Below are 288,358 nucleotides of genomic sequence, written 5' to 3'. Positions count from 1 at the left end.
TATGTTTAGTAGAGACTTGCTAGAGGTTAGGAACTGTGTTCAAATAGAAGCAATGGATTTCAGGAATTCAGAGAATTAGTAGGTGGGTTCTCCTGGATGGCTAGTCTAAGCAAAAAGGGTGTTGAAAAAAAGTTGCCAGTTCCTTAAATAAATTATATTACAGACAATAGTGGAAAAATGTGTTGTAGAGGAAAGGCAGCAAATGAGTTCAGGCTAAATCATGATTTCACATGGGATATCAGATGCAAAAATGGAAGGTGCAAGCAGAGGAGGCAGGGCCAGGCTGATAAGGGAAAATTCCAAAGTTAGATTGTAGTCATCCAGGAAAACCTGAGGTATGGAACATAATTCTTCAAACAAAATAGCATGTTGGTTAATTTTTTGTTATTATTCTTTTGCCTTTGTTGGCAATAAGGTAAAGAGGAAAGGCATTATCGCTGGTCAGTACAGTAGGGAAGCTGTCAACAAGTGATGCTCAGTAGGTCTGTGTTTTTAATTCTGTGTGGCTCATAGCAGTAGTAACGTAAGGCAGAGACCATAGTATGTAATTGGGAAAGAAGAGGCGATGAAAAAGCATGAGGAATTTCATCATGGTGTAATTGAAGCTCACTAATGAGATAAGAGTTGTTGGCAGTTATTGTCAAGATTTCGTGACAGATGTATAATATCACAGAATCGTCTAGGTTGGAAGAGACCTCCAAGATCACCCAGTCCAACCTCTGTCCTAACACTAACAAGACCTCCACTAAATCATATCACTAAGCTCTACATCTAAACAGCTCTTAAAGACCTCCAGGGATGGTGACTCAACCACCTCCCTGGGCAGTCCATTCCAATGCCTAACAACCCTTTCAGTAAAGAAGTTCTTCCTAATATCCAACCTAAACCTCCCCTGGCGCAACTTTAGCCCATTCCCCCTCATCCTGTCACCAGGCACGTGGGAGAATAGACCAACCCCTACCTTGCTACAGCCTCCTTTAAGGTACCTGTAGAGAGTGATGAGGTCTCCCCTCAGCCTCCTCTTCTCCAGGCTGAACAACCCCAGCTCCCTCAGCCGCTCCTCCTAAGACTTGTTCTCCAGACCCCTCACCAGCTTCATTGCCCTTCTCTGGACTCGCTCGAGCACCTCCATGTCCTTCTTGTAGCGAGGGGCCCAAAACTGAACACAGTACTCAAGGTGCGGCCTCACCAGAGCCGAGTACAGGGGGACAATCACCTCCCTAGACCTGCTGGCCACACTGCTTCTTATACAAGCCAGGATGTTGTTGGCCTTCTTGGCCACCTGAGCACACTGGTGGCTCATATTCAGCCAGCTATCAACCAGTACTCCCAGGTCCTTCTCTGCCAGGCAGCTTTCCAACCACTCATCTCCCAGCCTGTAGCTCTGCTTGGGGTTGTTGCGCCCCAGGTGCAGGACCCGGCACTTGGCCTTGTTGAACTTCATACAGTTGACCTCAGCCCATCGGTCCAGCCTATCCAGATCCTCCTGCAGAGCCTTCCTTCCCTCAAGCAGATCGACACACGCACCTAACTTGGTGTCGTCTGCAAACTTACTGAGGGTGCACTCGATCCCCTCATCCAGGTCATCGATAAAGATATTGAAGAGGACTGGCCCCAGCACTGAGCCCTGGGGGACTCCACTAGTGACCAGCCTCCAACTGGATTTGGCTCCATTCACTACAACTCTTTGGGCCCGGCCATCCAGCCAGTTTTTAACCCAACGAAGCGTACGCCAGTCCAAGCCCCGAGCAGCCAGTTTCTTGAGGAGAATGCTGTGGGAAACGGTGTCAAAAGCCTTACTGAAGTCAAGGTAGATCACATCCACATCCAATATATTGGAAGAATTTGAAAAACTTGAGAATGGGAAGAAAGGAGGGGCCAGGAATTTCTAGACACATCCTGTTCAAGTTGTGGGAAAAATGCTAATTTAATTGTTCTGGAAGTTAAGCATTTGTATGTGTCTGTAAGCAAAGGGATGGAAAACAGTTAACTCAGACTTGATAAGAACAGACTGTCCAACCAAACTAATTTTCTCTTAAAGTATGGAAACAGGTTTTGTTTAGTCCTGCACTTTGAATCCAGTTATACTTTTGACAGTGTTTCATTCACATTTTCCTGAGAAAAATATAAGTGGTTTAGATTAAAATAATGTAGGATGCAAATCTGTTTGGAAAACTGCTTTAAGAGGAGCTATTTTGGTATGTGGCTATTTGAATACTTTGAATGAAATCAAGTTATTTCCTGGACCCTATGGTTGCTTGCATTTTCATTAATTGTCTAGCTAATGGAATTGTTAAATTGCATATTTTATGAATCTGACCATCTCCTAGCATTTTGGAGATTAAGCTTCAACTTCAAAATAGTATAGAAATTAGAGGAGTGGCCTGTCAAAAATAGGATGACATTTAAGAGAATCAAGTGCAGAGTATCATACGTGTGCAGGTGTGGAAGGAATACACACTGAAGAAGGGAAATGGTTGATAAGGTAACTATTCTAATTCAGAAAGGACCAGTGAGTTAGTGTAGGTCACAATTTAAGTAGGAGTCAACAACGTGCTTCTGTGGGCCACAAGTTTCAGCAAGGATGAGATCTTAACGGAAGTATCTAGGTTTCATACTGGGCTTCAGTTCATGTGTGTTGAGGGCTGGGGGGCCTCTAGAGGAGGAGGATAGAAAATTAACAGCATGCTAGAAAACATGACCTACAAGGAAAGCTGCAAAAGGGCCTGGGAACTGCAGAGGGCTTTGAGGGTGTCTTGGAGGAATGTGTTTTTCTCTGATTTGCTGCACTTTAAAACAATTGCTATGCATAAGTATGGGGAAAGAATTTAGAATGCTTTGGCTAAAGGACAATCTTATCTGTTATAGAAATTTAAAATAGTTTTTTGGATCGTTATTTAAGATGCTTGTGTTAGATGTGTTTGTGTTCTCTGCATGCTTTGTGTCCAGTTTTTCATGTGTGGGGTTTCATGGGCAGAAGTGTACAAACTTGATTGAGCAATTCAGAATAGCTACTGCATCTTCCTTCATGTTTTCCTACCAGCACTTCTGTAAAGTTCTATCGATTTCAGTAGAACTTGTTATTAGAACAAAAAGCTTCTTAATACAACAATGAATGCTTGTATATTCCGTGTTACTTCATTCTCTCATTCACAGAATAAGAGAACATCTTTAGAAAACAAAATCTAATTAATCTAAACATATTGCATGCCTGTTAAAATTCACCTGTCCTGGAATGTCCATTTATCATAATTATGACTGAACAACCAAACAGAGAAAGGTGCTGCTTCTTCTTTTGAAGCAAAATGATTTATTACCCTGTTTTTTTTAGTAATGGTTAAATCTAATGGACATTTCTGCATGACAGTTCATCCTCGGAGTAAAATTAGACATGTTATTCTTTCATGTAGAACACTTCACAGCAATTCATGGAATACAGAAATCTTGTGTCATTAAGTAATTGCCACAGCACTGACTGCATATATCAATTTAAAGAGTACATGTACATATTAATGTTTTAATATGATATAGGCTCATGTTTGTAAAATAATTTAAATATTTTAATTAGACCTGATCAGTTTGCAAGCTACATTTTCCTTCATTCTCATAAATTGTCACAGATCTGAAAAATACTTACGATGATGAAAAATTCTACTCTTCCTCATTTATTGTGTGTACGTAATAGGAATAACATAAATGTTAACAAGGTACAAGTACACCATAGGAAAAAGAGCAGTAGGATATGTACATGTTCCATCTTTATATACATGTTCCATCTTTAATTAGATCATTCTATAACTAGTAATAGTACTTCCCAACTGAGGAAACTTACGGAGTGAAGTTCAGTCTATTAACTGAGCCTTGTATGTATGTTTTGTCTTCTGGAGTGCTGTGGAATGAAGATTTTGCAAGACATATTATGCTTTGACATCTGTAATAGAACACTTCTTAAAAATAAGTTTTTTTAAAAGAAGAGAGATTCCACCTAATCATCACCCGTATGATGGACCAAGGGAAACCAGCTGATGTGATTTTTTTGGACTTCAGCAAGGCTTTTGACACGGTTTCCCATAGGATCCTACTGGACAAAATGTCCACCATACAGCTAAATAAAAACATCATACGATGGGTGAGCAATTGGCTAACGGGCAGGGCCCAAAGGGTTATGGTAAATGGGGCTGCGTCAGGCTGGCGGGCGGTCACCAGTGGGGTCCCTCAAGGCTCCATTTTAGGGCCGGTACTTTTCAATATTTTTATAAACGATCTGGATGTAGGAATAGAAGGTATTTTGAGCAAGTTTGCTGATGACACCAAACTTGGAGGAGTTGTGGACTCGAATGAGGGTGGAAAGGCCTTGCAGAGGGATCTGGATAGGTTGGAGAGCTGGGCGATCACCAACCGCATGAAGTTCAATAAGAGCAAGTGCCGGGTCCTGCACCTGGGACGGGGAAACCCTGGCTGCACGTACAGACTGGGCGATGAGACGCTAGAGAGCAGCCTAGAAGAGAGGGATCTGGGGGTCGTGGTAGACAGCAAGTTGAATATGAGCCAGCAGTGTGCCCTGGCGGCCAGGAGGGCCAACCGTGTCCTGGGGTGCATCAAGCACAGCATAGGTCAAGGGAGCACTAGTAGGTCAAGGGAGGTGATTGTCCCGCTCTACTCCGCGCTGGTGCGGCCTCACCTCGAGTACTGTGTGCAGTTCTGGGCACCACAGTATAAAAAGGACATGAAACTTCTGGAGAGTGTACAGAGGAGGGCTATGAAGATGGTGAAAGGCCTGGAGGGGAAGAAGTACGAGGAACGGCTGAGGTCACTGGGCCTGTTCAGCCTGGAGAAGAGGAGGCTGAGGGGAGACCTCATCACAGTCTACAACTTCCTCGTTAAGGGGGTGTCGAGAGGCAGGAGACCTTTTCTCCATTAACACCAGTGACAGGACTCGCGGGAACGGGGTTAAGCTGAGGCAGGGGAAATTTAGGCTCGACATCAGGAGGGGGTTCTTCACAGAGAGGGTGGTTGCACACTGGAACAGGCTCCCCAGGGAAGTGGTCACTGCACCGAGCCTGTCTGAATTTAAGAAGAGATTGGACTGTGCACTTAGTCACATGGTCTGAACTTTTGGGTAGACCTGTGCGGTATCAAGAGTTGGACTTGATGATCCTTAAGGGTCCCTTCCAACTCAGGATATTCTATGATTCTATGATTTGCTTCCAGGCAGCTCTTTACAGAGATCCTTCTGAGTAATCTCTCAGTACGGTCAGCTGCCAGGTTAGGGTATTGATGCTACTCCTCTAACACAGCAACAGAAGCTCTGTGGGTTTCATAAACGAGATCAGTCTTAAAACGTGTGACTCTAATAGAAAAAGATTATGTAAATTATTTCATAGATCTGAGTAAGTCTGGCTGCTTTATTATTCTAACACTGTAGTAGCATATGTTTTAATCTACTTCTAGGCTCTTCTAGTCATCAGAAAAACTTCAGACAGACGGTGTTCTAATTAAACCATTTGCTGTAAACTGAGACAACTAATCCTTTGGTCATAGGATTAGGCATTTGTGTTAGAACTGGGGTTTACTTAAGACCTTTTGCTTCAGATGTTCATGCTCTGGCCTGTCCCTTCCTTGCACATAAAATGATTTAATGTTTGTAGCAGTGCTATAGAGTTGCCTATGGTAACTTATGGTAGCATCAGAAGGTTAGCCTTGGAGCCTCTGTATTGAGTGCAGTGCTACTGAAGGGTTCCTACAGTGAGGTGCAGGGCAAAGGAGAGTAATCCACTGAGAAGCTGCACTGACATCTAGGGTCTCTTTTCATGGAGTTGGACAGTGCAGAGTAAGTATAGGAATCAGAGCAAGTTCTGATTGAGGTAAGACACAGAGGTCTGGTGATGATCTGTCTGCTCATGCTGGCAAGAGCAAGTGTCCTGGCAAAGATAATACTGGTACAATCATTAGCTTGTAAATTGTTTTCCCCTGCACACGAAGGGGTTTAATAGCAGTGACACCAGTGAGTTGTATGCTGTGATAGCTTCCAAAGAGCCAGGGCACCGTATCTTCTGTGTGCAAGGAAAGGTAAAATAAATAACTACTGTCTAATAGTTGTTACAGACCCTTCCCAGTTTGGACATACTCCTGATTTTAGTGTTCACCGGTAAGACAGTTGATTTTATTGCAGAGGCGCCTCTTCCTGGTAGCACACGCTGGCTTGGGGTCAGTCCCTTTTTGAGTTCCTCAATGACTTTTAAATCTTCTTTCTTCCCAAACATTTTTTTCTTTATTATCTAGGCTGTAATCTGATTCTTCATCTTAATTAAGGTTTTTTTTCCACTTCTTTGGGGATGTGTCATTGTTAGACCAGATGTCATCTCCTGTACTAACCTAATTAACTACTCTGTGCAGTAGTGGGGAAAAAAAAAAATCTGTTTCTTCCCCATTGGTAACATATTATGCATGTTTTGGCACGAATTGTTTCTTCTATTGAACTTTCATGTTTTATACCACCAAACAGAATACCTAAGCTTTCCCATCTGGAGTGGGGCAGGGAAATATGCAGCTTCCCCTAAGTTCATTCCTTCTTGGATAGTAAAAATATCTCAGAATGGGTTAAATGTTGGTATGCTCAGACAAGGCTAAAATCTTTTTATGTGTTCTTAGTCTTCAGTGCAGGGAATAGGAAGGGAAAGCAGCCAGCACTTCTGGAGGCTGTGCCTTGCCTTCTGCAGAAGCAAACAACAACAAAAAATTTCCATTTGGTTACTCTCCAGGCTTTTCAGGAAGGTGGAATCAGGTGGAAATCAAAATGTCATTTAAACTTTTCATTTGAAAAACTAATGGGCAATTGGAGGGGGGTTGCTAGACTCAGTAGATGAATATTTAGCCCCGTGAATTTCAGAGGGATATTTCATCCCAACATTTGCAAATGGTGCAGTGAAGGAAATCTGTCTGACTGGGGTTGCTGTTATGAGAGTTTTTCAGCACCTCTGGACAATGTGATCTAACTTTCTAGTAAATATGTTATTACCTGCTACTGATAATACAATTGCCATGTTCTAGGATGAGCTATTAACTTCTGAAACAATTAAAAACAAAATCCAGGTTAAAAAATAAAAATGCTGTTGTTTAGTTGTTCTCAATGTTTGTTCTCTAATCAAACAGCTCTTGAGAAATATCTTGTTGCCCTCAGAAGAGATTTTTACCTGTGACATCTTACTGAGCTGACAGGCAAGATGTGGAAAGCACTGTACTAATAAAGGAAATAATCTGTGTCTTGGGACAGATCACTGAGCAAACATGGTGCTAGAAGAGATTTGAAAGCCTCTATGCAATCTCTATGGCAACAATCAAGTTTATGTACTTATTTTATTTTTTGGTGCTTGGATGAGTGGTTAAAGGATTCATTTTGCTTTTCATCTGACTCCCAACGCACACTTCTGTTATCATATATATATATATATTTTCTAAAACGGTTCCTATTCTTTGCCGTAGTGATGGGATTGTACACACCAGTGTAGACAGGTCTGTAATTATGTTAGAGAAGGTATTTTTTTATCTGAAGATGAGTTCTATTTATGTCCAGATTATTTACACAGCCATACATAACTATATTCAGGATGGTGTTTCAGCACTTGCTGCATTTCCGCCCTGAGTCAGTTCTACCTATTTTTCAGAATAAATGATAAGTAGTAAATGATGTCCAATGATGTAAAACTGAGAAACTTTGCAATTCCTGATGTTCTGATCTGTAACAAAGTATGCAAGGTGGGACTGTGCCACTTTTCTGACTATTGAAGTCTGCATGCCTTTTAGAAGAAACCTCTTGGCTTTGTGTCAGAGAACTATGTGGAGTCCTCTTTGAAGACAGTATGTGTTTTCTGAGCAAAGATGGGCAAAATACATTTTACAGAAGGTGTGTTTGAGTTCCAAACTGTAGAGATGAATACCCCTTGGATTCTCTTGTGGGATGAGCATTTCATAGTGTCTTATAAAAGTTATAAAATTATCAGATTGAATTATGAAGTCAGAAGAAGGAAGCTCTATGTTTATTACAAAAACTGGAACGGACACTAAAACATGTTTTTGTTTTGAAGGTCAGTTACATCAATGGGATTAAAATTGCATATATATATATAAGGATTTCACTAATAAATTACCACTTCTTAACAATTTCCATGTTTTTAACTGAACTATTTATCAGAGCACTTAAAACTTTTCAGGGCAATAGATTTGTTGCTTGTCTGTAAAATGTTAAGTTGTGTAAATATTATTGAGAACTGATAGCCTGTCTGTTTGTGTTCTGTCCACTTCTGCTGGAATTACAGAGGGTATAAAGTTTCCGATGGATTCTGGAGCTCTTCTTGCTGCTGCTCTAAAAGATCTTTTGTTTTAACCTTTTCCTTTCCTGTTTGAAATGAGATGGTATGTTTGCCATGCTTATATGGATTTTCAGATTATGGTTTGAACATGCTTTTTAAGAGAGAGGTATTATTTAGAATAGGAAGAAAAATATCACTGCTAGTAGATGAGGGGACATTTCAAGACTATTTCCTAGTCTTTTAAGTGTACCAGAAGCAACAGAAAAACTAGTCAGAAATGTCTCCAAAATTAAGTAATCCCTAAGAATCCTCCTTGCTCTTTGAGAGCACACCATACTACTTTAACAAAATGCTTCCTCCTTTATGGAAGGGCTATTTTTTCTGTTTTCAGGAATTCATGCACCCACACCCAGTGTACATTTAAATAACATTTGCAAAATTTGAAGGGAAGTGTCAAAGTGTCACTTCTCAGGATTTTGACAGGAAGCTTCACTGGTCAGTCAGTAGAGTAATGCCAAAGTTTTGGCATGCATTCCCAGGGAACACATTAAAGAAAATATACTAAATATACAGTGTATGGTTTTGTGTATGTGCTCATGTAAATGAAGAAACTCCTCAGAAACTACTGGTGTCTTACAATGCAACAAAATTGGGAATATGGGAGAAAAATTAGGCTAAGCTGTGTTTTAAAGCTGATGTACATATCTTGAAACATGTCAGAAACTAGTCTTACCTTTTATGTGACAGTTTATGAGAACTCCGAATTTGGTGTTCACATTATGCCACAGAGCTCCCTAGCTTGTAGAGGAATTTGTCTAAGAGGATTTGTGAGTTACAATTCATGCCTAAAGCTATGCTTGTCCATCAATACACTGTGGGTAGCTCTGTGGTTATAGTTCTGCAGCTAATTAGCTGGTTTATTTGTAGGTTCAGGAGCTCTTGTGTCTTCATTGCTCTTACCACTTAAAAGTAATAAAATATTGTAACAAAACTTTGGAACTTGTAATGTTTTGGTAGACAGATGACATTAGTATTTGAAACAGCAATAGTAATTTGTATCTTCCCTATTTGCTGAACATTCAGATTAAATCTTTGTCTCAAAGTCATTTAATGTTTCATAGCTCGATTCTCTCCTGCCCCTGAGGTTTCCAAAGTTATTTTTTTCCAAATTGAGTTCTATATGTTTCTTGTGTAATGACACTGTTTCTTGATCTCTGGTTTTGTCCACTGATATTCTGTGAAACAGTATTTGACCCTTTTTTTGAGGGGCCGGGGGGGGAGGGGGGAAGGTGATCAATGCTTGGTCCTGTTTTCATTTAAGCTGCCAAAAAGGAAGTAAAAGAAAGAATTACTGATAGAGGCTGACTGAAAGTAAGGTAAAAAGACAGGTGCGATGCCCTTCTTTCTTCTTAAGTTTCTTCTCAGAAATATTGCTATATTCAGTAACAATCAAGTGGTGTTCAGACAGGTGATGAAGATTACAAACACTCTTCTCAGGATCTGATCTTTCCCTTGAAGTAATGTAATATAACCAAATAGTTTTTCTCTTGCTTTTTTTTTTTTTTTTTTTAAAAAGGCACCCAAACCAATCCGCCATGGTACATATACCATCTCCTGGACATTCTCATTTCTTCTTTTCACCAGCTGGGGAGGCTGAATTGCAAATTGATACTTGTACTTATTTTTAGCTAGACAACACATTGGTCTTATGATGCTGATTAAACGTGTTATCCCACATGTTCTTTCAGAATTTGGCAGCTGAGCCTTTGGAACTCCTAATCTGACTCTTCAGTCAGGAACCTTGGCATTGTTTTAAATTTGGGACTGAACAAGGGCAGTATTTACATCACACATCATTTGGGAAAAACAGCTCTTTTCTCTCTATGCTATTTTTTAATGTTTGATTTGGCAAACATGAAAGGAAAGCTTCAAAGTTGATTTCTTTTCTGTTTGCTCAGCTAACTCCTGTGTGTGACGTGTGTGGGAAAATTATACGTAGTGATTTGGAAGCTTTATGTCACTGTTTAAAAAATACTAATTTATGATGAGTATAATTATTCAGTACAAGACTAAGAGCATTTAAAGAAAATTCTGCTATTTTTCCTGATAAGCAATAGGAGATTATTTTTCTTAATTTATTCTTTCCAGCCCCAGGTAATTTTTGTCTTAATCAAAGGAAAATTAAAACAGTGCAACAGGTGGTCATCAAAAAGAATTTCTAAACAGTTGAGAGGTCTGCTGTTGACAAAAAGTTCTAAATTAGAAGAGATGTATATGCAAAATTCTGAAAGTGCTGCATTATATTTTCGTATTTCTGAATTAATTAACCAGGCATTGGTTGAATATATGACAGCAGTGACTTAGGGTATGGGCAACTGAACTGCGCAGCTGAGTGGTGTGATGCAGGAATTTCGTCTATGTTGGTGGAGTTCTGCTTTCTCAAAGTGCGCTTCAGAAGCAAGAACTTCACATGAGGAATATTCTCTGCTTCAGCAAAGAGTTTAGGACAAACAGTCTGCTATCCAGGCTGAAATTGCAGTATTTTCAGCCCTTTGGGTTTAAAAATACCCATGCTGTGCAGATTACCAACACAATGAGAGGAATTGTAGGGCAATAGTGTTACTTGCTGTAGGTTTGTGAACTTTCATACCTAAACTACTATTTGAAGAGAGAGAGAATATTGAGGGTGGCTTTATAGAGATAGTCTTTCTTCCTCTTTTTTTTGTACTGATTATCAACACTTCCCCACATTCATAAATACAGACCCATTCAGCCAAACTTGATACATAGCTATCAAAAAATAAGGCAGAAATCTCAAAACTGTATTTAGTAAGCAAGCAAAACATGTTTATAAACATATACATTGATTCACCAGTTAGACTTAGATACTGATGTGGCAGAGCTTTCATTTACTTAGCTTTGTTGTTTTGTTGCTGCTGCTCTATTTAGCTGAATTGGGTGAAATAATGGAAAATAATGGTTTAGTCTCATTACTTATCTTTGTACAAATGGGGGAGTGGAACAAGTCCTAAGTGCAAATAGCTAGAGACCTTGCCTTGAAGAAGGCTAGTTTCTGATAAATACATAAAATTCAAAACAATAAATTATAAGCCTTATTGCAATTCTAAGCATTGCTCCCATTTTCATTTTGCATAAATCTGAAAAATGGACTCTTTCTTAATATAGCTCAAAGTAGTTGGTGGTGGTGGTATATGCTTTGCATGGGTAAACTGTTGCTGTTTCAAGTGGTTTGGCTGTTTATTTCGTTTTACCTCTCTGTTGGGTAGCATTGCTTAGGATCCCTTTCTGTTCATATTATCTCCCCTACTTTTCTTTTACCTGGATCAATGCATGGATACTTCTAATGTTATGACAGATAACATGTTGGAGTTTCCAAATGAGATTTCATATTAAAACTAAAAATAAGGGGAAGCTGTTTTGTGATGCCTTTCACGTTCTTTCTCCAGACTGCTATAGGTCAGAAGTCAGATTCATGGCTGCAGGATGAGTGTTATGTGATGGGATTATATATTAGAGTTGTGCATAGAAACTGGAAACATGATGCTGCCAAAGAAATGAATGAGAAAACAGGAGCTGTTAAAGTAGGAATGCAATGGGGAACTGCTAATGGGTGAAAATCCTGTTACATCAACTTTGCCTGTGAGTCTCTGGCATACGAAAAGATCATCTGTTACCTGTTACACGAGCAAATATCCACAGTTCTCTGGACTCTGTCTTCTTTCTAGAACTGACATTTGCAATGAAGGGTGGTTGAAATTTCCAAACACATAAAAGCTATTGCTGAAATCTCACCCAGAAGCTGGAAGCAAGCCTGTGAGGACTAGTAGGCAAACCTGCTGAGTTCAGTAAGTTTTATAAATATGCCAGTAAGCATTCAGTATATGACTGTTGAGTAATAATGAGACTTGGGCACACTTTTCTTTAAAACATAGTGTATTTGCTCTCCCTCTGAAGAGTTTGTTCTTTGGCAACTACTCATAAATTTTCATAAAGCTTCAGCTGTAAAGAAAGTTAGGGCATGGTGAGGTACAGTGAGGAAGAAAAGCCACTAGCACCCATCCTCTTTGTGTGTGATAGCCCAAACGTCAAAATCTCCATCACAGCATAAAACCCCTCATGTAACCTTGCCCTTTGGTGGAGAGGAAATCTCAAGCACAGCCTGCACCTCTGCAGTAGGGCTCTCTCCAACACACTTGATCATAATGCTCTGTTCTAAAGAGATCAACAGAAAGGGTGTCTGGCATCTCTGAGTCTACTAAATGCCTAAGAGGAGGGACTGATTTGAAACATCTTTATTCACACTATCTTATGCATAATGATTTGGAATAAAAAACTGTGTTTTAACATACGGAGTAGCTGCCACTGTTGATGAATTGTGTTTACAAGCTACCATGCAACTTGATGTGCATAAGCACGTGCATAAGCACCTTCCTTGACTGGCAGTAATCACATTGCTCAGTAGGACTAATCTGGCGTTGAAGTTTCTTGCTGAATTGAGGCTGCAGTTGTTTAGCTATTTCACCTGGAAAACTTCCGTAAAATCGAAGCTTTCCTCTCTAGTTGCCTTTTCTGGAAAAACATCAGCTTGCAATATATGTTTCATCCTTTGGCTATTTGGCTTAGTAGAAATTAATAATAAGTTTACATCCTCAACTGGAACTAATAAATCAATAGCTAATACAAAGCATAAAACAGTGTTGGCCTAATTAAAACGTCCTGTGCACCTCAAAATTACTTACTGTCTAAAAGTAGTGAATAGCAGTTCCTCATCTGCTGGGGGCAGGGGAAATAAAAAGCAGACTCCTTTTATATGAAATAGTAAATCTTAAAGTAGTATCCTTGCTCATTAGGAGACCTGAGAACATGTAGCTACTGGGAGCTTCAGATGTTGCCTTTCCTTAACAGTTCAGCCCAAGTCCTGCTGACCTTGGAGGAGATTTGAGACTGTTTCCACGTGCGTGAAGTGTTCTTGAACAATTTTCCTGATGTGTCAGGCCTGAGTAAGTTTTCCATTAATTTCAGGCAGTCTTCATTTCCAACCTGCTGTTTCTCTTCCTTCAGTGCACACCTACTTAAATGTAGCTTTTACAACAAAAACTTGTTGTTTAGATCTTGGCTTCCCTATATATGTTTTATAATTGATTTGAGCAGTGATACAGTATAAGGAGCTGCCACTTCCTCACACCTCTTTGTTCTAGTTGTAAGTAACGTGTCAAGTTTCTATTTCTGTTCTAACCTTTTAATAAAGTTTACTTTGTTCTTAGTGGTATCTCTGGATGTTTTGGAAGATAAGAAAAACAGGGTAGGAAGTATGAAGCAAGGAAGCAGTTGCTAAGTAATTATATTTAGTGAAAAAATAAATAAAAATGAGTGTAGCCGTGCTATATATATTCTTTCTGTGTTCACTGTTGGATGTGTATCTCAATTTTTGGTTTTGAATCCTGTGTTTGCTAAGGTAAATGGTATCACCAATACTCACTGTGCTTCAGCTTGGCCATTTTACCTTTTTTTTCTTTTTTTTTTTTTCCTGAAATAACTATGCTTATAGCTCCAGGTACAGATCCTATTGTAGGATTATCTCAGTGCATAAGTGACTTATATCAGTACGGTTATTCTTATTTCAATACAGCATGTTTTATAATCTTTTGTCTGCAGAACAAAATGATACAATTCTCTAGAAGGGACAAGAGCTCCATTTGGCAAATTCTAATGTGTGAGCATGTGTTCTAAAATGTAAGGATGGAAGGGCAGCTATTACCAAATTGATGTTTGGTGAGACGGACATAATTTTAAAACTGGTGGTTCTTGCATTAAGTTTGTTGTAGCTTCTACTGTAAGAAAGACTCACTTAGAGAGAAGAAAATAAGTAGATGCTACCTGAATGAAATTTCTGCCTGGACAGATTTCCCTATCCTGTGGTAACTTGAAGTATGGAAATCTTAAGATCTAAAATGCATTGGTGCTGGTTCTTTAAAGGCTTCCCATGGTAAAGGGAGGTTTAGTGGAAGAGTTGTCCTCCCAGACCAAGTGTTAGGCTCATGATTAGAAGCAGGCAGATGGAAGTGAAAAGCACAATTTTAAATCCTTACACTGTATCAGGGATCTCTGATAGCCAAAGACTATACAGTTGGTTGTCCTGGAAAGAATATACCTCATTCCTTCCTACTATTTGATCTAATCTATGTTAGTTATTAAAAATAATAATAATAATAATAAAGTATTACGCAGATGTCGAACCTGTTTTCTGTTTAGCTTTGGTAGTCAATATTCCAGCCCCCAACTACGCTGAGGGTGGTTTTCTCTTTTGTTGTTAAGTTGTACCTGATGTGAAATCACTGAAAATACATGGGATATAGATAAATAAACATAGTGAATCACAAAATAAATCTAATACAAACTTATTTCACAGGAAAACTCTTAGTGAACTCCAAGTAGAGTAAATAAATAAATGTGGGGAAAAAAAAATCCCTCTGCAGTAACATTTTTATCATTGGTAACTCCTTTTACATGAAACAGGGACTTGAGGTTCATACCTCTATTATTATTATTACCAACAAATATTGATTGAAATAGGTATTTGATACTGCAATATTGGTGTTAAATCATCCCAATGTATCTTCCTCTAACATCTCTGTAAATTGACTTCTGATTAAATGGAAGACTGAACTGAATTTAGGAATTGGGACCCAGTGAGTCTGCATATGATCTGAAGTCCACATGGCTGTGGATTATTAGATTATTGTTGTTACAGCTGTTAATCATTGCAAACAAAACAACCACAGCCAGCCACTGAAACTACTTGGATTGACCATTACTCTTCTATTCTTCAAATACATTTTGGTAAATGATCTATGCCAGCAAGTGAGATGCTTTAAGGCAGTGCAGAAAACAAAAAGCAAAGTAGAAAGCTTGCAAGTAAAAACAAATGTTTTGCCTTTGCTGATGCAGACTAAGAACTCCACCTGGTCCATATGTTGCAATATTTTAGACTGTCTAGAGTGGTGGGGGGAGTTTGTTTTTTGTTTTGTTTTATTCTGTGTCAGTGCTTTCACAAAATGGGACAAATGCATTTTCTGTATTTACTCACCAGTCTCTACAGCATGAGGCTTGTGTCTAAATGTTATAAGACTAGTGTTCTGCTACATGCACTGCTCCTCTGGCTACCAGCCATTTGATCCCTAAGCATCACAGTACAGTGATGTGAATAGGCTCCCTTTTACAAGTTCTTTTTGCATTGTTTTGGAGATGCGAGACTCACCTAGACTCACAGGTAGTATCACTTCATTTCTATTCTTATTAATTCTTTTTCTAAAAGCCCTTCTTCATCGTGTATTAAACATGAATATTTTATTTTGTGAGAAGCCTTTTTTTGTACTTGATAAATGCATATAAAATGTAGTGGACTGTTCTGGATAAAATTGCATTTAGTAATTAGCTTTTTCTAGTGGCACCTGTCAATGAGAAAATATACACCCTCATTTCTGAGCCCCACTGGCTATGCCTATGTTAGAGAACATTACAGATCTGCTCCTGGTGCATCACAGAGCTGGATGAATGTTGGTCATTGAAGCACTTCAGTTGTGCTTACACAGTGTAAGACTGTTCCTCGATGTGAACCACCTGGAGAACATTGTGAGACTCACGATGCAGCTGTCTTTCTGCTCTGAACACAGTGATAGTGTGAGTCTGCAAGCTGAGGCAGCTGTACAGGGAGGGAGCATGTGGGGTCCTCTGCTCACACAGCCATACGGTATCTGCTTGGGCCATCTTCCAGCCCAGCAAATGCAGCTCTGTGCAAACTTTGCACCCATCTGGGCAATGGCTAAGCATACTTAGCTGGAAAATGGCAACACCAATCTTTGTAAAAGGTTTTGACCTTCATAGCTTGGTAATTCTCATTTTGTTTTTTGAACTTGATAGTTGAACAGATTTCTTAAAATCACTGAGGTGTGTTGTATGTTGATTTTTTTTTTTCTTTTTTTTCCTTTTCTTTGTGTGTCTTTAGTGTTCATTAAAATGTGTTAATTGCTGCTTCTTATGGAACCTTATTGTCCTGGTTAATGTTTACCCATATTTCCCATTGACTTCCTCCAGGGGTGACAACTATATCAATATAATTATGTACTGCTGAATGGCACAGAAGAAAGTTTCAGTGGAGTAAGACTTCCCCACCAAGAGTAAGGCAATGTTGCTTACTTACAGATATTAGTCTATTGACACTGTTAATGGTGTTTAAAGTAGAGATGCCACTGTTCATGTAGAAATGTTTTATAATTAATTGGAAGTACACTTGAGGAAAGCCTTGCTGATAGGATCATAACTATAAGGTTGGTTTGTTTTACTGATTAGCACATTGTGCGTCTAATTGTTTGTTGAACTGGCATGGCTCACAGATGCATTTAATGATTCACTCTTGAGTTGCCTTGGTTTGCATTGATCTTCCCAGAGACATAGGAGAACAAGATGCAAAGGAAGTGGCTTAATTAGCCAACAGCTTTATTAACGTAGCTCATCTGGGAGCTGTCCAGCAATAACTCATAAAGTACAGGTCATGATGTCTTGAGTTACTGCCAGCTGTTAAAAGTTAGTAGTAGTTTTCTCCCTAGGCTTTTGCTGGGCATCCACTGCATCCTTGTCGTGTGAGGATTAAAGCATTTGGGGTTTCTTAGCATGATAGTATTGGACTATGACTTTTTCTCAGTTCCCAATTGTTAGAATTAGCTTAGAACCAAGCCACCAGTGGCAAGAATGATCTGCACTGTGTAACTGCTACGAGGACACCTTTATTGGTTAGCTTATTTGTCTTGCCCACAGTTCTGGATTGCTAATAGTTAATAGCTTTTACAAAATGTGTTTCCTGAGTGGAGAGAATAACCCTGTTGCTCCAAAATTACTGAAATCAAATATGACTATGGTAAGTGGTGACTGATTTTTCTTGTTGCTTCTTTTGTCTAATTATTTATCTTTTGGCTTTGTAACCCTGTAAAGGGCTGACATAACTGTTCCACTGCAGGATTTCAGACCACTTTATAGTCAGTACTGCAGAAAGGGCCTCTGTCTGTCACACGTACTTGTGACATTCTCGCAAGATCTCATAATTTTCACCTGGCTATCTAATCCTCATGTCTGTCTGCTTCTCACTGCTAGAAATTTTATAAAAAGGCAAAACTGGCCATAGCACAAACATCTTGTGTCATTCTTCAGCAGTGAAGTGGTATTGGATCTGTGAGCCTTCAGCACAAGCCATGACCACTCAGCACTTATGCCACCTTGCAGGGAGTCCCTGCAGTTCAGAAGGAAAAGATAAGCAGAAGCAGGCATGTTCAGGCAGCTGAGTACTTAGTTTCTCTAACAGCTTAAAACAAGCACTCCTTCCAGCCAAAAATTACACCAGGCTTTCAGGGTTTAGATGGAGGCTTAGGCTGATAAATAAGACCCAAAATGCTTATTGCATTTATGCTACTGATTTGTCTCCCTAGGTTTCACTGATGATGAACGTAAGCCTTTGGGTTCCTAAAAGTAACTGTTATGTTCCTAACCATACGATCTGTAGCTTCTGCTTTACCAGCAGAGCTTTTAACATTGCAGAGTAGTTGCACATCTCTTTTTGTAGTCATTTTTTCCCTTTGAAGAAAGAATAAACCAAATGGTAAAGTAAAAATTTCTGTTTCCCCTGTTTCTATAGGACTCATCTGTTGCTCCACAGTGCTGATATGCAGGGTGTCAGATCTTTGCTGCTCCCTCCCTGTTGTGAGCAGTTGCGTTGCAGAGCTTTGTATAAATCTTTCCATGCAGGTTTTTATTAAGCTTCATGAATATGACCCCTCCTGTAGCACCAGTTATTTCCTGGTGCTGAATTAGTTTGTACTTTTGATCTGGGCATGAGGGAATGGCTCAAGCTGAAGGTTATAAGGTCTGGATACCACTGTGGGTTGCAGAAGAGCTAGTGATTACTCAGCCCTGCTGCCTGCTACTCCGTCCTTGTCCCCTGCAGCTGTTCTTGTCATCCAGACAAAGGGAATAATTAAATCTCACTCAGTTTTTACTGTTAAGCCACATATAGCCCATAGCCCCCTCTTTGAGGTAGTACAGGGAGTGTGTTCTAGGATGTATCTTCAATATATGCTGCAGTATTTTGTTTTCCTGGATGCAGAGCAGCATATACAGCTTTGATTTCAGGAAGACATGGTGTTTCTTACATGATATTCTAAATTATTACGTATTTCCACTAAGTGTAGCAATTCCTAATTGTTCCATTCTTTCTAGAGGGACTGCTGTTTGTGGCTGTTGAAATAATTTGTACTGAACTGGGTCAAATGTAACTTTGTGTAGCTGGAAAATATACCTTGCATATTTATCTTAGAGGCTGGTCTTATGTGAGCGTGGGAAGGAATTTTCATGAGAAGTACACCTGATGTCTGAATATATCTGTAAAGCGCTTAGGGACTGAGTTAAATGAGAGATTATGGGAATAGATTATGGGAATTTAATTCCTCATAAGGACAAAATTTTTAGTTGTACAGTCACAAAACCAACAGAGTAGACTGGTTATAGCCTTTCTGTGCAGCTATTACACAAATGTTTAAGAAAACAAATTGGATTACCAATTATGGAGGAGGTTTAAAGGCATAGTCTTGGTTCTTTTGCTATGCTTCCAAATTCTGTTGTCTCTGTAGCACTGGCTTGATAGAAGAACAGTTTGCACGTTAACTTGTTGAGCACAGTTATGGTGCTTGTTGTAGTATGTACGGATAATCAGGAATCCAGAATCATATGCAGCTAATGCTTCTTCTCAGCCAGCCTGTGCTTGCATAAACAATTAGAAAAAGCTATACAAGCACAGTTCCTTTTGAATTAGGTTATAATTAAATCACAACTTAGTCTTTTAGCTTCTTTGGGATAAAGATCTTCAGCTCTGAGTTTGCTGGCTGACAAGTATTCTGTTGGAAAGGGAGAGGTGAGTTTCCTTTCTGTAATTTATATTAGAGAAAAATTAAAGCCATGACAACATCATAAAGAAGTTCTGCACTATTTTTACCTTGTTTTTGTTCTTTGGATACTTGTATTCTTGAAAGGTTTTGTTTTGTAATTCCTTAAGTGATAGTGAAGTTGCAAGTGCTGATGTATGTTTGTACTGTCTGAATATTTCTGGAGTGCTGATATGCTGCTCCCTGAAAAACTTATTATTGCCAATTGCAACAACAGTGAGGTAGGATCTCTCACAAAGAACTAACTTTTCTGCTCTGTTGTAATTTTCACATTTAATGATGTAATACTTCAGTAGACTGCTTAATGCATTAAATAACGGTATATTTTACCCTTGGGCCTTTTTGCTGCTCTTTGGCCTTTGTCAGTGTTGGTAGTTTCTGAGAGCATCTGCTATAAATATAGACCCAATTGTTGAGCTATACCTCAACACCTGTGTCTTCCTCCCCTCTTTAATTACTTGTTTGTCAGTATCATTGACCCAAGTAACTGTTGTAGTCTGTAAAGGATTTTTTTAAATAGGCTTTTAATCCATTGGCTATAAAAGAAAAATAACTTTTTAATTATAAATGCATCACTTGAAGGGAAACAATTCTGCCATTCTCAGGAAGGGGAATGGAGGGCTAGAGACAATGTGGAACCAGACTCCGCTAAGAAATGCATAATAAAAGGACAAGAGACAAAAAAGTTACAGCAAAGGCAATTTCCCATTAGGAAATCTGACACCAGGAAAAAGTACTTTGCACTGAGGATAGTTGAACACAGGGATGGGGCATGCGAGAGGTGTGTAGCATCCTGTGTCTTCAGGGGACTAGACAAGACTGGGTCTGATCTGGTTCCACAGCTGGCTCTGGTTTAAGTGGCCCCTAGGATGAAGGCCCTTTAGGATGAAGTTATTTTAAGATTTTTAGTTAAAACAGAAGAGGCAAACTCACCTCTGTCATATTATGAGGATAAATCCGCTTCTAATGTGTGAAGTTGCAATTAACCCGATTTGTGGTGCTGTGCCTTCTCCTCCATTTCCTTAGTGCTGCTGTGCAAGACCTCAGGGGAGAAGGATTTGATGATCACCAGTTTGTTTTAAAACATTGATTGTGCCTCTCTCTCAGCCAATGTATGGTTTTGCAAGTGCATAATAGTAATGTCCAAATTCAAGTGGTCTCCCCTTTTGCTTTGACCTGATTCCTCAAAACTATTAATAGACTTTCCAGCTAATCTTTTATTCAGTAAATTAGTCTAGAAGAGAATTGTAAGATGCAAATAAAACATCTCATGATTAACGTGCATTGTACCACATAGCAGGCATCTGGCTGTAGCAAAAATCAGCTCATTTCAGTTTTTGTAAAGAAAATATGAGGCTTACAAATGAATTTTCAACTATAAGCACTGATGTCCTGCCCAGAGCTTTGCAGTGCCACGGAGGGGGAAAAAATGTAGATTTTTTCATAGTGTTTTTTTAATTGAAATGGAAATTTTGTTGTCAGAGAGCCTGAAGCATATGAATTCTCAAGTCTTATTTCTAATGTGAATATTTACATAATGAAGAATATTTTTTGAATAGTGAGATTTTTTCAAAAGTACCTGAAGAAGCATTTTAGATTATTTACCTTTTAGGTTTCTAGAATATGCCACTTAAAGGGCGCTAAAAATACCTTTTGTGCATCTGCATTAAATTCCTAGCATGTCTGTGCTTTTTTTGATGATCTTCTAATGTAAAAATAGTCTTTAGATATAAATGAATGAAAATATACTGTACCCAGTAATCTATAAGCACTTTAAAGTATTTAACATATGTATGGAAATGTTTTTTATTAAAATGAGAAGCTCCGAGAAGCTCCTTTAGGTTATCTTGATGTTGAAAGAGGCATTTGTGCATCTTAAACATTGAAAATACTCATATGCTGAAAACATGGCTTCTGATTTTTTTTTTTTTGCAAGTAGATATGTATGTATAGCAACTTCCTCTTTTAAGGACCTTCTCAGGAGCAGTGGGGCTCAGCACAGTCACATTAGCATGCATGAGTCAGATGAAAGAATCCAGACCCAGATTTTCAGCTGCCTGGAGACCGTAGACAAAAGTCTCATCATTACCTTAAATCTAAAGTGCTAACAAAAATAGAACAAATTGGTTCAGGAGACAGAGAGATGCATGTCTGGTGAAGGGATGGAGTGGAGGGAATTAGAGAAGGACCCACGAGAACATACTTAAAACAAGCTTGGGAAACTGGAACACACATTATTGGCTCTCCAGCTGTACACACTACATGACTGAGCAATTAACTATCATTCACTGACTTCTACAGATTTTGAAGTAAAGCAGAATATTTTATTTTTTAATCTAAAAAGCACTAAGTTGGCTGCAGCAGTCTGAGCAGATGCATTTGAGTGTATTTTAGGGAGACCCATTTACCAGAAGATGGAAGTGATTGTCATAGCTTAGCTTTTAGAACACCTAGGTGTTTTTCTGCTTTACATACCTTGGAAGAAATCTAACCTAAAGTTTAGGTTTGCTTAAAAAGCGTAAAACCAGTTTAACAACGATATCTTGGTCCTGCTATAGCAAAATACCCTCAAATAAGGAAGTCATCTTGACCATGCTGAAAAACTAGGCTTGAGCTTTACCTATAAAAGTCATTCATTAGTTTAGAATTTCAGCTTCTTTAAAGTCTCAGATGTTGTTAATGAGGTTTAACCCCAAACTCAGCCCTGTAATGAAGGTCAGGCTCTGGGAGTGGTAAAATCTGGGGATTTAGTTCAAGCCTAACTCTGCTCAAAACTGTGAAGCCTCTCTAGAACTGTGTGACTGTAAGAGGGCAACTGTGCGGCAAGATAAGCAATGAAGGAATGTCACAAATACAAATAACAAATAAAACAAAGATTTTTCCAGAGTTGTTATAATGTTTTGCAATTATGAATTGCTCTTCCATGTTATAGAGATCAGAAAGCCGTACAGTTATATTAAATAGGAGTTTTCTCCTTTGGCAGGATTTGTAGGAGGAAATTCTTCAATTATTAAAATCAGCTCAGAGGATTTAGTCCAAGACTTATTTAGTAATTAAATATGGCAACTTGGATTCAAATTTCAAATCTCACCTTTAGTGGTTTTTGATAACACAATAAAAAGTTCTTGAAAACTTGTAGCCGAAGATGTTACATTTGCCATTTGTACAATTGTTCACAACAGTACTTCTTTAGGGATCTGTTTATTTGTAGTATGGTATCTAAATGGTATTAATCCTGGTGCGATTCTTTTGTACACTTAGTCCAAGGAGATATAATACACCAATAGTCTCTTCTTTGCATTTGCCCTTCCCCTGCAGAGATATTACTTTCTTCACGTATGTCACTGTTTATGCATCCTAATTATTTATTCTGCAAGTAACCTTGCTATCAGTTTCTACTAGGTTCAGATACCTCTTGTTCAGCTCCAGTGAAAAGCCCTAATCAGTACCTTAAAATACATCCTCAGCTTGTATCTTGAAGAAACTTTGAAAGCTGGTGTGGAAAGGGCAAACACCAGGTCTCTTCTGTAGCTAATCCACAGGGCGGGTGTAGTAGAGGAAAGTTGGTCAACAGAGCTAGATGGGAATGGGTGGTAGGAAATTCCATGGTTCTGGAGAGAGTGGGAAGATCAATTTTCCAGCAGTGCTGAATTCTATGGGAGAACTTGGATCAGACCAGCCAGGTGACTCCTAATATTATAGCACCCTGTTCTGATGTTCCAGCTTTCTATAAAGAAAGCTCTGGTTCTGCTTTGCTGCATCTGGAGGTGACAAGGAGGCACCAGTGGGCCTCGTGGGCTCTGAGCAGCTTAACCAAAAAGTTAAGCTACGTTTGGGGAAATGGTGGATAAGGTTAGGAAGGGGACTTTTCATTTGTGCAGGTGCTTAGGGCCATGATGGCTGTATGTTTTTCTTGGGATGTGAGAATCCTTTGTAAGGAGGTGAATTAAGTATGGCTGATCTACAGTAAATTAAACAGTATGGATTATCCAGTGAGGAGGTTCTTCACAACAGGCTCTCAGGGAAATGTTCCTATCCGTATGTTTATAAGGCCTCTGATATTACTTGGCAGTCTCCCAAGGGACTGATTTTATTTGTTTATTTATTATTTATTTGTAACTTAGCCCAGGAAAGGGAGAGGAGTGGGGCAGCTGTTTGTCTGTTTCAGCCAGTTCTTGAGGCTGCATCTCCTCTTAAAACCTATGACAATGTTGCACTAGATTTTTTTGGGGGGGAAAAAAGTCATCTGAAAGCTCTATGCTTCTGCCTAGAGGTTTCATTTCTTTATGCTGTAGATAAATTTTTTTCCTTGTGTGATAGAACTGCTGAAACCATGTCAAATTATTGAATTAGCACCTGGGCTAAGAACGGGGGGGTAACTGGTGCAGGTACTTCCCTTGTAGGCTGACGTGGTGGGCTGGCTTGCCAGCAGTGATTCTAGCTAGGAGCTGATGCCTCCATTTCTGTGCCTGCATCCTGCTTCTGAGAGAGATGAACTGTGTGTGAGAAGAGGTGAAAGGTTAAATTCCTATCAGGATCTTTGCAGAGAATTTCTATAGACCTCTGGAGAGAGATTTATCAAAAATAACTGAATACAAAACAGTTCTAAGAAAATAAGTGGTGTTATTGTTGTTAAATTAGGTTTATTCATTAAATATTCAATGTTTACAGCAGTAATTTAAAATAGCTGTAATGATTTGGGGTCCTGAGATTTGGGTCTCTTTAAATGTTCATCTGTCAAACTGTTGTACTGTCCTGAGACTTTTTTCCAAAGCAGTATGCTGGAATACTTTATGTGCAGTGACTAGACGTGTGTGTGCTCTCTGTATTCACTGTAATAGCACACTTATGGGGTAAGCCTAAACTTAGATGCTGCACTGCACTTGTCTACTTTGCAAATGTGAGTTTAAGTGAATGTTTTCTGTTTTTATCTGTTCTTTATTGGAATGCAATGAAATATTGAGTTGTTTAGGGGTTAATGAGTGCTAGTAGCATGCACAGGTAATTTCGAGAAATTAATCATCTTGCATTTGAGCCATCACCTCAAAGTTTGTGTGTAAATGATATGGAGGGGAGAAATGATGCCATTTAATGTTGGTCATTTTTGTGGTTACCTAAGCCATAAATGGGCAAGAAAACTTGTTTCAGGGAAAAGAAAACGATGGATCAGTAACTATGGGGCTGCGATGAACTTCAAAGCAGTGGCTGGTCGGCTGTGTGCTGCTGTGCTGGCTGGGGAAAAGTGCTGCTGTGCACGGGGGTTGTTGCAGCAGCTGGCAGCAGTGGCACCGGTGTCTGCTCCGTCCTGGCTGTTCAGTTCGCTTCACTGCTTTTGTTTATTGTAGCTCAAAATATTCTTACACAGTTTCTGCCATTGCACACTGTGACATAAATTTTGTTTCTGAAATTATTGTGACATGCTAATGAAGCAGAGGACTGTGCAAGTAGATTGAAATATACATGGTGCTTTAATGCAGAGAAGAGGAAACAGATTCAAAGCCATTTTAGAGTTTCTGCATAGACTGATACGTTTCTAAATGATTCTGTCATGCAGACAGGATGATACAGGTTGAAGCTGTTTTTAAATAATAAGTACATGTTCTTTTCTAATGCTGCAGTGAACACAGTAGGAAGCAATACTCTGCCATTAGCCTAAGACCTTCCCGAGAAGCTGTTTCATAGCAGCCTCACTGGCACCTTGGACAGCTATTTTTAAAATAAATGTGAAAACCTTTCAATTGCACTCCGTAAATTCTAGGCCTTAATACTGAGTTAGTGAAACCATTTCTTGCAAATACCTAGCTGTAGAGGAAATGATAAGGTTAAGTGTCTGTTCATGCTAGTTTTACACGGCTTTAATTTTGTTGACTTGTTTAATATTCAGTGGGGATGGATAGTGTCTCTGGGCCATGAAACTGCCATTTAATACGAGCTGGAGTTAAACTTCTGCATTATAGTTCAGGTTTAACCCTGTGTGCTTTGTGTGTGCTATTCCTTCTGTTTTCTATGTGTTTTTGTGTTTTAGACTGGGAGTTCAGGTTGTCTGACAGTTTCTCTCAAGATGAAAAAGATAAGTAAAGGTCTGAATACCTGTATTTTTAATAGCAAGTCCATATTGGTCTAGTCTGTTCCTTGAGAAATTTGAGCTCTTATTTCCATGAGATTGATTAGAAGAATTGAAGTGCTGGAATCATAAACATGAACAGAAACATGAGAATACAAAGCATGCCGTTTAGAGACTCAGAGCAAGCATGATGCACTGCCACAAGAAATTTAGAGTCCAAATGGACAGAAACCAGGGGAGAGTGACAGAAGTGATCAGAAGCCTGGAAAAAAATCATTGGCAAACATTGGGTTACAGTTCTGTCCCTGTACTTTGCTCTTTTTCTAGTTTCATGAAGCTTTATAAATATGCAAAAGTGATTGCACAGCAAAAGGTTAAATTTCTGTCTCCCTTCTTTAGAGACACAGGAGATAATGTAGGCTTAACAGCAGTGTGCTAGAAAAGATGCCCTGCAGTGGAGAGGAGTAGCTTTGCCCCTCTGTAGGGGCAGGCTGGGCACCACAGCAGGATGGCCCCGTATTGTCAGGGGCCTGCATCCTGCTCGCGGGAAGGAAGCACGGGTGGGGAGAATCCACTTCGAGTGCCTGTCGGGGTGGCTGGAGCTTTGGGTGGCAGGGGAAAATCAGAAGGGTATCTGCAGATTTTTCACAACATCTGAGGTTTCAATTTAAGACCACAGCTCAGCCTCGCTCTTTAAATACTATGGCAGTAGTACTGTAAATACATGCAGGAATTCCTCACATTTCAACCTGATCTTTTGTTTGCTTGAATAACCTTGTTTCTCTTAAGTAGTGTGAAATGGGGAACTCCCAAATATGAATACACATATGGCTTGTTTGTAATAGTAATATGTGAAAGTTTGTCTGGTGTGCCTTTAACTAGAGTCACCTTTTAAAGCCTCAGCTTACTCTTTCTGACTTTGCACAATGCAGCTTACTTGCTGTGAATGCATAGGTGGATAGCAGATAGTTTTATGCTGTGATGTTTTTGTTTTGTGGTTGGTTTGTTTTTTCTCCTTTATGAATATTTTGGTTCTTGCATACTTCTCACGGGCAGTACATTAATGGTAGTGCATCATACCCTGAAATGCAGGAAAAGAGGTTAGGGGCTAGAGAGACTAATGAATTAAAATATGTGAGCATACTGTACCTGTGAAAGCCAGTGACAGCAATAAAATATATTTACATAATCAGTAGTAGTACTGATGTATTTTATTGCATGCTAGTATCTATGCTTGTTCATCTGTGATGTAAAATCACGTAAAAATTTACCAACTTGCTTTCTGTCAGCTTGATTTGTTACTTTTTGACTTGAGCTGTGTTGTTGGGGTTGTGGAGCTTGAATTACCGCCTCAAGGACTGCAGACTCAGTATAAGTCATCTTCTAAAATGTGTTAGAAAAGCACTGCATATTGTTCATACAGCTTAACTGTTTTAAACCTCTGTCATTCAAAGCTATTGTTTATTTTCTTTGGTGAAAGCCCAAAATATGTTTGGTTTTGTAACGCTCTTTTTTTTTGTTGTTGATTACCTTTAAACATGCAAACAAACCTGATGCTATCACATTCATTTTGAAGAGGTGTTGTATGTGATGATAATGCTTTGTATAGTAGATTTTGAATGTATATGTGTTATAAATCAAGGATTTGAGACAGCATTTGCCCAATTCTGCATATTCTATCAACAGAAAAATGACTAAAAAATAAATTTAAGTGACCAAGGAGAAGAAGAAAAACTGAAAAGTGTCACAAAAGTACTTAGTTATCACAGCCCATTATCATATCAGATCTTTAAATTGAGACCATCAAATGTCACCTTAGTAATGCTAGTGTGTTTAGCAGGGAGATGGGGGAGGAGGTATAGAGCAATTGTTTTGTCCCAGACGTAATTTGTGACAAAAAGTAGGGAAGGGAAACACAAAGAAACTGGGTGGGGATAAGAGCAGGGAAACAAGTAAAGCAGTCATTCTTGTTCCAAAGTTATTTCAGGCTGCTAGGAAGCAGTAATTGATCACCTGTGAACTTATAGAGGTATGAAAAAAGCAGGCTTTCTATAATAGGTAGCTTATGTGTATTGATTATTATGAAGATATTAATATGTATTGAGTAGTTACTTTGTTTACTATCTTTCTCAAGTGAATGCAATTTGCCTGTTCAATAATTGACTAAACCAATGACGCAAGTTGATGGGAAATGTATGAGGTTCCATTAGACCATTTATCATCAGGAGAGAAAAGAATAAGCGTTCAGTGAATAAATAGCAACAAATTAATGACAGCAACCAGACAGCTGCTGTTGTGCTTCTGGTCTTCTCCAGATGTGAGGAAATACCGTAAGTAAGCATTCTTGTTCGTAATTATTCGTGTAAGTATACATTAGTTACAATAACTATCTGCTCTAAAACCTACTATAGTTATTGCCAAAAGTGGAACAAATGTTTCAGAAAGCGAACTTCTGAACTGGAACCAAGGCTAAACTGAATATTTTTGGTCAGACTTTGATCTTGCTTACATCAGTAAAAGCAGCTCCAGTGAAGCTGATGAAGTTAATTTGAGGCTAACTAACACTGGGAATTAGTCATGCAGATGCAGCTGATAATGTTTTATTTTATTCTTGACTTAAGCTAGTCATTATGAAACAAAAGTAGAGAATGAGAAAAGTATTTCTGCATCATATCTGCTTGTATACAAAATGTATTCCTGTGTATAAATACGTTTTTTGTTTCTTTGGATTGTCCATTTCCATGTTCTATATTGTTTCTTGAATTGCCTTCCTGTTAAAAGAGAGAGAGAGCGATAACAGAGCAAGGCATCTAGCATGGGACTCTGGCTATTCCATTTTCTTTAGGAAAAGAGATCTCTCCATTCTCAGTTCTGCTTTTCACTTCCTAACAACATGCTGTCATAACACTTGGACAAGTGATATCTGCATCAGTGTCAGTAGTATTGGTTTTAGTCAGCCCTGGGATCCGGAGGTCACATCCTTGCTTTCTGAGAAGCTGTTACTCTGCTGATGTCGAAATACCAGTCACGGCTGTGTGAGGCACAGAGCATCTAGCCCTGCCTGGTGGTGTCCAGACAACTGTGGTTTGTGCAGTTTGGGCTTTGGATTGAAGGCTAGAGCTGCCTCTTGTTGACCTCTGACAGGGCTTTTGGTTTTTTACTTCCTGGCTGTAATATTAAAGGTTTCCACAATCTGTGGATTTAATGCAGGGGATAGAAAATCAACACATGGTTTTTACACTACTGTCCGGTGCCATTGCAGTCTATGAATGGAAATAAAAGAATTTAAGTATTTCTTAATCTTTCTACTCTCTACGTTAACAGCAGAGAAAATAAGGACAATCTGTAATTTTAATTTTGGATTAATTTGTTCTTTCAGACCTTATATCAATGTGTTCACTGTTTTTTTTTTTTTTTTTCCAAGCTCTGTGCTTATATTGCTAAACTACTCTCAATTCTTGCGGCTAATATGCATGACCCCCTCCCAGTGTGGAAAAACAGCTTGCATTGGATGTGAACTTTTTCCACCTGTGTTAGCATTCCACTGTTTGGCACTCTATGAGAAAAAGAGAATTTAGCCCTGTTGTGCAGCTGGGGCAGCAATTGCTTCTAAAGGTGCTGTGAAAAATGGTGGTTGTCATAAGGGATTTAACCTAGCCCAGAGGGTTTCTTCTTTTCACATTCTTGGTGGAATTAATTTTCTGCAGGGTATGTAAGCAATGTACTATTTGATATGAAAATGGTTGAGATCCGCCTCAGATCTATTAAGCACGAGTCTTAATTTTTATTTTTTGTTGTTTTTAAACTTAGAACTTTCAAGGTTTTGGAGGTGTTGTCTGAATATTTCAGTTAACTGGTGTGACTGTTGGCAACTGCCTGTGTTGGTTTTTATTTCTAAGTCTTTTGAACTTTGCTTTTCATCGCGTTGTGTTGGCCTGCCCTTCTGAGAGACTTCAGTGCTGGTTGCCACAATGTTTCTTGGCATGTGGCAGAAATCAGAGCATACTTGTTTCAAGTACAAAGTACTTGTTTCATGGAGAAGTGAGGAGATTGCAAATCAAACTCCTTGTATGTGAATGGTTTAATAAAATAAAATTGTTATACATTCTCCTGGAGTAACTTTCCCTTGCCGATGCTGTCCACGAACTTCTTTGCCCACATCACAGGTAGTCTGTGGCTCTGGAAAACTTAATGTGCTAGAATAACACAAACTGTGTTCAGTTACTTGTAAGTGTCATGATTTTTCTAGGCTCTTGCCTAACCAAGGTGCAATTATCTGAGATAAATTCAGATACATGATTTTTATTTCTTGAATATATTTTGTGCGTGTATGTGCATTCACATCTATACAGTTACATGCAAAATACCTGTCCTTTTCCAGAGACTGCAAAAATCATTGAGAATATTCTCATATTGCACATATTCAGTGCTAACAATGAGAGTGAGTCAGTAAGCTTGATGTTTTTGTGTTCAAGATAAGAAAGGATGATTATCCGAGATGGTGGTGGTTAGGCTGAGTAGTGATAGGTTTGATTCTTGAAGTTTGAATGTCAAAATGACTCAGTGAAGGCCAAAACTGAACATAGCTGGGAAAGCAAGGGTGCAAAGTATTGGTATGGAAATAGAAAAGATAATCTTATAAAGACTTGGCTAAAACCTATTTCTGCATGAGAGAGAGAGACCAGGCGATAATGCAGTATGCAGCACTTTTCCTGTCTGCCAGCTCATTTTAATTTGTCTCTAAGACTTAATTTTATTTGAATTACTACTATAGATGTAAGCTTACAATTTTGTGGTTTTTTTTGTTTTTTGTTTCATTCATATGGGTTCTTCAATAGCAGAGAACCATTCTAAAAACAAATGCCTTAGATTGATGCTTAAGATATGTGAGAGTGTTTTTGCATGCTTTCCTTTTTTTTTTTCTGTCCTCTCTTTGTTCTTTAGCTTAGGTATCCTTAGAAAAGCTACTGCAGTTTCTACAATCAAATCATTGTATTGAAGATGATGTTGGTAGTGTTTGATTGTTGCAGAATCTTGAGCATGTTCTTTTTGATGAAACTCTCATTGCACTTTGCGTCTGGGTTTCCTGCATCAGATGTCATCTTCATCAGGTATGAGTTCTCATTCCAGCATCTCTGACAACAAGCAAATGAACAGAGAACTGAAGATTAACACAGAAGTCTGAAGTGAATTGCATCATTGCAGCCACACCACCTGTAAGCTTGGGTATTCGGCTGACAGTTGAATTGTTTCCTGAAATGTTTCCCAGTAATCATGTAATATGAAGCCTGAAGTGCTTGTCATGCCTGAAATCAGGGGCAATAACCTGGTGTCATTTTTTAACAAGCTGTTACCTAATGCGGTCTTGAAAATGTCTAGCTATGGAAACCTCCCAGCCCATCTATTCTGATGCTTCGCTATCCTTGAAGTTTCTTTATGCAGAACTAAACTCATACAAAGATGACTTAAGTTTTCATCTGCCAGTAGTAGTAGTCTTAAAAAACAATTCCTTCCCTTCTTTCCTACAGCAATCTTTTATGTATTTGAAGCATAATACTCTGTTCCACTCTGAGCGTCCAGCTCTTTAGCTTTTTCCTTGTTTTGTTTAATCAGTCTGCTCATTTCATTGTTGTCTTCTGGACATTTTTGAGTTGGTCCCTGTCATTTTAACCTTTTTTTCCAGAAACTGGGCTTTGAGTTGACTGTTCCTTTATAGAGGTCACTTCTATGGGTAGTTGGAAGAACAGTAACTGCAGGACAGGTATGTTCCTGAGACTTTGAGTTACTCCTGTTGTGAACATTATTACTGTGGTACAAAGGTACCTTTGTATTACTTTGCTACTAATTTGATTTCTTCAAGTTTTCACTGGTTTTGTTTCTGTTTTGTTTTGTTGTTTTTTTTTTTAATCATAAAGATATCTCTATGCATGCATCAAACCCAATATAGTGTAGTAAGACCAAAGATGTATAATTTGATGTGCTTGTTGCTAGTAAGGTGGCCCTTTTGCAAAGAATTTCTTTTTAAGCCACAGTGGGATATTTTATAATAAAACTTCCAACAAGAAGCTCCATTGCATGCGAAGTCCAGTTTTTTTAAAGTGGTAACTAAAGATTGGTTCTTTAAATGCTCAGAATAGCACTCTTGTTACAGTGCCAAAAAACTAATAGAGAGACAAAACGAAACATTGGAGAAACTTCTAAAATATTCATTTTTAGGTCTAATGAGTTCAATACATAGGCAGAGCCAACTTCTGTTTTCAGTGCAGGCTGCAGCTGAAATTTATGAGTGTATTATGCAGAACTTAGTGGTAGAAATGTAGGAAATTACCTTTTTCTGCTAACAACAATGCATTTACTCAGTGCTGCTAAATTGGTACCTTTCCTTTTGAATAATGCTCAAAAGAATTGTGGTTGTCTCTTGGAGAGTTTGTGTGTAAAGAAACCAACTGCAGGTGAGCTGGGTTACAAAGTGAAATATGTTGGCTGATGTCATTCATGTGGACCAGTACTTTCTGGAAACCAAGGAGTGCACAAATGTTCCTTGAAATGGTACACAGCAGAGAGACAGACTTTTGGCAGCGAAACAAAGAGATATTAAAAGGAATTATTGTACCTGAGGTGTGGGAATTTATGGCATCCCTTTGTACAGGCAATCTAAATGTTAATTGGTACCTATACCAGTTTCCATTTTGAGGATCTTTGAGCTTACTGCTAACTTTTCTTTACTTGCTTTGCAGTTTTAGTGACTTTCGGTTTATGATGAAATATCTTGAATGTGAAGTTCCAAACTATCTTATTATGGAAGAGTCTCTTAAAGAACAAAAGCAGTGAACTTATCAAACTAACCACTAAACCTAGTGTAAACATACAGTCTAATGTTATCTATCACTTAGATATTACAAAAAATAGTCATTTGTCCAAAGCTCTCAGGTGCACTGGCTAATTTTAACACACAAATGGAATTCCACAAGTTTGGAGCCTTTGGGATTATTCCTCCCCCCGTTCATTTCTTAATTGCTGTTAGTTTCTTTCAGAGTGCCTATGCAGAGGGTAGCTGCTGCCCTGTGAGTGTGATGCAGCCTCATAGGCCCTGTCTCTGGGAGGCAGTGGCTGGCCCCAGACCAGCAGGTAGAGCCAGTGCACGTGGCAGAGACTGCCCAGCAGGCCCTGGGGTGATGTAGCACAGTATTGCAGGGGAAGGCAGCAGAATAAACAAATAGTGATGAAGTACAGGGCAAGGATGTTAAGGGTAGTCAGTTGTTGATAAAGAAATGTTCTAAGAACTTCTCTCTTTCAAATCCCACATTAAAATTGGGGATGATTGCATTACCCATGCATTAGGGTGCTGCAGTATTTGAAATAAGAGACAATCATAGGTGTTTGGCTTGCAAACAAAGAGAGAAACCCTCTTGGAGGTGTTGTTGGAAGGGAAGTTAAACAGGTTGGAGATGTGAGGGGCCTAGACAGCTGCTTGTGTCTGAGACTCAATTTACGGACAGCAGGTGATGAATTTGGTGAATAAGGAAGCTATGAGAGATACAGTAACCATGCTGAGGCTTAGTGTAAGGGTTTATACTGGATGAAGAGGCAGACATAGTACCTAGATTTGGGGTGAGAAGGGTGTGAGATTTGGGAGGGACTGCAGAAGGAGAAGTGGAAGCCAGTTCCTCGAAACAGGATCCTCTTTTTTTTTTTTAACTTTTTTTTGTAACTGTTTATATCAAAATGGCAGGAAGGAAAAAGGAGAATGAGAGCTTTGCATGCATGCTTTCTCAAAATGGAAGTCTTTCCACCAGGGTTTCTTCTGTTCTTTAAGCTGTGAACCTGAGTGAATATAACTTATTCTCGTCATATACAGAGGCATAAGTTTTGGTTTCCTTTCTACCTGCTTAAATCAAATTTTCTTCTTTTCTCTTGCTATGCAAATAGGAAAGGGAGTAGCGTTTAACATGCAATACAGTGTGTGCAAGTGTCTTGACTTCAGTCCCAAAGCACTCTTTATAGATATAATTTATGAAATTAGGAATAGTATTACATATTACATTGTATCAGAGTGCGCCAAGTAATAATACTATAAATTGAATTAAGTTATTGATGTTCTGGTATTCAGTAATTTCTGTATGACTAGTAACTTTCTTCAGTGGCCTGTCTCTGCTTTTTGCATGATAATTTGCAAATGAAAGTATAGGGATCTAGTTAAATAAGTTATGCTCCAAATAACTGTCTCCATGCAATTTTTGCTCCCTACTATATTCAGTAGTTACTTATTCAAAAGTATCACAAAACCGTGATCTAATGGAGGGGTCCCTGCCAATGGCAGAGGGTTGGAACGAGATAAGTATTAAGGTCCCTCCCAACCCAAACTATTCCGTGATTCTGTAAATTCTTAAGAAGGGGAGATTCTTCCAAACATGGGATACCCCTGTAAACTCTTAAACTTTGTAAGTTTTGAGATCAGTAACAATTCTGTCTGGAAAACTGCGATAAGTTTTTGACAAAAAAAAATTAAAAAAAAAATTACTATGAAGTAAAAATGTCTACAAACATTATTTGAATGCACCTTCTTCCAAAATAATTTTGAAAGGGGTATTATAATAGGTTGATTTGCTTAAAAGTACACTTTAAAATATTATGTTGAAAAATGTAATGATATCGCAATGAATAGCCAACCTTATATTAAAACCTGATGGACACTGTGAAAGTACTAACCAATATTAATTCTTATTTTGATCAGATTCATTTAAAAAAAAAAAGTTGAACTTTAGAAGGGAAAAAAAATTCTAAGATTCAACAGCTTTTCTAAACTTTTCATATTTAGTTACTACTTCATGTGGGTTAAAGCTGCTTCCTTTAAAAAGAAAATAGTGATAGCTAAGTGTCCCACATAAAGCAATGGCATAAAGATGGTTTACAGGGCTTTTCAGCTGTATGTCTGGCAAGTAGAAGAGAATTGGTCTTGAGAGTTTTGATATTTGAGAGAGAAATGTTTTGTTTTGTTTTAAAAAAAGGATTTCTTGCAAGACTAGAAAAGGATCAGAACAGCAACCACTTTCACTTTTCAGACATGCTGGATTAACTCTGTTTTTAAAGGTAAATTTATTTAGTTATCAGATGCACAGAAAGTGATGCCTGCAGCAGCTTGTGTGTGTTCTCTGCACTCCTCTGGGAGTGCACATCCATCCTTACAGACGTGAGACAAAAGTGCAGGTTTATAAAATTGAAGCTTTTAAGGGCTTAAATGACAGCAGAAAGTGCCAACTGAAAAAGACCCTTAAAAACAGTAACAGCCATTTTGATTAGATACTTGTTTCAGACATTTGATTTGGTTATTACACATGGCTTTTGCAGCAGTCTGCCAAACAACACTTCACTTTCTCATAACTCTGTAGTTCTCACATCTGCCATATTTGTCCCAATTGCATTATGGTTTCTCCTTGGCCTCACATAATGTGTTTTGCTATTATTTTTGTCTCATTTTAAAATTCATTAAGAGTCTTCTAAAGGTTTTATTTCCCACCACCCCCCACTTATCGCAAGGTATAGTTTTTACTGTAGAACTTTTATTCTGGAATTTTCCACCTCTTGAATTTAGATTTTAATGCAAAGCTAAATTTTGCACAGCCATTTCCTTTATACTCATAGAAATACAGTGAGTCTCAATTAGACATGGTCTACATGTAACTACTTCAGGAATGGCAATTAAATATTAAATTCTTCCATTTATCTGATCTGCTTATGCAAATATGGATGCCTTCTACTTGCTTCCAGTTTTCCAGCAAAACAGGCTGCTATCTTTAACATTCTGCACCTGTTTCTTCCAGTGTTAAAAGTTTTTAATCTGTTACTCAAATATGAACAAGTTTTTATATCCATCTGATTGTGGGCTCCCAAAAGTTTAATGCAGAGCTGTTTAAAATGTTTCCCTGGATAAATTTTGCATTGTTAAGGGAAGTTTATGCGGAATAATCACGAGTTGTATACAGTCTCTAAACATCCAGCTGTCTGTGGCTGCGCTTCTGCACCTACATGATCTTATGAAGAATTTTCCTGTGGTTGTCTCAGTCCTTCTTTTGGGTAGATTTGAGGAGCTAGAAAAAATGCATGGCATTCTTCTGACAGTGTTCTCAGGTGCTATGGTGACATCTTTTCATGTTGGAAATATCAGCTACCCTGGTCCACTGGACCCCTTGGACCTGAGGACTAGAATAAGGGTTTTGTGGTTTGTCTCCATTCCTGATGAGGCCCTTTTTTTTTCCCCTGGCATGTTAAGAAACCACAGGAAGTGCAGCCACCCTAAGGGAAGGATTTTTGTTGTTACTTAGATTTGCTGCGTATGACATAGACCTTTTAACAGTTACAGGAACTCACTCAGTCGAGGGCTCATAGCTCCTACTCATTTGTGAAAACCTGCCCAGAGCACTGTACAGGGACATGTCTATAGCTCCTTAAAACAAAAGAGGAAAAAAAAAATAACCAAAGAAGTTCTCTAGAAAAGAGGATGGAGCAGTACTTCAAGATGAACCAATAATTCTAAGCTCAATTTTTATATTTATTTTTTGTGGGAAATGTAAGAGGAGACAATTTTTCTATATGCTGCCAAACTGTCCAAAAATAGACTTTCAGGGAAGTATATTTAACCTGAATCAGAAGTTGCAGTGTTTGTGTAGGCCTGTAAATTGCAGAAGTAATCTTTGAACTGCCTTCAGATGTTCTGAGTGGTGTGGGGTCAGAAAGGCAGACATGACATCTACAGGGATATTTTTGTCTAGTGTAGAGGGGGCAAAACAGCATCTGAAAGTACCTAGAAAACACTTCAAACATAGATGTATTGTCAAGCTGCAACAGAACCTGTCATTTTGGTTGGGAGCTTTCTCCATTTTAAAGCATGGGGGGAAATGACTATTTCTATTTTGAGCTTTAGCCTTGCACAATTTCAAGTGGCAAAGTTATCAGCCCTTTGAAAACTGTTGTTTCTAATAGTAATACCAACAGGCCTTAAATTATAGGGACACTGCTAGCCTATGCAGTAATACCATTACAACACGTAGGGCTGTCAGACTTAATGCCACTCTACTGTATCTAGAAGGTAAAAGGCAATGACGAATGAATGTCGTGGTTGGCAATAACAAGTACCCTCAGTCTAAAAGACTGCAAGCCCCCAAAATAACTGCAGGCAGACTAATGGGGACGTTTGCTGAGCTGCAGCACCAGGACCTTGCTGTTCAGGCGTCTAACAGCTTGTCAAAGCTAAAAACAATCACAGAAATAGAATTGAAATATAAAATAGCTAGGATACCTTGCACCCTATTGCAGCAAGGAAAAAGCTGCAGCATTTAGGCATGCAGTGGGATTTGTCAGCCTTGGGTTTCCTGACCCCACAGAAAGCACTTTGAGGAGGCTGCTGGACATCTTTTGCTCTGCTGACCAAAATGTCAAGGCAGCTGCATCTTGCTTTCCGAAGTGACCAAATGACTGCAGTTTGCTGCATGGGACAGAAATGTCTTAAATGTCTTAATGTGGGAAAACAAAGCCCAGAGTCTTATGTCCATTTCACTTGTCACTTAACATGAGAATGTAACTTTTGTGCAAAGTCAGTGGGGACCTCTGTGTATTGGGTGCAGGGAAGCTGCCACGCGTTCAGCTGATGGAGGCTGTGTAGTGGTTTAGGAACATGTAATGAATTGCTTGGCCATGTAAGCAGCAACCTCAGCTAAAGGTAATTGTTCCAGGGAAGAGTGGTGCATTTCAAAAATCATGTCATAGAAAACATTAAATATTTCCTACTAACCCTACTCTTGTACATTTTAAGCAGCAGGACTTGCAAAACACCTTTAACAGAAACAGTGTTGGAGAATATTAGCCCTTCGTGCATCTCTTTTTCTCATTTTTTTCTGCATCTTACTTGGAGAAGTTTGTTAACACTTTCTTTCTTGTATTAGAGACAGGATTAGCTACTGTTGATGCAGTCCAGAAAAATGTGTGTCCAGGGAAAATATTTTATATACAAATGCAGTATTGCTTTTCTCTCTATCCTTAATATACCTCTATGCATACTAATTCACACGAAAAATCATGAAAATAAAAAGGTAAACCAGGTTTTATGATAATACTGGTGCCTTTTCAAGATGATCTTGCATGTCTGTTCTTGCATAAACCACGTACCTGACCTCTCTTGTGCTTCTAGATGCAATAAGAAGTACAAGTAGAAAGAGCAAGGCATTTTTTGATTTTTTTCACAAATGAACACTGTCCAAGATGATCATCTCCATAATACAGGAGAAGTCATCTTTACAAAGATGTTTTTATTTAATCTTTGCATTATTTCCCAATGGAAAAAAAAAAAAAGTACCTGCTATACAGTGACTCATTAATCTATGTTTTAAATGTATATTCAGATTCCAAATTCTATAACAGTACCCTTTGGGAACCCTAACAAACCACTGGAAGAAAGAGCCCAGCTTTAAGCCCGTTTGGTTTTCAAAATCTTATCTGTTCCCTGAGATGATCTGAATCGCTGTTGAGATTTGTTTAATTCTGATCTGTATACAAGCCATGATCTAATAGTAAGCTGGCTCACCCTGCTCCTTTTAGAACTTACTCTTGCCCTGGAAGAACTAATGAACCAAGGTGGATGCAGTAACTGCCCCTACTGATGCTGTTTGGCTACAAAGACACTGGTGCTTTGTATTTTGCAGGCTTAGATGTTGCATTTAGTGTTAGCCTTCGCATTTAGTTTGTTACTCTCCATCAGTGGTTTCTTGATGGTATGATGAACTATATGTTCTTTAGCAGTTTGGCACTATACAGCTTATGGTAATGATCTTATTAAACCTATCTCAGCTTTATCTGCATCTGGCAGTTCCTATTTCTGTTACATAGTAGGAAAAGTTGCTTAATCCATTGTTCAGTGTTGATAATATTTTCTATGTTCTTTCTCCTATGTGCTGGATGTTTTTTTGTACTGTTTCTGAAATCCAGCTGGTTTGTCATCTAAAGAATTATTTACAGGGATCCTTCTGTGAGTACCCTGTTGCTTGCACATGGGTTCATGATCTTGTACTGCTCCTAAGCCCTTCTCACCTGCAATCCATACTGTACCTTTGGGCTCGTGTGGAGTGGTGTTACTGTGCAATGCTGGTGTGCTACTCAGAGTCTGAGGAGTAAGGGGGGAAAAGCGACTAACAATTTAAAGCTCAGATGTGTGGAGTTAAAGAGAAATATGTAAAACACCGAACAGGTCATGGTGAAGTTGGATTCAGAAAGGAGTTTGTGTGCAAGGGGAAGCAAGGTTTATGCTAGCACTGGAATATGTTTGTTGAAAAATTGCTCGCCTGTTTGAAGAGCTCTTGGATGATTTCCTCTTTGTAGCTTTTTGTAGTGAATAAGCCTGTCACAAATATGTGCATGGCTTCCATAGGTTGAACAAAGCCTGTGTTCTGTCTGCTTGGAGCATGCTTCTTCTATTGTTTTGTTTTTTAAAATTATATTTTCAAAGGGTGTAATGTTTAAGGTTGGTGAACGTGCATTTGCTTTGCATTAGAACACTGACAGTATTCTGATAGGCACAAAGGTGGTAGCACCTTTTTTGCATTTGGTAGTGTTTTTTTTTCCTGTTTAATTCTGACACAGTGGAGTGAATAAACATCTATGTTAAAGGCTACCTCTCTTCCAGCTGTCGTCCCGTCTCCCCCCCCCCCCCCCCCAAAAAAAAAAGCATTAGTTTCCAGTGTAAAAATTGTCCTCTTAATTATGCATTCTTAATGGAATTATGGGAGTACAATGATATAGGCTGTGTAGTAGGTAGAAATAGATCAGGGAAAATACTTTTTCTGATGTATTCAAACTGAAGAGTCTCCTCTAACAAGATTTCCCTCTGAATGCTGGAACCTGAGCTTTGCCAGAAGCCTCAAGACTGACTGGGTGTTGTGTGTAGGACACAGCTTCCGCAAATCCAGTTTCTTCCTTGTAATAAACAAATCTGCATTAGTAAGGACCTCCAAATGAGTGCTCAGAGATCCATGACTCTGCTAATGCTTTGTGAAAATGAAGTAGACTGCTCTAAATAGGATACAGGTGTTCATCCAGAATGGTGTCAAACTTGGTTATTGAGGGATAATGGACTTCCCAATGTAAATGACAGTGGCACAGGGAACTTACTTTCCATTTTAAATACAGACGGCATGTAATGTCCCATGCCTGCAAATCAATTAAGTTGGCTATTGTGGTCGAGATTTTCTAGGGCCAAAGTCCACCAATGCAATAACCGTCATGTCTTTGTTAATAAATATTGAATGCTTTTAGTATATAACCCTGGAAAATGGTTCAATTCACAAATGGAAATTTGCATTTGCATTGGATGTAACCAGGGTGAACCAAGATTAATCCACTGTACAGGGAAACATGATTTTGCCACCTGGGTTCCTCATATTAGTGAGGATCTCTTACCTGAGGGGGAAATGCAGGATCAGGCTTGAAGTAAGGTAGACAACAGATAATGTACAGTGCATAAACATCTCATAACAAACCACACAGATGATAGCAATAAAACAGGATCAATTATTTGTGCTCCAGGCACCGAAAACAGCAAAGTGTATTTCCAACACATGCAGAAAAAAGGGTGCCTAGTAACAAGCCAAAAATACCTATAAATGTTTGCCAGCAATCCTTAATCAACACCGTGGATTGGATCGACCATTCAGTAGGAAGTTAATTTCTCAACATATGTCTGTCTCTCTTTGCTTTCTGGGTAAACATCTTAGGAGCAACATGGTAAAGATGATTTTATTTTGTAAGGCCACAGGTACCTAAGAGTGAGGGATTACAGTAGGATATCATTCCACCTCACACTTTCTCCCCTGTAAAACGAAGGATGTGAAATTTTTTGAGACCTGTGTGCTTTTGGAGTGCTTCTCTTCAAAACGTACCAGTGCTTCCATCTCTGCAGATGTCAAGCTCTCTCTTCCTTTTGAGTTGGCTCTACAATAATTTCAGAAATGACATACTTTTAAGCCTACGCCTTCTAGATCTTCAGCTCCTACATTCAGAACTTGAAATGACATAAAGATGTGTAAGAGGTGTTGAAAAGTATTTTTTTTTTCCCCCTTTTTCCCTTTAGCTCTCTTTTTTTTTCTTTTTGTTTGTGGTTTCCAAGGTATGTTATGCCATATTAATACCACATGTAACTTCTGCTGGGAGCTGTAAAAGAAATCACATGAGTTAAAAACAGCAAACATTGACCATTAAGAAACTATAATGTTTGGTAGACCTATGGTTCAGTACATTTAAGCAAAATTGCTGTTGCTATCCTATGCATTCAAAATACTTTAATGATCTTCTGTGAAGCAATTCAGGGTGTTTTTTCCTCTTTCTGCCTTTGGAGTTGAGCAAGACAGCAAATACAGAAGGCAAATGTTCGGCATGACAGCTTCAAAGAGGATTATATTTACTGTCATTATTAACTATGTGCCTAAAGAAAATACATCATGCTGATAAAGTAAACCCAAAATTCCTTTCTTCTTATGTTCCCCTGAGTTGTACTTTTTTCCTGTCTTATTTAAGGTTAGCCCAAAGTTGGATTTGATTAAGAATGCTTTACAGTAAATAGTGTAGAATGCGTATGATTTATAAATATCTACTTCTCACTTCAAACAACAAAACTGCTAGATTTATGTGTCTGCTGTTTCATTTTTGAGGTGCTATTCTCTCCATTGAGCATCTCCCCATTACTGTTTTTTCGTGTCCCCAGCAGATTATTAAAATGTTGCTAAAATCAGCTTGTCTATGATCAGTGGAAGGGGAGATAGCAGAGAAGTGATTCAAATATAAATTCTACAAGATAGAATTTGTTTTCAGAAGCTGAATTGCATTCTTTATATAAGTTGTTTTGTTCACACAATACAGAATAGGTGTTGATAAAATAAAGTTAAGTTGTTTTTTCAGGCAGTTAAAAGTATCTGAAGGTATAAAAAATGACAAAGATAGTGCAAGTGCAGATATTGAATTATAATTAAAAAGCAAAAGCTATACCAAAATGTAGTTAAAAATATTTATTTCTATAAACTCCACTATTATTATTATTATTATGAAACCTTGGGGGATTTTTTTTTCCCTGGGATAAAAATGATGAGTTGGTATGGTCTATGGAAGAAATTTCACTTAACACACATTTCTTTTCTAGAGAATTGTCTCTGTGGGGTCTGGCCAGCTTGGTGATGTTCTGTATGTTATGGTGGGAGGTGTGAAAGTCTTAATTTATAGTCTACTTTTTTAACTTAAAGGGCTTTCCGTGGGCTGCGTGTCTTTTTATGGCACAGAATACCTTGGAGCAGTACCTGTGGCTCCTCAGTTCACTTCTGGTTATTTAATAACAGCAAACAATAACATTTGTTTAGTGATAGTGAAACAAAGGAACAGGCATTCCTGAGAGGGCCAAGTTCCAATACACTCAGCTGAAGTTGCAGGAAATAAGTAGCAATAAAATAAGAGTGAAAATGTTCTGGCTAAACAAATACATGCACCGTTTCGCTCTCTTTGGGCTGTTAGAGAGCTTCAAATCCTTAAAGAGCTTAAATGAAAATGGATTAGCGAGGGGCAAGTGTTATGAATAGCTGTTATGGAGAAAAACAAAACAAAAAATCCAGCACCATCTTCCAGTCCTTTATCTCAAACAAAATTCCTACTTGGTTCTTGTGCTATTGGAATATTGTCATGGATGTGTGTGTGGTGGGGGAGCCAGGGCACGCGCCTAGGGGCCTGGAGGGGCAGCGGGTCAGGGCAGGGACTCCTGATGCTGCTTCCTGTAACATGTCGGTGGGGAATGGTTTTACTCAAATTGTCATTAGAGGCAGCTGCAAAATATAGGGAAAATGGAAAATATAAAGGAATTGAGTTTGACAGACCTGTTTTTGCTGATGTCGCGCAGTTGAACTTAAGCACTGTTGGGTTTCCATTGTTTCCGTTTCATACAATGAATATGGACTGTCAGCTGAAACAAGAGGAACTCAAAATCACACTGAAAGTTAATCTTTTACAGCCTAAAGAAGTTTCCTGAGCTGACCCTCATCTGTGCTTTTGGAAATGAAGGAATCATTTGGCCAACGCCTGTTCCATTTGCAATTAAACGTGCTGGCACCTCTCCAACGAGCCCTCTATCAGCAGGAATATTTAGCAGCGTAGAGGATATCATTTCAATATGCTCATCTAGGCTGCTGCCAGATGGAGTAGGGGGCTGCTTAGTGAAAGCAAATCTGCAAATGTTTTTGTGAGCAAAGGAAGCCACTTCAGATATTTGGTGGGTGTGCAGTACAGGGACAATGAAGGGAAGACTGGTTTCTTCATTCTTTTCAGGGGGTTTCTTCATTTCTTTTCTTTTCTGTGCCCTTTTGTTTTCCTCTGTCTTGTTCGTTTTCATCTTAGCTTGAGAAACTACAGAGCTTCGAGACTTTATTGTCTTTTATTTTGCACCAAACTGAAGTGGCATACAGCAGAACTGCTTGCTCATACCAACAGCTGGGAGGGCTGCTCTGAGCCCAGGAACTTGGGGGGAGAATTGGGGAAAACTACAGTTCTGCACAGCTGTTGTTGGCCCCGTCAGCCTGGTACTGGTTCCAGTAATGCTGCTAGGGAAGGGGAGCCACTGGACTGGTGCAAGCGGTCTGCTACTGCCCTTGTTTCTTGATCTCCATCTCATGGCAGGGCTCAGCATGGTCCTCGCTGCGATGGGCTGGTTCATGAATCAACCTTTCATTTCCTTTCTCCGTGCAGGACTTGCTGTGTTGACAGCTGACAATTAGCTTTGATTATTTATGTTTCGTAATATTTTGGAGGCTGGATTTGATGCCCTAGGTTTAAAAGTAATGAAGAATTATTCAGGGAACATTATATATTTTACCTTCTTACCACAAGTTTCATCCATGGATTTTTATTTGTGTAAGATTGCCAGACCTTGATCCAGTTTCAGTTAAGCACCCGCTCTTCTTGCAGTAATGAATGTTGTACTGTAAGAGGATTTCAGCTGGACAGATGTAACTTAATGTCTTGCAGCAGGATTTACTGTTTTATAACACTGATTCTAGATTACTGTGTTCTTGGTTGGACTGTGGCAAATGGTACCCACCCTGGGACAGAGGTTAAAGGAATGGTGCTCATGGGGAAAGAGCTTGGACCTATACAGATATAGAGACCTTTGCACTAGAAACAAAGCTAATTAAGTTCAACTGTCTAATTAGCTATTATACTCAAAATAGCCTATACTGCACTTCTGAAATAACAAATTTCCTGCAGTGATCCAAAGCAGGCTGAATCCTATTATGCAGGAGCATAACTTCAGGATCACTGTTAATTAGCCATTGTATTTGCAGCTCTTAATAGTTGTTTATAGTCAAATTTCTGAAATTACCACTATGCAAGTGCCTTTCCAGTACACCTTGCAGAGAAAGATCATTTGGGCAAGGTGAAAACTCCAATCTGTGATTCTCATACGTGATTTTATGAACAAAGCCACCTGTTTGCTGGAGATATTTTTTTTTTGGAAGGCGTTATGGTGATTATTACGGTTGCCCAAGATACTTTAATGGAGGAATTCTGGAAGGCTTTGCGTGCCCATCAGGGTGCTGCCCCATCCTGCAGAACATGGTACTCAGTGTGACCACCAGTCCTACACAGTCACACGCTGTGGGACCTCAGCGCTCCCCTGTGAGAAGGCACACTCACAGCATGGTGTGAAGGGGATAGTCTTGCATCATTTAATAAGAAATTAATTCCTGGCTATAAATTATTTTAATCACCGTAGAGAATTATAACCCTATTAATGCTAAAGAAAGCCAATGTTCAGCAAACCTGTAAAAACAGGCTCATTCACGAAATCCTTTGAGTATTTCTTGTGTTGGCTAATGTAATGTATTTCATTACCATAGAATCCTGTTGCCTGACTTTTTTTTTTTTTTTTTTTTTTTTTAGTTAGGGCTGTTTCATTACTTTTAGCTTGATAGAATCATCTTAGTAGGAGTTGAGCCCTACAGGGTGTGTAGCTGGCAGGTAGCAGCTTCCTCATCTTTTAATTCTCAACTTTTATTGTTGCATATCAGCCTTGATTTGGCAGTTCTTTTGTTGTTGGGTTTCCTGGAACAGCTGCTGTTTGATTTAACTCTGCATTTCAGCAATATGATGTCTTGCTGGAAAATTAAGCACAGGGTATATGGAAAAAAATTCCCAAGAAATACATAGTTTTCTGTTTCAGCAATAGATTTTTGACTACTATTGTGAATGCCTACCTTTATTATACTCTATCATTTTTTTTTGTGTGGTAGTGGTTTTCCTTTTCATGTTTTGGCTTGTTTTTCCTCTCCCTACTTGCCGCTCTCAGATTGGAAAAAGTTGGCAGTGGAGTTGAATTGTGTTATTCTTTTGTTCTTAGTTCTTAAAGACTTTTAACTTCTTTAAAATTCTTATGCATTTGTGACTGTGCATGTCTGAAGAGTACTGCTGCAAATTAATTTCCTTATCTAGTTCTTTTTTATTTCCTCCTGAATGCTTGTGGGGAATAAAATCAAATGCATACAACATGCACCGAATGGGATCGCCTCTTCCTTTAAGGTCTGGTTATCGTAGACGTTTGCTCTTGCTGAGCAGAAAAATGTTAACAGCTGCTTAATCTAGTTAGAAATGCATCTTGCTGTGTATTAAAAATGACTTCTACTTATCTTTTCTAGTGGCATAATTTGTAAAATCACATTTATAAAGCCAAAACAGCCTAAATGTTCATTCTTTTTGTGTAGTTAACATAAAGAGGTTGAACATTTCAAAGGTCTTTCAGCACATGGCAATTAAAATAGACACCTAGGAAACTATCAGTGCCCTTTTAGGCACTGAAGTACTTCTAGAAATCTTGTCTAAAGGGTTTATAGTGGTGCTAGATTATTTCAATTAAAAAAAAAAAATCATTCTGCTTCTTTTTAAATGGCATTTGCTATTTCTAGAAACCATTAAATGTTCAGATTGAGGACCCACCCTTTATAAATTAATACAGCAAAGTAATTAAATTTGGTAATCTTGTTAAAGCTTTTAATGGGATTGATCATTTCAGATTTTTTTTCTGGTTATTGGGATTTCTTAACAAAGAAGTCACAATTGGATTATTACTGCTGATTTCCAGTTGCGGTTTGTTTTCAGCTACCATGCAAGATGGTCTTTGCAGGACATTGATTTATTTCTGTTGAGGACGGGACCAATATGCAATTCCCTAAGGAGATGAGAAGCCCAGTTTTAGTGTTATCCTCCAGACTGTTAGCCACTATTTCTACTGTTTTTTTGCTAAGGCTGGTTACAAACTGAGATCAAATACTTACTTTAAAATTGCTTATTTATTAAAGTGAAAAGTTAAAAAGCAGTCAATTTCAACTCGACATTTTGGAAAGAAAAATTAGCAGCATGGCATACTTTCAAAGAGAACGAAGTTGTTCAGATGTACCTGGTTTGAGTCTTCAGTAAAAAACACTTCTAGGGTTTCAGCAATATGTGGTTTCTGGGAAATAAATAAAATCCTTATTTTCATTTTGTTTCAATTTATAAACTGTTAGGGTTGTACTATTGTAATATAAAACTGTAGTGTTCCTATAAAATTGCTTTGCAGGGCTGAACTTATTTTTACAGAACTTTGCTCATTGTTTACAATTAAAAACAAGATATAAAGAGGCAATAACAATACTGAACAATTCTATTTATTATAGCAATAAGTTGGATATATGTATTTTGTGTGTATACATATATTTTTTGGACTGCTGCCTTATTTCTGTGTTGCCTTTGTAAAGGGTTGGATAGTTACTGGTTGAACCTTTTGCTACTGGAGTAGCTTCCTTTATTAAAATGGACAGGGATGGTAAATGTGAAGGTAAGGAAGGGATAATGCATTATAAATCATTGCTTTCTGAGTTAGAAATAAGATGTATACCGGTTTTCCTGTCACACCTTACACTTTTGGTTAATATACCAGTCAGAACCAGGACTTACACAGTAGGGTTGTGTCCTGCTTAGGAGGTAGAGGCGGACTCGTCTGCCTCCTGCGTAGCTCCTGCCACGTGCTCTCTGCTTGTGTATGCTCTGAGAGGGCCAAAGGGCCACAAGGCTCGTCTGACCCCCCACCGACTATTAACACTGTTAATAGGCTCGAAGTGGTGGCCAAGGCAAATTCTCCTGGTTTTATAAACATGGTGATTTTAATGTAAATTAGGGAACACTTTGTTTTCTTGTACTAGACTGGTCAAAAGATGAATTACTTTTTGCATCAGAATGTTTTCTGCAGATATCATGCCTCCTGCTGTTAGTTTCTGCTCTAACATACACCAAAATCACATACCTATTTTTATTGCAAGTACATTTTGTCCACCGAAATTGGAATTCATTGAAATAGTATTTTTAAGTATTTATTTTCCATCATAAAAAATCAAAACCATCTTTCTTGCAGTGTGGCCTTTGTTTCAAATAACTTTCTCTAAATGCTATGTCCATGTTGAGTAAGTACACACAAAAGGCGTGGGAGCTGCATTTCCACTGGGTTATCTCCTGCTGTGAACAAGCTCTCACTGCTTTCCTTTGCCCACCCGGGGCAGCTGTTGGGTTTGCAGGTGTCATGGTGAAAGTAAAGATTTGCCCCTTAAATTTTACTAGTATTTTTCTTTCTAGATGTGTTTTAAAAAATAGTTCTAATAGTCTTTTCTGTTGTCTCTAACTGTATGCCAGCTATTGGATTTAGAGGTGCTTTCCAAGGGTACATTAAGGTTATGTTTAAATGTGAAATGAAGTTTTTATTAAACATAAGGTGTAAACGCCATGGTGCTGGTCTTCAGGTGATCAAAACCATTGGGTTTAACTGACATACACAATTACGGTGGTTGTAATGATAAACTTCTTCTCATTTATCTAGGTTGTCATTATCTCTGTTACTACAGATAAAGCTAGGTAGAGAAAACATTGCTCGAGAACTTTTGAAAGATGCATTAACTGGAGAGCCAGTCTAATTCACCGTTAGTTCATCCAGTTCTGTCTGTATTTCTGCATTCCACTGAATTTAGGTAGGGATTTGTCAAGCTCTTCAAGTTTATACTTAATCATTTTCTCTTTCTGAGCTGTTTGACAACTTAGTGTGTGCAGGAGATACAGTTGTAATCAAAAATGTAAGTTTCCTTTTGAACATGAAAAGCTACATCTTTGCCTAGTTTCCTGTCTTGTGAAGTTGTTTTCCATTGTGTGCATATTTTCTGCTTTCATTATTTGTTTCTAGGCATTAAATAATTCTATTTATTTTTATCTAACTTTAGATAGTCAAGTCTGTGATACAAAAAAATTAAATCAACCAACAAGAGTTGCTGCAGGTTGTTTAAAAAATATATATTTTATATTGTTTATTTAAAATGTAATTCATATGTGAAGCATTGATTTTGTATTCAGAAAAACTTTTGGCAGCAACTGAAATGTCCAAGTTACCTGAAAGTTATCTAATACATCATTTGACTGCTTGATGTAAAATTTGGTCCAGACCATTCCGCACGTGAAAAAGACAAAACTGGAAAACATGTTTTAAAAAGAGCCTTCCTTCTCTCTGCATCTGCAGGATTGTTGTATGCCTAAAGGAAGACTACCTACCAGCATAAGGTCAGGTTAACACGATACAAACCATGGCTCTCCCTGCTTTGCTATGCCTAGAACAGGCCCCTCAGAAGGTACTTTCAAGCCACAGACAGTGCTTGGTCTTGTGCCAGCCTCCCTGTACCTGCCTCCAGCCCCAGCTCAGCCGAAGCCATGGGGTAGGTGGGTGCCTCCTGGCAGCTAGGGACAAATCTGCATTTGCTGTCGTGTCTGTCTGTCTGTCCTGGCCTCTCCTGGGAGTCCACGGGGAAGACGTGCTCAGTGCAACTGTGGTGCTTTTCAACAATGTTTGCTTTCCGATACAGATATGTACTGTGAGCACTCGTATTGACATAAAGTAGTAATTAATGTCAGGCTGAAATTTTTCACTTGTTCTTTACATTTAAAATGTGTCTCCAGAAATAAATGCCATGGGACTATTCGAGACCTTTGTGAATGTTCCCTGTTATAGACACCATTTATTTTGCTCTCACTGCTGGAAGATTTATAGTAAGAAATCATTGTGTAAAGATTGATAGACCCCATCAGAAACAATTGCAGAGGATTCAAGGCAGCTGATTTGCAAGGAAGCCTGGAAGTTGGTACCCACGAAATACCTTTGTGGAGAATACCAAACCAGTGAGGACAGAAAGTTCTGGCGGTGACTGCCTGTCTTCTGGAGCATCATCTTCTGGAGCATCACGCAGGAGGCAATCAGATGCCAGTGAGAATCCTGGCTGTCTTCCTTCTGTGTTCAGTGACTCAGGGCAGAGGAGAAAGCTCCACCCCTGCCCTTTCAACATTTAGTCTGCAAAGCAAAGGAACTGCCATGGGCACTTATCTGCCCCCTGTTAATACACACAGTCCTGGAAATGTATCGGCGATGCATCTTGCTGGCACCCGCTGTGTTTTTACAGAAAAGGCTGATGTGTATTTCCCTTGCTTATCTAAGGTTCACCATGGTCAGTGATAGAAAGGGGAAAAAGGTGCCAGCGACTCCCCAGCACATAGATATTGGAGAGCTCTCACTGAAATTGTGGAAGTAAATTCACAGTGTTTCTGATGTCTGAGCATTTCCTTGTACGGAAAAGGTCAGTTTTAATTTCAGGGACATCTGCTTAATCACTCTTCTATTATCTCAAAATTCTCAGTGAACTATTTTCAATACCATCACCATGATTTAAAGCTCTGGTAAAAGACTAGGAGTTACTAGACTGACATTTAAATTGATCTTAGCTTTACTAATTACCAATCTTATTCCTGTGGATGAAAAATATATTAGACTGTGTGTTTATTTCCTTTTTTTAAGAAGCAATGCTAAATACTACCTGGGGGGGAAAAAAATCATGATTTGACAACAAATGGAGTAAAAAGGACACAAATTCCTGCAAGGTTCCTCCATGCCAGCTGATTTTCATGCAACTCTGTAGACTTCAGAAGGCTGAAAGGTGGCAGGAAGGACAGTCTTGTGGTAAGAATTAGGATGCAGCCTCTTATTCTTCAACACCCACTGTGCTCAAGGAATAGGATCTTAGTGCCTGCAAAACTAAAAGGGCAGCCAAAATGAAACAATATTGCTGGTAATTTCTTTTAAGTGAAACAATTTCTTAAAATGTTTGGCTTCTGAGTGCATTAAAGCAGCTGCACTTGCCTGAGGAATGCATTTTGGAATAACTATAGTTTATCTACTTATAACAGAATTTCCTAACTTCTGAAGTGTTCAAAAATGACTGTGCTACTCTAAGTCTAATAAAGACTTAGGTGTCTGATATGGAAAGTTCTCAATGTCAAACTGTGAGCTAATACTGGTCACTTTAGAAATCAGATAATGGGCTTCCTTCAGTTTTCTGAAGAGGCCAAAAAATATTTCGGGCTTGAGGTACCATCCCTTCCTTGTACAAGAGATAGAGGTACAGTTTCTTTAGTGGTAGTATAACAGGATGCCTGTGCCTATGAGAAGTAACAAGATTAAGCATTAGTATGTTACGTATTTGTTCATGTTGCTTTGAACTGCATCTCATTTCCCTCCTGAATCTGCCTTTAGGATGCCTTTAGGATGCTTTGGGGGCTTCTGCATGGGAAGAGGGGTGCTGCAGGGATCCTGGAGGCGTCCTTCATACAGGAAGGCGTTTGTCCTCAATTGCCATTGATTAATCATCGAGTATGTTTGTGTGCCGAGAACAGCCTCTAGGTTAGCTGTGAACAGCTCAGAGCATTACTTGCTTTTGTTTTCATCACATACGTAATACATAGCTGGCTTCAAGTCCAGTTTTGAAATGCAAAATGAATATAAACCATTCCTCAAGAACATTAATGAATCAGTGTAGCACTGCTTAGCATTCACTCTGTCAGTATGCATCAAATGCTTCATACAGACACAAAGATACTGACCGGTAGGCTCTGGCACATGGGATTTTGTATTGGTGCAATTTATTCTGTACCCAGGGCCTCCGCTAATTATACTGGCTTTAGTATAAGCTATTTTCAGATGGTTTTGTACATGATTTGTAATGTATTGCATACATGAGTGTATGATTTGACTGAAATCTTTTCCAGATGTGTTTAATTTGTCTACTCAAAACTGAGTTTAGCTCAAGTCCCCTTGGCTCTGTGTTTGAGCAAGGAGTCTGGGTACTTGTCCTCTTTTCAAGGTATTTGGTAAAAGGATTCTTGAGGTTGTGCATTTCCAGTGCTGTGTTTCTAAAGGCAGCGTTGGTTAGATGTGGTGGTTTTCTGTTTGCTTTTAACCTGTGTGAGCAATTAAATTTCTGTGAGAAAATTTGTATGCTATGCTTCTCTTTGCCTTACAGTATAAGCAGTGCTGTTGATGGTATCTTTTGGCAGCATTATATCAAAAGGAGGGTTATAGATATTTTCATTAGGAATTGTCCTAGATATTTGCTGTAGGCTGTTGGTTTAGTATTTCCAGACATCCGTTTCAAAACCAAAAACAATTAAAAGTTGATCTTCTATGACTCAGCCCACGATGTTGAAATATCTTGGTAGTTTGAGAAAAAGGGAACTTAAAAAGGTTTCGGGTTGTCTTGAGCAAATCAGAGACATTCTGAAGAGCATTTATCTCCCACCAACTTTAATAAATATTTTGATCTAAACTACAGTTGATATAAATGGCAGCTCTTAAAAAAAAGGGGGAGGCGGGAAGAGAGGTTGTATATACATATCTTCTTAAATCAGTCATGCAACCTTTTCCTTCTTCATTTAAAACAGTGTTTAACAAAAATCAAAATATCACCAGCAGAGAAGTTTCAGAGGCTGACTGTAGGGCTATAGAGAATTTGCAAGCCTGGAATTACTCATTGGCTTGCAAGTCTGCCCAAGAACTCCTGAAGCTCAGATTCACATGTGGTTTTGTGCAGTGTAGTCCTCAAGGCTTCCATTTACTTCTGTGTATAGTACTACGTTGAGCTCCTTTATATGTTTGTTAACAGCAAATCCTATATGAGGCTGAAGCAGGACAGCCTTTGTACTAGCCTGCTGACCTGGACTAAATTTCAACAGAAAGGAAGCATTCTTCTTGTTACAGTGTGTTGTCTGTCTTTTTCTCTGCAAAATGTTCTCTGTTGACCTATTCTTTTGTAATTTAACACTAGAAATCCTTAAAGGTGATGGAGAGCAGGCAGTGGGTTTGTTACATCTCTCCATACCGTGGGGGTGCTCCCAGCGTCTGAGGGCTCGTGGCCTCCTGCTAGGGGTGCACGCATCTGCTCTGTGCACTGTTAGCCCTGCTCTGCACAGGGACCTGCTGACCCTGGCTGAGGCCATGCTGTGGGGACTTGGAATTACAAGCCACACACTTTTTCAGAGCAAATTAATAGCTTTTTTATGTATTGATTAAATAGCAGATAGAAATTCTGTCACAAAAACAACATATATAGCTTAAAGATGAGGTGGAAACTTGACAATGTTGCTTTAATGGTGCTAAAATGAATGTCTGGTAAATTAGAAGAAATAAATATACTTGTGGTTTTCTGTCTGTGGGGAAAATTAGTTTTCACTTGAAAACGTTGAAGTGCTAGCAAATGGGGAATATTAATTTATCCTCAATCATGCTTGCAGGCTTTTTATTCTCAGGTGTTTAGCACATGTGCTTGTTTAAGCTCCTTTGTGATTAAAATGCCAGTCCTGCTTGACCTGGTAATAATTATTAGTGAGAGTTGAGAGTATATCCAGCCAAACACCTCGTGGGTGTTCAAAATCAGTTAGAAGCAGATAGAACATTGGCTTGTAGAAGGTGTCTCTGGGTCCCTCCTTGGAACATATGTGGCTTCTCAGATGTGTACCCAGGGTGTGTGGGTCAGGGACGTTCCTTTTGGGATGGCCTAGACGTGGGCTGTAGATCCCACACATTGAGGATGGCAAGGAGGTACCGGGAAGTTTCTCTGCCTTAATAATACCAGCAGAGATAAAGGTCAGCATCAGTTCACACCAGTTAAATAACAGAACTAAGCTGTGCCGGGCTTACTGTTCCCCCACAAGGGCGTTCTAAATGTGTATTATTATAGTGGTTCTCTTTTTGTCTTTGAGATCCAGTTGGCCTGCTGCCTTCCCTGCCCTATATACCTTTTCTAGCTGTAACTGAAGGAGAGTTAGTTAGAGATTGGTGATCCAGCTCAATGTAACTGACCTTTGAAAACACAGAGAAAGAAATCACCACGCATCTCCTGAACTTAAATTATCCTTTTCACCCTTTGAGTGATGTTCCTTGTTCATTACTACATAGCTGTACTACCAAGTATTTCTTTGGAGTGCACAGTACTACGGCAATGTTTCATTTAATCCCAAAGTCAGCTTGCATGTTATCTTGGTCTTAAAATGGAATAGAAATTAATCAGTAGATTTCTTACAGGAGACTTCTCAGCTCCACTTAGTCTGGACCCATTGCTTAAAAGAAGAAAAAAGAAAGGATTTTTCAACAAAATCAGATAACTTATCCCAGTATTGCATTGATGAGGATGATAAATTGAGACCTGCAGAGGGGCACAAAGCAAAGTCTATGGAATAGCCATGTACAGTGACAGACTGAAGAAGCAGAACAGGGATCACAGCCTGGGGACTGAGAGTTGCTACCCCCTTGGCCAAGTTGCCAGCCAGTGTCCTTCCTTGAAAGGCTCTCATGGACATGGGGGCACCAAATCTGAGCCTGTCAGTGACCAGCAGGTCAGTGTTTCCTTTAACTCTCCCCAGCAGAACAAATGCTGTTCTTTTGGATATGGTTCCCTTAGGAGAAACCATATGGGACATGTAAGACATCAAAGGGCTTCACATCATCACTGAGGGATAGTTATTTGCCATGTCATATGGGCAGTGTGCTGTATGACATGCTGAACTGTAGCGTGGCAAGTTGCTATGACTTTGCAATAATTAAAATATAAACAAAAACACCAGTTCATTTATGTGGCATCATCTATCATACTAGAAAGCAAACATAGCCTAAAATATAGCCGATGTATTAAAAGAACGGTTTTAAACAGCAGCTGGTGGACTTCACATACATCTAAAAATTTTTCCTCTGGACTTGAATTTTTATGTATAGTAGAACAAAAGAGTCAGCACTTGGAAAACTGATGATAAAAGATTATTTTCCATTTAGAAGTGAATGCTATGTTTTAAAGGCAAGTGTGTGTGTGGAAAGTTGAAGTGGAGTCTGTGACAGACTGTATCTGAATTTGCATAAATTCACTTGCTTGAAGAACAGCTGGAGATGAGAGAATAATATTTACAGTGGTTGCAGTAGTTGAAAATAGACAACTTTCCTATCAAGTTACTTTACCATTGTCCCACAAGCAGTATTTATTTTTCAGAATTAGTCTTGATCGTGTTTTGGTTTTTTTTTTTTTGTTAAATCTCCTCTTCTGGTTTGAATGGCTGAGAATGCATTGCTTCGCTCTGTCATTTTGTATTCGTTGGAAGTCGTTTGTCCAATTGTAATATTTGATGCAGTTTGGATGATGTAACTGTTATTTGTTCCATGTTCATTGTATTTATAGTTGGAATTCTAGTCATTGAAGGACTCTCCAAAAAAAATACATTTTCTTGTGCTCTGTGCTCAGTCAGCATGCAGGATAGTTTGTTTTCAGATTGCCTATCCCTTTCAGTGTATGCTGACAGGAATATCCAAAGGCTAACTCTGTATTTTAAAGTTAATTGAATGTAATGACATTTGCTCCTGCTAGAATTCTAAGGAGGAAAAAATATATATATATTGTAAGTGAGGTCAGGGAATTTTTGGATAGCTTACACCAGCTATCCATGGTTTCATTTGTGTACAATAAACTGCCCACAGAAATATATGTAGTTACAAGACTTTCTTTTTAAATCTCTTCTGTCTCGCTCATAACTAGCTAAACTAGGATTATTTTCTAATGATCTAAAAGAACTGTGTTCTTTGCAGTAAAATTAAAAGAAGAGCTGGAGCTCTAGGTGTACCTTCTCATTTCCCAAAAGCCCCAGGATAACAGCAGCTTTCAGGTGCTCCTGCCAGTAAGAGCCAGTGCTGATGTGACGACTTAAGGTGAGCAGCAATGTTATTTCACTTTCTGAATGACTGCTCCTAAGTCAGCAGTACTGCCTGAAGTGCTTCAGCAGAAATGAAGGCAAGAGTAGCAAATCTCTAATCCAGAAAGTACTTTAAACACTCACAGCTAGAAATCATGAAGCTCAGGTCACGCCATTACCAATTTTGTCCAAAGCTAAGGGAAAGAAATAAATCTTGAAAGAAGCTGTTAAGGTTTAATTTTGAAAAAGGTCAGCTCTTCAACATTTTCTGGATTCCAGAAATACTTGTTCATTCAGTTGCAATGCTGTTGGCAGTTTAAAAGATGGGCTTGGACTTGTTGGGGAGGGGGGTAATCTATTAATCAGCACTTCATCATCTACAACTGCTTATCTTCTCTTTTCTGTAATTCCTCTTTTTAGTTGGACATTGGCATTGTCTGCGTACTTCATATCATCCATCAGCAGAAATGAGTGAAATACACAGCAATATATCAGTTTGACTAGGCTCAATAAAGTGAAGGAGAAGCAAAAAATTATAGCAATAATCTTAAATTCTTAATGACAGTAGAGTTAAATATATATCATTTTCTTTACTTATTACTGTAATGATAAAGCTCTGTGCTAGTACATAGTTCTAATGTGACATAGAAAGTATCTCATTCTGTAAGTAAAAATCCTATTTGTGTGTTTTTAGAAACTTGTGGGAGAAATGGTATCTGAGCTATTTAATACTGAATACCAGAGTACATACATATCATGGAGAGTACTTCTTCCAAACTTTATATAATAAAAATTAACCAAACATTTGAAGGAATTAACTTCTCTCCAATTGTGTCTCTTTCCCTTGTGTTTGACAACAACAACGAAAAAGTTTTTTTTTACATTTTGAATGAAAGAGATTCAGCTGTTCCAGAGAATGAAAGGCACTCACTTTTGTCCTGATTAGAAGTCATTGCAGATGTTTCATTAAACTGTAGTATCCTCCTAGAGAAGGGATTAAAGTTTTATAGGAACGCAGGAAATGATCTTTCTGTTATTTTTGTGAAAGTTTGCCCAGCTTTGGCAGGCCTACCTGATGCATAAGAGTTAATAGAACTGGCGGTCAAATTCTCTGAGGATTCTGCACATGTCTAGCATGCACAAGCCCAGATCTGCAAGGACTGAGCTGAGCAATCCCAGCACGTTTTCCCTGGGGCTCAGGGTTTGGATTAGACTGGACCTTAAGGAGAAAACAGATGTCCTTCATGTCCTTGCTGAAATATGAGTAAGTGAAGGCAGGGAAGATGGGAGTCAGGCAAGAGAAGGACAAAAGTAAGATGAAAAATGCAATCTGGTGTGGCTGAAGAAGACCAGGGTTGCCTGGACAGAAGACTCCAGTTTCCATCACAGCAGAAGGAAGAGCAGCCTCAGATCAACAGGGGTCACTGATGGAAGCAGGTAGCCATATGGGGCTCTGGAGAAAAGCAGTTGCAACAGTGTGGATCTGAGGAAGAGGAGAGACAATGCTGGAAGACCCTGGGTAGGACAGAGGCTGAAGAGAGGAGCACAAGCCTCACCAAAAATGGGACAAAACAATTCCTGTGTTGGAGATTTCTCTGCTGTTAGAGATAATGGCTTCCCAGTAGGTTTACAGGTATTTTCTAAGTTTAAATCCTTTGCTTACTTTACACAGTTCTGTGCTGCGTATCCGACTCTGCTTACTGAGCTTTCAGAGGAATTTTAATGCAAGTCTCAATTACAGAATTTTAGAGGGAGTTGAAGGAACAGGTTCAGATTTATTTATTTTTCTTCCATTTCTTTTAACCTAAGACATTCATACACAAGTTATATCAAGGTTAAGGTTTTGAGACTTGATTTTGCAAGTTCAAAAGTGGTAGAATTACCTGTGCAATGATGGAAGGAGTTTTGCAGCATCAGCAGGGAGAAGACAGCAATGTTTTGGCAGCCCGTTTGCCAATTCTTGCAAGAAGACACTCAGAACACACACAACCTCAATCAGTGAGAAACTTTCCATGTTGAGATTAATTGATACAAAGAAAACTAAGCCCTTTCTTGGTGTAAGGGATGTAATATGAGGTTACTACTTTTAATGAAACTGTTCTGAGTGAGACTATACTGTGCAACTTCAGTGCATGTGTGGCTGTATTGTTTTCATTGCTTCTTCATCTCCTAATAGTCCCAAGAATTCTGGTCGTGTTTTAGATGAACAGTGGTTAACAAAACAATTTATGGATTTAATGGAGGCTCTTCTTTCACAAGAATATTGTATGGTTTTGGTAGCTCCAAAACTGCACATTCTGCAGTGGATTAACCTTACAATCAAAACTCTGATTTAAATTCTCCTTAACTTATGAGAACTTTTCCTTTTTGTGCCCTCTAAACTACTTTGTCTATTTAGATGAATTGCTCTCATCAAGAATAAAAAGGGCATCTTTTTGAAGCATCAAATTCTTCTTGCTAAAATCCAGATTTATTACCTTTGTGTTATGAAGTTAATAAATGTTTTCTCTCTCTCCCTTCTGAGGCATTTGAGGATGTGATAGACTGAATGCTCAAATGTTTAGGACATTTACATATAATGAGGGGTCCTTAACAATTTCATCCTTAATTTAAGGGCTGACATATGACGTTTGGAAAAGACACCTTCTGAAGGTGGGGTTTTTGTTGTTGCTATTTGAAGAAATTCATTTGGGACTTTCAAATCTGTTCTCTCAGGCATTCAGTGTACAGTAAGATGTTCAGCTCCTTGCTTCAGGCTCCAAGTGGAGATAAAATGTAATGAATAATTTTTAAAGAACCAGTCTAAATATAATTATAGCAGGACGTGTTACTGAGATTGCAGCCTGGACTTGTAGTGTAGCTGCAGAGACGGTGTTCACCAGGGAAACCTTCCAGCAAATCTAAAAGAACAAATAGTAATCTAGCAGCCCAGACCACGTGTGGTGTGGGTGTGTACAAGATGGGTTGTAGAATCACTAAAAGCACAGATACGTGTTTCACAACCAATATTATTTCTCTGCGCTCCTGAAGATGCCTTAGGGAAAATTGGAAAATGCTCTTTTAATCTTTTAAGGTGTCTTCTGATGACAACTATCATTCCAGAAAAATATGATTTTTAATTATGATCTACAGTTATTCAACCTATAGAACACTATTCTTTATATATGCAAGCTACCCTCAAGCAGAGCTGATTATTGAGGTCCAATTATTTGCAGTGTATCCTACATGTTCTAAGAATGAGAATTATTCAGTTACAAATGTATGAACATCTATATCAAATATAGCACAATCTATTTTTGAAGGATGTTGTAGAAATATAACATCTGAATTGATCAAAGAGGTATAATTTCAACCAAAGCAAATTTTGAAAATTCCTTTGATTTTCATAAGAACATATTTTTCCTCTCTGACTATTCTTTTGAAAGAACCCTTCCAAAGTACTTGTGATTTTGCCTGAAAGCTATAGTTCGCACTAATTTAGCTAAAAGGTATATAACAAAGATTCTTTTATCCAGCTGTGTGTGGTGATGGTGGATTGCAGGGAATATGATAGCCATTTGTCATGTAGTTCATAACTGCAGTAATAGTTCATAACTGCAGTAATCCTGGATCATTTCAGTCTTCTCTGTGGATTAGGTGATATCCCATCTTGTCAACTGAGATTGAGACAGAGCAGGAAATGTGTATTTTCATTTTTTTTTACTGGTATACTATTTCAGTTATTGTGGCTTAACTTCCCACCTCTCTCTGTCCATGCAGGTAAACTCATTAGAAAACTTTGAAAGTACTTTAATTAAATTCAGGTCTCTTCTAGGACAATATGGTCACAGTATGATCAAGTGGAGTGTAGTGTGTAGTTTTGAACTTGTGCTCTCTCCCTGATTAGGATTTTACCTAAAGGTAAGGAAGAACAAGTGAACTGAAAGCTCTTGGAAACATTTTCCATAATTTCAGCCCAAGGCAAGACAAGCACTGCTGCAATTGAATAAGTGGCTGCTCTGTTTTTGTATTTGTCCAACTGCACCTGTGGCAAATCCAATCACTCTGTGTACTGAAGTACCCCAGAAATACAAAACCTTATGTGTTGGGCTTTGCTGTGGGGGTGTCTGTGTGAAGATTTACCTGATCCGGGCTCCTGTTTCTGGTTACCTAAGCTGTAAGACATGGACTTAAATGAATCAGCCAAGGTTACTTAACAATCCTATTGTGAAGCAAGTAATTTAAATTGATATCTCCAAAGTTAGTATCCTACAATTTGCCATTTATATCCTGATCAGAAGCTGTCTGTGCCCCCCTGAACTCAGTGGGAGCTGCTCTGAGTGTGACACCTTCCCGCATGGTGCCTCTCCCTGGGCAGCCTGTGGCCGCGTTGTCCTGCAGAGGAGCAGCGTGAGCTGACCACTGTGTGGCTTCCAGTGGGTCCTGCCCCAGGCACTGCCAGGCATTTACCTCATAGCGTCTGAGGTTGTGTGGGCTGAAGTCAGTAACTGGGGAGATACTTTTTTTTTTTTCTTCCCCCTCTTGTTGGTTCCGCCTATCCTTTTCTACAAATGGAAAAGTACTGATCTATGTGGGAAAAATACACCGTGCATTGACAGAAGGTAGCTCTCCAATCTGCGGTTCTTTTTTTCTCTTTAATTTTGAATCCAGGTTCTGGTAACATAGTCTTATCTCTTATATAAAGAAAACTCATAATCTTACTACAGTGTCTGTGCCCAGTTCAGACCAATCTGTTTTTTTAAAGTGCTTTTCTTTCATTTCTGATGTTATTGTTAATGTACTTTTATCAAGCAAACTATAGGGCTAGTATCAGGATATTTCACAATAAGTATTCCTAATCTTCTCAGTAAAATTCACTCGGTGCATGCCTCTCCTCTGGCAAGTCAAACTTGCTTTCCTCTCCCAACTCTTGTCTTTTTAAATCACTGTTATCTTGATTCAGACCTGCATGGTCTTCAGTTGACACAAACAGGTTTATTAAGGTTTTTTATTCTCTATGTCTACCATCTCATATTTGGTATTGTATGATATTTCTACTTTATTTACATTTGACCTTATTGATCAAAAAATCCTTTTGCATCCTTCATCTTCTAGTTTTTGGAGCTTGTTGCTCAACTGATTTAAGCAGTCTAGGAGGTTTCTGGAGGTGGAGGACAGTGGTGTGGAGGGTTTCTGGTGTGGAGGGCAGTTTCCTGATGCAGCTGGTTAGGGAGCCTACCGGGGAGGTGCCCCACTGGACCTTCTGTTCACAAATAGAGAAGGTCTGGTGGGAGATGTGGTGGTCGGCAGCTGTCTTGGGCAGAGCGACCATGAAATGGTAGAGTTCTCTATTTTTGGCGAAGTCAGGAGGGGGACCAGTAAAACTGCTGTCTTAGACTTCTGGAGGGCAGACTTTGAGCTGTTCAGGACACTGGTTGGCAGAGTCCCTTGGGAGGCAGTTCTGAAGGGCAGAGGAGTCCACGAAGGCTGGGCACTCCTCAAGAAGGAAATCTTAATGGCTCAGGAGCGGTCTGTCCCCATGCGCCCAAAGATGAGCTGGCGTGGAAGACGACCGGCCTGGCTGAACAGAGTTGTGGCTAGAGCTTAGGAAAAAAAAAAGAGGGTTTATGATCTTTGGAAAAGAGGGCGGGCCACTCAGAAGGATTATAAGGGTGTTGTAAGGATGTGTAGGGACAAAATTAGAAAGGCCAAACCTCATCTGGAGCTCAATCTGGCTACTGCTGTTAAAGACAACAGAAAATATTTTTATATTAACATGAAAAGGAGGACTAAGGAGAATCTCCATCCTTTACTGGATGCGGGGGGAAACTTAGTGATGAGAGATGAGGAAAAGGCTGAAGTGCTTAATGCCTTCTTTGCCTCAGTCTTTACTGGCAAGACCAGTTGTTCTCTGGATACCCAGTACCCTGAGCTGGTGGAAGGGGATGGGGAGCAGGATGTGGCCCTCACAATCCATGAGGAAATGGTTGGCAACCTGCTACAGCACTTAGATGTACACAAGTTGATGGGGTCAGATGGGATCCACCCGAGGGTACTGCGAGAACTGGCGGAAGAGCTGGCCAAGCCGCTTTCCATCATTTATCAGCAGTCCTGGCTACCAGGGGAGGTCCCAGTCAACTGGCGGCTAGCAAACATGATGCCCATCTACAAGAAGGGCCGGAAGGTTGACCTGGGGAACTATAGGCCTGTTAGTTTGACCTCAGTGCCAGGGAAGCTCATGGAGCAGGTTGAATGTCATCATGCGGCACTTGCAGGGCAAGCAGTCGATGAGGCTCAGTCAGCATGGGTTTATGAAAGGCAGGTCCTGCTTGACGAACCTGATCTCCTTCTATGACAAAGTGATGCGCTTGGTGGATGAGGGGAAGGCTGTGGATGTGGTCTACCTTGACTTCAGTAAGGCTTTTGACACCGTTTCCCACAGCATTCTCCTCGAGAAACTGGCTGCTCTTCGCTTGGACTGGCGTACAGTTCGTTGGGCTAGAAACTGGCTGGGTAGCCGGGCCCAAAGAGATGTGATGAATAGAGTTAAATCCAGTTGGAGGCCGGTCACTAGTGGAGTCCCCCAGGGCTCAGTACTGGGGCCAGTTCTCTTTAATGTCTTTATTGATGATCTGGCTGAGGGGATCGAGTGCACCCTCAGTAAGTTTGCAGACGACACCAAGTTAGGTGCGTGTGTCGACCTGCTTGAGGGTAGGAAGGCTCTGCAGGAGGATCTGGATAGGCTGGACCGATGGGCTGAGGTCAACTGTATGAAGTTCAACAAGGCCAAGTGCCGGGTCCTGCACCTGGGGCACAACAACCCCAAGCAGCGCTACAGGCTGGGAGATGAGTGGTTGGAAAGCTGCCTGGCAGAGAAGGACCTGGGAATACTGGTTGATAGCTGGCTGAATATGAGCCACCAGTGTGCTCAGGTGGCCAAGAAGGCCAACAGCATCCTGGCTTGCATAAGAAACAGTGTGGTCAGCAGGGCTAGGGGAGTGATTGTCCCCCTGTACTCGGCTCTGGTGAGGCCACACCTCGAGTACTGTGTTCAGTTTTAGGTCCCTCGCTACAAGAAGGACATGGAGGTGCTCGAGAGAGTCCAGAGAAGGGCGACGAAGCTGGTGAGGGGTTTGGAGAACAAGTCTTAAGAGGAGCAGCTGAGGGAGCTGGGGTTGTTTAGCCTGGAGAAGAGGAGGCTGAGGGGAGACCTTACCGCTCTCTACAGGTACCTTAAAGGAGGCTGTAGAGAGGTGGGGGTTGGTCTATTCTCCCACGTGCCTGGTGACAGGACGAAGGGGAATGGGCTAAAGTTGTGCCAGGGGAGGTTTAGGTTGGATATTAGGAAGAACTTCTTTACTGAAAGGGTTGTTAGGCATTGGAATGGGCTGCCCAGGGAAGTGGTTGAGTCACCATCCCTGGAGGTCTTTAAGATTTGTTTAGATGTAGAGCTTAGTGATATGGTTTAGTGGAGGACTTGTTAGTGTTAGGTCAGAGGTTGGACTAGATGATCTTGGAGGTCTCTTCCAACCTAGGTGATTCTGTGATTTTACATGAGCATTAAAGTGTTAGCAACCAGAATCTCTTATGTTCCAATACAGCTGTAGGGTATACCTCAAAATTCCCTTCTAAGGCAATTAATATTTCCTAAGTAATAAACATGTCTGCCAGTGTTATTCTAAATGAGTCTTCCTTCTTCTGAAGGTATCCAGGACTCCAATATGCAGTTTTATACTTGTGTCTTAGAAGGCAATAGATAATAAAGAGTTTCAGTTGTATGACTTCCCCGTCCACATCAAGTATCTTTTAAGAAGCAACTGCTGTATAATATCTGAAATATTTACATAATCTGCAACATCTATACTTGGGTAAAATTGGCAGGAAGTGCTGATGTGCATACATGTGTTTACATAGATAGGTGTATGTCATCTTCTATGCTACAGTACAGAAGAGTAAGACAGTCTCTCTTGAAAGACAGTGAAGACTTGTTTTTCAGTGTTGTAGTGTTGTTGTTTTCTTACGTGAATTATGCCATTGTGCCATCAAATCACAAAATATTATTTCCTTGCTATTATCCCCATGAGAGTTTCAACAAAATAATGTATGGGTCTGATACTTGTGTAACTCTGGGGCTATGTTGTACCTTCATGAGTTTAAAACTGTTTTTCTTAGCTCCAGCCCCACAGCTGTGTATGGGTGCACCCAGGAAATGTACTCAAGCATTCAGAGTCCTTGTAAAATACTCATCTTTTCCAAGAGCACAGGCTGGATGCCCCAGTGTAGTGCAGTTCCTACTTCCTTCTCTTGGAGTTCTGGTCTGAGGAGTGACACCACTTCCATGCCACACTGCTTTGTGGTCAGCATCAAGTGCAGCAAGGTGCAAGAGAGCAAGCACACGACGACGAGGCACGCTTCTGCTTCATGTCCTCTGCCTACCCCTGTCCTCTACTTCCACCCCTGGAGAGGCAAGCATGGCTTTTGGGGTCTCAGTAGTAAATGTTCCTTTTCCCTATGCATGCCCTGACTGGACATTTGCCTACATATGAATGTGTTAGGCTAATAAAAACCTCTCTCATACCCACTGGTGTGACAAGGGACCTGGAGAAATACATCTTCTGCTTAACATCTTGTGGTAATAACCTGTTTCCACCCTTTACAATTGCCATTTTAGGCATCAACAAACTCCACAGCACCTATTTGCATGTCATTAGAGATTCAGCAGTAGTTTGTGTTTCTTTTTATGCTTTGTCAGTGGTTATAAATTGGTACGGCTAACAAAACTCCCATAGATCAAGATGTCTTACCCTAAAAGAACCTAAAATTGCATATTCTTATGTGGCACAGAATTTCCAAGGGCTTTAAAAAGACTCTGCAAATTAATGAGCCTCGTTTAGTATGTAAGCAGTTATGTGAAAATATACTGCACTTTATAAGCTCCTACAATGGTGGAATGGGAGGTGTTATGATTGCTGTCTATAAAAGGACCTAATAAAAGGTAGAAATCTCATTTGAGCTAGAAGGCAACATTGACACCAGAACTAGGATAAACTGTCCATGAATAAAATTAATTTGGTAATGAGAAGGTTGCTACTCAGTAGAACAGTGAAGTTCTAGAACAACTTTCTAACTTGAGTACGAGGGACAAGAAACCAAATTACTTCTAAGATGGATCTTGCTAATTCATGAAGAGTTTACATTATGTGGTTGCCTGTTATAGCAGGGAATTGCATTTGATGACCCAGAATGTCCCTTCTAGTCTTATTTCCTATGAATGTATAATCATTAGGAAAATAAATAAAGCTTCTGGTGTGCTTCACTGGGTGCAAAATCATTTCCATAATAACCCTAGGAAACTAACTGGAAATAATTAATAGATCTGCTAGTTATAATCTGAAGAGACAGCTGAAGTGAACAAAGGAACAATGTGGACAGTCTTTTGCTCTGCGGATTTAGGTGACAAAAAATGTATATGATTTACTTTCTTGAAAGGCTAATTGTTGTTAAAGCAAAAAACTTGCATCACAATTATAATAGAACTTCTTGTATGGCACCGTGTATTTCCTCTTCTTCTGTACTGTATCTCTGTGCATTTTTAGCTACCCATTCCATGTTTCTGCTCTGTGTTTAAGTGACTAAAACGAATGACAATAGCAATTGCTGGTATTTAGTGAATATCCAGAATTGACTTATCCAAGATTTCTTTTTCTTCTAAGAAAGCATGCAATACTTTGCTGTTGTAGTCGTCAGTGGTTCCCAAGTGACCTTCTGGTCTTCAGCTCACATCTTTCAGATGGTTGCCTGACTTGTGCTTCTGCTGATGGAATATATTGTCCTGAGGTTACTGAGGTTGCTGACTGTATTTTTGAGCAAATCAGAAAAAACAAAGCAACATTTGGAAATCCAAATATGCTGTGTAAACCATTATCAAAATATTAACAATAAATCCCAGGACTCTATGCTGCGCTACAAATCCTGCAATTCAACATGTCAAAAAGGGACTATTATGCTTCCAACTTGGGATAAAATAATCACAAGAAAATAGGTGGATCTGTCAAGTTGTTAAAAGATAATACTGAAATACGCAGCAATCTGCACAGCACTAAGGCTCTCAAAGATGGTAAATATTAGTCTAGAAAATGGGAAAGTAGACAATTTTTTACATTAGTGTTTGTGAAAATAACTTGTATTTGACTTTGTATTTTAATATTTGTGTCTTTAACCCACACTGGAAGGTTAGTGCCAAAATTATGCAGAAGAAGCTATTATGTTTTTTTTCTTTAAAAACAAACAACAAAAACTGTTGCATGACCTTCTAGAACAGAAGTACAAAGAAAATGGTTTGTATTTAAAAAGAAAAGAAATTACTCGGGCAAATCCAGTTTTAGTTCAAAAAAATCTTTAAGGTCCGTTTACAATACAAAATCCTAATGACTCTTGAGACCCGAAGAGAAGGAACAAAGTTTCATCCTCTTCCAACAAAGTCACCTTCTCCATTATTAATCGCTATAAATCTTTCCAGCATGCTTAGTGACCTAATAGATGAATAAAGTACACTGACTTGCAATGGCAAAAGGATTACTGGTCACACCAGATTTGGATGATTCCGCACTCAAACTGTGTACAGGTTGCAAGCACAAAGCCTTCATTTTTGATTTTCTAGTATTATGACGGAATCCACTTGAAAAACAATGTCACTGCTTTTGGGACTGCCAATAATTGATCAGTCTCACAAATGCAAAGGAACAGTGATGAGGCAGTATCATTATTACTTGGTGCCTATTAGAAGAGCATTCTGTTTATACTAGAGTGGAAGAAGAACTTGTCAATCTACTACAGGTGTTCACAGTTGTCACCATTAGACATGACTGAGGAAGAAATTCATTGTCCTCTTTAACTTCTCAAATATCATTAAGAAGTGATACACTTAGCAATCAGCAATACTGCACTTTACAGTCATTGTTAAGTGCAGAAGAATGCAACTCTGTAAGATATAGTGTAGGCATTGCTTGTTGTGCTTCCTAGAGTTAAGGTTACCTTCTATGTCCATTTTGTAAGATTTGTTTCTGCTGAGTTGAGCTTTGTCAAGCTGAAATGTGCTTGGCTACTGCTACGGGATGTATTTGAGACTTTGTCAGCAGAAATAATGAAGCGTTTTTCTTGGAAGGAGACTAGATTTTTAATTGTTGGCTGAAAAACTCTTGCACTTTCATATTTCAGACCAGGCAATTTGTCTAGAGGGTTGCTCTGTTGCCGGGGATAGTAATCTTGTTCTTGTAAGAATCCAGCTGAATTTAGTCATATTACTGACTTAGACTTTATTTACACATGCTTCACTGGAGGCTGCGTGGGCTTCAAAGTGAGATGTCACTCTTCCTGGACATGCCCTAGCTCTGGGACATGTGCAGAGCAGCAGCTGCTTTGTGGTGACAGTACCAGGCATCCTGCCTTAGAGAGAGCAAGTGAACCCTCCTCTGCTTTAGTGTTTCTGCTGGGGCACTGATAGACCCCAAAGAAGCACAGCAGAACCTGGAGCTTAAGGCAGGTGCTTTGGCTTGGCAAAGGACATTAGAAGCTAAAAGAAAGTCAGGTGAGGAGAGGAGTGACATGCAATTGCTGGAAGAAGACTGTAAGGAAGGGAGCATGTATGGGACTCAGCAAGCAAGTTTCATATGGACTGGTGTGGGCACTGGATCCTTGGGACAGCAGTAACAGAGATCAGAGGAGTATTTAGGGTTGCTGCCTGTGAGCATTGGCCATGAGGTGACATTCCTGGAGTAGATAATGTGCTAACATAATTAGTGTGTCAAGATGCATCTCTTCAAAGGAGAAGAATTAAGCTTGACTTGGCTTTGCAGCCTTGATGATCTTTTACTACAGTGGGTTTTGTGCAAGAGAGATGGGCAGGCTTAGTCTCAGCTGGATTTCTGGGTGGCTGAGAGCAGACAGCCTAAATAAAGCTCTTCCATCTCCCGTACTCCAGGGTGCACTGTTCTCCAGCAGCACCTGTAGTGATCCCCCAGTCAGCACAGTTTGTCCTCATGCACACTCCCAGCAGCAGTGCGATCCAAGCCATGTCCCTCTTTTTTTTTAAACTATGTTCTACATGGGAAATGTGGCTGTAATACCAACACCTGATTTTTTTGTGTATTTGTAGAAAACAGCTCTGCTAGTGGATGGCATTCCTAATCTCTAGCAGACGTCCACCTGTGTACCCTCTACATATGCTGCTGACAGCTTAACAACTGATACAGTCCAGAGATAATTAAACATTGTCTTGAATAGGCTCTGGTATGTTATCAGTAATTGAACTATCATAATATATTTGCTTATATTTACTGCTGTGTGCTAAGCCAGGTGCATTTCACCATTTTGGTCCTTCTCATGAAGCTTTTTTCATATATTGCACCTTCATCTGTAAGCAGCGGTATTAAGTAACAGCCCTACATGCTTCCCATTCTTCTTTGCCGTAAGAACGAGCTATATGCAAAAAATGCACGTCTGCTCTTAAAACAAGTGGGAGCAATTTTAGAGATATTCTGCAGTCATCTATTAGAAAGAATCTGTCCAGGATATTTTTCATAATTCCTTTTAGTTTTCTTCACTAATATTTATTTTTTGCTTCCCTTGAATACCCAGTATGTTTTCTTTCCCTAGCTCTTTTCACTACCATCCTATATGTAGTTCGATACTGTTACAGGGTTGTATGATCCTGCAGGGTTTCCTGAAACAGTTCTACAAAAAAATGTTATGGATTTAGTTTTGTCAGAACTATGCAGATGTTATGCATTGATACGTTTTAGAAGCCTGGGTAAGATTCTTCAAAGACAGCTTTTCCGGGGGAAAAAAGGGAAAAGGTGAAGGCACCATTGCTTTTTTGAAACCTGTAGCTCTGTCTCGGTCTGATGAAGGTAAAGGACTGTACCTCTGGATATGCCTGGATGGCAGTTAGTGTGGAGCTAAGGGCAGCGAGAGTACCAGCAGCCAGCCTCTGTTACCTGGCCTTGGGAACGTGGACCTCACTAGTGCCTTGGGCCTTCCAGGGGTCATTTGGCAGACTCCCTAGCACTAAAACACAGGACCAGAAGTTCTGTGTTTTAAGTTCAAACAGCACACCAATAACTAGGTGGGGAGAATAATTTTAATTTGCTTGTTCTAGCACTGTGGTCCTGCATATAATGGCTGTGGTTGTCTTATACTAACTGCTCCTCTCCAAGTGAGACTTGTGCCTTTCTGGGCTCTGGGCTATCAAGACGTGGTCTGGTCTCGTGATATGGGAGCACGTGCAATAAATCAGTGCCTTTGAGGAGGGAAATAAATGACAACCAAAGGGGTAAATACAGCCTGCGTGACAGAGATCTAGATATATTACAGATACATAGTACCACCTAAAGCCCTTCCTCCCCTTCCCCCTTTCTGCCTGAAGTGGCACAACCCAGATCTGCTGGTTCTTTGCCCAGTCCACAAGACAGCAGTGTCCAACATTCATCATTCACTATAAATTGAAAAGATATTCTAATTAGACAGCACTGTAATCCCCTGCTGCTTTGGATCAGATCTCTTCCAGTGTAAACAAAGCCCCATCAGACTTGAAGTGGGTCAGATGAAGGGGTGATGTGGCACATGATAGCCTAATCCAGTGGAATTGGATCTAAAATAGCCCCTCTCAGTGGGAGAAGGGGACTCTGGGCTGCATCCTACTCTTAGAAAACATCATTTTATTGGAAAAGTAGAAAAATTCAGTGTTTGCCAATGCCACATTTGGGGGGGGGAGGGGGGGGGTGCATTTTGGAGGTGCTGCACTTAGACAAGGGACCTCATGCCTTTTGTGTGCTTTGCCTATTAGTGCTGCACAAAAATTTGAGTGAAATACACTTTCAAAAGACCATTTACAGAGCAATGAAATGAAACCATTCTAATCTAATTGTATGTAAAAGCGTATAAATTTGGCAGTGACACATGGGTGTATAATGGTACAGCTTATGTATTGCATTAACGATGTATAAAACTTGTCTCAAGAATACGGCTATACAGTGACTTTAATTCCAGAAATTCATCAGAACAGCATATCAATGAAGGTGTTTTCTTTCCACGGTGTTTGGAAGACATCTGTTAAATGTTAGCAGCAGCTGGCATACAGTTGGGAGAATCTCTGTAAGGCCTGAGAGGGGTGAGTTTGCCCCTCTTGGACTTGGTGTCATTGAACTATTAACTGTTATGATTTAATTTCTCTGTCAAATGTCACACTCCAGGCTGAAGGGATCCTATCAGCTGTGGGACTGTTCTGTGTCACTTTTTCTATCCCTTTGCATCTGGTTTGGAAAGGATTTGCAGGGGCCATTGGAACAGGGTAGATAGTGCATGGATGCAGGCAAATGTGGATGCAAACAGGAGCCCAGAGTACTGAAGGAACAGACAAAAGTTCCTCTTCTGGGGAAGAGAGGCAGGGAGATCTTGAAGATCTCTTTATATATCTCGAGACTTTTTTTTTTTAAGCTCACCTCTGTATCCACAGATCTGTTTCCACAGTCCCATATGTATGTGAAACAGTGAACAAGGTAATACGTAGCTCGGTGGGGAGCTGCGCTTGTAAATAACTGGAGTCTGAGGCTGATGGAAAGTAAAAATGCATGCTTTGAAGAGCTATGCCTACAGAGTTAAACTGAGCATATGAGGCTCTTACTTAGGATTAGTAGTGGCCAGATAAGCAGACCAGTAAGAAAAACTTATCAGAGTTACAAGAAGCTTGAAAATAAATAAATATTGCATCTTGTATGAACAGTTTTGAGTTTGTCCCTGAAAAAAAAATAAAAAAATAAAAAAAATAAAAAAATCCATGGTGAATTCCTTAATAGCTTCAGCCAAATTTTTATTGTCCTAATGGTAAGATTTGTTTGGACATCTTCAAGTAAATAACTTCTCTCTTCTGAAACAGTGTTTAAATGAAATACTGGAGTATATTTAATTTAAAAATAAAACCACCATAAAAATGGTATTTGAACTAAAATTAAGTTGAAATAAATAGCAGCATGGTTCTTGGACAGCCCTATGTATAATCATAAAGCAGTGGGGTGGGGTCCTTGGAAAGGTCAGGCTGAGACTGCTCAAGGGAGAAGAGCATTGAGGGGGCTCTGTGAGACAGACCTCATTTTGGGCAGTGTGGTGCAGTGAGAGAAGGGCTATAAAGCAGAGTGGTTAAGCGGTCCCTTTGCCTGTGTTACGAGCAGTTCAGAAAAGCTCTGTCTGATCCTACGGATCACATTGATTAGTGGCTGCAGTACATTAGTGGCAGTCTTCCACTTGCTTTTCATCCAAAAGGAATCTGTTTTGTCCTCTGAGGCTGCACCTTGATGCAAGGTTTCACAGGGATATTTACCTCAAAAGTGCCTAAACAGAGGAAGACCTAGAGAGAAATGGATAAAGGGTGATGTGGAGTGAAAAGTAAAGGTAATTTAAATGGGGTCCAATTTTCCTATCAAGACATGCTGCTGTGATGATAAAGAATCAGAAAAAGAATACTACTATTATTTTAGATGTTCTCGGAATCTGTGCTGGAGAAGAGGTCTGGCATGGGGGGAGTCTGAGCTTGCATCTCCAGGCTCAGGGGGTTTACACACATCTCTTTTCTGAACTAGTCTGCAAGTGTCTGGGCAACCAAGCATTGGAAACAAAAACCAGTCTAGTCCCAAATAACATGTGCTTACCCGAAGTTACATTGTAGTGAAAGATCCCAGTCCTTGGAACTGCTTCACCTTCACAAAAGCTTTCATTAACGTAGTCAACATTGTGGATATGTTTTCCTTTATCAGAGCTAGGTAAGGAATGCAGGGAACAAAGCTTTTTTTCAAGAACCATATAAGGTTCTTAAAGTGTATTTGTTGTATATCTTTGACAAAACTTAGAATGAATTCAACTGCCTGCACGAGAGAGGCTATTTTTCACTGACAATGCAGAAAACCAAGCAGTTTGGAAAGCAGGTCATTCTGAACGTTGGTTATAAGAAGAATCACTTAGCTTAATGATTGTTTTCATCTGTTTGCTTAGAATTAAATTTCTTACAGTTGTAAAAAGTACAAGTGTGAAATGTGATGAGCCAATGTTTAAGATGTGAGTTTATAATCCAACAAATCTCTAAAACTCTCTTGTCCCTGTAGCCTGACTGAGAATGAGATAGGTTCAGCATGACCATGGAAATCAGATGCTTAGGCTGCAATCAGCCAAGGCAATTCTCAATCCCCTCTTACCTAAGAAAAAAGAAGTATTTTGAGCAACTAAACAGCTAATATATATTGTTTAAAATAAGCATGTGACCAAGTGAAGTGCTCTAGCAGTTGAGTTTCCTGACACACGCACCTTAGCAGCATGCTGTGCTCTACCAGACTGGGGATGCTAAAGGTGTGAAGGAGGCTTACAGGCTAAACTCCTGAAGTTGTAGTGTTCTCTGTAGTGTTCCCTTCTTTGCAGGGTCATTGTATATATGTTTGCAAGCGTTAAACTGAGGAGACTGAAATTTGGGAAGGAAAGTAAAGTGATCAAGTTGAGTTCAGCTTGTGAATTGGTGACAAAATTACCCATATCTGACTCCAAAAATAAAAAAAACACACTACCTTGCTGTGGAGACTGATGATTAGTTTGGGGTAATGGGAAGCAATGTAGCAAATTTCCCAATGCTTTCACCACTGACTCTGTGGCAAAAGGATGCTCAAGATCTTGATTTTGGCATAATGCTATATACTAAGGATGCTAAAGAGCACCCATCGTCCTTAGTAGCCTGGTTATTAAAAGAGAGAGAGAATATTGATCCTATGAAGGACTGTGTAGGATGTTTGATGGAAGTGCCAAAACTTTAGGTCATAATTCTTATTTTGATGTCAGTTATGAAATGTGCATTTCTTAGGGGTTTACCTAAATGCAAAGGAATGCCTTTCCAAAGCTGATCACAGTTTGATTTCTGCACTTTATCAGCGTGGAGTAGGTAATCTGAGCTTTTTCATCTCTGGGTACTCATCTGTGCTGAAGAGAGATCTGTTAATTAGAGTGTTCTCAATACGGATTTTCTTTCTCTCTGTGTGTATGTGAGTGAAATCAGTCTTTTAGCAAAGCAACCAAGTAAGTCTGTTTCAGTGCCCTGTGGCAGCATTGGGTTTGGAGACAGTGCAAACCTGTTGCCTTGTGTGTTTGGGGAAGAAGGTTCCATCTCTTCTGCTGATAAGAGAATTCACTAGAAGAATAAAGAAGAGTTTCATAACTGATTCTTTGCCAGTGTCTTAAGCCTGTATAAAATCAATAAAGTTGGCACCTATCTTTTTCCAAGGTTCTTGTTGTGAGTATGGTTTTATCAGCCCAGGGTGTCAGTATGATTAAACCTGGGGTATGTAAGTTTCTGTATTATCTTTGTGGCCTCTAAGAAATGTGTGAGTTATTACAGAATTAAGGAATGCCATAAATAACCATATTTTCAAATGGTCCCGAGTTAACATGTTAGTTCAAATACATGGGAGCATTAATACTCTGTTGTCAGAGTTAACTTGTCTATCTTTCAAGCATGTAATGGCTGTCAGAGTCGAGAGATGTGCATATTTACAAAAAAATATATATATATTAATATCCTTGTCATTAAAACTCTCAAAAATTCACCAGTGATTAATGAATTGATTGAGCATTGGTTAGCGAAAACTAGAGAGCCCAAAAGAAGTCGACCTTTTCACAAAAAAGGCAAAACTATACAAAATTTTGTAACTTATCTGTAAACAAGTAACTGAAGGCTTGGAAAGGAGACTGAATTGATAGACAAGAAAGTAAAAAGTAATGCGTAGCTTATCCTACAGTTGTCTACAAGATTTAACAGCTTGTCACTAGTAATAACTTTTCCATAGTGGATTGACAAAAAACAAGTTGAGAACTTTGCTGAGGCAAATTGAGAGAGTTATCAAAACATAGTAAAAATGTATTAAAAGCAGCATGGAGGTTAGATTAATGACTCAACTGTCACTTGCATGTTCTCAGCTAATGTACCTAGAAAGGACTCTAGGGGAAAAAGTTTTTCTGATTAAGTAATGTGTGATACTTTGATACTGTGACACGCCAGCGGGACACTAAAGCCCCTTTTGCTTTGAGATCCTTAAGGCATTCGCGTGGTGGGGTGGTGGAAACCCAGGGCTGCGCAGTGCCATGCAGCCACCCCACCGTGATCCCATGTGTGCAGCTCTGCTGTGGTACCTGTGTGGCCCCTTGCGGGGCACAGCTGGTGGCCCTGGGGGACAGAGGTACAGGGCCACTCTGTGCCCTACCCTCGTGTGTGGCGGCGGGCTGTGGCTACCTGAACTGCGGCTGCTTGTTCTCCCAGCCCCTTTTGTAGCCCCCCTTTCTGATGGAGCTCCTCTTTCTGTAGCAGACCCTCTGCGAGCTAACGGTTTTCCTTCAGCTTGTGCAAAAAATTGTTTGGGTAGAGACACCCCTAGAGTACCAGAGCAGGAAGATCATCCCAAGGGGTCTTGGACCTGTGTTAACTTTTCTACTTAAAAAATCTGTGCTGGTGGTTTGATATTGTACATATATATTGATGTGGGGGGGTTCCTTAGGCACTAAGATTCTTTTATATGTTCCTGGTTTTATTTTGTTATTATTTTAGCCTTTTGCAATCATGCCTGAAATTTCTTATGGTGTCTGTCTATCTTTTATTAGCTTTTAAATTTCAGTACAATGATTCCATTGTTTATGCCAAAAGGACTAAATGAAACCACATTCTTCTGCTCAAATTACTGGCAGATTACCAGGAAAAGTTATCATATATATGCATAAAAACAATCTTTTTTCTTTTAACTGTAAAGGTAATTGAACACTGTAACAGGTTGCCTGGATAGAACTTAGAGATATTCAGGTTTTAGCTGGACGCAGCCCTGAGCAACCTGTTGTAGCTGACCCTGCTCTGAGCAAGGAGGTTGAACTAGGTGATCTCCAGAGGTCCCTTCCAACTTCAGCCTTCCTGTAGCTGTATTTGCAAATTTCTTCTTGTAGTATTTGTAGACTGAGGTTGTCCATGCAAATTTTTGTCATGAAGCACGTTTTTATGAAAAAGTTTGAAGTTCTTGTAAGAATTTTATAATGTGCTTACAATCTTTCCTAAAACAATACAAATGTGTCAGTATTACATGTACAGAAAACATGGAATAAGATCTAGAGTTAGACTGACCTATAACCCATGCAAGATAAAGCACTGGGAACACTTACAATTAGCAATTATCAGTAGCAGTCTCCTGATTTTCTGTATCATGGAGCCCTTTAATATCTGCTTTCAATTTCCTGTTATATTAGTGGAATATCTATTTCATAATGTATTTCATCTGATTTTCTTGTTGCTTTCAAAAATTACTATCAAAAGAACGAGCTGAACCTACTTAATTTGTTTGAGAGCTGTTGCTATCTTTTATTCTCTTATTTTGAGATATATAATGTTTCTTATCTATTTTGTTTTGTGGTTCTAGGATTGTACATCGTTGTTTGTAGAATAACACGTTTTCCTGTTGCAGAGTTTGCCCTATAGATACAGTATTTGTTATTTCAAACTGTGAGGCAGTTTAATTTTTTAACTTAGGCACACAGCTTTTTTTTTCCTTACTGTCATACTGGGTGGGATTTGGAAACAGGAAACTATTTTAGAGACATATTCAAACCTGGCCGACATTCCCCCTTCCCCTCCCACTTGGGATCTGTTGCTGCGTTTGAAGTTTGAAGGTAAGAAAAAGAAAGGATGTTGCTCTTCTATATTTCATCCTGGAGGTGGTTTCATTTCTGCACTGAGAACAGTGATTTGATGTTACGTGAATGTTACTGAATGGACCTAATTTTCTGAGTTGTAGCACACTCGTTTCTCACTAATTTTAGTAGCAGTTAGAACTGCTCAGAACTTTGAAGCCAAATTATGTAAAGCCTGTTGGGAAACCTTCTGGAGGAGGAAAGGTATTGTAATAAATCTAAACTGTTTACTCTTTTTAACTCAATGAGAGGAAAGTAAGTGGTCTGAACAGGGAGTTGAAAGGGAAGCGAAAGGAAGAGGAAAGACTCCTTGATTTAGGATTTAAAAAAAAAAAAAAAACAAAACACCACCCTCTCCTTGTAATGGCCTGAGAACTTAGTCTTCAAAGACGGGACAAACATCTGCCAGTAAGAACAAGGTTAACTTGCTTGTTGTGATTTTTTTTCTTAAGCATAAGAACGTATTGTCATAGAAGAGCCTGAAAAGTCAAGGGGAGTTGTTAGGAGAATGCATGATAAGGGAAGAGATTTTATTTCTGATTTGTGCTTAAGAAAGGAGAGGTCTCTACTTTGTGCCTTGGCTTTGGGCCGTAGCTGTGAAGCCTGACTGCTGCTGTACTTGGGGCATGTTATGTGGGCTGCTGAGTCCCCCCTGTGTAGGTGGTAAGAGGTTAGAACAGATCTATTCCAGTTCAAGCTGATCTTTTACCAGGAATCTGGTAAAATCAGTGCCTGTCAACCCGAAAATAATTTTCAGGGTATAGGACTTGTGAGAAGTGTAGTTCTGGATGTTGTATTTCATTAATGGTCCACCTCCCCTTTTCATGGGAGGAAGCTATTACCCCCAATGTCCTGTGGAACAGGCTTTTTTCCAACTATTCATACTTAGAGCTAGTGCTGTTTGACTTTGGCTGTTCAGGCTGTCTTAAGCAGCACTCTGGCAAGGAAGCAGATATGTCTGTGTGTGCTTGTGTATCCTTTTGTACTGTGAAGGAGGCTTTTTAAATGGTGGGCAGAATGTCTCTTAAATATTTAATTAAAGTACCTCTATATTTGCAAACTGTGTTCAAATACTTCCTATTTGTGTTGGGCTCCCCTTGGTCACTATCAGTGCTGAACAATTTACCATAAAATTGATCTGTTTAGGTTGATTTTTAAAAATCAGCCTTTTTTTCAGCTGTTTCTTTCAGTCATCTCTGACAAGAAAGCTCACTATATTATTTTTTATTGAGCTTAAAAAATGGAAAAGTGATTTTATATCAGTCTTCTGTTTTAATTGTGTGTGATCTGTCAAGTGTGCTGTATTAAAAATAAACAAAATGGCTTCAGGAGAAAAATTATGGTAAGATTCTGGTGGCAACTGCTAAATTAATCTTAAGATGCATCTGCTTTGTGGTGAAGTTTTTAGGCAACAGTGATAGCGCTGCCAGTACATCATGTTTTGTTGGCTGAGACTGTACGTGGGGAAATTCTGATAAAAGCCATGAGGATTTTTCCTTGTCTTATATTGGTGGGGGAGAATTTCATAGATTTTCTTTGCACATCTCTGCTCCTAAATTTTAGTGCCAGATATTATGGTGATATGTTCATTCAGAAGTATTTATCAGTTTATTAAGCTGAACTGCACTTACTAGATGAAATTTTAAAGAATAATCTATAACAACCCAGAAGCTTCCCCAAGTGAGCACACCACTGCAGCAGGGCAGAACTGCAGAATGGCAGCTGTTCGGACAGCACTTCTCCCCTCCACTATTTCAGCTGTTCTGTAGCACTTCTCAGCAGTGACTAAGCACTTGCCTCTTTCTAGATCGAGTACTTATATGGATATCTGATAAATTTCTTGCTATATAAACGCATGAAAATTTGCAGTATCCTTTCTAATGACAAGACTATCAGAAGAGACAGAAAATTTATTGGGTGTAGTTGTTAACTGGACATGAAGTCAGTGCGAGCCAGTAACCAGAGCGGTTTCTTGTCTTTGATGGTGAAATACTGACTTTAAACCTTGTCAAGCTTCAGGGTTTCTTCCCACAATGCTCCATAAAACTGAATTGTTAAATATTCTGTGGAACCTCCGGCAGCCATGCCAGTTGGCTGTTAAGCTGAGTTTTCTTTTTCTTCATTAATAGCTTAACTCTGTATGGGTGTAGAGGTGAGCTGATGAATTCACTGCTAGCTGGATTGCTCGTGCATAAAACCATGCACATGCATGAGCGTCCTCAGCAGCGATGAGCCCAGCAACTTCTGCAGGGCCTGTGGCCAGGCTAAAAGCACTCTCACTGGGGCTCCCACAGTGGCCCCCACATGTTCACAAATGGCTCTTGTCTTGGTTGTGGCCTCCATCTCACTTCTGTCCCCTTTGGGTGTGTGCGTATGGATGCTGAATGGGAAGATTTTGCAGACTGGGAGGGTTTTGTGTTGGGAATCCCATTTGCAAAGGGTCCTTTTAAGCCGTGTCATAAACTGTTGTAATTTTGTGGAAGCATTGTGAGTCCTCATCACTACAGTTCTTCACATTGTTGACTGAACTTTTAATCTGCTTCCCCGCATTTAAAGGTCCTCTGCTAAGCCTTTTGGAGCACTACCATGCCTGCTTGCTTGCTATTAAGCTATTGTTGATGAAATACAAATTGAAATGTGCACATAATTGATGCAAAAGAAAACAGAAGCAAAATACATAAGCCCACTTGGGAATATATATTGGTTTGCTTTTTGTCCAAGGTTTATAGTTTCCTTTTAATTACGTATCACAATTAAAAGGTAAGTTACTGTCAAATATACTCTTTTCTTTGCAAAAAGAAGTTGAGTTCACTGTGGGGCAGTCAGACTATATGTCTGATGCCCCCATTTGATCTTTGTCCTTTAAAGTCCAGCAAAACTTCATTCACTGCACTTTTGGGGCTGTATAAGCCTGAGGAGAAACATTGTCATTCAGAAGTCAATTCTGCTAGCCCATTAGGAAAGCACATTCACATTAATGGTTCCACAGTCAATCAGTAACAAAGTCCTACAGGAAGACATACCTGTTTCATTGTTCACTGATCTGGCAATTGGATCAATATTATTTTGAACAAGTCTTTTTTTTGACTTCATCTGTAACATCTCTTTTTACAGGTAGACTGAATGCACACTGTAAAACTGTACTGCAGATACTGCTAAAAGGACCAGCCATGTCTTTTACAGGTTCTGAGTCCATAGGAGAGGCTCAGCTTTGTTCACCCAAACAGTTTTATCTGCTTTCAAATGAGCTCCTATTAATCTGTTGTACCCTGAGGGAGTAATAATCATGATCTCTTTGCTGACTCTTTGAGACATTGCTGTTCTCTCTAGCAGAATTTCTCAGTGTGTGCCACAGGCTTTCTGTATACTTCCAGAATGTTAGGGAGGCTCTTAGGCCATTCAGATTTTGCTGTCGTATTCACAGAAGTGTAAAAATACAAAAATGACCCTGGGCTTACCTCTTATCTGTTGCAGGTTGCCTCCGTGCGTGGTTTGAGGTCCGTATCCCATGGTGCTGGGGTAGGATCATAACAGCTCCCCACAGAGCCTGTGCAGTCTGCAGCGAATGGATTGATCTGTGCTCATCTTTTCCCAGCCGGTTGAAGAGGCCATTCAGCTGTAAGAGTCCATGGGATCTGCATGGATATGATTTTTTTGCTCCTAAGTAACAGTGAAGAAGATCTGCTGCCAGCACTTCATTTCCTCTCTGCCTTTCACCACTGTGGCTAAATATCGGTCAGATTTCCAAGGAGAAAGGTAGGGATCTTAAATTAAAATATCTATACTTTTGTGAGTCAAATGCAGTTCCATTCAAAGAATGAATTTTGCATAATAGAGCACAATGGAGATCAGAGGCTTGTAGCAAAGCAATTCGTTACTAATTTTCAGCCAGTCTGGTATTTCATAGAACAAGTGACTTCCTGTAAGCTATGTGTTACACAGCAACCAAAATATTTCTGCACAGAGTATAAAAAGGTGGATGATGTTCTAATGCTGAGAAGGGTTCTGTTGGAAGGAGCTTTGCAGGTGGTCAAGTAATCTAGTGGTTCAGATATTATTCTTCTGCTAAAATGAAATGGTTTGTAATGTGTTTAATATTAGAATGTGTCAAATTTAAATACATTTTAGAAGAAAACATGTCTAGAAGATACTATATAGCTATGGAAAGTGATTGACTACTGGGAACCTTAAATAACTGGAAAAAATGGCCCACAGGAGGAAGCAGGAGAAAGTAACAGGAAGACAGAATCATCTAGGTTGGAAGAGACCTCCAAGATCACTGAGTCCAACCTCTGACCTAACACTAACAAGTCCTCCACTAAACCATATCACTAAGGGCTAAATCTAAACGTATCTTAAAGACCTCCAGGGATGGTGACTCAACCACCTCCCTGGGCAGCCCATTCCAATGCCTAACAACCCTTTCAGTAAAGAAGTTCTTCCTAATATCCAACCTAAACCTCCCCTGGCACAACTTAAGCCCATTCCCCCTCGTCCTGTCACCAGGCACGTGGGAGAATAGACCAACCTCCACCTCGCTACAACCTCCACCTCGCTACAGCCTCCTTTAAGGTACCTGTAGAGAGCGATAAGGTCGCCCCTGAGCCTCCTCTTCTCCAGCTGAACAACCCCAGCTCCCTCAGCCGGTGCTCGTAAGACTTGTTCTCCAGACCCCTCACCAGCTTTGTTGCCCTTCTCTGGACTTGCTCTGGACTTGTTAGTATAGGCAACAGAATGTGTCAAGGTGTGGGTAGGGACAGTTTTGTAAGGCTTTTACAACAAAGGAGAGTTATGTGATTGGGATACTAGGGTCAAGAATATCAAGTTGCACGGTCTGAATACAGAGGGAATTGCTGTTAGTTGAAAGCAGCAGATCAAAAAGATGCAAAAACTGTAAAATGCAGTTAATGCAATTCTAACTGGAGGGAAAAAAAAATATGTGAAGTTTCCAGTGCATAAAGTACAAGATACAGCCTGTATCAGGTGAGATGGATGCTTGGCTGGAACATGAGACTCCTTTCCTTTGGTCCAGAATTTTTCATTGATCTGTGTGTTTTTTCTGTAGTTTTCTGAAGTGTTATAGTAGCTTGCCCTAGCAAATCAATTAGATATATATGCTTAATAGTAAATATATAAGTAAATTTTCAAAGATGATAGAATGGTGTGGGTTGGAAAGGACCTTTTAAAACATTTCTGTTCTTTCCTGGAGCCAATGCCTAAATGTTTAGCATCTTGGCAATTCAGCCGTAGCAGAACTAATGTCTAAATTCAGATGATGTAAACACCAGAATATAGCCCTGAAAGATGTTTAAAAAAAAAAAAAAAAAACACATTAGAATGTTTCTCCTGTGCTACCCTTGATAGACTATTCAGAAGGATCATGTTTTTCTAACACAGGTTGTGATGTATCTGCAGTTTAAAAAAGTTATCAGTCGATCTTCAACAGAAATATCCTAAAACTTTCTATTTTCTCAATCTCCTAGCAATAAAATTCTATTAAAAAATGCAGATATTTCAATCGCAGTCACTTATATGAAGAGCATTTAATAGAATAAATGGTAGAAATGTAGTTCGTGAAATGGCTACCATGTAAGAACAAGTACAGCCAAAAGTGACATTTTACTAATCTGTAAGATGTCTTTTACTTTGTAACCCATTTGAAAGATTCTTACTGGCCGTTGAAATAGACACTATGTTGGACATCAGTTAGTGTGATTAAGTATGGGTGTTTTTTATAATTATTATTAATCATTTAGAGAGGGGAGTGAAAGCAAATTTTGCAAAAACACAGACTAGATGGTCAACCATTTGGGGATTTGCAGAGCTTGCAAAAAATCTAGCTTGACTCAGTGGATATTTTTAGCCTGTTGTTTGAAGAGAGAAGGGTGAGTGCTTTTCTGACTAGCTAGTGTTATCATCCCTGTGGTCAGTAACAGGAAGCAGCACATCTAAGAGATGCTAAATTGTTTTCTGCAGGATCATCTCTGTGCTCATTCTATATCTGGTTGTGTTGTGGTTCTACAAGATCCCAGAGGTGCTGAAATTTGCTGTCTAAAAATAGATGGTATGAATTACCCCTCTAATTAGTCAACTTCTTCACTATTTCTCTGTAAAACTGTTGTGTGTGTTTTGTTCCCCCCAAGGACCAATCCCAGATCTGTCTTAAAGAGCCTAATATTGCTCCCTTTGCTATGGAGAGGAGGTCAGTCCTCACTATTGAGGCATTCAGAACCAAATATTACTAGCCTGTTACATTTGTATCTAACTTTCCTCTAGAAGATTTTATTTTTGATGTAAGCTGATATTTTGTTAATGAGTAACCTTCTGGGTCACAAGCTTTAGGAAGTTCATTATATAAATTATATATTATTATATAGTTCATTATATACCTGGTAGCCTTGGCAAATCTTGGGTACTCATAAATAATTACACAAATTTCAAAACATAGCTTGAGTACATAAAGACAGTCTAATAACTAAATACTGTAGTACTTCATTTGTAATATTTCATTCTTTTTGTTTTTTCCTTACCTGAATCCAAAATCTGGTAATTGTAGAGCAGTCTTTTCCTTCTTGGAAGAGCAGTTACCTCCTGATCTCAGAAATACTACGGAAGTTGGATCTTAAAGATTCAAAATAAGAAAGCATATTCTTAGAAAGAAATCCATTAGCAGATTATTTCAAGAAAAAAAAAAGGAAATTATAGTTTTTTTATGTTCTTGTAATAATTTTTGAATGCTAATACCAGCAAAGCAAAATTGAAACTATCATAATAATACCACATGCATCCATATGCCATGCTGAGACTTAAGAAATATCTTAGGTTTTAGAGGGGATTTTCAATCCCCTCTATTTCCCAGTGTTACACCCTAAGGTAGGAAGAAATTCTCCAAACATCAGCAAGTTCTTTTTTTAATTTCTGTTAAGAATTTTTTTCTTTAATTGTGCACTGTAATGTTCCTTTTTCACTCTAACTTCTATGAATTCTTCTTTAATTTCTCTTTCATGGTCTTCCATTTATCAAAATGGACCTCGGTATTGCTTTGGGCAACTTTCAAAGCCACTTGTAAGTTGTAGGCATGACATTAAGCCAATTACATATATAAATTTTCCTTTGTAAGTTTAAAATAATGCTCTCACATATACCTATTTCCTTTTAATGTCATATTCCTACCAGCATTCTTTTTCTTCTGACCTCCATTCTTAATACGGAGATAGGCACATTCTTTCAGTTACAAGGTTGTTTTATATTGGTATCCTCTTTCTTAGTGTGAATTGCTTGGTTTGTCTATACAGTTTCTCTGCCTGTCAGTGAGTGTGTTACTGCTAACAGTCTGTGTCTTGCCAACTAAAAACGCACTGGGATCATAAACATCTGGTTTTTAATCAGATGTTATTCTTGGATAATGTTCAAATAATTTCGTGGGAGTTTTTACCAAGTGAAAGGATACAATCCTATTTGATGTTATCATTTAGAGCAATTCTATATAAAAAGGTTACAAAAATAGTAAGTCTTGCTTTCTTCTAGGACTTTTTTCCCCCCTATATGTACTGTTAATTAGTAGCTAAATACACTTAAAGGATGAGGCACACAAGATGCTCAAGTTATCCAGAATGAATATACAGTGACTGCTTTTCAGGATTTACACAAGGTACTTTAGGACATAGGCACATGCAGCAAAAGAAAAAGCAAGGAGGTGGAGATGAACAGTGAAATAGTTTCAAATCCAGTAGTTTGTATTTCCCAGGGATGCTGGCTGTGAAGTTTTGCTTCTGAAGTTGCCCCAAAGAGACCTGCAAATAATAAAATTCTCTCTGCTGTTAGAGAGTGGATGATCAACTTAACTAGCGTTTTTCTTTGTCTTGCAAGCCTGACATCAGTTAGTGTGTTTTAATGATTGCTTCCACAGAGCAGCATGGCCACACTTCTCAGTTAGTCTGGAAAGCCAATTTCAAAACCAGCTCAGTGAAATTTAGTCCTGTGCATATACTCACCGACTCGGTGTCTGGTGCATGGCAGGTGTCATAGACAGGCAAAATTAATATTAGATAATTTAGCCCTAATTGAACTGTCAGCACACGCTGTTTTGCAGTGAAGCGATGTTTCTCCTACACTTAAAAACAGAGACTTGCTGTTCTTTTCCCCTGTTTCTCCTGGTCTGCACAGCTACATGCATATGTTAATGCAGTGATATCTGATTTAAAAAAAAATGCATTTGAAAGGACAGTAATTGTCTTTGAGATGTCAATAAAATTAAATGACATCCTTCCCATTTTGGCTTTTCTTCAGCTCGGGATTTCCTGTGTTCTTTCAGCAGCAGTCTTAATGGGCTTTGAGTTCATCATGTTACTGTGATGAGATAACCTCTGTATGGTGAAGGTGCTGCCAGCTCCACCAGAACGGCATTGCTATACCTTAGTAGCTTGGAGATTTTGAACAGAGTAGTAGCCAATGAATTTTAGGAATTGCAAACTTAATTAAGTTCCTGTTTCCCAAACAATGAACCTTTTCACATTTAACAATATTGTTTGCAGATTATCATAATTTTTGAAGCTGTTCACTTTCTCTCTCTCAAAATGAATCCTCCTGGGAAGAGTGTATCAAATGAGGGTGAAAATAGATACCTTCAGTATGAATGCACTGGAATTAAATTCACAACATGTTACCACAATGGTAAAAAGATCAACAAAGAAGTTTTTATCATTTTATATTTGAGAAATGTTTAAAAAAGTATAATTGAACCAACAACCATGACATGATTTTAGGAATGTGTGATAACCAAAGGTCTGATTGCAGTCATCCGAAAGGATTCTACCCAAATCCCTGAAGGCCTAATGAATTAATGTCTGCCCAAATCATGTTATAATGATTCATAATTTCATTTTTATGTTTATTTTCTGGAAAATGAAAGCTTTTTGAACTTCAGCTTTTTGTAACAATATTTAGATTTATTTTTTATTACTGCTTGGAAAGTAGACAACTATTGTAATTGCTAATATGTTACTCTTGGCTCAATTACATTTATAGGTGAAATTGTCGCTAATTTTTTGTTTGTGTGCTATGAAGCAACTGAGTAGGGAATATTTCTTGTCCCTTTCTCAGGGTTAAAAAAAAAAAAAAAGCTCTTTATTTTAAACAGTAAAAGTGAACAGTATTATTTCCCTACATGCACACAAATCTTTTCAGCATGTAGATTTCCCCCCTATAAGGGTGCTACCTGAATGAAAGCATTTCTTTGTCAGGCCATAAAAATCATGGCTAAAAAGAGTACTTGAAAACACCTGTCATGCACTTGTAAATCTCCCTTAGACCACTCTTTCTGACAGAGCTGTAATTTTACAACGTTTGATATTAAAATGAAGTTTGGAAACCTTTTAAATTGGCATTGCTATGTGGAACCTCCGGATGGTAAAATAAAGAATGCTGTGAGAGCTGCGAATTAGCTCAGCTTTCTCAGTTTGGATCCAACTAAATCTATCCAGGTAAATGACAGGTGATTTATACTAACAAGGAATTGTCTGAGAGGAAAACAGAACTGAAAGGGAATTGAATTGGGATAGATGTGAGTGAGGAGAATGAGACACTTGAATTTCTCAGACGTGTCTAAGCATGTCATTATATAGACAGCAGCTGAGGGAGCAGAAAGAAAGAAATCACTGATCAAGCATAGAGGCAACTCACAAACAGGAACCAGAGAAAACTATGAAGAAACTCATTTAAGTATTCTGGACAAAACTAGTAAATGAGGAATCTACCTTACCACCAGCTGACTTCACTGACTGTCTAAAAATGTCACTAAAAGCATCTATCATCATAACTTTAAACCATAGCCAATAAATGCAATAAGGCATATCGGCAGCTGGTGCAAGAGGAGCCCAGCTAGCAGTGGCAGGCAGGAGCCAGCCCCACAGCAGTGCCATGCTCTGCAGCCCCACCGAGACTGGCTCAGCAGATGACGGTGGTCACACGAGTGCGTCAGCCTTCTTGTCTGCTCCATCTTTGGTCAAGTTGCCATTTCTCTCTCTGTATTTCTTTGCCCTGTGCTGCTGCTTATTTAACTCAAGTGGTAATGCTTACCATGTGTCCAGCTCAGAGCACAGTGAACGTTTCTGAGGGAAAAGGCCACCGGTGTAATATAGCGTCATTGTGAACTTCTGCTGTTGGAAGAGGAGATCTTGTCCAAGAAAGAGCAGCCGAGATAACGGTTCCAGTCCGAATAAAGCACGTGCAGCTTTTCAGGCCTGGCACATTGTGAGGCTCAGGGTGGCACTACAGGGGGTAAAAAGCACACCAAAGGGGTACCCACAGGCAAACCTCCTGCTCGGGGAGCTGGGGCCAAGGACTCTGCCACGGGGAGGCACGGTGTCACGGTGGGAAAAGAGGGGCACACTGGGAGGAGACCACAGCGCCTGCAGGAGGGCAGCAATGGGCTGCCAGCTGAGCTAGGTTGATGTTAGTGACTTGAAGGATGTGTTTGTCAACCTGAAAAGCATTAAAAAGCATTTAGCTGTGAGATTTGCTTATTTTTTCACACTCTCTTTTCATCAAAAGCAATGAATATTCTGCTTGTTGAGAGATCGAATATAAAAGCTTGTCTTTGGTGCAGCTGCCATTTATTCTGTTGCAAAGTGCCTTTCTTTTTTTGTGGTGATTTTTGATGTGAAAAATTCATTATATTTCAGACCAACTGCTCCTTTTTTCCTCCTCTATCCTTTTAAAATAATCTTTGAAATTCTAGAATAAAAAGCTGGAAAGAAGTGTCAGAGCTGAGCAGATCCAGTTCGTATACTTTGGTTCCAGCATTGCATAATTAGATCTGCTGCAGACTTAATTGAATCTTCTTTTAGTACTGTTCAGACCTGCCTCCAGCTTTCCATTTGGTTATATAATAAACCTGTATTGTTGTTTAATTACATCAACTATGTTGGTTGGCTGAGCTGACATCAGGCTGCTTGCTTGAAGACACAGCATTTAAGAGAGAGCATTCATTCTCATTTTCTTCACTGTGTGCTTTGATGTGTGCACTGTTCACCTGTGCTCATCCGTTCAGTGTTTCTAGGTAATTATTGCAATTTAAGACCCATTTAATTATAACTCGTTACATTTATTTTAATAGTAAGTCCAAAGAGTGTATATTTCTCCAGTCTGTACAATGAATTCTTTTTATGGTAACAAGTGGGGTTCTCTTTTCAGTATTGATGGTTACATTCTGGTAATTTACTTAGCCTAACTGGAATATTTCTTGTCACAGTCCTTAAAAATAACTTTTTGGGTGCATTGGCAGTGCATTCTAATGCAACTTACTCATGTAATTTGTCTTATTGGTAACACTCTACTGTGACTCTGTAAGTATTAAAAATTCTGACTATCATGCTGTAGATCCTGTTAAATGTTAAAACCATCTGGGAATGTCTTAATCGATTATTCTTGTGCAAATATTAGATGAAGAACACTAACAGTAAATTCCATCTTCAGCTTTTGCTGTAACTACTAATGCTTTAGTCCTTTGTATGAAAAAAAAAAATTGTTTAAGTTGATTTTCAGGAAAGCTGACAGGTTTAGGGCCTGGGAGTTGGTGCAAGTTTCTCTTTAATATTTAAACTTAGGAAGTTTGTGTAAGAAAGCAGTAGCAGATGTAGAGTTTGTACCCTTCTGCATTGGTTACTGTACCAGTGCATGTTTTGCATGTTTAAAAGGAAATAGAAATCCTGCTGCCTGTGAGATGCTGTTTTATGTTTACATGTAGAAGTGAAGAAGATGCATTTTTCTTCCCTCTGTGAGGGCTGACTATGGTACAGCTCTTTGCAGTTTGCAGGTTACCTGCTGAAGCTGGGAGACGGCAAACACTGTGTGTGAAGTGTAGTGTCTGTGCTAAACTGTAATAACTACTTAGATTCTGACATTTTCTAAAGATTTTGACAGTCAGCGGTTTGACTGAAGCTGAACTAGGAGCAGTTTATTTTGCACTTAGATCATCCCCAAAAGATTGATTTTTTTTTAAGGCTAATGATTCAGCAGGGTGAGTGTCTTGAAGCTGCACGTGCTGACTTCTGACCCAAGGGACTGTGGGCACCTCTGCACGAAGGCAGCCAGGGAAGAGAAGGGCAGTGGGACAGATCTCGTCCTTCAGCTGGGATGTGCTAGTGCCAGCCCTGGAATACCCCTCAAAAATAGCAGCATCTGCTGGCATTGTCGTGTTTTCTTCTTTTAACTCAAAGCTGCTTCCCATGTCCGTAGTCCCACGTTGCCTGGCTTTGCTTCAGTCTGTGACAAAGTCAGAGAATGCAAATCAAAATTAGAGCCCCAAATAATCTGCAGAGACCAAAGGGGATGCCCCTATGTAACTGCACAGTGTTGATATGGAAACTTTGAATCATCCTGATTTAAAGAGACTTCGGATCACCTTGAAGTTCTCTTTTCTATTCTTACCTAATATTGCCTGCTGGAGAAAATGGTAGGAAGCCCTGATAACACACATGCATGTGTGTATCTTGAGCAAAAATCAAGGTAACTATCTCGTATGCAGCTGGTAATTATTCAGGCCTTAGGACACCATTTTCTTGAAAATACACACAGGGGAGAAATGAAAATAACCATAATAAATTATTCATTTTGAGGAAATTAATATGCTAGCTACAAAAATAATCGCTCTGAAATGCAAATATGGTTAGAATGGTTTAGCTGGTTAGATATGCTGTATTGATAATTAATATTTATGGAAGGGTAGGTTGTCATCAAAGTTAGCTTTGGATACACAGCTTCTTCCATTTCAAAATTAAGTCTACATGAATTTGTAAATATAAATTGTGCTATTTCCTACAAACATTTTTAGACTCTAATTTTATTTTTATTTTGACCTAAATGCTTATTCTGTTTATATTTCCAATTCTCCAAGGTATAACTAGTGTTTCGTCTGCTATACAAATAGACAATTTGGTTATGGATGAGAAGGAAGACTTGAAATATTTAACAAAATCATTTTATGGTTGCAGAAATAGAACAGGGAAAAATTTGGAAATCAAAATGCTGACTAGATTAAGTTTGTGTTTTTAAGGAATGTGTGCTGAATAAACATCTATCAGCAGTGTTCTGTGACTCACACGTATATGTTCTGACCAAAATGATCCTTTGTAGTTCATTTATGCTACAGCCTGTACATAAAGAAATTCACTTTATTAATTTATTTTTTTCCTACATCCCAAACTAGTAGATAATAATTTTATTGGTATTTTGGGGGAAAAGAGTATTCAGGGATTTTTATTTTGTTTATTTTTTTAATTCTGGCTGCTAGGGACATCAAGAAAACTGTTAAAATGTGCTTTATCCATATCAAGAACAAAAATGCAGGCATGCACTTTGCGTATGTAAGTTGAAGATTAATTTGATTAGGAATTGCTCTATCACATTATTTTTTAGAAAACTTCTTTTCCTAGTAGCAAGTGACACAATAAGGATATATAGGAAATATTTTGGTCTATTGGGTGCCTTGATTTTAGTCTCCCAAATCTTTGCATTCAGGACTGTATAAGTGAAAATTCACGAATATATCCTTCAATGGTGGCATAAGTTTCTCCCTCCAGACTGTGAAAACTAAAGACAGAAAAGGGGAAGTGTTTGTGGCAGTGCTCTCAGACCTTGACCTTTTTATCAGTTCACCACAGGATCAGTTTCGTTCCCTGGCATGGGACTTGTTAGGGGACTCTGAGTCATGTTTCACTCATGACCACATGAATCGCAGTCATCCCAAGAACACCTGAAGCTAGAGAAATATTCCTTTTCTTGCATAAGGAGTCCCGTATGTTCATAAATCTCCAGTTTCGTACGAAGAACCTTATTTAGTAATTCCTGTGTCAAACCAATATGTGCTTTGATTATGACAGTCAACCAAGTCAGCATTTCTCTGGCTGTGGGGTTGTCATACTACTTCCTGAAGACTACAAAAGCATGTCAAAGGAACTGAATAGTAGTAGAAAAAGCTTTGGAAGTGTTTGAAATACTCTTCCTAGTCTATTCTAGACTTTGCAAGTAGATAGAAACAGATGAGCCAAATGGGGTTTGTATTTTCTCAAAGTCTGAGAAATACTGATGGAAGGAATTCTTAAGCAGCTCCATTCCTCTTTATATTCAAATTGTTAAACAAGGGTATTTGAACTTTCTTCTGTACATGGAAAAGCACAGAGGGAGTCTGGTGGATATTTCTATTCTAATTCGAAAGTATAGTTTACCAGGAAATATGTGGGAAAGCAATAGTATGAAAGTGTGTAATCTATTTTTAGCTAACCTTTAATGTACTGTGGTACATGAAAAAGAGTGGAAAAATAATAGCAGTCTCTGAATCACTTTAACATCAATACTGACTTGCATGATTTGAAATTGCTCTCCCTCATCCACATTCTGTCTCTTTCCTTGTCTGTAGCTATAATGGATGTCTGGATGTACCTATTGATGCAGGTGATGGTACTGCCACTTCTGCCTTTCACTAATATTCTCTTTCAAGCTGTGTTTTGCTGCTGATCCTTTGCTTTGCCAAAATTCCTTCCTTTGGTATATGTTCTATAGAGGATGCCAAATACTTGTCATTTTCCCTGTGTTTCATTTACCTGGCCTTATTCCATTTTGTTCTTGCAGGTAAACAATGCTGCAAATTACTGGGAGTGCAGGGGATAACTTATGTTCATGAAATGCAGAATTTACCTTTTGTTGTACACTCCTTGGCTTTGTTTTGAATCACTGTTTTTCATTTTAGCTATATTAGGCAGACTTTCAGATAAAATGAATACTATTTTTTCTTGTTTTGTGATGATCTCAATAGTTCCTTTACTGGATTTGTACCGTGTCTGGGAAGTCACGGGTTAGAGTGTCTTTTCTCTGTTCGTGCAGCCTTCATCGCTGTCTTTTTTGTGTGTTTCTGGAGCTCCTGGCTCTGTAAGTAATCCATTTCTACCTAGGATGTGTTTATTTGTCTCCTCTGACTCATTCAGTGGCTTTTGCACTGGGAATAGGAGACAAAGAATAAGAACTGCTTTTGGTATGTGAGAAGACAGAAACCTGCAGTTCAGTACAGTTAGCATTAAGAAGAAGAAAAAAAAAAAAAGGAAAAAAAAATGTGAGGGAAAGGGGGGAGTGAGAGAGAGTGCTCTGGAAAGCCTCCCAGATTATACATCTGCCCTGGTAATTCAAACTGGGATTTAACACAGAAGTAGTAAAGTTGATTGAGTAACTTAACAGTGGCAGAATAATCTCCCTTTTTCAGTGGCACGTGTCTTTGAAACACTCCCTCACTAACAGACCTCCTCACCCCCAAATGTTTGAATGCAGCTTAGCATACTTGCCAAATATAAAAATTAAACACCTGTGTGGTTGTTATGCACAGCTGTACCCATCTGCTGAGCATGCCACTTGCCACTTGCTTTGATTAAGAGCAAGTTAAGAGAGGCTTTAATTAAAGAAAGTCCGTAACACTGTTAAGCATCCACCTCTTCAGCTTCTTTCCTTGATTATACATTTTTCTGCTTTTCTCCTTGCAAATGACAAATTATTGGCTCCAGAAAGTGTGCGATTTAATAATAACAATAGATAATCATTTTCCAGCTTAAATATAGATCATCTAGACAGTGCTTAGACTGACACATCAGCTGTGATTTTGTGAAGCAGTGGTTATTCCTCAAAGTGGGGCACGGGGCTAACCAACTGCTCTACAGACAGACTGTTTGCTAGTGGTCGTGTTATCAGGTTTTGGTAATATTGTGCTGTTCCTTTGTATAGTGATCATAGTTGTCTTTAAACTGTAGTTAACTGTGGTTAGCATAGAAAATGCAATAAGGAGTATTCTGTAAAAAGGTACATAAGCCAAGAAAAAAAAAATCATAGCATTTTGCCATAACAGGGACATCTCACAATGGATGTAAGACAACCCAATGACACTGCAGATTTATGCCTCTTAATACTATCATGGCACTAAGGCAAATGGCCACAGTCCAAGCCAAATGAACATTGGAGCAAACACCACCTAATCAGCATGTGCTCATGAGTTGCAAAGTTTCTTCCTTCAAATAGCCGTGACTCAGTAAATTTGCATCTTAATGAGAATTAGCTATATTGAAGCAAACAGTGATAAAATGCATTTGATAATTACTATGTACGGTTTATACAGATATTCTTTCTGTGGCACTCTTTGCCTGATTGCAGTTGCTACCTATGGTCTGTAGTTTGCAGTAAGAGGAGTAATCAGTGATACCTTTAAACAAAGACAAAGCATATCTCATGTGTGCAATAGGATTATGAAATTTAGCGTGGGATTTGGGGGGGATGTAGTCTAGCTTACTGAATAGACAATGACAAATAATGGGATACATTAATCTTTAAGAGAATCTGATTGGTTCTTGGTCATCTTGAAAGGAGCTCAGGGAAGGAGAGAAGAAAACATAGAGCCAAAATAGTTTCTGCTTGTAAGAAGAGTAAAAAATGTATGTGCATTGATAGAAATCAAGGTCATAGAATCATAGAATATCCCGAGTTGGAAGGGACCCATAAGGATAATCTAGTCCAGCTCTTGGCACCGCACAGGTCTGCCCAAAGTTTAGACCATGTTACTAAGTGCACAGTCCAATCGCTTTTTAAATTCAGACAGGTTCTATCATACCTTAGGATCTTATACTTTAAGCACAGCTATAAGCTAAATTTAAGTATTCCACTATGTAAACCTTTCTTACCTAAATCAAATTTACTAGATAAACTTCTGCATAAATAGTTCTGTAACTTGTGAGTTGGCTGTTACTCTGTTGCTTCCTGAGGAAACTGAAGACAGAGCATCTAGGTTCTCAGTTTTGCCCTGACACATGTTTTTGAGAACAGTGAAGTATTCATGTATTCCCAGTGGAATTTGTGTATTCTCCTGTAGATCATAACACGTCATTGTTGGCCCAACTCCGTGAAAACTGTTTTCATCGTACATAGATTTGAACCTTTTGTCCAGATGCTGGAAATGGTGTAAATGTGTAAAGCAACACTCCTCTCCAGCTTAAAAGTAGCACAGAATCTTGCCTGCGTTGTGTCAGTTGAACAATACAGCTTACCTGGACCTTTCTACAGTACCGCTCCATGACAAAAAGATTTGTGCCATGTGGATATACTCTAGAGTGCTGTCCTGCTTTTTGAGTAAACCTATGGAAGCCTGTAGGTAGCATATGATTGCCAAGGCAAGGAAAGCTTTGTGAGGTGTGAAATGTCAGCACGGTCATCAAGAGTCCAGAATGCTAGGAAACTGCATTGCAAAAATAAGAAGGGGGGGGAGCCTGCTCATTTAATATCAGACTTTTCAGATTTTGCCAAACCATTCCAAAATTAACAGAAGGCAGGCCTACAGCAGTGTATTTGACCTCCTCTCACTGAAGCTGGTAGGTCTTTGGCAAGATGGAAAAGCTGTCGTTCCATGAGTCTTGTGCACTAATAAATTGTTAGAAGTAGAGGAGGGAAAATTTAGCTGCGATGTTTTGTACCGCCTTTCTTCTTGAGAGCAACTGACCTATGTTTCGTTCAAGTTGACTAAAGGAATTTATGTATGATCTAAGAACAAATCTGACAAATTTATTCTTCGGGGAGGGGAGGGGAGGGTGTGACTTACAGCAAACCCAGAGGAATTCTTTGAAATGAAACTGTTATCCTCAAAAATGTATAGCAAATGTATAGCCATTTATCTAGGAACTGAGCCAGAAAGTGGCTGATAAGTAGTTGCGGATGTAATTAAGCTTCATGTGTTTTCTTTGTTTGGGAAACACTAGGGAACATGCAGTTAGAAGGTATAAAAGAAAGAAATGACATGTATGTCCAGAGTACTTTGCTGGCTATTTCAGAGCTGTTCATCCAGTTGTCCAAAGGAAATAAAGTGGTATAAAGAACTCAAGAAGGACACTTAAAATAGGTGTAAAGTTTTGCACTGAGACAGTGATCAGAATATTAGGTAAAATGTATTAAAAGAACAAATCTTGCTAGGATTGGAGCGATGAGGAAAAAAGGACTTTTTCCAGACTTCACTTCTCAGTTGAATGTCAGCCAATTCTTGAATTAGTCATGTTAAAAGATTATATAACTTTACATTTGAAATATATTGAATTTTACCTCTCTTTTGACATTTATTTTTCAACTTAGCTTGAGTGTTTTGATTTTTTTTATTTCCTTTTCCTAGCACATTTTCATATACAGACATAGAAAACAAAAGCAAGGTATGAAAGTAGGAAAAAACAGACTATAAAAGAATCTTTCTCTAAAACATAGGCAATATGTGGAGTCCCTTGGCATTTTATATTTATTAAAATTTTATCTAGCCACTTCTTGTCCAGAAGTATGAGACTTATTTGAGACGTGTGACAGCGCTTTGTTCAAATCCTACCAGAAGCATTATAAAGAATGTTAGAACTGTTGTCTGCATTTTCTATCAAGGTTGTAAATGACCCCTTTCCTCAGTAAATCTTGATATCTTCCTAGAATCTCAAATTGAGTTATTGCTGTAATAAATACTGTCCTTCTGACCTTCTCAGCATATTGAAATAGTGCTTTTTGAATACATAGTGTTTTTATTAACACTGATTGGCATTTAGGGATGTGTGTCTTTGCTAAGACTCAAAAAAAATAATCTTATTTCACATCAAAATGAAATGAAGACTTTTTCTCTTTTCACTACTCATTTATCTTTGCTCTGGGAACTTGCTAAAACAAGGATTAGACAAGTTCAGGTGTCTGCTGAGCAACACAAAAGGAGGAATGTTGATCTCAGGTATTTCTTAACTTCATAAGCATGGGGAACTCATGAGTATTCTGAGATGTCATTCTGACCAAAAGTTTCATCCTAGACATGAAAATATTTCTACTCTCTCCAGAGAGCCCTTATTGCAGTCTTTCAGTACTTAAAAGGGGGCTTATAAGAAAGATGGAGAGAGACTTTTTACAAGGGCGTGTAGTGATAGGACAAGGGGCAATGGTTTTAAACAGAAAGAGGGTAGGTGTATGTTAGATAAAAGGAAGAAATTCTTCACTATGAGGGTGATGAGGCACTGGAACAGGTTGTGGATAAGAAGCTGTGGATGCCCCATCCCTGGAGGTGTTCAAGGCCAGGTTAGATGGGACTTTGAGCAACCTGATCTGGTGGGAGGGGTCCCTGCCCACAGCAGGAGGGTTGGGACTGGATGATATTTAAGGTCCTTTCCAACCCAAACCATTCTATGTAAGATGATCAGAATTGTTTTTGTAAGGAAGGATTTGGTTTTGATGAACCTGCCTTTTTCAATTGAAAGACAGGTTTTGCCACAACCTTCCAGGCTGGTGTTGGTAAAGATTCAGCCATGCACAACAGGAAACAGATGAACCAGTGTGTTCCCCCCAGCAGCATCTCAGAGGTGTCGCAGGTGTGGCTGAGCAGCATCTTCAGTGCTATGTGGGTGGCTGTTCACAGCAGGAAGCCTGTGGTTCTCTGGCTGGAAGTATGAAATATAAGGGTCCAAACTCCTGCAGCAGCATTTCAGCATGCAGTCTTGCTAGTTTCTCAGTTGTCTTCATGAAGATAAAATCACAGAATCACAGAATCGAAGGGGTTGGAAGGGACCTCGAAAGATCATCGGGTCCAACCCCCCTGCCAAAGCAGGCTCCTTAGAGCAGGCTGCCCAGGGAGGCGTCCAGACGTGCCTTGAATATCTCCAGAGAGGGAGACTCCACAACCTCCCTGGGCAGCCTGTTCCAGTGCTCCGTCACCCTCACCGTGAAGAAGTTGTTTCGCTTGCTGGTGCGGAACTTCCTGTGCTCCATCTTGTGGCCATTGCCCCTGGTCCTGTCCCCACAAACCACTGAAAAGAGGTTGGCCAAATCCCTCTGTCTCCCACACCTCAGGTATTTATACACATTGATAAGATCCCCTCTCAGTCTTCTCTTCTCCAGGCTGAACAGACCCAGGTCTCGCAGCCTTTCCTCATAGGGAAGATGCTCCAGGCCCCGTATCATCTTTGTGGCCCTCCGCCAGACTCCTTCCAGGAGTTCCCTGTCTTTTTGTACCGGGGAGCCCAGAACTGGACACAGTACTCCAGGTGAGGCCTGACCAGGGTGGAGTAGAGGGAGAGGATCACCTCCCTTGACCTGCTGGCCGTGCTCCTTTTAATGCACACCAGGATCCCATTGGCCCTCTTGGCCACGAGGGCACACTGCTGGCTCAGAGTCAACCTGTCGTCCACCAGGACCCCCAGGTCCTTCTCCTCAGAGGTCCTCTCCAGCAGGTCATCCCCCAGCCTGTACTGATACGTGCGGTTGTTCCTTCCCAGGTGCAGGACTCTACACTTGCTCTTATTAAACCTCATTTGGTTTCTTCCTGCCCATCTCTCCAGCCGGTCCCCATCTCGCTGAACGGCAGCACAGCCTTCTGGCGTGTCAGCCACTCCTCCCAGCTTTGTGTCATCGGCGTACTTGCTGAGGGCAGACACTATTCCCTCATCAAGGCCGTTGATGAAGATGTTGAACAAGACCAGACCCAGCACCGACCCCTGGGGAACACCGCTAGTCACAGGTCTCCAGCCAGCCTCTGTGCCACCGACCACCACCCTCTGAGCTTGGCTAGTCAGCCAGTTCTCAACCCACCTAACTGTGGGTCGCCTAAACTGTGAGGTCACCTAAAAGGTGACCTCAAAGTCATAACTGTCTCTAGCCTCAAGAAAAGAGTCCGTAGGGCTAGTCAGGCTGTGCTTCCTTTCAGGGAGGAAGTTTTAGATCCCCTTCTTCAAGGCAAATGTTGATGGTCTTCACCACTCTTAAGCACTTGTTGCAGTGTTGCAGTGTTCATTGTTCTCAATAATCTGGAGAAAAACATCCACTCCAACTGCAAATGGCCACATTTATCAACAAAACCATTTATAAAAAATTGACATAATATCAATCAAGATGACAAGTTTTACAAAACTGACCTTTGTAAGCAAGAAAGAACAGGGTGAAAGCCACTTTGCATTCTGAATAACACCAGTAAACTGCAGCCCAGGTACTGCAGCCACTTTAACAGAGTGCACACAAATGGTAGGTGGTGTGATTTAGATGATAACAAGAAGTCTGTCTGTTCTTTCTATCTGGACTTAGAGCTCTATAGACTGACCTCAAAATTGAGGTTAAAGAAGAATCTCCAGTGTTAACACCTAATAATATTGTGATGGTACTCTATTCTTTGAAATCACATTGCAGGTTTATAGCACTTTATAATGATTTCATATTGATTTAGCATCAGAGTTTACCAAAATTGAATAATCAGAAAAACCCAAAGGTTGTGTCCTTTCAGCAAGCTGCAGTTTGAATTTGCTTCTTTATCATACTCCCATCCACTAGCAAAATCCTGTCCTAGATTTTTGCTGGTTTAAATATTTTAGGTGCTTTCAAAAACAAGGCTGTGAAATGATCCAGCTTAGGAAGGAAATCAGTCTAGAATTCATAATAAGGTGGCCATGGTAAGCTACCTAACTAGGCTCAGCAGTAGCAAGTTAGTCCGTGTCCAGTGCTGGTACAGCTGACAAGGTGAAACTGCAGGCTGCAGCTGACTTTATGCAGCTCGTCTTTGGTTAAGACAGCACATCTGTGCTGCAGAGAGCATTGTTCGGTGGTTCTGAGTTGTGCTGGGCTGCCTGAGTTAGGCTGGCATGAACACGTGGTTGCTGGAAGAAGCAGTTCGGGCAAGGCAAGCTCCAGCAGAATCTGTTTTAGCTTGGTCCTTGTACCACCTACACTGCTTCCTATTGATCCTTTCTAACTCAAAGCAACTCCTTGTTTTGATGGATAATCTACTGTCCAGAAATGAGTTATACACAACCCCCCTCCCTGGTTCACTGCATTTTGCTGTGATTTGCCAAAGTTGCTTTGAAATTTGAATTGTCCTGCAAAGTCTATTAATAGAGAAGTGAGCAGACTTAACATGTATGTCCTCTAGCAAAATAGAAAAATACATCTTTAACACAGGAGGAGGAAAAGGAAAAAGGAATGCGGGGACACCAGTAGGACTAAAATTTTTTTCCAAGTGCATTGTACCTTACTGCTGTGGTTCAGAAAACAATCCTAGCGACAGGTCCGGTGCAAATCTTAACCCTACATTCACAGAAGTTGCAGAGGAATGAACTTTTTACTGTGTCTGAATGTCCTCCCCAGAAAGCAATCGTGACATTCAAATCTGTTTCTTTCACTTGAGATTTCTTAGCAAGTATTTGTTTATGCTAAATTGAAGCCATATGGTACTGTGCTAAAGTGATACTCCTTTTTACACCATTCACTGGACTGAACTTCTCATTAGCCTTTGGTTATGATGAAATATATGTGATACCGTATTACACTTCATAGGTTGAGTAGACAACTGGCAGAGAAGGGGATTACACACATGCTGTGAACTTGGTTGTGTTGGTTCATCAAAATGAAAAATAGGGAATCATGCTGGTTTTCTACAGTAGTGAAAAGAGAGAAAAGGCTGTACTGAAGTCCTAGTAGCAAATATATAGCAATGCATAGGTCACAAAAAGGGAAAGGCAGTCCACAGCGAAGTTTGTTGGTTAGCTGTTTGGAGTAATTTTGGAGAAATGGGTAAATAAAAGTCTGTGTGCTGAAGGATTCAAATCCAGTTGTCCGTGACTCGCTCCCAGCCTGTTTCTAGCCTGCCATGGTCTGAGTGGAGAAGAATAGCATTGCTTTCACAGAAACACAGCTTGGTAGACAGCCAAAGTTTGCTGAGAGAGACTTTTCTTCAAACAAAAATCAATCCCAATGAAAGCAGGAAGAGGAGAGAAGGGGAAATAGAGCAGCCAGGAGCAGGGCTCGCAGGCCTGCTGTGGCGTGGCTATGTTTCACCAGCTGTGTCCTGCTGGTAAATATCAGCTGTCTGATGGCCCTTTGTCACCAGTACTGCCTATGGTTGTGCACAGGAATGAAGGTGAATTCCACTTGTCACTCTAGTGCTGCCAGCTCATTCCTGTTGGACTCGCCCCATATTGTGAGATGCTAAGCAGGGACTCACAAGAACAAGCGTGGATCCAGGTTGCTGGTGTTACTTGCCCATTTTTCTACTGCCTGCATCTTGTTCTGTCAGGGTTTGCTTTAGAAAATATTTGGAGCAGAAAATACAGGTGCAGCATTTCAAATTCAGTTTTAATACATAAAATTAAATGTGTTGCTACACTGAGCAAAATGCCATCAATATTTTTCAATAAACAAATAATGTTTGCTCCCCTGCCCAGTGCAAAGACACACAGTGTCAATAGAAACAATTACTTTGTTCTAATTTAATTTGAAAAACTACTTGCAGGCAAACAGGCAAGCCATTTAGTAAGATTGATGTAAATGGTGGTTTATTTAGGTTAGATATGGATCCAATCTGAAAACAGGAGGCTTCTACAGTGCATTTGGGACTTGCATATACATTAGAAAAGATTTGAATTAAAGAAATCAAAAAGGTTCAAAGATGTTTATTTAAAACCTGCAGTTGTTACGTTTATGATAGGCTAAAAATAGGCATAGTAATTTTTTTTCCAAAACTAAATTCAGACCTTGAGTTTTTCTAATACCAATCTGTTACTCCATCAAATTTTGCCCTTAACTTTGCTCTGGGGTATCTGATGCAGGAGCTCTATCTTAATCATGTGTAACAAGTTAATTTTAATGATATTGTTACTTCTTGAAACCACGATAACCCAGTTTTGCCCAGAGATTGTGACGGGTTGTCCTCTTATTCCATCCACAGTAATCACAATAAATTGCTTTAAATAACTTGCATTCAAGCTAACCCAGAGGTGGAAGTTCCTACAAATCCTGCAGGAGTTCTCCCACTGTTCTTTCATATAAGAAGGTTTGGCTAATCTGCAGTTACAGTATAGAAGATATGCTGTCAGTTTTATTTGAAGCACTTTAATGAATATAAAAGTTTTTTCTTAGCCTTACAGGGCAGCAAGCTTTATAGAATGTCATGCACCAAGCCTGGCAATATGTTGTTTTTCTTCCTATCGCAAAACTGACTGTAAAAACAATGTTTTAAAAATGAAGCAGTTATGCAGATGACCCAGACAAAGAGCAGAGAGTGTGCCCTACTTTCCAAAACCTAGGGGTTGGTGCTGGCACCAAGCGCTTCACCTGAATTGTGCTACTGCAATTCCTGGCAATTAAACACATGGCCATTACTATTGCTGTTGATGCTAATTTGCTACAGATTGGTTTTGGCAGACTGGGTTCAGGGGGACTGATGATTTTGAAAGCTTATCCATGGGGGTACATTGAAATCCATGGAACTGGGATGTAAGTCTTGGAAATGCTTGCAAGTCTGCTTTCTGGTGAACTCTGGCAGTTTGGATTCTTATTTTGTCTGTAAGGCACAAATTAGACTGGGTCATGACGATGCAGAAGACCAGCTCTGCTTCAAATGATTTTTTTCTTCAATCTTCCCTTTTTAAAATGGCATTTCAGTGAGGAAATCAGGGTGATGGGAGGCGCGCTGCAAACTGATGGTATTGCCATCTTTTCTGCTCTACATACTCCTTCGTGGGGTTTCTGTGGTCATGGTTAAAGACCTTCCCTTTCCCCTGCTTCTCCCAGAAGAACTAGTTATAAGTAATGGAGAGATGTCAACACAACCTGAAGGGAACCTGCTATGATAGTTCCAAACTGCCTTATTTATCCTGGCATGATGTTAATCAGCTGTCCGGTGCAATCAGTTACTTGTCACCCTTGTTAACAATTTAATTCTCCCCATGAAAAAGGGAGGGAGAGGATGACAGATATTTATAGTTCACTCTCTGTGACCTTTCATCTAGTGCCGCCAAGAAGAAACTGCTGCTGCCTTCAGCATGAGCACCGCCACGGGCACCCAGGGACGGTGCTGACCAGGGAGGGCTAACAAGGGGCCCGTGTGGATTCTGTGCACTTACTGCAGGTGGCGTGCAAAGTTTCTTCAGAGGTACTATTGTCATCCCTTTCGTTAGACATGCCTGTAGCTATGCAGATAACTGCTAGTCCCCCCTGTTCTCTGCTTCCTGCTTAAAGAGTGTCTGGTTGTGCCATGAGAAGTGCTACTTCTAAGAAAAAAATTATCTTTCTGAACTGCCAGTGTAGGTTCAGTTGAACTTTAAGAAGCGGTAATGTTGCAGGTAGGTTCTTAATTCATTTGAATGAAATTATACCTGTTATTAACACAAATAATGCAGTCTTTAGGTGGCACGGGTAAAGGCTTTGAGCTGGGCTCGGTAGAAGGAAAACAAATGAGTTCAGATAAATGGCAAAAACAGTAACAAAGAGGGCAAAATGGAAATACCCAAAGAAACTAGCAGAAAACATCAGGCATGCATAAAAAGGCAGATTTGAAGGCACACGCAGAAGAGCTTGATGGCTACAATAGCAGGGGCAGCAGTATCTGAGGCAGAAATGTGAGAAATGGTAGCAGATATGACAGGAACAGATGCCGGAATAGCAATAGCAGTAATATCTCGTTTCACTGTGCACCCAAACCACTCATTTAGGGGTAGCCAAATAGACTGTTACAAAGCAAACGGACCATTATGGTCTATTGTACAAATATGTATTTGGATAAATGTTGATGTGCAGTGGCATGGTGAAGCAGAAGTTGTTGCGCGTGTTTAGCAGCCCTGGAGCCATGCTGTTCATTAGCAACAACCCTTTCTGCAGAGGTACGTTTTATTTTTTTATTTTTGTAAGAGGCAGTAATCAAACCACTCCAACATTTCCACCTATGCTTTTAGTTTTTTAGTTATTAGTTTTTAGTTTAGTCATTCAGTATTTTTTTTATTATTTTAAGGGAAAATACTTTGGAGACACTAAATTTGTCTGTCTTAAAGGATAAATACATTCCATAATACATTTCCTGGACTCAAGGGTGGCTTTCAGAGCCTTTGTTGAAGATCAATGCCATTTCCCTTTTAAAAAATAAAAAGAATTGCAGTGGTCTCTTAGCTGTAGCAACTGCAAATTCTTCCTTTGAACTGGGTTGAGCTGTAGCCACCTGTAACAGCAAAGAAACTAGCCTCTTGACTCCTAGGCATATTTACCTCTGTTTGAAAACATACTTGAATTCCTTGTTAAAAATTGATAAGTACAGTTACACCCATTTGCTTTGTAGTGGGTTTAGATTAGGGGTGTATGTACATAGATGTGCATTCACAGACTCATTAGATTTCCAACCTACTCCTGAAAGGGAGGTGTTCACTCATTTTAGAATCTCAATTAATTGCTTTTATTTGGAAAAAAAAAAATCAAAGCCCTATACCTTTCAGCATAAAAAGGGCAAGTGGGTGCTCTTGGAATTGTCTGGGTGAAATAGAAATTGCTTTAAAGAAAATTTCTTAGAGGAGTAGGACTTTGATTCAACAAATACTGAGGCACTGCTTAGTTCTGAAATTAAGAGTCACCAGACTGCAACAGCAAAGCAGTTGTTTCAGTGCTGTGCATGACTAAAGTCTTAACAATTCGAGTGTCTTGTTAATCTAAATTGCGTATCTATGCTGTGGGCATCTTCCTGCGCTTGCTTCCATCAGCCAAGCTCTGACCTTGAAGGCACAAATGCACAGCTCCATTGACGTTGTTGAATGTGTCCCCAAGTTTTTACCCACAGGTATAACCTAAAAATGTCCAATCATTTAATAAATAATAATCATAAAGAAATTTGCCCTTATGCAAAGATGTCTGATGGCAGCTTTAATCTTGGAGCTAAATTTTACATCTAAATTCTAATTTCTAATAAACTCAGTATTAAAATGTGGACATTGACATAACAGAAGCACAGCCATAAAGAAAACAAGTCGCACACTTTATTGTAACAACTTTTGATTACCTAGCAAAGAAATGTGTAATAAATAAACATTATTTTAAAAGGCTTTATAGCACAATGAATTTTTCAGTGGGAGAAACAGAAGAAAAAGTATTTAAAAATACATGAGTTTCATATTTGATTATAAGTCAAGAAGCAGTAGAAAGACACAAAAAAAAAAAAGAGAGAAATGGCAGCAGGCACCAAGCTTTCAGTCTTGAATTAATGAGGTTATTCATAATAGAGAGGGAGTAATGTAGTGATTAGTTAATTACTGTGCAGAAACATACAATTAATGCACAACTGGAATTAGTATACAATGAATTAAACTGCAATATAATGCAAGCAACAAAAATTGAGAAAGAAACCTTGATTGCTGATTGAAGTTGTTATTACAGGAAAAAGTCTATTGAAGTCACAGTAGTTTAGCTATCCAACAACATGTTTAACGTGTGTGATCTGATTCCACCCTGTCAGTAGGACTGCTGCAGCAGAGTGGCTTGTGCATTAATTGCAAGCTTATAGATGCATATGGGGACAAGTGAAATTTAGCCCAAGAGGAAACAAAGGGCTGACAATAGCAAACTCATATGCGTTTTAACAGAAATCCGTTGTGATGTTCCACAAAACTAATAGATGTTCAAGCTGACGAATGTCATCAGCTGTGCCGGACAGGACACCTGTCCTGCCGTCGACGTAGGGATGTTGCACGGCAGGCGCAGGCTGCTCAGGACTGATCAGGCATAGAGGGCTGCGCTTACTGCCCATGGAGCATGCACCAGCCACCCTATTGTATCTGCTCTACATGGATAGATAGCTCTTTTGCTGGATATGTACTACCTTGTATGAACACAGTGGTAGTGAATGATTACCACGTGCAGTGGAGGTGTCCGTTCTGTGTGACCACAAACCATAAAGCAGGATGGCAGCTCCAAGCCAGGAGCAAAGGGAGTTTACCGAGCCAGTTCCTTTCCTTTTGGGAGAGCAGGGGGGGAGAAAAGCATCTATCATGGACAGGGAAGGAATTATCTCAAGGTACTCCAGACCATAACACGGAGCTGCCATGGGTCTACTCTAAGCTATGTCAGAGAAAAGAGCTTTTATATTTTCTGAGGCTTGCTGTAGCATGCTGCTCACCAGCACCCCGCAGACTGCATGCTGCACAGGAGCTGCAGGCACTGCATGGCCGTGCACAGCAACTCGACAGCTGAGAGCCTTGGTTTGCGGCGCTGTGCGGTTTACCCTGTTGGCAGACTGGTTTTGCTGTGGTTCAGATAAGAGTTTGCAAGTGCATGTATCTTTTACCTTAAATTGCAGAAAATCAAGCTGACAGCGTGATCTTTTAATACTGCCCTCAAATTTATTATCTGTTTCCTTTTAGATAGCAATGTAAGGTTGATATTTTACCTCTGAAATTAGATTTTGTTTCTATCCTAAGGAAGTAGGAAAGTAACTTACAGTAGTTTGCATAAAGATAACCTCAAGGGAATTAGGCAAAAGAGAAACATGAGAACAGGAACATTTTGCAGAAGGTATTTTGTGAATGGGAACTCTAAGTTATTGATTTGTGTTATAGCATATTTGTTATGGTGTAGCACTTACTGCCTTGCTACTACTTTATTTCAGCTGCATTTAAAAAAAAAAAAGGGATGGTGAAAGGGATGGTGAATTTTTGTTGGGACATAGCAAAAGTGCCCTTGTGTTTCAGAAAGGAGGTAGGAAGAATCAGTAGCAAAAACATTTAAAAAACATTAAAAAAAAAAAGCATACTCAAGCATTATCAGATCGTTTCTGTGTTGGTGCTAAAGTATCAGTAGGTGCTTACTGTTACAGAAATCTAAAAAGGTAAAAACTTCTGAACAAAACCAAGAAACCATATTATTAACTGTGATAATTTTAAGCCTATGACTGACAGGAAACTAAATTCTAAGGAATGGTCAACAGTAGAAAAACTCAAAAATCCTAATGCTCTTCTTTCGTATGGTGGGCCCCTATTCAGCAAAGCAATCAAGCATTGTTAATTTAGTTGCTCATAAAGACTCTGCTGGATGAGGCAAGTTCTTTGAAAGCCTTTCATTATGTCACCAGGAGCTGTAAGGAGGTCACTAATTTTTTCCAGGTCATTTCTGAAGGAGAACCTTTTAGATAACACTGCATGAGAAAGTCTGCCTTTAAGTGCTTATGTCTGGCCCTATTAAGTTGAGGGCAAAAGTCCCATTAACTGTAATTGTCCGGAATGGGAGCTGCTGGCAGTTTGGGCAGCAGTGAGTTAGGGCTCCCAGGCTGTGCACGACTCTTGGAGTGCCGAATCCTCCTCTCCTCTCCTCTTCCCACTTTTCTGTAGCCTGCCACAGCGACTGAACAAAACCAAACTTGTAGGAACATCCCCCAGCACAATGCAGTGAGCTGCTAGCTTTGTCACTTGCAAGTGACTTTGCAAATACTTGGACTTTTTCTTTCATTCATTGCTTGGTAAAATAATTTTCATTATGAGATGTCTTTTCTTTACCAAGATCTGGTTAAAATTCATACCATGTCAATCAGTCTGGGTTTACCAAATCAGAAGAAAATTGGGGTTTATTCAGTCTTATCTTGGATTTTCTTTTTCTTTCTCTCTCTTCTATCCTTCTCTTCCGTTGCTGTTCCACTGAGAAATTAACTCAGCCTTTCAGGTTGTGCGTGTGATCCAGGCTGGGAATAGCAGGAAAACCTCAGTTACTGGGAAGGGTATTAGTTTATAATAAAGTGCTGATCCTTCAAATACCATTTTCATGTTTAGAGACAGTAAAATAAACAGCAATAGAAAATCAAGTAGTCTGTTAATTTAAATGGTTGGCTTGTTAATATTTACAGTATTCTAAGCAACAAAAATAGCTGTCTGCATGTAGAAGTTGAGCCAGCAGTATCTGCTGTGAAACACCATGATTGTTTCATGTCATTAAATAGTTATGAGGTTTCCTGAGCTGCATGCCATAGCTGAGGAGGTGGGAAGCCTACCAGGGGTTTCTAGTCCCAGGCTTCTCTCCTCACTAGTAAAGCAGATTACTTACCAATAATTATTTTCAAAATTGCTTATATTGACACGTGCAAAGCAGAACAGCATGCTGATCATCTTCACAACAGCTCCCTTCCTGCCCCTTTCCTAGAGCTCTCCCTGTGCTTGTCGCTTTGCCCTACAGAAAGAGCTCCTTTCATCACAGCTCCTCTTTGCTGGTCTGTGTCCTCGCCCCGGGCAGTGAGTGTTCCTGGATGGATGCAATGAGCAGGCACTCACTAGGTAACATTTGGGACCATGTTTATTTATGCTGTGAAACGTGGCTAGTGTCCTGGTTTCAGTTAGGACAGAGTTAATTTTCCTCCTAGTAGCTGGTAGGGTGCTATGTTTTGGATTAGGATGAGAAGAGCGCTGATAACATGCTGATGTTTTAATTGTTGCAGAGCAGTGGTTACACCAGGCCAAGGACTTTTCGGCTTCTCGCTCTGTCCTGCCAGCGAGCAGGCTGGGGGTGCAGCAGGAGCTGGGAGGGGACAGACCCAGGACAGCTGACCCAAACTGGCCAAAGGGGTATTCCATACCATCTGACGTCATGCCAAACAATATATAGGGGTGGCTGGCCGGGGTGGGGGGGCCGGCTGCTTGGGGATAGGCTGGGCATCGGTCAGCGGGTGGTGAGCAATTGCATTGTGCATCACTTGTTTCATACACATTATTATTAGTAATACCATTACACCATCATTATTATTATTATTGTTATTATTATTTTCCTGTCTTAATAAACTGTCTTTATCTCAACTCACAGGCTTCACTTTCCTGTTTCTCTCCCCCATCCCAGAGAGGGAGGGGGGAGGGTGAGTGAACGGCTGTGTGGTGTTTAGCTGCCGGCCGGGTTAAACCACAACAGCTGGTAAAACAGCGAGTTGGTTCAAACCACATTTGGAACATTCACAGAAGCGAATGTGCAGAGTTGGGAGCATATGTGTGGTGTTGCTGGTAGCTCTTACTTGCCTTACCTCTGAGCATGGGCAGCGCTGCCTCTCTGGGATTGGTGCGGTTTCAGGTAGAAGTGGATCTGATACAGTGCTTGCATTCAGAGAAGCAGTAAAATCTCAATCTGTAAAACACACCTATGCAATGATGCTGACTTAAATATAAGGCAGGTGAACCATTCTTTAATATTTGGTCATTTTGAAGCATGCTGCTCTTGACCATTGGCTCCCCAAGCATGAACGTCATATTTAGGCCTTAACGTTTACCCATGAAGTCAAGTATTAACAAATCTCAGAAGGTGGTTGTTGTTATTATTTGCCATTTTCATGGTTGAGTTTCAGCTGAAATCAAACCCTGAAGAAAGATAATGGCTAATTTCAGAGATCTTGAGTCCAGGATTCACCAACACTCTCACAAGAAGTCAGCAGTATTTCAGGCTGTAAAGGAAACGGTGCTTTTCAAAGCATGCAACAAAACCTTTTCTTTTGGTAAAATCACCCTGTGTCACTTTGAAAAAATTCCTGTGCTCCATCATGAGAAAATAATATTTTACCCTAATTGCTAACTGAAAGAAGTTGCTACATTGCTTCAGATGTTTTGTGGTTTTTGTTGTTGGTGGTGGTTTTTTTTGTACAGCAAAGACACAATCGGTCTAAAGGGTTTGCAGCTTTGCACACCACAAAATGCATTATGCGGGTCCATCAAACATGAGTGAGGACTGTGACTTTTCCTATCTGGTATAGGCAGGAATAGGAGTAGAAGCTAGAATTTATCTCAGAATTTAATTGGAATTATCTCAAAATTTATTTGCCTGCAGGAGTACAGCTGACACCTAAAGGAACACTTCCTTCTCTCTGAAGCTTTAGTTCCTTCTGGAAATGGCAAATCTGCAGGCAAATTTGGAAAGATTCAACGTACTGAATTCTCTTAATCCAACAGGCACTGAATGTGTATCTGGCTTATTTCAATTGCAAGTATGAAATTACACTTGCAGTTTTTTGTTTGTTGTCAGTAAGTCTGCTAGTTCCAACCTAACTTCTGTGTTCTCAAATTTAAAAAAAAAAAAAAAAAAAAGGCTGCCGTATTTGTTGCAGAGAATAAAAGACAAAGATAAGCCATCTCACTGTCCCAGCAACATTTCTGAATAAAGGGTGGTGACAAAATGCTGCCAAAGCTTCCTGAAAGCTGCAGAAAACCCAATGTGTTGTTTTGGCTGTAGCTTGCCAGACTGAGAGTCTGAAAATATTGTATTCAATTCCCTGAGTTCTGGAATTACAACAACACGTCGTAAATGTATGCCTGGCAATGTCTCCCCCAGCCAGTGACAGAGCAGAACAGGACGACAAGGCTGCCCCTGGTGCATCCCCACTGGCATCTGCCCCCCGGGAGGAGTTTGACATATCTGCCTGGATAGGCTCAGATCCTGATTCGTGTGAATAATTATCTAAAAGTAAATCATGCCTGTGAATGTGCAGTTTGGAAAGTTTTAGCGATACATCAAATGATTATTCAAATAACATCCAGATGTGTAAAAGGCCTCAACAGATTGTTGAAATAAACCCCTTGTAAAAATAGCAGTTTGGGTTCGTGACAGCCAGCGATTCCTAAGTACGGGGTTTGATGCTGTACACATATGGCTTTGTCACTTGTGGGGGAGCTGAGTGCAGCAGGGAGGAGATGCTCACCTCTCCAGAGGCAGGGGACAGGGTACAGCTATGGTCAGGCTTGGCAGCACCTGTTGTACCAGTGGGTATTGCACTCGAAAAGTACGAGTTGTTTTTTAACACTGGGGAAGAGAAGTCAAAATGGTAAAATGTTGTGAAGTACTAAGCGGTATTTACACAAGAGGCTTATCCTCCAGGCTCCTGTACCATTTTTTAAAATGCACTTGTGTTGTTTTTTTTTTTCTTTTTTATCCCTTTTCCTCCATTTTTAAATGCATCTATTGTATCTGTTGGTTTTAGAGCACCTTAACGTTCAGGTGCAAGGTCTGACAACGTCCAGATGTTGTTACTGTGCCATTTCCTTTGCTACATGTTATGTTTTATTTTATGGGGTTGGAGGAATCTGGAGCAACTTTTATTAGCTTTATTTTTTCACTCTCCTTTCCATGCCATGTGATGGTAGAATACCTCTCAGGATACTTTGAAATAACTCCAACACTTTCTCTGGGTAATTCCATTTCTGAATGCCTGCTCACATTCTCCCCACATGTTTCTGTTAATATCTGATATTTTTCAAGGATTGAAGGCAGCATTACACAGTAAAAACAGCTGACACTTTTGATTTCTCTCCATCTCCCAGTGGAGGAGGCAGCATTTGTCATCCCTGGGCAGAGCAGCTGTTTACAAAGCTTTACGGTGAATTGTCTGTGTTTACAGTACTGCAGAATGGCATTTTTTGTAAATCTTTTCCTTAAATTGCTTATTGCAGAGTCCTATCTTAAACTCTGTCTCTCCATACACTCTGAACTGAATAGAGGAGCAGCCTCCAGCACTTAGTGCCTTGCAGTAAATGGTGTCTGGTCAGAGTGCTGCTGCCACTGAAGGGCTTTCTCCATTGATTTCAAGGGGCTGCTGATGTATACTAAGAACTGGAGCTCAGTTGCTCTCCCAGTGAGTAGCTTCCTATGTTTACGGCATTTAGGAGTGGGACTTACAGCCCAGGAGATCTTTGCTCAAAAAAAAGTTATGCTCGTCTTTTGTGAGAATATTTTTTCTAGTACCTATTGTTTTCGCATTGATGCCAGTTACGTAGCTGCATTTGTACCTGCCTCTGGCAAAGGTAAAGCTTCACTTCCTGCAGACTTGCTCAAACAATGTTTTTGTTTTTTGTTTGTTTGTTTTGTTTTGTTTTGGGGGGGGAGGGGGATGGCCTGTACTTTTGACTTTAATATTCTTTTAACACTCCTGGCCATCTGGACACTGAGGCATGACTAGGATCTGGATTTCAATGCAATGCTTTTTTCTTGTTTGTGATATTTTTTCCTACCTTCTTCCATTGTTCCTGTCTTTATCTGATTCCCAGACTACTGAACTGAGTGTCGATTTCTTGTGCAGTGCCAGTTTTTTTCTGTTTCTTTCTCTCACCAGATAGCACCTTACTTCACAAGCTTCTCTGTGAATTTCAGTGAAATGAAATTATAAAATAGGTTATGCTTAAACATGATGTAGATACTATCTGGTAGATGTTATTTCCTCTAATCTTCAAAATGCAACAACATGCCCTGAAATGCTTTCCAACTGTCTTGGAATTAAAAACTTGTCACTTTGCTAAACCAGATCTTACACATGAGAAGCTCTGTGGGATGGACTCTCCTTAGTGTCATCACAAAAATGGAGAATAGAGAAATTGGTAAGAATTAGAAGAAAAGTAGACATGGCAAGTTATCTGTATTTTGAAATAAAGCAGCAATTTAAAAAATGTGCTTAGTCTGCTTCAGCTTACAAGCTTCCAAAAATTTTGTTACTAAAACCTTCTGAATCATAACTACTACTACACAGTGCAGTCTTTCACAGATGCAGGGAAGTTTTTATACCCTCACTAATACAAGTTTGGATCCCTCCAGAAAGAGCACTGAAATACCAGAGCGAGTGGTGAATTACCCACTGTCTTTTAAGACTGACCTTGGATTGTCAAGTAGCATTATAGTGTAAAAAGGAAAAAAGGAAAGGAAAAAGGAGAGGATAGTTTTGTGATTCAGATGAAAGCAAGAAATGAAACTAAGATGAAATTCATAGGAGGAACTGCTGACTGCCTTCTCCAGGAGAATCGTGTTACCTTGCGTATGCTGTGCAGCCCATTCACAGTGTGCCAGCCAGAATCGCCCTACAGTTAGTACGTCCCTTATGAGAATTGGCTTGTTATTGCTTGTGCTCTTGTCTTGCCTGGCTTTCCCTGTATCTTCTCCCATCTGTGTCTCTCAGTATCACGTCACAGGAGGGTGAACAATAATTCCAGTTATTTGTTTGGGTGGATCATGACCAGCTATAACATTAGATCCTCTGTTTCTTTCTATAATGTCATTTTTCTTGCTTTGTTTTCTCTTTCATTGTCTGTACTCTAGTTGCTGAGTCGCTATCTTCCTAAGTGTGTGTGGGTAGTGCAGGCATACTGATTTTCATCTGTTCAGAGAGGACAGAAAGGTGAAGAAGGGTCTCTGAGGAGCTTTGACTTTCCCATAGCCCGCAGGATGTGTCTGGGGCACTGTGGAAGGCAAAGACGTTTTCGTCTGTGAGCAATTACCATTCATGACAGACTCCATGCACATGAGGAATAACAGTTAGGGTAAAAAGCCACGAAGATGAAAGTCCTCGTCATTGTTTTTCACAACAAAAGTAGTGCAAATAGATGCAGAAATACTATCAACTGAAGCCCTTGCTCTATATGCCGAAAGATCCAACATGTAGAGGTTTCTGCTGTTCTCAGGTACTTTGGTAGGAAGGAGGTTTCAGACACCCCGGCTGTGCTCAGGATCCCTCCTCTGTTCATCAGATGTTCAGACCTAATGACTTGACAGCCTCTCTCAGCAAGTTTCCGTGCAGGTAGGCTGTCCTCTCCTGCAGGGTTTGACACTGAAAGTTTTCCTTCAGCTTTGTGGTACATATTTCTTCCTTCAAACTGCTCAGAACCAGGGTAAAAATGAGTGCAAGGTGCAGCAGTTTTCCTGGTACAGACTTGCCTGCCTGACTGCCCTAAAACTCTCAGAGCACTATGGGCTAAAAATGCGGTGAAGAAAATGCACAGTCAAGCAAAGCAATCACTGTTACCTGAAGCCTACCGAGTCTTTTTATCCAAAACTGTCACTGTACCGTTAGCTTTAAATGACTGGTAACTGCTAAAATACCTATAATCTTTTCAAACTGGAGACACACTGTGGATTCGTGACTTCTCCACATAACCCAGCATCTCTGCAGTATATAAAAAGCCTCTGTGAACACTCACAAAGGGCCAGTGCCTCAGCCGAGGCCCATTGACTTGGCTGGAGCTTTGCCAGCCTCCACCAGCCGAGAACCTTTTTTCTTGTATTTTCTAAAGATACTATTGGGAAAACACTTTTGAAATCCAATGAACAAAGTTCAGTTGATAAAAAGTGAGGAAAAAAAGTATGTGCAGCAATGGAACAAATGAAATCAAACCCAGAGGTGACGGAGTAGTGCTGGTTGATGCTTTCTTCTGGCTGGTAATACTGATTTGCAAAATGGGAACACTTCACAAAAATGAATCAAGTTTTATCAGAATGCTGTGGGAAATCATTGGAACCTTTTGTGTCCAACCTAGCATACAGCACTTTGTTTTAACTATTCAGCAGTGAAAATTGAAAAATCCTTCTGGAAACAAGGCATTTTGATCCCCCTGAAAGCAAATATTTCTGAAATCTCAATTGGCTGTAAATTATGACATTTCAACTTGTTACTCAGATCTGGCATGAAAACAATGCCAACGTTCTTGATGGAAAGGTGATTTAATACAACTTTAATAAGAAGCTGTTTTAACAGAAATTACTACCTCAGAAAGCTATGAGTGAAATAGGCTCCCTTATTTATAGCATGGTATGCATTACAAGAGAAATCCTCACAATCACTTTATATTGTAAAATGATATAACAGCTAAATAGTAACACAGCATTTCATGACAATATGCTATTTTCCTCTGCCTATATATAACCAGTACAAGTTTTGTAAGCTCTCAAACTGCAGAATGTAGGTACCGGGTGTACTCAGGAACATCAGCGTAAGCATATCTGCCTTTTCTTAATAAATTTCTAGATGGCATGTAAGACACACAATAGGCAATGCCGGATCGGAGGCAAGAAGATGTGTAGGTCTGCCAGCCCTGCTAAGAGCTGGGACAAGGGCTTGATCCATTTAACCACCCTCCACTGAGAAAATTGGTGGGGATTGTTAGCTGGAGCAATCAGCACTTGAGTTTCTGGTATTTTCATGCCTTTTCCCCAGATTGTTTTCCTGTTTGTAAACAGTTGCAGGAGATAATACATCACCCCTGCAAAGTTACTTATGCCAAAAATTTGATCCATTCTCTGAGATGGGCTATGCTGGCAAGGCAGGTGTATTTAGAGATTTTATATTGAACAGGATGATATTTCAGGATGATATTTTTTGATCTGAATAACGTAAACCATTTTTTTTCTTCCTTTGGAAAGCACATTTTCTGTTGCTTAAAAAAGGCAATAAAAATACTTATCTGAAAAGCACACTGCACCTTGAAGGTGTGTGAAGTTCTCCTTGTAGCAGAGCTCCTTTGGAGTGGTTCTGCTGGGAGATTTCCCTAAAAACTGCAGGAAAGGGCCCTCCATTAAGAATAAAGATAAGTCCAAAGTGCACTTTCAAGACCTTGTATCTTGCGAGCCTCCCTTCACCCAATATGGGGATTTGTTCGTATCTTCTGTATTGATAAAAAGTCTCTTTAAGTTCAAATGAAGTATATTTGTATTCATGGTACTACGTCAGAGTTCTCAACTTGTGAGGATATCTGCATATTGAAGTGGAGCTGATTTTGTTCTAATTCCACTCGTTTTATTTTACACATATTTTTAGTTGTAAGGAGTAAAATACTTTAGATCAGGGGATTGTTATGGAATGAAAGAAGCTTAATATTCTCTTTCTGTTTCCTACCTGCGGCATGGAGGGAAGATGAAAGTTAATCTCAACCCATTCCACTTCCCTGCATTCAGGGAAGAATCACTAAGGCATCATTTGTGTTTGTGAGCCCCTCCTGAAAAAGTGGGTGAAGCACCCGATTCTTTCAGTGTGCCTGGCTTGGTCTGGGAGGGGCACGGAGTTAAACAACCCTACAGCTGAATCGGCTGTGCTGCAGCCAATTCCATATTCCCGCCCTGTTCTGTATGTATCGTGGGCATTGGTGCCAAGAGGGTATTTGAGAAATGTGGCGTAATGACCACACGGACACCAGGATTCTTTTAGGATCAGTAACTATTTCTTTATTGATGACATAACTTCAGTTCTCTCTTACTGAGGGCCTAACTTCATCTCTTACATTGAGGACACAACTTCATTATCCCTGTTGCATTCTCCTATATTGAGGACAGGCTCCCTTATACTATTCGCCCCACGGCAGCCCTTTTCCACTAACCATTCATTGGTCAACAACTTCGCCCGGCAACCACAAACCCCCAGCACCTTCCATGCCTTAACGGCAGGAGAACAAGCAAGACAGCAAGGCGTCTCCTGAATCACCCTTCTTTGTTCCCCCTAAACTCTTTACGTTCCTGGTGGCCTCATTGTTAAGAGTCTGATGTTATCACCAACTATGAGGCTTCTCGACCCTCATGGCCGCACTCCCACAGAGAAACTTCACCCTCCTCTGAGCAACAGATGACCATGGAAAACCTGCTGAGGCTTTCCTCCGGCCAGCTGCAGGGTGAGCACCGGTATTGTGGCGACAGGGCAGAAGGGGTACCGGAGCTCTTGGCCCGCCGCTAGCCGTCAGGACTGGCAGTGGCCCGGGTCAGGCAGGGGTTGCTGAAAGCACTTGAGGCACCCTCGGCTTTGTCCTCCTTGGTTTCAGGGCAGGGGGTGTTGCTCATTTAATTGAGCTTTCTGCGGGCACTTGCAGTAACTACAAGAAGTTACAGGGTTGAGCAATTCCTCTTCTGAATCAAAACATTAATCCTGGGCTCAGTTATAAATATACGATTCCACAACCCGAAATGTCAGAGTATTCAAAAATTATGCGGGAAATGAAGCTGAACAGTACTTTTTTTGTTCAAGCCTTTATTCTGACCCAGCATCCATCACGGCTAGAGAAGACAAAGATGACTATCTCTATATACATATATATTTTATTTATATATTTTTATTAATTTATGAAGTTTATCCTATATATCTGTAATGATTATGCAAGGAGTAGAACTCCCAAGTGCTTTTTCTTTTTTTTTTTCCTTTTTTTTCCTTTTATTTTTTTTTTAACTTAGAAGGATGACTCATAATTTCCTGAAAAGTGAATGCAGGCTGTAAAATCCATACTCATTCTAAATCAGAAAATGTTTGAGGAATATGCAAGAAATGAAGCCTAGCTTTGCTACCTCTTCCTAAACCTAGCTGGTATAATACTAAATTAAAAAACAATTAAGTGACTCCCTCTGCTCCCCCCTCCTTTGACTCGTATGCCTGTACCTGGACTCCACTAATGCCCTCCTTCATTTAATTAATGAACTCTTTAGGGATTATACAAAAATTCTTGCTGTATAAAATATTAAGGGAAAAAGTCTTGTAATGCAAGAAAGTAGATGCAGGCATAGAGTCTATTATAAGAAAAATATGTGAGAACAGAGTTGTCTGGCTCAAATAAAATCTCCCTATTTCTATAAAATTATAATGTTGACAGGGTAAATGCTAGTTTTATAACTAATTGAAATAAAAATTAGGCATTCCACGATGTTTTGTCTCCGCAGGCGATATCAGCAGGAAATTCCTGAGGCATTCAAGTTGTTCTGTCTGTCCATGGGCTTTACAGGAGAGCTCTCGTGTGAAGAGCATGCATTTGTACTCGGTCCCTTCTGACAGCAAACCTGACCCAACTGCTACTGCAAGCAGCTTTTGGAGAGCTCTGTGCTGTAGTGAGCAAGGAGGACTTGAACAGCAAGCTGCTGAATGCAGGTTTCTGTGCTGGCTTGTTCCCTAGGTCATTGTTGATGGGAAGCTGTTGGTCAGGATTTTATTACAGATTTAAAAAAAAAAAAATAAAATAACTTGTATTTTACACTTTGACTGAGAGTTTCTTGATATCAAGACAGTTACCTCAGTCTGCCTTCTGTTGGGAGCTGATTTTTTTTTTTTCTCCTCTTATACCCCAGCTTTCCTCGTCTCTTCTTTCAGCCCAGGCTCTGTCACTGCATTCTGAACAGGCAGAACCTGTGTTTTGTATCCTTGTTTGCTTTATTGTCTACTAGTGAATACCGTATTTCTGATTGCTTTTGTGACTGTGTGAAAACTACTAACAGAGCAGCGCTGACACGAGCAGAGGTTTGTGTTCATCATACGCACCTTAACCAGTGTGTGCTTCAAAAGCAAACTGAGGTGTCAGAGACTGTCAGCATAAATACATCTTGCTACTTGGCTCTACCTTGAAGAAGTCCTCAGTAAAGCTTCTTAGACATTGTGGTTTTGTGATGATCTGTTATCTGGGGAGGTGGTGAGATGGGATGAGAACATACATGTGGAAGTTGCTATAAAATGATGCTTCCAGAGGGCAGATATGGCCTCTGCCAGCTCCCTGAAGGCAGCTCCTTACATCGCCAGCTCCCGTGTCCACCAGGGCTCTCCAAGGACATTACTGAAGGGGTACAGAAGCTGGAGTTCCTGTTTCTCTCGGCATTGTAAATCAATTCCCATGACTTTTGTCAGATAAAAGCAGTTTTAAATGTGACACCTATTGTTTATTTAGCTTCCCATACAGCTGCTTGGCAGCTTCAATCTGTGTTAAAGGCTGAGGGTGCATATTGTGTGTCAAAAACAAGTCTGGTGGTCCAGGGCAGTGTAGTATGAACTGGTTTAAAAACAAGGGATTATCAGAATTTACTTTGTTGACTTAAGTGCTTGCTATAGGAATTCAGCGGACAGCTCCCACCGCAAAAAACAGTGTCTTCATAAGCAAGTAAATAAATTTAGATAGTCAAATTAAAACAGTTGCAACATTTGCTGTTTATTAAAAAAAAAATAATAATAATAATAAAGAATAAAAAAGAGGACATTTTTGTTTTACTTTTAAGCAGACTGACCTCTGGCTGACAGAAAAAGATGCAATTTCACTGCAAAAGAACTTATTTCATTCAAAAGTGATGAAATGTCATTGCTGGAAAAATGCAGGAAAGATTGTGTAGGACAGATTCTGGATGGCTTGTGTAGGGCAGTGATCCCAGATGGCCCTCTCCATTTTGCAGCATCACAGCACTGTTATGGGGGGAACAGGAATCTTGACGTCTGTGTCAGCCACAGATACAACTGCATCTGACAGACGGGTCATTCTCTGCAGTCCTGCAGCAAGCCACTGCCAGTTTAAAATTCTTGGGGTGATTTGGAATTGCTTAGCGTCCACCACTTGATAGGCTGGCCAGTTATTAAGTTTAGCTTCAGACATGCTTTGATTGAAATATGTCAGCACTGAGTTGTGAATGGCTGAAGTTCATGGTTGAGAGAGACCATCTCACATAAATCAGTTTTTTGGCCTTGGCACTGACCCCTCTGCTTTTTCGAGTTGCCTGAGGGGGGCAGGCCGTTTGCTACAGCCCTCCCATCTGCTGCAAAATCCTTTGGCCGCAGGTGCTCAGGCTCACTGCTTTCTCTTCTGAAGACAGCAGAATGAAATAACTGCTTCTCTCCTTTTGTATTTCTGCATGGCCAGTGATCATTAACTCACTGGCTTGTCTGTGTTTAATGACTCATAGCAGCTCTCATGTGTAGAAGTGCAGTTGTTTTGTGCAATTGATGCAAGAATGCTACAGCAGGCTTCTGTAGAAAGTACTCTAAGCTGCATGTCCATTATTCAGGCTCTATTTTTAGTAAGTTTTGTGTCAGAGTTGAATTTTGGCCTCTCCTGCTGATGTTGGTTGTCCATTTCCCCTGAGTGTGAATTTGGTTGCCTCAGACTCAGTTCTTGGGCCAAAGTTTAAACAGAGAGGAGGATACCACTGGCATGTGTGAGACTTGCTCCGCCAGACTTGGCAATGCATCTGGTAAAGTGCCACTGCGACCCCCAGCTCCTAGATGCATTTTTTTAACCACCATGATATCTAAAGAAGAAATACCTAAGTTCTCCAAGTAGATTAAGTACTAATTCTTTTTTTTTCAAAACATATTTATTATGATCATTAAAGCCAAATCCATTGAGAGTACTTGACCTATGAACTAACTCAATCATTGAATAAGCCAACTAGCTTATTTCTCAGAAAGCCAAACTGAAACAATCGTGGTTGATGTGAATATTCAAGCAAGCTAGAATGGACATGAGACTTCCTTTCTAGTACTTTTCAGGATCGGAATTGAGCATTTATCATTCACAGAGATCTAGGTGATTGTTCCTGGCTGTCTCTCACTAAATTTCCCGTGATTCAACGATTTTCTTCTTTTGCATGCTCATCACTTCTCCACACACCTGGTAACTGCTACATTCATCTCTGCTGTTTGAAAGAACAGAGACCATACTGTCACCCAGGGAAGTTTTAGCATTACTACAAAGGCGGAGAAAAGAATTGTATCAGGAAAGTAATATATCCAATACCCTTCTGCTCTGCAATGAGAGTTGGAAAGTTTGGAGCACTTTTTCCTGCTTGTTCTGGTTATTGGTATGGTCATTAGATTTGAAGCAAAAAGAGGTGCAGACCTATACAAATTTCTAGGAGACAATGCAACTGAATTGATAGAAGAGATAGCAATTGAGCCAGTTCTTGAATGGACATGGACATGGTTTTTTTATTTTTTTTTTGTAGGTAAGAAATGAAGTCCTTTGTTCGTTATTAAATCGAGCTGTGCTGTATAAAGGAACAGATTGCTGACATCTAACCAGTAAAATAAACATCCATTTTCATGGCAGTCATGGACTGATGCCCCATGAAATATTCTAATAGTCTGGATCTAGCAGCACACTGCCATAAATTGTTCTATTGACACTGCTAGTAGCAGTTTTACCGATGCACTTAAACTGCCTCAAATAAAATTCTAATTGCCTAGTTTTGTGGAAATCATGGGCCCAGATCCAGTCATTTACATCTCTGGTGTGGTATTTGGGGTAAAGGACCTATACTTCATTCTGTAACATTAAGAGTAGTGTGAATTTGAGTGCCATGCAGTTGCTAGGTCGACAAAGTTACAAATCATTGAAGTTCTTGGGAATTAGGGATGGGAAGCCTGCAAAAAAAATGCCTGATAGAGTGACTAGGGAATAACACGTTGTGCTTGCTTGGCTTGCTTCTAGCCCTAGCTGAATTGTTTCACATCCATGTCAGTGGCTTTGGGAGCTGGTAGTATATATTTCCTGCTTAAGTTGCACAGAGATAGAGGCAATCCCCTTCTCCCAGATGGATAATGTCGGGAGACTCGTTTCATTGGCCTGTAAGAGGATTTTACAAAGCAATTGTTCTGTTGGTTTGTGTCATAGTGATTTCCAATAGTTCATTGTACATGGAAATCAACTGCTTCATTTCAGGCAATTAATTAAGGTTGAAAAAGAACATTCACCTTTTCAGATGGCTTTGTTTTCCCTTTTTCTCCCCCTTCTCCCTGCTACCTCCTCTTGATCTGTACTACCACATTTTGATGGAGTTGCTAAGTTTAGCAGCTTTGTGCAGTCCCCTTGAGTGGGGCTCCACTGAACTCTGTATGGACACTCAAAGGTCATGTTGGGAATGCTTTCCTCAACACTTAGACTTAAATGTTTTCATTTGCTAGGTCATTCACCAGAACAGTTTTCCCTTGGAGGAGTCTCTTTGGTTATTTGTGCTTGAAGCAAAAGTTAGTGAGAAGCCTATTGACCCTTTAAGGCACCAATATTCAGCTATTTGCTTGTGGTTCTTTACTTGATGAATTACTAATTTAGAGTGAAATCATACTCTTTAGTGGCTCCCTGATCATAAATCACAATCTGACATTTTTTCTCTGGGGGAAAATTGCTGTTTGCAGTACGGTCTGCCACCAGAACAGATGACAATATTAGTTTATCAGGAGAAACCTTTATTTTAAAAACAAATCCTGATGCAATAAATTCCCAGCTGTCCATATTACTGCTTGAATGTTTTTATTGCCAGACTGTCTCTGATGTTGAGCTCAGAAGTCTTTGTATAGAAAGCGAAGAAATCCAAAATGGAATGTACGATCAAATGGGCAGAAAGGGGAAAACAGTATTTCAATCCAACAGTGGTTTGACAGCCTGTTATAGGTATTACAGCAGATTAATTATGATGAGAAATCACACACCACTTTCAATTATGAAGCATTTAATCAAGAATAAGATTTTACTAATGCTGGAATCCAGCATTTTCAAGAATCTATTAAAGCTGTTCATGTTTTAAATTGTTACCACAAAACTGAGGACTAGATTTTTAAGGGTGTTTCCCAGCCCTTGCAGAACTCGAACCTTGTATTGATCTCATCTTTCGGAAGGATGTTGTCATGATAAGAGCAATAAGAAATGTTTGCCTGTTGGAACAAAGACTCATTCTCCAGTGCCAGTTGCCGGACAAAATTAGTTTGCAGTGCAGATAATGTACACTGGGTTCAGTTTTCTCTCCGACCTTTTAAAATGTCCTTCAGCATAAGAACTTAAGTGCCTATCTTTATTGCTTGCAAATTTTATTCAGCAGCTAGAACCCTCTTCAGTGCTCCAGTAGGCAGGGGTATGACCACCAGAAGGAACTGCAGGCAAAAGAGAAGGAGGGGGACAAAGTGACAGACTCTTCCTTGGGCAGTATCTTTTTTAACTTCACTTCCAGAAAATCATGCTAGCTCCTCAGAAACAAGGTTAATGCACCCAGGCAGTTTGAAATAATTGCTCTTCTTTTCTACTCAAGATGTAACTCATAAAGATGTCTTGCACCATTTATGCAGAGTCTGTTGTATTTGACATAAAAAGGTGGAAAGTAGTTGTTTCATGGAGGCTGTAGTGTGTTCCTCCGGGAGTCGTGAAACTCAATTTTCCCTAAACGTAATTAATATCCTTCCCATTATGAACTGAGGGACGGTCCATGTAGGCCGAAATAGCAGCACACGAATTGTCAGAAGAGGCACAGGGCTGAGACAATCATATGCTGAGTATTCACTCAGAAAATGAACTTCAGGAAGAATCACAGAGAGATAATAACACCAGGCTTTATAGCTGTGCCATGGTACCTTAACAAACAAAAGAGGCAACTTTCAATGACCCACAGCAGTTGTCACACAGCACAGTGGGTTGTTTTAGCAGCACTGCTGCTGTATTCCAGTTAGGTCCAAAACCCTTCCTTGACGCAATCCCCTTCACTTCTCTGAAGAACCACCATAGCTGAATTTGGCTCACGATTTCTGTGAATTGGAGCCTCTCCCAAAGATGCAACTATTGAAAGTAGAGGTCAGCACAGCATTCCCCTCCACGCCCCCACGGCATTTTTGCTCAGTAATGACGGACCGTGGCATTTATCACCAGGAAGCTGCGCCCATCCTTTCATCAGATGAAGGACAGGCTGGCCACAGCCTCCAAAAGCGCGGCACCACTGATTGTGACTGAGGAGGAGCATGGCCTGGAGCAGCTGGGCAATCCAGAAGGAGCTTTTCACTGGTGCCTGAAAGTGGAAAAGGCAGAAATAGGTCAGACGTAGTTTGCATTCTGTTTGTGTGGCATTGTGTGGTGACAAAACAGTATGTGACCTTTGTGTGAATCATCGATTAGCAGCCTCAAGTGGCTGTGTAGTTCCGGGGAAGAGGTGCTGCTTGATCTACCAGAAACTCGAGGAGGTTAACACCTTCTGGTACTCCTACCGATTGAAACACAGCCATGGCAGCGGTGAATTTCTGTCAGGACTCAGTAAATCTCCAGAGTTTCTCTTCTTCTTTTCCATTAGGTCTCTCTTCTGGGCAACCTAGGCATCACATCTGCAGTCCCAAAAGTCAACACAGGGTCAGATATTCTTCACCAGGTTTGAGTGCAGTGGAACTGCGCTGCACCAGTCATGCTGGGGCTCATCTGCTGTCCCTTCAGTATGACCTCTTTATCAGTTCCCCCTTTTATCACTGTTTTCTGATCAGGGACATTGAATAAAACATTCTTCAATGTTCCACCAAAGTAAATCCTCTAAAGAGGTTTCAAACTTGTGTCTGATGTCTCCAGTCACCTATCGGACTTGATTGTTGCTTTTATAGAAACTCTTCTCTGTGATGTCATGAATGAACCTGTTCAGACTTCATGGATTTCATCCTACTGACATCTCTGGGCAAGCACGTGGGAGCTAGGTGATGAGGCAGACACTGAGAAACCACAGTGGAAAGCTCCCCCAGCATTAAGTTTGATAATAGAAAACATATTTACCAATGGAGTGAGAAGTCAAGGCCTTCGCTGAGTTTTGTGACTGAGCCTCTGAAATGTTTTATTTCTATGAAGGAGCCTAACCTGTGATGGTGTGCTCTGAAGCAATGGCCCCAGCCAGCCTGTGCCATGACATTAGCTCCGCTGTAGGACCTGCAGCCCACCTCTGCACAAGGAGACCTTTGGGAGGCAGTGAGCTGCGAGGGATGAGCCTGGGGTGGAAGTCAGTGGCATTCTGCTCCTCGTAGCCTCCTCTCCCTCCTGTGAGTTCATTCTCTAGTAGCTACCACAAGGAACTTCTAAAGCGTCAAAACACTGATGGATTGTAGCATCTCAGTGTGGCACAGGATGCTAATTGTTCACGTCTCCCATGGAAGCCAAGGAGAGTTCAGCATGTTTTAACTCTGACTGGCTTCATAAATGAGGACCAGGTCCTTTACTTACCAGTTATCTGCACTTGTCTGATGGTGATCAAGTCTGCTGGTGTTATCCTATTTGTATAGGTCAACAGCATTAATTGGTTTTCGTGTGTCTTGTATAATGAGCATGCAAAATGTGAACTGTCTTGCCAGGAATAGAAGCAGAGGCAAATTAAAGAATGCTTATCTTGGGGTAATCATAAGATGCTTCCAGGTAATTTTAATAAATTAGTTGTTCAAGTCACTCAGAAAGCACTAAATTAATATGTCTAGAGCAACGTGCTGTATTTTCTATCAATCATTTTTTATTTTTCTTAATTATATTTCCCCTGCGTTAGCTATTGCCTTCTAGCTGTGGAACCGTTATACTTCAGCTGCAGTAGGTACAAAGATTAGAATACAAACAGTGCATTAGCTCTCAGCAGGAGCCTGAGTTTAAAAATGGTTCAGTGAGTGCACAACAGAGTGGAGCGTACTGTGGATCAAGGAGTGGTTCTGAGAATCCTGTTCAGCTAATACACAGGGAGCGTATCCGGGGCCAGGGAGTATGCAGAGCTACTAGAAAAGACAGCCCTGGATCCCTAGTGGGCTGCTACTATGTAGATAATGGAGGCCACCTGGCTTTTGTTAAACATCAGATCAGAATATTTTTAATAAAATAACTTATTTTCAACCTAGTGGAGACTTCCCTCCTCTGCACAGTGGTATTCTCAGAAGTCCTGGCAGCGAAAGAAGCCATGGGAAATGTCACCTGTGTGTTCAAACCCTATTTATCTCTTTCCCCACCACTGACATGTCAGGAGCAATCCCCATGAAGTCCAACCAGTCCAAATCATCACTTCAGGTTGTTAACTGCAGCCCTGATGCTGCAAATACTGTCCTCACAGTGAGTCACTGATATTCTGTGCACACTTACGTGCTACCTGCGCTGTGTTCTTTACAGAATAAACTTCCCCAGTAACATTTCCGCAAAACGTATTGTCTCAGTGTGATTAAGCACTGGAATATGTCTGGAATTTCAGGCTAGTGAAACAGGAGGCTCAGCAGAGAGTGCTGAAGCACATTGAATATACCAACACAGCTTTATTAGCTCTTTTTTTTCCTACTTCTGGAGACAATGACTTGGCAGGGCATATGCACAGAGATTTGGAAAAAAAATGGGAATGAAATGCAGAAGCCCTGGCTTACAGCAATGCCTCATCCAGTCCTGCGACTGGAATACATTTTCCTTGGGTGCCCTCCAAAGGGAGGGGAAAGTCTGATGTACTTGCAGGGGGAGGGGGGAGTGTGAAAGCACAAAAACTGCAAGATTGGCACAAATGTACTAGAGATACGAGTGAGCAAATCATTCTTAACTGACACCAGTAAAATCTTTTATGATGGAATAGCTATATTTAGCTATCTTCCTACTTCTCCGCGTATTTTCTGTTTTTCCCCCCTTTCTAAATCTATGATATTATATATTTTTTTTAGTTGATATGTATGTTAACACTAGCCTGATGCATCCATTAAAACAAAACCAGTGTGTTGGGTGAGCCACAGCAAGCATCTTAATCTTTATTTTTTATATACACAATGTCAATTACAGTGTAGTGTGAATATTGAGGTGCAACCTTACAGTCTGGATTAATTGTTTGCTTTTTCTAATTCACAATATACTTATATATGTTCTGTTGGGTAGTACATACCTAGCAGAATTGGCCTGCTGCTCATATATTTAGTAATATGGCTAAAAATAGGATATATAATCAAGCTGTAGCAGTCTTGGTTCTTAATAATAATAATAATAATAATAAAAATGTTTAAAGTCCTGTTCAGCTTCACTTGCATCTGTTTACTTCAGGTGTGGCATTTCCAATCAGATTGTATAATGGATGTTTAGGGGAAGCATAAACCTGGTTTCAGCCAAAGTGCATCCTGGGTTTCAGTTTTCTTTGCTGTTTTTTCATCTTGCCACGTATCTTTTTCCAGTATATCACTCTGAAATATGTATGAATGATCACAATCATTATTTCTGGCCATCTGTGTGGTCTAGTGGGGATTTCATAGGCTCTTTCTATTAAAATTTATCATTTCTTATAGATTTTTCTGGAGGACCAAATTTGTACAGGAAATACTGGAGGAATGCCCTTGTGGTTTAAAGCCTTGAAAAGATGAGCACGTGGAGAGCAGTGTGACTAAACAAAATCTTAACTGCCAGTCAGTTGTCCATAAATAGTTGATAAAGCTGAATATACCTTTCTGTAAAGCAAGACAACGTGTGCCTAGTATTGAAAAGAAGTAGACTACTGAAAATGCAGATATATGTTACCAAGATGAATATTTTAAAAACAAGATCTGGTTTATTGGGAAAAGCTCTCAAGAGTGGAATATCCTTAACGCATTCTCTGCAAGATGAGGTTGGTCAAAAGTAATCGGTCTAGGCTCACTGCTGCACTAACTAGGTAACATGAAGACAGCCTCAGGTCTTTTGCATGTGTAATTATTATGCTTCCATGATATTCTCCAAATCCAGGTCACTTAAATCATTAGGCGCTGATCACAGATGAGCATTTCCTAGCCCATTTGCATTTTGCAGTATGTGCTTAAAGGTTTAACAGTTGTGGATGCAAATTAGGAAGACTTGTGGATGGAAGAGCTGAGCAAATTCTACATCTCATTGGAGATCTAAGGCCAGCAATTGTCCAATGTGCCTGAAGCTCTTAGAAACACAGATCCTAATTTCCCATAAATGTATTGCAGATGTTTAATTTTGATTCCAGTCTTCTATTTTTAAAGCTTCTAAATTTTTTGTTTACAAGTTGGCCTTCTAGAGTTGCTCACAGTTAGCAAGAGTAAACCATCTGTTCCCACAGGCACAGTATTTACAGCTCAGTACACTGGTCGTTTCACGAGTAGTGATGGAACTAATAGATCTGTTGCTAACCTAACCCTATCTGACAGAAAAGGAATTTTCAAAACTTATGGTCAATAGACCTGGCATTGCACTGTGATGTTCCCTAGAACCCACAGACTATTTTAGTGTTATACATGCTACATCCCATTTCAGTAAACACTTTGCTACTCAAGGATGAAGTTGGGCATCTGTGGTGTTTATGTAACATTTGTCTCCTACAAGAACACTATTAAGCATAAAATTCTCCTTTGTGTGTGTTCTTTGTCCTGTTCCAGGCTGGGGGTGTGCTCAGATAATTCGATGGTAGATAACAAAATGCTTGTTATCCTACAGCAGTTTGGTTTCCATTTCTCATTGTACTTAACACTCAAAAAACATTTTTGTACCTATTCTATATGGTAGTTGATTTCCAATTTCTTCCTCGCTGGTTTTTGTTGTGCAAACAAATGCTATCTCAAAAAAAAGCTATTTTTGTGTACTGTGGTCTAGCCAAAAGTATCGTTCATTTCAATTCAGTGCTGCTAGCACAATCCCAAAGGCTCTTGAGATTTACAGTAAGGCTTTTGTATGTGGCAGCTTATAACCATTGGGAATATCCAGGGGGCTTTAGGATATGGTTTGAAAGGACCCTGGAGCTGCAATTTTGCTGTTGATCTCAGAATGAATACAAAGAAACTCTGTTTGCTCTAATGATTCACGGTAACATGGTCATGCACCAGAGTGAGAAGCGTGCAATTCCTCACCCTCTTACTCTGCCTGCAACATGAACATGCCAGCCTGTATTTTCTGTTTCAAATAATAATCCATAAAATACTGCGGGTATCCTATCCAGCTGCTCTGCCAAACCCAGCCGTCTTGTCTGTGACCCTCACAGGGCATCAGTCACTCCAATTGTTCACCGCTTGCCAAAGCTTTTATTTCTCTGTTTTGTCACAGGACTTACGGCTCCATTTCAGACACAAGACCTTCCTGGGACTAACCAACTCATCACTGAATGCTCTGAAAATCAACAGATAGATCCCCCTGTTTGCTTAGCCAGAGCTCTAACACCTGACAATTACAAAATCACGTTATGCAGCAATTCTGCAGTTGCAGAGCTGGGTGATGTCACACACTGAGTTGCTGCCACAAACTGAAAGGATGCTTTGGAAAATTAGGCTCTGGGGAAGTGGGTAGTGATAATGCCTTGGGACTGCAAAAGCTCACACTCCTCTTTCAGATCTAGCAGTGAGAAATGGCACAGTATCTTGAAAGATGATCTGAGCTTTAAAAACTAATACAAAACTCATGCGCTGTCCATTTTTTAAAACTACTTGAAACATCATGTATCAAAGCAACTGGAAGCTAAGCTGAGGAAAAGCCTTTTGTTTTTTGCTAAGCAAATTCATTGCAGCCTAACTGGGAAAAGTTTGCAGGAACATTTTTCAGTGTGAAACTGTTGCCTAAATTTGTCACGTTTCCTGAATGTGCTGTCAGGATGAAAAATGTCACCAACAAATCAGCTACAGAAATTCAGGAACATCAGAATTGTTTATGTTGTTGTTGTTGTTGCTTTTTTATTATTATTATTATTTTAGTGGGAGAAGGAGCCAGGGTTTTACTGCTTCTGAGGTTTGTGTCAGCTTTCTCGTGGTTTGAATTAGGAGTAGCAATGCCAGTCAAGCCTGGAGTTCGGCACCATAGGTACTGCTCTGGCTCTGCTGGAATCACAGTAAGTTTAATTTCAGTAGAGCCAATATGTCTGTTTAGTTATCTACCTGCATGCCACCTAATATGTTAAGCTCATTGCATTCCCAGTAGTGTCTGGGGATGATGGACGCCTAGCTTGAAGTTGATGCCATTCTTTGGTACTAGATATTTAATGCTTGCCTTTGGCTCTTCAGTGATTTCACCTGAAAATAGCTTGGAAATGCACTCGTGAAATCAAAGGACTTTTCAAACTGTACATACAAACAGTAGATAAGAAAGTAGTGATAGCAAATTGTGAATATGCTTGTAGCTCAGAACTGCGTTATGAAGAATAGAGCCAGTATATATATATATATATATATATATACATATATATATATGTAATTCCCTTGGCCTATGTTGAGTTTGTGGAGACAGAATGCAATTTTTTTACAAAATTTTTTTCAAGGTTGTAAAGACAACCTTTCTAGGTGTGAAATCAGGGAAACTGACACAGCTCAGCTTTCCTTGATCCGAATCTGTTAAGTGCAGGCTTCTTTAATCCAGTTGCCTTATGTTAGCTGGCTCTGAGATGTAGCAGTGATTCCTTATTCATTATTATTTGTCTGTATTTGAGTTAATTACTTTACCAAATGGGATGAGGAAACAGTGAAATCCATAAGAATTTTAGCAGGCAGGGTTTTTTCTTAAAAAAAAAAAAAAAGAGAGAGAGAGAGAGAGAAACCAACCCAGACTAGCTATCATGATTAAGTTGAACTTTGTGGAATCAGATGTAATATTAATAACTGTTGGGATAAATCATCTTTGACTGAGAGTCAATGTTCTCCATGTAGACCTTTCCCATTGCCAGGAGAGGCAGATCACTTTTGGGCTGAGAGGATCAGAGTACCCCTCAGTGCAAAGCTGAACAGCAGATCATATCAGAAACAGAATCAGGGGGGCATTTTACCAGGGACTTTGAGCTGGGGGGAGGACAGCTGCATTCTGTAAATTGACTCTGAAAGGCCATCAGAAGATTATTCTCCAATTGTTCCTTGAGTAGGATTTTTTTCTGTTTCAGTAGTTAGTGTCTTTGACATAAAGCTGTGAGAGAGTCATGGTATAAAGTTCAAGTATCCTATTTTTTTTTTTTTTTTCAGATTTGTTTCCTCTACTTTCTGATTAAAATGTGTAGCTGTTGTGATAGAGTTGCACTGCCGGAGCTTCTTCTTTCATATGAATGCACTGATAATGTCAGGAAAACAAATGGAAGAGAAAAGCTGTCTGATTGAAAGTAAATACTTAGAGCATTTTCAGTAGTCCTTTGGGTGGGAGCTAATATAAAGTTGCTTAGTAAATCAGTAAACAAGTTTAAATGTGCACAAAAAAGATAAAGAGGTAGAATACCATCTGAAATGAAGGGGCTCCCAAGAAATAAATCAAACTATCAAATATGTGAAGAGCCGGACAGAATCTCAATCACGTGGCTGCAGAAGGAGGACACAGCTTTCCTCTGACACATCCTCATCTCTGAGGTTACTGGCCTTGACTGTAAATATTCTATAGTTCTGTCAAGACTTGCTTAACCTTTATGGCCAACGTGCCTTGATGACAGTCTTCTCACTGGAAGATTGAAGATGATTTCAGTCATCACCATTATCATTGTAGCAGTAACTGCTACGGAGCTTTATATATTCACAGTTTGTATATTTATAAGTCTACAAGATATGGAGATAATTATTTTAAGGTTTTCAGAGCTCAACTTCTCTAAACTTTGCAAAATGTATTAGTTTCCACTAAACAGGTAAAGCTGCAATGAAATTATGTCTGTAATAGGACTTAGACTGACAAAAGGCAAGAAATCTGTAGCTTAGTTTCCACAGAAACTGAGGATTCAGAAACCCACTGTGCACCTTTGAGAAATATGTAATAATGCTTAAGCTGCTGCTGCCCCATTTTTTGCATCCCTGGCACAGTCTCATAGTTTGGATTGGGCTTATATATATCTTCTGAGTTGTAGGGGTGCTAGGAGGCATGTAGTGAGTCTTTTTTCAAGTGTTTGAAGCTAAATGCTAGTTTCCATATTTATCTTAACAGAATATTCTTGCATTAATAGTCAAAGCATTATGATGGGAAAATGTTGCATGCTCATACGGTTATGAAGTGTTTGCAGATGGGATGATTTTAGCTTTGAAACATCCGCAGTACCACAACACAGTTTTACCTGGCTCCCATGGATCCAGCAACATAGGAAAAGCAAATTCAAGTTTAAAATAGATGATCTCGGTATCCTCTTGGAACACCTGTAACCAGTGGTGTTGACCAACAGCTGTTTAAAGCACAGGATTTTTACTTACAAGGCAGATCATAAAAAAAAAAAAAAAAAGAATTATGACACGGTGGATTCCATGTGTGCATGGCCTTGACCAGCATGGTGCTGCAGCACATGCTGAGCAGGACAGGGCTCCCTCTTAAACTAGAGGGGAGGTCCAAGCCAGTCTGCGGCCCACCAGCTACTAGTCAAACTGTGCTGGGGAATGCTCCCAGCAGAGGTGCTCTGCTCAGGAATGTCAGACAGACCTGGTGTTGCTGTTAACATCTGCCCTCCTGGTGTCTCCTTAGGCTGGCAAGTGATGCCATCCCCATGTTCCCGCGTTATCTTCATCAGGTACCAGCTCTGAGGAGACGGCAGCACATCCCCTTCCCTTCCCCACAGTGCCAGTGCTCCCTTGGCACGGAGGCTGCACCCTGTGCTGCAGCATGCAAGGGCTGGATTTTGAGTTTGATCTGTTAAAAATCCTTCTCTGTAAAATTGGTCTAGGTGTTCATTTCCTGCTTTGTGCAGTCCCAAAATCCAAGTGTTATTTTGTTTTTCTTTACTGCCACTGTACCACTTATGTCTTTCACACTGCAAGCAAATGTAAAAGTTGTTCAGCGGTACGTCAGAAATGTATGGCTGTGCTCTCTTGTATCCTGACCGAGCCGGAGGGGAAAGTGCCAGTCCCGAGTGTGCTGTGCTTGCGTCAGCCCAGGATCCAGGCTTAACAGCGATTAGTGACCCCTGTGCTCATCATATGCATCAGAAACTTTTCCTAGACCGTAGAATTAAACTTCTGTCAAGCCCTATGCGGAGCAGTCGGAGTGGCTGACCAATTCGGCCTGGTTCCACCCTAAGTATTGATGAGAATACGGAATGATTTGGGGCCTTTCAGTCAGCCGTGACCACGCTGTCAAGAAGTCAACAAGACTGGGGACTGTGGCCAAAGCCTTTAACTACTAATCCAATTTCCCCTCTTTCTCAAACGTTCAGTGATTTGAAAGCTTTTTGAACAAAGAATTAAAGTTTACAAAATACCCCCTTTCTAAGTGAAATGGTATAGTCATGCTTTCTGAGTCTGTCTGACTGCATAAAATTATAGAAGAAATGTAAATCTTTCTGGTTTGAGTTGAACTTGAAAATGTTTTATTTAGGAATGGTCTTTTAGATCCAGAGACAGGGAAGGGAATTCCTTACCACATGCTGCCTTTTTTTTTCCTTTGTATTTCAGCAGGCAGTGAGTATCTAGATGATGTGTCAAAACTGTGTGTAGAATATATAGGTGAATTGTCTGCTCAACATATCTTTCAGAGGATCAACTTCTGTAGGACTATCTGTTGTGGGTTTTTTTTGTAAGAAACAAGTGATGCACAATGCAATTGCTCACCACCCGCTGACCGATGCCCAGCCTATCCCCGAGCAGCCGGCCCCCCACCCCAGCCAGCCACCCCTATATATTATTTAGCATGACGTCAGATGGTATGGAATACCCCTTTGGCCAGTTTGGGTCAGCTGTCCTGGGTCTGTCCCCTCCCAGCTCCTGCTGCACCCCCAGCCTGCTCGCTGGGAGGACAGAGCGAGAAGCCGAAAAGTCCTTGGCCTGGTGTAAACACTGCTCTGCAACAATTAAAACATCAGCATGTTATCAGCGCTCTTCTCATCCTAATCCAAAACATAGCACCCTACCAGCTACTAGGAGGAAAAATTAACTCTGTCCTAACTGGAACCAGGACACTATCATAAGTTCATTCTTTGATTACCCCTAGATCACAAAGTGGTACACCCAGAGCCTTGCAAATTTATTCTGAGCATCTCTGTATTCCTTAATATTGAGTATATATACTGGGCTGCTGCACTTTATCTGTTAGTTTTTCATGTCCTATTTATTTTTGCTGCCTATCATTGTCATTGAGCCACATCACTTTCAGTTTCCTTTTCTTCCCTTTCTTCATTTCTCAAAATAAAATGAATTGAAAAATGAAATGAGGATCTGTGCTTACTGCAAGGCAAATCTTGCCTCTTGATATACAGTTCCCAATTAATGTTAATGAAATTTAATGGACTGGAAGTATTCAAGAAAAGAATTTGGTTCTGTGATTGAGGAGAAAATAATTTTGTCATAGAATGGCTAATTTGTAGAGAATATTGATCATTTTCATAAGTTTTAGTCTCTGTGGGATTAATGGCATTTGTGAACCAGCTCCACAATTTCCTAATCTATTCTGCCTTCAGAAATACTTGATAAATACCACAAGCAAAAACCTGGCAAGCTGTGGATTGTTTATGAATCACCAAGTTTTGAAATTCAGTTTCAGACTTTGCATGTTTATTAACAAAAAATAGCTACTTCTTTTTGGAATTCGTCAATGAGATCAATCGCATTCTACCTGTTAGGCATAACTTAATCAACAGTTACATAATGAGAAAAAACATGCTTGGTCAGAGAAATCTGCTTGTGTCTGCTGTTGCTTCTCTCTGGAGCTCCAGGCAAGGTTTATTGCACACCACCATTTCAGTATCACCTGAATATTGAATCCTCTACATTTTCATCAGATGTTACACCTGGTAAGATCCTGCAAGAATTTACCAAACAAATGAAAGGAGAAAAGAAATTTCTAGTGAAGTACTGAAATGTTTAAATAGGCAACAGTTTTTTGACTATTACATTTTTAGGAAGGAAATGAATCTTAAAATAGGATTTTGTTCCTGTAAGTACATACGCTGTCATGAATTCTGGTCCTGATTTCTTTGCAGCTCTTTTTTTTTTTTTTTCCTGGCATAAGACCTCAGAACGGAACCTCAGTTTATTAACATGTCCATCCTGCAATAGGAAAGACAATTCCATTTGGTAGTTATTTCTCTGTTTTAATCCTATCTATTTCAGAATTAATCCCAGTTCCCATAGACCTAGTGTTTTGACATATAATGTCTGGGTAATCAACATTCAGAGATAATCCTCTTTGCTTCAGGCCTTCCATTCAAAAATATGCGGAATGATACAGACAGCTTGGTGATTTTACCATTGTTAGGTTTTTTTTTTGCCTTCTTTTCTGATGACACAGTTAACCCTCCTGTTATTTTAATGAGGTTTTAATTGCATGTCCTGATTCATCTCCCCTGCCCTCTCTGTTCTGGACAAGAGCTCCTCTTGGCTCCTGGCTGTGGGGCCACAGAGGCTGGGTGGGCTCGGCCAGAAGTAGGGCAGAGATTGTCACCTTCTCCTGGGCCAGGCGCACCGAGAGCTGCTTTGCCTGTTGCACGTTAGGCTTTTTGTTTGCATGTCACTATAGCTTAGCTTCATGTTGTAGGTCTTTAGAAATGGTAGCGTGTTTAGTGCTGATCAGATTAACGTGACAAAATTAATAAAGTACTTTAATATACACGGAGAAGAGACTGAAGGGAATTGAAATTGGGGAGACAGAAGAACAAAGGCAGTTCTTAAATGAACATTTTTAGCAGTAGCTTAACATTATAAAGATTAATAGGAATTAATTTACATATATAATGCAATGTACAGAACACAATTCAAACTGACTGCTGATTTTACAAACACTATTATTGTAAAAGAAGAGCAACATAAAATAGACATATCTGTTTTCTTTCCCTGGCCCAGTGAACATGCCTGACTAGAACTACAGCAGGCACTGGTCATTCTCAGATGTTCTTGTGTCATGAGCCTTCATCTTGGACTGCACAGGCACAGCCATACCTCATGTTGATTCTAGTGTGACTGACTATTTCTATTTTATAGCTGATCAAAGCATATGTAGTCATAAATAATGATAACACCAGTAATCAACATTTATTGTAATGTTGAGTCAAAACAAAGTGATCAATAACCTACTGGTTGGTTGCTCAGGGAAGAACAAGCAAGTCTAAAGAAGAACCAAGGAGTAGTACAACATAACTAATTTTATGCAAGCTGGCTTAGCTGTAGCAGTCTCCCAGCGCATCAATGTTTAAGCTTCAGCCCAAAACATAGCAGTCACACTGAGCAGGTACAGCCTCTGTTTCTCTGAGCCTCTGTTTCTCTGAGCATTCCCTGCTCATCTTTTCTCAATGCAGTGCGTCGTAGGGATATGTGTGTTATCTGCCCAGCTGCTGCGTTTATCTGTAGTGCTATTGGAAGGCACAGGCCTAGCGAGCACCAAGTCCAGCCTGGGAGCCCTCCTAAAACCCATCAGCTAGGGCTAGCATTGCCAAAACTAACACGACATTTTCTGTATTGTCTGTTTGAACCTCATGTATTCAAAACCATAGCAATAAAATAGAATGGGATTTGTTGTATTTCTCCATTTGCTGTTTCCTTATGTACAGGAATAGCACATCTTCAAGTTCCAAACCTCCCGGAGGTGTATACGTGATAAGAAATGTTGCTTCATACCTTGTCTACTTTGGATGATCTCTGGGAAAGGGGAGAGAAAAATGCCTGAGAATCAAAGATAAGAATAAAGGTCTTTAAAAAGGAGCAATTGCAACAGATAGGTGATGACACCTTTCTTCGTCCCACACAAGCTGCATACAGTGGAACATACACTGCTGTCTGTCAGCACAGTGTAGCATGTAATTTAGCTCACTAGGTCACGCTATTTTGCAGTAGCTACAAGCCACTGTCACTCTAGGAGGTGGAAGCAGGGCCGCTGGTGCCATCCACATGCAACAGGCCGAGAGTTGCCAGGATGGGTGCCCACAGCGTGCTTGTGTAAAGCGCACTGGGGAGCAACCAGTAGGGCTGCTTTTGTTTGTAGCTGGCCAGCTGGGATTGTGCTCGCTTGCAACAATACCCCACTTAAAATTGGTCATTTCCACGTGGTTGCCTGCTGTTTCCAAATGCTGTCAGATAGTACAGTAGAGGAAGCTGGGCTTGAAAATTTGATATGTCCCTCTTGAAACCAGTGCTTTACCTGATGTCTGCAACTGAAGTCTAAGACCCGTGGAAAACCAGGAAACTTCAATTCTGAATCAAATTTGAAAAACGAGGGGATTTCAAAAAGAGGGAGTAAAATTGCATTTGAAAGTTTTCAGAGCTCCCTGTCATTTGTCCTGTCCTGTCCTGAAACTGGTGCTTTTTAGGCTGCTCTCCAGAATGCTGGCCAGCTTCACAGCCACTGACTCTGCAGGTGTGGTGGTGAGGGGCTTGTCATGGTTCTCAGGGCCCACTTTGAAGCCCTGCTTTAATTCTGCATTATGGTGATAGTGTGTGCTTGTATCAGAAGTTGCTTCTGCTTCCAGTCTATGCAAAAAACGTACTTTTTCCAAAACAAATGTAAAGGAGAGAATCACATGCGCAGTTCTAGACTGTGGGAAGATGTTTGTTATGTGTGCCGAGGGACAGGGATGTGTAGTGCATCAAACAGAATCTTTCCACAGCCCCAGGTTTGAGTTTCTCTTGATTCAATATGTAATGAGAGCTCTGAAAATGAGCCAAGGGTGGTGCTCCCCCGAGGCGGGGTCTGGAAACAAGACAGCATGGATGTTTTCAGCACACGGGCCAGTTCTGTCCTATCCACATCACTCAGACTTCTGAGTGGAGTAACCGCATCCTCTTGTACGGTGTAGTTTCCAAAATTAATTTTAGTGTCAGAAATAATGGTGATTGATTCTCATTACAAGAATTGCATCAAATTCCAGTTTTGGACAGTAAAGAGGACACTGGCTCTTTGCTATGGAAATGAATAAGATTATGTTCATGTATCCATATGTTTAGAGAGAGTTCATTTTTAAGTAAATCCAGCTCAGAAGGTGATTATCTGAAGTACCAGCAGTCTTGGAAAGAATCCCTCCCCTCAGTAAATGCACTTTAGGATTTTGACTGGCTCTATCAGTGCATGTTATCTAGGTTAGATAGTCCCTTCCCAGAAATTGGTCCTATTCAGAATCTGGATTTTATTGTGCAAGCAAAATAATGTAGAGAAAATATTATTTTTTAAATAATTATTTCCTGTTATTATTTTTTTTATTATTTAATACCTAATATTCCAGTGCACCCTTCATCAAAGACCTACATCCTCCTCCTGCAGGAAGGTAGGCTTACTGGCTTGGTGGCTCCTTCACATTTCTAGCTGCTGTAATCATCTCTCTTCACAGGATGCTCCAGTGCTTCTGCATTGGCATTATCCATCTTGTTACCTTGTGTACAGGGTAGTGGTTCTGCTGGTGCCTCGGAGGTGTTGTATAAAGAGCAATAGAAGGAAAGCTGGAAAAAATATCAGGAAACTTACAGCGGACAAGCAAGAGGGCTGATATTGTGTGAGGCACACAGATAACCCTGAAGGACAGCTTGCAGTGGTAACATGATGCTTGTTGGTGCTGTTTGTGTCAGCAAGTCACTGATAATGGCTTTGAAAGAGTGAATAGATTTTAGTCCACAGCACAGCTAACGTTCAAGTATCATGAAGCACTACTGAGTGACAATGGAGCATCTACAGAGACATTTAGCATCTTCAAAGATCTGCTTTCAGCTGCTGCACCTATTCAGAGTTCCTGTGGGTTTACTTACTTCTCAGCTGTATTTGTTGTTCTGTGATGCAGCTCTGTGCGAATGGATAAAAGCTTCTTTGAGCAAAGTTTCCTTTTGGCTCTTCAAAATTTGCATGTCCACAGGGCCAGAAATCTCTCATCTTCAACCTCTCTGTTCAACACTTGGAGTGGTGGTGCTGTCACACTTGGACGGAATGGCTGTGGCCTCGGTTTTAAATTATTTTTTTTCCAAATTTATCATCACAGACAACATCTGGAGGTTCAGTAGGTAGCATTGCTGTCCTCAGCCATTTTTCTACTCTAGAGTAAGAGTCTCTCAAATCCAGCCAGATACGGCATTCTGTCAGCAGATTGATCCAAGTTTGATCACACCATTAAGGATATCCTGTCATTTACAAAAAAGGTTTGAGATTGGTTTGTTTCCTGCAGCTGGAAACCTTCATTTCATTACGCAAATTATTTCTCTGAAAGCTGTTAAGAAGGATTGTGGTCTATAATTAGAATAATACCCCACAGGATTACATTCACAAATGTAATTATATAATCATTGAGAACTAAATTGTGCCATGAAACTAGAGGGTTTTTCAAAGTGGTACTGACATTTCTGGAGGGTTGTTTTTAAGATTTTCTCTTTATAAAGCAGTAGCCACAGGCCAATTACAAAAACTTTCAATTCAACTGAGAGCCCCACTCCACTGCTTCCCCTATCAGAAGTTTGACACTAATCAACATCAGTGTTTATGCTCAAATACCTGCTGTAATTCAGAACCAGGTAGTGGCACTGAAATCAGATGCAGGTGTTTGACTTCCAGTATTTTAGGTGAGATGGTGTAAGCTGAAGCGTGTCTGTTGAAAATCCACAGGGGAAGGCTGCTTTACACAAGCTACTTTGGTACTTCGGTGCAATTGGTACTTTCTTTGAGAAGCAGTCAGTCAGTTGGTAGACCAACTTATTCTTTGGGGAGCCTTGTGTCATGGCTTTGTGGCAGGGTGGCAGAGAGCTGCCTTTACATCTGCGATGCTCTTAGAAGACATCAGTGAAAAGGAGCAGATTCCTCGCCGCCTAGCGCCAAGCTGGTTGCGCTGTTTTTCCCAAGAGATGTTGCAGTGTGTTGCTGTCATGTGGTGCAGTGTACGCTGTGACTCCTTGCAGTGGTGCTCAGGATGGGTTCCACAGTGATGGGAATGCACCAAGCTCTTCTGATACTTGAACCTCCGTGAAGGTGTCGGTGCGGTCCATGGACAAGCCTTGATACAAAGCTTGACTCATTTCACTGCACTTCTGCATGAAACGATGAAACATCTAAATACGAAATAGAGCAGTTTTAATGGCTGATTTTCTTCTTAAGGTTTGCAAAGACTGTTTTGATATCTTTCCACTGTTGACATGGCATTGTCACATCCTTTTTTACATCAGTTTCTTCACTTACAGTGCCTTGTCTCTTGCACAGACAAAACAATACCATAAAGCTTGCTTAACATGGCACATTGTACTGAAACTCCAGAAGCAAAAAGCAGTACATTGCCCTGTTTTATTAGGAATTCCTGCACTGTCCTTTCAGGTTGCAAACCCCTGGTTAGTGAGGCAGTGGGCAATAGCAGGGTAAACTAATGAGGAACTGCAATATTTGCAACCTGAGAAAGACAAATATTTCACAGAGCTCTCCAATTATCTCTGGTAGCCTCATACACTTCTAATGAGCACAAGGTAATCAGCCTATCCCTTCCAGTGTATTAACGAGAGTTGCTTAAAATTCTCTAGGATTCCTGTGGTGAACTGAGATATGGACCTAAATGGATAAATAAAGAGGTTGTACAATTGCTACTTCAAGGACTTCAAGGACTGCCATGGTCTTTCCTGTGCTGGCTGTCTCTGTGCGTGGTGTGTTTTGTCAATGTGTTTATGGTATGCAAACGAAAGAGACAGTAATTTTGGAATTGCAAGGGTGCTTGAGCAGCAATGTAATCTGGTTGCTGAGAGACTACAAAATCATCCTTCTCCAAGACCACATCTCCTAACGAGGACTCCTCTGTGCTTGGCTGTGGGCTCACATCTCAAGCAGTGCATCTGGGTAAGAAATAGGGTGGCAGAAAATGCAAACCTGCAGACACTAACAGTTACTGTCTGGGCTTTTACCATACTATCCCACATCAAGAACAGGAAAATCTTGGGAAGCAGGGAGCACAGCATGATGGCTGTCTGCTTTGGGAGGCAGAATCCTTTCCTGTAACCTCCTACATGTAGGAATCAGCAGGAGTGAGGACACGATCTGGAGCTGTAGAAATAGGAAGCACAAGAGAATTGTGTGACACCCAGGGGACTAAAGCTGAAGAATACAAATAAAGAAGTGTTTGTTTCCGATCAGCAATGGTAGCTGTATTTATTCAAGGTTTTTTAAAGCACACACAGAATAAATTGTTACTCAAATGGATTTTGCCCGTGAGGTTGGAACGTATGCAGATCTGTTAATACCCAACAGAAACTTGGAAAGGAAATAGAATTTGAGAACATTCTCCCATCCAAAAGTCTGTGCCATAATGAAACCCATTTACCAGCAGATGTTTATAGGAAAAAAATATCAGTCATTTAAAAAATGTAAACTGACAGCCAGTATCCTTTCTAATTCCCTAATCTGCAGCTGTGTTGAATTCAAACATGCACTTTTGGATGCTCAGGAGATTGGTACTGAGAGATGTTCTTCCACTTTTAGTACCTCCTGGCCTTAAAGTTGCACCACATGGTTGTATCTGCTTACAATTCACATTACGCGGTTTTGTAGCACAGATCAGTTTAGTATTTTTGTAATCACGCTGACACCCTCAGCAGAGCTGTAAGTTCAGTTAGGGGACAAAGCACTGACAGTCTGTTTTTCCTGTGTGAGAATCAAAATTGCACAGCTGAGTTTTTAACTAGCGTCTTTGTCTTGTATGTACTTAGCATAGAGATCGCCTAAAACAACTGTCTTGAGGCAAGAGACAGAACTGAAACATCGTTCCTGTTCTGGTGGCCGATGTGGGGTTTGGGTGGTGTTTCAGCTCTCAGTGGGCAAACGCCTGCATGACAATACCAGCCCCTGCTGAGGCCAAGACAGCTGGCAGTTGGTACCTGGTGACCGACCCCTAAGTCACATCTGAGCCTGTAGGAAAGCTGTACAATGAAGGTTCCTTTGCCATCACCAGTCCTGGTTATTTTTGTCATCTCTGGTGTGAGGGGATGAGTAGCTTCTAACAGTTAGTGTATTTGCTCTCATTGCCTGCTCGTGAAGAAGGTCGTGCCATTACCCTTGTTTGCAGGTAGGACCTGAGGTGCAGAGATGTAAGGACCTCATTACATCTCAACCAGCCACAGCCTGTCATGCAGGAACCTCAAGAAGCTGACAGCAGCATCTCCTGTGGCTTTCTATCTCCTTCCCTTGGGTACAGAGGGAGCCAGAAGTGACTATGGTCCCACCTGAATCAGGCCCCCTGCTAGCTGCGTAAAGCCTCATGGGATGATTTCCAACTCCATCAATCCCCTGTGGTGGCCCAGGGCTCCTGGTTCCTGAGCAAGGACTGTCAGGAGCACAGCTGCCTCCCCCCTGCCCCTCCTGGCCGAGTGGAGCTCTGGGCGTTTGAGTTAACACTGGCCTTGGCTTCTCACAAAGCACCAAGGATGACAAAATTCTGTTTAAGATTTAAGCAAAAAGCTTCATCCGGCAAGGTGGCAGCTCCAGGATTTGCTGCTGAGAAAGGTCAGTGCTGAGAGGCAGCTGGAGAGGGCTGGAAGCGCGGTGAGCGCCAGCCCAGAGGGCTAGCATTGTAGCCAGCAAGGGCAGCAAACCAGGGACGGTAAGGGGAGAAATAAAACAAATATTAATATGAATAAAGTGCTATGCATGTGTGCAAAACCTCAGCTGTAATCTTGTGATACCTGTTCTTGTGGCTTATGATGGCATTAGGCTCTCTGTAGGTTTATTATGTGCAGCTGGATGTACATTAGTCTATTTATTAGTCATCACGAGGTTGTTGACATTATTTCCACAGTGCTTTTACATTAAGAGCTTACTGAAAGGATAGATTTATGTTAGGGTACCGAAGTAATTTCCTCATATCAAGACAGCTTAGAAATACAGGGACCTAAGCTGTTGCTGTAATGAATTTTCTGCCTCTCACAGGGATATTTATCCAATCTGTTCTGTAAACAGAGAAATTAGTTCAGACTTGTGCAAATGCATTAATTACACTTAACTGGATTAATGGCTGAACTCTGAGGAAATGGGGTTTCTTCAGACAAAACAGTTTGACCAGGTCATCAAAGTACATTTTAAATTCAGCCTGGTGACTCCAGAGAGAGCAGCCCTGCACGAGCTGGGCTGTGGGGAAGCAGTCACCTCCCTGGGCATTTGGGTGGGACGTGAGGGTCTGCGACACGAGGGGCTGCTCAGTGGGATGGGACTGTGCAAAGAGATGTTTCCATTTAGAGTTTGTGCCACCTCCTGTCTTCAAGCCCACTCCTCTTGGACGGAAGTTAATCTTTAGAAACTGGCCCAAATTGTGGCAGTTTTACCGTCTCTTTCTTCCCATGTGAGTGAGTGAGTGGCTTCAAATTTTTTTTTGGTGAATATTTGCTGATCGATCATCCAAAGGTGAATGCAGCAAATCATGGTAAAGGATTCAGGTCCATTTTCCTTGTCTGAGTTGTGTTAGTTTGAGTGGCTTGCTCAGAAATTCGATGACTTTTGGAGGTCCTTTGTTTTATTCCCCTTAGAGCAGCCCTGACTACATCTACAGAGGACACATGCTTGCGCACTGGGGTGGACTCCAGGCAGCCTGTCCAAGCCGCAGCTCCCTGCATCCCCCAGAAATGCTCTTTGGCCTTGCAAAGGATTGGTTTTCTAATACTTTGAACTAAGCTCTTCACTAAATTGCTGTAGCCAGCTCCCTGCACAGCATGCTGTTTTCAGTATCATGCTGAGGCATTTCTGTTTTGCTCTTTTCCCTACGGAAACCAAGTACAGCGGTCACACTGGACCAAACGGCAACACCTCTGAAGGTCAAATTCAGTTTAGCCCCCAGGAGCACAGCATCCTCCTGGCCTCTCTGTGCCTCTCTGAGCGAGCACCTGTGCTGGCCCTTTACAGAAAGTTGCTCAGCAGTGTTGTCAATAAGCCCTGAGTGTAAGAGAGCCTCCTTCTTCCTTCTCAGACTTCAAAATGGACATAAAAGCTAAACTTGATGAGTGTGGTCCAAGGGCTCATGGTCATAAAAAAAATGGCACCTCCCACTTGCACCTTTTTTCACCTTTTCAGAGTTCTTTGTAGAGAAGGTTTCTGTGGTTCTCACAGATACAGAAAACATTGGTACTATCACCTCTGTAATTTCCACGCATTCTAAAACCTGTTTGTTGAATGGTAATGCTCAGCTTTCCTTTCTTCTTCTCCTTCTCTAGCAACTTATGTCCCTGCAGCTCCTCCTCTTCTAGCCCTTGAGCCATTTAGAGGTAATAGCTTGGCTTCCACTTTCAATTGCCACTGTCTGAATCAGAAATACCACAGAGCTGTGGAGTTTCTCTGGTTTGCTGGAGTCCCCAAGACCAGAATTTCTTCTAAACCACAGCTTGCAACATGAAGGTCTTCATGGCATATTTCAGCAGTGTCTATGAAAATTATTCTAATTAACTCTCTCTGGTAAAAACATCTGTTATAAATATTGTATACACAAGTACATTTCAGGCGTAGGAAACTGGAAGAATTAAAAAGGAGTTGTATGACAGAAGACTGAAAAAAAAGTGAATTCACTCTGTACAGACCTCCTTGATCTTACCTTTAAAACATCTCCCGAGTCTTTTTCTATATTGTCATTTCTCCTCTTCATTGTGTGCTTCTCCAAGGTTCAGGATCAGCTGCAAAAAAATAAAAAATAAAAATAAAAAATAATAAAAAAAAAAAATCCATAGAAATAAAGGGGTTTGGGTCAATTTTGTCCTGAGGTTTCCCTGAGCACTGTTCCTAAGGCTATCCTAGACTGATGTTATGAACTTAACTTTCAGGACATGGCGCTAACATCAGGAAGACCAACTGGGATGGGAAGTGCCTGCAGGGACCGGCAGAGAAGGTGAAAGCAGAAGGCGTACCCCTGTGATGGCCGGGACTGCCACCAGGGTTGGGCTCAACCCTGTGTGAAGTCAGGGCAGCCATACAGCAGCCAGCAGTGGCTGCAGAGCCTGTGAGCTGGGTGCTGTCACCCTGCAGGCCCCACGGCGGGGTGGCCACCCCAGGCAACACTAAGGGCCTGTGAGAGGGTTGCTCGAGCCAGGTAAGGGCAGGGCTATGGCATGGCTGGAGTGCTGTCCAGGCAGCCCTGGCGCTGGGTTCAGCTCCAGTGAGGGGCAGGGCTCGTGGCAGGATGTCCTACTGAGACATCCTCACGTTGCGAGCAGTGTGTTACGTTTCTAGACTTGTTCTGTGTACAGGTCTCAACTAATAGGCTAGACCTGTGATGAGGAAATTCATCTCCAATTCTAACTCCTTGGGGGAAGAGCCTTGAAAAGGTCCCTGCATATCCTTCAGATGAAAAGCTTTTGATATGTGCTGGTGACTATGTGAGGAAGCTTAAAATTCTTTTTTTTTCAAGCTGTCCTCTTTTCTGTTCTTCTGTTCTGTGTTTGTAGCATGCGTCTCTTCATGCAGTGTACAAGAAGCCGTGTTCAGTAAAGTATATACAATTTTAGTACATCCACATAACCACTTCCATACAAAGATGAATGTTTGACTTATTTAAAAAAAAAGTTTTTTGAATTTGTATTTTCTCAGTATTGTAAAGATGCTGTTTGTACAAGGACAGCTGTGAGCTCTCTTCTGCTTAAGGTTTGAAATATCTCTGCACAAAACATGAAAATGTGAGGGTTGTCAGATCCTGCCAGAAAGGAAATCGGCTGTAATCAAACCGTGGCGTGGCGTTAAATCTTTCACCGCACCATGCAGACGATGCTGGGCTAAACAGAATCTGTAAATTCAGCACGTGTCAATTCAATGCAATTTAGAGTTCACTGCAAGTTGGCCCTGAGTCTCTTTTGATTTAAAATATTCCTGATATGTGCTGGTTCACCTCGAGAGTGGGAGTCTTCCCCAGCTTTTTAATATTAACGGTGAGTGGAAACGCCATCACCATTTATCATTCAAACTTTGCTGACTACATTGTACTGCAGATTTCATTGTTCCTTCTGCAGAAAGTGAGAGGAAGGGACTTGTGTTAAATGCCTCACGGTTGTGCCAGGAGGCTCCTGGTGCTCCCACTGCCCAGGGCTTTCTCCCCAGGAGCAGAAGTCCTCTCCACTGTCCCCTCGCGGCCAGCCAGCCCAGAGCAGTGCTGGGAAGATGCCCAGAGCTGCTGGCTCACACTGCATGTTGGGAAACAGTCTCAGTAGCTTGTGCTTCCCAGAGCTCCCCTTCCAAGTCTTGGGAATGCTATTCTGGTGAGCAGGCTTTATTGGGCAGGAGAGAACAGTAGCAAAAGTTGGTTATTCCCCTAGTCGGCACGCAGGCATAGCCCTGCTGCCATGAGGAAGAAAGCGAGCAGGTTTGTCCTCCTGCCTCCCACGGTGGAGCAAACTTGCTGTCTCTTTCTCAGCTTTTCTCTCCTCTGCAGGGAGCACAGTGGTTTCCTGTAATGTGTGTCTTCCAGGAACAGACCGGCTTCTGAAAAAAAGATTGCAAAGAAAGGCAGCCACACTGATCATAAGACATTAAGAACATGATACTCCTCCATCCGTCAATAGCGTGTTCATTCATTTCATCTCTCTTGGTGTTTACAAGGACATGTCTGGCTTTTGATTTGACTTTGTCTGGCTTCAACTCCCTGGTATTGGTTCCTTTCACTGTCTTTTCTTTCCGACAGATTAATAATCCTGTTAGCGTACAGTGCTTTCTCACCTCAAAGGTGACAGTATAATTCAGCCCTGGGAATGTGTGTGAAGATTACACACCAGCCCATGGGTTTGTTACAGGGAAGAACTGGATCTCACCTTGTTTTCAGTCCTTTTATTTTCTTTGCACTATTGCAGCCAAGCCGCAGAGGTTAAGCCTAGCAGAGAGAGGATGCAGCTTTCTTTGTGCTGGGTAAGGCCTGTGTGGATATCGCATTAGCAGGAGTTTCTTGGTGTTCCCCATTTTTGGCAAGCAAGTCACTCTGGGAACAGCAGAGACAACCAAGCATCATCCATCATGTACTGATTGAAAGGCGGGCTCATTCTTCTTTCTTTTATGTCAGCAGAAATAGGAGCAGCCTACCCCCAGTCAAAGGAACTGCGCTGCCAATGACTGGTCAGAACAGAGATCTGTCTGTCTGGGAAAACTGCTGAGGTTTTTTTTTTCTACTGTTTTTTTTTTTTTTTCCCTTCAGTTTAGTGTTTTGTTAAAAGCTACTGACACCTGAGGAAATACTGTTCGGAAAACTGAGGCGAGTAGAACATCTAGGTTTTGCATTTGAATATGTAGTGCAGATTTAGTTTTGTGGCCTTACCACTTAGTTCAACTGATAAGTTAGTTTCTGAAAAGTTTGAAACAAGCGATTTGATGTTTGAAAGTCACCTGCATTGCTTCTTGTCATGGTGTTGGTGATAGGGGGAAAGCTTGTGAGTAAAAACTTAGTTCAGATACCTAGAAGGTTTCTGAGCTCTTGTTATTTGCGTTTTGAAAGTGTAATCACTTGTATTATTACCATAAAGCAAATGTCAGTGAGGTTTTGCAATTTTTAGTGGGCTACTGAAAGTTACGTCACATAATGGCATTAGTGAAAAATATCCCCCCTCATCCCCCCAAAAACAATGTCAGTGTTGTCTATTGGTTCGGAGGCAGTGACAGAAAGAGATAATACTAGTTTTCATGGCAAAGTTGTTCTTTGTTGGTAAATCTGTTTTATGCATATAGAGAGTGCTTGGGGATTTTGCTCCCATGCATGTTTATTTATGACATGGAAAAAAGGCAGAAATTTTGAGTAGTCACAGTGGTATAATCGAGGACTGAAATGTAAAGATACAGCAAAAGAGCCAGTGATGCTAATAATAGAAACGCAAGATCTCTAAGGTGAGTGCAATCGGTAAGGAATGCCACTGCTGTTGTAATCAGGAAAGAAAGGTTTCTTCTGCTTCACTTCTTTCCAAAAGTTTAGGAAAGCTTTTTCTTTGTTTTAAACTTGTGCTTCACAAAATCTGGCAGCAGTCAGAACCTGAAGGAGCAGGGCAGGGACAAACAGTGAACGCAGCAGAGCTGAATGTTCAGGGACAGAATGAACAGCCAGGTTGGGGCTTCATGGCATCAAGGGGCAACTGGCAAATCTGCTCCTCCTAGCTTGGCACTGACTGTGTGAGCTTGCACAAGGTGGAGTGGTAGTGCTCTGCTGCCTCTCCACCAGAAAAGTATGACTTCCCCAATTGATAATATGAACAGTGACCAGTTTCACTGGCCCAAAGCACACTGCATCTCAGCAGCAAAATGGCACAAACACAGGGAAGCTCCCCAGTGAGACACATGTTCCTCCCTCCCTCAGTCCCTCCCCGTCAGGCTAAGATCCTTTGGTCATATTGATTTCAATTTCCAGTGGCTCGTGTGCACTCTTACATCATTCAGCTTTGTCACTGGAGTTGCATCTACGTTTGTTTGTCTCTCCAGCAGTGTTAAATGCCTTTTTTAAGCTTTGTTTTCTCTACTTTCCCCTCTGTTCCTGTTAGCTTCCAAGCAGCCTGCCGTGCCTCTCCTCCAAAAGTGGCATAACCGCCTTAGCACACTAAGCGTGCATGGATGGTTGCTCCTGTTTCACTGCCTGGAGGTGGAGATGATAGGGACGCTGCTTCCAATCCTATTACCTCCTCATGCTCTTGTAAAAAGTGGGCAGTGGGGGCGAGTTGGCTATGAACAGTGCTGTGCAGGACATCAGTAGAGTCATGATTTAACACAATCATTCAGCAGATATAAGCCACTAAAGCTTCCAGGAAAGCTGTAAGGCTTAACCCAAAGCACTCTGAAACAAGATAAAAGCTTAAGCATTTCCTCATCTCACATTCGCACCTGAAGATATGTGTGTACTGACCTTTCATATTGCTGGAATCAGTGTGTAGTGAAAATCCCTCTGTAATTTAGCGCTACGAGGAGTGCAGTCTGACTCATCCTCTGAAAGAACATTTTGTCTGCCACTCGGGGTCTAGAGTGACTAAATGTATTATTTGTCTATAAATAAAAACACCTAATGAAAATTGCATTCTAGTTGGGGAAAGCAGGCGTGTTTGTTCCACCTGATTTTTTTGTCCACAAAATACAGAAATTGGCCAACTGTGAAGCAGCTCTCAGTTACCCAGCTCTCTCGTCACCAGCTCCTGCTGCTGCTGCTTTGGTCACACTGAGGTGAGGAGGAGCGTCCTGTGCTGCTCCAAGGGTATTGCCCTCTAATTATTACACTTCAGGGGGCATCTCTGGAGGGCATTGAAGCTCACCTTGTTGGGCTGCTGGGAGATGTTGGGCTGTTGGTCCACCAAGGAATCCCATCTGTCAAAGGTTGCACATCTCTCTCCTTGGTCTTTTTGCCAAGGTTATAGCTGTGTCCCTGTTCTGAGAGATGGTGATCTTTTCCAAAGTAGGGTGTATCACAAAATTAGGGTTTTTCTAATAAACCTTGAGTAGTTTTGATTCTTTGGCTGGTTAGATTCTGTTCTTATTACTGCGGTATGAACACGGGCAGAGAGGCAGACCCTGGGCCCGAGTGGGCTGTCTGTTGTAACTCCCAATTCAGGTACCTGCGCTGCATCTGAAATCTGTGTGTCAGGCGGTTGGTATTCCTGGCATTAGACAGTCTGCAAGGGGCTTAACAACAGCAGGGCAGAACGTATGGGGTGATGTCCCAGTATGTAGGCAGTGGCTGGCTCAGTGGCCAGTTGTGGTGTCACTAGCTCTCTAGATCCAAAGCTGCTATTTACTCTCAGCGTTAAATAACTGTTGGTAGCAGCATCCATGATAATGTGTTGCCTGCAAGTCCATGGCTTTTCTAGCAGGGGAAATATATTGGACTAGTCAGGTTGTCTTCTGCGGTACCTGTCAGTTTAAATTGTATGACCTTTTAGCAAGCTCTGGACATCACCTGTCTAAGTCAATTTAATCATGTGTCTTTGTAAGGCTTCACATTTTCAGAGTTCTTTCAGCTGAGAAAACTAATTGAAAAAAGTTGGCAAATACTTAAGAGTAAGTAAACTTGGAGGAGAAATATATCTTCTTCTGCATGGATTTTCCTATATTGTTCAGCTTCATTTCCTTTAGATGCCTTCTGCTGAAAATGTTAACCCCTAAAGCAGCCCTTTTTCTTTTCTATCTCTGCATTTGACTGGTTCTCAGAGGCCAAGATCTGTGGAAAGTAATTAAATTAGATCTTTTTTCCTAATTGGTTTGAGTCTGTGCAGTCGTTGTCCATTTCCTTCAGGCTTCACAACACAGAGGCAACTATTTCCTCTTGGATTTCAAGTCTTCTATTTCCAGCCGCCGCACTGATACGCTATATTTCACTGTCTCATCCTGGCAGTTTGTTTGCTTTTTCCGACCCGTGGCAGTGTGTGTATTTCTCATTCTCAGGAGAGACAGTCCCTGGGTTTGTTGCCCTTTGTGTAAGAACCACAAAGAACCCTCTTCAAGCCCTGCTGCACTTACTGTGGCCATGCCTTACCCTCCTCTGGGGCTTTTGGCTTGTAGCTAGCTACAGCAGCAGCGCACAAGGGAGCATCTGCCATCCCCTGCCTTCACGCAGCACCCAGCTGCTCTCGCACTCTACTGTTGCCCAAAGGCAAATGTTTGGTTTGGTTCCCTGGTGGCACGTGCAGCACCCAGCTCAACACGGGGGTTGTGGAGGACAAGGACTTTGCAGTGTCACGGTCCAGGAGTAGCCGCTGCAGCGCAGATGGGCACCAGGGGAGATGCAAATACTTTTGCTGCCTTTTACTATGCTTTCGCTACGCTTAGATGTAGAGCTTAGTGATATGGTTTAGTGGAGGACTTAGTGTTAAGTCAGAGGTTGGGCTCGGTGATCTTGGAGGTCTCTTCCAACCTAAATGATTCTGTGATTCACTACACCAGCTTTCCCAGGCAATCCTCCTGACTCATCGCCAGTCCCGGTGCAGGTTGCTGGGAGCCAGTGCAGGTTTATCAGAGGCAAATGATGACACTTTAAGCATAACATGGTTGACCACAGGAAGGGTTTAGACTCCCATAGCTAATGGTATCACCAGGCCAACAGGAGCCTCTGGATGCTACTTTTGTTGGGAATGGAAATGTCTACCTAATAATTCCTGGTCTCGGGCCAGAAAATTTCCAACCCTAAATATTCTACTAAAAATGATACTATGTTATGTCTCAGGAGCATGTGTTGCTGCATCCCCTGCCTCTGTTGCGGGCAGGCACACTCTACTGAAAAATACAAAATATTTGGAGAACTCCTACTTCCATTGGCACAGAAAGGTCACTGTTTTGACCAACCTTTGCAACTGATCCTCATACTTTACTACCCTGTAAGAAAAATGAAGGTGCCCATTCGTGAGAGTTCAGAAATCTAGAAACCCAAATGTATGTTGTAGAGGAAAAACAAGGGAGAGGTGCAATCATCAAAGTTCTTTTTTTTTAAAAAAAAAAAAGTGAAGGGAAAAGCTGTTCTCAGCTCCTAGCCCAGGGCTGCCTCTTTATCTTTGGGGTTGGGCATTGCAAAGGGCTTCTCCATGCTGCTCAGCACTGACACTCTAACAGTGATGCCAGTATTCCTGCCCTGATGGACACGTCAGCTCTTGGTTACGTGCTGGGGTTACCGAGTGGTCCAGCGCTGTGCAAAGCAGGACGTACCTGGAGACAAGGCCAGGCTGTAAAGCTCTTGTGTATGATGAGTTTTCCTAGGTTTTGAATCTTCTTTTTCCATTGCAAAGCAGAGATGGGCTCAATATTTCAGAGAACTGTGCACAGAAATATGTCAGAGGAGGGCAGTGACACATCATCTGCTGGGGAGCATCTCCTAGCAAAGATCTAGCAGAGAAAATAGACTCAAGTTAAGTAATGCAACCGAAATTTTTCTACTTGTCTGTGTGGTGAAGAAAGGGCCAAGAATATAAATCCAGTCATAATGCAATCTGAATCCTGCAGTCCTGGTTTAGTAATTTATTAGATCACATTTGGATTTGTAAGAAGGGCAGCTGTAGGTAAGCCTGGGAGAACTGGGGCTGTGGGCTGAATGGCATGCAGCACTCGTGATTTCACTCCGTCAGCAGCCGCTCAGTAGCCGCTCAGCAAAGTGAATAAGAAAAGGTCTGGTGTAATTGACAGTAAAAGGCCACTGAATTGAGTTACTCCTGCTTTACCTTTTAACGTTTCTGATTAGATTGTAATTGCTACTCAGTAGTAGTCTCCAGCAAGAGTGCCATTTTTCTTCATCCATATATTTTTGGCTTTCTGATGCCAACTTTTGTCAGAAGCAGCTCAGTAATTTGGTGCTTTTGAGGTCAGAGCTGGGTAGGCCCCTCCTGTTTGCAATTATTTCACAATTCCTAGTGCTCATCTGGGTTGCCTTTAGCAGAATATATGACCGTTGACTTAGAAGTCACTGATAATAACAAAAAGGAGAAGGTTATAATTTGTCAAATGGATTCACAGGGCACCGGTTTTGTTTCTGCTGCCTGATCACACGAAGTTCAGGAGCCAAATGCACGATGGCAGTGCTCCAGGCAGGCAGCTCACCACCATGCAAGTGTCCCATCAAAAAGATGGCACGCAGGAAGAAGAGGCAATGAAGCACTAAGGAATGTCAGACTGGGAGGAACACTGTCTGAAAGTTCAGCAGTTCACCATGCAGTAACAACGTATGCGCTTACATGAAGTTCAGACAAAGCACAGTAAACGTTTTTTTCTCTACAGAGGCAACCAGGTAGACTGAACAAAGAGAAACTGTCTCTTAGAAAGATGGGAAGGTTTCCAGTGTGCCTCAAAACCATTATGGTTTTATATGAAGCAGTAGTGGGGCTGGGGGGGAAGAGTTCTGTTCTAGGAGGTCTTTTCTTAAGGATATGATAGATGATTAAGTTACCCAGAGAGCTTCAATAGTATATATAAGAAAGTTCTCCCTGCATGGGTTCATTGTAAAACAAATGGGCTGCTTTAAGGATAATGGCATGGTATTATTTATGTAGACAGTTCCAGCAGTTCCCAAAGAGGAGTAAATGCTGTAATCATACCCATAAAGGCCTGCCTGCTTGCTTGCACATTATTTGGCATTAATTTTAGTACAGAATAATTATCAAAGGAACATTTGGATTTATTCTCTGTAAAAGCAATTTTAAATGAGGTATGAATTCAATACAGTAAGTGTTCTCTAAGCAGTGTGAATCCAAAATAGAGTCGTTGTCTTTCACCTGATAAGTCAAGCTGTGCCTGGGCATATGGAGATTTTCATAATATATTCTATTCAAGAATTAGAGAGCAGTAAATATTTGTGAAAGTGATAATCAGCAGCTGCTTCCAAGGGCAGGGACGATGTACTGTAAGATTTAGAAACAAGTTCCTGAAGTTAGTGGTCCTGTACTGGATGCTGAAGCCGTGGCTTGGCTTTATGGTCTTTTAGAGGAGAGAATGAGGCAGGAAAGTGAGATGTTAAATGCTGAGAGTACAGTATTAAGATGAGAGCCTGAGTTAACGCTGCTCAGTGTGATGATCACCTGCAGTGAAATGTTCACCTAAAATTCCAGTGCTGCCATTTTTCAGCTTCTAAAAGTAAATGGCTTAGGAGCTGGTGCAAGCCATCTGTATTGCAGCAGCCTGTAAGTCTTATTGGACTATTTTTGATCTCACTGGACTAAACTCTACTCCTGGTTTGCTAGATAGCGTTGAAAAGAAGTGTCTTTTTCCAGCTGCCCAAGACAAGTAATTTATTTTGCTCTTCAGGATCGAAATGTGCCTTATGCCCTCATCACATCAAGGCTTGACAGTGCTGTAATGGGCATTATACACCCCTAACCAGGAAAGCCGCGTTCAAGAATCAATTTAGGTCACCCTACTTCTTGATTAGAGCAAGCCAGCAAAAGCATAAAATACCTTTGCTTCGTACACTAGTGTTTGTTAGCACTTGCACAGGAGTCCTGTGTCCCTAAGAAAATAGTGCAAATATTTCCCAGGGCCCTTCAGCAGCTGTGTCCCCTTCAGCGATCCCCTGGGCTCTGGGAAGGGCTTCTGGGGCTGAGTCCTCCCTTGCAGCCAGGAGAGCCGATGGAGCTCGCTCTTTCGCCTGCTGCTGTCTGTCAGGTCATGAATCTGGCTGGTTCAGAACAAGATCAGATACTTTTCTGTCCGTACAAACTGCTGTATTTTTTTGCTTATCTATAGTTATGTATTAGGAGTGGTAGGTAGTCTGCGCTGGCAAACGTTGGCCTGTCAGGGTGGTAAGGGCTTGTACGCATGTAAAGGTAAAGAATGGTGTTGAGCAAGTCAAAACAGGCAAGTGCTCTGGACTTGAACTCCATTTGGGACTTTTTCTAGTAATAAAATTAACTTCAAAACCCCGTAGGGCGTTATAACTTTTTAAGTAGAAGAGTATGGCAGTGTTAATGAGCTGCACTGCCAGCCATGAATGTACTTAGCGGAGCTTTGCCTGAATGTAGAAATACAGGCAGGAAAATACTATATCTGAACAATTTGATTGTTTAGTTTCATATTTTGAAGTAACTGAACAGAACGTAAACTTTGAAAAGTTAGAGTTTTAGTGCTCACAATACTAAAAGTAGACATAGCAAAGTAATTGCTAGAGGATCAGCTAAGCCATTTATCCCTTGTCTCTGTTCATGGTTTGCTTGTAAATGGTGAAGCATTTCCTAGGTGGGTGCCCCTCACCTGCTGGTGGAGCTACCAATAAATGTCTGTTCACGTGGCGCTTGTTTTTGTCATAGATGACGTCCAGCAGGGAGCAGAGACCCTTCTGAGACCCCACAGAAAGGCGAGCGGAGACTCTTCTGTAGATTGGACTGTCATGAGCGAGATAGTGGCATCTGCCCCTAAAAAGCTGAGCCAACAAGTGGACTTAACAAAGGGGAAGGACCTCGGGGCCGTTTGCAGGGAAGATGGTGCAGACTGATAGACAACTTGCTGGGATGGAAAGATAACAGCAATGGGAAAACTTAGGAGAGATGGATCAGGGTGAGAAAGGAGAAGATGCCACAATATAGCACAGAAAAAAAATAGTAAGGAGGAGGGAGAACACTGGCTTCAGGAAAGAGGACAGGATTCATGGCACCATAAAAAAAGAAAGTAGCAGACCAGCTTTTCATGTGGTGTAATGCAGTGCTGCAGCCATGCTGATCTTCACCAGGTGAGGATCTGTGTCAGTTCTCACAAGGGGGCAGTGGGCTTATCTAGCTGAAAAATGTCCTGCCGCTCAGTGAGCAGCGGTGGTCCTGACACAGGAGTTCAGGGCGGGGGGGTCCAGGCCGCAGCACTGTGCCGTAGGTCAGAATTATATGATCATTATTTTCCCCTCTGGCTTTAAAATCTATTAACAGCTATTTTATGATGCTGATCATTTATCAGCGCACCACAGACGGCAAGACTCGGACCACCATGATATACTTCATAGTTAATTTATTTCCATTACTTCACAGCTAAACTTAATTTAAAAGAAATTCTAAAAATTGAATTAGAAAGGAGAAAACCTGGAGAATTTCCAGTGTATAACTATTTGAAAAAGTAAAGGGATATCCGGAGCCATAAGCTGGTGTGGGGTCTCAGATGCAGCTGTGTGACTCTGGTTGTGGCACTGATACCTACCTGCTGCAGGAACACCACATTTCCCGGCACATACGACAGAAGATCAACATGTGGGCGCAGGCACGAGTGTGCTCGAGGCTCCTTCATGGCTGAAGCTTTGCTAATGAAACACCTTTTTGCAGCAAGGACTGTTATGCAGTTTAATTATTTTCTCTTTGTCCTTCTGATGGATAATATTAACTGCTCTTGGAAAAAAAAAAGAAAAAAAAAAAAAGTGTGTCCTGCATCTTCTGCATGCCCTGCCTTTTCTGCAGACCTGTCTGGCCTCAGGCACACACTGTCCCTCGGCCCATGTCATCCCAGGTATATGGAGATGGTTACATGCGTTCTGCTGATAAAAATGAGAAAGGTGTCTTGCTCTGTGACTGGTGTGGAGAGGGAGTGGAGACTTTTGAGATGGAGGAGGAGAGGAGTAACTTGTTGCACCATTTTCCCTCCCCGTTTTACAGAATTGCTCTCTTCCTTCTCTCTTTACCTTTCATCCTGTCATGACCTTGCTGCAAAATGGGGAAGGAGTGATCCCTGAGGAAATGGCCTGCTCACTTCTGCAGCATAGCGGGTCTTCTTCAAGCACATGTGCTTCCAGGAACCAGTTGGTTTTAGCTCCATGTTAAATCTCACTGCACACTGCGAAGCAGGATTGTCTCATAGAAGGATGGGGAAGTTCTTCTGATGATACAGCAAGAACTTAAGGTTTTTTTTGCCATTTGCATAAGTTACAATGATATTTTTTCTCCTGAGAACTTAATCTTCTATACTAAATTAAGTCAAATAATCCTCTTGTCACTATAAAAATAATTATTATAGCTTTTTGAAAAGAACATAGGAAATAAAAGATTTTTCAACACCCCCAAACACACAGCTTTTCTTTCCAGCATTATTTTAATGAGCAAAACAGTGTAAGATTTAAAACTGCAATTAAGACGAGTACAGAAATGACCAGCTTTATTTTTTGAGCATATCTGCTGTTGTCGAAGCTGCTAATAGCTTCCACCATCACCAATATTAATTGGCCTAACACTAGATAAAGCTAGATTTTGTTTTAGGCAGATATTTTAAAAAGAAGAAGAGATATAGGGAGAATAAAATCTCCTTGTTCTTCAGGCATACGAACTCCAGAGACAAGAAAGCACCTCCTCCAGGCCTGCTCTCAGCGTTGAATGTTCTCCCCTAATTTCTGTCATCAGGCCAAGCTCTGTCTCCCCCAGAGAGTGTGTGGAAATAGTCCCAGTGGGAGTGGAAGCAATGAGCCTTAATCAGTAATGTCCCTCTGCATCTGGTAGAAGTAGTAGCACTGCTCTGAGTAGTTTTCCTTGTAAGAATTACTTATATTCCTGTGCTCTTTCACACAGATCCATTAACCAAATGTACTTCAATGTCAGATGTGTGACCATTATAAAATACAAACTGAACTGACATGACAAGGTTACCAATTGCTAAGGCACACGGGCCAGGTTTTTAATTTCTGCTGGGTGAAGCTCTCTACTCCCTGTGCTTAGGCATTTTCTGCACTGGGACCGTAAGCCCTTAACGGGACTTCCCAGTGCAATCCCCAACGCAGACCAGCTAAAGCTGAAATAACCATGCCTGATACCAGAGCAGTCCTCCTGGCTGTAGAGAGGGCTGCTCTTAAGATTAGCTAAGGCCTGAGTGTCTGCATAAATCAGGACAGCAGGAGCTGGCCCAATATTTGTAGAGTGCATTTGGAATCGAAAAGTTTATTTTCTCCTATAAACTCTCTTGTTCTGCACTGTTAAACTGCAAGGATTTTATTGCGCGCTTACTAATCATAGCAGCAATTTTGTGACAGTCTTGAAAAGTGTCCTGAGATAGTTCGTTTTGCTTATACAGTCCGTGCTTCTTGGCTTGCAAAATGGCTGAAGTGAACAGGTTTTAACAGTTACTCAACACACGTGCTTCTCTCCAGTGTCGGGATTCTTGGTTCATTCCCCAGCATGGCCAATGATGTCTCGAACATTGTCTGTGCAGCTGTGGGGTTTGTTTGCTTGTTTGTTTATGATGGCAGCTTCAGCAAGAGGTGGGAGTGTGGAGCATCATGCAGCTGATGTAAAGAGAGCAGGAGTCTTTTGTAATTCCTTGTAGCTCTTTCAAGTGCATCCATTCATTTGCTATTAATGCAGTTGTATATTTTAACCAAGCACACAAGAACAAAGCACCCAGTCCTGAATACTTTGCTTATTCAATGTCTGAGAAAGGATTTCCAGACATTCCTTATAGATATTTGAACTGTTTTTATCTAGAGTTGAATTTTGGACCTACAATCATTGAGTGTAGCCCCCTTCCAGAATCTGAAGCCTGATTTGAAGGAGAAAGTTTAATCATCATGCTGATCCCTCTAGTAGAAGGTTTTTTGAGATATTTTTGTATCCAGGAAAGGATGCCAGGTTTGTACTCCAATTACTTCTAAGATATTCCTTAGCCTCATCCTGCAGATTTGTTAAAGTGAAGGATGAGTGACAATATTCCCATTGCTTTTGTGGAGAAAAGTCTCTAAATGTAGAGGCGAATTTCCCTGCTTTTCATGCCATTATCTACCATCTCCCATGGTTTTATGCCTGTGTGGTATCACTAATTTACTGATATGACACCCTTTTATATCATTCCAAACTGTCACAAACTCTAAATATTGCCCTTTTGTGTTTATTTTTCTCCTTTAGTTTTTACTTAGCTATACACAAATGAATACTGAATTCAGGTCTAGCACCTGATTTACACAGATGCAAATGGCTTATTATGCCTTTAATTTGCAAGCCTGGTTAGTATAATTAAAGGTGTTTGTGCTTTTTAGCCACACGATTGCATATGGCTTTTTAAAAAGAATGATCCTCTTGAAGGATTTTCCCCACTAATGAACGTTATGGTTGAACATCAGGTGCAGCGCCATTCCGCAGGCAAGACAGTGATATCCTTGTAAAATGAGGTATCTCACGTGTGTTGGTAGTTGCATGGTCTGAATATATCCCTATTAGCTATATAGCCCTATATATGAATAGATTTGGGTTTTGCTGACAATTCTGGCATCTTTTTTTCTTTTGGGTGATGGAGGGCAAATTACCAGAGGACAAAGGTATAATATTCCCTAAATACAACATTCCTTGTTTAAGTGATCTTTTTAAAAAAAGTAAAAAACTTTCCTAAAAAAAATGCTTTAATACCATATAATCTATTCCACTTCTTGTGTAACAACAGAAACAGATTAAAAATTTCAATAATTTTGTGTAAAGTATTCCTGAGCTAGTTATTTGTATGCTGGATTTCCACTTGATGCAATATGAAACCGCGAAGATACTGTATCATACCCTGAAAGCTGACATTAATAGGCACTACTGAAAATATTGCATAGCTTTGCATAGCAAAGAACCTTCAGCTGGGTAGCTAGTGAGTATCCCATGTTTTTAAACAGACACCTTTGCTGTTTCAATACCAATGGAAGTTTGGGAGAAAAAGAATCTAGCCCATAATATTTATATAATTTTAAAGTGTGATGGAGAAAAAAAGTCTAAAATCGAAAAGAGAAAAAAAAAAGGAGAAAAAGCAATCTGCCTGGGAAAGCTTTAGGGCCTCTGTTCTTGCATATCATCATTTTTACCATGGTCAGGGGCTCTTTTAGTGAAGGGCTGAGCAAATGGACAGCAAGATATCCCTGCTTCGGGGAGGCTGCAGGCTAACCAGACCTGCCCAATGACTCCTGCCTCAATGCAGAAGAGCTTTTAGGCAGCAACCCCGGCGTGTCGGGGCCCGTGGAGCTGGTGCTACCACCACAATGGTGCCACACCGGGGCTGCCCCTGGGCAGGGCACCCATTGCAGCAGCCCCTTCCCCTTCCCCGCGCCCCAGTGGGGTGTCTCAGCCAAGGCGATCGGCACGGGGCACGGTGGGGTCCCAGTGCCACGACAGGGGGCTGCTGCTGCTGCTGCAGTGCATGCCCTTCGGATCCAGGGCTGGCCACGAGAGACCGGGCAGCATCAGAGATGGGTGCTCCTGTGCAACATGACAGGCTGAGCAGCACTGGCTCCCAGGGTCTTCTTTCTCAGCAGGAGCTTGTAACTGGGTAACTCTCTCCCGAATGCATTCATAACTCGGCTAAACATCAGAAGTGCAGCCGGTCAGTGTCTCAGGTAACTTCTCACCACAGCCACTGCTGGCACAAGATTTGTCAGAATACACAGCAATGAGAAACAAGTGTAACTTTAAAAACAGCTGCCTTTGATACAACGTGCAGATTGGTTTGGAGTTTTCTTCTTTCTGCTTCGTGTAAAACTTGATATTTAAATTGTGGCTTCATTAGGGAAGGCTGCACTTTCAGATAGCTCATGTTTTCAAACCAGATCTCAAGTTTCCCTTAAGCCTTTGTCTGGAACTGGATCTGAATTCCACATGGAATCAGAAATAGTGTTTATGTAGACTTAAAAAAAAAAAAAAAGCAACAACAACAGGTTTTAAAACATCTCCCAGTGGCTAAATTCTTTGCTTGCTGTTGATAAGGAAACACTTTTTTTTTTTTTTTTTTGCTAGTGATTTACTGCTGGTTTTCATGGCTTTGTAAATCTGAGCTTTAATATTTCTTCCCGTTTGTGCTTACATCCAAAGATGTTAAAATTGAACTATTGTAAAATTAATTGCTTTGGGAAACACAGCATCATTTTTCTCCCATCTCTGATGTTCATATTGCCACTGAGAGAGGGAGAGAGAGAGAAGGGGAGGTTTCTGAATGTTGTAGTAGGCAAGCTGCTTGTTTTCTTCACTGATAAAGGGAGTGATTCCTTCAAAGTGGAGCAGAAAGATGGCTCGGGACTTGGGCTGTGAATAACACCCCATGCACGCATGAGGAGAGGAGTCAGTAGCATGCTTTGTGAGCCACCGGCTGTCTGGGAAGGAATGCTTTAAGATTGCATTTAGAGGAGGCTAAACTAACAAAAGAATTTTATTTAAAAATATATATGTATACTTACATGAAAGACCTTTGGCAGAATGTCTTATGTATTCTGTGCTAATACAAGGTGTTGTAAAAAACGTCTCTGAAGATACACAGAGACATATAAACACACGTAGTTGCAGAGCTGTATAAAACGCAGTGGAGGAAGGGAGGTAGGTTTAGATGTGAATGCAAGAAGAAAGGAAAAGCTAAACACAGTTGGACTGTTGTAGGCAGAAAAATGAATTAGTACTGCATTTTTCTGCCAAGCAGAACATGCATCTCATTTTTAATTGTCTCCAGAGCCATGGATATGCAACCAAATAGACGTGATAAAAAGGTCAGGGGTTTAAGCTCCATGCTGAAAGCATAAAGAGAGAACTAATTGTCCTGAGACATCCTGTGTCTTTCAAGAAGGGCAAACAAGGCAACTTCAGTGTGGTAATTCAGGCTTGATCCTGACTCACAGAGTTCAGAGAAATACTGCCCTTTCCCTGTCCCACAGAGAACCAGGTTTCTTCCTCACCTGAGCATTTACAAACTCTTTGCTCAAACACTTCCCAAGTGGGATGGACAATTAGAGCACACCGGAGCTGAGTACGATGCTGGTGAACTCAAAACAACTGATGAATTGGGGTGAGTCCGGTATCTGGCTGCCTTGTGCTGGTCTCTGTGGTGGCCAGCTCACTTCTCCATGCCCTCTCTCCCTGACGTCAAGCTTTTCCCTTCCCTCTGCCCCCCAGGAGGGCTTTCTACTTTCCTTCCTTCCTCCTTCAACTTGCGCCCGCCCTCCCCTAGCCACAAGTGTCTGGTTTTTCCTCTCTGGCAGTAGCAGCGATGGCAAGTGTCCTTCTCTGTTTCAGTTTCCTGGTGCTGGACGTAGCTGTCCTGCCAGGCCATAACTCATTTTGGGGTGCTGCCATGGGAGACGAAGGTTGGGTAGGCTCTGTGTCAGCTGTGTGGCAGTGCTGAGGGCTCCTTCTGCTCCACACTGCTCCCAGTAAAAGTGATTCACTAGGGGCATCTTTGCCCAAGATGTTGTCAATGACATGACCCTGATATCTACATCCATGTGTTTAGGGATGCACACACATATAAAAAGAAACGGTAATTATTTTTTTATTTTTTTTTAATGCTAGGGATCACCATTGCAACAATATACTTATATATATATATTACAGCCAGATTCTCTGGATTACATTTCAGCATTACTGCACAGCACCTCATTTATCCTGTTTAGTGTTGGAGTGCTGTGATGCTGAGAGAAAGTTACAGAAATCTGAAACGTAGAAGTTTTTTATCCATTGTAAGTGCTGCTCAGAGTCATCCTAAAGTCAGGAATCATGCAGAAGGTATATTCTCTGGGAAAAGCAAATATTTCGCTCTCAGTCTGTTTATCCCTCCTTGTTTACAAAATAGTCCTCCTTTCACTTTAATAAATAGAAGAATTAATGAAAGCTTTTTTGGCACCCTGGCTATTACTTTTATATAGCTGTCAAAAGGAAATGTGAACAGGATTGACAATTTCATTTATCTTTGTGATAGAAATGCAAAGTAAAGAATTTGTAGCAAGTTGTGTGCACATCATAATAAAAGGGCAGCAAGAAGCCCTTTTCCAGCCAGTGCAATTTATTTACCTCTTTTCAAAATCAGTTTCTCATTGTGTGCCTACAAATCTGCCTGCACTGAATATGCATTCAAAGAGAAAGTAAACAGGACAAGTTTGAAAGGATATTACATAGGAAATTGCAAAAAGTACTTTATAATTACTTAGAAGTTTTGTCAAATTGGACAGTGTATTTTTGTGCATTTCAATAGGGTAAAAAATGGACTCGGCTGATGACCATGGGAAGGGGAAGCCAGCAAGAGACAAGGGTGGTGCGTAGGTCTGCTCAGGCTTGTCGCAGTGCCCATCACTGCGTCTGTCCCCCGCACAGGCGGGCCTGCCTCCATGGGGTCTCGTCTACAGAGAGTCAAAACCAGAGAAAATGATGACCTGGGGCACAGAACTGATTTATATCTGCCTTGATTAGATACTGTTACATGGAATGGAGCATGAGATGGAGGTGCTGAAACTGAGACCGTGTCCATAATAGTCACTTACGGACACAAGCAAGGTAGTTTTTATAAACGTGAATGCTGAGTGCCCAAGCACCTACCAGAAAATTTCAGATTATTGTCCACATGAGTGGTGAGCCATGACAATAAGCAGTTGGGTGAAAAAAATGGCTCTCTGTGCCACTCTGGTATTTCCATAACGTCCTACCCAAGGAGTAGATCCCCGCCATTAATATTTATCTAAGACAAAGGCTTATGTGATTCTTTGAACTGGAGGTTTTGTGAGTCTTTCCTTTTACTCTTCTGTGCAAAGACTGTATCTTATCTCCAGCACAAAGACAGGGATAAATCCAAAATCATTGCTGAGTCCAAGACAAAAAGAATAATTGGCATTTGGTTTGGTAGCACTAGCATGCGGTATCAGGAGCACCTTCTTCCTTCCCTCTGTCTCTTGACACCACAAGTCAAATGTGGAAATAATGGTAATTATTCTGCAGAAACAATGCGGTGTTTCATGTGCTTTCTCTGTCTGGCATTTCATTGAATTTGCAAAAATCTGACAAATCTAACCAACCATTAAAATCTGTAATAACTATGACAACAAAAAAGCATGCTCTGTGGGAACATACACATGTGAATGCAGATGATGAAGAAACAGAAGTAGAATTTCTGACTCATGATGAAGAGACTGAGTAATCTGGTCAGACTGTTTTAGTAATTCATCATTTATTCATTAGCTTGTACTGTAGCATACTCCTATTTATTTTGAGTGCAAAGGCAAAGTACAGCTGCACAGACCGAAGGCAGAAAGCTAGCTAAAGGATAGTTTTAGGACAGATGGTATCCTAGATTTGTAAGAAGGCCTTTCTATAATTAACAGTGGATTCACCGCATCCAAAACGTTTGCTTGTGTAATGTGCCTTTGTGTAGTATCAGGGTCATGCTAAAACCTATCAATTACTTTGCAGAATTCATAAAAATATAGACATCTAATATATTTGAAGAGTAAAAAGTGAGTCATTAGCTGCATTTTTATTTAACAAGTTTAATTTTATAAATAAGATTTTTTTCCCCAGGCTACCATTTCTCATTATGCACCTATATAAATTTGTGCTATGGTATTAACATTTCATAAACTGCAAAGGCGGTTTTCTGTCAGTGTGGAATAGGGCAGAAAGATTTCTGTGCAATACAACTTAATAACATATGAAGTTATAACTCAAACACTTGTTCAATGTTTTTGGAACCAGCTCTGTGTCAAAAGTGCAGGTTTTTTTCTACTCAGCTAAGCCACAAGTTCAAGTGCAATCAGGTGAACATTTTAGTCTTAGCTTAACCTCTACCATTAGACAAAGAGTCTGGAAAGCTATCAGCTATTGCTCAGGAAAAGGTCAAAAATAACTGCCAAAGAGAATGAATTCTTTGTTGCTCTATGTAGGGGTTGATCCAAAGTCAAAACAACAACAAAAAATCTTGTAAGAAAAGCTAGATAAATATGTCAGTACCTTAAAAGCATAAATTATTGCAGCAATTACATTGGAGGGAGAAATCTACTTGCTTCTTAAATCATCTCTGGTATTGACTGTAGCCCTGGAAAGGTGAGACCTTTCATCAGAGCAAGTGCCCAAGGTGAGCGCAGCCACCCAGAACTCAGGGAGGCCACCACAGCCTCACCGCTGCATCCTCACATCCCCGTATCCTGTCTGTCACTGCCTGTGGCTGCCTCCCGAGGTGGTTTGGCACAAGGGAGGATTGCCCAGAGAGTGAGCATCTCCTGGGCTTCCGCTCTCCGGAACTTCATTCTCCCCATGTGAGCCCCAGTGATTCTCTGGGAAAGCAAAGAGTTTCATTTTGGGGGGTTTCTAAACAAGTTTTCCTGCCTTTCCCACCCCCTGGGTTGCTGTAGGTGCTCATAACTGTCCGCACATACAGAAGCGACAGGTTATTCCAGCAGGTCCCTCTTCCTTCCCACAGCACCTCTCCCCTTTCTGTAGGGCCATGCCATGCCATTGGAATTATTTTGAAAATTAATTATTTCTTTCAGCCGTGACCACCACCACCAACTTCAAGCCTCTGGATTCCAGAGATTTGTTTTTGTCTTGATAGTATCACGTTGACAGAGAAACTATAGACAACAGAAGAGCTTTCTAATAGAAAAAATGTTGCTTGTTATTATCAGGATTTTCAGTAAGTGTTAGCTAATCTGTGATTCACTGTGATGTACTTCACCAGAGTCTCATTAGACAACCAAGCCTGCCTAATTGACTTGGCATTTCTCATGCACACAACAAGGCCATGAAGTGGGACTTTAAAAGACTTCCTCCCTGACAGCAGAAAGTCTTTTGTACGAAATCATAAGCAGCAGTGAGGAATCATCACCCATATGATAAGAGGAAGCCCTATCAAGCAGATGATATAGCACTGGTAATCAGTGTAAGATGAAGCATGTCAAGGTTATGATTTTGAAAGCCAGCTAGGAGTGGAGGTTTTGATAAATCCCATTCAAAGCTGGCTTTGAACTCTTTGGTGTAGTGCTTATAGCAAAAGCGATGTGTATCATCCAGGAAGAAAACACAGAAAATATTTTGGTGAGGTTTTGGCTCTGGAGCAGATCTCAGGAGCACAACCAGATAATTTGGGCAGTGCAATACCAAGTAGCCTCTTCTCGTTTCATTGACAATCCCCAGAGGGCTCGTCCCGGTCCCTGTGGCTATCGCCCTCGTGCCAACAAAGCAAGGTGTGCTGAGCCCTGGCGTGCTGCGGCCGGTGCTGGCAGCACAGAGCGGGACCGGTGCGCCTCACTGCCTAGGTACGCAAAAGTGCTTCTGACATTTCTCCCCATTTGTTAGAGCAGCCATCTGGCCAACGGACTTGTTCTGAGGTATAAAGCACAGCTCAGAGAGGCTTTATTACTAAGATGCAATAAAAATAGATAAGCAGAAAACATCGTGTGTAGAGCTTTCGTACACAGAATAATAATGCTGGGGAAACAGACTGAATTTCCACGTTCCAAGCTTAAGTTGGAAGCTCTGGAACAGGCCATGAGCCCACACACACAGCTGTAAGAAAAACACCGATTTTGCTGGGAAAGAATACTCTAATCAGTGCCTTCCTCGCAGTGTTCATCTGCTAGCAGTGTTGTGCTTGAATTAATTCTCGTTATCTCTGCAGTTAACATCTTCATAACTGCTTTCTGGGTTCCTCTCGAAAGCCTAAACACCACAGTAGTGGAAACTGGTGAGCGTTAGCAGGATCTCGGCTATATATAAAGAGCTCTCAGGGAGAACAGACATTATAGTCAACTCTATACGGGATTATGAGGGTTATCTCCTAAAAAAGATCAAAATAAAACTGAGACCTTCTGAACAATGGAAATCTCTATCTCTAACTAGCAGTGTAGTCAATTTATTTAAACAAATATCTATTTTTATATGGTGGATTAATCTCAGATTAGTGAAATAAAGGCCTTAATAGTTAAGTAGCTGTAAAGATTTGAATTCTACCATTTTTACAGAGTTGTTACTGTTTATTTCAAATACCTCTCTGCCTAATGACATAAATTATTCCATGGGGAAACAAATACACACCTTCAGTTTCTGGTTGCAGTGTGCTCAAGGTGGGTGCTGGCCTGAGCTGCCTGCAGCTCACAGGGGCTGGGACAGAAGGTGCCTTGGCACAGCGGGGTGAGAGCTGCTGCCCACTAGCAGCATACCGCACAAATGTCATTCATACAGCCTGATGCCCAGAAACACGAATGAATTCCTAGCATGTTACGAAGCTCGTCCTTTCCAATCCACCTGGATACCTGCCCCTGTGTTTGTATGACTGCCCGCAGTGAACTGGACAGGAATGAATTACAGCTTGAGAAATAGTCATTCTGCTCAAAAATTTTCTCCCCGTAGAAGGCTTAAATCAGAGCAAAGTCATATGTGAGTATCAGGACTCTTACCCACAGAAGAGACTAGGAAGGAGAAGCATGTTTATACATCCAGCCTTTGTTATCTTCGTGGTTACCTAAAGTAGCCTCCAGAGCTTTCAAAGGGCAGCATCTGAAGACAGGCACATGCTTATCCCTAACAGGAGCCACTTTGAACAAATATGTCTTGCAATTTTTTTCTAAGTATTTCTATTTCTCTGCAAATAGAACTATTTGTCCATTAAACACTTTGTTAGAACTATTTGCTCACCTCAAAGGATTCATGCCATAATGATCTTTTGTCTCAGACTTTTCTAGTCTTGCAGACTTTTTTGCATGCTTTGTAATCTCCACACTTTTGCAGATTAACTGCTGGAACTTCTGTGTTTCTACAGTGGCCATTATTAGTATTTTAAGCTGGCAAAACCTATTTAATTTTTTGTAAAAATCAAGCTCTCCTGAGTGTTTTACTGAATCCATCTTCCCATATGTTCAGTGCCTGATCTGAGTACTGGGCTTCATCTGTAGCCAGTGTTCCTGCCCACCCTCTTTCCACTTGACAAACTCCTGTCTGCTGAAAATCGATTGTTAGTTGCCACTCTGTAGAGCACAGTTTCTAATCTGCACATACCCAGCACGCTGCTGAGGTATCGTTTTGGTGTTCCCTATTTTAATCAGTTTAAAGGGCTGATGCAGAAAACCCTTTTAGAAGTTATCCAGTTCAGATCTGGGTGGAAGGGAGGCGAGGAGGGATTATTTTTAATCTAATTTCCCTGTGAACAGTGAGAAAAACATCAGAGTCCGCAGATGAAGGGTGTGGAATCAAGAGCCGTCTGCCTTTCAGCTCTCATCTTCTTTCCTTTGCTCATGGCAGCATCTGCCCAGGTCTTCTGGTGCCACAGTCTCCTTGGAGGGTGGGGAGAGGCTCTTGTTTCTGAGCCGTTTGTGACCGAGCAAGTGATTTAAATCCCATAAATTCTTGAAATGTTGGTCCTTTGGGGCTGAACAGCTCTTCCTCCTTTGGGAAGAATTGCTTTAGACCTGCAGGCCACAGAAGAATTACAGAGGAGAAAATTCAGCCTGGCTGGGAGCGGGCTCTGACCTTCCACACCAGAAGCCCAGAAGCAGCACTCGCGCCTGTCGGTTTCTCAGGTCACTTGCCAGAGCGATCCCTACTTCCAGGCTTTGGACATAGCCCTTCACAAGTCACTCTGCCTGATAAACCTGCAGACTGGTTTCTTCCATTTTGGAGGATAAGCAGTTCGATTTTCTAGATAGATTTTTCCTCAATCTGAGTCCCTCCTACCAAGGCTATAAAATGTTAATGCTATCAACAGGCTGTACCCAAGCCTCCACAGTGCCACGTCCCAGATCAGTACTTACTCCTCCACGTGTGTCAGCCCCAAGGCTTTCTAACTGCAGCGAGCAGTGAGGAAACACTAGCAAGTAATTGATCCTGCTTGAACAAAATAGTCATTTCAATTCTAATCTAGGAGCTAGAGTCTCTAACAGTCTTTTTGAAACAGTGGGTAGCGGGCTGATTCACCAGTAGACTGAAGGGATACATTATTGATGAAAGGGTTATCTGCTAACCAAAAAATGCATATCTTTTCGCATTCCCTTCTCTGTTGCAGACACACATGCTGCCACGGGGGGTGTGGGGAGGTGACCCCCTCTCAGGCAGGCTGCTACAGGCTGCGGAGATGCTCCGCGGGCATCCCCGTCCAGGCTGGCTTCTGGCAGTGGCCAGGGCAGATGGGAGGAACAGGACTGGAAGAGGGAAGCTGGCCCAAAGTTTCTTTTTATTTCATAAAAAGAAAAGTAATACAAATGATTAAGTCAGAGCATCTAATTCATCTGTACAGCACTGGGTCAGGTGTTTCAGCTGATAAATGAAGATATGGACTTATTAGCCTTGTTTTGGCAGAATTATTAAGAGCATGTTTACCTTCAGGCTCATTAAGGGAGACATCTAAAACCAGAAGCATCCAAAATTAATGGATGCTTTTTGAAACTGTTGGCTTCGATGAGTTGTGCTGCATTCTTTTTTAAATGGATAGGGTTTTGTGGTTTAGGCAGAGAGCAGCTGGGGATAGCTCCTTAATGAAATAAAAATACATTCTCGAGCTTTAAAGGAAAATTAATTAATACCTAGAAGCCTTTCTATACGTCAGCCCAGATATGGTGTGTTTAATACAAGATGTTTGTGCCTCGTATCGTTTTCTGTGTTTTATATATAGCATAATATTCTTGCTCTACTTGAACTTTTCTTTTTCCTGCACTCTTCTTTTATGCTCTGTTATCAATTGCCAGAACAGGATGTCTGTACGTGTTCTGACTGCAGTGGTTTAACAAAGGTCATGATTTTAGCTATATGAACTAAACAGGTTCTCACTATCAACATCTTTTCTCTCGCTTTCTCACTCACACATGGTTCAAACACGGAGGCATGCTATGTACTGAAATCCCTAACTAACAGTTGCAGTAGCTTGCATCCATTTGGAGCATTCCCCTGCATTTGCACAGCTTAAATGGCATTTACAGATGTATTTAATGTAGAAAATCTTACAAATCATTTAAAGTACAACAATGTCCAAACCTGTTTTAACTCCGAATATCATTTATACTATATATAGCAAGAGAAATACAGCCATATATATAAAAAAATGTATTTCATTCTAAACTGTCGGTAAAACCATGGGTCCTGACAAAAGGACCAAGCACAGGAAGGTTACCCCGTACCTGGATAATAAGTGTGGTGAGGCCAGGAAACAACAAGAGCCGCATCCTCTCTGCCATAGCTGCTGGTTTGTGCGAGCTACAGAGCAGCCACATCAGGAAGCCTAATGCAACAGTGCTTAATCAAAATGTTTTTCATGCCAGCTTTAGGTTCAGCTGGAGGGATGGAGAGGATGGACTGGAGGGATGCAAGAGATGACTTTTTAACAGCAATGTTTTTTTCTTGCAATAGTTTATCAGGCATTTATTACTTTAAAAAAAAAATTAATGTGCACTAAACAAGTAAAACTCATTTCCCCACCTCCAGTTAATCTGGCTTTATTTGCTTAGTATCTGTGATGTTGCAGTAATTATACTAATTCTCTAGTCATCCATTGAGTATCTCTTGAAAAACTGGATAGATGTGACCTGAATTTCTAATTCTTTCAGTTTTTTAGCTTTGTACTACTAGAGAGCCTAGCATGATGTGATCCTGGCACTGCAAGTAATAAAAAAGAAAGGAAAAATAATCTCAACTGCTTTTAAAAAGTAAAGCAAACTCTTCAATTTTACACAGGAAAACATGTCATCTTCTTAAAAGTCTTGTACAGTAGCTTCGTCTCCTCAACTCGTTAGGACTTGACAGATTACTGACAAACTTATTGCAGTTCACACCAAAATGCTTGCAGAACCGAGGCCTAAGCTTTTAAGATGTTGCTGCAGATCTTGTCTGATCTGCTGGTTTCTTATATGGATTTTTTCCATATGAGATTCTGTGAGTTCTGTAAGGTCAAATGTATGTCCATTTTCTGTATGGCAGATATTACTAGTTTCTCTGAGCCTAGTAAGAAATAAAAGGCATTGCCTAAATCAGTGGTTTGCTCTGTTGCACCTAATTTATGTTTTTAGTAAGATAACTGCACTTTATTAACATTTTTTTTGCTCCAATTCCCTATTAATTACACCACTTTAAGAACGCGATGAATCGGGATGTTGGTGAGGATTATTGTGCAGACCCACAGGTAGGCTTGGCAGTATCCGGGTCCGTTACTGAGTGAAGCTGGGGTGACAGAAGGGCGAAGCGGGCAGCCTGCCCCGAGAGGTCCATGCCATGTGGCACAGCACCTGGCGGCAGGGCTGAAGTCGCTCTGAGCTGCTGCATGAGGCCCGTCCTGGTGGACGATGACTTGTACATGTTGTCTTGCTGGCTTATGCTACTCCTGTCTAAATGTCACGCAGTCAGTGTCACGCCTGCTATTAAAACTGGCTTACTCCTTAAATTTCAGATACAGTTTACAGTGGGAAGTAATCAGATTTTCTGACTGATTTTGACTTTATTGTAAGCACAGTGTACTAGATGAGTTATTGTTGCAGTGCTATGAATATATGTTGCCTTCTCTTTCTGTATGTTCTTGCATGAGCGTCTCATACTGTTAGATCATTTAACAAAGAATATCAAATAAGAAAGCTAGATAAAGTAGAAACTAAAGGCAATTAAAAATGCATTTGCTGCATAAAGCAAGAACTGTGCCTAGGTGAAATACAGAAACGTCCTTTCTACCTTAATCGGTTTTATGGACGGTAAAAGGAAGCTTTTTGGTGGAAATGTCATATGTCCAGAGTACAACAATGAATAAACCCAGCAAAACAGCACAGTCTGATGGTTTTAACCCTGAACTTCCCAATATAAGACAGTCAGTTCTTTCTCAAATACTGTGCTAGGCTTGGGCCTGTCACCTGGATCCTGGAGTAGCTCCAGGCAGTGCAGCCCACTGCTTGTGGGTGGGAAATAAAGCCATCGTGTATGCTGAGAACAGCACAGACCAGGTGAACTTGCAGCACTTACGACCCTTCCTAACTTCTTACAGGAATACAAATAGGCAGTCGGATTTGTTGGGGCTTGACCACAACTGGGATCTGGGGGAGGGAGGGAGAGAAAGGAAGGGAAGGAAAGGAAGGAAGAATGCAATTATATCTCTTGATTTGATGTTAAACCAGTGACATTTTAAAGGCAACTGGGTTGACAGTTGCCAGTCTATTGTTACGAGGCAGAAGCTCCACAGTGAAGGTCACTGTGCTGGAAGCAGAGATGTGAACATTTTAGCATCTCTCTTTTTGCTTTTTTGTTTTGTTTTGTTTACATCCAATGCTCGCTTCTGCCCCTCACCTATTTTCTAGAGACAGTACCGTTCGCAGAAGCTGCTCAGCATGCCGTCAGCGTATGCAGCTCCCTGGGGAGGCACCCCAAGCCCTGGAGCTTGTCTGAGCACTGCCGAGAGCTGTGAGCAGTGGCACGGCCACCCCGGCCCTGGGCCAGGGCTGCCCCAAACCCTCCCAGGTGTCATTTGCAGAAGCATTTACTTTCTATCAACAGAAGCGAAACTGGCCCCTGTGTCTATCAAAATATATCGGTGTGGTGAGAAAAGAACTGTGACAAAAATCTGAGAATAGAGTGCTGAACAGGACTTGCTTCCGCTAGAGGATTTAGGGCAGAGATGAATATTGATTAAATACAGTAGGACTACCGAGTCTCTTCATGTATGCTACAGTGCTTTTACACCAACTCAAAGTGAATGTCTCATCACATGCTTCATGTGTATAGAACTGGATGATTTTTGCAGCATTCTCCTTCTCAAAGGTGACCTGCACTGCTTTAATTTTTGAATGGATTAACTCCAAACAGCAGGGTATGAATTAAAGGCTCCTCGAGCAGCCGATAGGAGGTATTTTGGTTATTCGGATAATGGAGTTGCTAGTCATTTAAAAAAATTACAGGGAGAAATGTTCTTAAATGTCAGCAGCTACAGAGTGCTGGAATCACTTATGGGATTTCACGAGTTGCTATAAAACATGGTCCAGCAACAGCAAGAGCAGTCTCCCATTACTAGTCCCGTAAGTCTCAGTGTCTGCTTAAAGGACCAGATACTCCTCCGCTGTTAATTGCCATCAGCTCCTGAGGTCAGCGATGCTCCCACATTGCATATCAAACGAGATTTGGTGCTAACAGCGGACTATGAGATTAGGACTAAGAGAAGACAAAGATGACTGTCCCTTCACGAGGAATTCTGCTGGTTTCACCCAAGGGTCCCTTCAGACTCCTCCTGGCTTTCCCAGAAAGGTGCTCAGGATCCAGGAAGGGGACTTCAGAGCTTCTCCCAGCCACCTTCTCTCTAGGGGATGGCTTAGGAATGAATTCACTTGGATAAAGTGGCTAAGAGTCCTGCTGCCAGAGCAAATGCTCTGTGTTTCGACTTACCCTACAGCAGAGAGAGTCTTCTCTGCTAAAATCTAATTTGGACGTGGAAAGCTATGAAAAAGCCACAGGATTTTTCTAGAAAAACAACCAATTTCAGTTTGCCTAGCTATGAAATAATGTTACCTATATGCCACACAGTCTACTGTGGTACCTGAGTGACAGTTACAGAAAAAATATTGTCATCAACAAAAGAGCCTTCACTTTTAGCGCTGAATAGTTCTCCTCATTTCACTGAGAACTGCTGGTGTGGATGATGCTGCAGGATCAGCAACTGCAAAGGGAGCTACTCCCTGTGATATCCCTGCTTTCATCAACTGTTCAGGGCAGGTGATATCTTCTCTGCTGCAGAAGTCCCTTTTGCTGGCAGGATTGAATCAATAAATGACTTCACATGTTGTTATGATCCTAAGAGCAAAATGATTTGCACCAAATACTTGCCAGTCAGCTAGCAGCACAATAGTCCCCCATTATAATTTTAGTAGAAGATGAGAACATAAAAAACGAGTCTTGTTATTACTCTGTTAAGACTGTGAAAAACACACTCATGTTCCTAATTCCTTACTTTAATTGAATACAAAGGTATCAGTGCTAAAGTGTTCAGTTCCTACATATAAAATCAAATTTGGTGGGTAATAAATACAGGAGGACTGAAGGTTTAACGTTATAAACCAAGGGACACATTCAAGATAAAACTGTCTTCACTTCAGCAACACTATTACTACAATAACAACCTTAGATTTATTAAAATAGAACTAAGTTCAAATGCATTTACCTTTCCTTTTCATTTTTATTACTTTTTTATATATATCTAAGAAACAAAACTCACTTAAACACAAACTGGTTATTTTTTGATTCCAAACCTTTATAAATTTTCACAATGCAGAAGAAATTTTTAAACATCAATTTTAATAAAACTTAAGTAAAAGTTTTTCAGATATGATTTGCCACTATTTCATGTATACAGCTGGTAATTTGATACAAAAAGGCAACTGCATTCTGAAAACATCTGGTTCTTTGGGGTAAAAAGAGAAGGATTTTACGTTGTGAAGTCTGCTTAGTAAGACAGCAAAAGAAAGCAATCCTCGTATCAAGGCCGCCAACTTTCCACAGCTACAGTTTGTCATCCCGTATGTATTATTTGTCTTTGGATGTTCACAGTTTGATGGTGCGTTTTGTTTATCCATAGGTGTTTCAAAGTCCTCCTGGCTGGAGTCCTCTGGAAGAGCCCAGAGTCACGGAACTGCCTCGCCCGCAGAGGACCAGCTAACCCATCCCAGGGATTTGCCTTGAAAACTTTGCTGCCGAGTGTAGGCGCTGCTGGATTTCCTTTCTCAGGTATGCCTGTCATGCGGCCTGGCAAGTGAAGCACTCACGGGGACGCTGGCAAGGTGGTGATAAAACTCACTGCACTGCTACATGGCTTAAGGCCATGTATGCGAAAAGAAATGATGCTTGCTTACTGCATGAAGCTCACTGAGCTTTTGGGTGGAAAAGCAAAGCGTAAGTGATTATTAGACTGTTTGATTAAATGGTGTTTAATAGATATTGCAATAAAAGCTTTTATGGTTGGCTGGGCCTGGCTGCACCTGCCTGGGGAGCTGGGCTCTGCCTGCTGGCAGGGTTCAGGCTCCCAATAAAACCTGTGCGGAGAGGCACAGAGCTGCTCTTCAGGCAAGTTGTCGTGGTCCTACCAGAGGGCCTCTGCAGGGTTCAAATCATGATATGATCAGTAAAAGTGACTTGAAAATGCTCTGAAAAAAATGGCCAATAGGAAGTACCGATTTGATGCAGTTTCGGTATCCTTCAGGGTTGCATGGATGTTCTGAAGTGCCCAGCTGGAAGGGCTCTGAGGGGCAGAACCACGCCAGCCTCCAGCAGCCTGGCCAGGCTCGAGCTAGCTGGGAAGCTGGGGACTGTCATTCTTCTAAAAAGTGGCCTTAGGTATTCCAAAAATGAGTGTTTCTAAATAATTTTTCCATAGAAATGTTCGTGTATCTTTGCATTCAGGTATGGAAGGAAACCTTAAAAAACATAAAGGAAATTTCCTGTGGTCATAAAAGCCACTTCGTGTGCCATCCCAGTGATTAAATAAAGTTGTGGCTGGATAAAATGGTGGCTTAATGGAATTTCAGAGGGGAGAAAAAAGCCAAAGACACCTCAGGTTTATTAAAATACGGTTTCCCCTCATTGCTTACAGCAAAAATCAAACTATGCTTGTGGTTATAACTCACTGTAACGACTTTACTGACTTGACTCGCGAGCACTTCTGGTTTTTAATTGGGACATTTGCCTGAGAAACAGCTGAGCCGCACAAACGGTTTCTTTTTACGACCCGGTATTCTGAATCGACAGAGTTGTGCGTTTGGTTTTTCCGTCACGTATTTTAACAAGTAACAAACGCGGGGAGCTGGCAAGTCTGACAGCAGCTCTGGGCAAAGCCCCGTCCTGCGCCAGGAGGCCGGCGGGCAGGAAACCTCGGCGGCGGCGGGAGGGAGGCCGGGCGGAGGCCGTGGCGGCGGAGGCGGTGCCAGGCCGGGGCCCTCCCGCCGGGGGCGGGCCGCGGGGCCGGGCCGGGCGCGCCGCGGCGGGGGCCGCCCGGGTGGGCGGGGGGCGGGCCGGGCCGGGCCGTGCCGCGGCTCCGCCGTGCGGGGGCAGAGCCGGGGCCGCCCGCGTGCGGGAGAGGAGCCGCGGCCCCGCCGCCCCGTCGGAGCGCACCGGGAGCCCCGAGGAGGAGCGGCCGCGGCGCGGTGATGGGTCTCGGAGGGGAGCCCGGCGCCGCCTCCTCGCTCCTGGGCAGCGGGAGCCCCTCTTCGGCGCAGGGCAGCTGAGCCCCGCTCGCTGCCGAGCGCGGGACGAGGCTTTACCGCTCGATTCCCAGGATCGCCGCCTCCAGCCCCGAGCGAGCCTCGGCCGCCGGCCGCGGATTTTACGTCTGGTCCACCCCGTCCGGGCGGAGGCTGTCCGGGAGGCTCGGCGGGGAGCCGGGAGCCTGGAGCCGGGCCGCGGCGTGCGATGGATTGAGGCGTGCCCGGCTGCGCCCCGAGCCCGGCCCCTCGATGCGATGGGCAAGCGGGGGCTCTTCGGCACCCTCTGTTACCTGATGGTCAACGCGCCCCTGCTCTTCGGCGTGACCGGTGAGTGGGGGGCTGCCGGGGCCGGCACCGGCGGGGACCCGGGGCGGGAGGGCGGCGGGGGCGGCTGGCAGCAGTGCCTCCGGCCGGGGGCTTCCCCGGAGGACCGGGAGGGGGAAGGGAGTTGAGGCCCCCGTCAAACCTCTCCTGCCCGCTGGAGCCGCGGCACCGGCTTGGCCCGGTGCGGGGTGCCCGGTCCGCCCGAAAGCGCTCAGCCCCTGGGCTCCGGCAGCTCCCACTCACCGAAAAAGCCTGGTCTTGGCTTTGAACCTCCCGTTAACCAGCCCTTGTCACTCTGTCTTCCCCTCCCAGCTACCTTTACCGAAGTTCCCAAAGATGTGACTGTTAGGGAGGGAGATGATATTGAGATGCCTTGTGCTTTCCGAGCCAGCGGATCCACCTCGTACTCCTTGGAAATCCAGTGGTGGTACCTTAAAGAACCAGCCAGAGAACTTGCACACGAATTAGCCATCAGCGTCCCCGGCAGCAGGAGCAAGGTAACGCGGTGCTGTGGAGACGTGTCTGTGCAGCGTGCGCACAGGGTGGTCAGGATGGACCCCGCGGTCCCAGAGAGGAGAGCGGGTACCGGCAAGCAGGTGAAAGCACCGGGACGGGGAGGTTGGGGCATGCACCGGGGGGCTTCACCCCAGAAAAAAAACAAAACAAAACAACCACAAAAAAAAAACCACAGTGCTTTAAGGATCGTAAATAGAAAACGCTAAATGTCCTGCTACAAAATCGGCAACGAAGACTCGAGAGAGGCAGTCAAAAGTAGCTGTAGTTTGAAGTGGGAACGAGGAAAAGAAAGTGCTGCTGTGAGCTCTGTTGGGAATTGCCATAAGAGGTGGGAGAGCCTCTGTCTGCACCCTGATAGCAGATAAAGCCATGAGGGAAACACCTCTCTGCCTTCGGATGTTACATACATCTCAGTCTGAATATGCAAATGCACACGGTTTCTTGGGCTCTCATACGCACCTGTGTCCGTACCTGGAGCTTGGCAAGACACTTCCACGCAGTTGGGTGAAGAAATTAAAATGCACAGAGTTCAATCTCGCGTGTCCCCTCCCCTAGCAAGCCGCCCGGCTGGAGGGCAGGCTCTGCTGAGAGGGACTCGGCTGCCTTTCCCCAGGTCGTGCCGCAGCCCCCAGCCCTGCTGCGGCGATTTGGGGTGCCAGCTCTGCAGCGCGGGGCACGTCCTGCCCGGCCCCGCAGCAGCCGCCTGCACCAGCTGCCCTCCACGCTCCGCTTGTTTTCCTGCAGCGCTCGGATAGCGATGCAGAGCAGAGCGTACCGCCTCTGAGCTAATGCGGTGCCGCCTGGCTGGGGAAAGTGTAAGTCACTTGTCAGGCGGGGAAATAAATCGCTCGGATTTAAACGTCTTCTTTAACCTCCTATAAACGCCGTGAGTTGCTTTCACAATAAACGATGACAGGCTGTGCCTGCGGGATGATGGCCGGCTCCCCAGGAGGCGCATCCCGGGGCTCCGAGGCGCCGCTCGGTGCCGGGGTGGGCACGGGCCGGAGGGGCGGCACGGCGTGCAAGGGGCGATCCTCGGGGGCTGTCGGGGCTGTCCCCCGGGCTGTGGGCAGAGGAGCGTCTCGGGGATGCGCTGCCGGAGCTTCCTCTGATCCTTGTCCTTCTCCGTTCCCGCAGGTGGCAAACAAGGATGCAACGAAAATCAGCGTAAGTGCAGCTGGGGCTGGGGGGCGCGCACCCCTCCCGTACACGTCGGGTCCCGCCTCCTCCTCCTTCACCTCTTCCTCCTGCGGGAGCTCCTCGCACGGACGGGGGGGGGGGTGGCCGGGCCTCTCGAGCACCCCTCGGGGGGGCCTCAGCTCGGGGGGCCGGGCCGGGTGCTGAGCGGCGTCGGGGCGCTCTCTTGCAGACGGTGCGCGTCCAGGGCAACGACATCTCGCACCGGCTGCGGCTGTCGGGCGTGCGGCGGCAGGACGAGGGCGTCTACGAGTGCCGCGTGGCGGACTACAGCGCCGACGAGACGCAGGAGCACAAGGCCCAGGCGCTGCTGCGCGTCCTGTCCCGCTTCGCGCCCCCCGACGTGCAGGCGGCCGAGGCGGTGTCGCACATCCAGAGCGGGACGGCCCCGCGCCGACACGGCCCCGCCGCCAGGGCCACGCCGGCGCCCGGGCCCGGGCCCGGCAAGCGCCCGCCGCCCCCCCCGGCCGACGGGCGGCCCTCCGCCGCCAGCACCGCCGCCACGGCCTCCTCGTCGGCCTCGCCGCCGCCCGGGCAGGCCGCCATCCTCCGGCAGCAGCACGGGTCAGGTAGGGCGCGGCGGGGGCCGGGGGGACGCGGAGCGGGCGTGAAACGGCCCCCGAGGGCGGGACGCGGGGGGGACGCAGCCCGAAATGGCTTCGGGGCGGCAGCATCGCGCTGGTGCTGCTCGGCCGCCGGTGTGTGCTGCGGTGGGGAGGGCCCGCTGCCACGTTGCCGTGCTGCGGCTAGGCGTGGGAGGGAGCTGGAAAGCTCCGTTTACGCTACTGACAGCAAAGTGTGGGACGATGAATGCAGAGTCTTAAATCTGCGTTGCAAAGGTACTGCCAGCCGCCTGGTGCTGCTCCTGCCGAGGTGGAGCTCCTCGCAGCTCACGTCGAACAAACGCCTCTGCCGAGTCACCTGTGGGAGAAGGGGAGCAGGCACACCGCACCGGCTGCGCAGGGAAAGCCCCGAGCTCCCCTCGCTGCTTGGTCTCTTCTGACGCAAATTCATAATCCTCGAGCAGGAATATTCACACTTCTTCCTGGCACCTCTCCACTCTCGGAGCAAATGTTTGCAGGTTTTTGCTCACAGTGAAGGAAAACTGTCACTCATGGTCCGCTGTGACCTGCTAATGCTTTATGGGTGCAGTGTTTTCCCTGGTTATGAGCTTTTGCTCTTTGTGAAGAATTTGGTTTGTTTGTCAGGTAGAAGTTTATGTGAAAATTAGGTTTTACTGTCTGTTATTCCTAAGACTGTAAGTTACGTGTTCACTGGTAACTAGTGCAAGGCAAAGTGATAATTCCTGAGGTGTAGTTACAGATGCCTGGGGCACATCAAAAAGTTCTGGTTGCTTTTGCTGAATTCAGTGACCACAACAAATGAACCCAATGCCACAATACATCTGTTCTTTCCTATTGGAAAGACCAGCTGTCCTCCTCAGAGCCCAGGGCTGGTGACTGTTTTTGTGTTTCTTCATTCCTCTCTCCGATAGTGAGTATTCTTGCAGTGTTTTCTGTGCGAACGACAGAAGTTTCATTTAGGATTTGCAGTGCTGTGCACCCTGCCTGCTGCACCCGGAGCTTACATGGTGCATACAAACTAAAAACAGGACGATGGAAGCTCTGTGGGCTCAGCTCCATCTCAACAGATGGATGTGAGCGTGTGCTGCCAGGACAGCATGTCGCATATGTCTGTTAGGGCAGGACCCCTGCCCAGAGCGTCTAAGCTGCTGTCTGTCCTGGTATTTTACATGTCTGTGCTTCAGGGATGTGGTACGGCTGCATCATTTCTAGGCTTTATTATGTATTGAAAATATAAGCATTGTGGTCAGCACTGGACGTAATGGAGTGACATCAATCACTAAAAAAGGTGGTGAAATTCAGGAGGGTATTTTGTGGGGATCTCCAGATGGAAAGTGATGCAAAGAGGGCTGCAGCATGGCTAAAACAAAGCCTCCTGCTGTGCCACCGCTGTAGTGCTGGCTGGCAGCTGCCAACACTGCCACGCTGTGGCGGCTTCCCTTCAGGGACAAAGCTGAAGGTGGCGTAGGGAGCACACGACTCTTGCTGATGTTATTTAATTTAGTAAGCTATAAACCAGCAACTGCCCTTGTCTCTGTACAAGGGAGGCAACTCCTTTTGTATATTTGCTATGGTTCTCTGTGAAAATAACATCTTTTTACACTGCTTAAATCAAAAAACCCAGATGACAGGCTTCTGCTTTGGCTTACTGTAATTTCTGTGTTTGTGGCAGCTGCCTCTAAGTACTTGCAAATAAAGCGTCAGCCCCAGCATGGCTCAGGAGATTGGCAACTGGAAGACTTGACACTCAAATCTCCCAATTCGGGTGCCTTCTGGTCCAGAACTGTCTGAGCCCTACTACCAATGGATGTCTCTCTGGTTGCTTTGGTAAGCAGATTGCTGCTTGCTGCCCCCATCCCCGGTGTATTTAGACAGACTGGGCTGGGCACGTAGTTTGAAGCAGAGAGAGATGGCTTGGTGTGGAGACAAGAAATGGATTTATCTACCCTAGATGAGAAGTGTCTCTACCTATCCAGAATAAATATATACTAATGGATAAAATGCCAGTGTGGAAGTCAGTATGATGAGGAACCGCAAGGGTTTTGCCTGCTTTGTGAGGAAACGGGAGGCTTGGATCTCCAGCACTGTCACTCTGATGGGATAAGTACTAAACTTCCTTCAAAATGTCTTAAAAGAAATGGCATCATCATGCTTCAGAGTTCCCCATTTGTATGGTGAAGTGGTGTTTTTTAGAGCTGTTCTAAGTGGTAGTTAATTTTCTCCATAAAGAATTCTGTCTCTTTATAGGAAATATTTTGTCTGTGGTTGTTTGTTTGTTTTTGGTTTTGTTTGCTTTCTTTTTTCTGTTAACTGGAAGCCCTGTTTCAAGTCCACCCCCTCAAAGCAGTGTAGCAGCTGGCTTTCAACAGAGTAGGGGACCGTAAGATCAAACCAGGTATTTGCTCACATATGGTGTATGAGACTGCAGGACCTGGTCCTGTGTTGGTGTATGGATTACAGACATGCATAGTGGCATGTTACGTATACCTCATCAGCATACTTTGAGCACAGTAGCACAGATGCAGATAAGTACTTGCACCAAATCTGTGTGGAACAATTGAATCATTTCATACAATTACTCTCAAAAGTCTTTAGCATTTGTAAGTCTTCATTGTGCATGGGGATATTTCTTCTGCGTAAAAGTAGAAATGGGCTCAAACAATGTGTTTGCTGTCAGTGATTAAGAAACACCCTCATGTAATAATACACTGGAGAGCTCTGCCTAAAAGCTGATGGCATGGCACTAGCTACTATTTCCTTGATTAATTGCAATCTAATCCTATTTTCATTGCAATAGTTCAATATGTTCCGTGTAGCAAGATAGGGTCTGTACGTGCTGTATTTCAATAAATGCGATTATAGATCAAATGCTGCTTTCAGATGTGCCTGCAGGGCTCTTGTTGACTTCGGTTGGAGTCCCAGTCATGCATGCACTGTGGAAAAATGTGATTCTTTACATCTTCTTGTTGAACTGAAACATGAATTTATTAGAATAAATGTGTCTGTCATTGAGATGCTTTAAAGAACATTGAGTCCCGTCTGACAAACCAGGTCATAAATGGAAAATCCATAGTTTGGGACAAGTAATCTGAAATCATATTTGGTAAAAAGTTGTGATCAGCATCACAGTGTATAAGGGGTTAGATCTGATGTGACAGACAAACTGCCCAGTGTGCTAGAAGTGTCAGCTGCTCAAATTGAACGTTATCGGTAATGTTTAAACTACAGTATGAAAACTCAGTGCTGTGATCTCATGAGATCAAAAACATTACAGCTCATCTGTCATTAAGGTAGACTAAAGTAGAAACTGAAAACATCTTATTTAGACTGCAAGGAGGTAAAGGTCTGCTGGTAAGGTCATTGTTTTTAATACTGTTAGAGTTCTCCATGTGGCTCTAAAGGAGAAGAAATGCTTAGCTTTCAAATTAAATACTTGTATGCAAATTGAATCTTTATGGTAGGAATAAAAACAGGGTGAGCAAGCAAAGGACTGCATATAGTGCTAGTATCCTTGGAAGTGTTCTTGGTTTTTACAGCATAAATGGGAGGAATAGGAGAGGGACTTTCTGTCCCAGGAAGTTCTTAGTCCAAATGAAGAAGAGGATGGACACATGGCAGGAAGAGCAATGAGTGAGTTTGTCAAGTGTGTGGTGGCTGTGAAACTAAACACGGAACGTTAATTTCCAAATCTCCTAAATCTGAGTTCAGTGCGTTAGTCATGAGCCTGACCTTGTCATCTGTTAGCTGAGGTAATAACCAGGATCTTTGCACTGACCTTCGGGGAGGCAGATTGGCTGTATTATATGCTACCAAGTGGTCTCCAAAATGAGTGCCTGTGTATTTGCTTGGGGGCAATTTTTAGTTTAACTTCTGAGCAGAATTTAGATCAGACATTGCAGCTTCCAAATTCCCTTTTATTTGTTTGATCTCTAGCCACAAAGCTCTGAAGTGAGAGCTTTAAATAAAATAAACAAAGATGGGAGTGTGAAACAAGAAACTGTGCTTCATTATGCTTAGAGTGCTCTAGGAAGGACAGAGAAACTCATGTGTTATGCAGAGATGAAGTGTTCACAGCAAGGAAGAAAATAAGTCTTCACTTCATGCCTATCCTCCCGCCCCTCCCCCCAAGCCTTTTATGTCTGATGCGGAAGGAAGTTTGCTTGTGGGCTGTATGGCCTGAGATAATAAAGCACCAGGTCCCAGTTCTGCAGTCCCTGTGCATGAGCAGCTCCCAGTGATGCTTGGAAGAATAGTGCATGCACAAAGTCGAGCTGTGGCAGCCCACCTTGAGGCAGGAGACCACATTGGGAGCATCACACCTCCACTGGGGACTGGGAAGCAGCTTTGCTGCTGGTGGTGGCTTTTATTTTTTGGTTGGTTGTTTTTTGTTTTTGTTTTGAGTTTTAGAGATGGGAACGTAGTTTCTTGATTATGGTGAGCTGTGGCATGTTGGAGGCTGTGGTTGAGTTTGGATTAACTTTTCGGTGAGAATTTGGGTCGAGGGCTCTTCTGGCTCTGTCAGAATTTGAGTGACTGTGCATGCTAGTCTGAGCAACAGCCAGTACAGCTCATTTGTCTTTAATAGATGAGCTTTTCACAAAACAGCAAGAAAGGGAAGTCTCTTTTTTGTTGCACAGCTTAGGCTCCCATCTCTGTAATGTCTGGATCTCCTTCACTCCCCCCATGCTTTTTATGAGACCATGAGACATACCATAGCTGTTTGTAGTTAAATGCAACCGGGGTCACATCACATTTTCCTTTACATTAAATAAGGTAGCAAAATACAGAGGCCAGAACTGAATTATCAGGCTGACCTCCTAAATGTCACTGGATAATAAACACGCAAAAAGAATTCTCATTAAATACACATCACTGGCACTTCAATATCTAGGCAAATTAGACTCCTTTGGGGACAAGTGAGGTCAAATATCTTATTTTGTGTGTGTGTAGTATGGATTAATTCTTGAACTGGACAAAAAAGACAAAAAAGACTGGTACGGAATAGACAGGGATCTCCTGGAAGGAGTCCAGCGGAGGGCCACAAAGATGATACGGGGCCTGGAGCATCTTCCCTGTGAGGAAAGGCTGCGAGACCTGGGTCTGTTCAGCCTGGAGAAGAGAAGACTGAGAGGGGATCTCATCAATGTGTATAAATACCTGAGGTGTGGGAGACAGAGGGATTTGGCCAACCTCTTCTCAGTGGTTTGTGGGGACAGGACAAGGGGCAATGGCCACAAGATGGAGCACAGGAAGTTCCGCACCAGCATGCGAAACAACTTCTTCACGGTGAGGGTGACGGAGCACTGGAACAGGCTGCCCAGGGAGGTTGTGGAGTCTCCCTCTCTGGAGATATTCAAGGCACGTCTGGACGCCTCCCTGGGCAGCCTGCTCTAAGGAGCCTGCTTTGGCAGGGGGGTTGGAGCCGATGATCTTTCGAGGTCCCTTCCAACCCCTTTGATTCTGTGGACAAAAGCACGAACTGCAGTAGTGTGTCACCTCATTACCTAGGGCAGAAACAAGCTGTGCTAGGGTGTTTCTGTACTGTGGAAATGCAGTTTATTTGAGTAACCTCCTTTGAGTGATTCTTGCTTGTTTCTTGGAGGACAGGACAGACAAAACCGTACTAACCTATTTTATGAAAGCCTGTGTGATGTCCTTGAAGAAATTTGATTATTAGTTGAACTTCTTTAATATCCTTAAGTTATTGATGAGAATACTAAAAACAAACAAAAAATGAAAGCAACGAAAGGAGTGTTGCAAGTTATTCTAATAGATGTAGTAGCTGTATGTAAAATTGGTTTAGACTTTGGTATGAGATTTCACATTTGTGAGTGAATCACAGAATCATCTAGGTGGGAAGAGACCTCCAAGATCACCGAGTCCAACCTCTGACCTAACACTAACAAGTCCTCCACTAAACCATATCACTAAGGGCTACATCTAAACGTTTCTTAAAGACCTCCAGGGATGGTGACTCAACCACTTCCCTGGGCAGCCCATTCCAATGCCTAACAACCCTTTCAGTAAAGAAGTTCCTCCTACTATCCAACCTAAACCTCCCCTGGCACAACTTTAGCCCATTCCCCCTCACCAGGCACGTGGGACAATAGACCAACCCCCACCTCTTTACAGCCTCCTTTAAGGTACCTGTAGAGAGCGGTAAGGTCTCCCCTGAGCCTCCTCTTCTCCAGCTGAACAACCCCAGCTCCCTCAGCCGCTCCTCCTAAGACTTGTTCTCCAGACCCCTCACCAGCTTCATCGCCCTTGTCTGGACTTGCTTGAGCACTTCCATGTCCTTCTTGTAGCGAGGGGTCCAAAACTGAACACAGTACTCGAGGTGTGAAAATATTTTTTTAATGGAAATTTGTGTGATGAAGGCTGAGTGCACCCGTGTGTCTTTTTGCATGAACAAACAACATGTAGGACAAGAATATACATGTACAGTGGTTGGTGGGCTTTTTTTTGGTACAGTTTTCTGATAGGTTGCAAAATGGAGCCTGAGTTTGAAGTACAAGCTAACAGTCTGTATAATATGCAAGAGAGGCAGAGAATTGTTATGTCTTCACCACCTCTGATGCAGCTTTACTGATGTATGATCTAACACTTGAACTGTGTTGTAGATTATACAGTTTCCATATATTTTAAGTGGCATGCTTAGCAGTCATAGCACTAAGGAACATCGAGGCAATCGTAATAGGACTGGTTTTGAGAAGGATACTGATCATGGTGGTCTGTAGTTGAAAAGCAAACATAAAGCAGGAGCTGCCAGGGAATGAATATTACAGCAATCCTGTCAAGATGGTGTTTCAGTCTGACAGGGCTGTACTGGTAATAAGACGGGTTTCTTCAGGGTTTTGATTTAGCATTGCTAAAGCAGTGGGAATGCTGACAGGTTTGCTATGGCTGTTTATTACGTGTGGTTTTTTTTTAAATTAGATAATGGCAGAGCAGTGCCATAAGTCAATAATAAACAGTTCAAATAGGTTTGCATTGGAAAAAATGGGGTTGTCAGTGGAATGGTATTATTTGTCACAGCAGCAGTTAACAACCAACTATTTTATATTGCTAGGCTGTTATCAGTTGGGAGGCAATTTTATTAGCTGGAAAGCGGCAGTTTGGCAGAGCAGCAACTGTGCTCTGTGGAGAAGTCAGCATGTCAGTAGTCAGTTGGCAGGTCGCTGTGCCCCGGCTGGAGAGCGGTGCTGCGCTAGCAGAGCTTGCGTGGGATGCCCAGTGCTGCTGGGGTGTCTGGTCTTACCCTGCATTTGTACAGCTGTGGCTAAGAAGCAGAGCATCATTCTGGTGCCTGCTAGGAGCAGCAGCTAGCTTCGACACAAGGCAGAGAGCACAGTCAGTAACTCCTCTGATAGCCATCCTCGTCTGTTGGTTGTGTTATTGGCTGTTGGTCATGTATAAAATTCACCCCTTATTTGTACTACTGTGTGCATTTTAATATCAGACTTCTAATCTGAATCCCTCTCATGCCAAGGACCTGGAGATTTTACATACAGGAGGGCACTGAGGAATATTCCGTGTCCACAGTTACTCCATGTAACCCTCTGCTGGCTTAGTCTGTAAAGGTTTGCCTCTCTTAGGCACGGCAATGTCTTCATTTAGCTAAGATCTAGCAAGTAGCAATCGGTGGAAAGGTTTGGAGGGTCTTTGTATCTGTGGGTTGCACACAAAATGTCCTTGTTCGTTTATAGCAAAAAGGTGATCCCTTCTTGACACAAATTACAGGCTCTGCTTTTTTCAGGTACTCTCAGTACAGCGTTTTTCCTTGCATCGTCATGTTTTCTGCTAATGTCTTAGCTCTTTTCTTTAAGTATGGATAAGATGAGGTTATTTTTTGGAAAAAAAAATCCTTAGATAATCTGCACTTTTATCAGTTTAGCTTTAGTAATTCTGATTGGAATAATAATTGCAACTACACTGGCAGCTTGCTCCTAATCGTAATCAAATCAAAAATACTCTAAAAGACAATGAAGTGAGAACTGATGTGTCTTGTTCTTTACTTCTGGGTTGCAAATGTTTACAACATGTATCACATCTGCAGAATGTGAAATCGATGTTTCCATCTAGTGTGATTTTTATTGCAAGTCTTTTCTGAAGTGTTGACTTCTGGAACTCTGACCACATTACTATCCAGCTTGCATGCTTTTTGTGACTTGGCTTTTTAGTTCTCCTGCTTATAATGAAAAACTTGAGAATATGGCCCAGGCTCAGTTCAAAGCTCAGTAGCTGAAACCCTAATCCCAGCATTTTTAGTCTGCCTCATGATTTGGGTTACTCGAGCTGTTGGTTTTGCTATTTGTGCACATCAGTATGCTGTGGAATTGCTCACGAAGTAGTACTGAAGAAGGATGTGCAGGGCTGGATGCTCATTTACCACCTAAACTACCACTAATGTAGTTATTTATTTTTCTGTATGTTTTAGCTCAAAATTCATTTTTCACCAAATCATATTACAAAAAATTGTGTATCTCTCATTATTCAAGTGTCAAGCAGTAAATTAATGGTGCTTGATTTTTTTTAAGTTAGTTTTAGATCATGGAGTTGCAGAAAATTCCAGAGTGAAATAAATTCACAGTTGCATGTTTCGGGTCTCTACCATCAGCTATTTGGAGTCTTTACTTCCCGTCAAGCAGAGGTCATCTCACAGATACCAAAGCAGAAATCTGTTTATGGGAAGGTGCTACAAAGTAGAGACCAGCTGCAGTAGAGACTGGCTTATTTAAATTCAGACCAATATACCGTATTTAGGCTGTATAATCCATATGGAATGAATGACTCCTCAAGTTTTCAGGACACGTTGCTCTTCTACCCTGACACTGTCCATAGCAGCGTTTCCTTTTGGAGCTTGTTATAAATCAGTGCTGGTGTTTTCTTGAAGCTTTTCCTTAATTTCTCCAAGAGCAGGTACTGCGAGTGGTCAGGTGGTTCATTTGGCTGGCTCCAGTTCAGGACAGTTCCCACAGAACAGCCACTCGGGGGTCTGGCTCCACATGAGCCAGCTCAGCGGCCGCTCCGTCAGCGCTCGGGACACCACCTTAGCTCAATAGGCAAGTTTCATAACTGGATTGAGGCTTTCAGTAAGACTGACTGCTCTGGATGTCTTTGGCTGCCACAGAAGGGAAGACGGTATGCTGAGGGAAAATGTGCCAACTGTTCCCCATATTCCGTGTCCCTACTTGTAACTTGAATGGGAGATGAGTTTTTACCAGCCTGTTTTAAGAGAAATGTCATGTTTTCCCGGCAACCTGAAAAGTACAAGAATTTTTGATAAAGGTAGAAGTATTTCTTGCTCTCTGCTTGGTATGCATTTCCACACATTCATCAAATCAAATCCACTGCTGTAACTATACCCCCCTTTCCGTTTGTTAGTGGCCTTAATGAGGTTTGGTTGAAATGAGCTCTAATGTGATCAGAAATCCACTTCAATAATTACAATTGCCTTAAGAGACACAAACCCAACTCCTGTACCTGCTCCTGTCTCCCTCCTATTCCATGGGCGCTCAGGCAGACTGATACCCAGCAAAGCACTGCAGTACTTCAGCAAATCAAAACTGCAGAAGGAACCTTTTTCTCTTCTACACTTTGTATCAGAACCAAACTTTTCTATCTGCATCATTTCCTTGCATGACTACACACTCCTCTCCTCGCAATCTGATTTTTTTTTTATTTTCTCACCTGTCCATAGCTGTATGATATATGTGACCTAGTTTTCACAGAATGTGTTAAAGCAGGGACTTCAGGGTATTCAAGAGCGCTTAAGTATGTCAGTAGACGTGTACAGGGAGCTGGGAGATGCTGTTTCACGAGAAAACAAGATTCCCCTGGTCTCCGTAGCACTGCTGTCATGCCTCTCAAAATACTGCAATTCCCATGCCTTTTCTGCTACCTGTGCTGTAGATTACCACTGAAGCACCAAAGTCATGTCCTAGATGGGCTTTTTCAGATGTGACATAAGGAACAACCAAAATTTAAGAACCAGGATGCTACACAGAATTGTATTTATTCCTTAAAGAAAGATGCTTATTTTTCTGCCTGTGCTGGAAATGGCATTGTGCTGCCCTTTATGCAGCCTCTGGGGAATTATCCAGCCTGTCGTATGTCACCGCCACGTTCATTCACACGAGTTCGGTCCAGCACATACACAGATACAGGTATGGGCAAACATCAGATCATTTCAGGAGGACCGTATACTCCAAATGAAAATACAAATCTTATTTGAAATATTAAAACCTGTTGGCTTTCCAAAACTAGGAGTAGCTTTCAGTTACCCTTGCTAGAGGGTATTTTGGCAATTAATTTCTAAGTAGAGGCCTGAACATTGTACTGGGTTTCTTAAAAGGGAAGGCAAACAAAAAGCGTAACTGAAAAGATCTAAAATGATGACGAAATTGTACAATACTACTCATGTCTTCTGGCTAGTAAAACTGGTTTTCTGTTTTCTGAAGATTTTGAGGCTACAGTAATAGTTTCACCCTGGTGATCTAAAAGTCTTGATGGCTTGGATGAAGGAAGAGAGCAGGATCACTAGTACATACCTGCATCGGTGCATAGAAATAAATACGTGCTGACTTCCATGAAGTGTTTTTTTAAGATGAGTTATGGAAGGCTGTTCCAAAATTCAGCCAATCATGAACAAAAATGTGTAGGGGGTAGGAAACTAATTTTGTCATTATGCCCTTTAGGCAGGTTCAGTGGTGAGCACATCCCATCCCATGCAGTTGCTTATAAATATGCAGGAGGTCACCATTGCCAGAATTAGCAACATCAGGAGGTGCCTAGAGTTTGTCTGGGAGTGTGTGCTGAAGTTAGCACAGGCTCTGGGTGCACTTCTGCATGCATTGGAGAAGCAGCCCTTGGTGAGCAATAGGAAGGCAAAGGCACCAATCCCGCAGTGTGCGTTAAAAACCACAATAGCAAAACTGTAGTGTGAGTCGTGCTGCAGGTATCTCAGAGCGGAAGGCAGCTTGTAAGATGCAGTTTCAAACTGTGGAGTAATTCTGATGTACTATAGCCATTATCTCTTCAGTTCAGTAAGTGTATAGTGACTTTAGTAATGGTGTCTTTTTAATTAAAAACTTCCAAGAAGCTCTTAGATCTGAAGTTTGGTGAAGTGCTCCAAATTTATGTCAGTGAGAGAATTTGTTTTATGTAAGAGGTTATTTGCCTGTAATGATCCGTGACCAACAACCCATATAAAACCTTATTTTTTCCAGAGATACAATAGTAGGAGTAGTTTCACCAAGAATATCTCTTGAGCACAGTCTAAAGTTTCTGGACTGAAAGAATAAATCAATGTGTATGGTCAGTTTGGTCGCTGACCTCTTAATGGAATGCCAGGTTTTAGAGTTTTAATTGAACATTGGTCTGTAAGGAAACGGGCTGAGGCTCACAGTGTCACTGCATTAAAAGCCAGTACAGAGAAACGGGTTAGTGATACTAGCGGCTGGGGTCTCAGTTCCATCTGAAAGACATAGTCAAATTTTAGGCATTATATAATTGTTCAAGGAAAATAAACTATTGGTATCTTTCGGCTTTTTACTACAACTGCCCCTGCATCTTGCTACCATCGCAGAGAGGAACACCAGGTGACTGTTCGTATTCTTTCTAGGAAGGAGAATAGGAAACGGCTGGAAACTGTGTTCTGGCCATTGGTTAAATATAGCTTGTAGAATAATCATCCCATTTTTAACATGTGTCACAAGTCAGTTGGTTAATTAATGATTGTTTTCAATTGGATGAACTGCTTTAAGTCCAACTTTGATGAATGCTTGCACAAAACAAATTATTAAATAGAAAACTACAGTAAAACATTATTATGTTGTAAATCCAGAAGAAGGATGAGTGATGCCAAAGAGCAATTCACCATACATGAACAGAACAATTTGTTATTGTTCTACTTAGTGCTAGACTTTCCCTTTAAGCCATGTGCATATAAATAATTTAACAGCAAAAATGTAAATCTGTGTAGTGGTGAATAAGCTTACAGAAACAAAACATCAAATGAATATTCAGAACATAAACGAAATAATTTCTTTTAAGTACTTGTACTTTTTAAGTAACTGTATTCCTGATTTAAAGTCTCTGGATAGTAGCGCTCTGTTCTCAAATCTGGGTCAGATTTCATGTCCAGACCCTGGTGATCAAGACCACATTCTGTTTATTTTCATCTGCAAATGTAGCAATGACAAGTTTTAAACTATTGCAGTAAAAGTAGAATTGAGGTAACTTAAGTCTAGCGTGTTTATAAACAGTACTAGCTATAATGAAAATGGTTCAGGTTAACTAAGCAGGGTGAAATTAATGGAAATTGTTTACCCTCTGCTTTTGTTGAGAGGGAAGAGAATTGTACTGTTGTGTGTATCTGCTTCTACTGCCTGAATGTATTAGAGCAGAATAACACCAAACTGGTATGGGGAAAAAAAGAAGAAACTTGTATTTGGTGTTCAGTAAGAATAACTGCTTTAAAATAATTTTTAAAAATACATTTTACTTCTATTTGACTATTAAGAGACTTCAACAGACTTTGAACTGAATTCTGCTGCCACATTCAGAAGATGGAAAATGTAAGTTAAAAATAACAGCAATTTTTGCAAAGAGAAAATTAAAAAAAAATAGATTGTATTAATTCACAGTCCTGCATCGAGATCTAAACTAAACTGGTACATAAAGTTAGAGCTGGAATGATTTTGGGCAGTAGACACAGAGTGTTGTGACTAACACTGCTTTCCATCCAAAATACAGGCAATCCTAACCTGGTGTCCTTGCAGCCCTTCAGCATGATGGTTGTAAGAGCACTCAAGCTGCAAGAGTCCATCGCTCCAGGTCCAGTTCCTTATAGTGTTTCCAGGGGAATTCCCCCCTTACAGAAGTGCAACATTTCCTCCAACTGGATTTGTGGTTGAAAGAACAAGTTGAGCTTTGGCATGGAAAAATAGGTCCTTGTGACATTTAGGTTTGGGCATAACATTAGCCAAGGCCAGATCTTCACTGCAGTGGTGGGCAGGTGTGGAAGGGGCAGAAATTCAGCACCTGCGAGTTGTGTGCAGCTGCCAGGAGTGTTGGCTTCTTGCAATCCCTGGGCACAGCAGGGTGGCACATGGGGACCAACCTGGGCTGGCGTTCTCGCAGCTGTGCCACGTCCCAGAAGCGAGAAGAGCCATCTGACAGCTTGGAAATGAGGATGTGTTGACTGCAAGTATGGGTCTGTGTCAGTGACTGCAATTTGTGAATAAGCAGTCTGTCTTCAGATATCACGTAGCATGTCAGCCTTAAAGACAGAAGATGGGGGTACTTCAGCCTTTCCATTCAGCAAACTATTTTCTCTCTGTGGTGTAGGTAAATTTTAGGGTTTTATCCTTGCTAAAATTGTAGAATATAATATATTTGTGAATCAACTGTGTATTTCTGAGGAAAAAGAATGAGACTACATGGTAGCCTCATGCATGTACCTATAAACAAGTGCATGGTGTTTGGAGCCATATCCACGTGCACCAGGGGAGCAATGATCTGAACTGTCCTTGTGCTAGTGGATATGGCCAGTGAGGCTGAGTGTCCTTGGTTCTTGCTAAATCCTGAGCGCTTAGAGCCCTCTCAGAAGACCGTTCTGACAGGCCCATGTGCCACGCAAAACACCAGGCTGCAGCCACTGGCATCAGGACAGTTCTTTGCCTTGGGGATGTGATAGTACACGGCCAGTTTGTTGGGTCTGGTGTTCTGTGCTGGCAATAGGGTGACAGCCTGAAGCAAAGGGAATTAATTGCATAGAGCCGCGGTGTGCAAGGGTCAGCTGGGTCCATGAGGTCAGGTGGGCACCACCACGCGTCAGCTGGGTGCTCTGCTCTCCATGTGTTCCTGAGACAGATGTCCTGCCTGCCAAAGTCCTTGAGCTGCATGCAGCCTGTGGCAGGTCAGAAGCCTGAGATGGAGTATTTCAGTGTTGCATACATGAAGAGATATTTAAAAAACACAATACTGCGAAGACTCCTGATGCGTTTCCGCTTCATTTCTGAAGAGCCCAGAGATTTCCAAAGAGGTTTGTTACTTATTTCTCAGCTTCTGCTCTTCAACAGACATTTTGTTTACAGAAAGGAGAGATGTGAGAAATGTTGGGAAGGCTCACACCCGTTCGTGGCAGCCTCAGTCACTGCAGCAGTGGTCAGCGTACTCGCTGCAAGGATCCTCTGCCTTCACTCTCAGTGCAGCAAGGGAACCGCTTACCCTGCCTGCGGGTCTCTAGGGGTGCAGCCTCTTTGCTCTCAGCTCCGTGGGGCTTGGGGCTGGATCCTGGGGTGATGGAGGCAAATCCAAGTTTGTGAGACCCTGCATTGCTGCCTCTGAGCAGCAAGAAAGTTTTGGGGCTGGTGACAGTCTGTCCCTTGTGCTGCCCAGCACCGTGAGTTTTTGTAGCTGTTGTACTGTTTCTGGCATGCTGCTCTTTGTCTTTTTGGAAAAAAAAATAACCTATTGCTGCTTTAACGACCTGAATTTGATTGTGTTTGTTAATTGTTTTCAGCTTTAAAAAGAAAAATCCTGTGTTCATCTTAATAACGTGCTGTTGCTAAGTGGGCAGCCCTTTGCCATGTGTGTCTGCATGCAAGGATTTAATTAAAACCTTAATAACTAAATAATCTCCAAATAGTCTAGGCGTCTATGAGATAGCGCACTATGGGGACATTTCTTGAGTTCCTCGGTTGTGCACCACATTACCATGAACTGTTTTTTGATATTGGATAATAATACTCTAGCTTTGCAGGTGAGGCATATATAGATTATGAGGCAGCCTGAACAGTGAGCCCGAGAGCAATGGTGTACTCAGGAACTTTTTGAGGTATTTCCTTTGATCATGGCACAGCTGAGAGACTCACATCTCCTGGAGACCAAGACAAAAGTATTTGCATTAGGGTGCCTGAAGTGAATTTCCTAAATAGAAGTGGCCTTATTCCTTTTTCAAGGATACTGAACATTATTTTTTTTTATTTTATTTTTTTTTTACTTTAACACTTTGAGAAGTGGTTCTGACAGACTGTTCTGGGTAGTTGTCAGTACATTGGGTGTTGATCACTTCTGCTGCCGGCAGCACTGATGGAGCTCTCCCCAGCTGCCTCTGTGTGTACCAGCTGCAGCTGAGGCTCTGGTTGGGCTCCTGCTTCCACACTCACTGGTGGTAATGTCCCGAGGCCACATCAGTCACGGGTGTGCAGCCCTGTCTGTTGTCGTGTTAGTGATGACGAATGTGCTAGTCCCTGTTGCGGGTTTGGAAAGGTGTTGCTGGTTGGCACTTGGGGCCCAAATGGCTGCTGCTGTGGGCCAGCCCAGGCTCTTTTGTGTGGGCTCAGCAGGGTTTGGGAGTGAAAGGCAGTGATCTCTTGTCCTGCTGCAGTGCCATTCCAGTATGGCAGAACTTCTCCATGGGAAGAGGCTGTTCTTGCCCCTCAGGGACCTGTCAGAGACCAGGCAGCCCTGGTGCCTCGCAGTGCCACAGAGCTGTGCACCTCGGCCCCATGGCTCAGCCCCCTGCACTGGGGAGAGGGAGTGGACCAGGGCACACAGTAAATGCCTCTCTTTCTGGCACAGGTAACAATCTAAAATAAAAAAAAAAAATGAGCAAGTACCTTAGTTCAAGCAGCTGTGGGGCAGGGACAGCCTGGTTGGCTGCAGTACGGACCCCGATGCCATTTCTTGGCCGGAGCAAAGGCATCAGGGGCTGCCCCTGCCGGGGGAGCTGTGCCCCCCCTGCACAGCCGCTGGCACCCGCTTCCCTGCGATAGCGGCCGCATCTCCCCTGCGGCTGCTCCCGTGCCGCTCGAGCTTGCCTCATAGCAGCGGGAGCAATCTTGCCATTCGTGTGAAATGACTATAACAGATGTTTCACGTACAACCTCCGTTCTTCTATAGCTCCTGTGCACACTTTTAATTTAAAATCCTGCTCTTTCCTATAAAAGGTAAAGAAGATGTCAAGTCTTGCTGTTCCTATTCCAAATGAAATGGGTTCGTGTCCTGTTAATCAAGGAGTACAGCCATGGCATTTGTCAGTTCACTTTAAAAGATGGGTGGTTGATACCTGTCATTTCTCAAGAAACTATATACCAGATTAAGTTTTATTTATAGAAATCTCAATTGCTGGTAACTTGGCTGCAGCCAAGTTTAGGCATACCATTAGTGATCCATAATCAGATGACCTAAGTGGAGTTAGACTTGGGAGGGGGAAGAGAAAGCTATCTGAGTTGGATAGCTTGAGGATGCTGTTTTACTACTAAAATTAAGCTTCTGACGCCTGGCTCTGATGTGATAAAAATAAATCTTCCTGTATCTCTCTTCTGCATTTAATCTTCTATATTGGAACAGATTAAAAAAAAAAAAAAAACTCCTTCTCTCCCTTTTCTTTCTTTTCTAGGTACAGGACCTATTTATGCTACAGACCCACTCCTATATGTGTTCCTGTTAATACTGCATAAGCTTGTACATTTATTAGTAAACCACTGATGGACTACTTCCTCCACTACTCCTCAGACAAACAAAAAGGAACCTATTTAAAAACAGGACAAATCCCTGGCAAAACAATACGTACAGTTTTAAGGATGGACAGAAAGAGACTGAAAGAAGCATGATAAATTCTACATGGGGGGAAAAACGTATTTTTGGGGATGTCACAGAAAGTAAACCACATAAAATACTGCATCTAGTTTCCAGACTCTATGGTGTAAAGCCCTGCTCTGTGCATGGCACCTATGATTTCTCTATTTTAATGTAATATTTTTTCTTTTCTGAACCTTTCTTCTGACTCTTCATTTTGCACGAACTGTTGAGCAGTTATCTTTTTGACAATATGTAAAGATGTTGGGTCAAAACCCTTCCTAAGAAAGGAAATATTTTTAGTAGATTGTGTTTAGATTTTTTTGGATTTCCCTTTTTTTTAATTAAATTATTTCTTTTGGAGACATTTTAATTAAAAAGGTACATCTTACCATAATTAATATTCACTGTCAATAATATTTATTTTTAAATGAAGATTGGAAACAAGGTAAGACATTTGTTTATAAACTGTATTGTATATTGCTGAATAACAGTTGAATAAAAAGATTTTGAAATAAAGTTTTTACAGATGTGTGTGACTTTCCCTGTGTCCTGAAGCTCTCCAAGGATTCTCTAACTCATCACAGGACAGAAAGTTGAAAAAATGATGTATCACAGACAAAATAAAATTGAAATCAGTTATGTAATACACATATCCATGTATTACCAAACCCCTTACCGGAATGTGCTGACAGCTGGTCACAGAGTATAGCTACATGTTCCTATGCTGGTACCAGTTGTCTCTGGGCTGTTAATGCAGGAGCTGGTCAGTGTAACAGCGTGAAGCTTCCAAGGTAAGCTATTCTCCAAGCCTCTTTGAAAAAATATGCATTATCCTGGAACTTTACATTATTCAGACTTGGTTCCAGTATTTAAAATATATTCAGATTTTTAAAGTTACACAATTGTCACTTGTTTTTATAGCAAGTGACCTTTCCTCTAATAAAGCAAAGGGCTTTTCTACAGAGGTTCTGTTACTATTTCTCTTAAAAAATGCTTGTTGTTTTTTGATTTTTTTTTAATGAGGTAACAGGATGACTTGGCAAAGAAACACAACTTTCTTTACCTGAATTTAGTGAAGCACTTTGAAATTTCCTCTGTCTGACTGTGATTCTTATCCTGTCATTTATGTAGCATTTTAGAAAGGACCTTAATTGTGGAAGTGGTACAGCTACAGCGCCAGCAGGACTCTGTCTGCAGAAGCTATGGAGCAAAAGCAGGACATGCAGCTTGCCTGATATCGTACCTGAGTCCTCTTCTAGAAGGAGGGTAGGAAGGGATTTTCAATTTCTCAGATGGTCAGAATTGGCTTTTTCTAGTACTGGCAGTCACAGCAAGGGATTTGTGCTGCCTACATCTCCCTAGGTGTGAGAGCAAAGCACATCTGTATTCCATATACGTTACTGCACTGACATAATAAGCCTTCTTGCACTGGGGCAAACTCACCATGGGGATCCAAAGGTGATAAAAAATTTTTATAATAATGTTCATCCTGTTAATGCCTGTTGTATCCTTCGGATTGGGAAATAATCCATAATCATCTCACAAAAAGTAGAAGTGCTCTTCAGAAGGACCTGGGGGAGATGGCTTTTGCAAGCCTGGAAGTGAGTGCATCAGTGTGAGACACGGAGGAGTACTGCCCTTGTTTTTGTAAGTACAGGGGGAGGTGAGTCTTTTGTAATGTGAAAGGAAAAGACAGGTAGAAAAAAAGATCTGTGTGTCTGTCCCTGCCTAAATTCATACTGGCATTTACTTTATGGCTGGAAACTTGCTTAAGGACGACTGCTGAATGCAGAGGTATGTGCGGAGCCCGTAATGGCACAGGAGAGCTTATCTTTTGAGTAATCACTGGTAAGCAAAGGGAAACCTGCCTGGGTTTGAACTGTGCGTCCTGGTGGGCTCATCACCACTGCTGTTTTTTCTCAAGGGCAGTAAGTATTCTGCAGTGACTTGTTTTTCTTCCAAGGGAGAGAGCCCAAACACATTTTTTCCACAAGAGGAAGAAACAAATATGTCTAAATTTATCTGAATAAATAGCTGAAGCTTGAAGCAGCAGAGCCTGTCTAGGAATAGTGATGTTTTTATTCAGCTTCAACTGTACCTCAGCATGGTCCGTTAGTAAATAAATCATCTGCTTTGCTCTGGTACTTTCGTTTCATCACTTACAGAGTACATTATGTCTTGAATTGCATGTTGCATGGTTTGCAGAAAATACGGGAGGAAATGCATCAGCTTGCGTTTGTCCTTCCCCTCATATTGTAGACTGCTGTACCTGCATAGGTACGTGGCAGCACCTGGAAGTTTTGCATGCAATAAAAGGAGTAGAGTTATCACGGTCTTTTTGATTTTAATCACATTAATCACATTAAAGGTGAAAAAGTACTAAATCTGCAACTAAGGCTAATTTTTTCTTTTGATTTTTGAGATCACATTTGTGTGCTACTGTAGGAATAACAATTTCTCTATTCTAATTCACTATAAAATGTCAGAACTACTAAACAATAACCTGACCATCTGATGAAAGATCTCTCCTAGTGAGAGCAAGAGGCTGCTTTTCCTTCCAGTGAAGACCTGCACACATGCAGGGATAACTCATTCCCAGCACACAAAGGAGCAGATTGCAAAGCTAACCTCTACCTTCACTTTATTTTTACCTTCAAAACCACACAGAATGGGTCCTCCAGATTTTCGGGGTTTGGTTTCCACATTTGGGCCAGCTTTATTGCACAACATTTTGCCTATGTTTAGCCCAGTATTTGTGTAGTGCAGGGGAAAAAACTGGCTAAAAAAGGAGGCTGCAGCTTTTGGTACAGTATTTGGTCTGTGGAAAGCACTCAAAGGAATGAGAAATATTCTGATGGAAAAAAAAATTAAAGAATTTGTTGCCTTACTGCTTGTGAGTGCGTTAAGGACTTTTGCTAAAACATCTGTCCTTTGAGAGTGCTCTTTCTTCTGAAAAGGGCAACTGCCTCACTTCTGCTGATTATATTTACAAAGGGCAAAGTGAGTTTTTGCTGTACCCTTAATGGACAGAGGCTAGTGGCAATTCTTGCTCTTTCATAAATCTCAGCATTCCTAGTGGTGTCTGCTGTCAGAATCGATTAGGAGTAAGTGCTTGGACTGCAGAGCCCTGGAAAGGCGGTGTGTCTCCTGCAGTCCCACACAGAGCCAGGCAAAAACTCCTCCAGAGCCAGCAGTAGGCTGGGTGCATCCCTGGGCATGGGGGAGACAGCCCCTGCTCCTTAACTCGGGGACAGCACAGTCAGTGGCTCCTCCTGCAAAGCCAGGAGCTGGCTGAGCTGGGAAGCATGAGTGATGGCTATTAGGGGCCAGAGCTGAGTCATCCGTAATACAATCATAAGGAAACACACATTTTTCCTGAGAGAAAATCAATAGAACTTTGCACTTTTCCTTGTAATACTTCCAGCCTGCGCCATCAGCCATAGTTTGCTCACAGTTATACTGCTATAAATTCGCTGCAAGTTAATGGATTTCAACAGAAATGAATGGATTTACAACAGTGTAACAGATCTGATGCCAGAGCCATGCACATGTAAAAATACATGGAACAAAAGTAGCTTTTATTACCACACAGGTGACCTTCAAAATACCAAGGCCTAGCCAAGTAAAAAGCAAAATTATCTACCTGGTTCCTTGTATGTGCCTTTCCTGGCAGAAGACCCAAGGAAAACATGTAAAGCATGCAGTCCTGAAAATAAGCTGTGGGTGGCAAGAAGGCCAGAGACCCACCGAAGAGCAGATGGGCGAGTAAGCGAGTGCATGCTACGATGGACGATGAAGAAGACTGTCCGAATTGTTATTTTTCATTTCCTGCATAAAATATTTTGGAGCCTCATCTCACTCAGAAATAGTAAGTAGATAAATAATGTGCTTCTAAACTTGTGTGTCAAAACTAGGTTGGTTAATGTATGAGAGGCCTCTGTTGCATTTGTTACTACACAGTAAATTTCATGCTTAGCCAGAGGCTGACGAAGTTCATTTATTCATTATCCCCAAACTTCAGGCGGTTATTAGTCAAACTCCCCCAATACATCTATTTAATAAAAAAAAAAAGAACAGAAAATTGATGGGATCAAAAATGTTAAAGTCTTAATTAATGCTTTTTAGCAAAGACTGACTGGAGGGGAGTTTGTTGTGAGAATATTAATTTGCAGTGAGTGAGTGCACTGCCTGCTTCTGATGCCCGTCTCCTTCCTGCGAGGGGGAGAGGCTCTCGCAGCCCTGCCAGGGTGCTCAGCCCCTGCTGCCTGGCGAGCTGCTGGTGGGCTGGGACACTGCCTGCGTCACCCTGGGGGCTCTCTGCCACCAGGTGAGAACTAAACAGTGCTACAAGCCCTCGGAGAGCACTAAACCTCCAATACATGCAAATCACTGCTGATTAAGAGTGGAAAACATTCATTTACTGGGAGGAAAGGACATGGGATTTTTGTCTTTTTTCCACAATTTTGGGAAATTGCATGTTGTTTTTGTCCCCCAGTAAGATGCCCTGAGGCAGAGCCTGGGGCTGCATGCATGGGAGGCGTGGGTTTCATCCACACAGAAGTAGGTGCAGTTACTCCATTGGAAAAGTACCTCATCCTAAAACAACGGGAACGAGACTAACGGCGGGGGAAACCCAGCCTTGGCAAGGGGGCAGCAGTGAGGGACTCCTGTGCTGCCCTGTCCTGCTGCAGAGCCGGTTCTCCAGGCATGGCCATGCCTGAGGGGATAGAAAAAAGGCCAGCACTCTTTCTGGTTTTGTTTTTTCAGATCGTATTTCTGAAACCCAGCAATATCTTCTTAAGTAAAAGATGGATTTGACTGTAAATAGAACCAGCCAGGAAAGATCTGGTTCTGTTCTGAATCACTGATAATGCAAAACAGTACTGAAAAACTGTTTGAAGGATCCATGCTAATGTTAATTAAGGGATTGAAATCTCCTGTTTTACCTCTGGTGACTGCCAGCCTTACAATTACAGCAATTATGGACATTCTAAGCAAATCACAGTTATATTAGCAGTCAAATGAAAGAGGATTGTGCTGTAGTTACTTAATGGATTTCCCTATTTGCTGGCTATAGATTTGTCTTACTGTTAAAAATGTTTCTAAAAATCACATATGGAAAAATCATCTTCAGCTTAACACAAATGAAATGAACAAGGTCTCAATAAATATCTCAAAAATGCTTAAAGTTCCGTAGAGAATTAAGCTTTCTCTAACAGGACATTTTTCATTTTTACCCTGGGGAAGATGGGAAAGGGGGTGTTAAGCTATTGTTTGTTTTATTCCATGACCAAATATGTCCAAAACTTTAATTCATCTTTGTGTTAATACCTTTGGAATAGGAAGCAACAGATAAATGTCTTTGGGAGTATTACACTGGGGCGGGGGGGGGGGGGGGGGGGGGGGGGATTGACCCTATAAAATGGGCTCTTTCTTTTTAAACAAAATTTAGCTCTAAATTTCCATGTCAGAGCCTCTTTTTAATGTATATGTTGTAATTCATTTAATTACCCTGGACAGTTGCAAATCAGTGTTTCCAGAGTTGTCAGCATTGATCTTTGTGACTGATACCTGTTAGCGTGTCAGTTATCAGCTGTCTTTGCAGATCTCAAAATGTGTCACTGGCCCCACAGAGAGATTTTCAGCACTGTGAGGGTGCGTATGAGGAAGCTCAGTGCTGGGTCACTGACATCCCCCATTGCCCTTGGTTTTCCTCATTCTCCGCTCCCAGGAACAACTTGGTTCGTTGCTGTGACCTAGAGATGAGCACTTGGCCAACTGTTAGCAAAGGGTGCAATACCTCAGTTATGTCTTGGGACTCATGCCCTCCTATGACATGGGGCAGCCTCGGGCAGGGGGATAGCCAGTGCTCTGAGGAGCTGGAGAGAGCACTAAAAATTAGCTTGGAGAATTAATCCTCTGGGATCTCCAGCCCATCACCAGTGTGATGGTAACGACTGTTTTTCTTCTCAACTTACTGGGATCCCCTTGCACTAAAGCAGGACAGTAGGGGCTGCCTGCCAGGTTCCCACAGCTGTGGCTGGTGCAGCTCAGGAAACCTCTCACCAAGGTGCGTGGTTCAGCCTCCTGTGCTATCTTTTGGCAGGACAGCCACCACCTCCCTGCCAGCTTCAAGCCAGCAAGGACAGCAGGAACACAAGGAAAAGCCACCGTGGTTCCTGAAAGAACCCTCAGCGGCCTCAGGACTTTAAAGCCTGCTTTCCCTATTTAAGCTAAGCAATCCTGTGTCTCCAGCAGGAACTGGGATGTTGTTGAAACAACCCACGTTTTTATTTTATCACACACGAACATACGTTGCTCTGAGCTCTGGAAAGCTGAAAGCACCTACTCAGTGTGCCTTGCTGCTGCTAGGCTGAGCAGCGTGTGAGCCTCGGAGCTGTGCTTGCTTGGGAGTGTTAATAAATCTTTGGACAAGGACATGGGGTGCACGCTTAAATCTGAGTTGGGAAGGAATAACACTAAGTGATGGTCTAGACCGAACTATGCCTGTCAGTGATGCCTGCTACCCTGAGGAAAACTCGAAAAAGTGTGCAAGAGAATCTAAAGGCAACACAGTCAAATGAGACCATGAAAATGTACAATTTGATTAAGGAAACATCAGTTCCTTTATGATCTTTACCAAATACACTCACATTTGTTATTCATTTATGCTAATTCAGTGCAAGACAGTAAAAATACAATCATTCAGTGCTACAAATAATGATAATAGTGTAATCCATTTATTGAGTGCTTGGATATAATTTCAACTTTTATAGTGTAGTGGTATGAAAGTCTCAAGTTAGTTAAATACACAGCAAGGTGCTAATTGCAATCCTGGTTAAAATGAACCTCGGTTTATGGTAAGTTGCTGGTTGAGCTAATGACTTTGTAGAAGAGCTAGCTTCAATTCCCCCTAAAGTCAGCAGCCAAACTCCTTATATAGTGAAATCTTTTATATGACCTCTTTTAATAATTAATAATACTGGCATTTTGGTCTCCAGGGACGTAAGCAGGGTTCGACAAGACAACAAAAACAAAATTAAGTACATACCAGTGCATCGATCAGTTGTGGTTTTGCTGATTTGGCCACCTTGCAGATTTTTCAGCGTGTAGAGAGATGAAGAACAAAGACTCACCTCTGCATCCAGAACTGTGGGAGCTCCAAACGAAAGCAAATAGTAGTTAAGAAACACACACTAGGTACCTGTCAAGATCTGAACTGTAGCATGATTTAATAGCAAGACCAAGTAAATGAAACTAAATCCAGCTTGCTATGGTGTCAAAAGTCTTAAAACTTTTTTCAGTTTTTTTTCAAGAACATGAAATCTCTTTATTAATCTAAGAGTTAATTATTTTGAAATCAGCTAGATCTTACTCTAGACTATAGTATTTCACCAAGACAAACCATCTCAAAAGGAAATAAGTGGAGCTCTGCTCGGTTCAGAAAGTATTTTTCAATGTGGTCGTAACCGTGCATAGAAAAGTCAGCTAAGCTTAGGCTCATTACCCGGGGTAATTCAAACCTTGCCGCTCCAGTTTCTTGGAGCAGAGCAGCACCAGAGAAAGCACTGCTCACGCTTGGTGCCATGCCATGAAAATGCCACATGTTTGACATAGCATGTGTCCCTTGATTCAGTGCTCATCTGTTGCTGCTAGCATTTACAGAGCCTGAGAAAAATATCCACCCGATCTGTTGTTTACAGCCGGGAACACAATTACAAAATAGGGAGGAGGTGGAGGTGATGTGGGAAGCTCCAGGGACTGTTTACCTGGGGACACTAAAATTCACCTGCTGTGGGTTCTCTGAAGTAGGAGACAGCCGTGCTGTACAGCCCGCGCAGGGAATGTGCTCAAGTCAGTTCTGTGGTCATGCTGAAGCCATTTGTTTTGATTCGAGCAGCCTGTGTTCCCAAAACAGCTGGCTGGAGCTCAAGGGGACAGCTGAATAAGCAGGAGCAGCATGATTTGCCCATGGCTCAAAGTTTCACTCTGCTGTAGAACAAGCTCTTCTCAGTCAAAAAGGGTGCGTTTTTTTCTTCATATGCTGAACCAAATAGCAAAATAAGGTGTTTTCCCAAATAAACTAACTGATAACAATTTTCACAATGCATCTCTACCTAACTGGGGTGCGATGAAGTGCATAATTCAAATGCTATCTAGCCAGAGGGCTTAAAGAAAAGCTTAACTCTCCCTGCAAAACAGAGTGCAATGCTGCTGTGACAACTGGGTATCAGCAGGCTGCAGGCTTTCTACAGAGCAGGTAACATAGGTGCACTACCTGATCGCAGCTTAAATTCTGTCCCCAGTCATGCCTGCTTGGTTCAGTATAGTTAGTCAATGGCTATTAGGCATTAAATAGTCACAACATACAGCTTATTTCAAAAGAAAATATTTTAACAGCACAGGTGACTGTTGTATATGTATTGAGGAAAAAACAGGACACAGTGAACTAAATTTAGTTTTGCCACGGTGAAATAATTGTATTAGGACAATGCTGGCACTTACTACTGAATGGTAGCACCTGGCATTCACTACACAGGAGAGATTAGTTTCTCTCTCTATATATATATATAATATATATATATAGACACATACCATATATTTAGTACTCAGATGCTTGAGACCAAAACTCAACACCTTAGAAAGAAGTAAACACCTTTTAAGCCCAGCAGTACAACCATGGTTGTGGAAATACTAATTGCAAGTGGAAAATAGCCCCAGTGTGCAAGATCTCCACTTTATTATATTGCAATGCATTTTCTCATTTTTCATGTGCCTGGTTTATGTGATCCTGCCTGTATGTAAAATGGTTGGTGACAGTTCCTTTGATTTTGTTTTAATATAATGTAATATATGGGATGCTGAAATTCTGTGAGTTACTTGCACTTGACTGACATTTCTGAGAGTCAAAAAAACGCTATGTATACTTGACAGATTAAAATGGGTAGACTGTGTACAGCGGTATCCTGCTTCAAAGTGCAGGATTGGAAGGCTTCCATTAAATTGTTATTTTCAGTTATTATTAGCTCCTAAATCAGTTAATATAATTTCTCTTCCATAATGAATGCGCAGCATTGTGAGCCTAAATGTCATATTTTCTATTGATCCATCTTCACAACCTGTTTAGTGAAATAATTAAAATGATTTACAAAGCTGACCCAATATCTTAGTGGTTTAGTAAATCATGTTGCAGCGTGGGAGGCTCAGCTAGTTTTAAACTCTCAGTCCTTGACAGCACCAAGACCTCAAAATGAAGCTGCAGCAAGTGCTGTTCTGTGTCTGAAGGCGTGCTCACAGCTGGCATAAACACTTCCTCCAAAGCTCAGGGGAAAAAAAAGGGTTTAAACCAGTTGGTTGGTTGGTTGCCCCAGTTCAAGGTAGAAAAATGTCTTGGTCTTACCAAACTGGAGCAGAATTTGAGCTGTAATTTTCAGTTAGTGTATTCTCACTTGCAACTTGAGCATCCCTGTCTCTTCTACCCCCAGAACCTGACCCTACATGTCTGTGGCCAGCAAATGGAGACCAGCTGTGGAGCTTGGTATTTTTACATGACAGACAATGTGCAAAACGATTATTTGCATCTTTTGTTGTTGTTGTTAACTTATAAGAAGAGGACGGGTATAAACATGATCTCTCTTTCATAGAGGAGGTTTCATAACTCTCTGCCAAGGTTAAGAAAGAGCTCACCAGAATTCAGTAGTGTCAAGACAGAGATATACTAAGGCATGCTCCGAAGTCTCTTAAACCCCCTGCAAGTGTCTTCGGTAATCTCAAAAGGCTGTAGGTAGCTCCCCAGGCCATAGGGATGTCTTAATGATGATGATCCGCCTGACACAGGAACCCCTCCTGTAATAGTACAGGCTCTCCTGACTGCTTCATGTCTCTTACAGCCCTTACAGGCAAACACACAGGGGTAATACTGGTAGAGCTTGCAAAATATTCCCAGGTTTGTTTCTTGCTCACCTTCTTCATTGCTGTAATACCGACGGGGTTCCCTCAGAGCAGGGGCAGAAGGATACTACCGCAGCGCCTGCAAAACAAAGCAGAAGCCAGTCTCTTCAGCAACGGTGGCAAGGGCAAACTATATTATGAGCATACGTATTACTATGAAAGCTAGCAGCAGCCCTCTTTCCCATTAAAAAAAAAAAAAGCTCTGTGACAAGTTGCACTCCAGAACAAAAGGGATTGAGGTGACTTCTGTGGGATCAGGACGATGGCTGCAAAGCAAGGAAGGTGCAGCCAGGGCCAGCCCTCACGGGAATCGCCCCCTCCTGGGGGTCCTGCCCTGGCCAGCCCTGCAGGAAGGACGTGTCCTGGGAGGGCACGTGTGGGCAGGCAGGTCACGAACCTCCATTCTCGTCCGTGACACGAAGGAAAGAGCCCACAGCTCTGAAATCAGTCAGCATTTGAGACATCATTTATAACATCTCCGCTTGGAATTCATATGCCTGAGCAAGCCTGAAGCTTGCTTTCAGCGTCTGGTACATTTATTTTAGTTCTATTCTTTTCCATAATTATACAAAGAAAAGAAAAGCATCCTACAGAAACTTAAAATTTTGAAGACTGTTGTTGGATGCACTTTGCAGCAGATGTCATTATCCTCCTTCCTGACCCTAACCTGCCACTGTTTTTATTTTGCTTTAAATGGACCCATAATTTCACAATGTGAATTCAACTGGAACTATTCTTTTTGTTAAATACACTTTACCCTTGGACTGACTGCTTCAGGCTCTGAAAAGAAACATTTCTTGCTTGTGACTGCTCCAAAATAGGTCTGAAATTCAGGAAGAAGTGTTGGTAAATGGGCTATAATCATGCTGAAGGGCAAGGGAGTATTCCTCCTCAAAGACAGCAGAAAATAAAGGAGTATCTGTGTTGCCTTCTGTTGCCTCAATGTTGATACTTTTACAGAACAGATTTTTTTTTTCAGAAAGAAGCCTGCCGTGCTGCAGCGTGCGTTTCAGAGGTGAAACACCTTTAGTCATGCCCTTATTGCCACACTTGGAAGTGTAAATAGCAGCCTCATTTTTACAAGCCCCATGCACACAGCAGAACCTCTCTGCACTGCCGGTGGCAGAAGACCTGTGTGGTGGCTGTGCCACACGCAGCAAGACCCCAACAGCAAGCCCTGGTAATTCAGGACTCAGGGGAAAGAGAGCACCATGTGAGTAGCGCACCCAGCTGCTGAAGCAGGCGGCTGTGCTCACGGAAGCTGCAGGGATGTTACACGAGTTTGATGTCAGTGACAAATTTGGTTGAAACTGGACACAAGGGTCACACATGGTCTCAGCGAGGGACTGTAGCACACAAGCGCACACATCACATGCACACACGTAGTGGGGTCACAGTCCCCTTGCTGCCTTCCACATCAGGTGGACATCTCCCCCGCGCTGATTGCTGGCCGGCCCCAGAATTGGTTTTCTTCCAGAACAGGAACAAAAACCACCACCACATACCAGAAGGAGCTGGGCAGCTCTGTCACCAGTAAGTGCCAAATTGCCCGAGCTGACGTGGGCCTGAACAAAGACTCAATCATTACCATTAAAAGACCAGACAGCACACAAAATTCTGTCACTGAATACAAGCGCAGTTTTACACACAAGGCAGTCCTTTACTGCACCTCCTCTGTGCAGCTACCAAAGCAGCCTTGGTCTTAGAGCAGTCGCAAATAGCAGCTATTTTTCCTGTAGGTGCGATTTGCCATTGCAGCAGTCCTAATTTCACACTAATGTAACTCTTAGAAATCCTTTTAAAACTACACTAACGTAGACGTGACTCAAGCTCAAGCTATTTGTTAACTAGGGCTCTGCACCTACTGATCTGTGGCAAAGGAAAGGATCCCCTGGCAGCTGGCTGCAAATATGGCTCGGCTCAATTATAAGTCTGTGATTAGTTAATTCTGTTTAGAGGAGCTGCCTAAATTAAAAATGTTCTCTCACCCATTCTCACCCGCTGTTCTGTTTTTAAGAAGTATAAAGTGCTTAATAGTCTCTACCTCCTGAAATAATCACTAGCAGGATGAAAGTCCCCCACACACACACCCGCCGCCATTTTGTCCCACTGCAAAATGTATAAGTTAAGCTCATGCTAAAATTAACATACATTGCTGAGGCAAATGAATTGGCATTGCCATGTATATCTATTATCTTCTAGCATTTCTGAGCGGGAACGCCATTTAATTAACAGCCTGACAGGCTAGCTCACTCCTGAATTGCAGCCACATTTATTACTTTTATCTCCTTGGACACCTGCCTCTCTCCATGGTTTATCAGATTTCTGCTGAAGAGATGGACAAAATATTTTCTGTTGCATGAGGTTGTATTTTTTTAAAGGTACTTACTAAAGCACTGAATTCAAACAAATGGAGGTTTCTGGTTTTTCTTCAGTTATCAAAGCAGTTCAGCAGCATTAACCCCTCACTGCCCCATCCCACAGCTGCAGTTCGGAAGAAGTCAGATTACGTATTGGAAGACCAAAGCCCCACCATTAGGGCCATGCTAGCAGCTGCCACCCTGACCACCTCTCGTTATGCTCTTGCCTGCAGTGGCAGTCAATCTGTTAATCTTGTTCAGCCCAGTTTCAACAAATACTTTTCACTTGCTGTTCTCTGGGCCTCACTACCTGAGTCCCTGGAGACACACAGGTAAAACGGGCAGGGCTCAGCGTGAACGGGCACACTGTGACAGACGCAGTCAAACTGGGGGGACCTAAACCCAGGCGGTGACTCAGCACTTGACACCTTCATCAGTGTGGCCTTCGAAATGCAACTCTTAGACAAGGATAGCACAAGCCGACTCGTGTTATTAAAAAGAATGTCTCACCCCTGACAGACTAATTGTATTAATCGGAAAGACTCTGGCAGGAGCAGGGCCTTCCCATGATGTTTCTGTGAAACATGTTACTTTAACACGAACCTTGCACGAACAGTGCCTCTTCCTGCCTGTCTCCTTAGTCCTAGCCAAAACTGCCTCGCCTCACTTCAGAGCACTGTGGCTGAGTCACACCAGGTCTACAACTCCGCACTGAGCTGCTCACTGCCAGCTGTCCTTTAACCCCAAGGACGGCCCGGCACTGCCTGTGGCAGGTGGGTGATGCGCCCCGCTGCAGCCACGGCACTGCCGAGCCGTGCTCGTAGGGTTACCGGGTTTCTTTTGCACTCTACAAATAGCAACGTGATCTGCAGTTACACAGGTATGGCCAAAACTTATATACCAGTGGTGGACTGCAAAGTCGACCCAACCAAACCATATCAAACAGGCTTCCAGAACTGGACAACCATTTCCTAGGAAAAAAGTCTAAATTTTTCTTTGATGAAACATCCAGCATAATAGACTTTTTTGGTGCTTGAAACCTTTTTATTTGTATTCTTTTAAATTTTTAATTATGTTAATTTAATATACTTTAACCAAAACCAAACAAAATGCCACATTAAACAATTCAATCTGCTATAACTCCAACAACTATTACTATGTTATAGTTTATCATTTTTATTTAATACCCATTTTGCATCACACAACCCTATCTCAATGTAGGCCAATGTTCGCTAGGCTTTAAAATATTAAATGATGAAACCCAAGAAACAGCAAAAATAATGCCTCTAAGACAGCCTGTCACAGATTAATACATGGGTGCATTTACTATTTAATTAGTAAATACAAGCTGTTCAGGTGTACAGTGGTTTCCGTCATACTGACGTGTTTGAACCATACATGATCTCAGCACGCAGGGAAACCAAATATCAGTTGCCGAAACCTCAGCTTACTGACTGTTCATTATTGTTTTGGGGAGCAAGTGGTGATTTTTTTAGCATTCTGTGAGGCTGGGCAATGATACTTCTGCAGTAGTTATCCCCAGGTATTCTAGTTTCACTCATTCTTTTATATATATATATATTTTAAGAAGGATATAGCTAGTTATTTTGATGTTAAAAATACATTGGTGTTTAAAAAAAAAAAAATCACTTCCTTTACTTATGGTGAAATTGAATTCCTTCAAAATCTTCCTTCCACAGATAAATCTACTATAATGTAAAAGAAGTTGGGGTATGTGAGAACTCGAAACCTGTATGCTAAAAGAAGATGCAAACTGGTAAATTTCGTCTAAAAGATGAAACAATATTTAACTTTTTTTTTTTTTTTTTAACTTTAAACCGTTAGTTGGATCGCAGCAACACGTAGAGAGATGCCCCAACGCAGACAGCCGAGGCAGGCTCCCCAATCCTTGTCCTGCGCTGCCCCCTAGTGAGGCAGGCAGCAGCTGGGACTCCAACAGAGCTGGCTTCTTTCTTTGCCTGCGTTTTAAAGCCCAGCTTTTTAAATCATTAAAAGCTTTGAAACCATTTGGGGGTTATTGTATGTCCCCCCGATTTCTGACCCATTAAGATATATTTGGATTGTATTTCTTCATGCACAGCAAAGCCAGACTTTCTTATTCACGCTTAAGTAACATCTGCAATTTGAGAGGACAAGGAGCTGGGATTTTAAGGTAATAATGACCCTTCAGTCAGCGTGAATAGTTTATCAGGTCAGGAGGACATATCTCATCCTAATCAATGAGTTAGACAAACTGATAAAGCAGAAAACTTACTGAAAAACACATTGAAAAGGAACATTTGTGGGACCAGAAGGTATATCATAAGATTACACTCTTAAACCAAACCCAGCCGTCTGAAATTCATCAAATAAATCTATAATGCAAGAGTTTGGGCTTCCACACATAAACATTACAAACTCCCCCCTAGTAAACCTACAGTGCCACGAAATGAAAGTTCAGGCTACTGATACCAAATACGCTGTTTACCCAGCTGTCCGAACAGCAATTCTTAGTGTGCCCGTACCCCCCATTCCCCAGGCACAGCCTTTTCCACAGCCTGAAATGCTGGCATGGGCCTGATGCGGGCCAGGCTGAAAGGAGCCGTCAGCGGGACAAGGAAAAAGTGGCAGAGAAAGGACGGTGAGGAGCAGGTGGCGGTGGCAGGACTGCCGTGGTACGTGAGCCGGCTGCACACTGCTTCAGCACACGGTGGGGAAGTTATGGTAGCTGCCTGATATTCAGATGGAGGAAATCAGATCAGAGCATTTTAAATGGAAATTATTTTCGCTAGTACAGCTGTCCCCGGGGACCAAATCCAACTGCTAATACAATTTGGCCAAGAGGAATAAACTATATTGATCTTGAAAGCTCAAATGCTTGCTGAGACGGTCTTTTAAAGAATTACAGTGTCTATTTCTTGTATCACCTGCAATCAGCAAAAGTGATTATAACAGTGATTATAGCCCAGTCACTTTTTACACACATCAGTCCACCTCTGCTCATCTCCAGCTTCGGCTCATGATAACTCTTTAAAAAAACAAACAAACAAACAAACAAACACCCCTGATCTTCTATTCTTATGTCATACAAATATCTTCTTTTACATTATAGTAGATTTATCTGTGGAAGGAGGATTTTGAAGGAATTCAGTTTCACCATAAGTAAAAGTCTTTGGCTACTCTGCACCTGAAGTTCTAGCTTTCTGTGACTGTGACTATAAAGCAATTTCTATTATTGCTCCCACATTCACTCTGACATTCCCCCAGGACACTGCTGTGACCTGACTTGGCCTGCATACATTCTTTTCCCAACACACCTGTAATTCAGAAATACCGACAGCTAAAGCAATATAGCCCCCTACTGTACACAAGTATAGTGGTTCAGTGTTGGGCTTTTACAAATATATATATATATATATATATTTAGAGCGCAATAAATAATGCCAAACACAGATTTAATGGAATAAGAAATGCCAGTGTTGGCACCTTAACTTGGAATAAATAATATACATTAGGGGTTTATATCACCATAAACCTATATCATGCTTTCACGCTGATTTTCTTGAAGAAGTAAAAAGATTCAAAGGTCTAAGACACACAGACAGGTGGAGGAGGTGATACTGCACATTCAGAAACATGCATTATAATTATTTTGTTTGCTCTTTTGTTCGCATATTTCCACTATTTCCACATATTTTCCTGGAACACATACTAATGCACTAATCTCGCTCCCTCAGCCATTGTATCTGAAGATAAATTGGGAAATGAAGACGTAGAGCTGTTGGAAGAGACTGGCTTCCCCAGGCACCAGTTTAGCCTGGATCATTGGATTTACAACACCAGCATCGCCAACACTGATTTGACTATTAATCCCTTAAGTGCCTCAGGAATTGCAGCATAAATCCAGTGAAGGAGCACTCATACGGCCCTGAAGACCCATAGTGCTCATCCTGGTACTCCATTCATGAAAATTGATCTTTTCTTAATAGCAATGACAACTCAAGGTGTCACAGCTTTGTAAAATCAAGAGATCTGTTTGCTGTGGCAATGTCCTTAACTGCCAGGAGGTCTCTGATACACATCAATCGGTCCTCATACTTAATACTCTGAAGAGGCTGGCCCTTTTTTCTTTACAAACATACACACATATCTACAATTTCATTCCCCGTTAGGTATCACTTCAGTGCCTTTGTGCTCCACAGCAGCACTCAACAAATTGTCGTATTTCCTATACTCTGGCTCAGTAACTCGCTCTGTACGTCTCCTTTACCAAGCAGTTCTTCATTATGTGCTAAGCCAATACCCACCCCGTGACAGGAATATAAACACTTTATTTATTTGGAGAACCAACACATCTGAGCAGAGGGCAGCACGAGCTGGGATTCGGCTGGCAAGGAAAAGGAATTAGCTGCACTGGTTTCAAGAGCAAGACGTGTCTTATCCCAAGAGTAGAGAGGCAGCAACAGGGGCAGAAGAGGCAAACCTCACAGCAGGTAGCACCTTCCTTGTCTTTTGAATATGAATGTTTGACTCTGGTTAGAAATAATGTTCATTTTGCACCTTGATCTTTGCTGTAATAATAGTAATGTAGCTATTCAAAAGCCTAACAGAAGTTAATGTCATTAAATGTTTCCTATCTGCTTTAATCTAAATGGCTAATCTAACAATCTACCCTGGCCACAGCTTCCTCCTTTGCAGGACCTCATCACTGTGATAAGCAATGTTACTTCTCTTTTTTGTGTTCTTTTTATTATTATTATTTTATTTTGCTCTTAGAGATGACTGCCCCCTCTGGTTTGTGATTTACAAGGCACATGGAGCTCTATGGGACCCTTACTTCTGCAGAAACCCAGTTCCAGCCACACCAGCAGCCGTGTACTCCAGAAACAATGGCATATATAGCAAGGCTTTCCCAGACTTAGGAAGTCTTTGTCACCTCTAGCAGGATAGCCGCTGAAATTTGAGGTTAAGGCTGGGATCTGCTACCTTAGCCAGCAGTGGGGTAACAATATAGTATTTCTTTTGATATGCCAAGTAGTAAAACCTCTCTATAAAAAGCTTTTTAGCAAGCAGACTCTAATAATTGTTGTGTTTTTTTTTTAACTTGTTTGCTCAGAAAGTTTTGAGATGCCTTTCCTTTCCTTTCCTTTTGTCCAGTATGACCTTGCAGTGCAGACTTCTGGCAATGCCAGAGACAAAGGACTGGTCTCCCGCCTACCAAATGCTCTTTCTACGCTGTCCGCTATTGACAGTTATGTCTGTTCGCACATAACATCCCATCTAAATCTCCCCCCTTTCAGTGTAAAGCTATTCTCCCCTGTCCTATCACTATCTGCCCGTATTTTCTCTCCGTCCTGAGAAAATAGTTCTGGCACAATTACTGCTTTGTGATAAGAATTTGTGAAATTAATTAGCAAAGTTGCATTGTCTTTAATAAAATTTTAAACTTTCCGTGCTAAATTCATAGGTTTAACTCAATTAGCGTCATGTAATTTTCTCTATTTTCTGAAGTTTCTCCTTTATCGTTTTGCTTAAGGCAGTACAAGGCTCGCTAACCCCACCGCGACCAGGGCAGGCAGGGACCGCTGAGGAAGCCAGCGCCTCAGTACGCGTCGGGGCAGGCCAGGCTGGCAGCCCCGGGCCGCTGGGCGCTGGATCAGGAGCGGACGGCGCCCAGCCCGTCGCACCGGCACGCGGCGGCACCGCGGCGCCAGCAGGGCACCCCGCCGCCCTGCGGGAGGGCTGCTGACGGCCGTGTGACACGGCACAGCGGGCGCGTTGTCTTTCGAACGTCTGTCACGGCCTAGCATCGCTCCTCTAGCGAGCGATGCATCGGTGCAGCTTTCTGCGGTTCCGTGAGAGGCGGGGGCGCGGGCCGTTATTTTTAATTATCCCCGGTAACGAAGCACGGCAGCGACCAGGCCTCCCGCCGCCACACCCCCCCGGGACCCCGCGCATGCACCCCTCCCCCTCACGCCCCCTCAGGAGGTGGGCGCGCGCAGCACCGCGCATGCGCACCCCGGAGGCCGCCTGGCGGATAAAAGCGGCGGCGGGCGGGCGCCGATCTCGGCTGCAGGCTCTGCGCGCGCGCGGGCACGTCAGCGGCCTGCGCCCGGCGCCGCCGCCATGGAGGGTGAGCGGGACGGGGGGAGCGGGGTCGGGACATTGGGGGCCGCCGGTCCCCGCCGCCGTGCCCCGTGCGGGTGCGCTGTACGGCTGACGGCCCCGCTCTATGCCCCGTGCAGGTGCGCTGTACGGCGGGCTGCCGCGCCAGGCGACGGAGGAGCTGTGCTTGCAGGTACCGCCGCCGCCGGCCCCGGGCACTCGGCGGGGGCTGAGGCGCTGGGGGTCGCCGGGGAGCGTCGGGGTCGCGTCCGGAGGCTCCGGGCCTGTGTCTGGAGGCTCCCCGAGGTGTGGGCGTGGGGGTGAGTGGAAAAAAAAGCTCGGGGCGTGTTGTGCTTGGCCGCCTGGCGGCCAGGTGGGGCTTCAGAACGTGAGGTATGTTAGTACTGCTCTCGTGGGGTTACTGGGTGGCTCTGTCACCGGTAAGGCCGGCAGGCAGCAGCGGCTGCTTTAGTTTTATTAAGTTCGTAAAGTGTTTCGTCAAAATGTCTTCAGCCTCAGAGGTCAGAAGAGGCTAAAGCCTTTGTAAGCGCCTTCCTGAAGCGTAGCATGCCAAAAATGAAAGATGAAGCTATCCAGGATGTGTTATCTCGGAAAGCTGTAATTCTGGAGCATTATGCCAAAAAAAGAAAAAAGCAAAAGAGGAAGAAACCTAAAAGCTTTACTGCAAAGCAGAGGCGAGAAATGCGTCTTTTTGAAATCGAACCTGAACAGCAGAGGTAAGATCTAAAATACTTTCTTTGTGTGAGAAGTTCATAAAAAGTAAAAACCAGGAGCACGTATATGTGGCTACTCACTCTTCAGTACATACAGTCAGTCTGTTACTCTGTGGCAATTAACCACAGCAATTACTTTGGCTGAATATATGGTAAAATTGTTTGTTACTGGGTTCTCTTTCCTCTTGTGTACCCAAATACAAGAAATCAAAACCAAATACAGTTGCCTTGGATTTCTGTTTTTAAAAGTTAAACTGTGACCAGAATTTTCTGTCGGGTTTCTCAACTTAATACATGTTGAATGACTTCCTTCCTTGTAAAACGAAGTAAGGAGGGAGGTAGGGGAGTAGAAATCTCTTAATGCATCACTGTTTTGGGTTGACAGGAGACTATTTTTTCATAAAAATAAACCTGTTGGTTAGTGGTCTACTTCCCATGCAAGGTATTAGAGCAGGTAATAAAAGGTATTAAAGCTCATCCATATTTAAAGAGTTAAGACTAACATCGATTATTTCAGTAATCAAGCAACAGATTTTTTGATAATTAAGTTTTGTATGATAACTTTTGCCTTTTAACTACAGATACGCAATCTTTTTACCACTGCATGAACTGTGGAAACAGTACATCAGAGACCTATGCTATGGACTTAAACCAGATGCGTAAGTTCAGATATATTAAAATTAGTGGGTTTGGTTAGTAATTATTTTCAGGTTTACTGATTTACTTCTTGAAGTATCAGAGCTATAGAAAGAGTATATATACACCTATAAGATGAGTTTTGATCATGATTTCAGTAATCCCAGTCACTTTGTAAACCTACTCTTCTCCATATATTTTTCATTCCTTCTCTGATCCCACCCTCTTCTCCAAGGCAACCACAGATGGTTCAGGCCAAACTGCTAAAAGCTGATCTCCATGGAGCTATTGTTACAGGTATCCTGATTGTTTTGTGTTTTTTTCCTCAAAAAAATGTGAAGTTCAGTAGACTCCTATATTTCAGATGCTTATTTTTAAATTCTTTTTGGTATTGAATCTAGAATCACATAGTAGTTACTGTGATTAATGCTTTCTCCATTAACCAATTCTACTTAACTTTTAACTGCTTTTGAAAACCTGATTGCAAAGAAAACTGAGTTCTGCCAGTTATTACTGTAACTGCATTGTTTCAGAATATTACAATGAGCTTCTGAAATCATGAGACAACTGTAGAACTGCAAACAAACTGCAGCTGAGTTTTTCTAATGCATATGTATTCTTGTTTCTTCAGTCACAAAATCAAAATGCCCCTCTTATGTTGGGATAACAGGAATCATTCTACAGGAATTTAAACATGTCTTCAAAATTATCACTAAAGATGACAAAGTAAAAGGTATGCTAGATTTTTTCAGTGCTTCTTAAAACTTGAATAACCAAAATTTCTTAAATTCACACTGCTTTTGAGCAAATGTGTGGTAGTGCATTGTTCTGTATCAGTCCTTTGTATCAGTTCTTTGCATAGTAGAAGTCAATGTTTTAACCAACAATGTAAAAGCCCAGTATCTTACCAAAAGTATTTCAGTAGAAGTGAGCAAAAGAAAACATTTTCAGTGAACCTAATATGCATGTGGTGTGTTCATCTGATTTACTTTAGATGTTCTCTGCAGCACTTACTGCATGCTCGTAAAAGAGGACTAACTTTTAGTAATTGCTACTTAAGATAGAGGTTTAGGTTATGTATGTTCTCTTAATAAAGCATAAACTTGAAATGTGCCAAACCTGAAGCCTATGTGTGAATAATATCCTGTGGTATATCAATATCTGTTTTGAACAGGGATTTTAGTCCTTTTTCATTAATTTCTTTCCTTTTGCATTTTCAGTTGTTCCCAAACTTAACAATGTATTTAGCTTGGAGATTGATGGATTCATTTCCTACATTTATGGAAGCAAGTTCCAGTTCAGAGCAAGTGAGCGATCTGCAAAGAAGTTCAAGCTAAAAGGAACTATTGACCTATGATTTCATAGCAAATCAGAAGTATATTTAATAAAAATGCCTACTGTTTTCCTGCAGTTTGAGAACCAGGTTTTCTGGCAAACTGAAAATGGAATTAACTGTTTGAAGGTTTTCTAGAGCATTTCTTCATACTGAAGACTAGCTTCTGTTGCCTTGAAAGTACTCTGTCGGGCTGTCGGAGTTTAGTTGTGTTATTTGTATGTAAGTATGTAACATTCTGCCTTGTATTAAACTTAGTACTGATTACCTGGCTTCTGTTTCAGTTTATTAATCGTATATTTGCAATGAAGATTTTATCTTTGAATTTTGTGATAAATGTTACTGTTGCCTTCTGTATAAACTGGGCAACATCTAACTATTTTCTCCATATGAGGAGACTATAGAAAAGCAGTTTTCTTCAGTTTCAGTCATTGCTCCTGGGTGAACATCAGTGTCTTTGCCTGGTACAAGTATATGCAGATAAGTTGGTTCAACTGATAGGTTTTACCTTGAATATCTCTGTTCCAGTGTTTAATATTGTTGTAGGTAAGTGGTACATAAGTGAAAAATCTAAGCATACAGACTGGCTATAGCAGTTTGTCTAGCTTTCATAATGAAATTCCAAATTGCATTTAGCCAAAGCCAACTACTAAACAGGTAAGTAGTTCATGCTGCATACATGCTATTCTGAGAAACTTTTTAATGCAAGCATTAGGGAAAAATGTCATGTCAGCAGCAAAGGTGTTTTGTACTGCAAAAGGTATCTTTTCCTGACAGCACAATGCAGAATTCATTTTAAGAGGATCAAGAAAGGTTTCTGGATTGTCTTCTGCACCTAAACTCTAGGGGATGCTTCACTATTTAACTTGCAAGGACTGATAAATATCAAGGTCAGTAAAATTACTCATTAGTCTGCACTTATTTGTGCTATTTTAAGAGTTGTTTTCTAAATGGAGGAATATAAATATTAAAGTTCTTTTGAGCTTACATGGTCATTCAGAATTCCAAAACAATCATCTGGATTCCAGTCCATGAGGTGTTTAAAATTAACAGGCTCTTAGTTGAGCATTACCAGAAAAGCAAGTTATCCAACTTAAAATAAGTAGTTCTGTGTTGCAAGTACTGAGAACTACTTGGTACTTAAATTAAATCCAAGTCATTAGAAAAGAAATAGCGTCCTCAATCCCTTTATCTCCTTTTTTCATACTGTTTTTACTTGGTGTACTTCCCAGGATCCTTCTTGGAGTCCCAGATTATTATTTTGAAATCCAATTCAATCCCTCCAAATCAGATCTGTTAGTCAGGTTGTCTGGGAGGTGGAAACAATCCCTGTATTTGGATCACTTTTTTTAGAAAAAAAGCATCTGATATTTACACTAAATAAAGCTTTCAGAATTTTAGTTTCAAGTGTGGATTCCTTTTCATATCTATGGAGAACTTTTCCCTGCCACCATTCCAATGTTTGTAGCCAACTAGGAAAACTTTAAGAAGGTAGCTGTTCTCACATTGCACAGTGAAGCCTTGTACCAGTGTTAGGAGCATAGCTCAAGCAGAGAGGTGGTGCTCTTACAGCAGCACTGTAATGCACAGGGGCCATTTAGCAGACCCATGAAAATACTGACCATGCCAGTCAGCCCTCATGGGGGTTACAAGAGTTGCATCTCCCAGGGAAGATTGCTCAGACAGATCAGCTTCAGCATCACTGACCCAGACTCTTATTCAAACTGATCACAGCATAGGCAATCTCTGCTTACAAGAAGAACACTGTCCTCCTCTACCCCCGCTGAATTCAGGACTTTAACCCCTTTGAAGTAGTTAGAATGGAAATAAAACATACATTTATTGACTGAAAAAATAAGTCATTTCACACTAAAGGAAAACTAGGAGAGATGCTGAAAAAGCTTCTGAAAACACAGACAACATTCAAAAGTGACAAAGAAGCTTTTTACAATTAATACCTATGAAGCAAAATCAAGGTGTCTTGAAGTTGTTAGAAGAGTAATGTATAAAAAGGAAAGTAATATCTTGGGTTTAAGTTCACTGAAATCCATTAGTTTCCTACAAGAATCCAGAAGGAAAAATAAAGTGCTAGAAAGCATAAATTATAGTAGAAACTTCCCTTGCAGGACAATGACCTAGTTTTAATTTTGCTTACAGCTATCAGTGTAACACCCAATTAAAACATCTGTTAAATGCCTATAATATTAATTAATAGGGGGAAACTAGTAGAATTTTATTGGCATAGTCCTGTTAATTAACAGGAAAGACCATCAATAGATGTCTTGAATAGACATAATTAATGGCAATGCCATACAAATTGGAATTTGCAGTACAATGAAACATCGTGCCTAAGGACATACCATATTCTGCCATATGGACACGCAGATAAATAGGATACAACTTCCCCTAGCTACTACCATTGCCATTTGTTAAACTACTTCAGTGACCAGAAGACAAATGCTGCTTAGCGGTCCCTTTTGACAAATAACAGCCAGGTATTCATTATTTACAGTGAAGAGTACTGAAGAGATGTTCAAAGGTCTCCTCAAGGTAATCGTGTGCTCGTAGCACATAAAGACAGATGACAAATGAAGACTAACAAGAGATCTGAACAGCCAAAGCATTCAAGACACCTTTACTGCAGTTGGTAAATCATTTGAAGAGGCCTTTCTGTAATGACTCAGTGAGGTGTTCCAAACAGCCCCCACAAATCACTTACTTAAGCTAAATCTCTCCTGTACACCACTGGTATTGCTGTCTACCCACAGGCTGCTCAAACCAAACTCGTATCTGCTGTCTCCATGTTCATCCCTCACTAGAATGCAATAAACTCCCTGTTGCTTGTGAAGGACCTTTCTTGGAAACTGCATAACACAAAAATGACTGCTTGCCATTCTTCCCCTGCTGATTCACAACCATTCCCCCATCTCTTCATTAGCTGAGACAGTAAATACTTAATGGATTTAATACTAGCAAATTGGGGAACTAATCACAGCTGTCTCTAACATACCCCTTCCTTCTTACACTGAACTTGGAATTGCATGCAGCAGGGACACATTTTTCTTAATGATTTTTATACTCAGACTCTCCAAAGAAAAAGCTAATTGGGGAATAATCAACAACAATGAACAATATACTGTCAAACTACCTTACTCACACATTTCTGCTTTCCTATTACTACATGTATATAATAAAGATACACATAATCATACAACTGTTTCAGTTCAGATTACATCACCGGTTGTGGTATAAAACTAGGTTAAACTATCCAGTTACTGCATTTTGAACATTTAAACAGGAAAGGGGAAAACAAAGAAACCCAAGCTCTGTTTCAAACCCCAAAATAATTCACTGTAGGAAATACTTAAAGTTAAGTCACATCCAAGAAAACACCTAGAATTTGCCATCTGAAGTGTTTTTATACTTCCTTTCACATATTTTATACTTCCTTATTTCACATAAGGAAATTCACATTTTTCCATACCTCCTTCCACACCTTTTAAAACTCCCTTAAAAAGCAGCTATGATCCACTGTGCTGTGAGAGCCATTCATCTAAAACAACTGCTTGCTCCTCTGCATCAGCAGCAGATTTTCAGAAAGCAAGCACAGCGTCTTCTCAAAACCAGCAGTGGCACTGCTTTTACCTGAACAGGCCAATTCCTCAGCCCATTACCAGAGCAGTTACACACATCCATTCCCCACCTACAAGTCTAAAAACACAGAGGTAGGTTTTCTAACTAACAAAAAGTTTCAGCTACCTTATTATTCCTGCTGCAGTCTCTCACACTTCCACCCTGAAGACTGCTGGATGGCTAATTCCTAGCAGCTGCTATTTGTACCCCTCCCTCAGCCCACATTAACATTTCTGAAATTAAGCTCTCACTGCTTCTGCAATGATCTTACCATAGGCAATGCAAGTACAAGGTTTCAGCAGCCCATGAATTCTCCTTTTTGGCACCAATATTCCCACAGCCTTCTTCAGCCTACACTCCAGGAGAGATATCAGCAGCACCGGCACAAAATGAGGGTCCCAACAGCCAGGAGCAGCTGTATCTGGCCAGCCTTCTATGACATCACAGCTGAAGCACATGTCCAACAACTGGTCTCCTTGTAATGACTAACCTCCATTAGCTGTTCCTCTTATCCCAGCTGTATTGCTTCTTGCACCCAAAGTCAGTAAGTTAGCATGGGGGGCCTTGGTGAGTACAGTACATTAGTTGACCAATATAACAAACACCCACCTTCATACATCTTAAACAGAAAGAAAAACTGGATTTACAAAGCTTTTCATACGTCTGCGTTTACCAGACCATGGTCCTGCGTGCCAGATTAAGAAGTACGATTCCAGATTACGTGGCAACAACAACCAGCCCCATGTAATTTCACAGAGGTTTGACCCACCTTTGCCTCACATTCCCCTTTGTTAATTCTGTCATTTCTATTCTGAATTATATCTCCCACAGTGTTTGATGAATATGTATTGTTTTGGTAAGACAGAAGCCTCTCTCAGTGTACTGGTTTAATTAAACTAACTAGCAAATGTGAAAAATACAGGATCACGCATCCACTGCCGTTGAAAGGAGTATTTGCATCTGGCAAATACAAACCTCTTGGACTGCGGAACCAAGGGAACCTAGTGCTCTACGTACAGGTGGTTTCTGACACCTAGCTCTCTACAGTCTGCATGTAGATGGGGATTGGGGAAAACTAGAGAGGTCCCAGCAACATTTAACACCGAATTATGAGCTATCCCCCCTAAGAGGCTCTGTTACTCGCTACTATATCAGTCAGATGAGGTACAATACCCTATAATCATTAAGTAGAGAAAAAATCCAGTATACAATTGACCAAAGTAACATGACTGACAGTTTTGAACCAGGTTGCTGAATGAAAAGTCACAACCTAAGACAATAATTTAAGATTTTTTTTTTCATTCAATTTGGAGCTATTCCCATAGGGCCTAATTCTTGCCTGGCAAAACCGATTTAAAACATGCTATTTTTCATTTCAGATACTGACTGTTCTCCTCATAACCATCACCTTCTATAGGCAGCTGAACAGCACGTTAAAGATTTGCAGTACAGGCCTACTAATTCAAAGCTCTTTCTGGCATATTAGTTAATAAATTCAGCCTCGTTTCTTTCAGCTCTCAGAATGAGCTCCTGGCTTTATGACGTGTGCAAACTTTTGACTGTGACTCAGATCTTAAAATATGTGAAAATATATAATAATACAGTTAGAATATCCATTATAATAATATATAATTCCTGGGAAGTATGATATTACCAGAAATGCCAAAGGAGTTTGCTTTGATCTCGCAAATTTTAGAACAACAATCAAAATTGAATGCAAATGCTTAAGACCTCACACGCTTGTTAAAGGCAGAAGTTGAAAAACCAAACCACCACCAGGATGGCACTCATTTGTCTGTGAGTCAGCTTCTCAGCTGAGGGATGCAGGTGAGGGCCCCAGGCTTTTAACGGAGTGTTTAAGGAAACTTGCATCCAGCTGTCAGGGAAGACCTCTGAATACAAGCTCCTTGACCAGCTTCTAGTGTACACACAGTATCAGCCCCAAAATTGATTCCACTTAATAGCTTTGTTATTTTGGAGGACAGAGAAAAATAGGATTGCGCACCTCCTGGAAATGTTAAAATAACCCCATAAATCCAAATGATTTTTTTTGGTGAAATTGTCTGCAACACTCTGCCATGCATATTCTTCCTCTAAAGGATTATTTCAAAATTATGGACTTAAAAATGTTCAGCTGGATAGTTCTTGGGTGGCTGAGGTGCTCACTGAAGAATTTAAATGATGTAATAGCTATTGAACACCCCATTATATGGCTGCCTAATTAATGTAAATGATAGTTATGTCTCACTCACAGAGGATTATTTTACATGAAGGAAAATCTACTCGCTGCCACAGTAGCCATTTCAGTAGTTTTTATAGGAGCAGTTGCATTATGACTTCATTGAGTAAAAGGTAAGTAGCCATCCTAAATAATGAAGATTGAAGGCTTAATAGTCCCAATAAAGAATCCTGCAGGTTTTTTATTTCAAAAATTAGAGTTTGATAGCAAGCGTATGATAATAAGAGGAAAAAGAGCACTGGCACGTGGAATCTTTCTGCAGCCTGGGCTCCTTGGGAGCTTCCATTTCTTCTGCATATAAATGCAGAAGAATAAGGAGAGACAAAAAGGAAAATAAGCTCTTCTTTACTTTCATGACACTGCGTCCTATCTCCATGCCCCTCCCTGCAGCAACATTTCAGTGGATAAAGGATTTGTTGGATTGTGCTTGTTATACTTAAAGGCTAACATTACTGGAACAGCTGTGTACAGCTGATCACATACCCACAAATACCTTCAAACAATGTGAAGTGCTCAGCTTAGGCCCATTTGAGTGGTGTTACGCAGACATAAACCACCCTGCAAATTTGTCTCAGAATTGTAACCTACTGCATCTCCTTTTTTGTGAGGTAATAGTCAAGGGACTCGCCATTTCTGTTATGAGACCCTATTTCCAAGGGTATATGTCACAGATTATAACATTTATAAAAATTCAAATGAGATTTCAAACTTGGCATGAACATTCTCACTTGGGATCTAGTATTTTTTAAGCAAATCTTTGCAAGAAAACCTAAAAGTTTACTTGTTCTGTTTGTTATTTTTGTTCTATGTTGCTTCTTAGTTCTCAATCTAGACCCTTACGCACTCCCCATCACAGTATCCACGTAATCTCTTTCCACAGCTGTATTTTCAGAACAGTAGTTCTGAGCTAGGACAATTGATTTGACATTTGTTTCTCCAAACAGGAAGCTTCCACAAAGGCTTTTACAAGAACTTCTGTTCCAAGGCAGCCACTTTTTTTTTTTTTTTTCCCCAGCCATAAAGCACCACATGTGTTTTAGGAAGTAAAAAGTGGCAACCACATTAACCTGAATTATGGTAACAATGACTACAAAACAAGCTGGCTGGGGATTTGCAAACACAATCTCCAGATGTCTACAAAAGATCTGATTTATCAAACATACTCCAGGCAGGATTTGTTGTGGTTTTGAACTTTCTAATAAAAGATGCTTGTAGTATTTATCTACTGTTAGTTTCAGCAAAAAGTGCTGCCCTTATGATATCTTTCAAAAAGGTGAGTGGATCCCTTTAGAATAATCCCCTGGATACAGAGAGAACCACAAACCCCAGAATTCAAAAGTTGGAAACACCAGTGAAATGAAACAAGGTGAAGCTGAAAGTTAAATGTGTATGTGTTGGGGGGGAATTGTAGGCAGCTTCAAGAAGAAACCTCAGGAACCACATGCTTCCCTCTGCATGGCACCTGGTACTGCTTAAAAGTATGACACTAAACAGTAAAGATTAGTTCTACCTCTCATTTTGATCCTCAACCTCTCTGCTGAGGCCATTATGAGAAACCTTGGCTAGTTCTCACTTTGGTGATGTTTTTTTTTGAAATGATTGCCTGCCATACAAGGACTGGACTGACATGAACATGTTCTTTCCAAGCAGGTCTTCAAACAGGCGTCCCCTCAGAAAAGTGCTGCATGCAAATAACTCACCACTCATGTTAGCTGTAGAGTGGCACAGTAAGGGCAAGAAGTAGCAGAGCCGTTAAATTTATATTCCCTCACCTGCACTCCCACAGTTCTATCATGCAGTAGTTTGGTTTGAAAACCTATTCTTCATACAAAGATTACGAGGCCCCATATATCCTAGGCTCAATCTCCAAGAGAAAAAAAAAAAAAAAAAAAGCACATACATACATGGATATGAAATAAGAAAAATACAAGACACGTATTTTTTTATTTTGCATTCACGGTGCAATACCTCCTATTTGCAATGACTTGTGAAAAACAGCTTTTGGACAGCACTGCACCAACATAATTTCCTTTGCTTCTACTTCAATTAAAAAATAAAAATAAAAAAGATATAAAGCTGGGTCAATTCTTTAGGATACCTTAGAAAACCTGAGGTTTTCTGTTTTCATGCAACGGCTTACTTCCATAATTAACAGAGAGTGAGTTCCTAAGGTGAACAGATTGAGTAATCAAGCTCAATTAAGCATGCGCAATATGCACTGTAACAACATTCACTGTTTGGTGAAGTGATAAAACAGCTTTATTTTCTTTTGACTCCTGGCAGTCTATCTCAAAGAACTGTTCATCTCTCCTTCTCCCCAGCTAGCATTTTCAGGAAGAGGTATCATGAATTCTAGCTATTTTGTCAAAGATATTTTGGGGGAGTGGGAAACAAAGTAAAACATCCTACAGCTGTATGGCAGGGGACAATATTATCACCTACAGAGGCATCAAGCTTTGCTGGTGCAGTCCACGCCCTGAGCAAACATAATTTTTGTGCAGGACGGAGGTATTGTGCTCTGGAAGACGCCAATTTTGGGCTATGTGCTTATGAGGAAAAGAAAGCTTTCTTCCCAGGCAGCAGAATGGTTTGTACCTTCAGGAAAACTAAATTAACATCTTGTGGCTCGGTTCTGACGCACAGGCATTTCATTTATTACTATTTTTGTTTTTGCTGTTTTCTGTTGCAGCTAGCATAAAAATAGAAATCCCACCTCTTTCTATGCTTAGAGCGATATATTTTGCTTTGTTACCAGCAGATGGAGCCAGACGCTCACAGGTTTAAAGGGATTTTTTTTTCCTCTGTTCTAACAGAAAAAACAGCCGTGAAGCAGACGGTGCCTAGAAACTGCTCCCTTACCTTACATGAACTTGCTTTTTTGCCATGCCTATGCGTACAGCTAATCTGGTGCATGCCTTACCCTATGTCAGCTGCCCTTCTCTGAGGTTTCCATAACAAGTGATTTTATTTTCTGCAAATATGTTTTCTAAATTATTTTTGGTGCCAAAATGAAATCAGGAAACATAAACTAAGACAGGCATTTCCAACTGCTAAAATATCGTACCTTTCGTTTCACTCACATGGGGATGTATTCTTAGAAGTCATACATCTCCCAGAACCATCAAAGGTTCATCTTGCTGAAAGCCACATAAATGTAGGACACAGAATAAACATCATACTACACCTAAAGCTTAAAATACATGCTCCGATGAGAAAATAGGCTAGGCCTGTACTTCAGCATTGCTGCTGTCACTCAGAGTGAGACCTGCAGCTGAGCAACATGCCTTTCCTCACCCCAGCAGCATGCAGCTGCCCAGCATGACCGGCTGCCACAAAGGTACAGCCGTTTTTTCTCACTGTTAGGCAGGCCAATAAAACCCATATCCTGCTTCAAGACCTACTTGTAAAAAAAGCAGTGGGAGCAGCTCCACCACGGCTGCAACAGCACTCCTCAGGCCCGCTCCAGGGCAGCTCCCGCAGTGTCCTACAGACACACTCGGGCTGCAGCAGGCAAAAAGCATTGCTGAATGCCCCAGCAGCCCTGCACTGAGCCACTGTGACAGGGCTGGGCAAGTCTGACAGCAGCAAGGCTGCAAAACCCTATCCCTTAGCCAAGGGCATGTGCTCACCTCACTGCATACAGCCATCTCCAAGACGGGTGAAGATGAAATGAGCGTTTGTGAAATGACATGCAGCTGAGGGGTTGAGAAACTCTTTACTGAAGGTATTAAAGCCCATTAGGACTTCCCTTTGTTGGCTACTTGCTTTGTATCAGCTGCACGAGCAGCCAGCTCTAGAGAGCCACATCAAAGCAAGATAATGGCATTCCTAGTTATGCGATTCTAATAAAGCCAGCAGAGATCTTTCAGGTAAAAATGTTTATTGTTCAAGAACAGTCAGGTCCTTTCATGTCCTTTCCTGACCTGGCAGTGTCCCAGGTTGCTACAGAAGAGTTTTAAATAGACAGACTTAATTATGCTATGTACCACCCTTACTAATCTTAGGCAGCAGGAGCAGCAGTTAGCAGCTTACTCTTGTTCATTTCATGACTACAATGCCACAACCCCTTTTTAACAAATTGTCCATCATAACACCTAACATCTCCCTAACAGGCCATTAAAATGGAATCAGCAAAACATTCTAGCTAAGTGGTTCACCAAACAAACAAAATTACTTTTTTTTCCAAAATCTAAATACGGGACAAAGCATGCTGCCTCTTTAGTAGGAACCCTGAATGCTGCAACCTGCTGTCAGCTGTACTCGCACATCACACATGGCTTCAGCTCCCACCAGCCCCTGTGAACCACCATCTGCTGGAGAAAAACAGAAGGGTTTGTGCAGCACTGAGTGGAGCCCACAGCAGGCAGGATTGACACATCTGTCATCCTCCATCCAGAGTTTGTGAGTGCCACAAGAAGGCTTTGGCATGCGGACAACTGAAGTAATAGTTATTACTAATTCTCAGCTTTTTTTTTTTTCCGAAAAATTGAACTTGCAGGCACATCTCCACCAATCAATTAAAGGAATCCCTGAGTGACTAACCTGAAGAAAAAGTCATACTGGCCCTTTTTCCCTCGTTGACTTCAGTACTGTGGCCTAAAGTCCGTACAGGTGTGGTTGCCAGGATTTTGGAGCAATGTCTCCAGCACTCACACAATCACTTAAAGCCTTGGATTTGCTTCCTCTGCCAACAATAGAGGGACAACACCCAAAATCCTTAGGAAACCTGACATTTAGGGATCACTTCAGGGCTATGAAAGTACTCTGTAAAGGTGTAAAGAAAGCTGTGGATTAGGACCCTGAGGCAGGAAAACCCCTCAGCATGGACAAAAAGGACTTTCCTACTCTTCCCCTTTGCCACCTGTGTCTGTTGCTGAGCAGCTACAGCTGTTGCAGCAGATCCACTCAAACTGGGGGAGGCTGAGACATCTCAGCCACGCACCTGGTGCAGGCAGAGTTCAGCTGTGCAGCAAAGCCACCAAAAGTGGCTGTATTGTGTGTCTACTGGGCTTAATCTGCATTACTCTACAAAACTCATGAAGGACAGTATGCTAGACGTATTCCAAATACATCACCTGCACTGTTCCTGCTCTCTCTGCCCAGAGAGAAATGGAAACCCCAGACAGAAACACAGGATTCGTATTGAAGATCGCCATTGAAACAGGACAGCAAGCCAAGGAAATCTTCAGGAAGTAGCAGAAAAGGCCACACTGTTGATAGACTATTGTGTTTGTAAGATGGACCGGGAGTCAAACTACTTTGTAAAGAGACCAAACATATCACTTAATAAAAACAAGGCATCCTACAATGAACCTCTCCTTCCCATATTTATTCCTCTCTAAACGCAGCAGTGCACAGATTATAGGAAATGGTTTTACATTTAACTTCAACCCCAAGTGGTAAAGAAACGGATTGTATCTCACAATGTAAATTTGCATCTACCATCATTTAATGGATGTTTTATACATGCTATGTACTACTGTGTTTTTATGGAAAGGCAAAAAAATTACTTGGGAATTTGTTTTTAATTAAGCAATAAGGCTCAATGGGGTACTGCTATCACGCAATAAAACCACTCCTGGGGTGTTGTGAGGCATTTGGTCCAGATGAGTGCTTCAAATCACCCCCAGATTGTGATTAGATGATTACTCCCTGGAGTTAATATTAGATGGTTCTCTCTAGAGTTGTCTTATTGCTATTATAAAAAGTCTTCAACATGGGGAAACTAAGTAGCTTTTGTGCTTGAAGAAGATGAAGTTCGCAGTTTCTACTGTTGAGTGGCTGTCTGAGCTGTGTGGGTCCCATAGATCAATTCACCTATTTAGCATGCGTGAAAGATCATCTCAGTGCATTTCTTTGACCTAAACAGTTTTACAATTAAGTGGCTTTTTTTTTTTCTAGGAGATGGAAGGATATAAAGACGCAAACAACTCCAAAATAAAGCAATCCCAAGACAAGGCGCTAAGGAATTTGATTCTGAGATATGTCTTACTGGCTTTATCTTTTGGTAGGTAATAATGAATCCTAATCACTATTATGCTAATTGTATTAATGAAGGCTAATGCATGCAGTAGTGGTAAGAGATTCTCCCAAGTTGGGTGCAGGAGGAGGTACACAGCCTGAGGCATTTCTAGGAGCTCCCAAGCTAATGAATTCAAACAGCCCAAATGGTACAGAGCCAAATTGCACTGCCTTCCCCTACCTCCCCTCAACTGCTCTTCAGGGTTCAGGTTACAGATGAAGCATTTCATTCTGGAAAAAAAAAAAAAGAAAAAAACACATACCCAAAAACAAAGTCTTCTGCATATCTCAGTATACCAGAAAGAAAGAAATCTCATGAAACATTAACTCTTGCAGGTACCTTCCACTCCCCAAAAGGCAGGATGGTAGCACATGCACATGGACAATTTTTGCATGGCTCAAGCTGACGTACAGAGCAAGACTCTCAACTCCTCCTTTCAGATGTCCCTGAACGGCCTGCCACACGCCTCCTATTACAAGAAATCCCTCTGGTTTCTCAAGCAGGCAATATTTTTTACACTTCATAAATTATGGTGCGCTCCTTCATACACATCCTCTGTATTCTGGCCTACGTCACATCTCATATGCTGCACAGCCCAGTCAGCGACAGGCTCCCTAAAAGCCAATAAACCTCCTCCTACCTCATATGAAACCCCCATGGTTCCTCCTTCAGCTCAGCACCTCTCCATTTAAAGATCCAACATGTCAATGGATGGGGATCCCAGTCAAGTTAAGTTTACTCTTTTACTTTTCCAGGATTTCAGCAGAACACCCTGAAAACATGCTGTATTTCTGTTTCCCCTTATATTTGAAGAACACAAAAGGAAATAAATATTTCCTTACTTTTTTTCCTTTCCCTTTCATAGAACTCCGCAATATGCACTCGATGCATAAAACTTCCCCAGATGCCCCAGGCAATCACAACAGATACCCGCCTGCACAAAAGGCATTGATGTGGGGCAAGGCACAGGTCCCTCACAAAGAGATGACCTGTCCTTTCTGAGCAACACACACACACAGTCTGGGCAACAGTTCCAAAGGAAAGAGACCAAAGCATGTTCTTCACATAGATAGAAGCTATATCCATGGACAAAGCAGGGTTTCTGAATGAAACTCTTTTATGTGTCTTTGACTAATCAGTCAATCATAAGTGAACACATTTACATCTTTTAAAATTAAGTGATGATTATCACCCTCTTGTTCCCTCTGCTTTTTTCTCCATTTTAATATCTGAAATGCCTAATTTAACTAAGTTTAGTGTTTGAAATACCTCATTGTTTACCATGAGTTATATTGTGCAATAAAAGCACACTGAATATGAGATCCCTGTTTAAATACAACAACAACAGTAGGAGAAGAGTTCAGAACATGCACAGAATTATGTTATTTGGGAAGGACAGTCAAGCTTCAAAAAAGTACTCTCTCCAAGTGTACTGCAAAATGCTGTTTTAGACATGTCATTTTTCTACATTAATTTCATATGTTGCTCTTCCAATATTGTACCCCTCTGCACTGAATGCCTACACCTTCTCATGGTTCTGGCATTTCTTACTCTCTTACCTCACATCTTTTTCACCCTCCCTTTTTGTATTTCAACTAGAGCCTGCTCCCATTACTGCATGAACACTACTCAGAAATAGTGACATGGCAGTACGCCCAACTTCCTGCTTAGTTGTCACTGGGTACTCACCCCTTCAGCTCCATAAAATAGAGAAAACTTCTTCTGAGCTTTCCTTGTCATATGTCCCCATACTGGGCAGCTCTTTGGTGAGACGTGGAGACTCACGGTGTCCGAGCCACTTAATGAATCCACTCAAAAAATGAACACAAAGCTCAGGGAACACACATGCTGTCGAGAGTGAAAGAAAGCATGGTTAGCAACAGAGCCTGAAAAAAAAAAATAAGAAAAAAAGAGAGAGTCTAAGTAACCTAGATAAAATAAACTTTTCCACTGAAATGATACAACCCCTTTCTTCTTTGCTTGTCATGCTCACTTCCCAGCCTTAAAGCACCCTTCTACTTTCAAGCCAACAGCCCACATGGGAGAAGCTGCAGAGCTGACATGGGGCATGTGGTGCTGGGTGCTCTGCATAGCAGGGAGAGGGATGCCAGTGTGGGACGGCAGTAAGGGGTCTGCACTGCAAGGCAAGGCACATCCACGGTCCTGGGGACAGCAGCTTCTTAGTCATCGCTTCGTATTCCCAGCACCAGAAGTCCAGCAAGCCCTCCTGACATCTGCCACACTCCTGCCCACTCTCCACTTGACCCCACAAGAGCAAGGCAGCGCAATTGTTCTGCTCATGGTTTTACATTTCAAGTGTTAGCATGTCTCATGTGTTCAGCATACTGTACCAGGCAGAATGGTACACACTGATGATATCATATAAGGAACATAAAAGTGATCAAATACCCTCAGTATTTCACAGTCGAGATGGGGGCTTTCAATGGAACTACATGTTACATGCTGATCCAAAACTCCACTGAAATTAAAACTCTTACCAAGCTTTGGATCAGATCTTTTAACTACTTCTGTGATTACAATTACAGACCGCCGTGAAGAGAACAAACTATTAACACTGAAATTGACTTAGCAGGGAAATCCTTAGCATTCTTCTCTCCAACTATATGTTTCACCACTGCTATTTATCAGTGAAAATTAAGAAGGAACAAGGAAAACACCTTATGCCTCCACAGCCCTGAGATGCACAGACAACTGTCAAAGCTTAACACACACACACACACTGGTGTACAGCCTAAAGATAAAATGGGTTTGAAAACCTCCTCATAATGGTGACAACCACAAATGTCTTCTTTTTTTTTTTACTGGTGAGAACACACACCCTTGTTGTTTTTTTTTTCCTAGAACCCAAGAGCAATTAGCTATTATGTATTTATACACAGCTTTTAAATTTAACCTATGCCATTTATGTCCTTGGTCATTTTTGGTTGTTCAGCAGTCAAGGAACAGCACTGCATAGAATAGACTCAGAATATCCCAAGTTGGAAGGGGCCCACAAGGATCACGGAGTCCAGTGCCCAGCTCCACACAGGACAAGACCACCCAAAAATCCAGCCCTGTGTCTGAGAGCACTGTCCAAACATCCCTTTAATTCTGTCAGGCTCAGGGCCGTGACCACTGCCCTGGGCAACCTGTCCCAGTGCCCAACCACCATCTCAGTGCAGAACCTTTCCCTAGCCCCCAGCCTGACCCTGCCCTGTCCCAGCCCCATGCCGTTCCCTCGGGTCCTGTCGCTGTCCCCAGAGAGCAGAGCTCAGCGCCTGCCCCTCTGCTCCCCTCGTGAGGGAGCTGCAGGCCGCCATGAGGCCTCCCCTCGGCCTGCTCTGCTCTGGGCTGAAGAAACCAAGCAGCTCCTCATATGCCGTACCCTCCAGGCCCTTCACCACCTTTGCAGCCCTCCTTTGGACACTCTGTAATAGTTTTATGTCCTTCTTGTATTGTGGCACCCAAACCCACACACAGTACTCGATGTGAGGCCGCACCAGCGCAGAGCACAGCAGGACAGTCCCTGCCCTCTACTGGCTGGCAATGCTGTGCCTGATGCACCCCAGGACACTGTTGGCCCTCCTGGCTGCCAGAGCACTGTTGACTCATATTCAACTTGCCATCAACCAGAGCCCCCAGATCCCTTTCTGCAGGGCTGCTCTTAAGCCCCTCATGCCCCATCTGTACGTATATCCAGGGCTGCCCCGTCCCAGGTGCAGAATCTGGCACTTGCTCTTGTTAATATCATACGGTTGGTGATTGCCCAGCCCTCTAATTCATTAAGATCTCCCTGCAAGGCCTCTCTGCCCTTGAGGGAGTCAACAGCTCCTCCTCATTTAGTGTTGTCTGCAAACATACTTCGCACACATTTGAGTCCTGCATCCAGGTCATTTATGTAAACATTAAAGAGAACTGGCCCTGAAACGGAGCCCTGCAGAACCCACTAGTGACTGTGGTGACAAATACATGATCAGAAAAACAGGGCTGCTGATCCGAGCAGGGAAGAACAAGGCAAAGCAAATGCAAAGGCTCTTATGATGCAAACTAGCAAGTGTAGAGAGGTGTTTTGTTTTGTTTTTAATTCCTTGCACACGACAGCTTTTGTAATGACCACCGAGATGTCTGAGCTGGGCTGTAACCCTGTGGCAAGGCACACGGGGCTGTGAGTCAGGAGCTCCTGGGGCTGTTCCTCAGCCTCCCTGTGATTCACTTTGAGCCAGAGCCAGTTGCTGCTGAAAACAACGGTAAATAAACCACTATTCCTATTTCAGTGATCAAGCTGCATATGACCATATATAACTCACCCAGTTTCGGTTTTACTCTCTGTAAGGAGGACACAAGCCCTCACATGGTTATTAGAATTTATGCTGCACTTCAAGATCCTTGGAATGAAGTGCTGCACATGTGCACAGTACAGCAATGCTGTTGTAAAAACAAAAGCACATCTATCGTATATTACTTCCTAACACAAAAGGAAAAGGAACAAGCAAGTCTCAAGGCTGCTTTGGCGAATACTTTCATCACTGACAATCATTTTGCAGCCAGGCTCCTAGGAAAAACTCAAAAAGTGGGCAACTTCCTGTGCCTGGGCAGAGAGGAGCCAAAAGGACCCTCTGAAACCTGTTTGTCTGGCAGTGCTTTCAATGCATTTGAACTAGTAATATTTTGGAAACCAGTATTTTTCAGTTTAGATCTGTATTGACAGAGCCAAGCATGGCTCTGTGATTTTTGCACTGTCAGACTTGGAAGGACCTCATTTCTAAAGCACACAAACAATGCTGGTAGTGCTTCCGTGACACAAATCAACCACAGAAATTCAAAAAATTTCTAAAATACGCTGATTAGCTGAATCCACTGGGAGACAGATGCACACCACACTCTCACAGAGCACAGGACAGAGGTTATTCTTTCTTACATCTAACGTGTATAATGAACACACACTAACTTATTCACTTGTTAAGTAATAGGAGTAAATTCCATGCTCAATTCACTAAAATCTTGATATCGCACTGTATCTCCATAGCTACAAACTGTCTTACCTGATGACGAAATGACACATGTATTCGATTAGTTAAAACCTCTGTCTATCCTAAGATCACGGCGGGTTCCTAACATCCCAAACTGAATCTCAACACTGAGCTTAATTCAAAATAATTTTATAAAGCGTCTGCTTTTTTTTTTTTTTCTAAACATGCACTAAACATACACTGAGCTCAGAATTTAACAGATGTTTTTGTTAGTATTATAATCTAAGCTTTTCCTGCAGGCTGTTGTAGTAACTTTGCCACTAGAAGATGATAAAAATCCATTTTCTCCCCTGCAGAGCTTACCTTTGGCTGACTCAGCTAAGCAGCTGCAGTTTCCTTTATTTGCTTTGAAATTATTGCATCCCAGTTGGGCAAGGTATTTCTGCTACTGAGAAACAAGTGGTTTTAGAGAAAATGCCAGAGGCAATAGATCAGATAACGCAACCAGAGCAAGGTAAGGAGACTTTAAAAGCTGGTAATTTGGGCAGCAGCTTTTTCAAGTGGTCTCACAAATGTTTCACTTTAACCGCCAGGAAAAAAGAGCTCCTGAGCCTGACTATCAAATGGTCATTAAGATTACTGGTTACACTCTGAGTTTGTCTCAACTCTAGGCGTTCAAACTGGGATGTAATAGCTTCCAAAAAAAAAAAAAAAAAAAAAAGGAACAAGTCAGCTCCCAAATGCAACTGCTTAACACTGAAGGCATACACAGTGTATACTTGGAAGTTTCCCTTGCCTTATGCAGCAGCTGCCTAAACATACATCCACTCCCAACCGAAGTGGCAGAAAGTAAACACAACCTTCAAACCCCAGACTGTTTGCCTCACCCGATGCTGCCTTTGGCTGACACATTACCATGCAGTGATTGCTGCACAGGTGAGTGTACTGAGAAACAAGTGATGAAGACTCTGATTACGACAATCCGACAGTGAATTCAGAATAATTTTAGCATATACGGAAAAAAAGAATGGTTTAAAAGTGACAATCCCTGGCTGGTTAGATCTGAATTACTGTGGTGGATAAGACAGGCTCTGACATACTCAGTTCAGGGTTTTGTATACTTACAGTTAGTTTTACAATTTAAAAAAAAAAAATTATCAAGGATTAACTTCTTGAGCTGGACAGATTCTCCCCAGTCTGCCACGCAGCTCTTGGGGCAGCTGGGCCAGTTGGTGCCAGGGTTGAGCATGGAGCAGCACTCAGGTGCATAAGTACCCAGCACAGGCACCTGCTCTGCACCTCCCACCACCGACAGGCTGCTCGGGCATGCTTCCCACGAGGACAGGGAAGACCCACGCTTGAGCTTGAGAAACAACCTGAAAACCCTTGCTCAGCCCTACAGTCTCCGTTGCAGGGTCTGTCCTCCCAGATGCTCAGGAAGGTGTGGACGGCCGACTCTAGGATCTGCTTCCTGTGGCCTTGCAGGGAAACGTCATGCAGCTGCCCGAGCACTCCAGCTCTAAAGGGTGCCATAAGCTCCCAGCACACATTATCATTACCTAAGAAAACGAAAACCCGGGAAGAAAAACATTTCTAAAGCCTTGACAGGTCCATCAGTTCCCATTAAAAATAGAAGAGCCATTAGGGCGAGCGAGCGAGCGCCTGAATTATGCATGGGCGCAGGCCGCTCAGCTCTCGCCGACAGAGCCAGCGGAGATGGGAGCTCCGCTGCTTCCCACCCGCCGCCGGCCCCGCGGGGCCGCCGCCCCGGGGCGCCCCCTGGCGGCGGCGCGCCCCGCCCCGCCCCCCGATTGGCCACCGCCCAGACAGGGGGCGCGGCCTCCCGGCGGCGCGCGGAGTCCGAGCGGCGCCTATTGGGCGGCGGGCGCGGGGTGGGCGTGGCGAGGCGTGGCGCGGGCGCGGGGCGGCGGGGGCGCGGTGCAGCCGCCGGGCGGAGCGGAGCCGCCTTTCGCAGGGGCGCCCGGCGCGGAGGGAGCGGCCCGGAGGTGCCGGCCCGGAGGTACCGGCCGGGGGACGGGAAGGGGAAGGGCCGGGGGGAGGTTGTGCGGGCGGCGCGGTGTCGCGTTCCGGGCAAGGCGCCGGGGTTTGTCTAGTGGTGCTGGGCAGCTTGCGGGCGCCGTTCCGCAGCGGGCCGGCAGCGCGCAGCTCCCGGCAGCGGGGCGGCCCCGACGCTCGGGAAGCCCCGGGGGCGGGAGAGGGCTCGGCGGTGGAAGGGGGGGCAAAAAAGCAGCGTGCCCCGGCCCTTGGCGGCACCGGCGGGCGCTGCTCGGCGCTGCCCGGGACTCCGCGCGGCACCGCAGCGTGGTGAGAGCGGGGATTGAAGTGCGATTTCTGGAAAGGCGGGGAGGAATTCCTCGCGTGCCGACTCAGGTCAGTAACCAAGCGCGCAGACACACATCCTGCTGCTCAGCCGTAAGGGGAGTGCTGCCCGCCTGCCCGCACGGGGCACTGGGAGGGGGAGATGCTCTCCTTCCTGGGTGGCTGCTGTCCTGTACCTATTCCGCGTTGGCACCGAGCTAGCCCGGGCTGCCTGAGCAAGTACCTTTAGGTGAGAGCCGCAGCCTCCTGCTGGAGGGCCCGAGGGCTTCTTAGGGCACTGGAAAGCGGCGGGTCACCGGGTTCGTGCTGATGACACAGCAAGGACAAGGACAGGCGTGCGGAGGGCTGCCCTGCTGCACTGCTTGAGCGGGTGCATGGACAGAGTGGGTGACAGGAAGGCGAAGGAGGCCGTTCTGGGAGTTTAGGGTTTTCCTTCCCTCCTCACGAAGCTGTTTGGATGCCCCCAGAGCTGGGCGGTACATGGAAGAGCTACAGCTGAACCTGAGCTACCAACTGCTGGCAGTGACAGCATCGGTCTGAGCTCCTCTAAAGCCACTGCTTGGCTGCTGCCCTGCTCTGGCCCCACGTGCCAGAGGTCCTGGGCACACCGAGCAGCAATGTGAGAAGCTCAGCACGGTTAGTCCGTACCCTGCTGGGATGGGTGCCATTTCTCAGCCAGAGGCCTGATGTGACAGCCGTTCCCAAAATGTCCAAGTGCTAAAGTAGGGTTGCCACGAGCGAGGCTGGGAGGGCACTGCCAGCCTGCCTGCCTTCCCACGCCCCGATGGCTCAGCAGCTATCAGCATGCCTGGGAGGGAGGGAGAGGCAAGCTCTAATCAGGCAGGGAGAGGAGTGGAAGGATTTCTATTGCTCTAAATGCCTGCCCCGGGTACTGAGTGCCTGGATAAAAGGTGACCACCTCCTGCCGAGTGTGCTTTGTGAGGAGGAGCTCCTGTCAGCTCTGACTCCCGAAGAGGCTTCACAGCTGGCTGAACCAGGAAGGAGCGAGGTCTGGAGAGAGAGGAGGCTCCGAGCATTTGCCTGCTGAAGTCTGCCAGCAGATCTGCTCTCAACGCGCTCATCTCCGTGGGCCAGCCCTTGCATTTGGTATGCATTATGTATGCAGGGGACACCAAGACTGCCAGTTCGGGTTGACAGAAAGAACTGAAGAACCAGGTAGAACAGCTCACAACTTTGCGAGGCCTAAGCCTTAGATACAAACAGCCTTGAGAAACATACTCCAGACTCACTGATCCAGGAGCTTAGGACGAAATGCTCTGCCTGGCATGCATCAACATGGCTATTTATAATCACAAGTTAACAAGCGCTCATTGTTGAAAGATGTGGAGTTGAGTGAAGACAAAATAACATTTTTGCCTTTGAATGCCAATTGTATAAATTGGGTTAATATATTCACTGCATAGTATTTGATCACGTGCAAAACCAATGGATCTTGACCAAAAAGAAAATAAAACTTTGCCATGCCAGAAACTCCCATGTAAAGTAGAACACCAATAAAAGTGCATCTTCCCTCTCTCATTTAAATTGTATATGTTTCTGCCACAAGACGCATATGTGCATGTATCACTTGGTAAATAAGCACCACGATCCTGCTGATATCACAGAACAAACTTGAAGAAACAGGGAAAAATATATTTACCGAAATTAATCAAATAGATTAGAATTTATATTTTGATTTTTATATCGCATCACTGTTGTTCCTAAAGGCAGAGACGCTCACTTCACAGTAAAGGAGACTGCAGTAATGGTCAGATTCAGAAACTGTCATATGCAGTACTTCCATTCCAAAGCAAAGCTGAGCATTATTTGCAGTGAGTCACAATAGTAACAAAATCAGTTTGTGGGTGATTAGTCAAAGCAAGCATTATCTAGAAACTCAGGGCAGGATTAATCTCCCAAATGGTGGGATGAGGTAAGTCACCCTTACAGATGGCTGTTTCTCACCGCTGACTGAAAAGGGAGTGCAAAGATGCATAGAGTTATTTGTCTAAGCCTGGAGTTAAGCAATGTGAATCCTACCTAGGATGGAGTTATCTTTTCTTAGTTAACTCATGGATTTTAAGTATGTAATGACTCAGAGGGATGGAGGAATACAAAGATATCCTCCCAGTGGAAGTGTGACATGTGATGGAAACTTGCTTTTCTTTCTTTTGCGTTTCAGGATTGTGTCCATCACCTGTCTATCCTGTTGTCCTTTTGCCCCACGCAGCAAGTCCCTGCCTATGGCAGGGGGGTTGGAACTAGATAATCTATGAGGTCCCTTCCAACCGAAGCCATTCTATGATACGAGAAGTCCAAAAGCACTCTATCCTACTTACAGGCCAAATAAATCCAATAGATAAAGCTCTCACCTCAGTAGGGCTTGCACTCCTGTTTGAAAATGAGCTAGCTTGTGTGTGCTAGCTCTTCAGGCACTGTCTTTACATCTGGCAAAATGTTTTCATTTCCACTGGGATCTGGTGCATGGAAAACCCTAGAAATAGAGCTGTCTCAAGTACCATACTCACTTGAGAGCTTGGACCGTGCTTGTAAAATGCATAGAATAAAAGACACAGGAGAAGAGTTGGTCTCCGTGATCTGCAAGCATTAGGAATCAAGATTGGCGAGAGCAGGATAAACCGCTTGATTTATCCCAGTTGGTGTTGCTGGTGCCAAAAATTCTTTACAGCATTTTGTTGCATTTTGTGAGGAAGGGAATGGAGTCTGTCTTCTCTCCTGATAGCAAGTAATAAGTACTGAAACAATGGGTTCTTTGGGGGCATTCCTTGGGCTGCTGCTGATTGTACCATACCCATGCATTCTTGCACATCTGGCAGCAGCACGCCCCCAGTAGCTCAGCATGCTGTACATGCATGTAGCACAAACATCCATGGCACAGTAGTGATCTCAGGAGAATGGGGCATGGGATCATTCTTGCAATCAGCCAGCTGAAGCCTGCTATCTTCCCCTCGCTTTTGCTTGAAAAAGCCGAAAAAAAATCAGAAATTTCCTACTTCAGAGTTACAGAATCACAGAATCGACGGGGTTGGAAGGGACCTCAAAAGATCATCGGGTCCAACCCCCCTGCCAAAGCAGGCTCCTTAGAGCAGGCTGCCCAGGTAGGCGTCCAGACGTGCCTTGAATATCTCCAGAGAGGGAGACTCCACAACCTCCCTGGGCAGCCTGTTCCAGTGCTCCGTCACCCTCACTGTGAAGAAGTTGTTTCGCATGCTGGTGCGGAACTTCCTGTGCTCCATCTTGTGGCCATTGCCCCTTGTCCTGTCCCCACAAACCACTGAGAAGAGGTTGGCCAAAAAGTTGAGTTGGTTGCTCACTTCTTTGACTTCCTCTGAAGGTATTTTGTTATATTGCTACCGTCTCGCTGATGCTTTTGTTGTAAGTAGTCATATTGTAGTTAATTTTAAATTGCATTTCACACTGGAGAACACACACGAGTTGATGTTTAACATAAAAGAAATCCATCAAATCTGCTCTGTCCAAATCTGTCAGATCTGCTCTGGTACTTCAAGACCCTGAAAATTCACATCCTTACAGAGGGAAGTTGGAAGCCTCGCAATCCTCCCTGTAGTTCAAGGGAATGATTCACCTTGGGATTGTCCTCTTTTAGTAACTTGTCAGCTTCTGTTCGCCTTACCGTGTTGGTATCCAAGCTGATCCCAGCAGCTTTTGAGTGAGTCTTGGAAAGATTGTCATGGAACAGACAGGGCTGGCAGAAGCCGTGCTGGCATTCTTGCAGTCTCAGACAATCCGTGTGCTGCAGAGGGTGTTGTCTTCATGGATTAACTAGAAATCCCGATACTTGCACTCACAGAAGCCAGAGTTTCAGAAGTGCTGGCCACACAACACTTCTTGCTGAAAGCTATTTCTGCAGAGATGGTAATTTCATTCAGGTTCCCCCCGGGACTAAACCAGTGTCTTTATTTTGTGCAGGCTGTAGGGAAATTCTAAACATCCTGGTCTGCTCTAGAGAAAAAAAAATCTGGGGACTCAGAAGAATTGAATGATCTGTTTGTTAAATAGCTTAGGCAAGACATAAACAGCATGCAGCAACCTTGAACAGCTACTCTGTGGTTTCCCTTCCAGCCTTCTGAAGGGGTGATCTGGGGTGAAGGGCAAGACAAGAATGTAAATCATGATCATCCCCAAAATACCCGGCTCAGCATATTACCCTCTTTCTCTTCCCTTTCCCCTCCAGGTTCCAACGCTCCATGGCTGTAGGGACTCTGTCTAAGAAGGATGGGAAAAATTGTGGAGGCTGGTTCTATATATTAGTTATTCTACAAAATGCTAATAGAAACTAGGGCTACACACATCCCTGTGATCTCTGTGCTACCTCGTGATCTCTGAAATACCTCGCTTTAAGAGGAAATGACTCACTTTCTTGTGGATTGTTAGGCCTGAATAGTCTTGATGCATCACCATTAAACACAGAGGGAATTAGGTGCACTGAAAAATAGAACTTGCAACATAAAGCAGTTCTTTACTACAAACTGAATAGCAAAACATTTGCTTTTGCTTTGGAGTTACTTTTATCTATATTTAAAAACAAGAAAGAAAAAAACCCGGGTTGTATGAGAACAAGCGTGCAGAGGTGTAGGGAAGGGTGAGTGTGTTGCGTTCTACTTCCCTTTCAGCAGAGATCAGACTTTTCAGAATGATGTGTCTTGTAGCCGGAGGAACATGCAATAGGCAGCCGAAATGCAGCTGGGGCAATGGAGGAAGGGGTTGGCTTGCGTGGGTTTATTCATACAGCTGATGCTTTTTTTCTTCCCCACCCTTTTTTCTCCTTTTTGTCATGCACGGAGGATCAGCAGGAACAAACAGTAGAGCACTCTGTTTTGTTCCAAAAGTCTGCCTGAACTCTGGCCTAAAATGGCATTCTGGGGTGTGTGTATCTGTAACTGGTCCTCGGTGAGCGTGCTGTCAGAAATGGGACGCTTGCTCTGAAGACCGTGGGTGTTCTCCATGTGCCAGCAGGGTGCCTGTGCAGCGCTGCAGCCACGCTCGCTGGCCAGGACAGGTGGTGGGTGCTCCTAGCACCCTCCAGCTTCACAGTACAGCAACTCCACAGCAAGTAATGCACCCACGTATGCGGTACTTAGACCAGCCTGCCTCCTTTTATATGGGAATGCAGTTATACTGGTGAAAAGCAGAGTTGCAATGGAAGAGGTGAGCGTATTAGAGGGCTTCCATTGCTGTAAACAGAGCCAGCCCAGCAGAGACCAAGCTGTTGCAAAGTGGGGACAGAAGCTTTGAAAACTTAAAAGGCAATAAACTCACATGAAGAGTGGTGAGGAGATGGCTCCTAACCCCAGTCTACATTAGAAGCTCCTCACCTGTGCATATGTTTGATGCTTGGCCTCATCCTGGCACAGTTTGCTCAGTGCACTTCATCACTTCCTTCTTTATTTTCCTCTCCTCAGAGTGAGCTGGAGATGGTGGACCACCTCGCAAACACTGAGATCAACAGCCAGCGCATCGCTGCTGTGGAAAACTGCTTTGGGGCTTCTGGGCAGCCCTTAGCTGTGCCAGGAAGAGTCCTTTTAGGAGAAGGGATTTTAACCAAAGAGTGTCGCAAGAAACCAAAGCCTCGCATATTCTTCCTTTTCAACGACATCCTGGTGTACGGGAGCATAGTGATTAACAAAAGGAAGTACAATTCCCAGCACATCATTCCCCTTGAAGATGTCACTTTGGAGACACTGCCAGACACCTTGCAGATGAAGAACCGCTGGATGATTAAAACCTCAAAGAAGTCCTTCGTGGTTTCTGCGGCCTCCCTGACGGAGCGGAAGGAGTGGATCAGCCATCTGGAGGAGTGCATCAGGCACCTGCTGACAAAGACAGGCAGGCAGCCCTCCACGGAGCACGCAGCCCCTTGGATCCCAGACAAGGCGACAGACATCTGCATGCGCTGCACGCAGACGAAGTTCTCCACCCTCACTCGAAGGCATCACTGCCGCAAGTGTGGCTTTGTCGTGTGCGGGGACTGCTCCAGGCAGAGGTTTTTGATGCCCCGGCTGTCCCCCAAGCCCCTGAGGGTCTGCAACCTGTGCTACAGGCAGCTGCTGGCAGAGCAGAAGAAGGAAGCGGAGGCTGATCGCCAGCAGCTGGAGCGGTACTGTTCTGCCATCCCAGGCTGCGAACCCTCCAGCGGTGATGACAGTGACAAATCCGACGACGACAAAGTTGACCAGTGGCCAGCAGACACGGAGTTTTATACCTCAGAAGTATCTTGGTCATCTTTCCATAGCTGACCTCCTTGGGAGTCAGCAGCATTGGGAAGCCAACTTCTGGCCTCCAATGCATGTCCTCCTTAGCATTTTCTGTGGAGGCCATGTCTAGGAAGGTGGATGTTGGTTCCTGTTTGTGCTGTCTGCGAGGGAACAAAGGGTCGGGGTGTTACCCCTAGTCATTCTGAGAATGTCTCACATGCAGAGAGTGACAGCCTAGTGAAGAGTCTTGGTCCCAATGAGTTCACCCTTCTGTGCCTTAGTATTCCTGTCTGCAAAAATAGAACAATACTATTATTTTTTTTTCCTCAAATGCTTTGAGATTACCCTCAGGAGAAAAAGGAGCAAATCCTTGACTTAAACATGCTTGCCTGCCAGTGGTGAATTTCTCTTTCAGAGGCAAGGGGAGCTCCAGATGGCAATGCAGAAAACTGGTGCTTTTGCTTCCCATGATGCATTTTCTCAAGGAGAACGGAGAACTTCCAAGGCTGGCATTTTTCATAAGCATTAGATCTACTTCAGGTATTCTCATTGCAGGTGTGCAAACCTGACTGGATAGCCGCTTATCAGCGTGTGGTAAGATAGGCACGGACTTTGATTTCTACACCAAGGTTTCTGAACTTTGGAAACACTAAGGAAATGGTGCTGTGAAGGCAGAGAGGTCATACGATGCTCAATGCGAGCAGCCTTAGCAAAGTCCTGGAGCATTTGGCACTTTCGTATTAAAAAATATATATATAATTTTGGTGATACCAGGCAAGGAGGGAAGGAGGAGGGGAGGGGAAGAGGGACAGGTACATTTATAGAAAGGAGGGAAGGAGGAGGAAGCTTACTGCATTTGAATCAAGTGCAGAATCCCAGATCTCAACACCCAGCAGTTTCACCAGATTACCAGAACTTGATGACCTCAAGCCTACCACGTAAAAGGGTAGCCCAGTGAGGACTTGTTAAAAGTCTTCAAAAATCCAGGAAAATATCCCAAGTTAAGATCCTATGAGGTTCAGTATTTCAGCCTCTACTCCCTTCCTGAACAACACCCCAAGGAACTGAATATTCATTTCCGTGCTCATCTCACTGTATCAGTATCACAAGTTCAAAGTTAAGGTCCTTAATGTGTCTTCAGGATTAGAACCCAAGCAGGTTATTTTGAGATGAACTTAAAAAGTTCGAATTGTTAGAAATGAACTGTGTTTATTCAAATATTCTATCATAATGTAGCATGGGAGTAAGTATACTGAGACAACAGCAATTATATTGCAGCAGACATTTCTACAAACTCAGTTATTATTTTAGTATATTTTTGTATTGTGTATCTTAAATTCTGGGAAAGGAACATAGCCGAGGGTACACTGCCAATGTTATAAACCATTTCCATACCAGTATCTGGTCCAAACACTGCATTGCATGTCAGCTGGCCAGAGTTATTTTATTTTTAAAAAATTTAAGCTCAAAATAATCATTTGTACTTTCTTTTGTAAACTGCCACTGTCCAATGAATTTGTATTACTTGACTGTGTGAATAAAGATATGGCCAACATAAAGAAGCCAGGAAAATACGTCACTGAAATGTGTTGTTATTTAACAGGAGTCTTAAACAAGGGATGGGATAGATGTGCTGATTCAAGCATGGCTAGCCAGCACAAAATCCAGCTCTTAGCAACTCTTTAACTATGGGATGAATGTTCTGCTTTTTTATTTACTACCTGAAGGTGAATACATTCAAAAAAATTGCCAAATCTGATGCTTGCTTTCTGCTTACACCATTTTATCATCATCCAAGTCTTTCCAAGTGTTTTGCAATCCCCTGCAGTAGTCTATATTAATTGAAATAGTATTTTTCTGGTGGGGGCACAGCTTAGAGTGGATCAACAAACCTTATGACCTAAACAGATGTTTTTAAAAGTAATAAGTACACTGAGTTCTGTTTTTTCCATCCCTCTTCAAGTTTAGTTCATAATTCTGAGCAGCGGTGATTGTTTTTATAATGCCTGCCACCCACCAGAAGGGTGTATATGCTATGCAAACAGAAACTGACCTTAAAAATAAACAGCCATCAGAACAGTTCACCTGCCAAAAATAGCACGGTTGTTGAATCAGCATCCATAACTTAAGTTCCAATCCTGTATTCCTTAGGCAAAACTCTCAAGTTTCTTCCTAGTAATTGGCTCCAGAAATATATTCCAGTTTTGAATCTACTCCTTAGTCCTTTCAGAGATCAGCTTTTCTTTATCTTGTATGTCCAAAGGTCTTACTATTATCAGGCCCCAAAAGACCTATGAACTGTTTTTACCCACTAATGAAGGACAGTCACATTTCTTACAAATGCCTTCTTGTAGAGCAAGATCTTTTTGTAATCAGTGGCAAAAAATAAATGAAAGCCAGACGCTTTTTTTTGTGCATGATATAGTTCATGTCATTTCCCAAAATGCACAGACCTTCCAACAACTTACTTCCCCATTCCTTACAGAAGGAAGGTATGCAGAATGGTCAAAGGTAGAAAAGCTGTGACACCCTTGAGAATAAGGGCAACAAGCATGACACATGATGCTATTTGGAGTATCAGTCTGAACGTCGTGTTTTGGACCTGAGGTGCACATTAGCATCTGCACTTCCATAGGCTTCTGACAGACATGCTGGCTTCCTGTACCTTAAAATGCTTTCTCACAAAGTTTTCCATTACTGCCAGACTGTCGGTCAGTGCTATTCTCAGCTACACAGCCATGCAGACAGAGCTTCAGGGTATCACACAGCTGCTGCTGCTGCAAGCCCTCACTGTACCGAAGTGAGGGCAGGGAGACCCAGAAAGGCTGGGGCTGCTGCAGATTTGGGAAAAACACTTCACGCAGAAGACCTAAGAAACCTAGCAACTATTGTGGTAAAAGGAGCCTGCCGAGGAAAACATGAGGAAATTTAAACGAGGTCTCTTTTTCTTTCCCTTCTCCTTTAATTTTATTACCCAAGCTTGGGAGCTCAACACTGGGATTAGAGCCTGAGACTCCTGGCATCTGGCCTGCTGAACACATGGGTTTTACATCATGGGCTGTGCTATTACAGCAGTCCGTCTTGGAGTTTTCCAGCCTGATTCTATCTCCAGTGCATTAATGGGGCATTTCCTTTTTTTTTTTTTTTTGAGCTAAATAAATCTGTTACCAGGAATTCATTAAAGTCTGCAAACCCAGCAGGAGGGAGACCAGCAGCCTGAATGCTCAGTTCAAAAAAACACATACAGGTGGGGGATTTGTGGAGTCCCATCTTCTTCCTAAAAGACTCCCAAATGTGATGTGTGGGGATCAGTTGCAAGAAGGATTTCCTTGCTCAGCCTACTGCCTGAAGGTGTCAAAACCCATGTAGCTCAGCACTGTACAGCCGTCCCCACTGTGCACCAACCCGGGCACTTGCCTGACACTGGGGTAAGCTAGTTCAGGAAATGAGACTGGCTGAAAGCTGGTCTTTCCATTCCTCGAGCCAAACCTGGAACCCAGTCACTTTTAGAAAAATGCAAGAGATTTTTGGCCCTCAACAAAATCATTGCTTTTCAGCTGGGCACACGAGGCAGAGGACAGTCCCCATAGCTGTCAGGAGCAAGAAGAACATTGGTGCACTGAACAAGGAAAACAAAACTTGAATGTTAACATCAGACCTGCTGAAACTGCTGGGGATTTTCCAACAAAGTGACAGAGAAACAGTTATGGCTATGCTATGATGAAATCCACATCAGCTCTCCAAAGTCCTTGGGAAGGAGGAAGAGACACTACTGCAGCAGCCGGTCACAAAAGCAGAATGAAGGTAACGGGGAGATTTGAACTGTGAATAAACCGAAAAGAAAGGATCAAAGAGCTTCGGTGAAAAATGTGTGCTCAGCCTCCCCGGAGGCACAGCCAAGGAACACCACAAGCCCCAGAGCACAGTGCTGACTCAGCACAACTTACAAACATCTGAAGGCAGCGCGATGAAGCGAGCCAGCTTCGCAGTCAAATTCTTGCTGCAAGTTACTCAAATAGTCAGTTTTTATCCAGGCAGGAATTCTGGCTCTGCCACAGCCCATGGCCAATTCCATCCCACTACAACTGCAAGGCAGGTTTTCATTTTCCTCAGCTTGGGATTTTTGGTTAACAGAAGGAACTAACAAACACAGATGGCCCCAACCACAGCAGAGCCTTAAAGTGACACATCTCAAACTAAAAACAGAGGCTTCTGTTTCTGACTCTTTCTGCTCCAAGCCTTGGACTTTTAAGAAAAGTGTTAGTAGAAAGGGGATGTTAACCTATGTTTACTGTCACTTCCACGGTGGACACAGTATTGCAAAACAGCTCCAAGAAGACTCTTGGCCAACCGACCATGACCTGAGCACTGGAGGTGCTCTCCCGACCATCTGGGGAGGAGTGCTCAGCTCCCGTGAAGCCATGCACTGAGGGCACAACCAACAGCCAGGCCTGGTTTATGCTCTGTGTCACACATGGCGGAAAGCACAGTGTGGCATGCATGTACAGGAAAGAGCCTTTCCTGCCCATGCACTTGTTCGTGGAACCTCAAAAGAGAAACAGCTGTCAGTGCTGTGATCTCGAGACTGCAACCCAAGGAGAAAAGGCATGCAGGGAAAAAGTATCAAATACCAAGTAACACCGAGCAGCTCCCTTTGAAGCTGGCATTTGACTTCATTTCCAGTCAGGCCCAGCAATGACAATAAACCATGAGAAAGTTTTCTGTAAGCCTCTGAGAGAGACGTTGGCGGCCAACGGCAAGTTACACAATCTCCCCCATTTGTTATTACAGGAAGGAGGGGAGCTAAATATGAGAGGTTCTGCTTTAAGAGGGCTCTCACACAGTGCTTCTCCTGAGGGGAGGGAGGAATGTGCCGGGCAGAGCAGCCACTGCCCAGCGATGAAGCCCTGGCACCACCCTAGGGCTCACTGGCAGTGCCGCACGGCCCCTCGTTGCTTCAAGGAATGCCTTGTTTGTATTTCACCAGAGCATATTTGGGCTTTATATTTTTGTCCTAAAAACAATGTGAGTGTTTCAGTGAGAACTTTAGAAAAACAGGATTTGAGAAAGGAAAAGCATTAACCCAAGGCCAGACAGGCTTCTTTTCCTCTGACAGAGAACAACAAGAAAGAAAAGGTCACATGCAGCTTTTATCAGGAGGGTTACATATAAGGTAAAAATAGACACCGTAGCGGTTTCACGTCTCAAGACTCTTCCAGAGATGCCAGAGGGAAAAATAACGGTGGCACCGAGGCCTCTCAGCAGACTTGTTCCCACTCCCATCGAAGCCCACTGATGGAGCACACCTATGAGGAGGCGGCCCTCACATAACCGCCTCCCTGCCACGGCCATGCTGACGCGGCACAGCCGAGTTGCCAGCCGGGGCTGAGGACACGGCTGGGGTGAGCGTGTGGTGGCGGACCCCTCTCAGTGACCTGCTGCAGCAGCACCTTTCCCCACATGTGACACGCTGCCTCGAGCCTTACCAGAGCCACAGGGCAAATCCGGTGCCTGGCTCTTCAGGGCAGGAAAGCAGCACTTAGAGCAGCACCCACTAATTGACCTGACAGCCTGAATGGCTCAGATAACATACTGCAAGACGGCAAACCAAAACCACAGACCAGAACAACCAGCACCAAGGTCACTGCACCCGAGTCGCAACTACTTCATTTCCATCAGTCTATCTTCAAGAATGTTTACTCAGCAGCAAGTTTCAGATAAACCAGAGTTTCTAGCTCCTTCCAAAAAACAGGCTCAAGCAACCTTGTTTACAGAATGGCCTCTAAAGGCCAGGCAGTCCAGCAAGATTTTACTGCGCACAGCTTTCTTAGCCAGCAGGTATTTTGTACATTGCTTTAGGATTTTGCATGCCCTCTGTGCTCCCCCCAGCTCCTCCGCAGGACTGGGGACAAGCACGCTTGCCCAGCCTCGGCAGCAGCCTAACACGCAATATCATCAGAGGCACGACAGCAGAGCTCCCAAGCCACCGCTGCCCCAGCACCTCTCCGGCAGCAGGAGGAAGCTCCACACCACTTGCAGGTGTGTTTCTTCTCAGAGGAGATGCTGTTTTTCACTGGCTTGGCAGGATCCACCTGCTCTCCCTGCCACACTCCTAGCACAGCTGATGTTATTTAATCACAACAGTGGAGCTGAGGGAGCAGTGGAGCCATGCATTAACTCTGCAAGGGCCTCTGCAGCGGAGCTTTCTGCTGTGGTTCTCAAAGGGAGGACACATTCACCCCCAAACCTGAACAGAGATGGGCCAGTGTCAATGGCACTGGTCCTATGGCCATGGGAGGGCTTGGCCTGCAGGGTTTCAGGCTGCTTCCATGTTTGTTCTTTCTCCTTGTACCAGGTAAATACAAGATGCACAGGCCAGCAGGCTGAGCAAACCCATATATCTGTGCTAGGTCCCAACAGACACTTGGGATGTCACACAATGCAGCCATCTGTTTGCACAGAAGCAGCCTTAATGATGAGAGGTTCTCCAAAACCCAACTGATAAAGAGCTATGGTGTTAATGAACAGAGGATGACAAATAGAGACTGTCATGCCTTGCTGTTTCAAGACTTCAGCAGTACCACGGGTGTTCCTATAATACAGCAGTTAGAGGTATGATAGAAAAACACTATCAGTAGATGTACAGCATGGATTTTCCTACTATTGTTATCTCTGCACCACGGTGGAATAAAATTGGTTCAAACTGGCCACTAGAAATGCTAGTCGAAACTAGCCCTGGATTTTTTTGTTCAGACACCCCCACCAACTCACAGAGCTTCTATATCTGCTTATTCCTTGCCCTTGGCTGTAGAGTTCCACTGGCTCATTTTTGTCTCACTCCCTTGGAATGAAGCAGGAGGCACAAAGAGAGATGGGAAATTTTCTAGCACAAGCCCAGCCCCCAGAACCTCCTGTTGTAGAGCACTGCAGGACTACAACACGCCCATGGAGCTTGTTTTCTAGCACAGAGCCTCAAGAAGTGAGACCCAGATTTCTGAAATGGCACTTCCTAACATTAGATATCTTGGTACATGGCAGAGCCACTGAGTTACAGACTTGCTATATGTGACCACAGCAGGATTATTCAGATTTGAAGCATACTCCCTAGGCACGTGTTACCTCATAAAAATGAGATCTGTGATGCAGCTAGTGTAGCTGCCAGAGCAAGGGCAGTCCCTCATATCATGCCTCTGTTCCTCAACCTCACCCCTTACATGAGCTTCAACTTTGCAAGCATGCTGGCAATCACTAACAAAGCATTCAACATTTTAAGCTGACATTCTCTTTCTCTCCTCAGGGTCATGCAATAACCAAAGTCCAGCACATGACCGTATTACAGAAGGAATTCTAAAAGACATATTTGTCATTTTACACATTGCAAGTTAGAGACAGATTCTGGTAAAATAGAGTTATTCCTCTACACAGCTTCCCCCATTTCAGTGTCCTCACCACTCAGGAGAATCATCTGGGAAATTCACGAATCATGCACGGAGACCATAAGGACTGCAACTCCTCTTCCACTTGGGAGACGGGGGAAGAGTCCTGTATTGGAAGCAAACAGAGGAGCAAGTCATTAATCTAAGCATGAGCCATGCAGCTCCCGCAAGACACACTTCCACAGGCAGTTCAAGAACCAGATGTGGTAATAACAGCTGTTTTGACCAAAACAGACTGATCTACCTCCAGTACTGTTCTGCCTCCCACCCAGGAGCACTTGAACTTTCTCCTCCCTGCCTGTCCTCTCCCACCCACTCCTCCAGCAGAATTTGTCTCTTGTGTTTTGGAGGCTGAACTTTCCTGGAGACAAACTCACACAGCTATATGGCCCCTGGAATGTATGCTGGAATGTGGAAAATAACACTATGCTTTAGGAAGTTAGGTGTCTGGCAGAATTTGTCTCTTACATTTATGTGAGGCTCATTCAGCTATATCTGTGAGTGGAGAGTTTGCTGCAGTTTCTGGAAGAATAGCAAAACGGGTAAAGAAAGGGAGCTTTTTTATATACACTTTAAATTAGTTCTGTGAGAACACTTTAACATTTAAAAAGAAGTGTGAAGAACTGTTCAATCAGCATATGGCCCATATGTAATGTCTCTCTCTAAAACAACTTTCCCTTTTGCAAAACAAAGCAACAGCCTGACAGTATTTTAACATAACTTCCACTGAACTTGGGTATGAATCAAAGGAGCTTTGCTTCTTTAAAAATACCGTCTAATGACTTTGATTCTGGTGGCACAGAGGCATTTTCTTGTTGGTGAAAACAATAAAGGCATTTGTTTTAATCTTTAAGTTGATAATGCAGTTTTGAGAAGATGAAATATCTGACTGCAACTGACTAAGAAAGGTTAGGTTTTCCTAATTGCTTGTTTATACACTGGAAAGTTTTCAGGGAGGAAGGCTCCGCTCCTGAGAAGGAATAACAAGCACAAAGGCAAATGGGCAGGTCTTCCCCTGTTACAGGAAAAACATTTTAAACAATATTAAGTGTGCTGCACTGTTTTCAGAATGTGATTTCTTTGGCAGCACGTGTCATATTTTACTTGCAGTAGCACATATGTTGCCACAACACTACAGAAATTGTATGCTAGCATGTGTTTGGGATAACATATCTAAGTAGTCTTAATGAACCAGAGCCGCTGTTCACCTACCCAAAAATTGTTAAGGAAAGCGTGTAGCAAGCAACCACAGAGTGATACTTCCACTCTTTTAGTCTCTTGACAACCGGTGGTTGAAAGCTTCTTAAGCCAGTGTTTGATTCTGGACTTGTGTGTTTAATAGTCCTTGCTGGCCCTCTCTACCATTAATCTGCCAAAAGAAAAATGTGTTCAAAAAGTGATTAGGCATCTAGACATCCTGTGTCAATTAGTTCCACAATTCACTTTTCCACCGTGTGAAAAAACACTTCCTTTTAGCTCAATCATTTCAATGGGTACACCCTGACTTCTATGCAATGTTATTTTTCTTCTTGTTCTTCTCTGTACCATTCATAGCCTTTACTAAAGCTCCCTCCATTAGTGTCTTTTCCAGGTTGAACAGTTTCAGACTGTTCAAAATCTCTTTACTCAGATGCACTTCCATACCACGTTATCCTTCTCTGAATCTCTTCTAGCTCTATAATGTTCTTTTTGTCTCAAGAAGGACTAATCAGAGACAGTCAAGCAGACTGTACAGAGTGCTCAAAATGTGGTTGCAACCTGGGTTTATTCAGTGACATAACAATGTTTACTGCCTTTTTCTCGGTGTTCTTCCTCATCTGGCCTTTCTATTTGCCTTCTGATCTGCTGCTGAGCACTAAGCTTATATTTTCACAAATCTGTCCACAGTGACCTCAGGCTCTTTCCTGAGAGGAAATAGGTCTTTCAGAGGTCAGCATTATGACTATATAATCAGGGTTATCTTTCTTCAATGGATGTTTATCAATACTAAACAATACCTACCATTCTACTGATCAGTCACTCAAGTTCATGCTAGCAGTAGACGCAGACAGAAGATAGCAGACACTGGAGTACTTGGAGCAGATGATTTAGCTGTGCAGAAAGGCATTGAAATCCTGCAGTTAAAATAGAGCTTGTGCACTCTTACTTGACAGGTCAGCACAGCACCAGCACTCAGCGTGACCCTGGTTTCTGTTGTGACCAGTACACACACAATACTAATAATTACTAATAATAAGTACAATAAAGCACCATTAGCACACAAAATGGGGCTCTTCAATTAAGCATAGCACAGTGCCCAGGTTTAACTTAGGTTCCAGTGGCACTGGGACCACATCTACCAGACAGTGTTAAGAGATGGGTGTACATAAATGGAAATGAACTACTGCAAAACACTGGAGCCACTTTGTTAAACACTTGGCATTGTGCTGCTTTGCATGAATATTTGAGGTTCCCCAAGTTGTGCCAAAACTAACCAAAAGAAATAGGACAGCTTTGAAGTTGGCTCAGTTGTTGGGGTGTCAAGGATATAAGCAAAGAATAGTTGGTTAATTGATTTCCTGAATCTAATCATCCTGTTTTGTTTTATTGCATAACAATATAGTACAGTTAAATTACGCATAGAAAAATACATACCTTTGTCACAAGGCTACTTGGCAGATTAATTAGTATCGCTAGAGCACTTTGAAGATGTAAAGCGCTACAAGAGAGCTCCTTATTATCCTCATTGCTACTTATCATTAGTGGTACAAAGTGAAAGCTCATCTTTGACCTTTACTCAAGTGGGATGTGCTACAGCCGCTGTCAACAGCCCAAGTCCCCCAGGGCCTGGGCTGGGGACACAAAAGACTGAAGGAAGGATTAGACTCAGCAGCCGCACAAGCTCCTATAAACTTCAGAGGCTGAAGAAAGCCTCAAGTACACAAATGTCTGCCAGGCAATGCAAGACTGTTCAATGTGGTTATAGAACGAATATTTTTATATACAGATTCCTGGAGAGAATGGCTGGGAAAAAGCAAGCAATCCCCTTTTATGGAAACCAACAAAAACAGATCCAATTAGGGTCATAATTAGGGTAACAGTTAGGGTCAGAAAGAGAGAAAGCGCAGAGTCCTGTTGTGAGTGGGGTTGTGTAAAGGCTGCCAAAGGAAGTGGAGGTCTACCAAAAGGCTTCCGTTGTGAGCACTATTTCATGTGAGACTTAAGTGGGGCTGTTGTTGGGTTAGGGTCATAATTAGGGTTAGAAGGCTCCTTAGGCCTCCAGAAGGTCCTAGAGAGCACTGGAGGGCCACAGGAGGCCTCAAGGGTGCACTGGGAAGCCTCTAGAGCATTCTAGAGTGCACTAGGGGTCACTGGAAGATAGTCAGGGGGAGCTGGAGTGCACTGGGTGGCCGTAGTAGACCTGTGGAGGATCTAGAGTGGAGCAAAGGGCCACTGGAGGCCTCCAGTGAGAACTGGGAGGCATTTGTTTCCTGTGGAGGACAGCAGGGAGCCCTTTGAGGCCTCTAGCTTGTACTGGAGCTCTCTGGGGGACCCTGGGTAGCCTTGCATGTTCCCTAGAGCACACTGAAGAGCCCTGAGAGGTCTCCAGGGAGTGTTAGAGCACACCTAGGACCACTGGGAGGATTTCAGGGTGTGCAAGACTCCACTGGGAGGCCCTGGAAGAATGTAGGGTGCACTGGGAGGCTTCTAATGCTCTCCAGAGTGCACTGGGGAGAACTGGATGGCCTCTAAGAGTATCCTAGAGGAAACTGGGTGTGGGTTGGGAAGAATTTGGATGTGATAGAGGGCACTTGGAAGCCCTGGGAGGCCTGCAGAGGACACTAGAGCACACTGAGGGCCATCAGAGGCCTGAAGGCTGTACTGGGGGGCCTCTAGGGCATCCTAGAGGACACTAGGGGCCACTGTGAGGATTTCAGAGGAAACTAGAGTGCACTGTGTGCTCCTGCTAGACACGCACGGTCTCTAGGGTGGACTGGAGATTGATGGGAGGCATGTAGTGAGCACTGGAAGGCCTTTAGGGCACCTTAGAGGACACTGGAGAGAGCCTCGCAAGGCCTCTAGCTGGCGTTAGAGCAACCTGTGGGACCTTGGGAGGCCTTCAGGGTGCCCTAGAGAGCACTAGAGAGCCCTGCGAGGTCTCCAGAGGGCAGTAGACTACAGCAAGGGGCCTGGGAGGCCCCAGGGTGCGGGAGGAGGCTCCGAGGGCACCCAGGATGCAGTGGAGTGCACTGGCAGGCCTCCAGGCCGCACTGGGTAACCAGTAGCAGATGCTAGAGTGCACTGGGAGTGTTGGGAGGCCTGTAGGGGGCACTAGGGCACAGCACGGGGCACTGTAGGGGACTGTAGAGAGCACTGGAGAGTACCCCAACGCCTTCAGGGGGTGCTAGAGGACACTGCAAGGCCCTGCCAGTCTTTCAGAAGGTCCTAAGAGAGAGCTTCAGGGCCACAGGAGTCCTCAAGGCTGCACGAGGTGGCCAGGGAAGCCAACGGCATCCTGGCTTGTATCAGGAATAATGTAACCAGCAGGACCAGAGAGGTGATCAGCCCCCTGTACTCTGCTCTGGTGAGGCCGCACCTCGAGTACTGTGTTCAGTTTTGGGCCCGTCACTGCAAGAAGGACATCAAGGCCCTGGAACATGTCCAGAGGAGGACTACAAAGCTGGTGAAGGATCTGGAACACAAGTCCTGTGAGGAGCAGCTGAGGGAACTGGGGTTGCTTAGTCTGGAGGAGGCTCAGGAGGGATGTTGTTGCTCTCTACAACCACCTGAAAGGAAGTTGTGGGGAGCTGGGGGTCATTCTCTTCTCATAGGTAACTCGCAATAGGACTAGAGGGAATGGCCTCAAGTGGCACCAGGGGAGGTTTAGGTTGGAAAACAGAAGACATTTCATCTCGGAAGGAGTAGTTAGGCATTGGAACGGGTCATCCAGGGAGCTGGTGGCGTCAATGTCCCTGGGGGTGTTTAAAGAAAGGTTGGACGTGGTGCTAAGGGACATGGTTTAGTGGGTGACATTGGTGGTGGGGAGATGGTTGGACCAGATGATCTTTAAGGTCTTTTCCAACCTTAATTATTCTATGATTTGCTTTCTCTCCTTCCCTTCCCCCTCCCCCCCCCCCCTTTAAATAGTCTTGCCATGTCTTCCCTAGGACACCAGTAACAATTTTGTACAGTTCCATTTCCTGTTCCTTTAAGTTTGTTTAGGTATTGGTTTCACTTCTTACAGAAAGCAATACTCAAAAAAATATTTCAAAGAATAAAGAAAGGCTTGAGATTTTTGAATTTAAAGTAGAAGTACTTTCTTCTTTGTAGGACTTGGCAGGTAAAATTTTTCAACATGCCTCAGCTACTTATGGTTTAAACCATTTCCATAAACAGGATTACAACTTCTAAATAACATATAATGACATTTTAAATGAAATTTATGATTTTTTTAAATGAAATTTTACCTAGTGCTGCATTACCTTAAGAGAAGTGTAACTCCCCCTTCAATGATTTTGAACTCAATCCCAGTGCACAATAATTCAAAATTACATGGCAAGTCATAATTACATAACAGGATAATACAAAAGACTAGCTTCACAAAAACAAACAAACAAAAAAGATACTTAGATTTGCCTACATTCATAATTAATAACTATAACTAATAATTACTATTTTGAAAAATCACAATTGCCAGAGTAGAATTCATTACAATGTAAAAACCTGATCTGGAGAGGTTTATTATCCATGCTGTATCTTTGCTTTTAGCTCTCTGGAGAGGTAATTCATCACCACTCCTGCCAACTTCTGCTGGAGACTAGCATTTCCCATTACGAGAGCAGTCAGCTGAACGACATCTGTCCAGTCTAAGCGCTTGAGAATAGCCATGGCTTCCTCATAGAGTTTCTGCTGCTCAGCAGGAGGCAATTCCAATAAAATCTGAGGGACCGGTCTAAACTGTCTATAAGACATCCAGGCACCAAGCAATCCACCAAGCGCTCCTCCTACGAAAAAGAGACAGATGTTACTCTCTAGCAAATAATGGTAAAACCTGAATTTCTATTCAGAGGCTTCATCAGGCATTCCCACCTGTATAAGAAATCAGTGCAGAGTTGTGTGGACGAGGCGTGTTTACTTTCAACAAGGTTTACACATGATGTTCACTCAAAGCACCAAGAAGGATTTTTACAGCTTTTTCCATCAACAACAATCACAGAGGAACTCCACACAATCAAAGCTAACAGTTTCAAGCTATAAATCAGAAACAAAACAGCATTCCTTAAGGCACTGGTCTCCTCAGGATATGCTCTATTATTACCTAAATCCCTCCCCAAGGAAAACACAAGCACTAACAACTGCCTCATCAGTGGCCATTAACATATAATCTCTTACTATAGATTCCCAGAATGATCAAAGCTTTCTGCTTCTGCCAAGCCCCAAATAGCAGCTTCCCACTGCACCCATGAAGTCCACACCTCAGAAGGTAGCTAACAGAGATTAAGACCATCAGCTTTGTGGGGTTATTCAGACACATTCAACCTTTCACCAACCAAATCAACACCCCACCCCAGCTGACCAAGAAATGCTCTGGTAAGAAGTGTGGTTCCAGGTCATCAAGATGAACGATCCCACATGGCTGATACGATTATGACCACTAACAACAAAAAGTCGGTGTCACGGCCCTACACTGACATTCTGTTTCAAAGGGCTACCAAACTTACAGAACAATGCTTTTTAACAGCAACTCACACAATTTACAATGCTGCCCAGAGATTGCCATTTACTCCAATATCAATAAGCCCTTTAAATTTATGGAAGTGCTCACAAGAGCAAAGACTATTCAAGGGCTGAGGCACATGCAACTTCAGTGCCGAGGCACCTTTCAAACTCCCCAGCGCAGTGTGGTTCAACAGGTACAGAGGAGACAGTCCTTTACTATTAGACTCTAGCCTTTCTGTAATTTTTAGAAAGAATCCCAGATGGGGGAAGAAAGTTCACCAAGAAACGGATAGCAGGTAGCTTTAAAATACAGAAATAAAACATCATTTTGCTGCTCTTCTTCACCCGCCATGACTGCTACCACCGTCTCTCACGCTCCTGCCACTGCCTCACCCCCCCATTTCCACTCCCTTACTGCAGTGCCGGAGCAGAGCTCACAATAACAAGCTCAGAGCCTGTTAGCTTGCTCTCAGGTTTGTGCTACACTTCCGACACTGGTGCACCTCAGCATATGGGAACCAGCACTCTACCCACCTAAAGCAAACAAACTTCTAGTAGCTCATTCAAAGGGCTTCAAAGGAGCCAATACTATCTAAACTTCTAACCTTTTTATGCTTTTCTGTTCTCAGCAAACGAATTTATATCAGCAAATTCTCTGTCACCCTGAAAGGAAACACCTACACGTGCCTTTTGATGCACACCTTCTTAAAAGCACCCTTCTGAACAGCTAAAATACTAAATGCCATCTTGAAACAGCTCGGTTGCATGAAATCCTGCCACTACACACCCCTTTACTTCAACTTGTACCTACTACATAAGACTTACTAGTTTCTTCACTCAGGGACTTAACCACACTTCTTACTCCTAAATCAAAACACACTTACCTACAGCGATACCAGGTGGGCCTCCCATCAAGCCCCCAAGAAACGCTGTTGCACCCGCCACCAGTGCTCCTCGACCAGAGTGTTTCACAGCAGCTTTCATTCCCTTCTCCTGGGAAACATGGCACAGCAGCTGCATCACATCATCAACCCTGATGGGCATCTTGGCTGGTTATGATCCTGAAAAAGATATTTAAGTTAAGTTTTGGTTGATGCAACTCTTGCTGCTTTGAATTACAGTTCTAGAGTCTATCAGAGTAATAAAGGAGAGGAACAGTCACTGGGAAAAAGAAGAAAAAAAAAGTTTCTCTTTCCCTTCCACAAAAACAGATAGCTTATAGGTAGTGCAAATGCAGCTGAAACCACAGTACAGACCAGAGGATGAATCCAGAAGACTGAACAGGGAGGGGCAAGTAATACCAACGGAAGATTGAAGTTTCTATCTGATTCTACAGCATACTATCTTAGTCTCAAGCAATTACCATGTTTATACAGCCTTGCACATGGCTCTAGGAGAACAACCAAGCAGAGCCTCAAATATAACTGGTAGATTGTAATTTACAGATCTGCCAGGTATCTTCTCTTTGTCCTAATTCTTGCCATAAATTATTTGCTTGTTATTACTTCGCTCCATTTTCTTACATGTTGAAACACTTGCATGAAGATTTCAGTTGGCAGAAGATTGGGGTTGTTGAACCACGGTCTGGCTACGGTGAGCAGGAATTGTAGAATCACTCAGGTTCAAAAAGACCCCTAAGACCATCCAGTCCAACCTTTAACCTAGTACTGACAAGTCCACCACTGAACCATGCTCCTAAGTTCTACATCTACATGCTTCTGGAAGACCTCCAGGGATGGTGACTCAACCACTGCCCTGGGCAGGAAGAGCCATGGGGACGGAAAGAGGAGGCAGAAGAGAGAACTGGGACTGGGAATAAACGGGACACACCAAAAGGAAGCAGAAATACAGGAATGTCAGTGTACGGGGGGGTGGGACTGCAACCAGACAAGCAAAACAACTCTCATTTGTACAAGGAGGCAGAGGCGGGAAAGGAACAAGAATAGGAAAGATCAGAAAGGACAGGTCAAGAGGAACGCTTCCTCAGAAAATTCCATCAGCAGAGCGTGAGCTGGCAACCCTACCAGGGCATTCTGTCTTCCCAGGTGGAAGTTACGTGGGCCACGGGAAACTCAGCAGGAGCCAGGAGATGCTGCACAAAGCAGCAAACGCTGCAGGTAGCATGCTCGTGGCTGTTTATGAAGAAGGAGCTCCCAGTTTCAGCTGTGTTATGCTAAAGGAGCCACAAATAGAAACACTGCCTCCACTGGCTCTCTAGGAGTCATGGAATCACAGCCCCGTTAAATGCAGTTAAAAATCTCCAGCCCAGGGTAGATGCCTGACCCAGAGAATGATCTCTCTGGAATCAGGCCTCTTCTACCTCGTTCACTTGCTGGCACTACCCAAACCCTCTCATTGCCAAGACATCCCCCCACATGTGGCTAACCATTAGTGCCACCGGTGGCAAAAATTCTTTTTGGCATTATCACACATTACATATTAAAGAACATATATGGCACAGTGTTGCAGGTGTCAGCAAGTACAGTGAGCAAGGCAGGAGACTAGATGAAGAGATACTATAGCTTCTTTCCTTAAAAAAAACAAAAACAAAAAAAAAACGTGAATGCTTCCCTGAAAAAAAAAAAAAAAGATCCTACCCCTTATTTTGCTACTAATGGTTGTGTGCTGTTAAGCCAGCCACTTAAACCACACGTTTTGGAAAGAAGTTACTATTCTAACTTTTCCAGACGCCCAACCTACAATCTAGAAAGATTATCTGCAAAAATCCTGATCCTTCACCATAACGACCAAACTCAACCACAGCTCTGTTTACATACAGTGTTTGAGAACAACAAACACTGAAAAATAAATCTTTGGTTTTGAGTTTGGTACAGCAAGAAGATACTTTCAACTTTACAAATATTTTAATACTAGGAGGACAGGGATACTAAAAATATCCTCATCTCATATTGCAAAAGTAAGCTCAATACCAATGAAACATCGTGATTCAGAGCACTGGGATCAGAGAAAAGCCCATGAAGAGAAGAAATGAAGAAACTCAAAACAGACAGCAGAGTCCAAGGAACGTTCAGTAAATAAGGCAAAAGGACTCGGCACTGAACAATAAGAACAAGCTTGCTCGTTACACAAATACCTTTCCTTCTGCACAACACATCAGGAAAGGTCTTGCAGGAAGAAAGAAAGCACACGACAATTAAAAATATAATCACATACACACTGAAGGCACAGAGTTATTGTTGCACATGTAACTTTGCCCCTATCTAATAGTCAAGCATTTGATTTTCCAGTCTCTAGCGCAGATTTTACCACACACAGCATGTAATACCTCCTCAGCCCGAACCAACTGTGAGTCTTTCTTGAACAGCTCTCCCCAGCGCAAAGTTTAAGTGAAGCACTATCACAGACAGTTTCGTATTAAAACATAGCTATTGTGAAAGTTTTCTTTTGCACTAAAATGGCTGGCTCCAAATTATCCGAATAATAGTACTATTACATTTTTTGTAACACACCATTTCCTATTGATAGATTGTAAAGTGTGTAAAGAAAATGCATTCAGGAAAGAGACGGTAAGTTACTCAACGTCACCCAGCATACAAGCAGAAGAGCCAACACCTCTCTTGAAAGGCCCAGCAAAATGGGCCTTTCCACCAAGCCACACTACTTTCTCTGCAGACAGACGAAACAGTATCATTCTTGAAAGATCACCAGTGATATTAGATGAAACCACACCATTTTGAGAGGATCACAAAGGTACAGATGTTGAAACGCAATGTCTTTATCAAATGTCAAAAGCTGCTGCATAATCATCCAAAGAAACAAATGCTTTCATTTTTGCAGACTTCAGAATAGTTTCATATATTTATCTCTTCGGCTCTTTTGGAATTCATAAATCATACTTAATGAGAAGTGTTAGCATGGACTTACTGCAATTATGTGGTGAATGTTTGATTTCTGGCTTACACCCTGAAAAATACATAGATTTCTGTGATCTCTAGAAAGGTAAAGATGAAACCTCATGTTTTAATTAGGGTCTAATAGCTTTAGTTCACTGCAATACAAAGCTCTTTTATTATTATTATTATTTTTTAAAGCTTTCTAACCCTGCTGAAAGTCTGCTATTCAATTAGTCTTGAGTTATATATCAGCTGGTCAAGCAACATCAGCCTTTCTAAGAAGCTAGTGCTTTCTCCATAAGAGCATTTACTCCAGGGGAAAACTATGCATTCCTTTTACGTTGCCAGCAGTCATCATCTAGTTGCGCTGTTGCTGCTAAACTGCTAGTGTAGACAGAGCTCAATAGGTCATACCAATGTACCAATGCATCTGCACACAGGATAAACCCTGTGAACCTGGCCATATTTCCCCTGTTATCACTGCTTAAGCTGCTGCAGTAACTGGGGAGAAAAAAAAAAGGGGGAAGGAAGTGAATTTCCACATGAAATTGCATATTTTTTAACTGAAATTGGTATAAATGGTGTACGACTGGAAATAGGTGTGTGTGAAAACACCAAAACACCAGAACATCAATTAAAAAAGAAGCCTATATTGATTAGAAGGGGTGCCCTTTCATCAAGTTGAAGGGTGTGCTGTTTCCATTGAGCCCAGAAGACCCCTCTCCAGTAAGACCACAGCACAGACTTCTTGCTAACAGAAAACCCTGCACTCTGATACAAAGACGATGTCAAAGGTGGCAGCAAATCACACATGCCATTCCTTCTATTAACCCAGTGGGCTAACGGGATAACAGAAAGGCTAACAGTAAAACAATAGTAAAAGATTATAAAAGATATCTTAAGGGAGATAAAAGATTAGCCCAAAAAGTTAATTCATCATTGGCAATCAAGAAGAAGCTGGGAGATGAAGATTTGACTTGTCCTTCATGTTATACAGAAGCAATCCTGGTCAGACTATTTGAAAAGATACATCATGGGAGTATGACTGTATAAAATCAATTTGCTTAGTGACTTTGAATAATACAATCACCTGTCCCTTCCATGAGATCTATTACTTAGTTTTATAACAATAATTTTCTATAAAACAACCAAAAAGGAAAAAGGCATACTAACCATCATCATCTAGTCACTGGGTTGCAATCATCAAATAGCTGTCATCTGAAAGAAATATGAACAAGTTGAATCTTGGTAGCTTTTTACGCTATGTGTACTGAGCAGAATTTCACTTCCAAAGAAGAGCTATCCTAGCACACCCAAGCCCTCTGGACCATGAGCTTTCCTCTCTAAAAGTGAGATGAATGTTAACAGGAGGAGGTGATAGCACCAATTCCTACTCACCTGTGTTTTGGTGCACTGAAACACATACGACAGGAGCTATGAAGTGCAAGCTATAAAAAGGGAATGCAGTTCTGCCAGGGTACAGTGGAATATAATCAAGTTATAGTGGACAGTATCACACACCACACAACTGGAAATATCTCAAACAATATTGCACAAAATGCTCAAATAATAACAACACAATGCTGACGTAATTGTCACCTTGCACAGCTCTCCACCAGTAACTTGGCACTGTCATTGCCATCCCACCTAAAAGCAGGTCACTCAGGGGAGCTGAGTGACTGCCCAAGTCACCCAGAAAATTCTTGCTGCAGCAGATCAGTCAGTTTCCTTAAACAATCTGCCAGAAGTCGATCAGCAAAACTTGTCTCCAAAACAATCCTTTGTTCAAAGTGAGAAGGCACTTGCAGCACAGGCAGGGAGGGAAGAGAACCAGCCTGCACCTAGAGGAAACCCAGATACTATTTTTGTCCCTGGAAAGAAGGAAACCCTACAAAGACAGCTACACAGCACCCCCTCTTGTCAGCAGCTCATGAGTTGTATTTGAAAGATGAAGACTCAGGTTTGTGACTGCTCTTCACCAGCAAAGCCCTTTACAGCCACTGCTTTGCAGTCCTGGAAGAACAGGGAGATGACCTTCAAAAACTGCCAACATAATGCTGCTTTGTGTTACCTTGCATGCTAGGGTAAGAGGTGAGAACTGATGTGACAAAGACAAACTCTCTGAGCCAGCAGACCCTCCTCTGTTGGCAAGGCATACACACTGCAGAACACTATGGCAGGGGGTTGGAACTAGATGATCTTTAAGGTCCCTTCCAAGCTGAACCATTCTATATATGATATGATATGATGATAATTAGCCAATGCCGCAGCCAGCAGAGCATGCCACCATGGTGCACCACTCTAGCACCCTGTTCCCTGTCCTTAGCTGAAGGTCTGGTTCTAGTTCTCCTCTTGGAGAGGAGAGTCCCAGAGGACTGAGCTTAGAATTCTCAGATGCAGTTGGGAACAAGACCCTTCAGAAAGTCTGCACTCTGACAGTGACTCGCAAGGACAGAATTCTCACAGCCAAACACTCCTTAAGCCTGCCAAGGACAAGGGTGCTCTTGGGCCTCACTTAACCTAACGCAATGTTCAGCTTCTCTTTACCACTGGTACGTGTAAAGCTGGAATTCTGAGAGCATTGCTATGCAACAGCATTGTCCTGCCATCATGAACGGGCTTGGCAGTTGCTAAAGTTACTAACAGAACATTGGCCTGCAAAGCAAAAGCCAGCTGAACTAAAATTTCACTAGTGCATGTAGCATAGACCAATATTTGAATGATTTACCTACCTTTGACATGGAGGATATTTGTTTTTTTGTTAATTAGGTAATAGTAGGGTAATAAACAGGTTGCATTGTGTGTACACTATTAACCAAATAATATCCAAATCAGTTCACAGTTAAATCTTTTTTTAACTTCCTTTTTAAGCAGTTCTCTGGTGTGAAAAGTGGATGCCTGTCATTCACCTTGCTCCTGTCATCATTGTTTATTAAACTTGTTCTCTGTTTGAACCAATTTTGATTTTAGCTATAAAAGAAGCATGAGTTTTGCTCTTTTGCTGCATGAACACAAATACTGTCAGTGACTTTTATGTGATTTTCTAGAGGAACAAACTGAACAATTTTAACAAACCTGGCAAAGACACTGGAATCTTCAGTAAGCAATTGTAGAAGGCTCAAAGGGAAAATCACGTGCAAGCCTCTCAAAACAGACACATCGTAGTGCTGTACCAGAAGCCTCTCCCAGCCAGAAGCCTCTCCCAAAGCAGCGTTCAGCTGAGGGAGGCTCTTTGTGTCACACAGCTTTCTAATACTGCTGTTCCTGTTGGATGACTGACTTGGCAATGCAGCAGCACAGAAATTTCATAGGATTCTCAGAAACTGCCCAGTCTTTAGTATGTCTAAATTTTTTGTAACTTATTTGGATTTCATAGCAAATACTTGACTTGCAATGGAAATCTATGAAGCACTGACTTAACAAAAACATGAGCTGTGAAAACTAGGCTTACACAAAACGAAAGCTGTCAGGAATAGAGGCTGGTTAACCACAAACAGTATGAGACGTGGCTGGTAAACTTCACCAAGAAATGACTTAATGCTGCTTATAAACTAAGTCTTTCCGACTTGATGATAATAGCAGGTATCAAAACGACAGCTTTGAAGCCCAGAGGGGAGCAGGACCCACATGAACAGCAATTAAGCACGGACCAGCCAGCCATATGTGAGTGGTAAGCACTGTTCCTAAGGCAGCAGGGCCCAGGCAGAGCATGTGGCTTCACCTGGCTTGTCAACTCACCAGTGGTCATTCATTCTTTCCAAACTGGCTGGTGCTCAGCTCACAAAATCCACCTGTCCTTCAGTAATCATAAGGGCAGAACTGCCCTCCTCTTGCTGATTGGGCATTTTCTCATTGCAATGAAAAGTGACACACAGCTGCAGTAAACTTCAGGCAGTCATAGCTCACGAGATAAATACCACTAAAAAAGAAAAAAAACTTAATCAGGGAATGTACTTGAATTCTAGTCATAGCTGGGCTGATATTTGTGATCTAATGCAAATTCATTGAAGCCAAGGATTTAACAGATTAATAGAAAAAATAAAATTATCCCCACTTTTTATAGAAATAAATAGCTGTGTTATCCATAGAGGCAGCAGAGATAGGCTGAATTTAAGAATTAAGCTAATTGCCACTAGATGGCATATCTCAATGACTATTCTATGTTGATCTATGTTGGAATTCAGGATTACTTTTAAATAAAGCATATAAATAAAAATTCCCTCTCTTTGCTAACGTAACACTTGATAATTATGCTTGATTTCCATTTTTAAATCAGATAGCTAAAAAAAAGAACAGAGGAGAAAAATTACCTAAAAATACACCATCTGCCAGTGAAAAATCTAGCTTGATTCTGTCACATCTACCACCAACACAGGTTAATAACCAGCATCACAGATGGATTCGTTATATAAATATGTACATCTCCCCATAGTGACTCTCTCAGCTGCTTCCTGAAACTGCTGGCACTGCTTTACCTTGTTTCCTAGGTGATGTCTCTGTCCTACACTTAGCCTGGACATTATACAGCTGGAATAGATTTCAGAGGATGTCATCCCCTGCCTGTGGCTGTTTCCAATAATGACAAGGGATGCAGAGGTGGACAACCACGTATGTACCGAAGAACAGTAACAGATTGATATTAACGCATTCTCGCACAGGTCTTTTCCTCAGATGATCAAATTTGCTGAACAGTTCTTTTAACTTGCCCAAATACCCCAATAATGCTAAGATGCAAATACTGTGGTGACCTGGACACTATAGCCTGAGTCCGTAGTCAGAAATATATGGAATAATTTGATCTTTCTGCAGCATTCAACAGCATGAACTGCCATAAATTGTTAAAATAAAAACATTGAATGTTGTGGGTTCCCATGCCCATTCTCCCACAGTAGCTACATATCAAGGTCTCCTTCACTACAGGTGGTTATTTACTACTTCTTGTATGTCCAAACTCACTTGAGATGAACAGCTGAGCTGCATTCTTTCTTCTTCTATTACCAGCAGTGAACAGTATTTCAGACCAAACTGCAAATCTTGCTGCAAGCCTACTCCTACCACTCTGAAAACAGGTAGCTGCCACCTTCCAAGGAGTTCCATGTACATTAAACCTATTAAATAGTGATACAGAGAACAAACACAATTCAATCACTTCTTTTTGACTCTACTTCAAGTCACCTGAAAACCTGTGCAAGTTCAATTTATAATGGCTAAGAGCATGTTACTCTGTAGCACAGAGTATGAAGCTCCTCAAGAGCTCAGTGGCAGTAAGGTTTAACATAAGCTAGACTGGCCCCCAAAAAAATTCTGAACAACTTAGACTAGGTTCCTCTTCATATACTTATAGCTCATAATCCCTATACACTACAGTGAAGGCTGAAAGTTTGTGATTAAAAACAGTTTAACATTTCTAAGTGTCTAATAAAAAGCATTTGAAAGAATACCCTAGGAAACAGAGTAACATTGGACAGAGCAGGACTGGTATTCACATAATGTAAGCTCCATTTCATGGCTATGACACTGGCATGAGCCATACAAATGAATTCTGTACCTGAATTCTGGGCCCCGATTTATGAATACCAATATAAAATGAAAGTCACTATCCTGATGTCTGAAACCACTGTGAAATCTGCTGGTGATCTGTTTAAATAGTGGCTACTACTATAAATTCATTGAAACCAACATCTTTTCTACGGTGTGCTTCGCAATCAGATGTCAAATTTTTTCACGTCTGTGTTTGAACTGCCAATTGCAAGAGGGCCAGGCTCTCTCTCTTACTGTATCATTCAGTCATCTGCTGCCGTTAGCAGGGTGTTATTTTAGAAAGAGTGAACTTAATTTGTGAAATAATCACAAAATTGCAAATAAAAGTATCTGCCTTCATAAAAATAGTATTTTATAGGTATACAGAGCATGTGAAGCCTAAAAAAGCAAATTGCAGTGTGTAATCTGTCAATTAAACTGAAAAAAACCCACTGATTTTAGGTTTGTATTATGAAACTACTACAAGGTAGGAAGTTCCCACTTACCATTTGCTTCTGTCTTTCACTTCACTGAAAAAGTGTTTTTCAAATGATAAGAAGAATCATTGCCCTGCACTCCAGGCAGGAAAATAAACTGTATTTACTAATGACAACATATACCTGCAGAAGTAAATTAATCAAATGTATACAACAGCAACTTTTGTGTTGAATTTTCAGTGGGGAAGCTTTTAACTTTGATAAACCTCAAAGAAACACACAGAGAAATCTTTGTTTTAGGGGAAAAACAAAACTATCAGAGCAGTTTCACTTTTTCCAATATTAAAAAAAAAAAAGGTACATCTGCACATTTTTCTACTTACAAACTTGTTTCTCAAGCGCCTTTAAACAAATGGTGAACTACTGGCTAAGGTATTAAGTGCCCAGTTCTTAAAGAGTTCATTTACTCTAAAGCAAAACATAGGCCATAACGATGCTTCTTAGGAATATTTTAATGAAAACAGAGGACCAGATGTTCAGATTCAGGTGGGAAACCGATACTAAAATGACAAGCTAATAATAGAGATAGTATAAAAATGGCAGATTTCCCCCCCCTCCCCTTTTAATAGTCTTCTTGCCATACCTTCCCGTTCTAGGACACCAGGAACAACTAATTATGTACAGTAGTTTCCTGTTGCTTTGTCTCTTTAGGTATTGGCTTCACTTCTTCCAGAAAGGAATACTCAAGAAAAAATATCTCAAAAAATAAAGGCTTGAGATTTTTGAATTCACAGTAGAAGTACTTTCTCATAACTCTCCTTTGTAGAACTCAAAAGATAAAATTATTCAGTGTTCCTTAGCTACTTTGGCACCTATGGGCCGTTACAGAAGAAATGTAATCCTGTTTGTGGAAATGCTTTACATCTCCTAAATAAAATACAATGATTTTTTTTTTTAACCTAGTGCTGCATTACCTTAAGAGAAGTGTAACTCCCCCTTCAATGATTTTGAACTCAATTCTGTTGCACATTAATTCAAAATTACATGGCAAGTCATAATTACATAACAGGATAATACAAAAGACTAGTTTCACAAACAACAAACAAAAAAAACCGAAAAAAATACTTAGATCTGCCTAACTTCATAATTAATAATTAATAACTAATAATTACTACGTTGAAGAATCACAATTGCAGAGTAGAATTCATTACAATGTAAAAACCTGATCTGGAAAGGTTTATTCTCCATACTGTATCTCTGCTCTTAGCTCTCTGGAGAGGTAATTCATCACCACTCCTGCCAACTTCTGCTGGAGACTAGCATTTCCCATTACGAGAGCAGTCAGCTGAACGACATCTGTCCAGTCTAAGCGCTTGAGTATATCCATTGCTTCATCATAGAGTTTCTGCTGTTCAGTAGGAGGCAATTCCAGTAATATCTGAGGGACTGGCCTGAACTGTCCACTATTCATCCAGGCACCAAGCAATCCACCAAGCGCTCCTCCTAGAAAACAGAGAGAGATGTTACTCTCTAGCAAATAATGGTAAAACCTGAATTTCTATTCAGAGGCTTCATCAGGCATTCCCATCTGTATAAGAAATCAGTGCAGAGTTGTGTGGACGAGGCATGTTTACTTTCAACAAGGTTTACACATGATTTTCACTCAAAGCACCAAGAAGGATTTTTACAGCTTTTTCCATCAACAACAATCACAGAGGAACTCCACACAATCAAAGCTAACAGTTTCAAGCTATAAATCAGAAACAAAACAGCATTCCTTAAGGCACTGGTCTCCTCAGGATATGCTCTATTATTACCTAAATCCCTCCCCAAGGAAAACACAAGCACTAACAACTGCCTCATCAGTGGCCATTAACATATAATCTCTTACTATAGATTCCCAGAATGATCAAAGCTTTCTGCTTCTGCCAAGCCCCAAATAGCAGCTTCCCACTGCACCCATGAAGTCCACACCTCAGAAGGTAGCTAACAGAGATTAAGACCATCAACTTTGTGGGGTTATTCAGACACATTCAACCTTTCACCAACCAAATCAACACCCCACCCCAGCTGACCAAGAAATGCTCTGGTAAGAAGTGTGGTTCCAGGTCATCAAGATGAACGATCCCACATGGCTGATACGATTATGACCACTAACAACAAAAAGTCGGTGTCACGGCCCTACACTGACATTCTGTTTCAAAGGGCTACCAAACTTACAGAACAATGCTTTTTAACAGCAACTCACACAATTTACAATGCTGCCCAGAGATTGCCATTTACTCCAATATCAATAAGCCCTTTAAATTTATGGAAGTGCTCACAAGAGCAAAGACTATTCAAGGGCTGAGGCACATGCAACTTCAGTGCCGAGGCACCTTTCAAACTCCCCAGCGCAGTGTGGTTCAACAGGTACAGAGGAGACAGTCCTTTACTATTAGACTCAGCCTTTCTGTAATTTTTAGAAAGAATCCCAGATGGGGGAAGAAAGTTCACCAAGAAATGGATAGCAGGTAGCTTTAAAATACAGAAATAAAACATCATTTTGCTGCTCTTCTTCACCCGCCATGACTGCTACCACCGTCTCTCACGCTCCTGCCACTGCCTCACCCCCCCATTTCCACTCCCTTACTGCAGTGCCGGAGCAGAGCTCACAATAACAAGCTCAGAGCCTGTTAGCTTGCTCTCAGGTTTGTGCTACACTTCTGACACCGGTGCACCTCAGCATATGGGAACCAGCACTCTACCCACCTAAAGCAAACAAACTTCTAGTAGCTCATTCAAAGGGCTTCAAAGGAGCCAATACTATCTAAACTTCTAACCTTTTTATGCTTTTCTGTTCTCAGCAAACGAATTTATATCAGCAAATTCTCTGTCACCCTGAAAGGAAACACCTACACGTGCCTTTTGATGCACACCTTCTTAAAAGCACCCTTCTGAACAGCTAAAATACTAAATGCCATCTTGAAACAGCTCGGTTGCATGAAATCCTGCCACTACACACCCCTTTACTTCAACTTGTACCTACTACATAAGACTTACTAGTTTCTTCACTCAGGGACTTAACCACACTTCTTACTCCTAAATCAAAACACACTTACCTACAGCGATACCAGGTGGGCCTCCCATCAAGCCCCCAAGAAACGCTGTTGCACCCGCCACCAGTGCTCCTCGACCAGAGTGTTTCACAGCAGCTTTCATTCCCTTCTCCTGGGAAACATGGCACAGCAGCTGCATCACATCATCAACCCTGATGGGCATCTTGGCTGGTTATGATCCTGAAAAAGATATTTAAGTTAAGTTTTGGTTGATGCAACTCTTGCTGCTTTGAATTACAGTTCTAGAGTCTATCAGAGTAATAAAGGAGAGGAACAGTCACTGGGAAAAAGAAGAAAAAAAAAGTTTCTCTTTCCCTTCCACAAAAACAGATAGCTTATAGGTAGTGCAAATGCAGCTGAAACCACAGTACAGACCAGAGGATGAATCCAGAAGACTGAACAGGGAGGGGCAAGTAATACCAACGGAAGATTGAAGTTTCTATCTGATTCTACAGCATATTATCTTAGTCTCAAGCAATTACCATGTTTATACAGCCTTGCACATGGCTCTAGGAGAACAACCAAGCAGAGCCTCAAATATAACTGGTAGATTGTAATTTACAGATCTGCCAGGTATCTTCTCTTTGTCCTAATTCTTGCCATAAATTATTTGCTTGTTATTACTTCGCTCCATTTTCTTACATGTTGAAACACTTGCATGAAGATTTCAGTTGGCAGAAGATTGGGGTTGTTGAACCAAGGTCTGGCTACGGTGAGCAGGAATTGTAGAATCACTCAGGTTCAAAAAGACCCCTAAGACCATCCAGTCCAACCTTTAACCTAGTACTGACAAGTCCACCACTGAACCATGCTCCTCAGTTCTACATCTACATGCTTCTGGAAGACCTCCAGGGATGGTGACTCAACCACTGCCCTGGACAGGAAGAGCCATGGGGACGGAAAGAGGAGGCAGAAGAGAGAACTGGGACTGGGAATAAACGGGACACACCAAAAGGAAGCAGAAATACAGGAATGTCAGTGTACGGGGGGGTGGGACTGCAACCAGACAAGCAAAACAACTCTCATTTGTACAAGGAGGCAGAGGTGGGAAAGGAACAAGAATAGGAAAGATCAGAAAGGACAGGTCAAGAGGAACGCTTCCTCAGAAAATTCCATCAGCAGAGCGTGAGATGGCAACCCTACCAGGGCATTCTGTCTTCCCAGGTGGAAGTTACGTGGGCCACAGGAAACTCAGCAGGAGCCAGGAGATGCTGCACAAAGCAGCAAACGCTGCAGGTAGCATGCTCGTGGCTGTTTATGAAGAAGGAGCTCCCAGTTTCAGCTGTGTTATGCTAAAGGAGCCACAAATAGAAACACTGCCTCCACTGGCTCTCTAGGAGTCATGGAATCACAGCCCCGTTAAATGCAGTTAAAAATCTCCAGCCCAGGGTAGATGCCTGACCCAGAGAATGATCTCTCTGGAATCAGGCCTCTTCCACCTCGTTCACTTGCTGGCACTACCCAAACCCTCTCATTGCCAAGACATCCCCCCACATGTGGCTAACCATTAGTGCCACCAATGCCACCGGTGGCAAAAATTCTTTTTGGCATTATCACACATTACATATTAAAGAACATATATGGCACAGTGTTGCAGGTGTCAGCAAGTACAGTGAGCAAGGCAGGAGACTAGATGAAGAGATACTATAGCTTCTTTCCTTAAAAAAAAAAAAAAAAAAAAACTGAATGCTTCCCTGAAAAAAAAAAAGATCCTACCCCTTATTTTGCTACTAATGGTTGTGTGCTGTTAAGCCAGCCACTTAAACCACACGTTTTGGAAAGAAGTTACTATTCTAACTTTTCCAGACGCCCAACCTACAATCTAGAAAGATTATCTGCAAAAATCCTGATCCTTCACCATAACGACCAAACTCAACCACAGCTCTGTTTACATACAGTGTTTGAGAACAACAAACACTGAAAAATAAATCTTTGGTTTTGAGTTTGGTACAGCAAGAAGATACTTTCAACTTTACAAATATTTTAATACTAGGAGGACAGGGATACTAAAAATATCCTCATCTCATATTGCAAAAGTAAGCTCAATACCAATGAAACATCGTGATTCAGAGCACTGGGATCAGAGAAAAGCCCATGAAGAGAAGAAATGAAGAAACTCAAAACAGACAGCAGAGTCCAAGGAACGTTCAGTAAATAAGGCAAAAGGACTCGGCACTGAACAATAAGAACAAGCTTGCTCGTTACACAAATACCTTTCCTTCTGCACAACACATCAGGAAAGGTCTTGCAGGAAGAAAGAAAGCACACGACAATTAAAAATATAATCACATACACACTGAAGGCACAGAGTTATTGTTGCACATGTAACTTTGCCCCTATCTAATAGTCAAGCATTTGATTTTCCAGTCTCTAGCGCAGATTTTACCACACACAGCATGTAATACCTCCTCAGCCCGAACCAACTGTGAGTCTTTCTTGAACAGCTCTCCCCAGCGCAAAGTTTAAGTGAAGCACTATCACAGACAGTTTCGTATTAAAACATAGCTATTGTGAAAGTTTTCTTTTGCACTAAAATGGCTGGCTCCAAATTATCCTAATCTTTGTAGTACCCAAGCACTGCTGACAGGGAACAAAAATGTGCTCTTTGGGAAAGGGAGCAAATATGCTCTACAGCTCCATAGACACACAGCAGGAAATTCTTCAAATAGTTGCATTCCTCTCACTACTTCATTCATCTTCATGCCAGCCCAAATAAAACATCACAGTTCCTAATTTTACCTAATTTTTTTTTTGGTCAGGCTTAGGACACAGCAGTGTATGAGAATAACAGTGCATGTTGGTTGGTGACAAAGTGACACGCTCTGCTTCCATTGTGTCTCTCAATAAAATCCAAGCTCAAAGTAATAAACAAATGGCTGCTCTGTTCTTCCTGGAGCAGCAAGAAAACAAAAACAAAATATATGACTTGTAGAAAGCACACTAGTCTGGTAATGCTGAAAAACAAGAAGAAAAGTATTTCTTTTTAACACAGCAACAAGTAACCAGGTTTCCAGCCAGAATAACATTTACACCAGCACTCTGAACCTGTAACTGGTGCAGAATCCAGTTCTTCCTCTCAACGAGAAGGAAACCGACTTGAGTGTGTCTTGCACCAGCTCAGCACAATCTCAGACTAAACCAATGGCCAGAGTGCTGAATTTGCTTCTTCTCTTTGGGCTAAATCCAGAGGACTTCTCATGCAAACTTCTTCAGTATGAAGGCTTTGCAGCACTGACAGGACAGCACAACACAGATCTTGCTGAGGATCAAAGCTAACTACACGAGCCTAGTTTTCCTGACACCTAAAGCAAGCCGGGCTCCTGATGAGCTTTCAAAGCCAGGTTCAGCAACTACTTCAGATTTTCCCTCTCCCTTACGTTTTCTCTTACAGAAAGTCAATTTATTCTTCATCTGGAAAACTGCTTTGCAATTGGTTTCCCCTCAACTTTGCTAACACTTACTGCATGCTTTATGGCTAAGCCAGAGGATACACAGGTTGTTGTGAAGGGATAAAGGAAAGTATAACTATTTTGAGGTTTAAACATTTGGTTGGCAGTCAAATGAAATGCTAGAGAATCTCTAACTACCTGGGTGGATAGACCTGCAACAGTTGTTAGCATCTACCAAAACCCGTGGTTCTCCATCTGAGAGGACTTAATGACAGAATGCTTCAGGAAACTCAGAAAGTTTACCAGAAGTTGAAAACGCTCTGTTCTGCCACAGAGATGTCTCAGCATATTCCTAAAAATGAACAATTCTGCATTTGAAAAATGGGATTGTTACCTCAGATAGTCAACCTCATGGGTATCAATAACCAATAAATAAACACTATCTACCCATCGTTTCTTTCCTGCATCAAGTCTGTTCTTTTTTTTTTCCTGCCTAATTCAGCCTCTTGCTCACCTGCAAGCACCATAATGTGTCCCCCACACACCCCCACTCAAACTGGCTTCTTTTCCTAAACCAACCTAATTCTAATACACATGAAATAACGTTTTGTGAGCAAAGAAACCCAAAGATGAAGCATCAGGTTCCTGTACGATGTAGAAGCTGGCTAAATTATTAAGTATCTGTGAAGGGCTGGCCACAAGTTTCTTATCGCTTAAAAAACGCTAGCCCTACCCAGTTGTCTTTTTTAATCTATCAATTGAGCAGAAACTTATTTCTTTTCCTAGCTAGGTTTTCCATTTCAGAGAACATATTCAGGAGTTACAGGTCACTTGCGTCAGCTAGCTGGCACTGAAGCCAAAAGGACCAGACTTCCAGTCAGGAAAGAAAAAAGGGCTGACGCTCGGAGAACAGCTGAATAGCTGAGCTGGTTCCCTTGTAGAGACACCTGGGGCGGCACGTTACAGCGGTACCTTCTGAATTTGGTCCAGCTTTAAGGATGCTTCCTCCGACTCGCTACAAAAGCACAAATAAAGTGAAATTAATCGGCACGCCCTTAGCGCGTTAAGATTTACTGCAATCTTTCTGACTGCAGCAGGCTGAGCACAAAATACAAGCCGTCTGCAGCAACCACCGCAGCCACGCTTCGCGTTTCTTTTTGTTTCAGTTCTCCTACGACGCCGGTACCAGACGTTACGCCTAAAAGGGCGGTCAGAAGGCCCCAGCCCGCGGCCCGGAGGTGACACGGCACCCAGGGGCCCGCCGCCGTCTCGGCCCCGGCCCCGCGCACCCCGGGCCTGCAGCCGCCCCCCGCCGGAGCGCCCGTGCCCGCCGCCCCTCCATCTTGTGCCCACCTCCCCCGGCCTCCCCCGCAGGCTCGCTCCGCTGACAGAGGCCGGGCGGCCGCCGAGCCCCTCCGTCCCTCCCCGGCCGCGGCTCCTCCCTCGGGCCCGCTCGGGCCCGCTCGGGCCCCCGGCCCCGGACCTCCTACCTCGGCCGGCGGCCCCGGGCCCGCAGGAGACGTCGCCGGGGGAGGAGCGCGGCCCGCGGCGGCGACCCCGGCTGAGGGGCGAGGGGCGGAGCGGAGCTGCCCCGGGCTCGGTCCCTCCTTCCCCGCCCTCTCCTCGGCGCCCCGCCGCAGCTCCCCGAGGCTGTGCTCGGCCCTGGCGACGCCCCAGCTTTCTTCAAGGGCGAACCCGGAGCTCCGGGGAGCGCCGAGCACCGGGCGCCGTTCCTCCGCCTCCTCCGCACCCCCGGGGCCAGGCTCTTCTGCGGGCATCCCGGGGCCCGCCGCCGCCGAGCCCCAACACGGCCGTGCCGCCGGGTGTGCTGGTCTCCAGGAGCGTCCCCCAGCCCCATCTGAGCTATTTAGGAAAAGAGGAAGGAAGGGCCTGTCTACCACAACACCATCAGGGCATCCGCGGTCCGAGCAGGCTCATCCGAGAGTGTTTTTGTATCCTGTTCATCTGGGTCAGTCATCAGCTCGGTAACGCGCGGTGTGCGAGGCTGGTGCAGCACCACATGCAATCAAGGAGGAGCCGAGGCAGGGTTAAACAGCCGTGTCACATATGGGCTCTGGAAATATCACGCTGCTTCTGAACACCAGCACAATCCTAAAAAAGTTGCTGCCTAACGTTAAGAAAGCTGTTGTTTTCCAAGAATGGATTATTGTGAGGCTTTTGTTTCCTTGTCAGCTAAGTCTTTATTATGATTTCATCTCTGATTTAAAGTCAGCCATCTCCCCTCAGTTCCTTGTTGAGAAGATGAAAAAGCAGGATGCGAAGAGGAAAGAACATAACTTACAATTTTGGTCTCTTACCTGTGGTTGCACTGGGGACTTTTTAACCTCCCCATGCTTTATATGATCACATAAAATAACTCTCTGTTTAACAACTCAAAATGTTACAGGTCTGCTGGTGCTCTTGATTTTTATGATTTGGATGTAAAGAGCAAATGTAATCCCTAAAATGAACAAAGAACCAAAATGCCACATACGTTTGCAGAAGTTCCCCCCCCCCGAATTCCAGCTGGAAGCAGCTTTCCTAGGAGCAAAATTAAGAACAATGAAGCCTGCTGACCACTGAAGGAGGGAATTTTTATCAGTCTATCCTGAACTGAATTATTAAGTCAGAACTCAAACTAAGGATAAACACTAATAATTTATTAGGACTACATCAGCAGATATTATGCCATTATTTTTTCTATGCTAGAAGTTACTATAGTGAAAGTGTGAGATAATTGTGCAAAATGTATCCTCTAAGAGGTACTGTAAATCACAGTACACTCTCCAATAAACTTTGACTCTGTTAAAATCAATGGGAGTTGGCCGCTGTAATCAGTTGGATCCAGATTTCATTCTGCATGTAGTTACCAGCCAGTATCTGATGGTGTGCCTATTTTTTTGGTGAGCATTAACCTACACACATGAATCAGCACACCACACAGTCCACCAAGCGTTCTGTGAGTTTTTGCTAAGTAACCATGCAGAAAACTCCTGGTTTTAGTCTTACTGAAGCAGTAAGACCCGGAAGAGATTTTCTCCTGACCACGTTTACTGCCCAGCTGGCTCCATCTGGTGGCTATCCGACCTCCTAGCCACCTCGGGGGTTCGGGTCCACAGGTGCACTTTGGGAAACGTGATCTTGAATGAAAGATGAGATAACTCTGCTGGCTGTATTCTCTCTTACAGGATTGTGAATAACTGTCACTGTAATTTCAGCATGTGTTTATGCCCGTTTGAACAGAATAAATAACTAGTACCTGAGATAAACATCCGTATGCTTTTTAAATTCTAGGAGTTGGTGGAGTAAGAGCAGTTCAAGGAGGTCCTGCTGCAGCTTGGATCCTGCCGAGGATCTCACTGTATTCTCCACAGTATGCTAGGCTCTTATAAGTAGTAGATGGCATTTCTATTCCTGTACTGGTTCTCTTTGTCTTTTATCAGCATCCACTCACTAATTAATTTCCTTTAGCAGGATGCTTTGTGCCTTTTTCTTCTTCAGGTTACCAGGAACTCTGTACTCCTAAAAAGAAACAGGAAAAAAATCCCCTAATTCACAGCTTTTGACATACTCGGAGATAGGCCAAGGAGGGGCCAGGAATGATTTCAGCTGGAGACTGGCCGTTGCTACCAACAGACTGATTCATTCTGGCTTCCTGCCTGCTCTGTACAGGGTCTAGAGAAAATGTCCATCAGGAGCAGGCTCAGTGCTGGAGGAATTGTCCTGAAATACCTGATACAATTATCTGAAATACCTATTACCTTCTCAGGAAACCATGGCAGATTTGTAAATTGAGGCACATAATCTTGTTAGGGGGAAAAAAAATAGTTGAAGACACTGGTTCTCTAAATTTTCTTCTGTGCCAGAGATTCCCTGAGAAAATACAAGGGTTAGGCAACTGTGCGTGGCAGACTTGTAGTTTCGTGTAGTTGCACTTTTTTATCCCATGCAATCTCTAAATTTCTCACTATTACAGTGTCAGGAAAAAAAAACTACAAAACTTGAGGCGTGTGCAAGTAATATAGATTGACGTGCCTAAGTTTCTAAAGCACTTAAAAACATGCAGTGAGATTCCCCTTCTGTGCCAACACATTAACTTGTATACTGGTGAGGATGGCTTAATTCACAATGTTATTTCATCAAAGCATGTAGGAAAGAAGAAAAAGGAAGAAATGCTGTGCATTCCTTAGAATGTGCAATGGGAGTGGTCACAGAGAGGAAAGGGGACAGAAGACGTAACAAAGCAGGTTTCTGACCATATCCAAGCTTGGAAGCATAAGAGGTTTGTATCAGTTCCTCCCAGCTCAGCTCTGTCTAATGTCTGGGGTTCCACACAACCTGTATCTCTCCCTAGATAAATACAGAACCACCATATGCATGCTCTGAAGGGTCACAGGAACAAGAATCTGTTCTAAAGGAGTCTGCTACTTCTCTTCATATTATAATTTGAATCTTCCCTTCTTGAAAACAACACACTTAGAATTTTAACTTCTTCATATTACGTTCTGGATTAGCGAGAAATTGTGAACTTCACAAAACGAGGCATAACCTACGCTGAAAGAGAAAATAAATAAATAAAAGCAATGCTACAGCACTTGAACAGAGCCAGGCTTTTCCTGTAAGGGGAATTCTGCAGCTACAGAATGGCTGTTTAAAAGGAATTGTGCTTCCTCCAGAGCTCTGTGTAATGACAAAAGGAAAAAGAAATTCTAAAATCAGTAACCTAACTCCAATTTTCACCTATTAGCACTCTTCATCTCAGTGCATGCAGGTGTAAATAATATAGTAAAAATGACAATTTTACCCAATTCACTACAGGAACACACAATAGGAGGCTACAGAGATCCACTACAATCAAAGCATATGCTTGATGGCAAATCTTTTCCCCATTTCCTACGTTAGATATTCATCAGGGTCTGACTTCTAATTGAATGCAAATAAACGATATAACAGGTTTTTGCATATGAAGTGAAGTTGTAGAACATCTGTCTCTTCACAGCCTTTCAATGTACCTTATGTGACATTAAGTGAAAAGGAGGTTTGCCTCATCAGCTTGTAGGAAACAGGGTGAATGTGAAGAACAGTGTGTCTGAACTAAATCGTTCCACTGCTGCTCTAAGAGGTGCTTCTTTGGTCTCTCTGCACACACTTGCAAGTGATGAAGTGACAAGTTGGGCATAATCAGTTTCAATGCCAAAACGATGGACTACCGGTGCAGAAGGTCACAAAACACTATTAATTACCTCCTATCATCTCATTCTTGAAGGATGATCCAAAAATATAGTCTAGTGGTTTGGAATAAAGCATACATCGCTAGCTAGTGCTATCCAAGCAAGCTGTTACAGATAATTAAAGTATGTTTCCTTAACTGCAAACAGTATACCTATCTTCTGCTCTTCTAGACTCACTATAATAATCGTTTATGCTGTGTTTGTGTTTGTTTGTTTGTTTTTTCCTCCTCAGCAGCCTAATTCAATAATTGCATTTACTGGCACAGAGTAGCCATTTTGTAATGTTTTCAGAAAAAGCTACAGTGAATCTGAATGTAAAAGTCAGTGTCCTGAAATTAGTTTCTATGTTCGTATGTTATAGCATGTTTGAACACTGAAGTGCAAGAAAAATCCTGGTAAAAATGAGCTACACAAAATATCTGTGAGGCTTCCGGGGAGGAACTAAAGAACAGAATCTCCTACCACCACTTCTCTCCACTTTTTTTTTTTTTTTTTTTACAGAATGTACATATCTGAGGTTTCTCCAAACCTCTAACTAAAGGGCAAAAAAGGCAGACAAAGTTCAAAATCAGATCTAAAATGTGTACAGTAAATGCAGATAAGAATAAAGCATTCTAGTACCAAGGATGGAAGGATGACATTTGAAGGAGTCTGGAATGACATCAGTGAGATTTCCATGCTTGATACTATTCAGTAGTTAAGAAATCCATATTGTAACTCAGTGCTTGTGGAGCCTGAGAATAGTAAATGTTTGGCTACATAAAATTCTGGCCATAAATATACAGTACTTCGGGGACACAAAGAGTAAAATTTTAACTGATTATAAGTCCCATCAGAGTGAAGGGTCCATGGCTGACTTCACTCCCAAATTTATACCAACGTCGTGGGTGCTGAAAGAGAGCCTGACATCTACATAGCCATTGGACAAAGCTTCCCGTTCTTCTAGGAACACACAACAATTCTCTCAAGCCTTCCTGGGTGTGAATTCTGACTATGTGACAGGCAAGAGGAGAGGGGCTCAAATTCACTGAGGGGGAAGAGAAGAGGCCAGCTGACACCAATTGCACTGCCTGATTTTGTTTTCTCACTTGACTTTTTGGAGGCAACATGATGGAAAGGTGAATTTGAATCCCTCTGTACGATGATGGACCAGATTCAAAGCTTCCAGAAGCCTTTTGAAATACTCAAACATCTTAAAATGGAATTTTCAGACTTGGCACAGTTGTGCATGTTATGTTTTAATACTGTCTCTTCAGCTACCTCTCCTTTACTTGCAGTCACAAGGGTGTCACCATTTGGGATCACATAATGCCTCTGTGGCTACAAGATTGTCTAAAGAGCTATAGCTAAGCTAAATGAAAAGCAGAGCAGCGTTTATACTGTATTTATAGTTGTTCTAGAATGTGATCTAGACTTTGAAAACAAAAAGAACTGGAGTACACCCATTCTTTACAAACTATGAAGAAGCCCTTTGCTGGCTTTCTGCAGACCTCATTTTGGGAACCAGTCTTCAAAATCTCATAAATAGATGTCTCAGGAGTAAAATGATGTGCATTCAAGACCTTTAATGGACAAAAATTTATAAAGGGCTTGTGCCAAATTCCTTTACCTACAACAGTGTGCATAGACACAACCCTGAGATGCAAGTGCCACTGGCGCAGAGGGCACTGACCATGCAGATGACTGAATGGTAGGAAGGGAAAGAACTGAGCAGCCCCTTCCTTTTCTGTGATAAGTTCCAGGGGATCTTTTATTCGGCCCTAAACAGACAAGCATTAAGTTATCAAGTCTATTGAAAAGACTCACAGCAGGATATGCCAATCTCCATACCATGGAAGAATAAACGGCTAAGATTTTGCCGCAATTAGAATAAACAACTATCCTTAATTTCTGTCAAACGGTAGATGTCTCCCTTTGCCAGTATTTGAAATGTGTGTAAAATGTTGTTAGGGTACACATCCACAGCTAGCATTACTCTTTTTTTTTTTTTTTTTCAGCTCACATTCCCATAATGCCTTGTAGAAAAAAAATCCATGGGGGACGAAAAGATAACACTGAGTCCAAACCCTGAGAACAGAGCCCCATGAAAGCAACAAATTATAAACTCGACTGAAGAGATTTTCTTCAGAAGGATCACAGGTCTCATGCTTTAGTCATGGCCTGTTCCTTTGCCAGCAGGTTCAGAGAGTGATCTGTGAGAGCTAAGTGATTTCTTTCAAGTAAGCTGCTCACGATGACTACAGAAACCTCAAGGATTACAGTACACAAACAATGGGAGAAAAGCTGTTTCAAATAATACACCCAGACAATGGAGTTGCTGTTCTGGTAGCAATGCAAAATATGGACAGGGATTTAAATGAAACGGGTGATATCTGTATACTTTGGAGGGCTCACGTGTGCCAAATTTGGCAGCATGAGTGTTCATATTGCTTGTTGCTCCACCCCTCAAACAATGAGGCTAAACCCCATATGTGCAGAAGTTGGTAGAGCACAAGCAGTTTTGCTAATCACACTGCATGCAAAAGCAAAAAGACAAAGGGAACTAGTAATGCTTAGACTAGCATGGGGGAAATAATTAAGCATGAATGAAATATTGTATGTGGATTTGAAATGAATGCAAGGCATTCTTGGAAACAATTGTGCTGTTTCAGTTGTGCTGCTTTCCCCCCTAAGTTTCACAAAGTAATTTGCATGTCATTTAAATAAATACCATAAATTATTGCAAACTTTTTGTTTTTATTTACATAAAACAAAACACTCATTTCCCTTATTGTTTGGATTACCTGACAAGAGTGAAACGCAGAGGTCTTTCAGAATAAACTTTCCCCCAAATACTACAGATTTTTCGTGCATGCCTTCCACAGGCAATTGGTGCTCTGTGCATCTAACAGCGGTACAGGAGCGGATATTTCAGTTGAGCCAAGCTGCAGCTGCAAGCTGGTCAAGGGTACCGGGATGTGGTACGTTGCATTTGTCAGGGTTTCATGACCCCTCGTGAAAATCAGAACAGCCCTAGGGCTGCTCATTCGCTGGCATGCAATGCTCCCTGGCCAAACCTGCTGCTTTTCCTGAGATAGCTTAGCTGTTTGGAGCTTAGGCACACAGAGGTAACCATTCTACAGGTGTAGTGGACTGGGCACGAGCCTCCTGGAGTGCTTGACAGCATCTGCAATGGATGCTCTCCAGCTTTCACACATTGGGAGGTTACAGTACTGTTAACTCTTGTCTCTGATGAATTCTGCTTCCCTTTGAGAATTCATGTGGTTTAACTTCAATAACCATTAACTTAAAAACCTATACTCTTTTCTCTGATACTCTTACTGTTTTCACTGACATTCAGTGTTATCCATACATTATCAATTTGATTTCACCTCCGATAAATATTTGCTTTCCTTCTTGGCTATTTAAATAAACATCACTTAGAGTCCTTCTCAACCCTGCTTTCTCTTCTCATGCTATCAGAGGGTCAACAAGCTGCCAATTCAGAACCCTTAGCATTCTGTGCATTCAGTTAAGAAGAAATCAAATTAGTGAAATACAGATCCTAATCCAGGAGAAGCTGAGTGCAAGATCACCTTAAAAGTTGAGTAGGTGGACATTCCTCTGCAGGATTACATGGGGCCTGTTAGCCACTGAAAACTAGATAGAGGTACCATCATCTGAAAAAAACAAGTGACCTAACCTTCTGCAAAAGGAGCAACTGAATATCTAGCATAATTTGTAATGTTCTGGTTATAAGATACTAAAAGATCATTCGGACTTCTGACCTACAAAGACTGCCTGCAGGTTTCCTCCATGCTGTTTGTATTCACATCCGATTGCTCCTTCCATGCTCTCTCCAGTCTCAGAGAAACCCCCCAACAAGTGTTCTCTCTTCTCAGACAACTATCTGCTTTTCCCCGTGGTCTGCTGTAAAAACGCGTCCAACGCTCCAGATTGAAATCCAGAGGAACTCATTATACAGATGTTTTTTCCACAGAAGAATATACCATAGTCTCAGTTTCTCAGGCTACTTTTTGTTGATAAGCCAAGGAATTAAACCTCTTCCCATTTTGGATATGGAGGCATTTACTTCTGTGGACTTGGCTTAGTGGACTCCAAAGTTTTGTATCACCACAGAGCAAGTAAAATTGACTGGATCTAACTTCGTGATTTCCAGATATCACTAGGGTGTGCTGTAGATCATGAAATTTCAGTAAAGCACAGTTGTTAACAGGGAAGAATCTAGCTTCTATACTAAATATTTTAAGTTAATTACAAACACAGAAACAACTCAACACTGACTCAAATTCCTTTTAAAAACAACATAGACACTCAAGAGAGGTAACAGACATTAACAATTTAAAACGTTTTTGTTACACAAGCTTGGTAAGCACACTGCTGTACACAACAGACAACTAATGAGAGTTAGACAATTAAAACACCTAAACCACACACAGGTAACTATGAACCAGGCATGCCATCCAGCGGGAAGTGAAAAAAAATGGGAGTAGAACCAGTATACATTTTTTTTTTTAAAGTAACAAGCAATAAGGGTCTCTTCGAGGAAAACTTTCTTTGATAAAGATTTATGAGTCTGTTTCAGTCACTGGAATTAAAGAGGGTAAAACCTGGGGCTGCAGACTCAAGGGCTGAATAGTAATTATTTAAACCAACTAATGCATATAAACAATAGCTCTGAAATTCTCAGCGAGGCCAACAGCCCAACTGAACCAAATCCATCACAGGGTCTGTGCCTGTCAGAGAGCAGCTTGGTACTGGGGTGCCCAGCATGGAGCAACATCGACCGGGAAGGCAACTGCAGGCCCTCGAGAAAGGGAAGTAGCAGCTCCTGGCTCCTGGCTTCCACCTGCTCTGGGCCCAGCAGGAGGTGGGCACCCATGCTACAACCTGCATGCAACTAGCTCAGCTCTCGGCAGGAGGCATCTCCCAGCTCTTGTACCTAACCTCCGACTTGGGAAAGAAGCAAATGTCCTGGCACGCCACCCCGCAGTGGCTGTCAACTTTTGGCACCGTCAACAGAGCAGTAGCGCGATGGGAACCCAGTGGAATAAGGATCCTGAGTCAGACAAGTTTTAAAGCACAGGCTTAACTTCAAGTATATTTACACCAACAACCACAAATACAAGTGCAAGCTTAAAAACAAGCATCTACTTAAACACACACAAAAGCTCAAATGACTTACTGCGCTGATGTCCCAACTATCAAGACACACCACTCACTATGGCATACGGGGTAACGTGGACAGAAACACCAAGCGATGCTTCAGTAGGCTGCAGGAACTGGGTTTGGTAGTATTGCACCATGAACCACGTATTCGTAACAGCTATTTGTATTACTATTTGTAGCATCTAGGGAACCCCAATCAGGGCTCTATTGTGTTACAGACTATACAAGCACAGAAAAATAGGATGGCTCTTATAATGAGTACATCACAAGCCCCACTACCATAATTAACATTGATTAGCATCGATGCAACAGCATGGGAAGACAAAGATTGAGCCAATCTGGGAGCTGAGGTACTCTCACCCTTTAAGGTGGCTCCTCTGGTTCCCAGCCCCGTAACTGAGGGCGGCTGTTTCCATCAGGGGAGGCTGCAGCCCCCAGTGCTCCCAGTTAGCAGCTCCCCTGACCGCATCCTTGGACACAGGATTCAAAGAGGCATCTTTGTCACTTACTAAGTCTCTCCTATCACAAGCAAACAGATCACACGATCCTGCTGTTAAAATTATCAGGAACAACTATAAACTAGCTAAAAGTGTTTTTTCTTCCTACTCGGGGTATGCATCTCTCTGGAAATATGTTGCTCAGGTTAGCTGAAACAGCTGGGCTAGGCTGCATGCGTATTTATGCGTACACCTAAACACTAAAGAGAACCTGTGATTTACCGTAACACATCAGTATTAGGCATGAAATGCAATGGCTAGAATTGGTCTAAAACAAGAATCAGGCAGACATTCAGTATATGTAAAACAGCCAAAGTCAACACACCACTACTGAATCTGCTCCTTAATGTTCGCATGGGGTATTTCCCCTGCTTCCCCGCGCCACCACCTTCCTTCCCAGCATTTGTTACTCTTTCCAATACTGTTGTGAAGCGATAAGATTTTGAAATGAATAGTGAAAAATCATAGGGTTGAATATTTTGATTATATTCATAAAATTACCCTCATTAACTAATTGATATTCAAGACTTGAAACTTTACTGTGAACCATCCTCTCCCCAGAATGTTTTGCATGTTTTTAATGCATAGCCTAAAGAAATGCAGCCAACTTAAGTTTCGCTTTCACATCCAGTGCCGCGGAAAATACATCCACAGAAAAATAGTTACACTAGAAGTTTTGTTCAGTTCTCCATGACTTAACTCATGTCACAACCTAACCTACAATCTTGTATATTCTTAGACTCAGTGCATGTCTCAAGACTTCTGTGTGCATTAAATTGAACGTCTATGTAAATATTTGCAGGAGTGCACTGTAACCACAATTTCAAATGCACTCAGGATATGTTTATGTGCTCAGCTACAATTAGGTTCTGGTGTTTTGCTACCTTCGTTGTTCTGATAAAGTGCCCTATTTTATTTATTTATTTAAATATACTTCTTACAATTTCACCCACAGGGAAATCAAAGATAATTCTATCAAGCCTAAAAATCAACTTGGATCTGCTAAAAAAAAAAATCATCATTTTACTCTCAGGCTCCCACCAGCTGGGCTTGTCTGCTTTAGGTTTTACACCCCTGAGAGCTACAAGCATGACTGATAAAAATGAACAAGTTTACATGAGAATGATGAAGAGATCCATTTTTTAAATTTTTACTTTGCCAAAATACTGTCTGGGGTGCTTGTTACCAGAATACATTTGTTTATGGCAGTTTCTCACTTTTAATACCAAATTTATGTTATTTGCACATTTGGTGAGGTAATGTCCAAATACATACAATTCCCTATTTGTACTTCTTTCAGGTTTGCTCATTACATTCGTTAAACTATCTAATTCTCAAGGATTTACTGGAGATACAGTGAAGACCCCCTGAACACCAGTTAAGAACAAACTTGTAATGAGAAGAAATTACACATACAGATCAATTACTACAAGTCCTGTAACGAGTAAGACCTTATTACATAAACATCTGCTGCAGAATTAAATCTTATACGTTAATAAAAGCCCTCCCCACCCAAATCAAACAATGGAAGTATAACAGTTACCAGATCAGTTAAAAGAATAAACCTATTAAATAAATAAATTTGCTCTACACCAATTTATGTCACTGTGGTACTTAAGGCGAAACCTTTTAAAGGAATAGATTTACTGTGCATACAGATCTCCACTGGGTATGTGTAATTATGCAAAGGAAAGGCATTACTTTTAAAGTGGATGAATGGGTGATACTTTTTGATTTACTACTAGAAACAGAAAAATGGTAATGGCATGAAATAAGCATTTGCAAAACCGTTTTGGCAGACAGAAAATGTTTGATTTACCTAGGGCATCCATCAGGTTCTATATTTTAGATCAAAGCAGATAAATGGGAAGGCAAATGGATATTTGAAAAAAAAAATCTACTGCTTTTCTGTCAGCCCTGCAAGTAAGTTAAATGTTTGGAGGGGAGAAAAAGCCCAAGGCTCTTTGGAGGGAAGGAAGTCGTGATTCATCACTGATCTAGCAAGTACAGCTTTCTGTACTTAGCTGGAAAGGTGAGAATTTCATGGGACCACCTGTAACTTTCTCAGTTCTGGACCTGATTCTGCAAGATGATTTGAAGAAGGCTGGCAAAGGTCTACATTTCCATCTGACCCTGGAAATGGATAACAGGCACCCTGGGTCATATTTCCCTGTCTCTTTACTACCAGCTTGCTCACTCTCCCCCCCTCTTCTGGCTTAAATTCACAAAAGTGAACAGAATACGTTCCAGCCTAGACAATCCCTTCCCCCCAAATCAAAAACCACCGCCTTCTGAGATCCTTTCAAAACTTGTGCAGTAGCAAAGCACGTGGAAAACAGGATAAGACTTACTGTACAGTTACCTCTCAAGTCAAGAGATGGAAGAACCAAAAATCAGCTTCTTCTAATGGCAGCATTCTTCCTAGAGGGTCCCAGTGAAAGGCACTATTTCTGTGTGCTCCATTATCCCGGTCTAAATTTCCTATCCTGAAATGTACCACCAGGAGCTGCGTAGTGTAGGCATCGTGTCCAACCCATAAAGCATCGTCAGACCTGTGGTACATGTGTTGCACAGATGGTTTGAACATGCACAGTAAATCCAAAATATCCAGGACACATCCAATTTGTTGTGCTTGTGAAACTAAACAGTAGAGCACATGCACAGAAACCCTGACCACATCCCATTTACTGTGAGTGTGCACACCATGTGCAGTGCAGTGGGCATTTCCAATTTCAGATTTGTGATACATGTACTGTAGAAAGGATCTGCTCCCATGACGAGGAAAATCTGGGATTACTAAACAGCTGGAAATCTTGACTAACATACACAATCCTTGAATATAACCTCTTGACAAAATTTCTGGTGGGGGAAGGACATGTCTGGGGAAACTCAGCACAAGTCCCTCTACTTGCTCCATTGAGAAATAAAGTGGGGTATCACCTTTCTAGCTCTCTACACATTATTGTGAGCATGAGTGAGAAATCCATCAGCTACTTCTGCACCCATTTATTCCACAGAGGGGTTGCCTTCTTAAGAAGCCAAAGAGCAACCAAAACTCATGCCTTTCGCCCAGGTATTAAAAAAAAGAAAAAAGCAGGAGAACTGCATAGCCATACAACAACAGAGGAGAGCTGGCTGCTCTTGAGAATACTGACTTCATATATTTATCATAACAAAATGAGCAGATAACTGCTTCTGCTGACTTACATAGCCTGTTTCTAACTCAGAAGCTTATCCTAGAAGACTGAAGCACTGCAACAGGTTGTCCAGAGAGGTGGTGGAGTCTCCTTCCTTGCAGATATTCAAAACTTGTTGCGAGAAGATCCTGAGTACTCTGTTCAAGTTGACTCTACTTTGAGTCAGGTTGGACTAAATGATGCTCCTTCCAACCTCAACTGTTCCATAATTCTGTGGTGAAGATCTTTCCCTTCAGTTGTGTGTTTTATTTTTTGTGTGTTTTTCTGTCTTTCACTTTTCAGAGAGTTCAAAGATGCTTTGTGGGTGGAATAGGCCAAATCCTCTGCAGTTACCAATAAAAAGTGACAAAAAACCATGAAGCTTCACTAACAGAAGAACCAAGAAGGACAATGCTAGCATGCTGCTACATTCCAGTACCTGTGGCTGGTAAACAGCCCCTTTATATAAGGCTTTACATACACAGTCCCACATAACGAAATGAGAGCCAGCACACCTCGAGACCTGGCTCAGGCCTTTATGTCTGTGTGCTCTCTGATCTCATCTCTCCTCTCCCCAGAAAAATTCTGATTTATGCCTCTACAAACCAAACAACAACCGCGCTACAGACTTCCACATATACAAACTCTTAAAATCAAGACTCAAGACTAAGACCACCACATGCAGAATGCATATGCACATGTAACATTTGACATACCTATGGAAGCTGAAGATTTGTGCACATCCAGGGATCTCTGAAAGTTATGCACCTTGTCTGTAGGAAAAGTCATAGCAAGCTTCCGTGCAAGGGACAAAATAACTGTTAAAATATTGAGCGAGGAGTAAGGCCAGACTGTATTTCTCCTCCTGTAATAAATCAGCACTATATGTATAGATTAAATCCGGTCCCTTGATATGTCCAGTTACAGTAATAAAAACTTAGCGAGCAGGGCAAAAGTTATTGGGTAGAGATCGATATGCTTGCTTGTTGTCCTTGATTGGCAATAATGTGACATTTTCTCCTTGACTGTAAGAGGCGCTTTTGTGATTTGGGAGCATAAAGAAATTCTGTACTTGACAGATTTATATAGGAGGAATACGCTAATGTCCTTTGACCCGCTTAAGAATAAATACGACCTACCAAATTGTCATTTTTATGGGTATTTACAACTGAGGCACTTTGTAAACCTAAGAACTAATATTTCCCAAAGGAAATCTGTGCTCTCGAATCTTGATAAATTATTGAAAAATACAAGCCACTACCAGCCCTACAAATTTTCTCTTCTATTTTTCCTATTTTTAGTTACATAGGAGTTGTCACAGCAGATTGGACCACTGATCTATTTCACCACGTATGTCGCTGCAGCCATGGCTAGTGCTTCAGAGGAATCCTCTGACCAAGACTGTATTAAAAACAAAACAAAACAACCCTTATTTCCAGAAACTTGAAGGTTTTCAGAACTCAACTGAAATATTAGTCAAGATTATTTAAGATCCCAAATTACTATTAGTAAAGTATTACAAACCAATTTTTCACAGCCCAAATGCCACCAGCTGCACTTGCTCTCATTAATGTTTCAGTTGACAATTTTCACAGAAAAGCAAAATTGCATGGGGGCCTATTGCAGAGTAAAATAAGCCATCTCAATTCATCAAAACTCCAGTACTCACCACCTCACGGCTGTGGTGCGGGTGCTAACTCATTACTGACAAACTACAGACCTGTTTTTTTGTTTAGTTGGTTACTTTTTGTTTTACTTTTTAATTCTGCAGGCCAGGAGACCCAGAAAACCTCCTCTTGATTGCTGTATCTCACCTCCACTTCATCTCACCTGTCAAACAATAGCCACATAAGCTTCTTTCATCACCTTTCTGCTGACTGCCCAAAGGCTTTGAGAAAACATAAACTACCTACAGAGGAGAGAAGGAAACTAGTGAGATAGGGCCTTTGTGCCCTTTGGAATTTTTCTCTGGAAGATGCCAGAGCATTACTATACCTCTAAAGCTTGGTCTTGAGGAAACCAATGCTTTTGACAAGAAATTGATTATTAATATTGTCATTCATAACAGAACAGTTGAAAGCTATTCCCTTTTATCCTTATTCTCCAGCTGAAAGTTGAACAAAAATTCAACGCTATTCAGGACAGTATCTAAGACATGAGACCATCAGTATTTTTCCAGCAAAGCTTATTGTTTCTCCTCTTGGTTATGTGCCTGTACAAAAGTACAGATCCTCTCATGTAAAGACATTCAACAGTTCAGATTTTGACTAAAGCATCATGACGTAGCACTCATCGCTACTCCATTTCTAAGGCAGCTGCTTTTCTATTTTTCTTTGCGCATCTGTGGACAACAGAATCTTTTCTCTATCACAAGAATGTCTTCATTAAGTCAGTTTCTGCCTTCATCTTATTCTTAGTCTTCTGTATACTATAATCTATGTATATGCACAAGAAAGGCTTGAGAAGCAAAATGAAAAAGCAGGAAGCTGGAATAAACAATGAGGCAGGAACTGCAGGAAACTTAAGCATCTTTTCTTGCCCTTAATGTACTGCCTTCCTTTTTGTACTTGTTTACTGTTGAATTTGGGATTCCTCCTACATTTGTATGAAACATGTTTTTAATCTCCTCTGTTTCGTGACCTCATTCTGATAGCAGTAAGACATGGCACAGCCAATACGCTAGCTGCATCACAAAGTCAAACAATTCCAAGACTAACTACCATCTTGAACACTTAATTTCATGTCCAATTTGGCAAATTTAGATATTTAAAGTTTCTTTTACACTGAACTTACACTTTTACACTTAATGCTGTTTGCAAAGCAATAAAAAGGTCCTAAATACCAGTAGGTTCATCAGCTCCTACCCCCTACATTAGATATTCCATCTTCCTTTGCAAAGGCAGCAGGACAAAACAAGTTGCACATGCATTTTAATATTCAGAAGGGAAATCAAAGAGAGATGAATCAATGGAGAAGGATTCAAGAACTATGGCTAACAGGCAAAATATGAACTGCTTCTGCTTAACCTGGTACTAATTCTAACCTGTGCTTCTTTTAAAGAAAATGGGTTGTGTACCCTCTTGTCACCTCTTTTTCTTGAAATTTTCATCTGTTCATCATTCTGCTGCTACCAGGAAAGATGTTTTTGAAAACAATTAAATAGCTACAACAGAATGAATTTAATAGCAGAGGAACACCGAGTAAATCAACATTGCACTCAATCAAGCAGCATCTCTCTCCCATTCATTTCAGAGAGTGATGTCCACTGGAAAAAGAAGTCGTGAAACATAAGGCTTGCTGTCTGACACTCAATTTACCTTGTGAAACAGTGAAAACTTGACAGTGACAGGAAAGAAGGAAGTTAAAATGCAGAAAGTGAGTAGCAGTTTCAGCCCAAATCAGTGAAATCACTTTGTGACATCTCGAAAGAAACCCATCTGTTAATAAAATCAATAGATTTTTAATCAAGAAAATTAACCTCACACCTTTTCACACCCTGAAGTGTTTAACAAGCAACACTCCAGGCCCTCCTTACCTTTACTACTTCTGAAGCTTCAAACTATATGGAAAGAAACAATGTTGTGAATCGCAAACCTTTTGCCTCATATGAAGGACTTCCCTGTTTGTATTGCAGAAGTGTCTGTGTGTCCACCCTCCTCCCCAAATTATCTATGCATTTTTAAATGGAGGTAAAAAAAAAAAAGCATGGGGGGTAAAAAAAAAAAAGCATGTATTAGTCTCAGCATTTCATCAGAAACCTTTTAGCCTTACTTTCATTTTACCTGCTGCCTCCATTTTCTCTTTTCACTGCAGGTGTACAACAGTTCTCTGAACGTGAACAAGTGTTCAAAGGATCACATAACAGTTGTCACCAGCAGTCAAACAATGGTTAAGAATGGAAACAAATGGAGCAAAGTCCCATGATACCTCAACGCTTTTTTTTTTTTTTAAAGAAGCCCCAGTACAAGCACTGGTTGTTATAAAAACAAGGAACTAATTGGGTAACTTTCCCTGACATCTCTATGGAGGAAACCCAGCTCAGTATCTCTCAGAAGGATCTTAAATTCTGACAGTATTTCTGCAGCAGAGACCATAAAATGGAGTGGGAGGGAGGTTCAATTCTACTATACACCATGGCATATTAGGCAACAAAAAGAATATCTCAGCCCAGTTCTTCACCCTTTCTGAACATTTTATCATTTAGGCTTCATAGATTAGCATTGCAAATGCATAAGAAAACAAACAAAAGCAAAACAAACAAAACCAAGAGAGGCAGTTCTGTTTCTAAACTCAACATCTAAGTACCAGTCCTTTGTCTTTACGACACATGCAATGCCAGCTCTGGGATGTCACGCTTATAACATCACACAAGCTAAAACCAATTCTTCCTGTCTCTAGTTTATAGAGCAGAAATTGCTTCAGCATAGTAAACAGTGCCTGGATGTTAGGGCAAAGGTGCTGAAAGTAAGTGAAGCTTTTGTAATGCAAACCTTCAGTGGCTTATTTTTGAAGACATATATACCATCTCTAAATATGCTCCTAAACCAAAGAGCCATGAATTCCAAGCCCAGATTTCACTACAGATATCATCCCTTATTGCCATAATTATCCTGGAAAACTTCAGCTTTCATTTAGCAAAACATGTCTCCCTAAGCACACATAGCAGCAGAGATGATCTTGGAAACATATCCCAGGTGCAAACTCATGAAGTCTTAACTGAAGAGGCTGCAAACAACCTGAAACTATAGTCAAGAGGAATAAACATCCCCATTCACTTCTCTCAAGAGAATTGTGCACTGTAGCAATTTGTCATGGACTTCAAGATTTTGCTACAGCCAAAAATTTTAGTTTCCTTCCCCATTCAGCTTGCAAGTCCTTTACATTCTTTGGTTTTCTGTCAGTGAGAATTTTGCTGGAATAAGTGCAGGAAACAAGAACTTAAAATTAAAAACAAGAACTCCAACTTGTAACCAAGGAGTCAAAAGAATTAGATGACATGCTAGTAACACAAAGAACAGCTCAGCAGCTGGACCAGATGCCTAGAAGACACAGGGAAGAAAAACTCTAGACATTATCTGTAAATCTTACAAGCCTAAATATTTTCAGCACTGAAATAGGTTGGAAAAAAAACCACAACATTTATCTTATTAGGTCCATTAGTGACTAATAACACTAAAAAAAGTAATGCTAGTTCATAAGTCAACAGTGAGAACCATGCATGAAGTTTGGGTGGGCATGTAAGGGAACTGAGCTGTGGGTAACTGCCGTTACATTTTCACGATCTGTTCTTTCCTGCTCAGCACATAATGGACACAAGTAAGTGTAGTAACTAGGCAAGAGCAAAATGTGTGAGAAAGAAGAAATCTAACAAGAAAGGGAGGCCACTACCTGACATTTTAAAAGGGCAAATCGAAAGCAATCAACACCCAACAAAATGTTGAATGTAGGATGAGGTGTTAGCTTCGGATACACTTAGGATACTGTAATGAGGCTAACAAGTGCTGTGTGTTTTAATGTAAATTAACACAAGATAATCTCTTCACATATTTAAGTGATGCACTTCAAATTAATTAATACATATTTAATAGAAGTCTTCTTGAACAGCTGTTATTTACTTCTGGAGTTACTACACATTAGCACTGCCTCCTTTGTTCTGCTCTAAAGTTATTCATGCTCCAAAGTATGTCAAGAACTTGGGCTGTATAAAAATTGAACACTCTTCCCAAAAGAGACAGCCTTTCTGATAACTTAATATTTTTTACATTAAATATTCAAACACTTTCTGAACAAAAGGTCAAATTCTATTTACAGCATCTGTGTGAAACAGGCAAGCAGATGCTTAATGCTGCTAGACAAATACTTTCAGCACAAAGAATGATAGAGAGCTGGTGATCAATCACATTTCCAGGCTTTAAAATCAGCTTTCCTTTGCTTCTGGTCCCTAAATTCTTCACTTACAGTTTATGTAATTCAATTACAGTTTATGTAATAATACAGGTCCAAATTACAGCCTGTTCCTTCTGTTAAGTGTTACACAGTGGTGTTAAATAAAATACTGAAAGTGCTGTCTACAGTATTCATTGCATGTTTTGAGGTATTACACCAACTCATTAAGGTTTTGTCATACAAAGACTGTGTATGACATTACTTCAGTACTATAAGCAAGGTCTAAATGAAGTAGTTCTCACTTATCACTCTTTTTATTCAGCTGAAAGCCCCTCAGAGTCCCAGTCACTGCAGTTTTAGGATGTGAATGAGTAGAAACTAAGTCAAGAAGCATTCTGGTAACACATTATATTTTCATAAAGAGATGAATGTGATTTTGGCAACTCATTCAGTTTCTTAAATATAATTATCATCACAGAATGATGCTTATTAGTATATTGGTTGTGGTTTTCAACTGACTACTTGACAGTGTTTGCTTACGGCATGAGAGCACTGGCAAATGTTCATTGCATACACATCAGCCTTTCTAGCTTACAGGTTTAGTGAAAATGAAGTTGGTGACTGTATTAGAAAATATTTGTTGGTACAACCATCACTAAGTCTTCTATGCAATGACGAAACCTGTGAAAGGCCTGACAACAGTCCTAAATACACAAAAGTGAAAAATGTGCCAATTTAAGCACACTGAAATTACTAATATCTAAATCTTTTTTTTTTTAAATGTGGCATTTTTCATAATATAGAGGTCATAAGATGGAACTGATTAGTTATGCTAAGAACTTATACATTAAACCAGATCAATGGTTTACTTGATAAATACATCAAAATATACTAATGGTGAATGAGTGTGTAGGGGAAAAATATATTTATTTAAATAAATCCATGAATGCTCCTACTTTCTGGATGTTGTTTGGGATGGAACCATTGTTTTTGATGAAAGTCCAAATACTCAGAACATTAAATCACATGTATAAATGTGGACTCAGAAAAAGTAGTGCTGCCCAAAATAAAGAGACACCTGAAAGGATTTTTATGGATTGAAACTTTGTCAGCATACTTAGAAGGAAAAGGGATATAAGCAGAAGAATGCCAAGGTTGTTATAGGGTCTAAACAACCCCTTCTCTAGGAGGTCAACGCACTAAAGTTGTGTGTCTGCTTTTAATGGGAGTCATGTGGGAGACAGACTAGTCCAGAAAAAAGGAACCTGAAGAGAAGACTTGATCTCATGCTGTGATGTTTTAGAACCACCATTCTGTTAATGAAGCTAAATTTCTTGAAAAAATCTCTTTTGACTTTGGAAGGAGGATGTATCTTTTGTTCAGAGAAGCATGGGCACTCTGCCAGCTGACAGAAAAAATATGTTTGTATGCTCGCTTTGATATGTACAATATAACTTTCATTAGCATCAGCAGAAGCCTGATGCATACATGTCAAGAGAGAGATCCCAGAGGGTAAACTTAGCTCGCAATCCCAAGGAATGAAAACATATGCCCACATTTTATACAGCCATGACACAACAGATATTCATTGCTGTGTTTCTGTTCTGTTTTTTCTTTGTTTTGTATTCCTTAGAGCTAGAAGATCAAATTTAGAATCATAGAATCATAGAATATCCTGAGTTGGAAGGGACCCTTAAGGATCATCAAGTCCAACTCTTGACACCGCACAGGTCTACCCAAAAGTTCAGACCATGTGACTAAGTGCACAGTCCAATCTCTTCTTAAATTCAGACAGGCTTGGTGCAGTGACCACTTCCCTGGGGAGCCTGTTCCAGTGTGCAACCACCCTCT

The 288,358-nt window shown here is 41.9% G+C and overlaps 5 protein-coding genes across 18 annotated transcripts; 3 read left to right on the top strand and 2 right to left on the bottom strand.

Annotated features, from left to right (window-relative positions):
- Positions 1-77,723: 77,723 nt before the first annotated feature.
- On the top strand, positions 77,724-191,625 carry VSTM2B (V-set and transmembrane domain containing 2B). 2 transcript variants are annotated; one of them, XM_083852184.1, is made up of 7 exons: positions 77,724-78,005; positions 168,725-168,873; positions 170,417-170,672; positions 170,982-171,166; positions 172,323-172,352; positions 172,555-172,951; positions 189,375-191,621. In XM_083852184.1, exons 3-7 carry the CDS (start codon positions 170,600-170,602, stop codon positions 189,461-189,463), a joined length of 774 nt encoding a protein of 257 aa, XP_083708310.1. In that variant the 5' UTR covers positions 77,724-78,005; positions 168,725-168,873; positions 170,417-170,599; the 3' UTR covers positions 189,464-191,621. The 2 variants fall into 2 exon arrangements, with proteins under 2 accessions (XP_083708310.1, XP_083708311.1); XM_083852185.1 differs by lacking the exons at positions 77,724-78,005; positions 168,725-168,873 and having other exon boundaries at positions 170,367-170,672; positions 189,375-191,625.
- Positions 174,800-260,409, bottom strand: LOC310905635 (protein C19orf12 homolog). 4 transcript variants are annotated; one of them, XR_014589187.1, is made up of 12 exons: positions 259,061-260,409; positions 257,843-258,023; positions 255,278-255,322; positions 251,135-251,311; positions 249,255-249,535; positions 245,553-245,642; positions 244,764-244,920; positions 243,565-243,657; positions 224,259-224,417; positions 199,520-199,586; positions 196,608-196,715; positions 174,800-182,226 (listed from the first exon to the last, which is right to left on the bottom strand). XR_014589187.1 is itself a non-coding variant. In XM_083852195.1 (5 exons), exons 4-5 carry the CDS (start codon positions 251,292-251,294, stop codon positions 249,273-249,275), a joined length of 423 nt encoding a protein of 140 aa, XP_083708321.1. In that variant the 5' UTR covers positions 251,295-251,311; positions 255,278-255,322; positions 257,843-258,023; positions 259,061-260,409; the 3' UTR covers positions 248,824-249,272. The 4 variants fall into 4 exon arrangements, 1 of the variants encoding a protein (XP_083708321.1); XR_014589188.1 differs by lacking the exon at positions 255,278-255,322; XR_014589189.1 differs by lacking the exons at positions 255,278-255,322; positions 257,843-258,023; positions 259,061-260,409 and adding an exon at positions 253,537-255,266.
- POP4 (POP4 homolog, ribonuclease P/MRP subunit) lies at positions 207,786-210,942 on the top strand. 2 transcript variants are annotated; one of them, XM_083852178.1, is made up of 7 exons: positions 207,786-208,000; positions 208,113-208,165; positions 208,486-208,709; positions 209,288-209,365; positions 209,578-209,639; positions 209,974-210,075; positions 210,563-210,942. In XM_083852178.1, exons 1-7 carry the CDS (start codon positions 207,994-207,996, stop codon positions 210,697-210,699), a joined length of 663 nt encoding a protein of 220 aa, XP_083708304.1. In that variant the 5' UTR covers positions 207,786-207,993; the 3' UTR covers positions 210,700-210,942. The 2 variants fall into 2 exon arrangements, with proteins under 2 accessions (XP_083708304.1, XP_083708303.1); XM_083852177.1 differs by having other exon boundaries at positions 207,863-208,000; positions 208,464-208,709.
- PLEKHF1 (pleckstrin homology and FYVE domain containing 1) lies at positions 229,443-237,687 on the top strand. 4 transcript variants are annotated; one of them, XM_083852180.1, is made up of 3 exons: positions 229,942-232,975; positions 233,062-233,234; positions 235,324-237,687. In XM_083852180.1, exon 3 carries the CDS (start codon positions 235,336-235,338, stop codon positions 236,155-236,157), a length of 822 nt encoding a protein of 273 aa, XP_083708306.1. In that variant the 5' UTR covers positions 229,942-232,975; positions 233,062-233,234; positions 235,324-235,335; the 3' UTR covers positions 236,158-237,687. The 4 variants fall into 4 exon arrangements, with proteins under 4 accessions (XP_083708305.1, XP_083708307.1, XP_083708308.1 ...); XM_083852179.1 differs by lacking the exons at positions 229,942-232,975; positions 233,062-233,234 and adding an exon at positions 229,443-229,559; XM_083852181.1 differs by lacking the exons at positions 229,942-232,975; positions 233,062-233,234 and adding an exon at positions 229,516-229,545.
- A 146-nt stretch (positions 260,410-260,555) lies between the features above and the next one.
- Positions 260,556-269,825, bottom strand: LOC310905634 (protein C19orf12 homolog). 6 transcript variants are annotated; one of them, XM_083852189.1, is made up of 4 exons: positions 268,039-268,415; positions 267,521-267,563; positions 263,163-263,339; positions 260,556-261,564 (listed from the first exon to the last, which is right to left on the bottom strand). In XM_083852189.1, the coding sequence occupies exons 3-4, from the start codon at positions 263,320-263,322 to the stop codon at positions 261,299-261,301; spliced, it is 426 nt and encodes a 141-aa protein (XP_083708315.1). In that variant the 5' UTR covers positions 263,323-263,339; positions 267,521-267,563; positions 268,039-268,415; the 3' UTR covers positions 260,556-261,298. The 6 variants fall into 6 exon arrangements, with proteins under 6 accessions (XP_083708315.1, XP_083708316.1, XP_083708320.1 ...); XM_083852190.1 differs by lacking the exon at positions 268,039-268,415 and adding an exon at positions 267,902-267,998; XM_083852194.1 differs by lacking the exon at positions 268,039-268,415 and adding an exon at positions 267,902-267,986 and having other exon boundaries at positions 267,496-267,563.
- Positions 269,826-288,358: the final 18,533 nt, after the last annotated feature.

The sequence above is a fragment of the Anser anser genome, assembly GCF_964211835.1.
Source record: "Anser anser genome assembly, chromosome: 11".
In the NCBI taxonomy this organism is placed as follows: domain Eukaryota; kingdom Metazoa; phylum Chordata; class Aves; order Anseriformes; family Anatidae; genus Anser; species Anser anser.
The sequence above is the reverse complement of the archived record's forward strand: the minus strand, read 5'-3'. Positions and strand labels throughout refer to the sequence as shown.

Coding starts and splice junctions, on each gene's coding strand:
- POP4 (XM_083852177.1), top strand. CDS start 207,878: ATGCGCACCCCGGAGGCCGCCTGGCGGATAAAAGCGGCGGCGGGCGGG. Junction 208,001..208,112: donor CGGCGCCGCCGCCATGGAGG/GTGAGCGGGACG, acceptor TGCCCCGTGCAG/GTGCGCTGTACGGCGGGCTG. Junction 208,710..209,287: donor ATCGAACCTGAACAGCAGAG/GTAAGATCTAAA, acceptor TTTTAACTACAG/ATACGCAATCTTTTTACCAC.
- LOC310905635 (XM_083852195.1), bottom strand. CDS start 251,294: ATGCCCATCAGGGTTGATGATGTGATGCAGCTGCTGTGCCATGTTTCC. Junction 249,536..251,134: donor CCCACCTGGTATCGCTGTAG/GTAAGTGTGTTT, acceptor TCTTTTTCGTAG/GAGGAGCGCTTGGTGGATTG.
- PLEKHF1 (XM_083852179.1), top strand. CDS start 235,336: ATGGTGGACCACCTCGCAAACACTGAGATCAACAGCCAGCGCATCGCT.
- LOC310905634 (XM_083852193.1), bottom strand. CDS start 263,322: ATGCCCATCAGGGTTGATGATGTGATGCAGCTGCTGTGCCATGTTTCC. Junction 261,565..263,162: donor CCCACCTGGTATCGCTGTAG/GTAAGTGTGTTT, acceptor TCTGTTTTCTAG/GAGGAGCGCTTGGTGGATTG.
- VSTM2B (XM_083852185.1), top strand. CDS start 170,600: ATGGGCAAGCGGGGGCTCTTCGGCACCCTCTGTTACCTGATGGTCAAC. Junction 170,673..170,981: donor CCTGCTCTTCGGCGTGACCG/GTGAGTGGGGGG, acceptor TTCCCCTCCCAG/CTACCTTTACCGAAGTTCCC. Junction 172,952..189,374: donor CCGGCAGCAGCACGGGTCAG/GTAGGGCGCGGC, acceptor TTTCTTTTCTAG/GTACAGGACCTATTTATGCT.